Raw genomic sequence first — 240,696 nt, forward strand, 5'->3', positions numbered from 1 at the left:
TATCGGATGGAAGGACCATATAGGTTATGACTGAGTGATGCTGTCTGTCTGTCTATGAGAAGGCCATAGACTCTTGGTCACCTGGAACGTCAAAGGACCAAATCCAGTAACCAGGTGACCCAATGGGGACAGAGGCCATATTTCCAACCCCCCAACCACTCGTCTCTATCTCTGACTGTCGCTTATTTTTGGTGTTCCTTCAGATGAATAACTGTGACTTTGCATCATGAATAGTGTTTGAATGTAATCTAGAAGGGATGGGACCTTTTTGAATGTAATCTATTTTGGGATGGGAGGAGTGTCAATGATTGATTTTGTAAATAGGAAAAAGCATAATAGATTTTTTTTCATCCCTGTGCAGATGACGTTTTACCTGCTGTCTGAATGATGTCGCGTGAGAGTCCGAGTATATGCGTGCATTTGTATGTGATACCCCTGAGCTGCGGTGTGTGTGTGTTTTTTTTCTCCCGACAGATTCAATCCCACTGCTTAAGTATTAGTCGATTCTATCAATCAATTCTATTCTATGCTTTGTGCATCATAAGAGTAGCTTCTCTGCAGTTAATGGAAATGCTCCTTGTAATACTGTGCATTTAATAAAGGTGGTATGTCTTACAGTACGTTGTCTCCTTTCAGAATGTCACTTTGAGTTATGCTTTAGAATACCAATCTCATACATTATCTTCTGTACATCTTATTCATAGAACCCCAAGCTGATTGAATTACATCTGAGATTTGGGCCTCCTTGAGCAGCTGTTCATTTGTTAGCTAATCATATGAAATCATATACCGGCTACAGGTATATGCCGATTTAATTTCAAATCAATTTACATGATTTATTGCATGTAGGCTACCGACCTGCAGCAGAATTCAATAACGCGCTTCCAATCTCTCATAGAATTGCTGTCAGAGGTCATTTGTCATTGTACCCCAGTAGCCACGAGATAATGGACTCATCTGATCCACGTACCTTATAACTCGCAATGATTTACTGCTCCAGTGCCACCATCAGGGTTGTGTTAATTCAGGCACACCATACCAAAACGTTTTGCAACAGAAAACGAGTATTCCTTATTAAACAAGTTCAGATTTTCAGTCCGTTTTATTAAGTTTGGTACCTAATTAACATAACCCAGCTTTCTGTTCGGCATCTGTTAGGCAGAGTATCTGAACACTGTGCTGGGATGTCCATTGATACTTGACATGTAAACCCGCCATTGCTTCTGGTGGCTATTTTATAGAACCAGCCCTTGCAGTGTCGTGAAAGGCATCCCGAAGGGCAACTTTGGGATCTAAAAATAAACCAACAGTTAAGTGACAATGGCAGCTGGCCCGTAACAAAGACCCTGATACGCAGACAAACCAATACCAGTAATGCTTGCTGAGCAGGATGAAGTGGTCCCTAGGCCAAGGCCCTATCCACAAAGCATCCCAGAACAGAATCCTGTTAATCTGTGAAAAGTGAATCCTGTTAACCTGTGAAAAGTGAATCCTGTTAACCTGTTTTAAGACAAAAGAATCCCAGCTCAGAGTAGGTTTTAGAATGATCTTCAGGCAAACTCTGAGCTAGGAATGAAATCAACTCATACAAGTTTCTCAGCTGGTAATCACGACAGTTTGCAGTACCGCAAAGGAATGATGGTGACGACGCCATGACGCTTATTTACAGTGTTGCAAATGGGGAATAACCAACCACGGTGAGTCATTGCCATTCGCCAGCTGTGAACTCTAGTCTATAGCACGCTTCAGACAACCACTGTGAGAGTGAAGAGGTCTTCACGGATCAACCTGGACCCTAGAGTCCCTGGGTTCGCGCCCAGGCTCTGTCGTAACCGACCGGGAGGCCTGTGGGGCGAAGTCCGGGTTAGGGAGGGCTTGGTCGGTAGGGATGTCCTTGTCTCATCGTGCACCAGCGACTCCTGTAGCGGGCCGGGCGCAGTGCAAGCTAACCAAGGTTGCCAGGTGCACGGTGTATCCTCCGACACATTGGTGCAGCTGGCTTCTGGGTTGGATGCGCGCTTTGTTAAGAATCAGTGTGGCTGGTGGGGTTGTGTATCGGAGGACGCATGACTTTCAACCTTCGTCTCTCCCGAGTCCGTACGGGAGTTGTAGCGATGAGACAAGATAGTAGCTACTACAACAATTGGATACCATGAAATTGGGGAGAAAAAGGGGTAATAAAAATAAAAGCAGAATTGTTACAATATTACTTTTATATCAACAGACTCGTCACTCTTGTTTAATAAATCTTCATTGCTTTTGCATGTCTCCTGCCGACAATATTCCATACAATGTTGCTCGAAAGGTCTAGCTGTCATTTTCATCAACACAATTAAAGTTAACAAAAGCCCCATTGGCCAAATTTAGGAATGCGCTCCAAATGGATAACTTGAAATAACATAGTTTTCGCAAGAAAAACTAATTTAATTAGCCTAGTGGCTTTAAGTATTTAAGCATATCATGTGAAATAGGCCTTGTGATATCGTTGTCACAAACGCAAGAACTACTGTTGCATGTAGGTCTAGATTATTTATGGAGTGATCATATAAACTCAGCAAGAAAAGAAAAGTTATTTCACTGTCAACTGCGACTGTCAACTTTTTTTCAGTAAACTTAACATGTGTAAATATTTGTATGAACATAACAAGATTCAACAACTGAGACATAAACTTAACAAGTTCCACAGACATGTGACTAACAGAAATTGAATAATGTGTCAATGAACAAGGGGGGGTCAAAATAAAAAGTAGCAGTCAGTATCTGGTGTGGCCACCAGCTGCATTTAGTACTGCAGTGCATCTCCTCCTCATGGACTGCACCAGATTTTCCAGTTCTTGCTGTGAGATGTTACCCCACTCTTCCACCAAGGCACCTGCGTGTTCCCGGACATTTCTGGGGAATGGCCCTAGCCCTCACCATCCGATCCAACAGGTCCCAGACGTGCTCAATGGGATTGAGATTGAGATCTGGGCTCTTCGCTGGCCATGGCAGAACACTGACATTCCTGTCTTGCAGGAAATCATGCACAGAACGAGCAGTATGTCTGGTGGCATTGTCATGTCAGGATGAGCCTGCAGGAAGAGTATCACATGAGGGGGGAGGATGTCTTCCCTGTAACGCACAGCATTGAGATTGCCCGCAATGACAACAAGCTCAGTCCGATGATGCTGTGACCCACCGCCCCAGACCAAATCGGACCCCAGACCCCAGGCCTCGGTTTAATGCTCATTCCTTTGAAGATAAATGCAAATCCGGCCATCACCCCTGGTGAGACAAAATCGTGACTCGTCAGTGAAGAGCACTTTTTGCCAGTCCTGTCTGGTTCAGCGACGGTGGGTTTGTGCCCACTGGCGACGTTGTTGCCGGTGATGTCTGGTGAGGACAAATTTTTACAAATTATTTTTAAAGACAGGGTCCTGAAAAAAGGGTTTAGAAATATCAAAACATTTTAACAACCCCAAAGCAATTGCATGTGGCAATGGAACCACTGACTCACTGCATTTTTTCTATTCTCAAGACACCTGCTGACAACTCTTAACTGGTTAGGACATCTCATGAGATGCCCTAAATATCTGTCGACTAGGTGTGACTCTTATGACTGAAGAGGTTTCATGCATAGCTAGAATTGTTTTTTCATAAGAGTAGGAGGAAAATGTCTCTATTCTCAGCACTTATGACAAATGTTCTATTCTGAGATGGTTTATGGATACAGAACCAGTTCTTACATCTTATTGCACGATGGTGCAGCTGTAGAACATTTTGAGGATCCATGCCAAATCTTTTCAGTCTCCTGAGAGGGAATAGGTTTTGTCATGCCCTCTTCACGACTGTCTTGGTGTGCTTGGACCATGTTAGTTTGTTGGTGGTATGGACACCAAGGAACTTGAAGCTCTCAACCTGCTCCACTACGGCCCCGTCGATGAGAATGGGGGCGTACTCTGTCCTCCTTTTCCTGTAAGTCCACAATCATCTCCTTCGTCTTGATCACGTTGAGGGAGAGGTTTTTGTCCTTGCACCACATGGTCAGGTCTCTGAACTCCTCCCCATTGGCCAGGGGTGGGAAACACCAGTCCTTGAGGGACTGACTGGAGAAAAGTGACACACTATCCCTAGCAAACACAGCTAATTAATCTTATTGCATTCTAAACTGAAGATCATGATTAGGTGATTATTGGAGTCAGGTGTGTTAACTGGGGCAAAACTGTGACATCAATCAGGCCCTCGAGGTCTGGAATCGCCCACCCCTGCTATAGGCGGCCTCATTGTTGTCGGTGATCAGTTCTACCACTGTTGTGTTGTCGGCAAACTTAATGGTGTTGGAGTCGTGTTTGGCCGTGCAGTCGTGGGCGAACAGGGAACACAGGAGGGGACTAAGCACGCAACCCTGAGGGGCCCCCGTGTTGAGGATCAGCATGGCAGATGTGTTGTTGCCTACCCTTACCACCTGGGGGCGTCCCATCAGGAAATCCAGGATCCAGTTGCAGAGGGAGGTGTTTAGTCCCAGGGTCCTTAGTTTAGTGATGAGCTTGAAGGGCACTATATGGTGTTGAACGTGTTCCTTTTGTCTCAGTGGGAAAGGGCAGTGTGGAGTGCAATTACCAAACCTGGTTGATGTGTCAACAAGCATCTGCAAGTTATGAGCAGTCAGCTGTTCACACACCAAAATGTTGGGAAGACAGGCAACACTTAATAAAATAGGTGGCCCTAGCTCGCAAAAAGAAAGTACTAGACAACAGATATACAAAAATTATACTTATCACTCCTGGAGATATCAGCTGTCCTCCAGCTATAGAATAAGTACAGTGTTGCCCACTGCTGTTATACTGGTAGTAGAAAAAGGGAAGCCATTGCAGTGCATAGATAGAGGTGAGAGCTTAAAGGGATACTTTGAGAGTTTGGCAATGAGGCCCTTTATCTACTTCCCCAGAGTCAGATGAACTCGTGGATTCCATTTTCATGTCTGTGTCCGGTTTGAAGGAAATTAGCACTAGCGCAGTTGCTAACTAGTTAGTGCAATAACTGGAAGTCTATGGGTATCTGCAGTCATTATGCTAACACTAGTTAGCATTGGCTTGCAAAATAAACTAACTTCCTTCATACTGGACAGAGACATAAAAATAGTATCCACAAGGCAATCTGTCTTGTAAAAAGTGTTGGTCCCATGTTTCATGAGCTGAAATAAAAGATCAAATGTTCCATACCACCATCAACTCATGTTGCAGCATGATAACGCACGGCCCCATGTCACAAGGGTCTGTATACAATTCCTGGAAGCTGAAAATGTCCCAGTTCTTCCATGGCCTGCGTACTCAGACACGTCATCCATTGAGCATGTTTGGGATGCTCTGGATCAACGTGTACGACAGCGTGTTCCAACTTTGCACAGCCATTGAAGAGGAGTGGGACAATGTTCCACAGGCCAGCACGATCAACTCTACGCAAAGGAGAGGTGTCACGCTGCATGAGGCAAATGGTGGTCACACCAGATACTGACTGGTTTTCTGATCCATACCCCAACCTTATCTCTGACCAACAGATGCATATCTGTATTCCCAGTCGTGATATCCATAGAGTAGTAGCGAATTTATTTAAATTCACTGTAACTCAAAATCTGACATTGTTGCATTTATCTACACTGAACAAAAATATTAAAGGGCCTCATTGTCAAAATCCCAAAGTATCCCTTAAAAGTGTCCAGTGGCGTCCGGGGTCCAGTGGTCTTTAGGTCCAGGGAAGTTGGTGCTGCACTAGAGTATTTTATTGAGCCTTGTACACACCCAGTTAGATAAAATATCTTATTATAGCCTTGAACATTGCGACACATACAGTTGAAGTCGGAAGTTTGCATACAATTAGGTTGTAAAAACTAGTTTTTTAACCACTCCACAAATTTCTTGTTAACAAACTATAGTTTTGGCAAGTCGGTTAGGACATCTACTTGGTGCATGACAAGTCATTTTTCTTACAACAGTTTACAGACAGATTATTTCACTTAAAATTCATTATATCACAATTCCAGTGGGTCAGAAGTTTACATACATTAAGTTGACTGTGCCTTTAAACAGATTGGAAAATTCCAGAAAATGATGCCATGATTTTAGAAGCTTCTGATAGGCTAATTTACATAATTTGAGTCAATTGGAGGTGTACCTGTGGATGTATTTCAAGGCCGACCTACAAACTCTGTGCCTCTTTGCTTGACATCATGGGATAATCAAAATAAATCAGCCTACACCCCAGGAAAAAAATTGTAGACCTCCACAAATCAATCCCAGAACAACAGCAAATGACCTTGTGAAGTTGCTGGAGGAAACCGGTACAAACGTATCTATATCTACAGTAAAACGAGTCCTATAGACATAACCTGAAAGGCCGCTCAGTAAGGAAGAAGCCACTGCTCCAACACCTCCATAAAAAAGCCAGACTACGGTTTGACACTGCACATGGGGACAAAGATCGTACTTTTTGGAGAAATGTCCTCCTGTCTGAATAGAACTGTTTGGCCATAATGACCATCCTTATGTTTGGAGGAAAGAGTGGGAGGCTTGCAAGCCAAAGAACTTCATGCCATCCGTGAAGCACGGGGGTGGCAGCATCACGTTGTGGGGGTGCTTTGCTGCAGGAGGGAATGGTGCACTTTACAGAATAGATGGCATCATGAGGGAGGAAAATGTAGATATTTTGAAGCAACATCTCAAGACATCAGTCAGAAAGTTAAAGCTTGGTCGCAAATGGGTCTTCCAAATGGGCAATGACAAAAAGCATACTTCCAAAGTTGTGGCAAAATGGCATAAGGACAACAAAGTCAAGGTATTGGAATGGCCATCACAAAGCCCTGGCCTCAATCCTATAGAAAATGTGTAGGCAGAACTGAAAAAGCATGTGTAGCAAGGAGGCCTGCAAACCTGACTCAGTTACACCAGCTCTGTCAGGAGGAATGGGCCAAAATTCACCCATCTTATTGTGGGAAGCTTGTGGAAGGCCACCCGATACGTTTGACCCAAGTTAAACAATTTAAAGGCAATGCTACCAAATACTAATTGAGTGTATGTAAACTTCTGACACACTGGGAATGTGATGAAAGAAATAAAAGCAGAAATAAATAATCCCCTCCACTATTATTCTGACATTTCCCATTTTTAAAATAAAGTGGTGATCCTAACTGACCTAAGACAGGGAATTTTTACTAGGATTAAAAGTCAGGAATTGTGAAAAACTGAGCTTAAATGTATTTGGCTAAGGTGAATGTAAACTTCTGACTTTAACTATATACCCGTTTCACAATTATGTGCAGACCATAACCAAACTGTACTGGGTAAGGGTTTATTTTTTATTTTTCCACATTGCCCTTTCCAGCACGGTTCCGGGGACTATGGTGGATGCGCAACCAGTACAGCTTGGTACAGCTCAGCAGTGTGAAAAGCCCTATACAGTAGCCGAATAACACGCCATCATACAGATAAAGAGGGAGGTGCTTTGTTTCATCAAAAGCTGTGCGCAGTTTATTGTAGTATTCTAAATTTACATTAAAAAAAAAAAAGTCTGCCCATGTCCTAGAACCATTATGAAAGTTAACGCACAAATTCAATATACATCTCATTGTATTTTACATAGAGTATAAGAGTATAGGCATGGAGGTGGCATGATTCATTACAAGGCTTTAAAGAATCAGAGAGAGAGAGAAAAAAAAAAAAAGGGAATAAATAGAAGGTGCTATCTTCAGCTGAAAAACTAAATCTGAACGTAAGTCGAACAAAAAACAATGGCTGCAATGTGGAGTCCCGAGCTCCCCTTCCTCAACAAAGAGAAGAAATACAACTGAATGCAGGCAGGGAGTCTGGGCCTACAGAAGCAGCGCAGAGTTGAGTGTGATTGATGAGAATGGGAGAGACTAGTTCTTCTGTACAGGTGCATAAATTAGAAACTACATCTGGTGGTTACACACTGCTTATCACTAAAACATCAACATCTAGGAAAAATGTCAGAGGCAAGATCTTGTTTTTCTGCTCCTAGTACTGTATTATTTTATCATCTGCTAAGTAGACGCAGACGTCTTGAGTTGACATTAGTGCCGCAAGTTGTTATATACAGACGATGGTGTCACAGAGAGGGAAGGACAAACCGGAGCTGAGAGACAAACACATTGCATTGTTTTCTTTTTAAAAGCTACAACAGATTCCAATAGGTTACTTTTTTCGATTAAAATTTTTAAAAAGATGTAAAAGTTCCTAAACTTTTCAGCGTGTCAGTTTTTTTGGTGATATTCAATTTTTCAGAAAAACTCAAATCATGTAACCCTTTTAAAATGGTTGAAGATAAAAAAGCATGGGGATTTATTTTATTTTTTGAGCTGTTTAATGACGATAAGGTCATTAAAAGTCATGCACGCTGCAAAGAACCTCATGCAGTAGTTATGGTAAACCATTCAAGCACTTTATTAGTTAAGTCATAAATACACACAGCAGCTTCATCAGAGGGTGTCTGATTCCTCTTCAGTTTTTGAATGTGGAGTATTTATAAAGGAGCCTTTTGCATGAGAACAGGAAGCAGAGGTCTGCCACGGCTACCTAATGCTGACCTGCTAAAGAAAAATTATGTGATTATCAACTTTTTAATATATATTTATATATTTATTTTCTCTTCATCGCTCGTTCGGCGCTGCGCACTCATCCACTTGCACTTTCCCCAATCGCTCCCGCTCTCCTTTTTTATGGTTGTACACAATGTAACAAAAGGTGACAGACCTGAAATTACAATCACCAAAAAACAAACCAAAATACAGCCTGCTGCACCGCCCGCCCATCACTGGCAGTGGCAGCACAGAGGACAAAGTCTGCGTGGTGCTGGGATATCATCAAAGAGGCGGTGGTGGAGGCTCCTTAGAGCTCCTCGAGCTGCTGCCGTAGCTGCCTGTACCGCTCTCCTTGAGGTTGAGATTCTCCAGGGCCACGTCTAAAGGCATGATATCCACGCAGCCCATGGCCCCAAAGCTGGCGAAATCTCGCCGCTCGTCCTCGTCCGAGGAAGAGCTCTCCTCGCGCATCAGCGTGCTCAGCAGCAGCTCCTGAACGAACAGGCTGCGGTCGGCGCGCTCGCCCTCCAGCACCTGCCGCTCCGCCTCCGACATCTTGGGCTCGTTTAACCTTTAGCAGGACAAAGAAGAGGGGAACTGGTTAGCGCCGAGCAGAGGCAGGGACTACTGCAGTAGTGTTGTCATAACAGAATTTAGACTTTGATACCAGGGTTAGCATCACGATACTCGACCACACGGCAAAAAAGAAAGCGGGGAGAATGACAGATTTTTACACACTTTTTAAACATTTTTTTTTATAGAAAACAAAATTGAATGTTCTAAGTCCACAATGCTTTTTAGGTCTAGGAAAAAATCTAGCAACAACACACACCACATGGACCGAGGTGATGGAAGACTGATTGATGGAGCTGTGGAGAGAACGTGACTGCCTTTTCAAATGGGCAAGTTAGTTTTACATGGCCCAGTTTGCCATTTTAGACCTTTCCATTGGTCCTTAGATTAAATCTCCATGCAAAACATACTCCACCAATATTACATCTGCGAACTACTGACAGAAACCAAAAAGATAATATGAAATTAAGCACATATTCTGTCCTCCGTAAATTTGTTCAGCTCAATGTTTGCGTGTCAGCATTTCCCCCCCGACAACAATCGAGAAACGCAAGGCAGGATTAACTAAGGAATCATCGTGTAATGTGATCTCCCACAACCTGGGATTGAGGGTAGACGGAATGAAACATTTAGGACAAGGAAATCAGAAAATGTGAGCACGTCCAAGTTGTTAGCATTTTAAAAGTCGTTTAGTGTATGCCCTGCATTACTTGTGGACTCGCAATGCTCAGCAGTGGTGGACAACTTGACTTTGAGCCAATCAAAGAGCATGAAACTCCACGTGGGAGAGCCGACAGGAGTGACAAGAAAAAGAAAAGAAAAAAAAGAGGGCACTTTACCCTCCACTCCCAGTTCCACTCCCAGTTCATCAGAATTGTTTTAACTAAAAACAAAGCTGCATAATGCACCTTTTTTCTAGAGCAAGTCTTTACATATTTTTTAAAACCAAGCTAGCTATCTAGCATGATGAATAAATAATCATTCTCCATTATCTCATACTGTCAGTGCCAGTTCGCTTACTAGCTAATGTTAGCTTAACGGTTAGCGTCGCCATATGCAATAGCACAACATAGCTAGCTCGCTTCTACACTGACTCTTGGCTGCATTCAAAAAAATGTATCCATTGTGATTTAATAAATGGTACTAGTTACCTACACTGAACAAAAATAAACGCAACATGCTACAATTTCAAAAATGAGTTACAGTTCATAGAAGGAAATCAGTCAATTGAAATAAACTCATTAGGCCCTAATCTATGGATTTCACACAACTGGGCAAGGGGGCAGCCATGAGCCTGGTCCACCGAACTGGGGAGCCAGGCCCAGGTAATCAGAATGAGTTTTCCCCCACAAAAGGGCTTTATTACAGACAGAAATAGTCCTGACTACCCCCCTCCCCCTCCTCCGACTATCCCGCAGGTGAAGAAGTCTGATGTGGAGGTCCTGGGCTGGCGGGGTTACACGTTGTCGGCAGTTGTGAGGCCGGTTGGACGTACTGCCAAATTCACAAAAATAACATTGGTAGAACAATTAAAATGGGACGAATACTTTGTTGCGTTTATATTTTTGTTCAGCATAGTTGTTGATACTAGCCAGATTGCCACAAGGGCTTACTAACAATTCTAGCTAACTAGCAAAAACATTTGCACAGCTTGCAATTTAGCTATCTGTTTTCTAATGCTGGCAAAATACAAAACAAGCTGCCACCACCTTGTGGTCTGGAGTATTTATTTGATCTGTGGTTAAACAGTTGTGTGAACAACAAAATGTTAACTGCCAACACTGGGTAGGGGTGCTAAGTACCTATAGATATTAAGATTTCTTGGCGTGTCTCTGACCCTTTAGTGCTTCTACACCTGCATTGCTTGCTGTTTGGGGTTTTAGGCTGGGTTTCTGTACAGCACTTTGAGATATCAGCTGATGTACGAAGGGCTATATAAATAAATTTGATTTGATTTGATTTAGAGGCATCGTCCTACTTAAGATGTAGAATTTTCCCTCAAAATGACATACTTCAGAAACAAATGTATAATTAATATGCAATTCTGAAGAATAGAGTAATGACTTGCATTTCTAAATGATATTACACCGCATTTTAAAATACATATAGCCTATTAATAGCTGAATATAGAGAGAAGCATGCTAACCTATAGGCCAGGGGTGTCAAACTCATTCCACGGAGGGCCAAGTGTCTGCAGGTTTTTGTTTTTTCCTTTCAATTAAGACCTAGACAACCAGGTGAGTGAAGTTCCTTACTAATTAGTGAGCTTAATTCATCTATCAAGTGGAGTGGAGTGAAAACAGGCAGACACTCGGCCCTCAGCGGAAAGAGTTTGACACATGCTATATGCCCTGCATGATTTTTAAATTTTGTATATATATTTTATTTTAAATCACACCACGTCCGGGCCATTAGAAATTCTGTTCTGGCCAGTGAGAAAAAAAAGTTTGCGTTTGATCCTGTGATGGAGTTTGCAGAACAAATGGTCACTGGATTGATGCAAATAATCATGATTTTGCTAGGTAGGCACAGGCTACTTTGTAGTTAACTTTTAATTGAGAATGTTGTTGGGAAAGCCTTTCCATCTACCCGAAGACAGTTATCATTAGCATCGCTAATGGTAGTCCCAATTGTGTACACTCATTTACATAGAAAAAAAACTAAAAAGTCTCGCCTGTATACAAATATTGAATACATTTATATTTGAACTTACTCTGCCGATTGTCTGTGGGGTTGGGCCATCAGTGGGGTAAAAATTTGAGACAAAAAAAAAAATAAACAAAATAAAGGTATTATTAAACTGACTTCAAAACACAAGTCTCCAGGTGAGTTTGCTTCAACCTCGAGTCCTCTTGGGTATGACGCTACGAGCTTAACACACCTGTATTTGGGGAGTTTCTCCCATTCTTCTCTGCAGATCCTCTCAAGCTATGTCAGGTTGGAGGGGAGCGTCGCTGCCAAGCTATTTTCAGGTGTCTCCAGAGATGTTCGGTCGGGTTCAAGTCCAGGCTCTGGCTGGGCCACTCAAGGACATTCAGAGACTTGTCCTGAAGCCACTCTTGCATTGTCTTGGCTGTGTGCTTAGGGTTGTTATTCTAATGGAAGGTGAACCTTCGCCCCAGTCTAAGTTCCTGAGAGCTCTGGAGCAGGTTTTCGTCAAGGATCTCTGTACTTTGCTCTGTTCATTTTTCCCTCAATCCCGACTAGTCTCCCAGTCCCTGCTGCTGAAAAACATCCCCACAGCATGATGCTGCCACCAACATGCTTCACTATAGGGATCGTGCCAGGTTTCCTCCAGAAGTGACGCTTGCCATTCAGGCCAAACAGTTCAATGTTGGTTTCATCAGACCAAAGAATCTTGTTTCTCATGATTTGAGTGTCTTTAGGTGCCTTTTGGCAAACTCCAAGCGGGCTGTTATGTGCATTCTACTGAGGAGTGGCTTCCGTCTGGCCACTCTACCAAAAAGGCCTGATTGGTGGAGTGCTGCAAAGATGGTTGTCCTTCTGGAAGTTTCTCCCATCTCCACAGAGGACCTCTGGAGCTCTCTAAGTGACTACTGGGTTCTTGGGTCACCTCCCTGACCAAGGCCCTTCTCCCCCAATTGGTCAGTTTGGCCCGGGTGGCCAGCTCTAGGAAGAGTCTTGGTGATTACAAACTTTTTCCATTTAAGAATCAGAGGCCACTGTGTTCTTCGGGACCTTCAATGCTGCCGACATTTGTTGGTACCATTCCCCAGATCTGTGCCTCGACACAATCCTGTCTTGGAGCTCTATGGACAATTCCGACCTCATGGCTTGTTTTAATTTTTTTATTTTTATATTCAATACATTAGCAAAAATGTCTACAACCCTGTTTCCTCTTTGTCATTATGGGGTGTTGTGTGTAGATTGAGGATTTTAAAGTAATAAAATGTGAATATTTTCCAAATGCACTGTATATGCGATGCATGCATACAAACCGAAGTCTTGCAGGTGTTTACTAGGGCTGGGAATTGGCAGGGACCTCACAATACGATATTATCATGATACTTAGGTATGTATTGCAATTTTCACGATTCGATATGTATTGCAATTCGACATTGCAAATTTATTGCGATTGACGTTCCAAACATATCGCACATTTTAGGTTTGCTGCAGAGAGACAAAGAGCATGAAAAAACAAGTTTGATCAGTCAGAGAAATAAGAGCTGAAAACATGTTGACTCACTATTTAAAAAGATGTAGAACAAGCTATAGAACAAGCTATCCATTTATAATAGTCAAATATTGATATAATTTTGTCCTAAAACTTCCATCGATTTTCTTCTCCGATCACTAGTGTTTACATGGCTTTGCACACGTGCCAGGTTTTCAAATTACGGCAGTACCGGCGCTCTAAAAAGTCCGGCGAATAATACATTCCTGTGGATATTTTGTCTCAAATTTCGACCCACTGAAGGACCAACACAGAATCTGTAGAGTAAGTTCAAATGGTATTTTATTCAACATTCTGGCTTGTAAGGACACTTTCGAAGTTGTTGCAGGCGTTATACCAAGAATAGGTATCACAGTCCGATTTATTAGGCAACACTAACGGACACACAAAGTGGTGAACACGCGCACCACACACAGACGGGTATTCCCATGCCTTTGCCTCTTCAGAAAGTTGCAGGGAATATGAATCACTGATGTATTCTGTTCATGCCTTATGATAAACAATTAGTTGATTTCCAAACGTGAGACATTTGATAAGAGGAACAAAAACAAACTAAATTCTAGTACCAAACTGTTTTTCACGTTGTGGTATAGAAAAAGGGTAGTAGGAGAGGAGACCTGTGAGTCTATGGGTGGGGAGAGAACAAGAGGAGGGAGACACCATGCAAGGGGGAGGGGGGCAGAGCAGATCCTACCACTCGGGGCATTCAACACCTGGGGCCTGATAGCAGTAACAGCGAACAGTGTGTGTGTACAGAGCCTTCCATTTATAATATAGTCAAGTTAAAAAACTTTTTTTTTTTTTTAAAGGCTCTGTTCACATGTACACCTCAGAGGGATCGACCAACTCACCGTGTGAGCAGGAACTGGGAGCTGTGGGAGGCCATGGGGTTGCTCTCGGCCACGCCGGCCGAGTTGGCGACGGCGCTGGGCGGGGGGATGGTGGCGCTGATGTTGCTGCCGGGGTTGGAGCGTCGCGTCGTGTTCCTGGCCGTCTCCAGCTGTTGCCGGGCCGCCTGGGCCTGCTGGCGCTCCAGCTGCAACTGCATCTGTAACTGCTGCAGCTGAGATGCGGACGGGCCCGACGAGTTGAGCTGGCCGCCCGCCGAGCGCCGCACGCCCGACAGCTGAGACAACAGCTCTGTGGGAGGAGAGATGAAGAAGTGTGTTCCGAGTTTCTTCTAGCGAGATGAATAGTTTCAAACTAGGCTCCAGTAGAGACAGGTGAATGTGATATACAGTAAGACTGTCACAGAAAAGAGACACAGCACTAGGACTGCGGGTTATACTTCATACGAGATTCAGAGCCAGAGCAATTACATCTCACGGAAAGATAACCACTGAAGTCAACATTCAAGTGACTCCAGTGCAGACTGGTGAATAAAATATAGCAGAAGTGAACACAGATCAGGGAGTAAAGAGCAGACAACCAGATTCTCTATCCATCTCAATGGGAAAGACCCTGCTTGTCATTGACTACACAAACAGAGGCTGGTCAGACCAGGTGCACTGCTCACCTGCTATGGGGTCCATGGCTTCCCTGTTACTGGGTGAGTACGAGGAGCTCTGTGAGGAGGAGAGCCCCCCGGTGGAGCTGCTAGTAAAGTGCATGTTGGTCCTGCGTGCCCTGGGACCGCCCAGCCCGCGACCAGGGTGGAACATCCGACGCACGTGCCGGACGCCGCTGGACTCATCGTAAACCAGGCAGGTTAAGGAGCAGAGTTGAAAGGGTTCGCAAGTACTTGGAATAATCAGAAACAATACACAGCCTGCCCACACTGGTGTACACACACGCGCAGAAGCAGACACACGCAGACAGAGAAGAGCTGCATTGAAAAGATATTAAATCTCTAGGTGCTCTGTGTTCAAGTGTGAGATGAGCAGCAAAGTCGTCGGTCACGTGATTGGGGTCCCCGCCCGGCAACGCAGCACATATTGGACAGATCTGAAATAAAGCAAGCAGTAAACACCCTCTGGATATATTAAACTGACCACTCAAGTTATTTTAAGTTATTGACAAGCGTCAGTTGTAAAATAACCATTTGAGAATTGTGTTAATGCGTCCATGAGCCCTGGAATCTAATCTAACCATAGATTCTTATAGGAGGGCGTGAACGCCAAAAACATCCTATTGAAACCAATGGAGGACATTTTTTTTTTTAAGCAAAAGGGCAACAGAGCTAGACTGGGGGAACGGTCTTTCCCATCTTAGTAAAGCTAGATGAAACACTAGGATGATGTGTCCACTCACCACCTCTGTGGAGGTCTCTGTATGCTCGGAGGCGACATGCTCCTGTAGGGATGTCTCTGTGTATCCCATTTTACCACAGTAAGGACAAGAAAAGCTCTGGGGCTGCTCTACTGAGAATGCCTCACCGCCGTAATACAGGTCTGCAAAGAAAACAATCCGTCTTTAGAGTCGCTGTTATCATCATCATAACACAAACATTTTATATACAATACAATTAGGGCAAGGTGTTTTTTTCCTGACCACATGACCAGACCAAGAAGAACTCCAAGCCCAGTTTGGGCCCACGTGGTCAGGAAAAAAAACTCCTGTTATAAATGTCTAATCTACGCAGCAAATGTACTTACCAAAGTCTACCCTGGTTAATATACACTGCATGGCGTGTTCTGTCGTGTGTCTCGTTGTGGTGGCGCCGCTCTCGTAGCACGACGCGCACAGGTCGTAGTCGTAGCAAATTAAACACTTGTACCGGCGCCCTCTGAAGTTCCCTTTTAAACACGCGTCACAGCTCACACCTGCAAAACAAGGGTGAGGACTGAATGTCAACTTATAGGCTAATTGCATACATGATAGCGTGGAGTAGGCCTACGACCAGAGAGAGAGAGAGGAGGAGAGAGGCTGGCTGACACTCATCAGCCAGTCTTTGGCACTGACACTAATCCACAAATGTCAACCGAGAAGACAATCCACCTAAAAGTCAGTAGCAAGTCATTAAGGAATGCCAGTGTGTGTGCCTGGCTGGCACTGAATAATAATGCCCCATCCTATCGGCTCTTATGCATTTGTACGTATTCTTTTCCCATTTGTTGCCCGGGCTTTATATTACATAATAAACTAAGCAGGCCTAAAGAGAGACAAAAGAGATGATCTGGAAAACATAAACGGAGCACGTAGACAGTGAAAATAAAAATAACCATTTGATAAAGGCACCCCATTGTCTGCTTCCTGTCCCTTTGTGCCCTTTCTTTGTCATCTCACGATGACGCCTGTCTGAAGGAGGACATTATCTAAACTGCTATAACCACCACCTTCACTTTGTTACTGCTGCGTTTATCAGACAATTTCACCACTGTTATAAAGCCACGGCATTTATCACATAGCCCTTATCACTCCTTAGGCAACTGACAAAACGGATACAAAGTGTAGGAACTGAAAAAGGAAAAGGCTAGGCTGCTGTTCCTTGCTCACATACAGTCAAACATTTATGAGAACTGAAAACTTTGGTCATTCAATTGTCTGGATTCTCAACATTTTCAATTTGAGAATATGCCATTGCTCTGTGATGATGACAACAGCAGCTGACTTCCCATCCTTTGATGACAATCAAGCACTAATGGGAAATGGTACCAAATGAATTACACCCCTTGCTACACTACTCAGAGGCCAGGGGCCTCATTTATAACCGTTGCACACATTTTATACTAAATACCTGCGGGCGCTATTCCTGAAATGACTACATATGTTTCCCGTTATAAATCAGACCTGCCGAAAAGTGTGCTCATGTGAACGAGCATTATAACACCGCCTGAATAAAGCCCATCATTCACCTTTTCAAGTTACAATAATCCCCCTTTTTGCTGAATACTTTGGAAGTACTGGAATTGGGCCAAGACAGAATTTGTATTTATTTGTCTTTTTTATTTTACCTTTAACTAGGCAAGTCAGTTAAGAACAAATTCTTATTTTCAATGACGGCATAGGAACAGTGGGTTTAACTGCCTGTTCAGGCGCAGAACGACAGATTTGTACCTTGTCAGCTCGGGGGTTTGAACTAGCAACCTTCCGGTTACTAGTCCACCGCTCTAACCACTAGGCTACCCTGCCGAATATCTAAAGGAAATATCAATAGCGAACTTGATTAAATGTGTTGGCAGATGTATTTTTTTTTTTTTTTTGCAGTGACATTTGCTGTTTCGGAAATACGAAGACAATTGCAAATTGCTGTGAACCTGTAAACATATAATTGAATTCAATAATGTTTTGGTATTTACTTTCTCCTGAACCTTAAATATGCTGCACTGCCCGCGAATTCTTAAATATTGTCCACTCTGGAAACTTTTTTTTACTATTTTTTATTTTTATTTTTATTTTATTTTTTTAAATTTTTTTTACCTTTATTTAACCAGGCAAGTCAGTTAAGAACACATTCTTATTTTCAATGACGGCCTAGGAACAGTGGGTTAACTGCCTGTTCAGGGGCAGAACGACAGATTTGTACCCTGTCAGATCGGGGGTTTGAACTCGCAACCTTCCCGGTTACCTTCCGGTTACTAGTCCAACGCTCTAACCACTAGGCTACGCTGCCGCCCCGTAGTAGGTCTACTTACATTTGTGGCCTACAATTTAATGCAAAAAAATATCAACTGTCTGTTCACCAGTTAAATTACACCATATGTTATAAATCCCTTTCAGGTGAAAAGAGGAGAAAAAACATTCAATGATAATAGCCTATTTAATGGGCCCAATTAAAATGAGAGATGAGCATGCCAATCTGTTGTAGGGCTACTCCGAACATGCACTCATCGCGGCTAGAAAAGGTGCAATGGTCATGATATATTTATGTTTATAAATAAGTGTCTTGTCTGAATACTGTAATGTCAAATTTCTCGAGTAGACGTGGTCTACAAAATGTCAAAGGAAAAGGAGAACCATCTGCTCTACCGTTAAACTGTGTTTAGGATCGCATAGAGCAAAATACTTTAAATACCGGTAGCTTATCTATTTACTGCTGTGAAGTGGGTCCAGATTACATGAGCGATGTTAGAATAGGCTACCATTCGTCCCTTGTTGCAGGCCTATAGGCTATTTCACAAGTATGAAACCATCACAGTCAGAAAAGGTGAGGAATTTGAATTGGAAATATGTAATTATTTTAGAATGAATGTAAAGATAAAATAAATAGTTTCTCACAAACAGCAAATTATTGCATCTTGTTATTATATTTAGCTACCTGTTTTTTTGTTATGTATAAGTCATCATTTATTCCCCATTTGCACTCATTTGCCTTCTTGCAAAGCAATACTTCAACCACTAGGAACTGTACGTACACATGACCTAAAGTTTATGGGAGGATAACCACATTTTCACATCAAGTTCAGTTTTTATAAATGCCAACTTTTGCGTGAAAACTGGTGCATGCATGTTCTGGGGCATATTTTGTACGTACGCAATCGTTTATAAATGAGGCCTGTTGCAAAACGTTTCTTAAACTGAAGCAAACGAAACGGGGAGGGACATACCTGAATTTGCCCAATAGAAAATCTTGTTATACTTGCAAAACGGTGTCTTTCACACCACAGAATGACGGTTTGTGCCATCATTCTGTTACCAAACTTTGACTCTGCATTGTTCCAAGTAAATGTTAAAGTTATTGGCATTTTTTCAAACTGACATTTTTAGTTTCAGTGTCACTCCTGTGGAATTGCCCCTATGCAATGTTTGTCTGGACTGTGGATAAAAGTAGCCTGGGTACCAGTCTTTTTAGCTAACGTTCCACTCCTGTCATTTGCCAAAGAGACTGCTGGCCTTTCGGCAATCTCAATACGCAGCCGAATTTATGGCACAGTTGCTGATTGGTAGACGGAAACATGAATATTTTCCATGACAATGTTATGGGACATGGGGTGCGCGCAAATTTGGTGCAATATAGAATTTGTAGAACAAACAGTCGCAGTCGGTATTCCCATAAGGAATTCCCCTCGACCACGCCCACAAATTGGGGGAAAACTACATTATTTCCAATTGATCCCCATTATAAAAGTTTTTTTGTTATAGAGAAATAACAAAACATGCCCGAAAAGCTGCTGTGTTGTTCAATGTACATGTAGCCAAGTAAAAAAAATCCCAACCTAAGGTTTGTAATACTCCCAAGTAGGGAAATAGAGCCTGCGAGAAGAGCCCTGTGGATTCAGACTATTCTGTGTGGGAAATGTGGGGATGCCGTGTTCAGGTAGGCTACACATAGCTATGTGTGTGGTAAACATATCACAGCTAAGACATTTAATGCCACTCACTACTTGTAGCTGTCAAGTCCATTTGTGTTGTTGGTCTAGGCTAACTTATCGTTCCGGTCAGTAGCCCTACAATATTACGTTTTTCTAAGTCGTAAGAACGCTAGGGAGCCGGACATTTTTAAAAGTAATCTTTAGACATGTTGTACATTTCTTAAAATGTAGTTTTGTAATTGACAAAAACAAATGGATTACAAGAAAGCTTTACTTTTTAAAATGAAATTTTGGGATGTGAGCCAATTGGGTCAATCTAAGTAACAGGTTGATTTCCCCACTGGTAGGTAGGGCTGAAACATTCTAATACCGACTGTGTGAATACCGTTACAAACCTGCTGCAGCCATTCCCTTGTGAGAAGGTAGTGTCAATGCAAGATCATGTTGTTCAAAGTGGCTAGAGAGGACTCCGTAATGAGAGAGAAACAATGATACAGAAAATTTTAGCCTACAAGATTAAAATCGAGCTACGCTTGCTTCAGTTGCATCCCGTACATTTTTTAAAATTCTATTTATTTAATTAGACAAGTCAGTTAAGAACAAATTCTTATTTACAATGACGGCCTACCCCGGACGACACTGGGCCAATTGTGCGCCACCCTATGGGACACCCCATTACAGCCGGATGTGATTCAGCCTGGACTCGAACCAGGGACTGTAGTGACGCCTCTTGCACAGAAACGCCTTAGACTGCTGTGCCACTAGGCAGCCCATTAATGGGGAAAGTAATGTAACTGGCACCTGTCGTCATTCCTCGCAAATACGCTGATTATCATGACTCCTCTCTTATTAAAAAGTGGAATTGACCGCATTTTAGCAACATGAAATCTTATTCAAATCTGTTCAGTCACCCCCCAGGAAGAATTACACTTGTTCCTTCTTCTGACAAGCAAGCACTTACATAAGGTCATTTTCATAAATTCATGGAATGTTTGGGAATGAAGTATAGTAAGGCATTTGTGAAAATTCCATAGCCATATAAAATGGGAAAGCGGCCATGTGTTTTAACAATTAATAGACACTGCAGTAAATAAAACTGCAACTGAAGTGGACATAACCTATGCGACGCATCAGTCTAATTTCATAAAGACTGTTGACTCATTTATACTCGCTTCTGTGTCCTATTCAGCCCGGTGTTTGACGGTGAATCCCGAATGGGTGGCAGCAGCAAACAATGTACCAGGTCAGCTGATATCAATAGTTTGGGACTACCAAGACATGTATTAGTGAATTTTATACAATGGGTGGGTCTAATCCTGGACGCTGATTGCATAGCCGGAAGTCTTTTCCACAAGTTACCACCGGCTAAAGCTATGACGTTGAAATGCCAATTTACTCTGTTCCATCTCACTGCAGAATCCACGGTCTCCTCAGCCCAGCCAGACAATTTATAAACTTGATCTCCACTGTAAAAAAGTATCTAGACATATTTCCCCATTTATTTTAGACTACCAGTTGGTTTTCAATAGTGTAGATGTGTATAAACCTTGTTGTTAGTCTCTGACATTTGCAACATTGTTTCAATACCATAGCAATGAATCGCGACAAGGGGTCGGGACAATAAAAACAGGCAGGCAGCTTTTCTCAGCCAATCGAAATCATTCATCAACATAACCTTTATGGATATATACAAAGACATGTCAGTAGAAAATAGATCAAATGAAATTAAATGCAGCTAGTTTGCAGTCTTTCCATCTTCAGTTTGAAGATAGCTGTATTTTTGGCTAGCTCCTCTGAACAAGTGTCCTGAGGAGAGACCACATTTTCTATGCCAGGTGAAAACACGCATCATTAGCTCATTGTTATGGATAGGGTTGCAAAGGGTCGGAAACTTTCCGGGAAATTTCTGGGATTTTTCCATGGGAAGTTAAGCCTGGGAATTTGGGTAATTTTGCTTAAATTCATCAAAAAGGTTAGCTTATAACAGTGAATCTTTTTTTGTGGGATACACAAGGCAATTCTAGGTCTTATGGCATATTTTGGTTAAACTATCCCCAATTAGAATTGCAACCCTCTGCATGCACAGTGCATTCTTCCATCACATGTGCAGTGCACTCTTCCATCACATGTGCAGTGCACTCTTCCATCACATGTGCAGCTGATTCTCAAGATCTTGCACACTAATGAGATGCTATTAAGCCCACACTACTACACTGTCTGAGCCAAGGACTACATGCTTTCTGGTAAGTTTTGATTACAATACTGAGTGGGGTGAATAGTTATGACATACATGATTTCTTGTTAACTAGTAAATAGTAGCCTACAGCAAAGTGTTTTTAAATAATTTCTAACAATTTCTGCTAATTAGTTTTTGCTACCATGTGGGTTTTTAGCTTGCTTGAGCCTGCTAACTGAGTGTTAATTCACCTGTTTCCATACAAGTTTCATTTTAAAATATTTATTTTACAAAGTAGTTGTTTAATCGAACTTCTTCACTATTTATCTGTACATGGAATTGTATTTGGATTTTTTTCTAATCTTTACAGGAAAATGCCACGGGCACTATCTGATGTGTGGAGACATTTCACTGCAGCTAACGTAGAAGGAAAAGATGTGTACATTTGCAAATACTGTGCCAAATCATATGTGAATAATGCAACAAAGATGCAGAATTAATCTGGCAAAGTGCATAAAGTTCCCTCAGCGCTCACAACAAGCAACCTCTGATAAGTCCCTTTACTTCCATTTGAGGTGAAAATGACGAATCAGACACCTTATCGATAGCAACAGCTCATGGTCCTCCTGGAATGAGAAGTTTATTTTGACTCAATGGAGGAATGTAGTCAGAAATGCTGATGAATGTCTTGCTCAAGCTGTGTATAGAACTGGTTCACCTCTGATGCTCACAGGCAATGTGTATTGGAAAAGATTTCTGAATGGTCTTTGCCCAGCATACACCCCTCCAACCAGACATGCTTTATCTACTAATTTGCTGGATGCAGAGTTCAAGAGAAGGTCAAGCAAATCATAGAGAAAACAGACTGTATTGCAATCATCAAGGAATAATGAACTACATCATCTCCACCCCTCAACCAGTAGTCTACAAGTCCACAGACACAAGGGACAACAGACACACCGGTCTCTACAATGCAGATGAGCTGAAGGCAGTCATGAATGACCTTGGACCACAGAAGGTATTTGCACTGGTGACAGACAATGCTCTGAACATGAAGGCTGCTTGGTCTAAAGTGGAGGAGTCCTACCTTCCAGTACAGCCAATGGGTGTGATGTGCATGCATTGAATCTGCTCCTCAATGACATCATGGCACTGAAAACAATGGATACACACTACAAGAGAGTATGTAGTGAAGGGTCATCAAGGGTCATCAAGTTATAGCAGCAATCTACCTCACCGAGCAAAGTGAGAAGAATAAGAGCACCACATTGAAGCTGCCCAGCAACACCCGTTAGGGAGGGGCAGGAGTCTCTCCAAGAAATGGCCATATCACGGTCTGCCGATATGGACAGCCCCATCAAGAGGATCCTCCTGGATGATGTATTTTGGGAGAGAGTGGTAAGGAGCCTGAAACTCTTGAAACCTATAGCAGTAGCCATTGCACGGATTGAGGGAGACAATGCCAACCTGTCTGATGTTAAGACTCTACTTACAGATGTAAGAGAAGAAATCCGTACCGCCCTGCCTACTTCACTGTTGCACCAAGCAGAGGAAACTGCAGTTCTGAAATACATCAGAAAGCATGAAGACTTCTGCCTGAAGCCCATAGACACTGCAGCGTACATGTTGGACCCCAAGTATGCTGGCAAGAGCATCCTGCCTGGTGCAGAGATCAACAAGGCCTATGATGTCATCACAACCGTGTCTCGCCACCTTGGCCTGGATGAGGGCACGGTTCTTGGCAGTCTGGTGAAGTACACTTCCAAGCAAGGGCTTTGGGATGGAGATGCAATATGGCAGTCGTGCCAAAATTTTACAGATGTATGTTGAACATTTTTTGGGAGATGTGATGGATCATTGGGGATCATTCAATATTCCCTTTTGTTGTTCAGTGAAATCATCCCATGTGAAGAGTCAACTCATTTAATTAAAGTTCAATTTGTAACTACATTGTTTTTGTTTTATTGGAAGGATGTAATCATTTGCAATTATGTCTACTTATGATAAGGTAAAAGGTTTATGTTTCTGTCTCCATATGATACAGTAAATGTATAGAATGCAAAAAACATCTACATTTAAATGGCATTAATTTGCATATATTTCCATTAATTCCCATATATTCCTGGTAATTCCCAAGGAAAGTTACCACCTCTGTATATTCCCCAAAATGTGCAACCCTAGTTATGGATGTATCGAAATAAGCTGTTTTCTAGTGACATTTAAACAAATGCAAATGCAGCTACTTAGCTGTTATTCTGGCTGCACTATTTGACATGACTGTAAGTTGGCAAGTTGACCGTAGTTGACTAGCTAGCAAGCAAGCAAGCAATGGATAAGAAGGTTGCCAGCCGGTATGGCAATATAACATTTAGAACGAACGACTGGGTTGCGTTCATAGACACAGAACAAATAGACTTAATGACTGGGCTGTGTGTCTCTGGCAACCAAACCGATATACATCTTGTGGATGGATGAAATAGTATGAATAAAGTTTTTAATTAAAATATGTCAATCATTATTTGAACATTTTGGTAACCTGTTGTATAATGTGATAATGCCCTCGAAGTCTGTTCTCGACTTCCGTCTTGGGCCTAACAACACCCATGCCATCATATCATTCAAACACCGGCTTCTCTGGCATCATCACTTAAATATTTATGTTTAACTGCATCCATCTATTCTGCAAACAATGCCTTACTGTATGTCATGGAATTTTGAGTCAAATAGAACCTATTTTTAAAACCTCTTAAAGGTGGTTTTGAAGCATAAACTGGTCATTTATATTTTTTGACTGATATGATTGCAGATATGAAACAGACAACGTAGTTAAAACCCTGAGGAAATCAATAGTGACATATTTAATATTATTTAACTATTTCTTTTATTGTTTTGACAATATCGCAATATTATTTTTCTGCTAGTTGGCTGTACCTGCATGAAACCTCCAGTATTTTTCCCTCATAGCTTGTTCTCCATCTTTTTAAAATAGGGAGCCAATTTGTTTTCCTCACTTATTTCCATTACTGCTCAAATCTCGTTCTCTCATAGGTCTCTCGTCCCTCCGCAGCAGACATATGGTGAGAAATATGTTTGGACCATGGAATCGCAATAAAATCACAGTATTGAAATTGCAATACATATATAATCTAAATACATATCATATTGGCACCTAAGTATTGTGACAATATCATATTGCGAGTTCCCTGGCAATTCACTTATTTTGAGCAACTAAAAAATATAAACCTACTTGAGAGAAGAAAAAAAAGCACCTTGCAGGATATAAAATAGGCGATTCACAGTGAACTGGAGGAGAAGTTTGAACGCCGAGAGCTTCTGTGGTGATCACATTTGTAAAAATGCAATAAACAGGAATGCTGTTCTCCCAGCAACAGAATGCCCAATGTTTGAATGTTTCCAATCAAATATATGAATTAAGTTGGAACGTTTTCCTATCAACCTAATTTGCATAAACATTGTGATTGGATGATAGCTGTGAGGGTTATCAAATTTGTATTAAATCCTCTGATCTCCTAGAGCTCATTAATGATAGAATGTTCATATTTGAAGATTTCCCGAAAGGCCAGTCTCTTTTGCTAATGACAAGAGTGGACACGAGTGGAATGTAATAGATTAACAGAGCACAACCAGGCTAGGGATAAAAGGTGTGCTGCCTAGAAAAATATCCTATTTGGAACCTGTATGTCATTTTGACATAGCTAGCCAATGCACCAATTCACCGCCTGTTATGAAGTCCTTCATAATATTCGCACAGATGCTCTGCAGCAGCCCAGCTAAAATGAATTATTCTCCAAACCTCACCAGAAACGTGTCTAAAGTGAAAAATGATGATCCTTAGATAGCTACAACGTTAACTTCATTGGGGGAAAAAGCCAGACCTGGCTGGTCATCCAGACCTAATATGGCACAAGTGAACAAATGTGTCTAGCAAGCCAGATAGAGAAGGCTAGCTATCAAACTGGTTGTTCTCCAAATCCGTGCTCTAACAGAGTTAACTTGGCTAACCTTAGCTAACTTCACTCTGCTTACAGTTACCTAGTTTGCTGGTATACGGTACTCTTCTGCTCCGATAACCCGAACTAGCTAGCTAACGTTAATGAATTGAATTAGAATAGGTAGCTAACTTTAGATAATTGAGTGGCGATAGACTAGCTAGCTAGTTACATGCCTAGGTTTGGCCCACTGTGACGGAGGGCCTCAAACTAACGATACCTTGATGACAGTGCATTCAATGACCAAAACCTTGGTGACTGCACGAAGTCCAGTTAACTAACTAGCTCTGAAAACAATCTGTGGCCATACCAAAATATACCACGCATTCACCCTTCCATTCACCAAAGTCTGGACACTTCAAACTAGCTACCACTACTGTGTACAGCGTTGAAGAACGCTAGTTAGCTAGCTAGTTAACGACCTAGCTAACTAGTTAGCAACCGTCGGACCATCATCAGTTTAGCTAGCTAGCGTTAGCACGCTAATTAGCATTAGCTAACTCGCTATAAGAAAATGCCCCTGACTAGACGTATGACTTATTTGAAACATGACTGTTAATGAATTCGGAGACTGTCGTTAAAGAAAAACTGCCTGGTTCCACCCAGTTATCAGGAGGTTGGGAAAAGGTTGAAAATTCATGGTGGCCGCCATCATGAGCCCTGTCCAATGCATTGCAATACAAAACATGGCATGTTAGCTAGCAAGCTTCAGCGCTCAGTCTGCGACGCTAAGGACGTCTATTTTTCACTTACCCTCATGTCGGGACATCCTACAGACGATGACACAGCCCCCTCCTGGGGCTCCCAAGCACGGATCAGGAGGAAAAGATACCGTTTTTGAGGGATAACCCTGGGACGCGATTTCTCTTTCCTATTTTCTCTTTAAGATGGATACTGAGCTTACAGTTCTCTGCTTCCCCCTCCCCGTCTGTCATGAAGAAGTACTGAGACAGAGCATTCGCAGTCTTCTGAAAAAACACTAGGAGGCGCCCTTTACAATAATGTATTTTGTGGTTGTTCAACTGAAGATGGTAATTTTTTAATTTTTTATTAACTGAGACAAGAAAGTTATTCACCCAAGCCCTGACTAGTTTGATGTAAAAAATCTAATAATTCCCCATGCTGCAGGATCCATGGATCATGCCCATCACTCTTTCTTCACATCGACCTGTTACACTGGTGACAGCAGTGGGATGGCCTTTGGAGGAGCTTACAGGTTTGCATTCAGGGCTTGGTGCAAATGCAAGGACGTTTCGAGAGAGAGGGGTAATTCTGTAGAATGGCATAGCTATGTGAGAATACTATTGCCTCTGCCCTCGAGGCCAGGGCTTTCGTGGTACAGGGAGTAGTGCTTTCACCTTTGCACCACAAACAAGATCCATAGATCTCCCTTACAGCTCAATGCCCCTCTTATTGGTAGGTCAATAAAAAAATATGTTAAGGATACTGCCATTATTCTTTACTTGATAAAACTATTTGTTCAAAAAGTACATAAGCTGTCAGATATACAAAACCACTCAAACATATAACTTCATAAAGTTTAATTTTTTATCCTGCAGTCCATACCAAATCAATCCTAATGGTAACCATTTTAAGACGACACTGAATGATTAAATGTTCCCTTGAGCATATAAAATGAATATCAAGTTGACGTCTTGGGGCCTTCAGAAGGCCTCTAATACTTCACTGTTTAACACAGATTGCATCTGTCATGTGATGTAAGTAAACTAATGGGCATTTTAACAGACAACTGCAGCAGTTCAATTCAACATTCCCACATGCAAAAGGACAACCGTTGTTGAATACATTTCATATATTAACCACAACATTCCTTCATACTGCAGGCAAAATCATGCTAAAAATTCAATACACAGCCAACCTTTTTCTTTGTAGATTAACAAACATTCCACTACAAGGCATGTCAGTTAATGGATTAATGAGAGAGAAATATTCACAACAAGAAAACAGCCTCTTCCATTGTATATGACAGAGGTGGGATATTATCGAAAAAAGCAACAGACTCAACCAATTTTGGCACTGAATATCTACTCTTCCATTTCCATGAAAATGGTGTATTTGGCAATAAAAAAAACTGGGGTGCCTTTTCAGTTGTACACAACCATTTTGGTATGCAAAATAAAAAGTTCTTAATGGTAAAACAACTCTACACTTTTAAATAACATCACTTTTGTCTACCAATAACAGCTAGTTTTCAGTTTTCCCCTCCCCACTCAGATCACTCCCAGACAGTCCTAGCAAAATTCTTGCTTGAGAAATTGGTCTTTGCTAAGAAGCTATTTTTGTTTCTTTTGACTATTTTAATTGATATTGTTACCCTGAAATTATTTGATATTCTGATAAAAACAGGTGCATTGGACCTTTAACAAGATACTCAATATTTCTTACAAAAGGAGTGTAAAACACAGTTAATAAGATACAATAAGGCATTCTCCTTAGACGTTGTGATAAAGGTTCAGTTTATGACCATAAGAAAAATGTGTCAACCCCGTTCTCCAAACAGATACTGTTGGCCTACTCAACCAGTAATGCAAATCAACCTAAATCAATTCTCCAGTCTATATTATATTCTGCCACCAGAGCAGCATGATGATTACCATCGTTATGAATTACTTTATAAACCGGCAAATTAATACTGTGAACACTTGGATGTCATTTTGCAGTTATGACATGGTATAATGGAATAAATAAACCATCCAGTGAAGTTACTTGTTGTGTGAGGTAAGAAATGGGCATGCGCAGTCGTAAACTCTGATTTCACGTGTACTTAAAATACTTGTGGCATGTTGTTGCAATGTGCTGAGTCAGTATGGTTGTACATCCTTTAATTAATCAGTCACATGCAATAAAGCCAGGTGGAGTATCTCCAGTATAGGTGAGACCATATATGGCTCCTCTCAGAAACTTCACAGTCCAACAGGAGGGTAGAATGGCTTCACAGGGTGACATGCAACAGAGGAGAACCACAGTTAGGATCCTTCCTGGATCTGTGACTGATCGTTCCGTGGCTGCTCCTCTTGTGCCCCTTCCTGATTGGTGGCGCTGTTACAGTTGCTGTTCTTGCGGTTGTCAGCGTGGCCGTGACTACCAGCGCTGCCCAATCGTGACGAGGCCACCACGGCCTTTACTGCAGCCTGTCAACAAACACATCATTCATTGACATAGATTAGGATTAACGTGCAGGCCCACTCTGACTGTGCAGATAAATAAACAAATTATAGCAATCATTTACACTGAGTATACAAAACATTAAGAACACCTGCTATTTCCATGACATTGATTGATGAGGTGAATCCAGGTGAAAGTTATGATTCCTTATTGATGTCACTTGTTAAATCCACTTCAATCAGTGTAGATGAAGGGGAGGAGACAGGTTAAAGAAAGATTTTTAAGCCTTGATGCAATTGAGACATGAATTGTGGATGTGCCATTCAGAGGGCGAATGGGCAAGACAAAATATGTAAGTGCATTTGCACAGGGTATGGTAGTAGGTGCCAGGAGCACCGGTTTGTGTCAAGTACTGCGATGCTGCTGGGTTTTTCATGCTCAACAGATTCCCGGGTGTATCAAGTATGCTCCACCACCAAAAGGACATCCAGCCAACTTGACACAACTGGAGTCAACATGGGCCAGCATCCCTGTGGAACGTTTTCGACACCTTGTAAAAGTGCATGCCCTGACAAATTGAGGCTGTTTTGAACGCAAGGGGGGGGATATAACTCAATATTAGGAAGGTGTTCCTAATGTTTGGTATACTCAGTATATGTTTGTATCTGCTTGCATTCCAAATATACAGTTGAAGTTGGAAGTTTGCATACACCTTAGCCAAATACATTTAAACTCAGTTTTTCACAATTCCTGCCATTTAATGCTAGTAAAAATGCCCCGTCTTAGGTCAGTTAAAACTTCTTCGGGCTGCAATCCCATTAACGGGGTTTGATATGACAACAACCAGTGAAAGTGCAGGGCGCCAAATTCAAAACAGAAATCTCATAATTAAAATTCCTCAAACATACATGCATCTTATACCGTTTTAAAGATAACCTTTTTGTTAATCCCACCACAGTGTCCGATTTCAAATAGGCGTTTACAGTGAAAGCACCACAAACGATTATGTTAGGTGACCACCAACTCACAGAAAAACACAGCCATTTTTCCAGCCAAAGAGAGGAGTCACAAAAAGCACAAATAGAGATCAAATGAATCACCAACCTTTGATGATCTTCATCAGATGACACTCATAGGACTTCATGTTACACAATACATGTATGTTTTGTTTGATAAAGTTCATATTTATATAAACAAATCTCAGTATAAATAGGCGCGTTAAGTTCACTAGTTCCAAAAACATCCGGTGATATTGCAGAGAGCCACATCATTTTACAGAAATACTCATTATAAATGTTGATTAATATAGTTGTTAGACATGGAAATATAGATGTACCTCTCCTTAATGCAACCGCTGTGTCAGATTTCAAAAAAACTTTACGGAAAAAGCAAACCATTCAATAATCTGAGACGGCGCTCAGAAAATAAAATTATCCGCCATGTTGGAGTCAACAGAAATCAGAAATCGCATTATAAATATTCCCTTACCTTTGACGATCTTTATCGGAATGCACTCCCAGGAATCCTAGTTCAACAATAAATGCTTGATTTGTTCAATAATGGCCATTATTTATGTCCAAGTAGCTACTTTTGTTAGCGCGTTTAGTACACAAATCCAAATGCTCGTGCAGGTCCATCCGAACGTCGGACGAAAACTTCAAGAAGTTATATTACAGGTCGAAGAAACATGTCAAACTAAGTACAGAATCAATCTTTAGGATGTTATCATAAATCTTCAATAAAGTTCCAACCAGAGAATTCCTATGTCTGTAGAGAAGCCATGGAACGCAGGTTGCTATCATGTGAAATGCGCGTGACCAGGACCTGGCTCTCTCCATAACACAGTAAAAGCCTCATTCAAGTTTCTAAAGAAGGTTGACATCTAGTGGAAGCCCTAGGAAGTGCAACTTCATCCATATCCCACTGTGTATTCAATAGGGGCTGGGTTGAAAATCGACCAACCTCAGATTTTCCACTTCCTGTTTGGATTTCTTCTCAGGTTTTTGCCTGCCATATGAGTTCTGTTATACTCACAGACATCATTTAAACAGTTTTAGAAACGTCAGAGTGTTTTCTACCCAATACTAATAATACTATGCATATATTAGCAGCTGGGACTGAGGAGCAGGCCATTGACTCTGGGCACCTCTGGGCACCTTTCATCCAAGCCACTCAATACTGCCCCTGCAGCCATAAGAAGTTTTAAAATAAAAGTGGTGATCCTAAGAATGTGAAATGTCAGAATGATTTATTTCAGCTTTTATGTCTTTCATCACATTCCCAGTGGGTCAGAAGTTTACATACACTCAATTAGTATTTGCCTTTAAATTGTTTAACTTGGGTGAAACGTTTCAGGAAGCCTTCCACAAGCTTCCCACAATAAGTTGGGTGAAGTGTGGCCCATTCCTCCTGACAGAGCTGGTGTAACTGAGTCAGGTTTGCACACCTCCTTGCTCACACATGCTTTTTCAGTTCTGCCCACACATTTTCTATAAGATTGCGGTCAGGGCTTTGTGATGGTCACTCCAATACCTTGAACGTTGTTGTCCTTAAGCCATTTTGCCACAACTTTGGAAGTATGCTTGGGGTCATTGTCCATTTGGAAGACCCATTCGCGACCAAGCTTTAACTTCCTGACTGATGTTGTAAGATGTTGCTTCAATATATCCACGTAATTTTCCTACCTCATGATGCCATCTATTTTGTAAAGTACACCAGTCCCTCCTGCAGCAAAGCACCCCCATAACATGATGCTGCCACCCCCGTGCTTCACGGATGGGATGGTGTTCTTTGGCTTGCAAGCCTTCCCCTTTTTCCTCCAAACATAATGATGGTCATTATGGCTAAACCGTTCTATTTTTGTTTCATCAGACCAGAGGACATTTCTCCAAAAAGTACGATCTTTGTCCCCTTGTGCAGTTGCAAACCGTAGTCTGGCGTTTCTATGGCGGTTTTTGAGCAGTGGCTTCTTCCTTGCTGAGCGGCCTTTCAGGTTATGTCGATATAGGACTCGTTTTACTGTGGATATAGATACTGTTGTACCCGTTTCCTCCAGCATCTTCACAAGGTCCTTTGCTGTTGTTCTGGGATTGATTTGCACTTTTTGCACCAAAGTACATTAATCTTTAGGAGACAGAACTCATCTCCTTCCTGAGCAGTATGACGGCTGCGTGGTCCCATGGTGTTTATACTTGCGTACTATTATTTGTACAGATGAACGTGGTACCTTCAGGCGTTTGGAAATTGCTCCCAAAGATGAACCAGACTTGTGTAGGTCTACAAGTTTTTTCTGAGGTCTTGGCTGATCTCTTTTGATTTTCCCATGATGTCAAGCAAAGAGGCACTGAGTTTGAAGGTAGGCCTTGAAATACATCCACAGGAACACCTCCAATTGACTCAAATGATTTCAATTAGCCTATCAGAAGCTTCTAAAGCCATGACATAATTTTCTGTAATTTTCCAAGCTGTTTAAAAGCACAGTCATCTTAGTGTATGTAAACCTCTGACCCACTGGAATTGTGATACAGTGAATTATAAGTTAAATAATCTGTTTGTCAACAATTGTTGGAAAAATTACTTGTGTCATGCACAAATTAGAGGTCCTAACCGACTTGCCAAAACTATAGTTGGTTAACAAGAAATGTGTGGAGTGGAATGAGAGGAGTTTAATGACTCCAACCTAAGTGTATGTAAACTTCCAACTTCAACTGTATTCAGTCAAAGGATATTGACACAAGCACACAATCATTACTTTAAAATGGCGAGACATCAATAAATTATACATGGTACTACTTGCCCTCAACTACTGTACAAAAAAAAAGACAGAATTTGTTTTTGTACCTACCTTGAGTTTTCGGCGTGCATTGAACTCCTGCAGTTTCTTCTGAGCAGTGTCCATATGGGCTGAGTTAACTGCCTTCCCAGTCACCCAGGGGTGCTGCAGTGCTTGCAAGGTCGTTAGCCGCTTCTTTGGATCCTGGACAATCAGCTTTCTCACCTACAGGACAGCAGCACATACAGTAGCATATGGTTAGTAACTGGGTCACTGAGACTGTGAGTCTGAATTCATTATTTGCTTAGATGCTGTTTATGCAGTTTCCTTTTGTCCCCATAACAAGTCGGCCCAGTTCATAATTTGGAGATAAAATGCAGAAATACAGTAGGAGGAAGATGTAGTCTAGTTACCCTCCTTTTTATCTTATTTTATGAATCAGACACACCTACATGGACACACTCCCACTGACCCTTCAGCTGGGAAACAGTTCACCTGACCCAATGCTACAATGCAGCACGCAACCATATGCCTAACCAAAAGCAGAGGTGCATAAAGATGGAGGTCCATGCACTTACCACAAATTCCTTGTTTTGCTAAGTTCACCTTATTGTACATTGCTCTCTGTTATTCTATTTTTTAAATGTATGTATGGTTATTAGCAGAGTATAAATTATCCCAATTTCATCTCCAGGACGGCAATTTGAAAAACCGAAAGAGAAAAAAAAGTAGATTGTGTTGATTTATTGGCACATTGAACCATATTGCGTGCCGCAGTTTAAAAACTCAGTGTCGATAGTGCTAAAACAATGATGTCATATCGGAATTCTTCCATCTTTATGCATGTTCGCCATTGTTTAACCCATGGTCTAAGCGATCGGATGCTAAAGTGCAGGCATAAAAGTCTGGAAGTACAGCACACTATGTTTTTTCAGAAGCCAAGCCAGTAGTCGACAGGGCAAGAAGAGAACCCTCATGCTGGTTAGGTTTGCATTCTCCACCAATTACGGATTTATCAATTAGGTCTAAGTACCAGAGGGGAATGTCAACCCGGCAGCTGAACTGTGGTAACCTCTGGACCACTGGTAACAGTACATAGAACTCACCAGATCCTTGGCATTGAGGGACACATTGTCCCACCAGGGGGAGACAAACTCATATTCACAGTTGAGGATCCTCTTGAACATGTACTGGTCCCCTCTATCATCGAAGAACGGTTCAAAGCCACATAGCCTGTCAGAGGGAGGATGAAAAATGAGGTATACATCAACCACAGACAGCTCCTGTCTATTGATTCACTGGCTGGCACAGTCTGACAGGCTCTGACAGCTGCAGGGGCCTGAGCTACAACTCTATTGGAGATGGCAATCCTCCTCGCACTAAGGTTTGCCTTTAAATGTTGGACAGAATAACAAGAAACTCACTCTCCTTTTCTCCCAGATTGATGTGCCTTCAAAATACATGTTATTTTTTACAGTTTAATATTAATTAACTAGTAGTCTGTGCACCACTGTGCTTCTTCTGAATGCTGTTGCTTGCAGTTGAACTACCATTGCCCTGCTTGCTGTATAACGGGGAACGCACACCCACCTACTATGTATACCAATCAGTATGTGAGGAGAAAAAAAACCACTCAGCTGCTCTTAAACATGAATGCACCAACACCCTTGATCCAGAAACCAAAATGTCAATTTAAAAAGGGTCTGTAATTCCTCTTATCAAATAAAGAACACACATTCTTGATGCATTTTGTTGTTGTTGTTTTCTGCTAACAAAAGAACAAAACTGTTCAGTGTCAAAAATAACTGATGTATTTTCAATGATGTGATTCAGGGTCCCAGTACACTTTTGAGGGGCTGGTGTCACTTACAAGATGTAAGTGATAACGCCCACCGACCACATGTCAACCTCAGGTCCATAAGCACATCCTCGCAGGATCTCTGGGGCTGGAGGGAGGCAGAGAAGGGTAGAGAGGGAGGGAGGGAAAAGAGAAGCGGGGGGGGGGGGGGGGGGGGGGGGGGTGAGGGGGGCGGGGCAACACATGGAGGAGGGAGAGGAACAGAGATGAAAAACAGAGTAAGGAACTCTTATTCACTAATTAATCCAAGGAAGAACTTACTATGTAGTATGTGGATAAATATTACAATATACAGTGCAAACTATCCTCAGGGTACTTATCTCTGCTCAAAACTTGGCAGGTAAAGCATGCATGACCAAAACAACAACACTCTGCTATGTCTGAAATGGCACTGTCTATTACTTTGTTCCAAGTGAATGAAATAGCATCACAGTAATGGGTTACAACTCACCACAGTATCCTGGTGTACCACAAACTGTCTTCATTGTGACCTGATCGTCAATTATCTTTGACAGTCCAAAATCAGCTGCAAAAAGAAAGAGAGCTGTATTAGAGATCATGCCTATTTCTGGAAGTTCTCATTATCTGGTATTAGAATAAAATAGTAGAATATAATAAAATAAAATAGAACACCTGTACAATAGAATGGAAAATAATAGAATAGAATCTTTGGCATTGATTCCCCAATTATCTCAGTTCTGTATCTGATAGCACAGCAGAGTCTGTTCAGGCTCAATGGATGTTCTTTGGGATAATCGTAGTGAATCCCACAGTGTATTGACTTACGCACCCACCTATTTTGAGGGGAGCATCTGGTGCTGAGGTGGCATATAGGAGGTTCTCGGGTTTCAGGTCTCGGTGCACTACTCCGTTCTCATGCAGGTACTGCCCAAAGACACAAGACAGCAGCATAACTGACTCCTATACACATATAGTGTTATTGATCTGTCTGGTGGTGAGTATGGAGCTGGACTGTTAGGGATTTTGGGGGCGGTATCTACCCCCACAGTTCGTTTTCCACGCAGAACTGTAACATTCCTGCATTATAGCACACTGTTAAAAATGTATAAGCAAAATGAAAAGTTCAACTACTTTTCACAACCTCTTTCTTACTGTTGCCAAACCAAACAGTGTATTCCACTGTTAAACTATGTTCTATGATACTCTGTACTGGATGTAAACATGTTTTAAACTGGTTTTGGGGTTCAGCGAGGACTTTCACCTGTGTTACCACAGTAACTCATCAAATTCTGCACAGTTACAGAAAACAGCAGCACAAGGCAGCTGCCTTGGTAACGCTGGTCAATGGAAAGACAAAGGTGGGATTTGAGTGAGGGAAAGCAATGTGTTCTCAGACTTTGTGGTGTCATGGATGTAGACCTCCTCTGACAAGTCTATGGCTCACTGTCTTGATAATGATACCGGTTTGTAAAGCAACCTATTGTAGAACTTTATATCATCTGCACACTGTGGGTGGGTGTATATCCAAATCCCTGGTTTCTTGTGTAAACTCTTAACATCAAGCTGTTAAAGAAAACCACATTCCATTCCACTGGCACTGACAATACATTTCTAAGCATCAAAGTTGGCACTGAAGGAGCAACAAAACAGACATATTTTCTGCTTGGGAATGACTGAGTTGAACAGACGTTATTCACAGTGAACGAAGGCATCATTTTATCCCCACACTATGTATTGTGACCCCCCCCCCCCCCCCCTCCCCCGGTGTGATCTCTCTATGATGTCAGAGGGGAATTCTCATCTCCTCTCATCCGATACGTGGAGTGTCGGAGGGAGGAAAGGAGGGAAGAAGAGAAGGAGGAGGAAAGGAGTGAAAACAGTAGCCTCCACCACACTGCACACATCCCACGCCTCCCACGGATGCCACCGCACCACAAAAAAAAAAGCTATTCGTACAGTACTGTAACCCAACTACACAGCTGTGTATTCTCATTGACTGTGGTGCTCTTCTGCCAGAGAAAGTAAAGCAGGGCCTACCTGAGAGGTGGGCCAGCCGATGTATTTGGCCAACGAGGACAAATATTATTTCGAGATGCATAGGCTCTCAATGGTAAAATATCAATATCAAGAACCTTAGCCTAACACCGTCTTTTGTCATAGTAAAAAAAAAACGTCACAAAGAATCTCCGGATTCTCTGTTATCACAGCATAACGTGTCCAAAATAATCAACGTGTTATGATGCTAAGATAACACCAAATGAATGGCCTATAATGAAGGAATCTGTCACAAACAGAGTGGGGACTTAAATGTAGATGTGTCAGTGAGATTGGCGGGAAACGAGTCTACCGCAATGCTCCACTGGGACGTTTAGCTAGATATCCAGAAGGAGTTCGTCATGTAACACAGACTGCAGAAGCTCTCTGCTGTCTTTCAAGTGGCCGTGTACAATGCAAAGGAATCACTCCAAATCAACATGGAACAAACACTTTCTCAGCACTTGCTCAACAACACAAGGAAACTTTAAGAAAAGCCCTGTTGTCCTCTCGTGAGTCGACCCGTTGGGAAAACAGCATCTGTTGCGTCATGTAAACTGACTACAACACCAAGTCCTAGGCTGGTTTCGATGTTTTAAAAATTCCCTGTCTGTCTCACTATTTAATCTCCTTGGCAACATCAATTTGTTGCTAACTGAGGATCATGGAAGGAGATCTCTTACAAGACACTAACAAGTTCATGCCATATGACATATGGCTCGGTCCATGTGGATAAGATGTCAAAGATAGCTCAGAAGGAGACGCACGCTTGGTTATGCGATAGCTCAAATGAAGTGAACTTAAACCGTGTCCACTGTTGATCCAACAGTGCTGGTTCAAATGACAGTGAATTTGGGATTTGATTACGGAAAAAGCCTTCCATTTCCCTTTTGCCCTTTATAATGTATCGATAAGGAGACAGGCGGAGTGAATGTGTGATGGTTTTACAGTATGTCAAGAGCTTGCTAGACATTTATTGGCCTACTTTTTGACAGGCGTCAGAGGAAGGAAGTCAACTCACTGCAACGGCTTCTAGTACTTGTTTGACAGCATCAGCAGCATCCCGTTCAGTGTAGAAGCCCTTTTCCACAACCCTGAGAGAATAACATGTGTTGTGATTGTTGTAACAGAGGAATGGTAAAGAGAGTATGTGTGTGTGTTTTTGTGTGTATGTGTGTGTGTGTGTGTGTGACCATTAGGGCAGTTACTAACCTATCAAATAGCTCTCCTCCAGTCACAAGCTCTAAGACCAGACTGATCTCTGACGGGGTCTCAAATATCTCTTTTAGTTTGATCTGGAAGAAGTAAAACAAAACAAACATAAATTCCGCATTGATTAAAAAAAACAACAGCAATCGTTAATTCCATGCAAGGACAGCCCAAAAGTGCTGTAGAACACTCACAATGTTTGGGTGAGAGAGTCGAAGTAGGACACCTATCTCTGTCCTCACTATCTTCTTGTCTACCTGCAGAAACAAAACAGAACTGGGTTAAGGAAGGACCTTTAGCGTGTTGTAGTCTCTGGGTAAAATGACTACACTAAGACTCTATGGCGAATATACAGCGAGAACTCACTGTCTTCTTCAGCGTTTTCACCGCAAACGGCTTCTGTGTTCCCTTCTGTCGGCATCTGCACACCACGGATGTCGCTCCCCTAAATGCAGAGGGAATACACAGTTAAGATACAAGAGCAACTGTCAAGTGGGTAGGGACACGATGTGCAAACAGCGCAAGGAAATGCTGAATAGGCTTTGATGAGGTTCTTCTTTACTTCCATTATGGCTGCATACAGTGCCTAGAGTGTTTGTCTGAAGCGTCAGTTGGCAATTCTCCCAAAGAAACTCAGCGTTGTATTTTCTCTGTACTGACACGTTCAAATCTGAGCTCTAGGTAGACAAATTTCACCACAATCCCATAGGCCTATAAATTATAACAGTAGTAGGCAAACATGGAGATTAGATCTATATTCCTTCAGGATTTAAGCAACACCTATGTAAGAATGCTGTTCATTGACTACAGCTCAGAGTTCAACACCATAGTGCCCACGAAGCTCATCACTAAACTAAGGACCCTGGGACTAAACACCTCCCTCTGCAACTGTATCCTGGACTTCCTGATGGGCCGCCCCCAGGTGGTAAGGGTAGGCAACAACACGTCTGCTACACTGATCCTCAACACTGGGGCCCCTCAGGGATGTGTACTTAGTCCCCTCCTGTACTCCCTGTTCACCCAAAACTGCATGGCCAAACATGAATACAACACCATCATTACGTTTTACTTTAGTTTATTTGGTAAATATTTTCATAACTCTTCTTGAACTGCACCGTTGGTTAAGGACTTGTAAGTAAGCATTTCACGGTAAGGTCTACACTTGTTGTATTCGGCGCATGTGACAAATAAAGTTGGATTTGATTCGATTTTTACATTGTCATGTGAACACATGAACACAGCGGTTCGGTCACCTTGGCCACTGGCTCGGAGTCATTAATTATGTTTCCTTTGTTATTAAAAGCCCTGGGCTTGCGGAATACGGTTATATGGACAGGGGAGGATGATTCTAGATAAGCACTTTTGAAATGAGGGCCCTGAGCTACAAAGCCAACTAAAGATCTACTTTGTATTTATTCAAACGTAAGTAGTACTGTTAGTTCTGAATAAGAGCTCCACTTTGCATGTGACATCTTTTACAGGTACAACATGACCCTGCTATTGTCAGAGGAGTTGATATGACATTTTAAAGAGAAGATTGCTATAACGGCTTCAAGAAAGCAAGAGGGATACATACTGTGCTGCCTGCAGTATAGAGAAAGGTAGGCTATTGGAGCACCTCCAATGTGCAAATAAATCAAATTTGGTAGCACAGCTTACAAATTAGTGAGGAGGTTAGGGAAGAGAGAGAGAAAGAGAGAAAGAGAGAGAGAGAGAGAGAGAGAGAGAGAGAGAGAGAAGCAGCTTCTGTGTTCAGAGGAAAGCACTTGGGCTCTCATTAGGTGTCCAGACCTCAATACTCACCATTACACCAGAAATACAGAACAGATTTTCTTCCCTCTCCCTCTCTCTCTTACTCCTACACACATCCTCTCTGCCTCTCTGCCCCTACCACACATTCTCTCTCTTTCCCTGCCTCTCACCCAAACCTCCTCTCTCTCTTTTCATCTCCCACATTCTCTCTCTCTCCCCCCTCTCCCTCCCTGCCTCCTGTGGGAAATACCCTCACGGCAGGTCCATGTGAGCAGACATAAGGCAGGCATGACAGCCAGCTCACAGCTTCAATCCAACCACAACAACAGCCAAGAGTCTTAGGAGAGAGAATTCAAGTGATAAACTAGACTTGGACTGTACACTATTGTTATGCAGGGAAAAGGACTGTACACTATTGTTGTGCAGCTCAGGGGCAAAGGCAAAGGCCTACCTAAGCAAATAACACAAATCTAATAAACACTAATAAACAAAATATCATTAAATTGTTATCAGGTTGACGAGATGACCTCATCCTAGTGTACCCTCCTCGCTCCACTTTGGATCCACCCGTGTAATTTCTACAATGCCTAATTTCATTAAATCATGCAATCTTAATGTCGTACAGAAAAGAGGGATCTATATTTATGAGTTTGCCCTGCTTTCTTCTCTGTGATGGATGAGAGCACGTGTAATGACCACTTTCCTTTCTGACGTCTAAATGGCCACTCATTGGCAGAGGAGTAAGAGTTTGAAATACACAGACAGGCCACGATACAACGAAGAACTGAAAAAGTTACAGCAATACATAGTTAGGCCTATAGTCTACTATGTGCCCTCCTTATGTCTAAATATCTGAGTCAGTTCTTGAATAAACTAACAATTTATTCCATTCATTTATTTTAGTCAACGCATGTGTTAATCCACTTTATAAATCCACCTCCCAATTCAACTTGCCCCTGCATTGTTTCTGTCATCCTTATGCCATGATTTCACACTTGAATTTTATAGCATTGTGTTGAGCCTCTCAACTCTTGGAGAGATAAGCGTTATTTCATTCGAAAGTCATTGTACACACAGCATATGAGTCAAGATGCTAGACCATTTAGCCTCGGAGGCTGACACCCTGAGAATGAAGCTTATTGTTGGTCTGACACCCTGAGAGAATAGTGCTTAGCACTAAGCTCAAGAGGGACGGGCAAAAGAGATCTGTATATAAAGCTGTACTGCGATCTGCATATATCCAGACCCTGGTCTGTCCTGCACTCCTAAAGGGTTCTTCAGCTGTCCCTATAGGAGAACCCTTTTGGGTTCCATGTAGAACTCTCTGTGGAAAAGGATATACATGGAATCCAAAAATGGTTCTTCAAGGGGTTCTTCTATAGGGACAGCCGAGGAACCCTTTTAGTTTGTAGAGACCACCTTTTTTTCTAGATGTGCACACGCACACAGGGAAATTAGCTACTGCTATCATCAGATTTAGTTGTGGGATTTAATTAACAAATGGGTCTTCTACATCAAGGCCAGAGTGCTCCATCCCAGATCTTCAGTGATGAATTCCACTAATTGACTAACGGATCATATTCATCACTCTGGAATGGTCATATCCAACCACAGCACTAAGACAAACACATCATTGATACTAAAACATTTAGTATCAATGAACAACACAAGCTCATATAGCTTTTCCCACAAATGCTGACATTTAATTTTGCAGCCAAATGCAACAATACTTTAGGTAGGACAATATTGCTTTACGGAAGGAATTCTTTAGGTAGGCTAAATTGTTTGAAATGTCCATGTTTGTCATACTCATTTACTGTTACAATTCCACTGTAACGGACTCAAATTTGTACTTAAAATGTATCTCAAACAAAAAACATTTCAAAGTTTAACAAAATCACATTTACTGGAAGAACTGTGAAGAAATTTCGGTAAAATCTTTTTATGTGCCATGTTTTCCTAAAACTCAGTTAAATATTTGCTCCGAATTAAGATTCAATGATGTCTGCAGAAAGAATGGGGTTTCAGCGATGACATGACACATTGACACATTGACTAAAAATCTATTTTGGTTATTGAACTACAGTAGGTGAAGTGGATTTATACCATGTAATGGAATTGCGGTAACAGAGTTTCATCATGGGTCCCTGATCTACAGAAATGTATAATTATGGATATGAATGTCATTCTCTTCATGGTGATGTATCCTAAATAGGTACACAAAAGGTATAAATATGTAACATCCTCCTTTGCATATTTGAGTATTATTCTACACACTGGCTTTTATTTTAATGAGCTCTGCCCCAAACAAGATCAAATTTGATTGGTCCAGACAAGACCAAATCCTATCAAATCATAGATGTCTATGTTTCACAAGTTTGGACTTCAAAGCACAGCATAGTAGAGTTCAGTAAAAGTACAACACAGTACAGAAGAGTATTCCATTGAAAAAAAAAACTATCTCACCTTTATTTAACTAGGTAAGTCAGTTAAGAACAAATTCTTATTTATAATGACGGCCTACCCCGGACAAACCTGGGCCAATTGTGTGCCATCCTATGGGACTCCCAATCCCGGCCTGATGTGATGCAAGATTCAAACCAGGGACTGTAGTGACGCCTCTTGCACTGAGATACAGTGCCTTAGACCGCTGTGCAACTCGGGAGTAGCAAGTGATACAGTAGAGTAGAGTTCAGTGCAGTACAGTCTACTCAACTCTAGTGTGCTTTAATGAACTCTACTTTTCTTTACTGCACTCTGTGCTGTTCTGTACTGTCCAAACTTGTGAACCCAACTGTGATCTGTGACTACTACAGTATGATTTCCATTGCAACCAATTCAATTGCAGAAATTCCGTTACCAATTTGGTAATGGAATTTCGAGTTTTAATCACTTAATAAACAAATTTGATATCAGTACAAACACTAACTAATTGACAGGTCTACCTGTACTTGTTACTTCTGTGAACTTTCATTATCCTCCCTCCTCATGAGGGAGAGAATTGTTTAAAAATATTAAAGATATGTGGGTTGTTGGTTACGGAATTTCAAGTCACAAGGCAATGATTCTTAAACATACAAATGGCAGAAACATTTCACCAAAACTAAATATAAGTATTGATATTAGTTGGCAGCGGTCTTTACTTCAACATTATTGTGTTTTGCTGTGTTGGTAATACCTTGTAAGACTTTCTGGTAGACGTTTTCCAAGACTACTTTTCCATCTGTTTGACCAGAAATCAAAGCCTTTGCTTATTCCAGATGTTATACATGCCTTTATTTTTTATGAACTCTTAGCTTTCATTTGACACCCAGTTAGACATGTTCTTATGAACTTCACGTTGGTGTTCAAGGGTCCTTTTACATCTTACTCTAATTCTCTACAAAAATCTTAATATGCTGCAAATTAGATGAATAAAGTTAACTGTCCCTGGAGAGGATGACACAGATGAGGGTAATAATAATAATAATAATAAGCAACTGCCCTCTGAATGGCACAATAGGTTTGTCCCCTGGAAACCACACTGACCTCGTCCTCTTTAATATAAGTAACAGGCAAAATCCAATCACTTGTAACATCTCCAGCGTCATGCTGTGTGACAGATGTAGAACCATGTAGGATATTGACAAGCTTATTTCAGATGGCAAAGATGTCTATTTTTGCACATCTGAAGGTTGTCCTCAAAGAGCCTAGGTATCAGTGTCCATCACATGGCTTTACACAACATGGATGGAAATAAAAAATTAACTTCAATTTAAAAACTACTGGGTCTTTTTCCCAATCCCAGTGATTACAAAAACCCTCAAGCTTTTCTAAACCAACGAAACAAGTCATCTGAGTGAAGGCATCGCTCTGCTGATGCAGCTCAATGCTGCCTGCCTATATATTACACAAGCTGCTCGTTTCAATTTTGCACTCACGCAACATTATGTCATCCCAGAAGAGATGCTGCTGCTACTCTCAGGAGCAAGACACACTACAGTACATTCAGCTACATTATGCCTTCATCTGGGGCTACTGCCTGTCTGGTTAGACTCAGGGCCCAGTAGCTCACTCTGGACTCTGACTGAGAACACTCAAAAGTCGAAAGCTTTAAAAATGTGCCTGATGGTATAACTAGGGCTAGTAGTTATTCCAGACCATGTGAATTGAGCAGGAAAAAAAACATACAGTTATGACTAACTACTGATCTCTGAAGGAGGGAAATGGGGTGTTGTACCTCGTTTCCCTCCTTCAGGGAACAGTAGTAATGGTCATAACAGTTCGTTCCCTTTCAGTCGGTCAACTTGGTACAACACAGCGATGGGGATATGAAATCACGTTCAAAGCCGACCCCAGCGGAGACCAAATGAAACGGCCCACCGGACAGGAAAACCTGCTGTACCCGGGTATTGTGCAATCTGCGTGCTGCCTAATGACCTTTTGTCCCAGCTGTAAGCACACTGTGTGCTACATACACTGGGGGCAGCGAAATTCAGGCGATAAAACCTCACTTAAGTCTGTGGTGATTCCCAGCTTCCTGCAGCACAAATACACTGAACAAAAATATAAAATGCAACATGCAACAATTTCAAAGATTTTACTGAGTTACAGTTCATAAGGAAATCAGTCAATTGAGACATTTTAAAGTCATTAGGCCCTAATCTATGGATTTCACATGACTGGGAATACAAATAAGCATCTGTTGGTCACAGAAACCTAGGTAGGGACATGAATCAGACAACCAGTCAGTATCTGGTGTGACCACCATTTGCCTCATGCAGCGCAACACATCTCCGCAATAAAGTTGATCAGGCTGTTGATTGTGGCCTGTGGAATGTTGTCCCACTCCTCTTCAATGGCTGTGCGAAGTTGCTGGATACTGGCGGGAACTGGAACACGCTGTCGTTCACGTCGATGCAGAACATCCCAAACATGCACTCTGTTCACAACGTTAACATCAGCAAACTGCTCGGCCACACGACGCCATACATGCTGTCTGCCATCTGCCCGGCACAGTTGAAACCAGGATTCATCCGTGAAGAGCTCACTTCTCCAGCATGCCAGGGGTCATCAACGGTGATCATTTGCCCTCTACAGTCAGGTCAAGACCCTGGTGTGGACAACGAGCACACAGATGAGCTTCCCTGAGACGTTTGTCAGTTTGTGCAGGAATTCTTTGGTTGTGCACAGTTTCATCTGCTGTCCTGGTGGCTGGTCTCAGAAGATCCCTCAGGTAAAGTAGCCGGATGTGGAGGTCCTGGACTGGCGTGGTTACACGTGGTCTAACGTTGTGAGGCCGGTTGGACATGCCATGGAAATTCTACACAGGGACACTCAAAGTCAATCTTAAATTAATCATTCTTTATTATCAGCATGCTGGAGAGGTTCCAAACAACCTAATGCACCAAGATCAGGAGCTCTTCCGGGGTAGTCCAGTTAGTTCTCTTATATCCAGACAAGTTACATTAGCATAATTTAGCTTATTCATCATTCATAATTAATTCATCATTAACATTTGCTTCATTCATGTGACCAACCAATACTGGGTCATGCATGTGACAGACCAATAACTCACGAGGTTTCTTCTAAGTTGAGACCTAGAAACTGAGATATCTTTCATTCTCAAAACAAGGGTCTGGGCATGCTGCAAATAGCAGATACAGATAGGGAGAATTCAGTCAGTCACTTGCATGAACACATACATTGGTTATTAGAAAATAACAAAAAAAAATCATCAAAGACGTACTGCCAGATTCTCTAAAACGAGGCGGCTTATGGTAGAGAAATTAACATTAAATTCTCTCAACAGCTCTGGTGGACATTCCTGCAGTCAGCATGACAATTGCACACTCCCTCCAAACTTGAGACATCTGTGGTATTGTGTTGTGTGACAAAACTGCACATTTTAGAGTGGCCTGTTCCCAGCACAAGGTGCACCTGTGTAATGATCATGCTGTTTAATCAGCTCATTGATATGCCACACCTGTCAGGTGGATGGTTTATCTTTGAAAAGGAGAAATGCTTACTAACAGGGATGAAAACAAATTTGTGCACAACATTCAAGAGAAATAAGTGTTTTGTGTATATTATGGAACATTTATAGGATATTTTATTTCAACTCATGAAACATGGAACCAACACTTTACATGTGGCGTTTATATTTTTACAGTATCTCCTGCAGGCAACCCTTTAATTGAGTGGGCACATACACTGTTAGCTAATTCCTGCCTTTTGCCATAGAAATAGCCTGCACAATCCTGTGGGAAAGACGCTGCTTACAAAGCACTCTACCACAAGCAGGATTAGCAAAAGGCTGGAAAAGCTGCCATATACACTTTCAGGGGGTAGAATGAATGGCCCTGCACGAAAAGCCCCAGGAGGAACATTCAAAATGTCCACCAGAGAGCTCTGAAAAAGGGACCATTCCTTTATTTTGGCACCAAAGCTCAAACACCCGCCACTTACAGAACATGGCAAAAAGTATATGGACGCCTGCTCGTCGAACATCTCATGCCAAAATCATGGGCATTATTATGGAGTTGGTTCCCCATTTGCTGCTATAACAGTCTCCACTCTTCTGGGAAGGCTTTCCACTAGATGTTGGAACATTGCTGAGGGGACTTGCTTCCATTCAGCCACAAGAGCATTTGTGATGTCGGTCACTGATGTTGGGTGATTAGCCCTGGATCACAGTCTGCGTTCCAATTCATCCCAAAGATGTTTGACGGGGTTGAGGTCAGGGCTCTGTGCAGGCCAGTCAAGTTCTTCCACACCGATCTCTAAAAACCATTTCTGTACGGACCTTGCTTTGTGCATTGGGGCATTGTCATGTTGAAACAAACAGAAAATGGCAATCTAGAATGTCAATGTATGCTGTAGTGTTAAGATTCCCCTTAACTGGAGCTAAGGGGCCAAGCTCAATCCATGAAAAACAGCCCCAAACCATTATTCCTCCTTCACCAACTTTACAGTTGGAACTATGCATTCGGGCAGGTAGCATTCTCCTGGCATCCACCAAACCCAGCTTTCTCCGTCGGACTGCTGGAAGTGTGGTTCATCACTCCAGAGAACGAGTTTCCAATGGTGTCGAGCTTTACACCACTCCAGCAGATACTCGGCATTGGGCATGGCTTACGGCTGCTCGTTCATGGAAACCCATTTCATGAAAGTCCCGACGAACAGTTCTTGTCCTGAAGTTGCTTCCAGAGGCAGTTTGGAACTGAGTGAGTGTTGCAACCAAGAACAGACGATTCTTAGGCGCTGCGCGCTTTACCAATTGGCGGTCCCATTTTGTGAGCTTGTGTGGCCTACCACTTTGCGGCTGGGCAGTTGTTGCTCCTATACAGTACGTTTCAACTTCACAATCACAGCACTTTAGTAGCGATAAGACAAGATAAACTAAAAACTTTAAAAAATATTTATAAAAAAAGTTCAGTCCCTGTACTTGCTTCTCGTCTCTCAGCATCTGTCCTCACAGATTTGATACAATGTTTCACTTCACTAGAGATAGCTCAAGATTAAAAAGGGAGTCAAGACAGGTGGAGTAGATAGATGAATGCAATTAAAAGAACCTGCATTTTCATCAGGATATTTTATACTGTTTTTATTTATTGGCTTTAGGCCTATGTACATGTATTTTATTTAGTTCACGATGGCAGTTATTGGCCTATATATATATGTCTCTGTTCCATTAGCTAATTTCTTTAGCTGCCAATAGATCACGGTGCATCAACGTGTCCATATAGCAGAGGCTGGTGCTCTCGCATTAGTTTAATTTTAACTTTTATTTTTTATTTTTTTAAATTCAGATGTTTGATTAACTTTGAGACAATGATTTTGAGAAACTAAAACGTTATTATTGAAATGAAACTGTTCCATGAAAATTTGTATAAGCCTATAAAATAATCATAACTGCCACTCAGATTGGTATAAATGGTAGGATAAATTGTAAGCTTCCCCAAACTTGAAACTCACACACCGCCTATGATATTTACTCCCATGTGCACACGCTTGCACACATAGGAGGTCCTGTGAAAGAAATGTGCCCCCCTATGGAACCCATTGCCCGTCCAACTGATTCCTTCTGGCACCGGCCCTACCTCTGAGCCATCAGATATGGATAGCCTATGTTCAGCCCTAAATATAATATCACCTATTTCATCTTACCAAAATCAATTACCAACTTGAATTAACTCAAACTCAACAGGCCACCATCTCCCTGCTTACGACCAACAGCAGCATGGGCAGAAGCAGGTCCATTTTGGGACTTCTGTAGATGGCTCTAATTTCCCTGATTCTATGCATTAGATTCCCTCTCTCCATTCCATACCACTGATTATGGCTCAGTGGCAGATCCTTGAGTGCAACTGTTGTCCCAATGCTATCAGACTGCCTTGTATAATACAATTAGTTATGAATATGGAGTAGTGCTCTTCTCATGTGATTGTGGCGGCACAGCCAGAGCCATGTAAAGCAGTGCCAGCGCATGATCAATACCGCTCCTTTAATACTGTAGCTTATTGTGTGACTTTCCCTGTTTATCAGTTTATGAGTGTTATGTTACTTGTCATGTTTTGTGTTTTTCGTGGACCACAGGAGGAAGATTTGCTGCTGCTTCTGTAAAAACTAATAGGGATCCAAATAAACAAGTAAACAAACATTTATTTATTTTATTTTATTTCATCTTTATTTAACCAGGTAGGCTAGTTGAGAACAAGTTCTCATTTGCAACTGCGACCTGGCCAAGATAAAGCAAAGCAGTGTGAACAGACAACAGAGTTACACATGGAGTAAACAATTAACAAGTCAATAACACAGTAGAAAAATTATAAATGATCAGATGGTCATGTACAGGTAGAGATATTGGTGTGCAAAAGAGCAGAAAAGTAAATAAATATGTATGGGGATGAGGTAGGTAAAAATGGGTGGGCTATTTATCGATAGACTATGTACAGCTGCAGCGATCGGTTAGCTGCTCAGATAGCAGATGTTTGAAGTTGGTGAGGGAGATAAAAGTCTCCAACTTCAGCGATTTTTGCAATTCGTTCCAGTCACAGGCAGCAGAGAACTGGAACGAAAGGTGACCAAATGAGGTGTTGGCTTTAGGGATGATCAGTGAGATACACCTGCTGGAGCGCGTGCTACGGATGGGTGTTGCCATCGTGACCAGTGAACTGAGATAAGGCGGAGCTTTACCTAGCATGGACTTGTAGATGACCTGGAGCCAGTGGGTCTGGCAACGAATATGTAGCGAGGGCCAGCCGACTAGAGCATACAAGTCGCAGTGGTGGGTGGCATAAGGTGCTTTAGTGACAAAACGGATGGCACTGTGATAAACTGCATCCAGTTTGCTGAGTAGAGTGTTGGAAGCACTCAGTCAGGCGTAAAGGAAATAAATAAAAACACATGCACCAGTCCATATCATGTCACCAGACCACCTACTGAATGTGTTATAATCTGCCATGAAATCAGCTCTTTATTTCCATATCTTGTGTGTTTTTGTTCTACAGTGCGTTTTTGTTCTACCTTGTTATTTTTAGTATTACATTGTTATTGATTACTGCATTGCTGGGTTTAGAGCTGGCAAGAAAGGCATTTCACTGTACTTGTGCATGTAACATTAAAACTTCAAACTTGCTGCTGTTGTCTCACAATGTCGTTGCCTGGAGACTGTTTTGGTAGGTGACTTGCTTTATGTAAGCAACAGAGTATCTCAAATCATGTTAATTGTACCGCTATAACTCACGAGAAAAAGTGATGAGCAAAACTTCTTTGTATCTATTTTTCATGCTTTGGAAGTGTTTACAGTTGTACAGAAAAGTGCTATGAGGATAAACATGACCAAACAGAGTTGTGTTTTTCCCAGTGGACCATGGTCATAAAAGGACACTTACCAGTATGAGAGCCTGGTCTCCGAGCTTTTCGTATTAATCTGTATGCAAATCCAAGACACTCCATTTAGTTTACTCCATATGTTACATTTGGTATGGTTAAATAAGACAGATGGTTACTTAAAGCAAAAACAAAAAGGTCAACGTCTAGCAACCCAAAGATTGCGAGTTTGAATCTCATCACGGACAACTTTAGCATTTCAGCTAATTAGCAACTGTTCAACTACTTTGCAACTACTTAACATATTAGCTAATCCATGCCCTAACATTTTAGCTAACTTTTCACCTAACCCTAACCCTTTTAGCTAACCCTTCTCCTAACCTTACTCCTAAACCTAACCATAGCTAGAATTTGTAACATTTCATACGTTTGCTAACTCGTAACATATTGGACATTTAGCAAATTCTTAGCATAATAGGTTATGTGAATTCGTAACATATCGTATATTTTACAAATGTAGAACTTAATATAATACAAATTGTCATTCATAACATTTCAAAAAAACACTTTTTGCTTTGCAATTTTGATGGATTGTGTGTAGATTGATGAGGGGGGAAAAAACGATTTAATAAATTTTAGAAGAAGGCTGTAAGGTTGTTTAAACGCATTTATTTAACTAGGCAAGTCAGTTAAGAAGAAAGTCTTATTTACAATGATGGCCTAGCCCGGCCGATGCTGGGCCAATAGTGCGCCGCCATATGCAACTCCCAATTATGGCCGGATGTGATACAGCCTGGATTCGAACCAGGGTGTCTGTAGTGATGCCTCAAGCACTGAGATGCAGTGAGTTAGACCGCTGTGCCATTCTGGAGCAGTATTGATCATAGTTTCCGAATGCAAGGCATCATACGAAATGGGTGATGGAAATCCACAAATGAATGCATACCATACAAAACGTAACATACTAAATAGAAAGTATCGTATTTACGTACAGAATATGACTAAATGCTCTGACCAGGTTGGGTATGATGGAAATTGACAGATATATTACATAACTTTTTATAGCCTTGTCAATTATTTGTATATCAATTATTTAGATTACCATTATTATTTTAGATTGTTTTTAATAATCGTTTTCTTTAGCAAAAACATCAGGGGATTCTAATCTAGGCAGGAAATTGTGGTAACCGAATGCATTCTCTCCTGTGTTGTATGCAGAATTTATTTCCATTGAAAACAACTTTATATAACAGATGCAATACCATTTGCTGCATGTTCTTCGATCACTAACTAATATATTATTAAAATTATAGCTTGAAAAGACCAGAAGATCATCAGAATGCGACTCCTGGCGATATCAAGGCAGTGAAAACATGAGAACACTCAATACAGTAGTACTGTAAAGAGAGAATGCTCACCGTCCCAATTCGGACTCCAACTCATAGTAGTCAGCCAAGATCTCCTTCTTCGATCCATCTATCCAGTAGTCTGGAGCTGGGGTTGCCCCTGCTCTGGACGAGAGCATAGTAACTTTAAGCATCACCAGCTATCCAAACGGATTTAATAAGTATCTTGACAGCTCGTCTCCCCTGCGGCGATTCAAGGCTTGACTCAGTTACAGTGGTTTGAAGAAAAGCGAGTTGTATGCGGTCAAGCTGAGATAGAGATGCGCGTAAGACCGTTATCTTATCCAAAGCAAAAAAAAACACAGCCTTTCGTAAGAATCTAAAATGCTTTACAAGACCATTTAAAGGACCGGGTAGCGTAATGAGCTTGGTCCTAAATGCATATTATTCACAGCCTCCAGCCCAGCATTGCTACCATATTGCACTCAGTGTAAAGGAAAGTGTGCAGACAGTGGAGTCTGCGTTATAGAGGGTTTCCACCGGGTCTTACTGTCGCTGGATTAACATACAAAAACACTTGAGTTACCTTTACCTGAGGTCACAATCAAGCATGTCATGTTACCATAACTACCAGACATAATTGTGTTGCTTTTAATGACATGAAAATAGGCCTACCATATACAGTGTATTCAGACGCCATGACATTTTCCACATTTTGTTGTTACAGCCTTCCTCTAAAATGTATTCAATTGTTTTTCCCCCCTCAAACTACACACAATACCCCAAAATGACAAAGCAAAACCAGATTTTTAGCAATTAAAAAAAATAAATGAAAGAAAAATGCCCGGGAAATATCACATAAGTATTTAGACCCTCAGTACTTGGTTGAAGGACCTTTGGCAGCGATTAGGTCTTGGGGACCTTCAATGCTGCAGACATTTTTTGGTACCCTTCCCCAGATCTGTGCCTCGACACAATCCTGTCTCGGGGCTCTACGGACAACACCTTTGACCTCATGGCTTGGTTTTTGCTCTGACATGCACTGTCAACTGTGGGACCTTATATAGACAGGTGTGTGCCTTTTCCAAATCATGTCCAATCAATTTACCACAGGTGGACTCCAATCAAGTTATAGAAACAGCTCAAGGATGATCAATGGAAACAGGATGCACCTGAGCTCAGTTTCAAAGCAAAGGGTCTGAATACTTATTTAAATAAGCTATTTCTGATTTTATTTGTAATACATTTGCAAACATTTCTAACAACCTGTTTTCACTTTGTCATTACGGGGCATTGTATGTAGATTGATGAGAGAAAAAAACTATTGGAATCAGGCTGTAACGTAACAAAATGTGGAAAAAGTCAAGGGGTCTGAATACTTTCTGAATGAACTAATATGTATATATATATATATGTATAAGCAATAAGGCACGGGGTGGTATATGGCCAATTTACCACACCCCTTCTGGCCTAAAAATATGTACACTGTTTTTGGCTCTGGGCCTACCATTTGAACTATGTAATTACACTGTAGCCTTAATATTCCGGCAAACATATATGTTGTGGGGCATATAATAAAAAAATACTGCCCTACAATTAAACACTGACAAATCACAGAAATGCAATTGATGCCCAGTAACTCACATTATCATTATTCAATGACAACACTTTCATATGTAAAAGATGCAGTAAGATGTAATACACTAACAAAAAGTTACTCTATTGCTTTATTTTCCATACCATAAAAATGACAGGCTTGACTAAAACCCCTATCCCAAGCCCATGCGTGGCTGGTCATCCTCTAGGATTCCAACAGAGCCTAGCTACAGAGAGAGGCACACAGAGACACCATCTGCTCCACTACCTGCTCCGTCATGAGACAAAAACTATAATCCCCAACAGCACTGAACACAATTAAAATACAGTGCATTCGGAAGGTACTCAGACTGAGTTTTTCCACATTTCGTACATTACAGCCTTATTCTATATAAAAGGTCCCACAGTTGACAGTACATATTAGAGAAACAACCAAGCCATGAGGTAGAAGGAATTGTCCGTAGAGCTCCGAGACAGGATTGTGTCGAGGAACAGATCTGGAGTAGGGTACCAAAACATTTCTGCAGCTTTGAAGAACACAGTGGCCTCAATGATTCTTAAATGGAAGAAGTTTGGAATCACCAAGACTCTTCCTAGAGCTGGCCGCCTGGCCAAACTGAGCAATCGGTGGAGAAGGGCCTTGGTCAGGGAGGTTCCTCTGTGGAGATGGGAGAACCTTACAGAAGGACAACTCTGCAGCACTCTACCAAACAGGACTTTATGATAGTGGCCAGACGGAAGACACTGCTCAATAAAAGACACATGACAGCCAGCTCGGAGTTAGCCAAAAGGCACCTAAAGACTCAGACCATGAGAAACAATATTCTCTGGTCTGATGAAACCAAGATTGAACTCTTTGGCCTGAATGCCAAGCGTCACGTCTGGAGGAAACCTGGCACCATCCCTACGGTGAAGCATGGTGGGGGGATTCATCATGCTGTGGGGATGTTTTTCAGCGGCAGGTACTGGGAAACTAGTCAGGATTGAGGGCATGATGAATGGAGCACAGCGAGATCCGTGATGAAAACCTGCTCCAGAGCGCTCAGGACCTCCAACTGGGGTGAAGGTTTACCTTTGAACAGGACAACAATCCTAAGCACACCGCCAAGACAACACAAGAGTGGCTTCGGGACAAGTCTCTGAATGTCTTTAAGTGTCCGAGCCAGAGCCCGGACTTGAACCTGATCGAATATCTCTGGGGAAATCTGAAAATAGCTGTGCAGCAACGCTCCCGATCAAACTTGACAGAGCTTGAGAGGATCTGCACTGAAGAGAAAATCCCCAAAAACAGGTGTGCCGAGCTTGTAGCATCATACCCAAGACTCGAGGCTGTAATCGCTGCCAAAGTTGCTTCAACAAAGTACCGAGTAAAGGGTCTGAATACTTATGGAAATGTTTTGTTTTTATTTTTAATCTAAAAAACCTTTTGCTTTGTCATTATGGGGTATTGTCTAGATCCAATCAAGACTCCAATCAAGATGTAGAAACGTCTCAAGAATGATCAATGGAAACAGGATGCACCTGAGCTTTATCCCCTTATCTATTGAGACCGCAGGGAACAAAGCAAACCAAAGGAACAAACAAAGTGAACAAATACAATGATAACAATCAAATGTTTATTTTAAACGGTTACATCAGGTTTTCGATCAACCACAGTTTCATTGAACTTCATATTTTGTTAAGACCATTATGAGAGCACTTCATATAAAATGTGACCAATTTGTCTTGCATCAACTGTGATACTTGCGCCGAGAATACTGTATAGAGATTTATACATAACTTTTATGGTGAAAAACAACACTGGGAGAGGTACGCTTCAAAGCAGTGCACTCTTGGTGTATGACAGCAAACACAGGCTCTGATTGAAAAGTGTCTGCATGGATGTCCACGTCTCCTCCAGTTTCTCTGATACTTTAGACGCCTCCTCCATCAGCCCTGGTTCCTGGGAGATCAGTCTAATATGCAGCTAGAGAGAGAGACGAACCAGAGTTAGCGATGGATGTAAGTCTAGCCATACATGAACACGCACTTATTATTTGCCCTCAGAACGTGCCTGTGAAGACAAACACATCATTCTTCATGTTCTGTAGAGATGCAATTTGAATGAAGGTACTCAACTAAATAGATTGTATTTTAAGAGGGAAACAATAGAACTGCGTATCAAGTCAAACATGTTTTCTTGTTACATTTTTTTGGACTTCTACAGGGAATCTGGGTATTAGTTTTGATCGAATAGGGCGTTGTGTATTCAGAGAATTTTTACGTTTCTGTTTTTTTCTTTCCAATCATAATGTTCTGATGCCATCTGCTGGCTGCAGATGTAAGTGGATGACAGTCAATGCAACAGAAAACAACTTTCCCCTTCATCTAGTGGCACCTGGAGTTGATACCATTAAGCTGCTCTCTTATACCTTTGTAACAACGATACAATTACTGTCGTAATAACATTGGACGAAAACGTAACAATAAAAACAAAATCAAATGTAGATTAAATAAAAATATAAACTGTTTTTACACAGGTATACAGTGGTTGCATTAACGCAGAACTCTGTATTTCTCACCCAGAAAAATAGATCAAACGCAAAAATAAATATCTTGCTGTGTTTTGTAAACCAGATCTAAAATGCTCCTTATTGTAATTTCTGCTCGGCATCAGACTGATTTTGTGCTTCAGTTGCACTTCTCCACTCAGATGAGAATTCACGAATGGTCATTCTATCAGCAGACAGCGCTCTGACTGTTGTGTAGCTATTTTTTCTCTGGTACTTTTCTCGGTTTCTCCTGTAAAATGAAGATTCACTTCAGGCAAAACATTAGGAAATGTAGCTGGCTACATTCTTTCTATGATAAATATGATGGCCATGTATAATTATTTTGCAAAAAAATACCTTTCTCATTTACGACTAGCCAAATAGCATTGCACTTCTGTAGTCATCTGATGAAAAGTAAGCTATTTTCCATGGAATATGTCCCACTAATGTATTTTCTGTGATGGTAAAGCAACAACAAAAAAAAACGCGACTTTCAATATTAAACACAGGCATTTAAAAAATAAAAATAAATTAAATACAGCATTTTGAAAATACAGTTGTGAACTAACGCGACCCTTGGTATAACAGCAGCTGATTAAACGTGCAGTGTTAGTGACTATGATATTTATGTGGTTACCTTTAGGAAGAGAGCCAGGTAGGCCTGTGCCAGATCAAAGTCTCTCTTGGAGTCCAGCATGCTGGCAACCATCTTCAGGAAACCTTGTAAGACGGAGACATCTCCACCCATATCAGGGGCCAGGCCTCGGAGTTCAGCATCAATCCCAGACGGACCCATCTCTTTCAGCAACCCCACAGGGTCATTATCTGGAGGAAACGATGACGAGGATGGGTTATTCATTGTATTGGCCTGAGGTACATGCCATTTGAAATGCAAAGTCGTGCCAAATAATACTTTAGTTAGTGCCCATGCTAATGACTTGACTTCATAGCAGTAGGCCCAAGTATTGTGATTCCAAAAGATATTCTTGAGTTTTTATGGCCTCAGAATTGATTTGGGGTTAGAGGAATTGCTATGCTTGCAAGAGGTGCGGTGAGTAATAGCTAGGTAAGTGAGATTCAGACTTACATTTGTTGCTGAGCATAGCAGATTCTAGCTGTTGGTAGAAATGGGACTTCTGTGCCAGGACTCCAAAATTCACAATCTTTGACTGTGAAAAAAGTAAACAAAAGAAGCATTGTTTAAACCAAATAACAGTTGTTTAAACCAAATAACAGGGATAATATGAAAAGCAAATAACCTTTTTTTAAAGTTGGAATCAGTAGTAGGGGAAACAGCGCCACTGTCCACCCTACAGCCGTTATTGTTTTGTTGACGAAGCAGAGGTGGAGAGGGTCGCCTAGAGCCCTGCACAGGCATGAATTTCATGACGAAGCCCTACCCATGCCAGCGACGTTCAGGCCCTACCCTACCCAGGTCTGACTGCTTCTGACAATTTTAAGGACCGACCCTGCCCGAAATCCAAAATAACTTCCTCTGTTGGCAAATGCATTAGCTACTCCTCGCTGCCTGTCAGTCGCTCCTGCACGCTGCTCATGGCGGTTCTGTATCTGTGAGTATCTATAGCAAATGGCTCCGCTTAGGCTGCTCTGTTCAATGACGAGACAGAGAGCAGTAGACTGTTAGCTACTTAGTCACTCTGACCTCTGACAAAACTCAAGGAACATTATTATTTTCTGTGAAATAATCTCTCCTGTCTTATATTTGATGAGGTTGAAGCACTTCTGACACCATGTTATGATCTTAGTCAGATATGACAGTACCCCACAGCAGATCACGAGCAAATAGCTCAGCTTTAAAATGTTAGTGATCAATTTAGTGATACCCGGGCTCTGCCCGTACCCTCGTTATTGATGAAAAAAACAGACCCTACCAGGCCCCTAACCAAATTTATAATGTCAGGTCCCACCGGGTAGTTGAGCTCTAGCGTCGCCCATGTCAGAGAAAAAAAAGTGTTCGTTGTTTGCACTAACTTCGTTGTTGTGCCTTGTTAGGATCCGTCGCCGAGAGGATAATCTACCTTTCCCATCGGTCCCATTAGCCAACGTACAATCAATCGATAATAAAATAGACAAACTCGGATCACGTATATACTACCAATGGGACATTCAAAACTGTAATATCTTGTGTTTTACTGGACGAGTCGTGGCTGGACGACGACATGAAAAACATACAGCTGGCGGGTTTTAAGCTTTTCGGCAGGATAGAACAGCGGACTCTGGTAAGACAAGGGGTGGCGGTCTATGTACAGTTGAAGTTGGAAGTTTACATACACCTTAGCCAAACACATTTAAACTCAGTTTCACAATTCCTGACATTTAATTCTAGTAAAATTCCCTGGTTTAGGTCAGTTAGGATAACCACTTTATTTTAAGAACGTGAAATGTCAGAATAATAGTAGAGAGAATTATTCATTTCAGCTTTTATTTCTTTCATCACATTCCCAGTGGGTCAGAAGCGAATATATACTCAATTGGTATTTGGTAGCATTGCCTTTAAAATTATTTAACATGGGTCAAACGTTATGGGTAGCCTTCCACAAGCTTCCCATAATAAGTTGGGTGAATTTTGGCCCATTCCTCCTTACAGAGCTGGTGTAACTGAGTCAGGTTTGTAGGCCTCCTTGCTCACACATGCTTTTACAGTTCTGCCCACACATGTTCTATAGGATTGAGGTCAGGGCTTTGAGATGGCCACTCAAATACCTTGACTTTGTTGTCCTTAAGCCATTTTGCCACAACTTTGGAAGTATGCATGGGGTCATTGTCCATTTGGAAGACCTATTTGCGACCAAGCTTTAACTTCCTGACTGATGTCTTAAGATGTTGCTTCAATATATCCACATAATTTTCCTGCCTCATGATGCCATCTATTTTGTGAAGTGCACCAGTCCCTCTTGCAGCAAAGCACCCCCACAACATGATGCTGCCACCCCGTGCTTCTCGGTTGGGATGGTGCTCTTCCGCTTGCAAGCTTCCTCCTTTTTGCTCCAAACATAACGATGGTCATTATGGACAAACAGTTCTATTTTTGTTTCATCCGTCCAGAGGACATTTCTCCAAAAAGTACGATCTTTGTCCCCATGTGCAGTTGCAAACCGTAGTCTGGCTATTTTTAATGGCGGTGTTGGAGCAGTTGCTTCTTCCTTGCTGAGCAGCCTTTCTGGTTATGCGAATATAGGACTCGTTTTACTGTGGATACAGATACTTTTGTACCCGTTTCCTCCAGCATCTTCACAAGGTCGTTTGCTGTTGTTCTGGGATTGATTTGCACTTTTCGCACCAAAGTATGTTCATCTCTAGGAGACAGAATGCGTCTCCTTCCTGGTCGCATGGTGTTTATGCTTGCGTACTATTGTTTGTACAGATGAACGTGGTACCTTCAGGCATTTGGAAATTGCTCCCAGGGATGAACCAGACTTGTGGAGGTCTACATTTTTTTCTGAAGTCTTGGCTGATTTCCCATGAGGTCAAGCAAAGAGGCACTGAGTTTGAAGGTAGGCCTTGAAATATAGCCACCAGGTACACCTCCAATTGACCCAATTTATGTCAATTAGCCTATCGGAAGTTTCTAAAGCCGTGACCTAATTTTCTGGAATTTTCCGAGCTGTTTAAAGGCACAGTCAACTTAGTGTATGTAAACTTCAACTGTATATTTGTAAACAGCTGGTGCACGAAATCTAAGGAAGTCTCAAGGTTTTGCTCATCTGAGGTAGAGTATTTAATGATAAGCTGTAGACCACACTATCTACCTAGAAAGTTTTAATCTATATTCTTCATAGCTGTCTATTCCCATTTCAAACCAATGTTGGCACTAAGACCACACCTAATGAGCTGTATGCAGCCATAAGTGAACAGGAAAACATTCACCCAGAGGCGGGGCTTCTAGTAGCTGGGGACTTTAATGCAGAAAAACTCAAATCCGTTTTAGGAGGGGAGAAAAAAACTCGACCACTTTTACTCCACACACAGAGAAGCATAGAGTACACCACATCAGTCACTGGCTTCATCAATAAGTGCATTGATGACGTCGTCCCCTCAGTGACCGTAAGTACATACCCCAACCAGAAGCCATGGATTACAGGCAACATTGAGCTAAAGGGTAGAGCTGCCGCTTTCAAGGAGCGGGACTCTAACCCGGAAGCTTATAAGAAATCCTGCTATGCCCTCCAACGAACCGTCAAACAGGAAAAGCATCAATAAAGAACTAAGATCGAAGTGTACTAGAGCGGCTCCGATGCGGCAGGGCTTGCAAACTATTAGACTTACAAAGGGAAGCACAGCCGCGAGCTGCCCATTAACACGAGCTTACCAGATGAGCTAAATTACTTCTATGCTCGCGTCGAGGCAATTAACACTGAAACATGCATGACAGCATCAGCTGTTAAACAGGTCAACATTCACAAGGCTGCAAGGCCAGACAGATTACCAGGACGTGTACTCCGAGCATGCACTTACCGACTGGCAAGGGTCTTCACTGACAGTTTCAACCTCTCCCTGCCTGAGTTTGTAATACCCACATGTTTCAAGCAGACCAACATAGTCCCTGTGCCCAAGAACACGAAGGTAACCTGCCTAAATGACTACCGACCTATAGCACTCACGTCTATAGCGATGAAGTGCTTTGAAAGGCTGGTCATGGCTCACATCACCACCATTATCCCAGAAAACCTAGACCCACTCCAATTTGCATACCGCCCCAACAGATCCACAGATGATGCAATCTTTTTGCACTCCACACTGACCTTTCACACCTGGACAAAAGGAACACTTACGTGAGAATGCTATTCATTGACTACAGCTCAGCATTCAACACCATAGTGCCCTCAAAGCCAATCACTAAGCTAAGGACACTGGGAAGAAACACCTCCACCTGCAACTGAATCCTGGACTTCCTGACAGGCCACCCCCAGGTGTTAAGGGTAGGTAACAACACATCCGCCACGCTGATCCTCAACACGGGGGGCCCATCAGTCCCCTCCTGTACTGCCTGTTCACTCATGACCGCATGGCCAGGCATAACTCCAACACCATCATTAAGTTTGCCGATGACACAACAGTGGTCACCGACAAGGACAAGACAGCCTACAGGGAGGAGGTAAGCAACGTGGCCGTGTGGTGCCAGGACAACAACCTCTCCCTCAACACGATCAAGACAAACGAGATGATTGTGGACTACAGGAAAAGGAGGACCGAGCACGCCCACATTCTCATCGACGGGGTTGTAGTGGAGCAGGTTGAGAGCTTCAAGTTCCTTGGTGTCCACATCACCAACAAACTAACATGGTCCAAGCACACCGAGACAATCGTGAAGGGCAGGGCACGACAAAACCTATTCCCCCTCAGGAGACTGAAAAGAGTTGGCATGGGTCCTCAGATCCTCAAAAGGTTCTACAGCTGCACCAAAGAGCATCCTGACTGGTTGCATCACTGCCTAGTATGGCAACAGCTTGGCCTCCGACCGCAAGGCACTACAGAGGGTAGTGCGTATGGCCCTGTACATCACTGGGGCCAAGCTTCCTGCCATCCAGGACCTCTACACCAGGCGGTGTCAGAGGAAGGCACTAAAAATGATCAAAGACCCCAGCCACCCTAGTCATAGACTGTTCTCTCTGCTACCGCATGGGAAGCGGTACCGGAGCACCAAGTCTAGGTCCAAGAGGCTTCTAAACCGCTTATACCCCTCAAGCCATAAGACTCCTGAACATCTAATTAAATGGCTACCCGGACTATTTGCATTGTCCCCCCCCCCCCCTTTACACTGCTGCTACTCTGTTTATTATCTATGCATATTACCTCGACTAACCGGTTCCCTCGCACATAGACTCTGTACCAGTACCCCATGTATTTTTTTCTTAAAACGGCATTGTTGGTTAAGGGCTTGTAAGTAAGCATTTCACTGTACGGTCTACACCTATTGCAGAACTGCCAAACCTGTCCAACTTTTTAGAGTACCAGACGCACGCGGCAAATTGGGAGATTCAACACGCGCTCGTAGCACTCCCCGAATTGGGGTTCCTTCCCCCGCACTTGTGCACGCTGTTCGTGAGTCTGATCGCAATTATAGAGTTGTTCCAAATCAAGTCGATAAAAAGGTTGGAATACTTTGACAGCATTCCAGTTACACATATGGTAAAAGTCACTAACAAAATGTAATTAGAAAAAACACAAAGGGCCTTTATTCTTGGAGTAAAAATAAATAATTTTTAAACAAATAACTTGTTATTATATGCTTAAGTACAAAATGTACAAACGTCTTATCCATGAAAAAAAATAAAAAATGATAAGAACAACAAATGTTTGAAGCAGAGAATCAGTATCAAATAAACATGTAAAAGGAAAAGGCTATGATAGGAAGCAGTGGGTAAGAACAAATCTTCTGGAGAGCTTCAAATGTTCAGGAAATCATTTCCTAGACAGATTTGCCTGGCAGCTAGCAGACTTAGCCTCACGCAGCAGGGCATCGGTATAGACTTCTCCGTGGCAAACAGTTCCTCTGGCAATCATTGAAACCTTGGTAACGAGGGCACTCAGCATGTCTGTACTGGGGGAGGCTCTGTACTGGGTTTTGTCCTTGGAAATGAGACTGAATATTCGTTCGCAGCCTGCATTGCAGTGAAATATGACCAATATGCACAGCATCACAGTCGAAAGCTGGGAATAGACCAGGCTGCCCCGCCTTTTCATTGTGAAGATTTCTCTCCAGGCTTGATCCGTGCGCATGTTGACCAGACTCTGCTCAAAAGGTTGCTGCCTGATAGAGTCTAAACTCATCTTCCACCAGATCAACAGAGGCTCCCTCAGAAATAATGCAGGGATAGCATGCCGTGAAAAAGTTGAGGGATGAGATCTTGGCAGTCGGCCTGTTGGCAATGTTTCAGCCTATGTGAAGGTGCCCATTGGATTTCTTTGCAGCACATACATCATTTCAGATTTTCGAAATAGATCAAATCTCAAATCTAGTGCAAAGACCTTTTAGAAGCATTGCCTCTATAGCTAATACAGGACACTCATTCATTCTTCATCGCGCCGTCTTCTAAACTCCCGACTCCCATTTAATGCCAAGATATTTATATTTATTTGGGATTATACTTTTGTAAATGCTTTTTCTGACATGGATCATCATTTCAGTCACAGTCCATCAGGTTGCGTGATCCTTGTAATGTTACGTGGAAAATACAACTAATGGGATGCAGAATTGAATGTCTATCACTCTCACAACAAATGCGACCAGTTCTTTTTCGCATTTAATTTATTTCGGAAGCAAATGTGAGTGAACTGCTGGCACTTTAGAGCCCACTGAATGTCCATCCTATGTTCGCAAATGTTAGCTTGAAACAATTAGTGTTTACCTTTCCACACAACTTGCTCGTGTGTTTACGTACAGCTGACAGTCGGCAAACTCAGCATCACATCAAACAGGAGGAGGGGCAGACAAGGGGTAGCTACGTCCAATAATGATTTTATTAATCTCCGTGTCCGTTGACACAAACTCCGTAGACGCCTGTGTGTTGCAGCTCAAGAATAGGTTAGATTTACTCAGCGGGTTTATTTGTTATTCAAATGTTGTTTAAAAAAAATATATATATATATATATATATATATATATATAATAATCAGTCCCTATTCATTTCTGCGTACTTTTAACTCAGATCTCGTACATGGACAGAGAATTGCGCAGCTGGTACGCAAAATGTGTGCATGTTGGCAGGTCCTGCTATTGTATACGGCGCATGTGACAAATACAATTTGACTTGATTTTTGATTTGAACATCGCAAACAGACATGGCAGTTTCAACATTAAGGATTCCAGCTCCTGTAATTTACATTAATGTTAAAAAAGAAAATGTTTATAAAAATGGATTTTACAGTATTGTGGTTTCAGGGTCATTCATGGAGTTCTGTTTATTATCAGAACTTGAAGAAGTAGCTAACTTCTCTCACCTGTTCCCCCTGGTTGGAGCCTTCAGAGGGGGCGAACTGTGGTATTAGTCCTGGGATGGTGGGCATAAAGAAGGGGGCAGCCTTTGGAACCTTGGGGGGCTCCTTGGGTTTGTTCCGTTTCTATATGTGAAAGGGGAAAACACCAATCTCATTTCAGTCTGACATAACAAAAACAAAATATATGAGCACTGTGAAAGTCTGTCCTATGAAGCGATGACAATGATATTACCACACGTGTCGTCAGTCACTGCAAGTGTAAGGAGAAATGTGTTGCCTTGGGTTTAGCTCAGAGGGCTAAGACAGTCTTGAGTCGCACAGACAACCTGGGCTTGAGACCCTGTAGGTGACCCATTTTCCCTCCGCAGACAACCACAGTGTGACATGCTCACCTTGATGATGTCGAGGTGCAGCAGGTTCTTCCAGCGAGAGTCGGCCAGCAGAGAGAGGGTGACCAGCTGCTCGTCCAGTTGCTCAGGAGACTCATATTCTATCATCTCAGTGTTGAGATCAGCATCTCCCTCTCCCTCTTCATCTGCAGAAGAAAACTAATGTTTCTTTGGCAACGGATACCATCAACTACCATCTAACATTGCTTAAGCTCCAGAAAGGCTATTTCAAGCATTTGAAATGTACACACACGTTACAGTATTGTTTTTCTCCACCAATACCTAGAAAATATTCAAAAGGGCCGCTTGAATAATTGGCTGGTACCACTGTTACATGTGCCAGTCCAGATGGTGTGGGGGACTTTCGAGCCCCCCATGCCCAGTACAGAGTAAGTGCTACATGGGTACAGTGGCTGTTCAGTCGGTACCTTGGTTGGAACAGGTTCCTGGCAGCATGATCCCGGTGGGCTCGTAATCTGCAGGCAGGGGGCGCAGCGACACCATACTGCACAGCGTGTTGTTGGACCTGGAAACACAACCATATGGAATTCACTCAACATGGGATGCTCACTCAACAATAACACTAATGTAGTAATGTTCAAAATCAGGAAGGCTGGTCTGAATGCTCATATATACGTCATCCAGTAAGCATAACAGAAGTCACTTTATTTCCTATTCTAGGGGCATAGTGGGAATGAATACAAAACTAATCATCATCAGCATAGTGTCTCGTTTCTCCTCTTCCCTGTTAGCCATATGTGGAATGTCTATCACCTCCTGACCGTAGAGCCTATAACCACGGCACAATGATGCACATTCCTCACACATTCTGTCTAACCTGTGGGCTCAATCTCGCACGTATCACCGTCCTCTCTCTCAACCAATAGGTGCAAATGTTGGGATGTATTTATACATGTCAACTTAACCCCGTTCGCTCACTGCACGCAATTTTTTTTTTCAACAACCATCCGCCACCACTAGCTATTATAACCTTAAGGCCCGTCACGGGAACTCCTTTCCTCCAGCGGGAGAGGGCTTCGATGCCAGCAGCCCCGCATAGGGCAACCCGTCATCATGTCATCTAGCTCCGAGGATCTTCCCCCAGAGACGAAACCATTCCCCCAACTATTTCAGAAAATGTCATATTGCTTTCGGTCTTTGTTCAGCTGGGCCTGTACTCGATTGAATTACTAATACTGAATACTACTATGATGTTGTGCTCTGTAGCTCAGTTGGTAGAGCATAGCGCTTGCAATGCCAGGATAGGGGGTTCAATTCCCGGGACCTGCCGTACGTAAAATGTATGCACACATGACTAAGTCACTTTGGGTAAAAGCGCCTGGTAAATGTCATACATTATTATTGTTATTGCTGAATACTATGAGTTACTATCCTGAAAAGTATTATACTGGATGTGACACTACTACTCAATATACATGCAACACACTGCGTCACTGCAAACTACTTGAATACAAGGAAATAACTAAAATCCTTAATAAATAACAAATAAATCCTTCATAAATAACTATTCAATTGAATAGATGCTGTAACAATTGACCATATGACTACTAGTTTACTGGGTCCCATTTATTCAAAGACTAAGCAAATCAAGATTGTTCCTTTATCATCTAATACTTGGTTGCCTGTTAGTGTGAACATTAACCAGCAGGTTAGGTTCCGTAATAATGACATAACCTCAGATAATCATTGACTCCACCCGCCACACAGTCTTTCTTTGATGTGGTGGTGACTCTTACCATAAGTAGATCCCCAAGTTGTCGACATGGGAGGAGGCTAGAAAGTCCCCTGTGGGTGACATGGTCAGACTGACTGCAGCAAATTCGACCAAGAAGCAGTCCACCAGGCTAGGAAAGAAAGTTAACAGTGACAGAAAGAAAAGAGAGAATAAATCAAGTCAATTACTGAAGGCTGAGAGGGAAATTCCCCTGCAGAGCACTTGAAGGAGATTCATTGATAAACTACATTTTTGATAAAGCACCCCCCTTTTTTTTAAAGAATCTGAACTAAAGTAATCTTCACGATTACAGGTTATGGCAAGAGGAAATGACGAGAAGCTGCTCCAGAAGCGGAAGGATTAGTCTTACCAGCCAGAGGGAAGGTCCCATGTCCTGATAGTACAGTCCATGGCTGCCGTTATCAACCAGCGACCATCTGGACTGAAAGCCTGAGGAGAAACGTCAGACAAGAAAAATCATCAGTAGTCAAAAAGATATTTGAGGGAAAGAGTGGGCGAGATCAAAATCGAGAGTAAAAAAAACAGAAAGGGAGATCAAGAAAGATAGCGACTCACCATGTCATTGACCTGTCCTCGATGGCCAGAGAACTTGCGGACAATCCTCTTGGTCTCCATGTCCAGAACATTGAGAGTGAAGTCGTCCAGCGCGATGGCAAACATCCCACTTTACCAGGGACAGAAAAGACTACAATCAGACACTTTCCCACAGACAATGCAATCTCAACCACACTGCACACTGCCCTAACCCATCTGGACAAGAGGAATACCTATGTGAGAATGCTGTTCATCGACTACAGCTCGGCATTCAACACCATAGTACCCTCCAAGCTCGTCATCAAGCTCGAGACCCTGGGTCTCGACCCCGCCCTGTGCAACTGGGTACTGGACTTCCTGACGGGCCGCCCCCAGGTGGTGAGGGTAGGCAACAACATCTCCTCCCCGCTGATCCTCAACACTGGGGCCCCAAAAGGGTGCGTTCTGAGCCCTCTCCTGTACTCCCTGTTCACCCACGACTGCGTGGCCACGCACGCCTCCAACTCAATCATCAAGTTTGCGGACGACACAACAGTGGTAGGCTTGATTACCAACAACGACGAGACGGCCTACAGGGAGGAGGGGAGGGCCCTCGGAGTGTGGTGTCAGGAAAATAACCTCACACTCAACGTCAACAAAACTAAGGAGATGATTGTGGACTTCAGGAAACAGCAGAGGGAACACCCCCCCACCCACATCGATGGAACAGTAGTGGAGAGGGTAGCAAGTTTTAAGTTCCTCGGCATACACATCAGACAAACTGAATTGGTCCACTCACACAGACAGCATCGTGAGGAAGGCGCAGCAGCGCCTCTTCAACCTCAGGAGGCTGAAGAAATTCGGCTTGTCACCAAAAGCACTCACAAACTTCTACAGATGCACAATCGAGAGCATCCTGGCGGGCTGTATCACCGCCTGGTATGGCAACTGCACCGCCCTCAACCGTAAGGCTCTCCAGAGGGTAGTGAGGTCTGCACAACGCATCACCGGGGGCAAACTACCTGCCCTCCAGGACACCTACACCACCCGATGCTACAGGAAGGCCATAAAGATCATCAAGGACATCAACCACCCGAGCCACTGCCTGTTCACCCCGCTGTCATCCAGAAGGCGAGGTCAGTACAGGTGCATCAAAGCTGGGACCGAGAGACTGAAAAACAGCTTCTATCTCAAGGCCATCAGACTGTTAAACAGCCACCACTAACATTGAGTGGCTACTGCCAACACACTGTCAATGCCACTGACTCTACTCCAGCCACTTTAATCATGGGAATTGATGGGAAATGATGTAAATATATCACTAGCCACTTTAAACAATGCTACCTTATATAATGTTACTTACCCTACATTATTCATCTCATATGCATACGTAGATACTGTACTCTATATCATCGACTGCATCCTTATGTAATACATGTATCACTAGCCACTTTAACTATGCCACTTGGTTTACATACTCATCTCATATGTATATACTGTACTCGATATCATCTACTGTATCTTGCCTATGCTGCTCTGTACCATCACTCATTCATATATCCTTATGTACATATTCTTTATCCCCTTACATTGTGTATAAGACAGTAGTTTTTTGGGGAATTGTTAGTTAGATTACTTGTTCGTTATTACTGTATTGTCGGAACTAGAAGCACAAGCATTTCGCTACACTCGCATTAACATCTGCTAACCATGTGTATGTGACAAATAAATTTGATTTGATTTGATTTGATAGCTATGTTATAACCACGTGAAAACAAAAAAATCAGTTGGAAGACGCGCAGTCGTGTCAGTGCTATTCCTCCCTGTGGTGTTATCCGTTCCGTACCTGTCCCGGTGCAAGTGTGTGGTGGCGGGCGAGGTGCCCAGGTCAATGGAGAGGATCAGCTTCCTAGATTTGAACTTCCAGATGTTGACCAGTTTGTCAGCTCCGGCACTCACGGTCAGCTGGTTGAGTCCATCCACCGACACGCCGCGCACCGCCCCGCTGTGAGCTACAGGGTCAGAGATGGGACGAATGAAGCTGAATCTTTCACGGAAAGCACGAGCCAAATATACATCGGTAATTGTCTTTCTGGGGGTACTTACCTTTGTCCTCTCCATATTGACCTCTATGCATGCCAGACTGCATGTTGTAAACGTCAATATGTCCAGATGAGAGTCCTATCACCACGAAGTTACCACAAGATGTGATATCTACCGCCTGAGGCGAAAGTACACATTTTAACAACATAAATAGCGCATATATTATGTTTGTTTCAAAATGTGTAATAAACTTTGTGTTATAATCTAACTCATCAAATAATTTGGGTTCATTTGACACTAAAAACAACACATTTTACACATATTTAGCTACCGTAGCATGAACGCTGAGAGCGCGGTTCTTGTTGAAGCGTTTCGGCTCCAGCTTGTGTGCTCCCATGCTGCCCTTCTGATAGTTCCAGGTGGTCGTCATGAGGTACCCTCGATGACATGCCACTATACTGTCCCAATCACTCTGGCGGGCACTTTCTACATCCCACATAGAATCAGAGAAAACAAATGTTTTAACAAATTAAATCCCATTCAATGATAAAAGTTCCACAGGAAAAACTGACTTGTTTCGATTTTTTTGTTGTTGTTGCTAAACATACCTGAGGCGAAAGTGGTGATGGCAGGAAGCTTTAGTTTGTCATACCTCAAGCTTTTCTTTTTGGATTTCTTCTTGTTGATGGAACCTAGTTACCAATTGGTTTATTGTCATGAAGAATAGAGCAAACAAGGATTCATGCAGGTAAACAGTACTCAAATTGACAGCTCATAGTCCATAACAGCTATTTTTCCGACAACAGAAAAAATGTAATCGTACCATGTCCTAAACTCCTGTTGAATCTCTCATGAACAGTGGAGAACGACTGCAGAGTACCATCTTGACCTTAGAAAAATAAAGAGTACAGCCGATTAGAGAGAAGAAAAAACCCATAGATGCCTTATACAACTGCCTGATAAAGCAAATCACACATACCAGCACTGAGAATGTGATGTCCGTTCAGGCCGTGGTGCAGGATCTTAGTGGGCGGGGCGCTGTGTCCCAGACGACTCCTGAGTAAACGGCCTCCTCCCCCCGCCGTGTCAAAGATCCACACCTGAGGAATATGACTGATCATTCAAAACTCTATGGTTGAATACCAAATCTTGAGGGCTCCCGAGTAACACAGCAGTCTAAGGCTCTGCATCTCAGTGAAAGAAGGCGTCACTACAGTCCCTGGATGGAATCCAGGACAATCACACCCGGCCGTGATTGGGAGTCCCTTAGGGTGGCGCACAATTGGCCCAGCGTCGTCCGGGTTTGGCCATCATTGTAAATAAGAATTGTTGTTAACTGACTTGGCTAGTTAAATAAAGGTTAAATATTTTGGTACGAGAATGTGTTAGCAGAGCTGAATTTGCAACTTGAGATTTGCAAATACAAGCTTTAAGACAGGGGTGTCAAACTAATTTTACCCCGGGGGCCTGGTCTACAAAGAGGTCCTGGGGGCTGCATTCGGTCTACAAAGAGGTCCTGGGGGCCGCATTCGGTCTACAAAGATGTCCGGGGGGAGTGCATTCGGTTTTCAATCTTTAAAATTTTCGATGCTCCCTGACTGTCAAGCTTTCATGTCAGTGACTATTAGCAAGCTGGACACAGTCAAGAAATTAACGTAGACACAATCATTTCCACACAGTTTCAAGTGAAAATGTGGCAGTATGTTTGACACCCCTTCTTTAAGATTAAAAATTTAACTTTTTACAGCAATTGTACAGTGCCCCCTTCTAGTGAATGACAATTTAAGTAACACAATTTAAGTAACACTAACCCGAATGCCGTTATCAGCCCCATTGGTGATGAGAAGAGGCTCGCCATGGAGGAATGTTAGTCCAGCGATAGCTGTGTTGTGGGCATCTCTCATCTGACAAACAAGCTTCTTCTCCTCCAGATCCCACAGCCCAATATGTCCAATAGGACTACCAGCCGCCATTACTGGATGGCCATCTAGAAGACAATCACAAAGTGTTAAGAGGTGAGTAAACATTTTATTTATTATATTGGACGCAAAGCAGTGATGCACCAGACACAAAATGAAGCCCCACAATGTTGTGTTTATCAATATAATCATAAAGACAACACCTCGTTCAATTGGGGATGTCACCTGTTCTGAAGGAAAGGGAAGTGACTGGGCCCCAGTCTTGCTGGAACTTCATCAGTGACTCATCAAACTTGATGTTGTGGATGATGATCTGACCCGATGATAGGCCAACTCCTACAACGTCCACAGCTGGGGTCTGAGGGGGCGGTTTAGAGGAAATGGGTGAGTGAGAGATAAGCTCGACAGGAAACACAGTGATTTTTTTATAAAAAATAAAAAAAACGTTTACCCCTTTCCCTCCCCAATTTTGTGGTATCCAATTGGTTGTTATAGTCTTGTCTCATCTCTGCAACTCCCGCACAGACTCGGGAGAGGCGACGGTCGAGAGCCGTGCGTCCTCCAAAACACAACCCAACCAAGCCGCAATGCTTCTGTACACAGTGCCCACTTAACCCGGAAGCCAACTGCACCAATGTGTTGGAGGAAACACCGTGCACCCGGCGACCGTGTCAGCGTGCACTGCGGCAGGCACGCCACCAGGAGTCGCTAGTGCGCGATGGGACAAGGATATCCCTGCCGGCCAAACCCTCCCCTAACGGCGCTGGGCCAATTGTGCGCTGCCCCATGGGTCTCCTGGTCAAGGCCGGCTGCGGCAGAGCCTTAGAACACTGCGCCACTCGGGAGGCCCACACATTGAATTTCTGATCGCACACTAGCCAACTTTTCTACACAGTAGATCTCAAAAATAGTGTATACCAGGGATCATCAACTAGATTCAACCACAGGCTGATCTTTTCTTGAGAGGATGGTTGGGGGGGGGGACAATTAAAAGTAATTTTAAGACTGCAAATTGACCGGAAGAAGTCAAAACCAATATAATATTTGACTGACACACAATCATTTCAAACCTTGCTTACATTTGTATACAATCACTTCTTTCTATTATGCGTGGGAATACTTGGGAACAGATTTCCCAAATAAAAATCACTTGGAGCTGATTTTCTGGTGTTTTAAAATTTTATAAAAATGTTTTGCTCATTAAACTTAGGAGGCCAAATAAAGCCACTCGCGGAACAATGGTGTCACATCGCTCCCATACAGTTCCAGACACATGTAGAATCTATGCCAAGGGCCAAAGGTTGAAGCTGTTCTGGCTCGTGGTGGCCGTTGGGGTTTCCTTTATTTTGGCAGTTACCTGTATGCGGGGGGCTAAGGCACAGCACCCACTGGGGAGCCAGGCCCACCCAATCAGATAGAGCATTTTGCTCGAAGACATTATTTGTCTTTAAACTTAAGCACAGTACTTGACTTGGTCAGGGGCTCACAGGAAATATATATCAGCACCTCAAATTTTCTTCTGCTTGAGTTCCTGCATCTCTTATAGAATATTATCTCAAAAGTACTGAGGAGTACCGGCACCCAAAATGAGTACCGGGACTGGCCTAAACATGCATACACCATCAGATGAAATTCATAGCAAGCAGTAGCTATCGCTGTGTAGGCTACTAACCGTTAGCAAGTTAGCTAAGACTCACTAAACAACTTGGCTAGCAAAAACATGTAAAACTGCCAAACAAAGCAAACCGTAAAAAAATAAAAATAATCAAGAGACCGTGTATAGAAGAGGACATGGAGCATTTTCCAAGTCATTTGATATAAGTATTTAGCCTATAAGGGCCTCATGTTCCCCTCTATATCAATCACTGATTGCATTGATCTAATCAAGGGCCTTAAAGACAGTTTGAGTACAGTCAGAGACAATGATCAGCACTAAAACGCTGTTTTTATTCAACACTTTTAGAAATCATGAAACACCCCACTTCGCACTCTAACTCTGCTAAGGCATTTTTAAAAATGTCTTTATTTAACTAGGCAAGTCAGTTAAGAACAATTTCTTATTTACAATGACGGCCTAGGAACAGTGCCTTGTTCAGGGGCAGAACGACAGATTTTTACTTATCAGCTCGGGGATTCGATCTAGCAACCTTTCAGTTACAGGCCCAACACTAACCACTAAGCTACCTGCCGCCCCACATGACCATCGGTCCAGTGAAATGGAAAAAATAGAAAAGGGATTTCTATTTAGTCTGATGTGCCATGTAAGTAATAGGCTACAGCAACTGACCTATTACCAGGGTTATCATATCTCCTAGCTTGTGACTTGAGTTTTCAAATACAAGGGACTGTACGTTATTTATAACAAGGAGTAGGCCTACATGGAGAAATCAGACCTCTCTTATTATATATGAAAAGAGGCAAATGCATGAAGTATTTATTTCCAGTCAATGTAAATAGCCTATCATTTTTAAGAGCTTCATTTAATTGGAAATAGAACTTTGCCCTGTGCTTCTCCGGCCATACACTATAGTGAGGCCCTATATCCTACTGATCATTTCATTGACATCACATTGTAGGCGCACCCTGCTTACATTTTTCACTCAAAGTGATCTAGACCAAGAAAAAGTTGGTGACGCTGTTCTCGTCTACGGCTGCCTATTGTGATAATTAACGCTACATAGGCCTACGGTTTATTATGTGTAGAGTCGCATGGTAAAATGCAAGAGTCGTGGATTTCCGTAGGTCTACAAGACTATTTGGTCTGTAATGTCAAAATCACATTAGATGGTTTGTTATGGGTGACTGAATACAGCAGGGTATAGCGTAGGCTATGCTTTATTGATAATTTAATTATGGTTTGAGTGCCCAGATATGGGCACTACCACACCTACATTTTTGCTGGCCCTGCCGTCATCAGATTTCTGCCTGTCTTCCCGAGTCAGAATGTAGTCTACACAGTACCTTCATTCTATACAGTATTTGAAAGGAGTTGAACATGTGTTTGCTTGACTGTTCCTCAACCTAAAAACTTTCAGCTTTGAGAAAAGTAAAATGGTATTTTAACCAACCTGCTGAAGCACTGTAACTCCTGATGGCCACCCAGTGAAGGTGTACAGAAGCTTGCTAAGACACAAAAGAAATGCACCTAATGAGCACAGAGAACATGGCAAACATTCCTACATTTAAGACCAAACTTTGACAAAGCACACTATAACAATTGCAGTTGCATTAATGCAGATCTTTGGTTGTTCTGTCCTTCCATCAGTTTTATGATTTCACGAACAAATTATAATTAAATTATCAACCAATACTTTTTTAGTTCAAAATATATTTATTTTTTTGTTGAATTTTACTTTTTCATGGTATCCAATTGTTTTTAGTAGCTACTATCTTGTCTCATCGCTACAACTCCCGTACGGGCTCGGGAGAGACGAAGGTTGAAAGTCATGCGTCCTCCGATACACAACCCAACCAAGCCGCACTGCTTCTTAACACAGCGCGCATCTAACCCGGAATCCAGCCACACCAATGTGTCTGAGGAAACACTGCGCACCTGGCAACCTTGGTTAGTGCGATGAGACAAGGACATCCCTACCGGCCAAGCCCTCCCTAACCCGGACGACGCTAGGCCAATTGTGCGTCGCCCCACGGACCTCCCGGTCGCGGCCGGTTACGACAGAGCCCGGGCGCAAACCCAGAGTCTCTGATGGCACAGCTGGTGCTGCAGTACAGCGCCCTTAACCACTGCGCCACCCGGGAGGCCCCTGTTCAAAATATTTTAAAACTACATTAATGACCGTACTTGGATTTGACATTCCAGAGCTGGAGACCTCCTTGGCTACTCCCAAACAGGATCTTGTTCAGGTAAGTGCTTGGGTGCATTACAGCAGACACCTCAAATGACACTTTGTCAAATGTTATCTGCAGGTACTCCTCTGTGGGACAAACAAGCACAAGAGAACAAAACTATTTAATTGACTTCACAAAAACTGGTTTGACTGGAAAATGAAAAACTACTGATCATCATTTCAAAACAATCAATTTACCAAAACATGTTCAACTCTAGGTTCATTGGAACAGATAAACTCAACAATGATCCCAATGATCAGTTCTGCATTATTTTTGCAACACAAACCCTCTGACTCCACATCCCAAACAATGACAGCATTGTCCCGGTCTACAGAAATGATGTGATCCCCAAAAGGCAGCAGGAGGTGAACATCAGCTCCATGGCCGGTGTACATGTGAACGACCTGGATAGACGCAAGAATCTCAGTCAGTTTACTATAAGCAATGTCATTCACTCTACGTCAACGTAACATTTAAGCTAAAGCGAGTGTGTGCCCTCAGCTAGCCTCGTGTCATGACAAGTAGGTGGCCTAAATAGTTTGATATTATTGTCTTTAAAAAAAATATCATATAATATATTCATTATATAAGTGATGGAATGGATACTTCACCTCTTTGTTCCTGGCAAATGCTGATACTTTTCCCCCAATTGCAACATAGACCAGCATCCGATCAGCCGCTAGGCATGATATGTCCTCTGGAAGTGCATTACCTTGGGAAAATTCATACATTCCTTAATCTACAGTAAAATTGTTTGAAACTGTAACACCGGTGAATTAATAAGGGAGCTAGACTTAGTGATATGAGTGATCGTAATACACAGTCAGGAAACTCTTACAGACATCAACAGAATCCAATCTTCCCGGTGTATGCCCTCCCTTGACACATGCCCACATTAGGAAGAGCAAACAGTGTCTCTTTTGGCAGATATGCATTTGATTGCTGTTGATTTCTGTAGGGAGGATGTCCCACTGTGTAAGATGATGTCATCATATCACGAAGACTACCTTTGAATTAAACTACATAAATATACATGGAGTCCTACTTACTGACAGCAACGATTCCAAGTTTCTTGACCTGTAACATTGCAAATGGTTACCAAACAAAACAATGGACAATGGAATGTGCAAAAAGGTGAACTCATGATAACTTGTCTTTTTAGTCACTGTTATGGCTACATTAGATCACCAATAGGACCACTGAACACTCCGATTATAATATGAGAATTAGCGAGCTATCAAATAACTAAATGTACTCTTACAAAAATATCTAGCAGTTTTGAAACTACAGTAAGTATGCAGTACTCTGAAGTCTACTGTGGTATTTTGGGCGCAGTATTTGCAGCATACTGTGCACTCTGACTGCAATCTTTTTTCGTAAGGGTAGATAACGTTATTTTAGAAAAGGCTGCCCTCAAAATCTGGCATTGCATTCGTGGCACATCCTTTAGCTATGTTGTTTCATCGATCTAGTTGACATCAGGAAATGGCAAAGAGACTATCATCATATATGTTTTAAATGATTGCTATATGACAAGTAAAATAGCTAACTTTATCCTTACATTTATCAACATAAGTACTTACATTGTACGTGTGGAAACAATTTCCCACGGCTGTTACAATGTAGAATTCTCGATGTTTCTTATGGTACCGTACCACGTGTGAGAGGTGATTCGAATACAGTCCCAATGCTCTGAAGCCTGAAAATATAACGCTTCCCTTTTTACTACCCACGGGCATGTTTTAGGTTGATGTATATCAAGTAATGCTTTATCAAATGTAGAGACCTTTTTCGTAATCTATTTAAAAACGGCAGGCAGAATAACGTTGTTCCTGTAGATCTTCAATGTTTTCAAAGCGTGAACACATCTTGTGTAACACTGAAATGTGTCCGATAGACTGGATTTAAGAGAATTATAACTTCCGCGTGATAAATTCCCTGATATTCCCTCCATAAATATCTACCCCTCTCAATCTCTATTATATTGCAAATAAAAGTATCAACAAAATCTTGAAAACGGTCTGATAAATTATTAGTATAGTAAAGAATATATTGCCGTGTGTGTCTATTGAGAATAAAATAAGGAATTAATCCACCACCCCATATTTTGTGTTGCAGCTAAATCAAAATACGGTATTACAGTGTTTATTATCAAACGTGTATTATTTATTTTTTAAATACAGAAATAAGACATCATTAATCAATCCTGAAATAACCAAATAAAAAATACGTTGAAATTAAAAATGTAATATCTGAAAATAAGCAATCATATAGAACATAGGTAGATTTAACCAAAGAAGGTTGCATAAGTACTTTTACAGAAAATACTTGATAAACAATTACAGCGTTGATTAATATTTGATTTATAAAACAATATCAAACAGATTTTCTGCTGCTGGTTTTAAATGTGGCTATGATTTAAAAAAAATATCAATCAGGTTTGCAGATACAAAAATTTGCCAGCATTCCAAGAACTTGCATGGAACTTGTGCACGTTTACATGGCCGTTTCGGAATGCCCTTCAGATTCCCACACTCTTCACCCTGTGAAAATCAAACATACAATCAAAGACAATACTATTTGTACCTTTGATTTCAGAGAAACCCCATGTGATTACTGTCTGTCATAATAATAACAATGACAGACAAATATGGAAAATATGACAGATGTTCAAAATACTCACCTTTGCAGAAGATGCCAAACTACATTGTATCATCCTCAATTCCTCCATATTCATCCGTGTGTAATTAATGCATTTTCCACTGGGCAGTGGGCAGTGAGACCATTTGAAAATGCAATTAGGCAGGATTGTCTGCAAAGTGAAATTAAATGTATAATATGATGGCTTTAAGTCATTGAAAAAAAACAATTTGGTCTAAGTCAAATCCAACCGATAGGATATTAAGAGTTTACCTTGTTATAATGCTTCGGTCTCCAACTTCCACAGTGCGTTTTCCACATTGCCTGCAAATGAAACCACATAGGTGTTTCAACCCTCATGGAATCTCAGAATGTACAAACCTAATATCAACAAGACAATTAATACACTCAAAGAAACAAACTTTTAGAAATCTGACTTACATCCATGTTATATTTTGGTATGATATAATTTATAGCCTCATCCTGCATTATTTGGAGACATCCCTTATGCATTGTTGAAATGCTGTCAGCAAGGTACACTGTAAAAGCCAGTGTGACATAACCTGCAAAAAATGAATTCGACACACAGATCAATACCACAATTACAACATGTCAGAAAGAAGCCAGGAAAGCTGTCAAAGTCAACATGTGTTCAATTGAATCAGTTACCAATCAATTGTAAAATTCAGTAATTTACCAATCAGTGCCTTGCTCATCTTTGTGTTAATTTGAGAACTGAACATTTCAGTGATCGGGCATCTTTTATACTCTCTCAAATCCCCTTCATTTTTGACCCATAGTCACTCCATAAATGAAAAATGATCACATGAACAAAATAAACTGTGACTCACAGTATGAATCATATAGGCATGTACTTTAAACTAATGGTCAATTCATCTAACATATAAGAAATCTCAACCCACTCACCACATTCCATAAAATCTCTGATCTCAGTTTGAATAACCACTATGTACTCAGATTGAAAAGGGTACACCTCTGATTGACAACACACCAAAGAGTTATCATACAAATTGATAAAATCAAATAGATAATTTCACTTTTCTCAAAAATGGAGTTCCCACAACTGTGGCCATTACTGACATTTGAGCTTAGTCAGACCACCTTATCATAATGAAGACATCGGTCTGTGTGTGAGGGTATATTCTGCACTGGGCAGACTAACACATGCAGCCTGAAGCATACCTTACACTTGACCACCATACAGTCCCCTCATCTAGCCTCCCCTGGAGAGAGAGCAGCTCTTGTGGTCGCCTGATATCTACAATGAACAAAAATATAAACGCAACATGTAAAGTGTTGGTCCCATGTTTTATGAGTAGAAATAAAAGACACTAGACATTTCCCATACGTAGAAAAATATTATTTCTCTAAAATGTTGTGCAAATGTTTTTTACATTCCTATTAGTGAGCATTTCTCCTTTGCAAAGATAATCTACCTGACAGGTGGGGCATATCAAGAAGCGGATTAAACAGCATGATCATTAAACAGGTGCACCTTGTGCTGGGGACAATAAAAGGTCACTCTAAAAATGTGCCGTTTTGTCACACAACACATTGCCAAAGACGTCTCAAGTTTTGCGGGAGTGTGCAATTGACATGCTGACTGCTGGAATGTCCACCAGAGCTGTTGACAGAGAACCGAATGTTAATTTCTCTACCGTAAGCCCCATCCAACATAGTTTTAGACAATTTGGCAGTCCTTCCAACCCAGCCTCACAACCGTAGACCAGACCCCGTGTAACCACACCAGCCCCTCCACATCCAGCTTCTTCACCTGCGGGATCGTCTGAGACCAGCCACTCGGGTATATTCACAACAGAGGAATTTCTGCACAAACTGTCAGAAACTGTCTCAGTGAAGCTCATCTGCATGCTCGTCGTCCTCACCAGGGTCTTGACCTGACTGCAGTTTGTCAATGTAACCCACTTCAGTGGGCAAATGCTCAACTTTGATGGCGACTAACACACTGGAGGAGTTTGCTCTTCATGGATAAATCACGGTTTCAACTGTACCGGGAAGATGGCAGCCATATTGCTGTATGGTATCATGTGGGTGAGCGGTTTGCTGATGTCAATTTGTGAACAGAGTTGACATCATAAACTAGGGAAAATGAACACAATAGCATTTTATCGATGGCTATTTGAAAGCACAGCGTAACCGCGACGTGATCCTCCTGAGGCCCATTGTAGTGCCATTCATCCACCGCACTCACCTCATGTTTCAGCATAATGCATAGTCGCAAGGATCTGTATACAATTCCTGGAAGCTGAAAATGTCCCAGTTCTTCCGTGCCCTGCATACTCACCAGACATGTCACCTATTGAGCACATTTGGGATGCTCTGAATCTACGTGTACAACAGCGTATTCCAGTTCATGCCAGAGTGGGACATCATTCCACAGGCCACAATCAACAGCCTGATCAACTCTATGCGAAAGAGATGTGTAGCGCTGCATGAGGCAAATGGTGTTCACACACTAGTGCTCTGGCGGTCCTGATAATTTATCAGCTGGCTCTTGTCATGCAAGACTTTCGGTCTCATGGTAATTGACCAATAATTAACATAAACACATTTAGCATCTCCAATAAATCCAATTTAATAATACATCAATTTAATATATAACAATCCATGATCTATTTTAGATAAGTGTGGCAGGGTAGCCTAGTGGTTAGAGTGTTGGACTAGTAACCAGAAGGTTGCAAGTTCATATCCCCGAGCTGACAAGGTACAAATCTGTTGTTCTACCCCTGAGCAGGCAGTTAACCCACTGTTCCTAGGCCGTCATTGAAAATAAGAATTTGTTCTTAACTGATATGCAATAATCTTGCCATTATTGGATATTTTATAGTAAGAAGAATATAATTAAATTTAGCTGAATGAAAAAATATTTTTTTCCCATTTCTGAGTGAGTTATGCTAGATTTAGATTTATTTGGCAACTTTAGTTGTGTTGATTCAAACCTTAGAATGTCTTAGAAATCAATACATAAATAGGCTGCATGATGCGACTATAGGCTATTGATGACATGAGAAAGTCACAAAAAAAGCTTGCCCCCTGTTCCTTGCCTCAGGCTGCACACACTGTTCTCTCATAAAGTGATCATATTATCACCCATCAGACTATTCTCAATGTAATATTGTCTTTACTAATACTGTGTTAAATTAGTTTTGATTTCGAATGGCCCATTATCAAATAGCGAATGGAAGGCGCTTTCCCGACTTTTGGGTAGGATTTCACTCCAAGCATCCACCACTGTTTGAGGAGCATGCGGCCTCTTGCTGCGAAAGGTGATACTGCGGTCATGACACATGTGTGGCGGTAACACGTCACCGCAATAGCCCCAGTCACACCTGAGACTGGTTTTCTGATCCATCCCTAACTTTATTCTTATTGTATCTGTGACTAACAGATGCATATCTGTATTCCCAGTTGTGAAATCCATAGATTAGGGCCTAATGAACTTATTTTAACTGGCTGATTTCCTTATATGAACTGTAACTCAGTAAAATCTTTGAAATTGTTGCATGTTGCGTTTATATTTTTGTTCAGTGTAACTGCCCCAGGTAAATCCCTTGGTACCTAGAGCAGAATTCTTCATACCTCCCTTATGATGGCTGATACAGTACTTTTTGCCTACCTATGATTTACACTATAATTATTAGTTGAATTCCAAAAAGCTTTTTATTGGGAATATAATATATCTACCTGTGTGTAGAGCTGGCTGGTAGACGAGACTAGTGTGGGTGGATGGAACGTTGTATATAACAATTAAAAGCCCTATACTAAAGGTCCAGTACATGTAAATCAGAGACATATTTAAATATACATTGAGTGTACAAAACCTTAGGAAAACCTTCCCAATATTGAGTTGCACCTCCTTTTGCCCTCAGAACAGCTTCACTTCATCGGGGCATGGACTCTACAAGGTGTCGAAAGCGTTCCACAGGGATGCTGGCCCATGCTGACTCAAATTCTTCCCACAGTTGTGTCAAGGTGGCTGTATGTCCTTTGGGTGATGGACAATTCTTGATACACACCGGAAACTGTTGAGTGTGGAAAAACCCAGCAGCATTGCCATTCTTGACCCACTCAAACCTGGCACCTACTACCATACCCCGTTCAAAGGCACTTAAAACTGCAATCCTTTTAATGGAAGGTGATGCCAAAGAAAAATGTCCATCCTGGATGGACAATAAAGTCCTATTCTACTCTAGCTTGTATCTCGCCCATTCACCCTCTGAATGGCACGCATACACAATCCTTGTCTCAAGGCTTAAAAATAATTATTTAACCTGTCTCCTCCCCTTCATCTACACTGACTGAAATGGATTTAACAGGCGAAATCAATAAGGAATAATAGCTTTCACCTGGTCAGTCTGTCATGGAAAGAGCAGGTGTTCCTAATGTTTTGAAAAATTGGTGTATGTCTCTGAGGTAAACTATCTGAATGCTGGTTGGTATCCTACTGCATTTGGAGTCAATGATGTAGCTACTTTATCGCTGTCAGTCCTTGGCTTTGGAGAACTCATTGTTCAAATTAAACAAACGCACAACAAATATAAGTCAGCCATTTAATTTTAGCAAGGTTCTCAAGCGATCTTATACATTTCCCTACTCTGAAAGTAAAGTCCTTAAACACTTAGAGGCAGTTCAATAATTTAAAATCCCTGAACTCAATCATCCATCTGCACAAATTATACATTATCTGCTCATGTTCCTAGTCTCGTACTAAATATCTTTAAATTGTTCCTAAATTTACAATGCACTGTACTCTGTGGATTCCAAAATGTGAACAACTTGATACATACCTACACACACACAACATTATCACTCCTAAAGCAAATAATAATTTAAAGACATTCTGTACATACATTTCTGGCACAATCCATCATCTGCTAGTGCTAACACAAACCCAAAACCAACAGATTGTCACATTCATACAAAGCAGAAAAGCACAAAGAAAGAGTGTGTCAACATGATTTGCAGAGAAGACTACTGACTGATACTTGCCAGGATGCCAGGATGAGTTTGTTTGACAGATAGAAGGAAATATACACTTAACTTCCATGACTATTTGGGGATATTTGTTGATGCCATACGTTATAGAACATATCAGGTGCTTTGTGACACAGTGGAAGTGGTGACACCACTCTCGGCAAACACTTGAAATGTGCTTTTGGACAGAAAAAAACAAGTCATCTTTTGGTATTTTCCTTTTTTCCTCCATTTTCTTTTTAGGACAACATCATCTGCAGTGAGCACAACCCTGACTCACGTGAGAAGAAAAAAAACAGGTTTCAAAGGGGGGAACCACCGCCCCTAAAAACATTTAGGAATATATTCCATTGTTTTGCTTTAAGCGTTTTTCAGCAAGGTGGAATAGATCACCTTGGTGATCTGCAGCACGGCGGCGTGTAGCGAGTACTGCACCACGATGGAGCCGAAGCCTTTGTAGAATCCCAGGGCTCCCTCCTCTCGCCGGATCACATTCACACAGTCCCTGATACCCTCATACTGCGTGTTGATGGGCAGGACCTCAAAGCCCAGGTCCGTGTTGTCGATGATGGTGCGCGTGCCCTGGATGTGGAGCCTGTGCATCACCGTCTCCAGTGGATAGAGGAGGACGTCGGCACACAGACTGGCCACGAAACTGGCCATGAGTTCAGGGAAGTAGGCGTCCAGCATGGTCTGGACGGTCTCCGAGCCGTCCACGGGCTGTTTGGCCGGGCTCCTCCGGCGCAGGAGGAAGAGCACCAGCTTCTGCACGGTGGAGCTCACCACATAGTGGAGGACCCCGTGGAGCACGGTGGGGAGCATGAGGCCCCACAGGGGCAGCAGGCGCTTGCTGTGGGGGATGCCCATGCCCATGACCCGGCCCACACCCTCCTTCACACAGTCCAGGATGCCAGGGTTGTCCCGGATGATCTCACTCTGGGGACACACAACAAGGGACAGCATTGGTATGGTATGGCAGAATAGTTAAGAACGGCCTGAAATTACATTTGCTTGTGTGTTTAGATTGGAATGACCAGATCTGCGAAGGAATCGTAAAATGTACTGATTCTTTGATACTGACAAAGGTGGAGTTTCCCAAAAACATAAAGATCATATTTATCTTTTATCTTTATCTTTTCTGGAAGAACGATAATCTTCACACAGTGGTAGGAAATTACCCAATTGTCATACTTGAGTAAGAGTATAGATACCTTAATAGAAAGTTACTCAAGTAAAAGTGAAAGTCACCCAGTAAAATACTACTTGAGTAAGTCTAAAAGTATTTGTTTTAAAATATACTTAAGTATCAAAAGTAAAAATCATTTCAAATTCCTTATATTAAGCAAATCAGACGGCACCACTTTGTTTTTAAAATGTACCGATATCCAGGGGCACACTCATACATCATTTACAAACAAAGCATTTTAAATGAGTGAGTCCGCCAGATCAGAGGCAATAGGGATGACCAGGGATGTTCTCTTGATAAGTGCATGAATTAGACCATTTTCCTGTCCTGCTATGAATTTTGGGTGTAAGGGAAAATGTATGGAGTAAAAAGTACATTATTTTCTTTAGTAAACATAGAAGTAAAATTTGTCAAAAATATAAATAAAAAACTACATAAGCAGTACTTTAAAGTATTTTTATTTAAGTACTTTACACCACTGTCTTCACGCTCACGATTATCTTTATGTTTTAGGGGAAGTCAGTGGAGGGGAGTTATAGATGCGATACCGATGGACAAGATAAGGGTGGCCAAAATACAACCGACCACAAACGGATCATCATTCATATAAGTATGGACTCACTGACCTGCACAGTTTCAATGAGACTAGCTGAGTAAAATGGCATGGCAACCACATAGGTCAAACTGTAAGAAAGAGAGATACACAATGACTGTTCAAGAGATCAAAGCATTCTACCGAAATAAAGATATTATCAACACCATCTGATACCAGCATTTACTAAGGGTAAAGTCCCTTCAATTACACTGCACCGTTTTGAGAAATATATCCATTGGCAATCAATAGTTATGCAACTGAATCCCCACTTTCACCAAACATACTTTGTCACTACTTTTTACAGTATGAAAACCATCCATTATAAAGCAAATAAATGTTATTACCCTTTCAGAACCAAATGCCCAATAACTTGCTTGGGGTTCCATTTGTGGGAGAGTTCCCTGAGGAAACAAACATAGTCAGACCTCTATCCACGGTACCAGTTCATATTCATTTATTGCATATGTTCAAATAAGGAGATTCAACAGGATTGTGATAGTTAAGAATTTAAAAAGATTGGTTGAAACTAGTTTTTGTGTTGCTTGAACAGTTACTGTTGAAGTATGTGGAATATTTGTTCAGACCCGTTAGCTAGGTTTCTTGCGACCTGTAAGCTAGGTTTCTTCTCTAAAATATAATCCATACCGTGGTAGTGGAGTACATTCACTAATGATGCCTTCTGTGCCCAATGTGACTCCTTGTACCACAAAGGTGCTGCCCATTCCTTTCCATAAGGCCTTAGGACCCTGCGAGCAGAGAATTCACAACAATATACCGGCATAAAAACAAAATGCCAGCCCCGAATTCACATTTTCAATATCCTTTGAACGTTTTCTTGCGATACACTGTCTGTTAGGACTAATTGTGAATGTTGGGTTTTTGGGATCATGAAACATGAAAAACATTTATTACCTGACTCTTGGTGACATTATACATCACACTAACAGCAGTCAATGGGGACAGATGGTAGCACCTGGCATGATAATTGACCTGGAAGCCACAAAAAAAAAACAGAATTAGGAATAATGAACATTTAATATTACTACTTACTTCATTCATACTTACTTCAAGCGCACTGGAGCATTCTAATGGACAACTGTGATATACCCAGGAAGATTGATATATTGTATGGTAGAAAAGTCTACAGACTACACCTGAGGTGGAACACATACAGTATCTAACCTGACCGTATGCTTACCTGGCACTGACGACGGAACACAATGCAAGGGTGAGCCAGGACATTTTCAGTAAAGAGACTGGAAGAAGAAGTCATCGTGTGAATAAATGAATATTACACTTCTACTGTATATGGAATGTTCAATGACGTAAATATCTTTTCGTCGTTTTTTCTCTTTCTTATGAATTCAATGTTGGATTATAGTCATCTCTTGACATTACTGGTGAACTACCGTCGTGGATAACACGGAATTACCTTGCAAGCCCGATACCAAATCCAGCAAATCTGTTCAACTGCTCTGAAAGAGAAAGAACAAATACATGTGAATATCAAACAGCAACATTTAATCGCAAAACTTATTTATTGCTCTATTTTAATAAGTAATAGTCACTCAAGTGACTATAGTCACTCAATAAGTAATAGTTTCTTAACTATTTTGAGCGTCACAGATTGAGTAGCGTAGCAGCAGACTATTTTAACTGTGTTTGTTGTTTACAAACCGGGTATCTGGCACACGTCAGATGTGGGCAATTCCACAGTATGGGAATTGCGCTGAGACTCCGAATTTTTCACTTGAAATCAATGCCAAACAAAAAACATCTACACTGAACATTTTTCAAAAACATATTTACTGGAAGAACTGCGCAGATGCAAAATTTGGTAACAGAATTTCGGTAAAATCTCCCTCAGTTTTCGCACCGCATTTCCCCAAAAATATTAAATATCCACTCAGAATGATGATTCAAAAGATGTCTGCAGAAAGAATGGGGTGTCAACGATGACATATCTGATCTTAGAGAAGCTGTCGTTGAAGAATATTCTCTGGGTTCTATTGGATAAATAACTATCCAACCATGTGCTAGCAGGTTATTTTCCATTTATTTTAACCAATCATGTGTCATCTGGGTCAGTGCAGTACAAGTTCAGTGCACTTCTCTATACGCATGCTGAAAGTCAGCAGTTAACTTGTTCTCTGAAAAATAGCATTGTATTTGGTTAAACACAATTCTCTCCATCAGTTTACTAAGAACAGGCAGCAAATTGATTGGGTGGCTGTTAGAGCCAGCAAAGGGTGCTTTACAATTTTTAGGAGGCGGAATTACTTTGGCTTCCGTCTACGTCTGTGGACACACACACTCCTTTAGGCTTTGGTTAAAGATATAGCAAATAATGGTGGCAATACAGTCTGCTACCATTCCCATCAAGGTTGAGAATACCTGGTGGCTTATCATTATTGATAAATACCCATACACAATTAGATTAAAATGTATAAACTGCAGTAAAAGTGCAGTAAGTGCAGTCAACTGTAGTATTTTGAACACAGTAATTGCAGAATAACTGCAGTTACACTGCAAAATTACTGAAGTAAAACAAAAAAAAGTGTTATTTTGGACACAGTATTTGCATCATACTGCAATTAGACTGCACTCTAACTGCATTGTACTGCACTCTGACACCAATCTTCTTTCATAAGGGATAACAATAGTTTTTCCAACTCTCCTACACGAACTAGATCAAATTCTAAACAGGCAATCCTTCACTTTCATTATTAGATCTTTTATACGAAGATATAATGGTTCACTGTTGTTGTTTCCCTGGAGTTTTTCCACTTTACTAGTGAAATGGTTCATTGAAATGATTGGCAATATTGAAAGGTTTTGTTATAAATGATCCATCAACTTCAATGAACGATGGAGATGAACTGTACTGTGCTGTCCAAACTTGTGAACATAGACGTCTTTACGGATCGGACCAAATCTGAACCAGTCATGGACGTCTATTTTTGGGACAAATGAAGGCTGGTCCAGACGTCTGTGGACGTTGAAATCAAGGCTGGACAAGGCAGACTGACCAAATCTCAAGTACTTCTAAACGTCCATGGACATCCGGTGTCGGTCGATGCGCAGTGGGTGAGGATGCTGGTTACAGTAAATGGAAAGAGAGGGGGCTCATGGATAGGTCTCATTAAGAGCCGGGGGAAGTTACATTCATTGGAGAGAGAAAGAGATGAGAGAGAGGGAGGGGTTGTCTAGACTTTTCACACTATTGCTTTGACCATCAGACGACAGAAAAAGAAAACAGTTATGAGCTGAACATAACAGAATGCCAGTGGAAGGGAAGACAGTAGCAGCAAACCAACTGTGGTTTGTGACTACTATGATTTCCCAATGTATCCAATTCAATAGTAGAAATTCCATTAACAATTTTTCTGAAATTCTGTTACCAAAATTGATATTAGTAAAAACACTATAACTAATTGAAAGGTCTACCTTCACTTGTTAACTCTATGGGATGGAAAATGGTTGAAAAATGTATGTATGCCTTACTTTTCTCAACAACAAAAAATAGACACTTAGCTTTCATCTGACATGCTCCTATGAACTTCATATGTTGTTGCTCATGGTCCGTTTTACATGGAAATTACCATTGTTAAAGACACCCACAATATACTCCCTCCTGAGCTGTCAACAATATGCCATTAGCTGTAGTGTAAGCCTAATTGACATCAATCAATGTTCACAAATCCACAACTAACCTAAAAGGTACAAATAACCAGAAAAGTGACTTTATAATATATGAATGATAGGCATTTAGATTTCTGTTGCACTCTAGATGTTCCAGTAGGCCATGTTGCCTACTTGAGAACTGCACCTTGGTCTACTCTAGCCTCCCTCTCTCTTGGTCTTGTCTGACAACATAAATGGCTGTCAGCCATCTTTCTCTGGACTTGGTTGGACACTAACGGCCCAATTGTACATGCAATAAAGAACAATACCTCAGCCATAAAACTGTTATTTATATATATATATATATATATATATATATATATATATATAAATAAACGTTATAGGCCTACTTTGTGCTCTGTACTTCAATTGTTTGGTACTTCAATGTCACTGAATCCCTATATTGCACACATATCAGCTGTGACTGGTAAATTATTGTAAATATAGATTTCAAGGCGAAGAAGAAAAGCGTCTTCTACTGACACGGACTCTGCTAACATTTAAAAGCTAACGTTAGCTCGCCAGCTGAAATGTGTGAATGCTTTCACTTTCGAAACACTCATGACCCAGTGATGATACTGTGTCGGTGCCGTTGCTGTTAAAGAAAAGGGCCAGCATTGCTGGAATGATCATGATGTCGATCCCCTACCGGATGGAGGAGCCGTGGGCAGGGTATCTTGAGCACCAGGCGCTGCAGGGGCCGCCTCAAATGGGGGCGTGCGGTCATCAAAATGCAAATTTCGGCTACCTGGAATATCTGGCGGTGTTGTTACCCAATTCTGTAGGTCAACACTAGAGGAATTATTAAATGACCTTCCACTGTAACCCCCACTGAAAGCCGTATCCTCCCTACCCCTGTAACCTAAGCCATCGAAATTGTCCGGACGCCGAGAAGTCATGCTGCCTGAGAGCTAAATAGGAGTGACAGCTCCCTGGTATCACGATTGGTCAAATGTGTGTAACTATATCGCTCTCAAAATCTACGAGGAACACATGAAATATAAAACGAAACCACTGTATAACATCAATTTCGCCCGCTAGCAAGCTAGCCACTCTAAATGACGTCGTTAGATAGCTAACTATATAGCTAGCAAAACAACGCGAATGAACTGTCAACTGATCAACCGGAAGTGGTTTCGTTCTATTCCGCGTCCAAATTGCATTGTGGGATATGCATTTTTTGTGCACTTGACATCGCTGTCATGCGTCCATGGAAACACAGCAAACAAACGAGACAGATGTACACGAGATGAGAGTGAAATTCCATAGACGTAGGCGAGGAAAACAGGTGTCTACAAAATGATGAAAGCTGCCAATGTTGTCATTTTGTATTTATAAAACTGTGCAAAATGCCTATAATTAAAGTTCCAGTTGTCCATAATTTGGGTATAATTTCCCAAACACACAAAGAGGATTTGCAAAAAAGACTTTTCAAAAAAGCTCAGGAAATAACAATCACAACCAATTCAAAGGCTACCAGGTAAGGACTGAGTTTACTGCACTGTCCCTTTTTGATTTTAATGAAGTAATGTAGCCTATATGTGTGTAAAGGTCTGGACCATATGGCACAGGTGGTGGTGAACTTGCCCAATAACCTCAGTGTTGCTGGTTCAAGCTCTGTCTCTGCAAAATGAGCTAGACTGGGGGAGCTCAATTTAGGCGACTGCCAGAATTATGTTTTACTGTTTCAATCTCGATATATTTTTGTAAAATGTATATACCCATACCCCTTCGTAAAAAAAAAATGCATAGCCTACTACTGTAAGTTTGTTGTCTTCACATATGCCTACTGTATGGCAAAATGTATCTATTTTACAGAAACCCATTTGAAATAACAGAGGAGTTTATCAGAAAGTACAACAATTCCCATGGCTCTGAGGAACAAGAAAAGTATAATGAGCTGGCACGACAACTACTTAGCCGAAGCAAGGTGTTTACCTGGACTTACCTAATAATAAATGCTCATATTTTAATTTTCAAACAATCCAGGGGTGCGTTCAGTTCGTTTAAACGTGTGTTACATTACACCTTTATTTTAACTAGGCAAGTCAGTTGACATTCTTATTTTCAATGACGGCCTAGGAACAGTGGGTTAACTGCCTGTTCAGGGGTAGAACGACAGATTAGTACCTTGTCAGCTCGGGGGTTTGAACTTGCAACCTTCCGGTTACTAGTCCAACGCTCTAACCACTAGGCTACTCTGCCTAGTGGTTTGTACTGAACAACACATTTCTCCAAAACGTTCTTCAAATTTCTTGGACAGACTTTGAAGGTACGTATTTAAAGGGGAGCGGCCATGCTGAAAGCGTTCCCCAACCCTCCCCCTTTCCCGTTTAATTGGACGTACCATAATGTTTTTCGTACTGAACGCAGCCTGTCAATGTCCCGCATGTCCCGCATTCATTTCTCAACCATTTTCCGTGACAGTTCACAGATTTCCCAGCAGATGGTGACAAAATCAAATATGTGTGGCTATTTAACTGGACACTACGGTTGGGGCCAATTCCATTTAAATTCCAGTCAATTCAGGAAGTACATTGAAATTCCAATTCTCAATTCCAATTCTCTTCTTGCGTTTCAATTAGGAAAGTTTGGCATAGGAATTTGGTTTACTTTCTGAATTGACCCCAGCCCTGCTGTACACCTCACGGTAATCATATTTTTCCTCAACAGCGCAGAGCTGGACTGAAATGCATGGGTGAGGGCTACCACGTTCAGCTTCCTCTGGCATGGGCAGAGCTGCTGTTGCTTGGTTTGTGCCGTGGTAAAATTCAAAATGGTAGGTTATTATTGAGAGACCTAATGTGCATAGAGTGCACTTTTCAATAACTGTACTGTAATGATTGGGCCGGGCCCTGATTTCTTTCCTGACCATTTGACCTGACCATTAAAAACCCAGGGCCCTATAGATTACTATAACTATGTAATTAGAGCCTAGAGGATTTCCTGGTCAGGTCACATGGCCAGGAAAGATTTAGGGCCTTGGTAATTATAATGATTATGAATAATATGTTAATGCCATAGCTGTTAACACATACTGTTTTTGTTTAAATCAAGACAAACATTGCGTTACCTCTTTAGATTCCCTGGATTCCCTTCTGATGTCACTGGACCATGCTCCAGTGCATGAAGAACAGATTCCCGCCCTCTTTTACCTGGGAGAGTCAGTCTTGTACTGGGTCTGTACTGATACGTCCCAGAAGCCCAATTTGTACACCTGCGAAGTGAAGATATTGAAGGTAGAGTGGACAGATCTAGGTTTCTTTTAAGTACGTGTCACTGTGTGGGAAAAAATGTCTTATGTAACAAGTTTACAGAACAGCCATACTCCTAAAACAGGGTAAGAACTTGAATTGTATTATATTTAGTTCACCTTTGCAACTTTATTGTGCTCTTTTAGCTGGGATATTTGGTCTTCTTGAGACTATTTCTCTTTCACATCTCTGGAAACCTGAGTGGATACCAAAGAAGCAAATCCCATCTTCACGTTTTTTTAAAAGGTAGAGTACTAGATGGATAAATAGTGATTCATTCTACTTTTGCATAGCAATATCCTGTAATAGTGTAATTATTGTGTGTGTTCCCATGCAGGTTCTACCAATTGATGTGAACTGTGTTGTTGAAAAACACAACTAATGGCTGTAAACTGTTTCCCTTTTTAGCTCTGTCTCAGTGTGAGCCATGCTACCAACCGTATCCAAACATCTTGCTCTCAGTGCACTTCATGTTACGTTCAGGGGAGATCATTTGTGGACTGGAACCTTTTGAAGATGATTCAGCATCAGTAAGAGTTACATACAAATTCTAACAAATCTCCTAAAATATTTATTTTGGTCCTGATGGAACAGTTGTTAAGAGCGCTGCCCATAGTATATACCCTTGATCAAGTAAAAGTACTTTAAAGTACTACTTAGGTCGTTGTATCTGTACTTTACTTTTTATATTTTTGGACAACTTATACTTTTACTTCACTACATTCCGAAAGAAAATCATGCACTTTTTACTCCATACATTTTCCCTGACATCCAAAAGTACTCGTTACATTTTGAATGCTTAGCAGTACTGGAAAATGGTCCAATTCACACACTTCTCAAGAGAACATCCCCGGTCATCCCTACTGCCTCTGATCTCACTAAACAGACGTGCTTCGTTTATAAATTATGTCTGAGTGTTTGAGTGTGCTCCTGGCTATCCATACATTTAAAATAAAAAAAACAAGAATATGGTTCCGTCTAGTTTGCTTAATATAAGGAATTTGAAATTAATTATACTTTACTTTTGATACTGAAGTACATTTTAGCAATTACATTTAAGATGATATAGCTTTAGACTTTTACTCAAGTAGTATTTTACTGGGTGACTCACTTTTACCTGCATAGAAAATGACTCATCTTATCGTATCTTAACTTTTACTCAAGTATGACAATTGGGTACTTTTTCTACCAGTGCTGCTGGTAGAAAAAGTTGCTTTGGATAATACTCTTCTAAGTGGCATATATTCATTTAAATCCAGTCTATCCCAAAAATGATTTTGGTTTAAGATTAGTGTAAGATTAACATTGGAAAAGTGTATTCACGTTCACTCAAATGCATGTCAATATGTGTAATTCTGCACTGTGTCATAACACAACATGACTTATCTAGGTGACTAATTAAGCGATAATGCCCTCGAAACCGGTATTTGGAAGAAATATTGGCACGGGTGTTGTTCGTCCCCTTCGAGGGCATTATCACTTTTATACAACGGGTTACCAACATATTCAAATAATGATTGAAATATTTTCATAAAAAAATGTATTTTGATTCATTTATTCATACTATTTCATCCTTTCAGGAGATATAGTCCCGACACAAATCTATGGTTGCTACCCAAGCCGGCTGGTCGTTCGTTCTATCGGTTTGGTTGCCAGAAACGCGACCCAGTCGTTAAGTCTTTTTGTTCTGTATCTATGGACGCGACCCAGTTGTTCATTCCAAATGTTCCATTGCCATACTGGCTGGCAACCTTCTTATCCCTTGCTTGCTAGCTAGTCAACTGCAGCTAACTTACAGTCACGTCAAACAGTGCAGCCAGAATAACAGCTAAGTAGCTGCATTTGCATTTGTTTAAGCTGTTTTCTAGTGACATTTATTTGGATACACCCACAGGCCTGCCAACTTTTGAAGAAAGCTCGGAGTGAGATTTGCTATGTGAATTTCATTGCCCCCTGGCACAACCGCTAGACGAGGGACTGGGGGGGTCCTCCTCCAGGAAAATGTTACTTTTTTAAAGCTAATGCAATGCTATGTATTTTGACATGGCTACGACCTATGACCAGGGTGGAAAATTAAAAACCACAGTTCAGGTGAAAAAAAAAAAAGAAGGGAAGCGCTGCTAAGGATCACAATAGTAGGTTTTTGTAGACAGACGGTGCTAAGGTTCACAATAGTAGGTTTTTGTAGACAGAAGGTGCTAAGGTTCACAATAGTAGGTTTTTGTCGACAGAAGGTGCTAAGGTTCACAATAGTAGGTTTTTGTAGACAGAAGCTGCTAAGGTTCACAATAGTAGGTTTTTGTAGACAGAAGCTGCTAAGGTACACAATAGTAGGTTTTGGTAGACAGAAGGTGCTAAGGTACACAATAGTAGGTTTTGGTAGACAGAAGCTACTAAGGTTCACAATGGTAGGTTTTGGTAGACAGAAGCTGCTAAGGTACACAATAGTAGGTTTTTGTCGACAGAAGCTGCTAAGGTACACAATAGTAGGTTTTTGTAGACAGAAGCTGCTAAGGTACACAATAGTAGGTTTTGGTAGACAGAAGGTGCTAAGGTACACAATAGTAGGTTTTGGTAGACAGAAGCTACTAAGGTTCACAATGGTAGGTTTTGGTAGACAGAAGCTGCTAAGGTACACAATAGTAGGTTTTTGTCGACAGAAGCTGCTAAGGTACACAATAGTAGGTTTTGGTAGACGGAAGCTACTAAGGTACACAATGGCAGGTTTTGGTAGACAGAAGGTGCTCTCTGGTAAAAGGTGTAAATTGGTCATCAAAAGAAAAGGAGGACCAAGGCACTCTTCATATAATTAATTAAAATGCCTTTATTTGTATGGCATGTTCAATGGAAACAAAGTTTAAAAACTCTGATGCGTTTTGGCTGCATGGCCTTCTTCAGGGAGTACAAAGATATGATAATACAATGTCCTCTTTTGAACAGCTTTTTCCAATCAACCCTGATTTGAAGAGGTAGTGGTTACAGAATTCACTGGACAACCCTAGTAAGCAATACAATACACATACATAAAACATTTTTTTAATACTGTAGATATGTTATCAAAAATGCTAATCAAGCATCAGAACACCTAGAAAGGTAGTTCTAACCTTGAACATGACTGGGCAAAGTGTTAAGAATAGGAGAGCCATCTATTTTATAGTCCACTAGCAAATGGACCACAGCAGTCTAAACATAGCTGAGGGTAGTTGAGCAATATGTCCACTAGATGACAACAAAGGGACCTCTCACGACCCTACAGGAAAGGTGAGAAATCCATATCTTCATTTAAACCAGGGTATTCAGTGGCCAGTCGTTTGTAAATTTCAAAAACCTTCCCTTTGGTTTAGTTGTTGAAGACAGTCCCCTTTTCTAATTGAGGCCCGGAACATGATCAATACCCATAGCTTGTAGGGAGGCAGGGTTGTTCTGGTGCAAGGACTTGTAGTGACTTGCCATGGGGTAGTCTTCATTGCCTACCCAAATGGCGTACTTGTGTTCCGCTAAGCGGTCTTGAAGGCTTCTCTTTGTCCGTCCAATGTAGAACACCTTTCACTGTGGACATTCCAATCTGTAGATTTTTTATTTTATTTTTTATTTCACCTTTATTTAACCAGGTAGGCTAGTTGAGAACAAGTTCTCATTTGCAACTGCGACCTGGCCAAGATAAAGCATAGCAGTGTGAACAGACAACACAGAGTTACACATGGAGTAAACAATTAACAAGTCAATAACACAGTAGAAAAAAAGGGGAGTCTATATACATTGTGTGCAAAAGGCATGAGGAGGTAGGCGAATAATTACAATTTTGCAGATTATCACTGGAGTGATAAATGATCAGATGGTCATGTACAGGTAGAGATATTGGTGTGCAAAAGAGCAGAAAAGTAAATAAATAAAAACAGTATGGGGATGAGGTAGGTGAAAATGGGTGGCTATTTACCAATAGACTATGTACAGCTGCAGCGATCGGTTAACTGCTCAGATAGCAGATGTTTGAAGTTGGTGAGGGAGGTAAAAGTCTCCAACTTCAGCGATTTTTGCAATTCGTTCCAGTCACAGGCAGCAGAGTACTGGAACGAAAGGCGGCCAAATGAGGTGTTGGCTTTAGGGATGATCAGTGAGATACACCTGCTGGAGTGCGTGCTACGGATGGGTGTTGCCATCGTGACCAGTGAACTGAGATAAGGCGGAGCTTTACCTAGCATGGACTTGTAGATGACCTGGAGCCAGTGGGTCTGGCGACGAATATGTAGCGAGGGCCAGCCAACTAGAGCATACAAGTCGCAGTGGTGGGTGGTATAAGGTGCTTTAGTGACAAAACAGATGGCACTGTGATAAACTGCATCCAGTTTGCTGAGTAGAGTGTTGGAAGCAATTTTGTAGATGACATCGCCGAAGTCGACGATCGGTTAGATAGTCAGTTTTACTAGGATAAGTTTGGCGGCGTGAGTGAAGGAGGCTTTGTTGTTTGGAGATGTTTGATATGAGTCTGGAAGGAGAGTTTACAGTCTAGCCAGACACCTAGGTACTTATAGGTTTCCACATATTCAAGGTCGGAACCATCCATGGTGGTGATGCTAGTCGGGCATGCGGGTGCAGGCAGCGATCGGTTGAAAAGCATGCATTTGGTTTTACTAGCGTTTAAGAGCAGTTGGAGGCCACGGAAGGAGTGTTGTATGGCATTGAAGCTCGTTTGGAGGTTAGATAGCACAGTGTCCAAGGATGGGCCGGAAGTATATAGAATGGTGTCGTCTGCGTAGAGGTGGATCAGGGAATCGCCCGCAGCAAGAGCAACATCATTGATATATACAGAGAAAAGAGTCGGCCCGAGAATTGAACCCTGTGGCACCCCCATAGAGACTGCCAGAGGACCGGACAGCATGCCCTCCGATTTGACACACTGAACTCTGTCTGCAAAGTAATTGGTGAACCAGGCAAGGCAGTCATCCGAAAAACCGAGGCTACTGAGTCTGCCGATAAGAATATGGTGATTGACAGAGTCAAAAGCCTTGGCAAGGTCGATGAAGACGGCTGCACAGTACTGTCTTTTATCGATGGCGGTTATGATATCGTTTAGTACCTTGAGTGTGGCTGAGGTGCACCCTTGACCGGCTCGGAAACCAGATTGCACAGCGGAGAAGGTACGGTGGGATTCGAGATGGTCAGTGACCTGTTTGTTGACTTGGCTTTCGAAGACCTTAGATAGGCAGGGCAGGATGGATATAGGTCTGTAACAGTTTGGGTCCAGGGTGTCTCCCCCTTTGAAGAGGGGGATGACTGCGGCGGCTTTCCAATCCTTGGGGATCTCAGACGATATGAAAGAGAGGTTGAACAGTCTGGTAATAGGGGTTGCGACAATGGCGGCGGATAGTTTCAGAAATAGAGGGTCCAGATTGTCAAGCCCAGCTGATTTGTACGGGTCCAGGTTTTGCAGCTCTTTCAGAACATCTGCTATCTGGATTTGGCTAAAGGAGAACCTGGAGAGGCTTGGGCGAGTAGCTGCGGGGGGGGCGGAGCTGTTGGCCGAGGTTGGAGTAGCCAGGCGGAAGGCATGGCCAGCCGTTGAGAAATGCTTGTTGAAGTTTTCGATAATCATGGATTTATCGGTGGTGACCGTGTTACCTAGCCTCAGTGCAGTGGGCAGCTGGGAGGAGGTGCTCTTGTTCTCCATGGACTTCACAGTGTCCCAGAACTTTTTGGAGTTGGAGCTACAGGATGCAAACCTCTGCCTGAAGAAGCTGGCCTTAGCTGACTGCGTGTATTGGTTCCTGACTTCCCTGAACAGTTGCATATCGCGGGACTATTCGATGCTATTGCAGTCCGCCACAGGATGTTTTTGTGCTGGTCGAGGGCAGTCAGGTCTGGAGTGAACCAAGGGCTGTATCTGTTCTTAGTTCTGCATTTTTGGAACGGAGCATGCTTATCTAAAATGGTGAGGAAGTTACTTTTAAAGAATGACCAGGCATCCTCAACTGACGGGATGAGGTCAATGTCCTTCCAGGATACCCGGGCCAGGTCGATTAGAAAGGCCTGCTCACAGAAGTGTTTTAGGGAGCGTTTGACAGTGATGAGGGGTGGTCGTTTGACTGCGGCTCCGTAGCGGACACAGGCAATGAGGCAGTGATCGCTGAGATCCTGGTTGAAAACAGCGGAGGTGTATTTGGAGGGCCAGTTGGTCAGGATGACGTCTATGAGGGTGCCCTTGTTTACAGAGTTAGGGTTGTACCTGGTGGGTTCCTTGATGATTTGTGTGAGATTGAGGGCATCTAGCTTAGATTGTAGGACTGCCGGGGTGTTAAGCATATCCCAGTTTAGGTCACCTAACAGAACAAACTCTGAAGCTAGATGGGGGGCGATCAATTCACAAATGGTGTCCAGGGCACAGCTGGGAGCTGAGGGGGGTCGGTAGCAGGTGGCAACAGTGAGAGACTTATTTCTGGAGAGAGTAATTTTCAAAATTAGTAGTTCGAACTGTTTGGGTATGGACCTGGAAAGTATGACATTACTTTGCAGGCTATCTCTGCACTAGACTGCAACTCCTCCCCCTTTGGCAGTTCTATCTTGACGGAAGATGTTATAGTTGGGTATGGAAATCTCCGAATTTTTGGTGGCCTTCCTGAGCCAGGATTCAGACACGGCAAGGACATCCGGGTTAGCAGAGTGTGCTAAAGCAGTGAGTAAAACAAACTTAGGGAGGAGGCTTCTGATGTTGACATGCATGAAACCAAGGCTTTTTCGATCACAGAAGTCAACAAATGAGGGTGCCTGGGGACATGCAGGGCCTGGGTTTACCTCCACATCACCCGCGGAACAGAGAAGGAGTAGTATGAGGTGCGGCTAAAGGCTATCAAAACTGGACGCCTAGAGCATTGGGGACAGAGAATAAGAGGAGCAGGTTTCTGGGCATGGTAGAATATATTCAGGGCATAATGCGCAGACAGGGGTATGGTGGGGTGCGGGTACAGCGGAGGTAAGCCCAGGCACTGGGTGATGATGAGAGAGGTTGTATCTCTGGACATGCTGGTTGTAATGGGTGAGGTCACCACATGTGTGGGAGGTGGGACAAAGGAGGTATCAGGGGTATGAAGAGTGGAACTAGGGGCTCCATTGTGAACTAAAACAATGATAACTACCCTGAACAACAGTATACAAGGCATATTGACATTTGAGAGAGACATACAGCGAGGCATACAGTAATCACAGGTGTTGAATTGGGAGAGCTAGCTAAAACAGTAGGTGAGACAACAACAGCTAATCAGCTAGCACAACAACAGCAGGTAAAATGGCGTTGACTAGGCAACGGGGCCGACAGATATAACATAAACAAGCAGAATGGAGTACCGTGATTAATGGACAGTCCAGCGTGCATCAGCTATGTAGCCAAGTGATCAGTGTCCAGGGGGCAGCAGTGGATGGGGCAGGGAAGCTGGACTGGCGAGTGTTATCCAGGTTAAAAAAACGAACAATGACTAAATAGCTTGTAGCTAGTTAGCTGGTTAGCTTCTGGATGACATGAGTCGTTTTGCAGTTAATGAAATGCTTGACGTGATACTCCATTATGGAAGCTGTGTCAACAAAATACTTCTTCTGTTCCATATTACTGCAATGGTTTCACTGGTTACATTTAAAAGAGCCCTTGGGTTTGTGGTTTAGCCAAGTTTTTTGAGAATCACCCGGAAGATAGCTGTGGACTAATTTGTCATTTAGGGTAGGACATCTCTTAAAGCTTATGACTGGTGGCTCAGGGAAGACTTGGCATAGTAGCATATCACTTTGGATGATTCCACAATTCTTTTGAATTATTATTTTCATGTTCTCTGCTTCAGTTCTGTATTTTGTAACAAAATACACTCTCTCTGGTACATCACGGTGTGCTTAGCAACAAGTTCCCCCTGTCAAGTCGTCCGGCCCTTATACATGCATCTTTCAGGACCTGAGCACTGTAACCGAGATTCAAGAAGCAATTTTCTAATTCAGCAATTTGACACTGTAGTCTATTCCCTGATCGCAAATTCTGCAGACTCTTTGGAATTGGCCATATGGAATGTTCTCTTTTAGCCTTTTGGGGTGAAAGCTGTCTGTCCTCAGAATGGTATTCCCATCTGTAGGCTTCATAAAGATTGATGTGTGCAAAACAACCTTTGTCATTTTTACTGATGTCAAGGTCCAAAAAATTAATGTCTTCCTTGCTGTACTCTATAGATAGTTTGATGTTGGGGTTAATGAATGTCTTCCTTGCTGTACTCCATAGTTAGTTTGATGTTGGGGTTAATGAATGTCTTCCTTGCTGTACTCCATAGTTAGTTTGATGTTGGGGTTAATGAATGTCTTCCTTGCTGTACTCCATAGTTCGTTTGATGTTGGGGTTAATGTTGTTAAGGTATTGGTGGAAGGAAATAAGTTCATCTTCTGAGCCAGACCAGAACAGGCAAATATCAATATACCGTCCCAAACATATAATCTGGTCAAATAACAGTTTTTTAGAAGGATCCAAAATGAAGTCATTTTTACCATTTACATAAGTACAAACCAGCGTAGGAAGGGCTGTAATAGCAAGCTTTATTGGTACATCCTTTGACTTGTTTAAAAATATGGTCCTGAAAGACAGATGTTATTATTAAGAGTCCATTCAGTCAGTGAAACAAAGAATTATGTGGGAGGCATCTCAGTTTCAGGCCAGGTACTCAATGGTACATAGCTGCCAATCCTTGTCTGTGTTTAATGGTGGTGTATAGAGACTCCACCTCCATGGTGACTAAAAATGAAGCTGTACCTATATTGTTCAATTCCTTAATGTTGTTCAATACATCTGTGTTGTCTTGGTTAGTGGTGTTTGGTTAGAGTAAATTTGACCTTTTAGTGTGGTATTCTGGAAAATGGGACAAAAGGTGAACTTGGGCTTGAAAGGTGTTTTTGAGGGCACAGAAACTGCCTGACCTGAAACACCGGTGTCTGTAGTTGGATAAATGTTTTGCTTGTACCAGGCCTTCAGATGTAGAAACAAAATAGGTAAATCTTTGTATTGAATTCATTAGTTGAGTACGTGGCTGCAAAGGACAGTCCTTTAGACAAGACCCTTACACAACCAGCATAAAGGGGTTCTGCAGAAATGTTGATCACAGCCTTGTTCTGGTCCTGCTTTGTGTGGTTGGATAGTCTTGATTTCTTCCTCCGTGTTGGCCTCTTCCGCGTCCTCTCCCTCTCTTGTTGGGGAACCTGCGTGGCTCCTCTTCCTGGTCTAAAAAATCTTGGGAGGAGCCAGCCTCTGAGCATCTGGGGTGATCCTCATCATTGCTGCTCTAAAATTTGATCTAGGCTTCCTCCTCTGTGGGTGTGATTCTGAATTCTTGCGGGTTGCGGATTCTCCAGGTCAACGGGATGGTATTCTTCGGCTTGCAAGCCTCCCCTTTTTCCTCCAAATATTATGATGGTCATTATGGCCAAACAGTTTTATTCAGACCAGAGGACATTTCTCCAAAAAGTACGATCTTTGTCCCCATGTGCAGTTGCAAACCGTAGTCTGGCTTTTTTTATGGCGGTGTTGGAACAGTGGCTTCTTCCTTGCTGAGCGGCCTTTCAGGTTATGTCGATATAGGACTCGTTTTACTGTGGATATAGATACTTTTGTACCTTTTCCCTTCACACGGTCCTTTGCTGTTGTTCTGGGATTGATTTGCACTTTTCACACCAAAGTATGTTCATCTCTTCATCTCTATCAGAAGCTTCTAAAGCCATGACATTGTTTTCTGGAATTTTCCAAGCTGTTTAAAGGCACAGTCAACTTAGTGTATGTAAACTTCTGACCCACTGGAATTGTGATATAATGAATTTTATGTGAAATAATCTGTCTGTAAACAGTTGTTAGAAAAATTACTTGTCATGCACAAAGTAGATGTCCTAACCGACTTGCCAAAACTATAGTTTGTTAACAAGAAATTTGTGGAGTGGTTGAAAAACTAGTTTTAATGACTCCAACCTAATTGTATGTAAACTTCCGACTTCAAATGTAGGTGGTAAGGTCCTGCAATAGACTTACGTCCTGTCCAGGGGGTGTACTTTACATCAAAATGCCTCACGCTACACAGAAACAGGAGATCGGCTCCTGCCCAATGAGCTGTTCCGGCTCTCACAAGCCAAAGCTCTTACATTGCTACTTCCTTATACTACTTATGCCTACTATATTGTTGAAGATCCTTTCCATCATCTTACTCTAAATAGACAAAATATGTGTTTATGAGTTGTAAGACCCCTACCATCTCTGCCTAGCTTGCGCACGTTACTAAAATATCAAAAATGATTTTGGATTCCTGGAGCATTTAATATCCAATGCTTATTTGTATGACTTATTCAAAACTGTCCCAAGAATGGCTGCAATAGTAATACAAATATCATACTTTTTCAAAGACGTACGCATATCAGATATGTGATTACACTGGCAAAATTGGGAAGAAGTGGAATAATAGAATAAGTGTGGGGAGTAACGGTTGTGTTCCTGGTGACAAGCACAGTAACTACCCTCTATTTTAGCCAATTGTTAAGAATGACAATTGTTCCACTGATCAGACTAAATAAAGTAAATAGATAATAAAATCTCCCGATGACAAGATTACATGAATCTGCCCCTACAACCTAGCCAAGGAATTGTTATATTCATTCCCCCCTCTAGAATCAACTTACACTTTTTGGTTCAAAACTGTTTTTCCAAAATTATTTTCATAGTTACAAATAAGGTCACCCTACCAAACTTCCCTGCTAAAACATACTGTAGGTCAGTGGAGGCGCCTCAGAGGAGGACCATCCTCCTCAGTGAATTTCATAAAAATGGTAAAACATTAAAAAAGCTATTTAGATAAAACTATACCAAATAATTTATTAAAACACACAGTAGCCTCAAAGGCACTCTGTAGGGTAGCACCATGGAGTAGCCGGAGGACAGCTATCTTCCATCCTCCTTTTGGTACATTGACTTCAATACAAAACCTAGGAGGCTCTTGGTTCTCACCCCCTTTCATAGACTTACACAGTAATTATGACAGGTTGGAGGACGTCCTCCAACCTATCAGAGCTTTTGCAGCATGAACTGACATGTTGTCCACCTAATCAAAGTATCAGAATCTAGTACTGAAAGCATGAGCTACAGCTAGCTAGCACTGCAGTGCATAAAATGTGGTGAGTAGTTGACTCAAAGAGAAAGACAATAGTTGAACAGTTTTCAACATATGAATTTATTCAAAAATGAAGGAGAAGCGAGAGAGGGCGTGAGAGTGTAATTTTTTCCTCACTTTTAGTTTCACTTACTTAGCTAGCAAATGTAGCTGGCTTGTTTAGTTACTCAACACCTGGCTAAAACAGAGGAATGCTATGTTAGCTAGGTGGCTATGACTATCCAACACATCACTGGAACTCTTCCATGTCAAGGTACGCTTTTTGTTTAATTTATTTATTGCCACCGGCACCTGCCGGTGTAACTGCTTACTGACTGTACACTGTGACCTTACTGCATGATTGTAGTGGGTTTACTAAGGTATTTGTTTTATTAGCTATGTTGACTAGAATGTTACTTTAGCTAATATAGGTACAACGATGTATGCTGTGTGTAGCGGTTATGACATGGTTTGGCTTGGAAAGGTTTTTTCGCCTGGTCACATAGAGCTGATGTGTTGTTTATTGAAGTCCACAAACAAAGGGAAACTGTGAGAGGAGGAGAATGCATAGAGGCGAGAAGGAATACAATGTGGCTGCTATGAAAGTGAACTGCTATGAAAGTTAACTGTGTTTATGCATTGTTACGGATACAGTTATCCTGTGTGTGTGTTTCTTTTCTCTCGTTCTCCCCTCACAGGTGAAAATCATCACTCCCCAATCAGTCAACAATCAATCATCAATCAGAAGACACACCTCCACCTATTTCCTACCCTATCACAGTTCCTTCCCCATGGTTTAAAAACCCCATCATTTGTTTGCTCTGGAGCTTAATATCTCTCTGTAAATGCCATGTCTGTAGGTCTCTGTGTTTCACTCTCGCTTTGTGTCTTAACCTCTCTTTTGTTTGAGCACCTCATAGCACTTTGTCATCACCTGTGAGTATTGTTTTTGGTTATGGTGTTTGTTTGTTGCTGGTGGGAAAAGGGGGAAACCAAGACAAGTTGCCCATGGGCATACACTACCCGTAGGTGAACTTTGTTAAATACACTAGTTAGAACTGGGCGGACCACCCACTGTATTTTTGGTTAGTTAGTTAGCTGTTGCTAAAGTAGGCTAGTCTAGCTTAGGGGTGTTTTTGTATATTTATTGTTTCTTTCCTTGGGTCCAGCTCAGCCCCTTTTCCTGCTCCCCCCATTACCGTGTGTTTATAAATAAACTTTGAGTTTGACGGTAGATTTCAGTTGTCCTGGTTATTTCGTTCACACTTTTACTTTGTCACAATTATAATTTGCAATATAATTTGAGTTATGTTACGGGTCTCATTACCATCCCCCCTAGACTGTCGGGCCAAAAGGGATTCGTAACAGCATGATCAGGTGGGTATTCATTCCACCGATTCTGTAAAAAAAAATCAAATAAAATGTCTTAAACGAAACGGGGAAAAATTACCAGAATTTGTCCAATAGAAACTCGTTTGCAACTGTTGGACGAATGATTACACCCTAGATAACCTAGGAGCAGGCAAGCATGTGCAAGGCGGTATTGAATGGGTCACTGTCGGTCCATGTGTCTGTCATCTCAAATTTTTCTCTCAACCTGTGTGCACCTATGTTGTAAACTTTCATTCAGGCTAGGTTGTAGCAACCTCGTGATGGGTATAGGGAAAATGTTATCATGCAGTAGCCTAAACCTATCGATGTTACATTGAATTGGGTGAATGGAATATGAATGACAGTCATCAAACATGCTGTAATAGAAAAAAGAATCGTCACCCGTCATCATAAACGACAGTGACCGCCACTGCTGTAAATCTGTCTTTGTCACAGCCTAAATGCCAATTCGAGGGGAGTAGGGACTAATACGAGGGGACTAATGCGAGTGTGGATTAAATCGACTTTAGTACATGCTGTCAAAAGGCTGCATTCTGCAATAATAGTGACGGGAGTAACAGCAATTTTTTTTTTGTTGCCATTGTACATAAAACGGCACTACCGTGCTGCTCCTTTTACAGTTTTATAAACTCAGCGAGAACATTCTCGTCTGCATTCAGCTACACTCTAATTTTGAGGGGTGTTTCTTTAAAACATGCATTCAATCCCCTTGATCCCTTACATAACTAGACCAATCATATGCTTCAATGTGCCGCTGTTCACTGTGCTGTTGCAAAACAGGACGGTAGAGGTTCCGCTCGTGATGTTAAATTGCAGGCGCCGATGCTCCGATTTCAAAACTATTTGGAGCACAGTTGAAAAGTTAACGCGTTGACTATACAGTTAACTAATTCGAAAAATACAAGCAGTACTTTTCAATGCGTGAGAAGAGGGTCAAATGTGTGTGTCCATCTGCCAATGTGTGAGAGTTGGCAGATCTGCATCCATCAATGAGCTTATGATGGGCGATTACGCCTGGCATAGAAAATGTGCTCTCTCATCAGGACACTATTGTTCAGAGGAGCTAGCCAACAACACAGCAAACACAATCACTTCAAACTGAAGCTGCAAACTAGCTGCATTTTGTTTCGTTCGACCTGTTTTCTATCGACCATTCTTTCCCTATAGTCATACAAATTATGCCAGCTGATTCATGATTTCACCTGGCTGAGAAAAGCTGCCCGCCTGTCATTCTCATCCTGACCCTTACACAGTTTATTACTATGGGACAGCTAGAGGTCGAATTTCAATACTGAAACAATGTTGCACATTTCAGTGAGACAGTAAGGTTTATACAAATATCCGCTATTGAAAACCAGTTGCTAGTCTAAGAGAAACCGGAGATAATGTCAAGATGATTTGTACAGCGGAGATCAAGTTGAGCAATTCATATAAATTGCCTGGCTGGGTTGACGAGACAGTGGATTGCGCAGTGAGATGGAACAGAGTAAATAGGCATTTCAAAGTCATAGCTTTAGCCGGTGGTAATTTGTGGAATAGACACAGGCTGGAATAAAGTTTCAACCAATAAACGTCCAAGATTAGACCCACCCATTGTATGCTGTTTGCATATCCCATAGCTACGTCCTGATGCTTTCCATATGTGATCTGTTGTGTACTGTAGGCTCAGGCAGACTGTCAGGAGTATGACATGAACCAGGTGCTCTGGCATTGTCTTCTCAGTTGGTACTGCGTACAAAACAATGTCCGCCAGCTCTCCCAAGTGGCACAGCACCTCAACATGCTGAGAGAGGAGCTGCAGAAAGACAACTGGTTGGTTTGGGCTGTGTATTGTAATCTTGTTCTCTCCAACAGTCAAACGTTTTCATTAGTGCAACATTACTCCTGACGTATCATTCTTCATAAATATATGAATGTTTATTTTATACCAGTATCAAGTCATAAATACTTGTGTAATCATTCAAATCAAAGTGTTTTATTGTAAATGAATACATTTTATTTAATCTTTTTTAAATCCAGGGTGGACTGTGCTTTGGGATTAATGGTTCTGGGTGAGGCTGCAAAGTCCAGCTTGTTGTGCCTTCAGATGTTGATGAGTCTCCACATCAACCCAAAGACAGAGCTGGATGGGATTATAGAAGAAAACGTAAAGCTATTAACTGCCATACATATTACGGGCTGGTTACCCAGACCAAGATTAAGCCTAGTCCTGGACTAAAAGTTATTTTAACCGGAGATTCTCCATTGAGCATTTTTTTAGCCCAGGTCTAGGCTAAATCTGGTTCTGGTAATGCCGGCCCATAATCCACACACTAAATTAACTTCTCTCTCTTTTCATTTCTTTCATTCGTGCTAAAAGTATGTCATTCTCTTTTCCAGGAAGGTATGTCTCAGAGTGGTTGCTGGCCATGGCAGTTGGAACACATCTATACCACTGTGTTAGCAGACATATGCCAGCATAGCAGCAATGCAGAGATACAGAAAACAGCTCTGCTGGGCAGTCAAACCCCTCCAGGATATCACAATACTGATGGACTGCTTAAACTTCTGAACCACTGTAAGTCCAGGAAGTGGCATGACGGATGGAGATAGTGGAATAACAAGCAAACAAACACTGAAATATGAGCATTGTACAAAAATAGCCACATTTGTTTTGGTTTTGGTTTGTGGGAGTTATAGAGTTTTCATCATCTTCAGATTTTATGCCTATATGACTTATTAGCCTAAACTTCCATTGCATACATTACAGTTTAAAGCAAGAGTACGATCCAATGAAACAGCTTGCGTTAGCCATTATCTTTACACCAAAAGTCTAAAGCAGTAATTCCCTATCCTGGTCTCCAGTTTGTCAGGGTTTTCACTGAGTGTGGTGTCATCTGCTCATTCGCTAGCTGGCGCCGAGGCCTGGCAGCTGCGCTACAGTGCTGTTCAGGCTTTGGTGTGCGTATGCCGAGGGCTCAGCGGAGCTGTGTTGCAGGAAGGGCTGAGGAATGTGGCCTGGATCACTCTGCAGGAACACCTGTGCCAAGAGACTGACCAGAGAGTCGGAGATGCCGCCCGGGTTATAGAGGTGCCGAGTTGTTTTTGATATCTCTTAAGGTGCAGATCTTTTCCTAGTCCGGTCACATGGTCAGGAAAAACTCTGGTCCTTATTCCTCTCAAATGTCAACTTACTCTCAAAGAAAAGAGATGTCTTTGACTTTTCATATACAACTGCTTTAGTATTGTTTAAAGCACAAACATATCTGCTTACCAGGTTGGAGCTGAATAACATCATTAGGAAAATCCTGAAAGTCCTGAAATTTGTCAGTCTATATATAGTATGGAAGATTCTGAAAACGAATATCAATTACCTGTAAACTGAGAGGATTCAGTCTTAAAATCCAAACAGAATCAGCAACTTGGCTTCTTATTCACACATGTATTGTTAGCTGAAATATAATTTGCATCAGAAAAAAATGTAAAACTGGTTCTTACTTGTGATCAAAACGAAGGGAACAAAGGCAGTTTTTGGTGATTTATGGATCCAATTAAAGATTAGCATATTTTATCATTACTGTGGTTATTACCATGGCATTGTTTAATACTCTGTCCAAGTTTTTGCAAATGAAATGCATAACTACTAAATGACTTAAACAAAAGTTAAGGCACTGCAATATATATGTGCTCTTTTATTTGTTTCCTAGGCTGAAATTAATGTTTCAGAGAGCAGTCTTCTCAGTGAGGGAGGGAAGCCATCATCATCTACCTCTGCTTCTAGCATACCTGCTAGTCTACCTGGCCAACTGATCACCTGGAGGTTAGCATGTACCCTCTCTCAGCTCTACCTCCCCCCCACGCCTCTCCAGCTCACCCCCCACACCAAGGCCAAGAAGGAACCACCACCTCCCTCCAACAGGCCTAGGCTGGAAGCCTGTCCTCCACTGCCTAAAGAAACAGTCCCTGGCCCTGCCAGTAAGACGCAGCATCCAACCAGACATCCAGAGGAATATCACAGTGCCCCGGGGTACAGGAAATAGATTTTGGCTAAATTGTTCTACGTTATGACTACAATACTTGATGTAACTATGGAAAAGAAGTGAAATGTAATTGATGTCATTACATTTATCCTAGAAAAAGTAAGAAACATCAAACTTACATGGACTTCAATGCACGTACAGATGTTGACTTGATGAGAGTTGTGGAGGACCAGGTGAGAGCATTACATTAAGGCATACATAAAAAGTGATTCACGCAAGGTATTACAAACCTGATACATGCAGATTACAATTATGAATGTCAATTTTGTATTGATAATGTCCCTTGCATAAATAGAGATGTGCCAATAACAAATCATAGAGTGTAATTAGAAATGAATGTCCTTTTCCAGTGTGTGTGATGTGTTCCTTATGGTGGCATTGTGCCTGGGGATATACTGTACCCTGATTGCTTTTTGAGGATGTTCTCTTGCTAAAAGCGTATTAGCCAACCCTTACTGTGCATGGTTTAGTATATTAGCAGTGTTAACTTAATCAAAGTCATTGTAATTTCTGATGATGGTTGAAAAATAACTATGGTTGGGACGGAAATTCAAGTCAATTGTATTTTCATTTCACTACAGTGGCAAAAAGAACTACAGATCAAAATGGCAGAGGAGGAAGATGCTGAACAAAATGAATTAGAGAAAGTACAAAAGGAAAAAGAGGAACAATTCAAAGAGATTATGAGGAGGCGGGTGGAGAAAGTCAAGAAGGACACCAAACCATATGAGCTGCCTGAATATCAACAAATGGGAGGTCAAATCTGAATCTGAAAGAGACATACATGACTTGTGCCATGCTCTTTGTTATAATACTGATCCAAAAACATTTTTACCATGGTGATTGCAGCTAGCATTATTTTGGAGGGAATAGTGTCTTACAACAAGTGCAAATTGTTTTATGCACTTTATTTCATTTAATTGGCCAAGGTAACTTGGGTTTCATCCTTTTTTAATCTCACATTATATTTACAGAAAGATAGAAAAAAAATTGACAAAATGTGACTCTTAGCGAGCAACATTGGTAGAAATTTGTGTGAACATTCCAAGTGAACTCGCAGTGCAGTTTCCCTTTACCTGCAAGTGATTGAATGGAACAAAACATCCGACTTGTGTGCTCTACCAAGAGGAGCTTCACAAAACGACAGTAGAGGTGGTGTAAGTGAGGACGTTGCACATCTCTGTTGAAGCAGTAGATATACTGCACTGAGGTTATCATAAGATGTGATAAAAAAAATAAAAAAATGTTGTAGCTGTGTAAAGCAACAAAAAATGTTTTATCACTCACCACAGTACATATACAGTGGGGAGAACAAGTATTTGATACACTGCCGATTTTGCAGGTTTTCCTACTTACAAAGCATGTAGAGGTCTGTCATTTTTATCAGAGGTACACTTCAACTGTGAGAGACGGAATCTAAAACAAAAATCCAGAAAATCACATTGTATGATTTTTAAGTAAATAATTTGCATTTATTTGATCACCTACAAGTATTTGATCACCTACCAACCAGTAAGAATTCTATCTCTCACAGACCTGTTAGTTTTTCTTTAAGAAGCCCTCCTGTTCTCCACTCATTACCTGTATTAACTGCACCTGTTTGAACTCGTTACCTCTATAAAAGACACCTGTCCACACACTCAATCAAACAGACTCCAACCTCTCCACAATGCCCAAGACCAGAGAGCTGTGTAAGGACATCAATAATAAATTGTAGACCTGCACAAGGCTGGGATGGGCTACAGGACAATAGCCAAGCAGCTTGGTGAGAAGGCAACAATTGTTGCTGCAATTATTAGAAAATGGATGAAGTTCAAGATGACAGTCAATCACCCTCGGTCTGGGGCTCCATGCAAGATCTCACCTCGTGGGGCATCAATGATCATGAGGAAGGTGAGGGATCAGCCCAGAACTACACAGCAGGACCTGGTCAATGACCTGAAGAGAGCTGGGATCACAGTCTCAAAGAAAACCATTAGTAACACAATACGCCGTCATGGATTAAAATCCTGCAGCGCACGCAAGGTCCCGCTGCTCAAGCCAGTGCATGTCCAGGCCTGTCTGAAGTTTGCCAATGACCATCTGGATGATCCAGAGGAAGAATGGGAGAAGGTCATGTGGTCTGATGAGACAAAAATAGAGCCTTTTGGTCTAAACTCCACTCACCGTGTTTGGAGGAATAAGAAGGATGAGTACAACCCCAAGAACACCATCCCAACCGTGAAGCATGATGGAGGTGGAAACATCATTCTTTGGGGATGCTTTTCTGCAAAGGGCACAGGATGACTGCACCGTATTGAGGGGAGGATCGATGGGGCCATGTATCGCGAGATCTTGGCCAACAACCTCCTTCCCTCAGTAAGAGCATTGAAGATGGATCGTGGCTGGGTCTTCCAGCATGACAACGACCCGAAACACACAGCCAGTGCAACTAAGGAGTGGCTCTGTAAGAAGCATCTCAAGGTCCTGGAGTGGCCTAGCCAGTCTCCAGACCTGAACCCAATAGAAAATCTTTGGAGGGAGCTGAAAGTCTGTATTGCCCAGCGACAGCCCCGAAACCTGAAGGATCTGTATGGAGGAGTGGGCCAAAATCCCTGGTGCAGTGTGTGCAAACCTGGTCAAGAACTACAGGAAATGTATGATCTCTGTAATTGCAAACAAACGTTTCTGTACCAAATATTAAGTTCTGCTTTTCTGATGTATCAAATACTTATGTCATGCAATAAAATGCAAATTAATTACTTAAAAATCATACAATGTGATTTTCAGGATTTTTGTTTTAGATTCGGTCTCTCATTGTTGAAGTGTACCTATGATAAAAATTACAGACCTCTACATGCTTTGTAAGTAGGAAAACCTGCAAAATCGGCAGTGTATCAAATACTTGTTCTCCCCACTGTATGAAGGTCACAATAACAGACCCATATCAATTAATGTACCACATGTCAATCTTGTGACGTCAACTATGAAATGCATTCATTTTGCATCGACAGCAAATTGTAAGTGACAATTTTCTCCCAAGACCAACATACAAAGATATGTACATAAGGCTCATTATAAAACTGCGAAATAAGGCACATTTCTTGCTCTTTGGAACGAACAACAAAACAAGATCTCACTTGCAATTAACAATTTATCACATATAAATGTTGACCGCTAAAAAAATATTGAATTAATATTTAGAATCAGTTGGCCTTCAAATCTTTTTTCAGGCACGCCAAGGACATGAAGCAATATTCACTATGATTGAAGCCATACCTCGGTATAAAGAAAACAAAGAATCACATTGTACAAAATCATATCTGTGGAAAAAGGAAATCTGAACATGTGGTCTTCCCAATAGAGTGAGTTCATGTGAAATTGCAACACAAACGTTCCCAACACATACAGAACCTGAGACTGCAGCATAACTAGGTATACTGGACTCAAACAATATAATATTGCACTTGTAGAATTAAGCTTAAGCAAGTTCCATTTACTTCTCCTCCTGCCTCTCTTTCCTTCTCCACCTCTCTCCTTCCTTCTCGTCCTCCCTCTCTTCTTCCTCTTTCCCTCCTTCTGTCTGTTCCAAGGATGTCCTATGCATTTCAGGCTTCTGCATAGCCTCGCTGACTATGTTTTTTCGGCACAGGAACAGAGGCCGGATGTTGGGCATGTTCCGTGGCGATCACCGACTCTCTGGCCAGCGCTCATGTCAGCTGCACACGGTATGTGCTGATCTCCATTGGCTTAAGGCTGATTTCCTCTTGGTTCGACCCTTTCTCAGGCGTGTGCATCAGAGTAAGAGACGCAGGGGTGATGCTCTGGAATTTCAGTTCAGAAAACAGCTTCTCCATGCGGATCTGTGAGAAAACCAATCCAAACATGAACAATGGCATTATACCCGCATGTTTGAATAGGAAAACCCATTATGAAAGGCGTTGATGGATAGGTTCAATAAAAAATATTGACACCGATGATCACGATGAAATACCCTTTCCTTTTAGAAGCTATTAATATAACTGGACACTTAACAGGCTTATTAAATATATTAAGATTAAGTGCCTGGGTCAACAGAGATTTCACCATCTACTCTGGCCATTTTCTAATAAACACACTCTTGGTCATAACAGCCTTGATTTTCCACTTGGAGAGAGATAAGTATTCACTTAAACTGATTATGGTTGCATTGTTACAGTTGTCATGACATTGGAAAAGGAGGAAATGTAATGAAAGGAATTTCCTTCCTCACTGCATATTTTCTGTGGCAAGTGACTCTTGAGCTTTTTTGCTGGAGGGGAAGTTAATTTCTGTAACACTACTAGCTGCTTGAATAAAGAGCATCGCGTGCAACCCTCAGGTTAAAATTCCCTTTAATCACTAATTAATAAAGTGTTTGATCACAACTTTCATTTGTGTGTGTGTGTGTGTATAACGTGTGTGTTCCTGTGTGTGCTAGTGTGCCGGCATGTGTGTGGCAGGCCTTACCTTCCCCTGCGTGGTGGCACACAGTAGCCCTGTGTTCCTATTCGAGAGGGCGCAGTCAAAGCCTTTTCTGTGCAGAATCAAAGCCGCCTCGTCCGACGGCCCACCCCCTTCCTCCTGTAGGACCAGTGAGAAACTTCAGTCCCCATAAAGACCCCTCCTGTTCTCCCCCCCCCCCCCCTTCAGCCTAAACACTGGGGCAATTATAGAGACCACCCTTTCACAGGTCAGCTGCATTTCCACAGCCATGTTCGAGGTGCTGCTTCTGCAACAGACCTGGGTTCAAATACGGTTCTACATAATTTCAAACACTTTATCAGTGCTTTATTGAGCTAGTCTGGATGAATGGACCAATAGAATAGTCTCAATACCGCAAACACCACCCCACCTATCTGGAATACCAGGCAAGAAAGATCAAAAGATTTTAAATAGTATTTGAACCCAGGTTCAGACTCTGAAACAGGGTTACTGCAGTCAATTTCATCCCCATTGCAGAAACAGTTTTTTTTGTTTTTACATCCACAGTTCCTGGCTGAGTATATGGAGATGCCACAGTGCATACTAAGTGTGTTAGTAGTAGGTAGTAGCGGCAGTGGTGTCATCATGTGAGTATTTGTATAAATGAGTACAAAAGCCCTCGTCGAAAACACATTCAACGATTCTGCCCGTCTCCTCTTTTGATTTGTTCTCAGAGTCAAATTGGATGTCCGAGCGTGCCTGTGCAATCGATAATCGAGCAAATTGGTCGGCAGATCCCCGGAACAATTAGCTCGATCTTTGACATGATAGACGGCGGTGTCATCAGAGTTGATGGGCCATGCAACAACACAGAGGAGATCATAGAAGACTTACAACATACAGATGTAGTGTATATTTACAGAGATTATATAAGGAAATGAATGGAGAGCCCCTTGGAGGAGTGCTGAGTGTGTGTTTTGTTCTAACAAGCAATTAAGCCAGTATTCCATACAGCCAGGGTAATCCATACAGTCAGGGATGCACTTAATCATATTAAAGACAATGACTATGAGAGCACAGCGGTGCACTCATCACTTTAGAAAACCTGGTAACTCTTTGTAAGGAGTTGCTCCTATGTAGTACCACTGTAAGTACTGTGTCAACAGCATTGTATTAACATGTTACATAGTAATTAATCGTTTGAATACAGTAGCAAATGACGTGAGCGTTTCTTTTTTGGGGAATAAGGAACGGGTTCATTCGAAAAATGTCCCGAACGCCATGAATATGCAAGTACAACGCAATGATTAAATCACTAGGTAACAACCTGTTAACGCAAGGTAAATGAAAACATTACTACACAGGTAAAAGAGCAACAGGATGTACGGCTTGTTGCGGCCTTATGCTCCACAGAGAGAAAAGAGAAGAAAGTATTATGTAGCAATACGAAAACCTTCACCTTGGACTGGATGGTGCGTAGGTTGACCAAGTGGACGTCACAGGGCAGTGATGAGGCCAGAGGGCTTAAGGGGGATAGAGACCGGGACTCTGCCTCCGTGCTCACAGCCATGGGGATCAGAGGGTGGTTCAGGTACAGCGACGACACGTGACTCAGCAGAGACGGGTAGCTGAGGGTAGAGAGTTTCTCCCCCTGGAAATATCAAAGCAGGGACATGGACGGGTTAGGGCAATACTCTGGTGCAAAAGTAACTGGGAAAAGAGAGGATTGATCATAATGTACTATAATGACAATGTTTGAACCTTAATCGTCTTAATCAAGTCTCCATTGTCAGTGAACCTCAGTAAACCTACAATAGAGCTACACTCTACAGTAACTACGAAAATGACAAAATTGCTTCAAATTCCTGGTATTAGTACCCCATCGGTCTTGGCCCTCTTCTCCAGTAGCAGGCGGAAGGAGCTGGCAGTAACTTTGTTGTCCAGGACGCCCTGGCCCATCCCGCGGTTATCATCCTGGTTCAGCCGACGGTCCATGATCACCTCCAATTGGCCTGGAGGGGAAAAGGTCAAAGTTGATCTATTTCAATATCACATTGCCTTCTGTTTACATAACAGAAATGTGTATATACATGTATTGCTTGGCAAGAAACAGCACGATAGAAACTGCACTCATTTTAAATCAAGTCATATCTCTCCTTCTTTTCACATCCTGGTGCCAAAATAGCAGATGACACTATGTACTGTACAGATGGTAATCTTAGAACCGAGCAGGGATGTCATCTTCCTGGACAATTAAAGTACTGATGCCCTCCTTCCAATAGACAACAGAAAACAAATCCCCAGGCCTTCACTCACCACTCTTGAGGCTGGCGGAGCCCAGGGACTGTGCGGTGAGGAGGGTCAGTCTGGTGCCGGGGTCCTGAAGGTAGGCCATACTGGTCATGGGGTAAAAGTTTGCCTGGAGGGGAAGTTTGGCCATGGTTTTTCTAGACTGGATCTGCAAGAAAATCACATCAAAGATGGTGGATAAATGAAGATGTCCCACTCATGCGCTGACCAGCTGGCAAGCATCTTCACTGACATTTTCAACCTCTCCCTGACCCAGTCGGTAATACCTACATGTTTCAAGCAGACCACCATAGTCCCTTTGCCCAAGAAAGCAAAGGTAACCTGCCTAAATGACTATCGCCCCGTAGTACTCACATCTTTATTCATGCAATGCTTTGAAAGGCTTGTCATGGCACTCATCAGCACCATCATCCCAGACACCCTGGACCCACTCCGAATCACATAACGCCCCAACAAATCCACAGATTATGCAATCTTTATTGAGCTCCACACTGCCCTTTCCCACCTGGACAAAAAGAATGCTGTTCATTGAAGACAGCTCAGCGTTCAATACTATAGTGCCCTCCAAGCTCATCACTAAGCTCACAACCCTGGGACTGAACAACTTCCTCTGCAACTGGATCCTAGACTTCCTAACGGGCCTCCCCCAGTTGGTGAGGGTAGGCCACAACACATCCACCTCAAGACGGGAGCCCCCAGGGGTGCATGCTTAGTCCCCTCCTGTACACCCATGACTGCGCAGCCGCGCACAACTCCAAAGCCATCATTAAGTTTCCTGACGACACGACAGACGACAATTAAATTTTTTAAATTTGACCTTTATTTAACTAGGCAAGTCAGTTAAGAACAAATTCTTATTTTCAATGACGGCCTAGGAACAGTGGGTTAACTGCCTGTTCAGGGGCAGAACGACAGATTTGTACCTTGTCAGCTCAGGGGTTTGAACTTGCAACCTTCCGGTTACTAGTCCAACGCTCTAACCACTAGGCTACCTACCCTGGCTGCATTACCGCTTGGTATGTCAACTGCTTGGCATTCGACCGCAAGGCGCTACAGAGGGTAGTGTGTACAGCAGAGCACATCACTGGGGCCGAACTCCCTGCCATTCAGGACCTCTATACCAGGCGGTGTCAGAGGAAGGCCCCAAAAATGGTCAAAAACTCCAGCCACACAAGTCATAGACTGTTCTCTCTGCTAGTGCACGGCAAACGGTACCGATGCATCAAGTTTGGAACCGACAGGACCCTGAACAGCTTCTACACCCAAGCCATAAGACTGCGAAATGGTTAGTTAAATAGTTAACCAAATAGCTACCTGGAGTATCTGCATTGACCCTTTTTGCACTAAGTCTTTTGACTCATTACATACGCTGTTGCTACTGTTTATTATCTGTCCTGTTGCCTAGTCACTTTAACCCTACCTATATGTACATGTTTACCTCAAGTAATTTGTACCCCTGCACATCGAATCGATTATGGTACTCTCTGTATATAGCCAAGTTATCGTTACTCATTGTGTATTTATTTATTGTGTTATCATTTTTCCCCCTGTAATTTACATTTTTTCTCTCTGCATTGTTGGGAAGGGCCCGTAAGTAAGGATTTCACTGTTAGTCTTCACCTGTTGTTTTTTCGAAGTATGTGACAAATAAAATTTGATTTGATGACTTTTACCATTGAAAAAAAAAATGTCACAGGTCTGCTTAAGGGGTGACTCTCCCATAGGCACCATTGCGATAGCAGCTGGGTCTGGTCTGCTTAGTTCATTGATTAACCAGAAAAAAAGCTGTCTCACTACCTCTTCCGTCTCTGGTCACATATCAATGTGATGTTGAGGAACAACGTGACCTGACTAGGAAAACCTTAAGGCCCTAGTTAGGGCTAGGCCCCTTTTTTCTCCATTTCCGCCTGAATGACGTGCCCAAAGTAAACTGCCTGTTGCTCAGGCCAGGATATGCATATAATTAGTACCATTGGAAAGAAAACACTTTGAAGTTTCTAGAAATGTTAAAATAATGTAGGAGAATATAACACAATCGATATGGTAGGAGAAAATCTAAAGAAAAACCAACCAGATTTTTTTTGAGAGAGACGAAAGGCAAGTAAAAGGTCATATTGAAAATTAGCTCCCTGGATGCAATTCATATGGCTTCCACAGGGTGTCAGTAGTCTTTGTTCAATGTTTCAGGCTTGTAACTTCAAAAATGAATAAGAAATATCAGTTGTCGTACAGGGACACAGTCTTGGAAATTTGTGTTTGCGCGCCCGATGAAGACAATACCCCACTGCTAAAATCGGTTTCTTATTGAACATACTTATTTCCGTAAGAAGTATTATAGTTTGATTACAATTTTAGGGTATCTGAGGAATAAATAGAAATGTATTTTGACTTGTTGAAACAAAGTTTAGAGGTAGATTTTCTCTGCACATTGAACGACTAAACATACTTTTTGGGATGTAAAGTAGGATTTTATCTAACAAACTGACACTACATGTTATAGCTGGGACCCTTTGGGTGAGAAATCAGAGGAAGATTTTCAAAAAGTAAGTGAATATTTAATCGTTATTTTTAAATGTATGAAACCTGTACCAGTGGAAAAATATCTTGATGTGGGGCGCCGTCCTCAAACAATCGCATGGCATGTTTTCGCTGTAATAGCTACTGTAAATCGGGACAGTGCAGTTAGATTAACAATAATTTAAGCTTTCAGCCGATATAAGACACTTATATGTACCTAAATGTTTAATATCCATCATTTTTATGATTATTTATTTGAATTGCGCGCCCTCCAGATTCACAGGAAGTTGTCCCGCTAGCGGGAAGCCTATCCCTAAGAAGTTTTAAAGGCTTCAACAAGGACCCACAGTTTATCCTACAAGGGAAAAACTACGGGCCCCACACATACTGTATCACCAGTGTGTTGAGTGGGATCTTAAGCCGACCGTCTTTGTTTTGACTACAATGGGTATGGGAAGCTGTTCAGCTGGGTTGTCTATTGTTTGTTTGCATGAAGTGTTGCATGTCGGAGAAAAATATATTTAATCTCTGATGGCAGTAAATCCCTCTTAATCACTGAACGTAAGGTCCGACTGCCAAAACCATGCAAATGGAGATTTTGAGGGAAAACACTGCCTCTCACTAGAATTACGGCAGAGTGTCTAATTGGCAAAGGAGCTCAGACACTGATCTGTCGAAAGATTCTCCCCTGAACAAAATGTAATCGTTTAAATCTGCATTTCTGACTTCGTTTTCAATTCAAAACTTTGTCATGACAAAATGAAGACGTCCAAGAAGTCATTTATACGAATTTGGACATCTAATATACCCCCATTCAGCCAGTTCTATGTACATTTGATGTCAAGCTAATGCTACTAGCCATTTGTATCATAGTTAATTGCTCTTGTCGTAACTGTTGACATGCTCAATGTCCATGCACAGTCTCGCATAGAAATCTCCAGTTCAGAAGCAAGAAAAGCAGTATTTGCTCTGGTATATGTGGCTCCGTTATATTGTGGAGTGCTTTCTCACAACGGGATAGCTAGGGACAAGGCTGTAATTGTGCATTCCTACTAGAAATGAAAATGTTCCACCGTGTATAACTTGTGTACGGTTGCTCTTTGTCCGTGTTTTCTTCACTCTATGCATGTGTCTGTGATATCTTAAATATCAGGGGTGACTGCTCTTAAACGCTAGTAAAACCAAATGCATGCTTTTCAACCGGTCGCTGCCTGCACCCGCATGCCCGACTAGCATCACCACCCTGGATGGTTCCGACCTAGAATATGTGGACGTCTATAAGTACCTAGGTGTCTGGCTAGACTGCAAACTCTCCTTCCAGACTCATATCAAACATCTCCAATCGAAAATCAAATCAAGAGTCGGCTTTCTATTCCGCAACAAAGCCTCCTTCACTCACGCCGCCAAGCTTACCCTAGTAAAACTGACTATCCTACCGATCCTCGACTTCGGCGATGTCATCTACAAAATGGCTTCCAACACTCTACTCAGCAAACTGGATGCAGTTTATCACAGTGCCATCCGTTTTGTCACTAAAGCACCTTATACCACCCACCACTGCGACTTGTATGCTCTATCGGCTGGCCCTCGCTACATATTCGTCGCCAGACCCACTGGCTCCAGGTCATCTACAAGTCCATGCTAGGTAAAGCTCAGCCTTATCTCAGCTCACTGGTCACGATGGCAACACCCATCCGTAGCACGCGCTCCAGCAGGTGTATCTCACTGGTCATCCCTAAAGCCAACACCTCATTCGGCCGCCTTTCGTTCCAGTACTCTGCTGCCTGTGACTGGAACGAATTGCAAAAATCGCTGAAGTTGGAGACTTTTATCTCCCTCACCAACTTCAAACATCAGCTATCTGAGCAGCTAACCGATCGCTGCAGCTGTACATAGTCTATTGGTAAATAGCCCACCCTTCTTCACCTACCTCATCCCCATACTGTTTTTATTTATTTACTTTTCTGCTCTTTTGCACACCAATATCTCTACCTGTACATGACCATCTGATCATTCATCACTCCAGAGTTAATCTGCAAAATTGTAATTATTTGCCTACCTCCTCATGCCTTTTGCACACATTGTATATAGACTCCCCCTTTGTTTTCTACTGTGTTATTGACTTGTTAATTGTTTACTCCATGTGTAACTCTTTGTTGTCTGCTCACACTGCTATGCTTTATCTTGGCCAGGTCGCAGTTGCAAATGAGAACTTGTTCTCAACTAGCCTACCTGGTTAAATAAAGGTTAAATAAAAAAATAAAATAAAAAAGGGCTACATTTCCTTTCAAAGTGGCCCTCGAAGAGCTGTGACCGTTTTCCCTGTACACGTATCCTTCAGTGTGTACAAAATAAAATTCTCATTCACTCATTGAATGATCTGGGGGCAGTGCCTGAGTAGGGAGGGGAGGGGGTGAGAGAGCGAGTGAAAGGGAGAGAGAGAGAGAGAGCCAGGTCATACAGTAACAGTACCTGGAATCCGTTGAGGTCTGTGAAGAATCGATCCTTGCTGTCCACATCTGATGTTAACCTCATTGTAATTTCACGGTTGAACTCCCCCCTTATATCTACCGAGTTACAGATCTCCACCGCCTGGCCCTCCACACCTAGAAAGAGAGAGAGAGAGAGAAAGAAAGAAAGAGAACACTAACACAATCACAGAGCATATTCACAGCACATATTTATAAGCTTCCTTCCTCTTTTGGCTTGATTTTGAGGTATTAATTATACTCCTAGTGAGTCTCCGAATACATACAGTACCAGTCAAAGGTTTGGACACACCTACTCATTCAAGGGTTTTTCTTTATTTGTACTACTTACTACATTGTAGAATGATAGTGAAAACATCAAAACTATGAAATAACACATATGCAATCATGTACTACAGTCATGGCCAAAAGTTTTGCGAATGACACAAATATTAATTTCTACAAAGTTTGCTGCTTCAGTGTCTTTAGATATTTTTGTCAGATGTTACTATGGATTACTGAACTATAATTACAAGCATTTCATAAGTGTCAAAGGCTTTTATTGACAATTACAAGTTGTCAAGAAGTTGATGCAAAGAGTCAATATTTGCAGTGTTGACCCTTCTTTTTCAAGACCTCTGCAATCCGCCCTGGCATGCTGTCAATTAACTTCTGGGCCACATCCTCACTGATGGCAGCCCATTCTTGCATAATCAATGCTTGAAGTTTGTCAGAATTTGTGGGTTTTTGTTTGTCCACCCACCTCTTGAGGATTGACCACAAGTTCTCAATGAGATTAAGGTCTGGGGAGTTTCCTGGCCATGGACCCAAAATATTGATGTTTTGTTCCCCGAGCCACTTAGTTATCACTTTTGCCTTGTGGCATGGTGCTCCATTATGCTGGAAAAGGCATTGTTCGTCACCAAACTGTTACTGGATGGTTGGGAGAAGTTCTCGGAGGATGTGTTGGTACCATTCTTTATTCATGGCTGTGTTCTTAGGCACAATTGTGAGTGAGCCCACTCCCTTGGCTGAGAAGCAACCCCACACATGAATGGTCTCAGGATGCTTCACTATTGGCATGGCACAGGACTGATGGTAGCGCTCACCTTGTCTTCTCCGGACAAGCTTTTTTCTGGATGCCTCAAACAATCGGAAAGGGGATTCATCAGAGAAAATGACTTTACCCCCGTCCTTAGCAGTCCAATCCCTGTATCTTTTGCAGAATATCAGTCTGTCCCTGATGTTTTTCCTGGAGAGAAGGGGCTTCTTTGCTGCCCTTCTTGACACCAGGCCATCCTCCAAAAGTCTTCGACTCACTGTGCGTGCAGATGCACTCACACCTGCCTGAAGCCTTCTTCACAACAATTGAACCGCTCTCCTTGAAGTTCTTGATGATCTGATAAATGGTTGATTAAGGTGCAATCTTACTGGCAGCAATATCCTTGCCTATGAAGCCCTTTTTGTGCAAAGCAATGATGAAGGCACGTGTTTCCTTGCAGGTAACGATGGTTAACAGAGGAAGAAAAAAGATTCCAAGCACCACTCAGCATCAGCATGACAGCGTGATCTCCATGCTTGTCCTCGTCAACACTCACACGAGAGAATCACTGACATGATGTCAGCTGGTCCTTTTGTGGCAGGGCTGAAATGCAGCGGATTTTTTTGGGGGGGGGATTCAGTTCATTTGCATGGCAAAGAGGGACTTTGCAATTAATTGCAATTCATCTGATCACTCTTCATAACATTCTGAAGTATATGCAAATTGCCATCATACAAATTGAGGCATCAGACTTTGTGAAAATGAATATTTGTGTCATTCTCAAAACTTTTGGCCACGACTGTACATGATTCCATATGCGTTATTTCATAGTTTTGATGTCTTCACTATTATTCTACAATGTAGAAAACAGTAAAAAATAAAAAATAAACCTTGAATGAGTAGGTGTGTCCAAACTTTCGACTGGTACTGTAATCTTTTGGGGAATACATCTTGCATTGTTTGATATCATTTTACATACCTAACTTAATTCATCCACCGAGAGGAGAAATAAAAAAACAGGTGGATTTTTTTTGCCCCAGTTCTTCAGATGAAAAAAATAAATAAACATAACCCCAGAAATAATACAAAACATGAATAAATATATCTAAGGAGAAAAAATCCACAGTTACAGTACATAGACTTTAGTTGAATGCAAAAGCAGTAAAAAGTCAATTGGGTCTCAACATTGAGCCATTAAATATCGGAAATACAGTAATAGAGAACCAATGTCACAGTGAAAAATTCCAAATGGGTAAATTACAACTATAGTGATACTTCTCACAACATGTAGACTGTATCTCTATATACTGTACCCTCAGGTCAAAATATGCAATGAAACCATTCTTCAGTAAGAAATCTGCATGCTGGGTCCAATTAAGGCCTGTTTGGCTGTGTGATGACATGCAGCCCTTCAGGGGCTCCCTGGGTAGCATGACTGCAGCTTCCTTTTTATCGACGAGCACGCAAACAAAACAACACACATTTTCTCTTCGAAAGCAAGCCACTCAAAAGGTTTTTGCACTGACTAAACCGTCTCTCTCCCTCTCTCTCGACTATCCTAGTAAGCTCACTGAGTGAGTCTTCGCGTGGCTCATCTACAGACAGGGTTTTGGATCTTCTCCCATTTCAAAGACAAAACATTACGTTTCAGGGTGTTTTTGATATTTCAACGTTCTGTTTTTCTGATTTTGATACATGCAGGCTACGAAGGTCACATGCATGTTTGTACAACTGCTTTCAGTTGATCACTGATCAGGTGTAACAGTGTATGGAGTCAATTGTAGATTGGCCACACATGCGCACGCACACACATTCCATCATTACCTTGAACATGATAGAGGCGTAGAGTGTGCGTCACATGATCGAAGGTAGTGGTGATCTCAGAGAACACAGATCCTTTGGTAACCCTTATCACTGGAGGCCGAGCGGGAGAGTACATCTGGAGGAGCACAGAAAACCAATGGGGATCAAATCACTCATAACACTCTCTCCCATCCATCCTCTGCCAATAATACCTCCTACAGAGAGTGTGCCAGCAAGGGAGCACAAATAAGGGAGAAAAGAGAGGGAAACTGGGGTAACAGAACTACTCTGATTCAGTGGTTGGGTTAAATGCAGAAGACACATTTCGGGTTGAATGCATTCCGTTGTGCAGCTGACTTGGTATCTCCTTTCCCTTTACTGTAAGAGCTGAAAGCACTCTCTTCTTTACAAGGTTTCAGTGCCGCTGTAATGCTACACGTTGACAAAGGAGAATCAATCACGTTTAATAAAGTTGCCGAGTTACCTTGGCTTCCCCGTCAGGCAGGAACAAGTAGGCTCCGCTTTTATCTCGGTTGCTGGTTGTGCCGTACCACGCAAACTCCACCTTGATCTGGTGTTCTGAGCCGTCCTCTTTCAGCTTCAATCTCTGCGGATGTCAGTCAGAAGAAGGTCGGATTCAACAGTTGCATCATCACCATTACATTGGCAGCTTGGCATGAATAAAGAGAGCTAACGGATATACCGTTGTAATACTACACAGACTGTATCCTGTGTTGTTGTAGTTGAGGTGGTTTGGTGAACAATGTGATGAGCTTGTGTGACGACTAATCTCGCCTGAAGACCTGAAGACTTGTTTCGTTTCCGAGAACTCATGCCTATGCTTTAGCTCAGAGGAATAATGTAGTCTTCTGTCACACAGACGACCCTGGTTTGATACCACGTCAGTACCATTAACAGTCTAGAAGTGTGATACATTCCTTGCGACCTTTCAGTGCAGGTCACAGTCACTAAATACTTCATGACTCTGGTTCAGTGCTAATATTAGAATAGGCTTGAATTATAGCCGTGCCGGTCACCACGACTATAGTATGCGATTGATTGAAGCTCAATGTAAATTCAAATCTCTCTAGCATCCTATCTAAGCCAATATGACACCAACGTCTAAGAAAATAGAGGTACAACACACTCTCGTCATGACCCGTCCTGCCGTTACCGAGAACCACTATACCGGATTTCTGACAGGGTTGTCAGACAATTTTTTGCCCAAACCTAGCTCGGTTTTTAGACATCGATTAAAACGAGGCTACAGCGCCCATAAGGTGACCATTAGACTTAAATCCATTTGGATTGAATATGTTTGTAGGTGTAACAGTTTTTATTAAATTCCCAATTTACCGCTTTCGCATGCACATTTTATTTTTATTTAACCTTTATTTAACTAGGCAAGTCAGTTACGAACAAATTCTTATTTATAATGACATCCTACCGGGTACAAGTGGGTTAACTGCTTTGTTCAGGGGCTTAACGACATATTTTTACCTTGTCAGCTCGGGGATTCAATCCAGCAACCTTTCGGTTACTGGCCCAACGCTCTAACCACTAGGCTACCTGCCACCCCTGATTCACATTTCTGCCCAATAAAAACCAACAATGTGCTACCTTTTTGTAGCGTTTCTGACAATGCTAACATCTTTTCAGCCGAATCTCAGAGGTCTAAAACCAGGTTGAGCAACTTGGCTGCTGCGCAACAGTAATAGCTAATTAGTAGAAGGCTAGCAGCTGAAGCTAGCTAGCTAACACCAGTTGGATGAGAAGCAAAAAGAGGGTGCTAGGTATATTTTGCGATGGAAGGTTTTTCATATGGCTGAAGTCATCTGTGTAAACCTCTGACCTGGACACTTGTGTGTAATCAGAGCACAAACAAATAAGCTAGCTAACAGGGATCGTAGCGTACAAGTTAGCGTCACTGCCCTGATATTTTGACCATTCTCTTTTGTGTATAGTTTTTGACATTCCCCTCCCTTTCCCGACACACACACTAGTGCTAATTTTGATTTATTAGGGGTCTCTTAAGAAGAAGATTTGGGGTTTGTTGGACATTTTTGAGTGGCAAGGGACAGGGAGTGTGACATGTATGTAGTACTAGTGTGTGCGTCATTGCTACTACGGTGGAGAGACCAGCTCTCAATCTCTCAAGGAGGACGTCGTTGCCCTCATCCGTCAGATGCATGCCATCCCTACGGTACATCCCAGGGACACACTGCTTAAATGGCAGACTTACCAGCTCTGCAGTTGAATTGTTAAACAAGCATTTGATTACCCCCTCTCCTGACATGCACACAAGAGCAGTGGACCTCTACACCAATCTTCGTGCTGCAGGGAATGCCCCAGCCTGCTTAATGGCCAGGATAGATGCCATTTATAAATGTGGGAATGTGTTCTCTTTTACTGGGGTTGGACTGCTGTGTACAGCGTTACTAAGAACATTTGTAGCTAAAGGATTTTGACCGCCTATCCAACGTCAGATTTGTAAATATGTATTCTTAAAAATATTTTGTACAGGTGTGGTAGAACTGTGCTTGAACAAGAAAGCCTGCATAACCTTGTAGCTCTTCAAGAGCAATTGTGGCCATCCCTAAACTGTATGTACAACGTTGACTATATCTGATGAATGTACGTTTGATTGTAAATCCTATATTTTGCAATAACTCATTATTGTTTACAGGTAATGTAGTACTATGCACTTCTTCAGTAGTTGTCACCTTCCGGTGTAAAAACCATGGAAATTAAAAACAAAAAAATTGTGTTTTAGGTGAGAAGTCGGCCTTGATCTGAAATTCACCTGAGCAACACAATGCGTACTTCACCCATGCTGTACCAAGGTTTTGCAGCACACATCTTTGACCTACTACGGTAGCTAGGTTTGTCTATTTTACTTCCAGCAGTGTGTGGGCAGGTTACTCTGGATTCAAACCTTTTCAAACAGCCTAATTCATACTATTCAGAGGGATAATGGACTTTGCAGTGTCCTGCTATTAAAATAATATATATATATATATATATATATATATATATATATATATATATATCATCAGTATGTATGTATTTTTCAGATACAGGCCTATTGTAAATGTGTATTATTGTAGCGTCATCATCTGTATTGCAAAAATACATAGAAATACACATATAACTTTAAGCTACATAGTCTTTTGACAAAGGCGATAAACTGCCCATTGATCACCACAACAGTTGATAAAACAGGGCCATGTTTGAAAAACAAGTGGTTCTGAGCTTATGTAAATACGACACAGGTAAGCTAACGGTGACAGAAATCAGGAATGCAGACATGCTCTATAGACCTCTATATCTATATGAGTGACTGAGTCGAACACACCACCACCTCCTGTTCTTATGTTGGGTACCTACTGACCCAAAAATATGTTATGAAATATTTGTATTTTTCAATGACATGTATTGTTAAAATAAAGGTTTAAGGAAATACAGGCAGGCACCACATTACTACAAGACAAAATAGCTCAATCAAGCCTGATGGTCGTGTAAGTATAAAAACAAAGCTTGCTTTCATATAATAAAACAAAAGCATGAAAAGGTAGTGGAATGGGGGTCTTAGTGTGGGGTGGGAAGAATGCAATACATTAGCTTGTATTTGGTACAAATCACATTATTCTGGGACCACCTCCTCTAAGAGTATGAATTAGGCTGTTTGAGAAGGTTTGAAGTAACCTGCCGACACATTGTGGTAAGTACAATAAACCAACATAGCTACTGTAGTAGGTCAAAGCTGTGTGCTGGAAAACCTTGGTAGAGCATGGGTGAAGTACGCATTGTGGTGCTTGTGTGAATTGCCTTTATTTTTCGGCTTCAGACCAATGCCTACTTCTCACTTAAAACGTAGTTTTTGGTTTTTAATTATATAGCACTTTTGCAGGAGTTCTGCGTTGTGCCCTGCTGTGTTGTGAAGTGCTATGCTTTACTAAGCTATGCTTTACTAAGCTATGCTTTACTTTACTAAGCTATTCTTTACTATGCTATGCTTTACTAAGCTATGCTTTACTAAGCTATTCTTTACAATGCTATGCTTTACTAAGCTATGCTTTACTAAGCTATTTTTTACTATGCTATGCTTTACTAAGCTATGCAATACTTTACTAAGCTATTCTTTACTATGCTATGCTTTACTAAGCTATGCTTTACTTTACTAAGCTATTCTTTACTATGCTATGCTTTACTAAGCTATGCTTTACTAAGCTATGCTATGCTTTACTAAGCTATGCTTTACTAAGCTATGCTATGCTTTACTAAGCTATGCTTTACTAAGCTATGCTATGCTTTACTAAGCTATGCTATGCTTTACTAAGCTATGCTTTACTAAGCTATGCTATGCTTTACTAAGCTATGCTTTACTAAGCTATGCTATGCTTTACTAAGCTATGCTATGCTTTACTAAGCTATGCTATACTTTACTAAGCTATGCTTTACTTTACTAAGCTATGCTTTACTAAGCTATGTGTCTCGCCCTGGTCAAAGTATTTTGTGTTTTTCTTTATGTATTTGGTCAGGCCAGGGTGTGGCATGGGGTTTTTGTAATTGTGGTGTGTTTGTCTGCTTTTTTAAGCTATGCTTTACTAAACTATGCTTTACTAAGCTATGCTATACTTTACTAAGCTATTCTTTACTATGCTATGCTTTACTAAACTATGCTTTTACTAAACTATGCTTTACTAAGCTATGCTATACTTTACTAAGCTATTCTTTACTATGCTATGCTTTACTAAACTATGCTTTACTAAGCTATGCTATACTAAGCTATGCTTTACTAAGCTATGCTTTACTAAGCTATGCTTTACTAAACTATGCTTTACTAAGCTATGCTATACTTTACTAAGCTATGCTTTACTAAGCTATGCTATACTTTACTAAGCTATGCTATACTAAGCTATGCTTTACTAAACTATGCTTTACTAAGCTATGCTTTACTAAGCTATGCTTTACTAAACTATGCTTTACTAAGCTATGCTATACTTTACTAAGCTATGCTTTACTAAGCTATGCTTTACTAAACTATGCTTTACTAAGCTATGCTTTACTAAGCTATGCTTTACTAAACTATGCTTTACTAAACTATGCTTTACTAAGCTATGCTATACTTTACTAAGCTATTCTTTACTATGATATGCCTTACTAAACTATGCTTTACTAAACTATGCTTTACTAAGCTATGCTATACTTTACTAAGCTATTCTTTACTATGCTATGCTTTACTAAACTATGCTTTACTAAACTATGCTTTACTAAGCTATGCTATACTTTACTAAGCTATGCTTTACTAAGCTATGCTTTACTAAACTATGCTTTACTAAGCTATGCTATACTTTACTAAGCTATTCTTTACTATGCTATGCTTTACTAAACTATGCTTTACTAAACTATGCTTTACTAAGCTATGCTATACTTTACTAAGCTATTCTTTACTATGCTATGCTTTACTAAACTATGCTTTACTAAACTATGCTTTACTAAGCTATGCTATACTTTACTAAGCTATTCTTTACTATGCTATGCTTTACTAAACTATGCTTTACTAAACTATGCTTTACTAAGCTATGCTATACTTTACTAAGCTATTCTTTACTATGCTATGCTTTACTAAACTATGCTTTACTAAACTATGCTTTACTAAGCTATGCTATACTTTACTAAGCTATGCTTTACTAAGCTATGCTTTACTAAACTATGCTTTACTAAGCTATGCTATACTTTACTAAGCTATTCTTTACTATGCTATGCTTTACTAAACTATGCTTTACTAAACTATGCTTTACTAAGCTATGCTATACTTTACTAAGCTATTCTTTACTATGCTATGCTTTACTAAACTATGCTTTACTAAACTATGCTTTACTAAGCTATTCTATACTTTACTAAGCTATTCTTTACTATGCTATGCTTTACTAAACTATGCTTTACTAAACTATGCTTTACTAAGCTATGCTATACTTTACTAAGCTATTCTTTACTATGCTATGCTTTACTAAACTATGCTTTACTAAACTATGCTTTACTAAACTATGCTTTACTAAGCTATGCTATACTTTACTAAGCTATTCTTTACTATGCTATGCTTTACTAAACTATGCTTTACTAAACTATGCTTTACTAAGCTATGCTATACTTTACTAAGCTATTCTTTACTATGCTATGCTTTACTAAACTATGCCATGTTATGCTTTACCGTGCAATGGTATGCTTTGTTATGCCATGCTGTGCATGTCTCACCTCCATCAGGCCGGTGATGGGGGAGCTCCAGACCTGGAGGTGGGGGTTGTGGATGCTGAGGGGGGTGGAGGCGTCCTGGTGGATGTTAACTGTGAAGTGCTTCACGTTGACGGAAAGCTCGCCGCTCTGCCTGAAGAAGACGTATTCTGCAGTCTCCGCTCTGCCGCTCGCAGCCTCACCTAACAGGTACACCCCAAGACCCAGCGCTGGCACCTGCGCTATGAATGACAACTGACCCCAAGAGAAAACACCATAACATGAGATAATGTGGGGGAAAGCATACATGAACATAAAAAATAAAATCACAATGAACTGGTAACACATTGGTAATCAATCTCCAGTTAATCTCCAATTAATCTCCGTGGTAACCTCATAGTCCTACCTGATACTGCCATTATAAAAAACTATCGATAAATAACATTCACATGGATAAATAAAGGCTAAATACAAACACTAACGACAAAAAATTGACAATTGTACCTGGAAGGCCTCTGTGGAGGCTGTGGTGGGTTCGCTCCACACCGCGCTGACTTGAGCGGGGACGGGACGACCGTGGTCTGTGACCACACGTACGTGGGGAGTGTTCACATACACAGTCACCACTGACGTGCGGTCCTGCTCCGTGGGGTTGTAGACGACCACAGACCTGTAGGAAAATAGACAGGTTGGTGCGAGTTGCTAACGCTTTGAAAAGTCTGAAAGGCAAATTGGTCATAAAGAAAAGATTCCACAGCTGTTGTCATCAGGTTTAATATTGTTCAACCTGACCAGACTATTACGTCCTGTATTTATTCTAAATCATGTTTGCAATGTGAAAGGGGTCATAATATCAGGCAGAATGTGTAAGGGAAAAGGGAGGAAGATTTGTACGGCTTACCTAGGCTGTGAGCTGATTTTCAGAACTGTTTTTCGAGGCAGGGCATCTTGAGCAGGCTGGATATCATCCTGAGAGAAATGAGATTAGAGTTGATTTGCAAAAGAACACCAATCTTGTATAGCTACACCAACACACAGTCCACGGGCTATATCCAGTCCTTATAGACTAGTTTTCAAAAAAGTATATTTAATTTGAGTTTTTCTGGTGTTGGTAACGCTTTTCAAAACGGAAAAGCTATTTAAACATCTAAGGCTCATTCACTTGAACACAATTTTCATTAGGTTTGGGTGAGTGAGATGCATATCGAGCGTCTGGTTTCGCTACAGCAGCTGAAAAGGAAGTGGAAGAGGATACTTTACTCTGCAAATTGATGTTGACTTCCTGCCCGGGCAATTTGCATATTCAAATCCTGATGTTGTGCCTCCTTCAGGGATTTGGCCGAAAGTAGAGTCTGGTAAACACTTCAAATGTAGCTATGGCACGCATTTCACTCCCTGCACCACCACCATAAACTGTCACCATTTGAAAATCACTATACTAATCTGAAATGTTGCTATGTTACAATCAACTACCTTGTGTTTCAACACTAAAATTAAAATGGCAATGTTTTTTTTTACTCACCATTTGAAGGAAGGCCTTTGAGGGATTGTAACTGTATGCACTTTTGTCCTTCAGCACCAGCCAGTGAGCGGAGTTGACGATCACTTGTTTCAAATTCAAAATGGAATGAAACAATCTGAGAAGGGAGATTTGTTCTAATTAAATGCCCAGAGGAAAGCAGTCAAAGTTCTGAGTCAAATATATAGTGTTTCACTTTCATTTAACCAATGTCTACAGCACGATGCTGGTAATAATCACAAAACCATGTCAGTGCCAATCCATTAAATGATTGATTAATCCTTGTGTTCATGTTTGAACTGCATCTCTCCCCATCAATTAAGACAATGAAAACGAATAAAGCAAGCAATAAGAAAAAAGTGATACCTGATACCGTAGTCGATCACTACCAATTCCTTGCCGGTGCCTGTGATGGCGTCATGGTGCTGGAACAGGCCCAGGTTCCTTCTGGCTTCAGTGAGCAGTCTGTAATTCTCCATTGCTGGAAAATCATTCCGCTTCCCAGACCTCCTAATATTGGCCAGGGTGAGGGAGTAGATGATTTCAGCAGCCCTGAAGGACAGACAGAGAGAAGAGTTATTTTCTTCAGTATGCCTTTCCATGACACGAAGATAGACATGGGTCGTGTTCATTAGGGGGGAAACGTTTTGAACAGGGAGATGCTACAGTGCCTTCAGAAAGTATTCAGACCCCTTGAATTTTTCCACATTTTGTTACGTTACAGCCTTATTCTAAATGTTTATTTAATTTTTTTTTAAAATACTCAGCAATCAACAGCAATGTTTGCAAATGTATTAAAAATAAAATAACAGAAATCCAATATTTACATAAGTATTCAGACCTTTTGCTATGAGACTCAAAATTGAGCTTAGGTGCATCCTGTTTCCGTTGATCATCCTTGAGATGTGTATACAACTTGGAGTCCACCTGTGGTACATTCAATTGATTGGACATGATTTGAAAAGGCGCACACCTGTTTATATAAGGTCCCCCAGTTGACATTGCCTGTCAGAGCAATAACCAAGCCATGAGGTTGAAGGAATTGTCCGTAGAGCTCCAAGACGGGATTGTGTCGAAGCACACATCTGGGAAAGGGTACCGAATACAGCGGCAAACATCATTGAAGAAGTTGCACGCATGACCAAACTGAGCAATCGGGGTAGTAGGGCCTTGGTCAGGGAGGTGACCAAGAACCCGATGGTCACAATGACAGAGCTCTAGAGTTCCTCTGTGGAGATGGGAGAACCTTCCAGAAGGACAACCATCTCTGCAGCACTCCACCAATCAGGCCTTTATGGTAGAGTGGCCTGATGGAATCCACCCATCAGTAAAAGGTACATGACAGCCCGCATGGAGTTCGCTAAAAGGCACCTAAAGGACTCAGACCATGAGAAACAATATTCTCTGGTCTAATGATACCAAGATTGAACTCTTTGGCCTGAATGGCAAGCGTCACTTCTGGAGGGAACCTGGCACCATCCCTATGGTGAAGTATGGTGGTGGCAGCATCAGGCTGTGGAGATGTTTTTCAGCGGCAGGGACTGGGGGACTAGTCAGGACCGAGGCAAAGATGAACGGAGCAAAGTACAGAGAGATCCTTAATTAAAACCTGCTCTAGAGCGCACAGGACCACAGATTCGGTCCCTCAGCACACAGCCAAGACAATGCAGGAGTGGCTTTGAGGCAAGTCTCTGAATGTCATTGAGTGGCCCAGTCAGAGCATGGACATCTCTGGAGAGACCTGAAAATAGCTGTGTAGCAACGCACCCCGTCCAACCTGACAGAGCTTGAGAGGATCTGCCGAGAAGAATGGGAGAAACTCCCCAAATACAGGTGTGCCAAGCTTGTAGCGTCTACCCAAGAAGACTCGAGGCTGTAATCGCAGCCAAAGTTGCTTCAACAAAGTACTGAGTAAAGGGTCTGAATACTTATGTAAATGTGATATTTCAGTTTGACATTTTTTTTAAATGAGCAAAATGTCTAAATCCTGTTTTTGCTATTTCATTATTGGGTATTGTGTGCAGATTGATGAGATAAAAAAACAAACAATTTAATACATTTTAGAATAAGGCTGTAACCTAACAAAATGTGGAAAAAGTCAAGGGTTCTGACTACTTTCCAAAGGCACTGTATATGATTTGTCCAATAAGACTTTTTGTTTTCCATTGCAAAAAGTTTTGCTTTGTTCACTCATGTCAGTGCATTCAGTGAAGTGAAAAATAGTTGTTGATATATGGGTCATCGTGGGCCAAGAGCGTAAGAAAAGTACTCCAAATTGACCACAGTTGGAAATCTCCCGTATTTGATTGCAATCAGAGTCTCAGCTTGTGTTATGGAACCCATTTAACCCCCGAGCCACAACAATGAAAACTGAGTTGCTCTTCTCCCAAAATAGAGGTCTTTTCATTTTCCCTAGATAGGGCTGTGGCGGTAATGACATTTTGTCAGTCGGTGATTATCAAGCAAATAACTGCCGTTCTCATGGTAATTGACCGTTAATGAACATAAACACATTTAGCATTTCCTGGCTTCCACGCATAGTGACATGACTGCCCTGTGAGGATCAGAATGGGTCAGATCAGCTTGGCGGTGGATGACAGTAGCCAGGCCCTCTCTCACCCACAGAAGGGGGGAGGGAGCTGTTGGGGGGTTGACAGTTCACACCCTCTTGTAAATTACAGGAGGAGAGGACTCTCTTTTGTCCCCTCCAATATTAACCAAAGGAATCCCTTTGTTAACAGACAGTCTTCCCGCCGAAACTCTAACAGTTTCTAAAGCGAATACTGGAACAATATTTCTAACATAAGAACGTGGGGAATAATAATTTCAAATGGATTGTTCTTTTGTGGTGTCATTAAAAATGGTATAAAGGAAATACTGTAACTTGGAAAGTATATCCCCTTTGTCTGTCAAGTTTCCATCAAATACATGCATATAATATGAAAAATTATGAAAGTATTAAGTAGGAATGTGATTTTAGGAGCCATAAGAGAATCTATCTCCTATAAACTGTGCATAAGTAAACACAGTCTCTAGGTCACCAGGCTGCTTGTTATGGCGCACACCTGTCACCATCGTTACGCGCACCTGTGCTTCATAAGATTCACCTGGACTCCATCACCTCCTTAATTACCTGCCCTATTTATGTCACTCCCTTTGGTTCCTTCCCCGGGCGTTATTGTTTCTGTTCCTGTGTCATGTCTGTGCGTTGTTCATGTTTCTCATTTTGTTTTATGTTGTGTTTATTTATTAAAAAACTCACTCCCTGAACTTGCTTCCCGACTCTCAGCGCACATCGTTACAGTCAGACTGACGGAACCATCCACTTCGGCCAGAGTGCATAAAAGGATTGGTAACAAAATGAACCTTAGACCAGAAAAACGGTAGCCTACACGTTTGAAATGGTTGGAACTTTGAACCTCAACATGAGGTAAAGAAAAAAGAAACTCACCTCCCAGACTAGACCAGAACATTGCCAGGCTGCAGCTGTGCATGTAAAGTGGTTCAAACTCTGACTATTAACACGAGGTGGAGAGAGGAGAAAACTCCCCTCTAGGACAATCACTGGTACGGCTGATTAGCTGTCCTAAGTCAAATATCTAGAAATGTTCATTTAAGTGGGACCATGCTATTACTCTTCAAATCATCCAACTGTACTACTCTCCTCAAACCATCGTATTACACTACTCTCATCACCCCACTAGGAACCATCGACACGGCTGGCTAGCCTATCTTCAAAGAAGCAGCTTCAGGAGCGAATGGAACAGAGTGAACTCTTTAGTTCTGTTCAGGACTACATGACGGACAAAGACAGTCACACATAAATACAATCATGATACAATCAATGATAAGTGTATTTTTCTCTATCTTTTTCTCTCTCTCCCTCTCCATGTTGTTATGTAAAAAGCCACCATATTGTGTCAGTCCACTAGGGACCTTTAATTATGTATGAAGTGTGTATGTTTAATCTGTGTTATTATTTAGTTGGCTAGTAAATAAATAATTAAACCAATTTATGTAGTACTGAATCATAAGTAAGGCTGGGGGTTTTGCAGATCCAAGAAGGTTACGACTCTTCAGAATGACGATATGATAAAAGGTTATCATTAATATGTTGACTGTTTTAGGGATGTGATAGGTAAAGATCTTCAGAGATGGTAACTCTTTAAACAGTTGTCCTTATGTTAGGCCCTGATATGGCTATGGCTGTGGGCTACATATGGCTGTGGGCTACATATGGCTGCGGGCTACATTAGTTAATTTAGCAGAAAAGATTTGCTTAGAATTCCGTGGCACTATTTTATATGATTTTATAGAATGAAGAATACAATTGAACATTGATGAATAAAATAGATAGGGTATTTTCTCTAAACGATTTGAGGGAGTGCGCACATGCAGCTATTCTGTGATGAGGGGTTAACAAAGAAACAGGTCCTCCTATATGCTTAATTTAGAGTTATTTATGAAACTGTGGTTGTGATACAAACATTAGGCTATATGTTTAGATTTTTAATACATTCTAAGGCTGCATGATGCAACTCCAATGAGGATTTGAAAAAAGTTGCATGAAAGGCATGAGCTATGCTTTGTTTTTTGAGCAGTACACACACTTAATCAGTCTCTCATTGACAATTTGACAAGCACTTGATAACGCCTCAAACTTCTCGGCGGCATCCCCATTGTGTGGCAGTAATGCCCCCTAAAAAAATCCATGCCTTTTGCGGCCAGTGGCTGTTGAGCCCTAGGGCCGAATATATTAAATATAATTCCATTCTCCTGGCCGTGTGCTCTGAAGCACCTTTCACTCACATGGCTCTCTCAGATAGCTCAATTCTTAGTAGCCAATGCCCGTCACGTGATCAGGTCTTTTTCACAGGCTACATGTGAAGACGGACACATCGGGGACGGAACGGCCCGTGTCCTTATCCACTTCCGAGGCGTATATTGACGATATTGAAAGAACTGGCCACATTTACTTTTCGTCAGCCAACAAGATGAGTAGGCCCAACGAATAGCAAAAGAACTAGCCTATGTCAATCTACTATCCAGCAAAAGAACTAGCCTATGTCAATTTACTATCCCAATAGTACAAAAGTTGACCTATTATATTCTGTGCGAGAAATAAATATTCTAAACATAGTCTGAGACAGTTGTGGGATGCGATAGATCCCAAATTAATACAACCTTTAGCATCCAAAAAACGTGTTTAAGCAATGAGGCTGACGCAACAGATCAGAACGTTTAGCTTAAATGTTGATCAACTATTAGGCTATTTCTTTACATCATAAGCGCAAATGTTCCAAAATGCAATCAATTAGCGGGGAAAGTGACCGCAAATGCGATTCTGCATGTAATGCTTTTATTATAAAGGTTAGCATTTTCATGGTGAAAATTATCTTCCCCAAACTTGATACTCACGCGCTGCGTATGTATGCCAGTTAGGCCTCCCGAGTGGCGCAGCGGTCTAAGGCAATGTTAGGGGAGGGTTTGGACAACTGGGATGTCCTTGTCACATCGCACTCTAGCGACTCCTTGTGGCGGCCTGGCGCATGCACGCTGACTTCAGTCGCTAGCTGTATGGTATTTCCTCCGACACATTGGTGTGGTTAGCTTCCGGGTTAAGTGAGCAGTGTGTCAAGAAGCAGTGCGGCTTGGCGGGGTCATGTTTCGGAGGACTCATGGCTCTCGACCGTCACCGCTCCCGAGTTCGTACAGGAGTTGCAGCGATGGGACAAGACTGTAACTACCAATTGGATATCACGAAAAAGGGGTAAAAAGTACCAAAAAAGCTAAAAACAAATGTATACCAGCTCTACACCCGTGGTAAAGCGTTAATTAATATGCTTAATTTTAAGAAGTTATTTGGCCACTTTAGGCGTGATACAAACCTTACCAAAACTACATGAGGTGTGTGATTATGATTTGAAAAAGTTGCAAAAAAAAATTACTGAGCATCATTCACAAGTGATAATATATAATTCACAAGTGATAGGCTAATATTGTCACCCATTAAACTATTCTTGATTTAATCTTGTCTTTACATGTACAAAAACATACATGTATGAAATTTGTTTTGATTTAGAATGGACCATTATCATGCACATGTCTAGAAACGGGCAGGGGATAAAAAATAATTTAAAAACTTAAATAGTGAAAGGAGGACGCTTTTCCTGTGGTTCTTTTCATGCCAGCCAGATAGGCTACACTCCTGTTGTAAAGAGAAGCAATGTGCTTAATATTAGTCAAGTTTAAAAATAAATATAGTAGGCCTAGCCTATAGAAAGCTGATAGGATCCTCCTCTTTTTAATTGAGACCATCAAAACTCTGTTTTCTCACAAAATTGCATACCCTACAGAAATGTTGTGCAACATGAACTCATGGGCTCTCATGAAGTGTTTGACTAGATTCTTGAATACATATGCATTGATGTCAGAGTGATTAGAGGGACAATAGAGTGCTTGAGTACCAGGCAGTTAGCAAGTTTGGTAGGCTACTAATGACCATCAGCAGCATCAGAGCTTGGAGAAGCCTAATTATTGTGACAAAACCGTTCACATGGAATTTGACTGCCGTCATGACTCGTGTCCGCCGGTGAGGCGGTAATACGGAACACCGTAACAGCCCTATCCCTAGATAGTATCAAGGAAAACAGCTGATGGAAGAGTGTTCTCTTTAACTGCTTAAGCCCGGTAAGTGCTGTCAGGTAATCAGACACTATCAGTGTTACAGTTTTAAAGGTCCAATACAGCTGTTTTTATCTGAATATCAAATACTTTCTGGGTAACAATTCAGTACTTTACTATGATATTTTTCAATGAAAATGGTCAAAAAGAAACATAGCTTCGTAGCAAGAGCAATTTCTCCAGCAAGATGTTTGCCAGGAATGTCTGGGAGTGGTCTGAGTGGGGAGGGGAAAACTGAAAACGAGTTGTTATTGGCAGAGAGGTTTGGAAATCTTTCTTATTGGACTAATAACTAATTTACCGCATGGTGATGTCACCATGGAATATTTGAACTCCAACCCACTAAAAACAGACAGAAATTTCAGGCAGTCTTTTCAAAGCTCTTACACTAAAAGGGCATTATTATTATTTTCACAATATTATTCCAAACTCATGGTGCGGAAATATACTGTATATATTAAAACCCAGGAACTGCACTGGGCCTTTAAAATCACAATTCTGAGTTTGTGTTTCAGCTAGGGCTGTTATGGTGACTGTATTACCGCCGCACCTGCGGTCACACAGTCAAATTCCACTTGACTCATGGTAACTAGGCTTCTCCAAATCTGTGCTCTGATGCTGCTGAAGGTCATTTAGCTAATGTGCTAACTGCCAGTGCTAATGTCCTAGTACTCATCAATCTATTGCCCCTCTAATCACTCTACAATCAACGCAAATGCATTCAAAAATCGAATTAAACACTTAATGAGAGCCCATGAGCACATGTCACACAACATTTCTGTAGGCTATGCAATTGCGTGAGAAAAATGAGTTTTTATGGCCTCTATTGAAAAGAGGAGGATCCCATCAGCTTTCTATAATATTCAAATGAAATCAAACTTTATTTGTCACATGCGCCGAATACAACAGGTGTAGGTAGACCTTACTGTGGAATGCTTACTTACAAGCCCGTAACCAACAGTGCAGTTCAAGAACGAGTTAAGAAAATAATGATCAAATAAACTAAAGTAACACATTATTAAAAAGTAACATAATAAAATAACAATTAACGAGGCTATATACAGGGGGGTACTGTATAGAGTCAATGGGGCGGCAGGGTAGCCTAGTGGTTAGAGCGTTGGACTAGTAACCGAAAGGTTGCAAGTTCAAAACCCTGAGCTGAATCTGTCGTTCTGCCCCTGAACAGGCAGTCATTGAAAATAAGATTTGAGAGCCTAGCAAAACACGTGTTCTTATAAGCATGTGACAACAGAGATTTGACTGGCAACTATTTAAAGAAAGGATCCCAGCTTTCTCGTACTGCTATATTTATTGCTCAATTCTTAACTTTAAGCACATGAATCCACTTTACAACCTGGCACACATAGGTGGCGTGTGAGCTTCAAGTTTGGGGAAAGTCATTTTCACCATAAGAATGCACCTTTATAATAAAGCACTTCATGCATCATTCTATTTGCAGAGGTATGTAAGATAGTCTACTATTCCTAATGTGATGAGTAGATTGGATAGTCATCATTTAGGCTAATAATATAACTCAATCACTGTTCGCAAAAAACAAAATACAGTTCAATGCATGGCTGAGCGAGTATATTCCTAGGCTATATCAGATACATTTCTTCTTTCTTGGCATGGGAAAAATATGGCCTTTTACATTTCATGCAATTGTACAACTCTTTATATGACTGGAGACATTAGCAGAATCGTTCTTAATATGCCAAATTACAGGGTACCATACTCTGCTGACACTGACAAACAACGTTGTCCATGTAATAGGCCTACAAGAAGGAGAGACACAAATTGAATATGCCGTCCATCAAAACTGGAGGAAATTATTGTCCAAAAAACTAACTTTTAAGTAACACGGACCCAATAATGATAAATAGTGAATATGCTCACTGGGGATATTGCCGATTCTCTCCACTGGTGCCAATAAGACAGGCTCTACTGTTGTCCACTCAATTAAGTTGAGAATTTGAAATGATTAGTCTTTTCATTGTCTTCTCTTTACAGCTATAAACATTTGCTTTCCAAACTATGTTTTCCTGTGATTGTATTTTGAAACATTGCGGTATGGCTGGCTTGGCCTCTCTACTCTTCACAGTCACATCGCAACAATCATCTGCTCAAATTACTTGCGCTACCTTTCCTTCTGACTGTAGGCAATACGATTTAAAGAAGGTAATGCTCCTCGGTGGCCAAATCATGCTTTAGTAGCCTATTATGAATAATTGTATTTATTTCTGTATAGATGGGAATAGTTAGCCTATATCATTTGGGTCATTTAATTCAATTCACTTTAGGAATAGCTTCCCCTAGCCTTATGGATATGCTGCCTATGCTTGCATATTTAAAAACATAACCTGCCAAAATCTAAAAATATAGTCTTTGTAATACAGCTAAAGTTGCATACATATCTCAAAATGAAGCATATAGTAGGACCTCACTCCCTCAGAATTCTAAGCAAATCTTGTCTGCTAATGTCACGTTCGTCATAATGATCGGACCATGATCGCCCTCAGGTCAGGGCGTGACAGCTAAGCAAAGCCCACAGCCATATGGCATAGCCAGATCAGGCCCTAACCAGTGGAGGCTCCTCAGAGGAGGAAGGGGAGGACCATCCTCTTCAGGGAAATTTCATTTAAAAAAATAGTGAAACATTAACTTCTCTAGGGTAGGGGCAGCAATTTGGGATTTTGGATGAAAAGCGTGCCCAAATTAAACTGCCTGCTACTCAGCCATAAAATAATATGCATATACTTAGTAGATTTGGATAGAAAACACTCAGAAGTTTCTAAAACAGCTTGAATGATGTCTGTGAGTATAACAGAACTCATATGGCAGGCAAAAACCTGATCCAACCAGGAAGTGGGAAATCTGAGGTTTGTAGTTTTTCAACTCATTGCCTATCAAATATACAGTGTCTATGGGGTCAAATTGCACTTCCCAAGGCTTCCACTAGATGTCACCAGTCTTTAGAACCTTGTTTGAGCTCAGTCTCGTGCGCTCACGTGAGAGCGAGCTCTGTTCCATTGCATTTCTACAGACAAAGGACTTCTCCGGTTGGAACATTATTGAAGACTTATGTTAAAAACATCCTAAAGATTGATTCTATACATCGTTTGACATGTTCCTACGAACTGTAATATGACTTTTCTTCTGAACTTTCGACTGGACTTGCCCGCGCGTCGTGAGTTTGGATTTGTGAACTGAACGCGCTAACAAAAGGAGGTATTTGGACATAAAAGATGGACATTATCAAACAAAACAAACATTTATTGTGGAACTGGGATTCCTGGGAGTGCATTCTGATGAAGATCATCAAAGGTAAGTGAATATTAAAATGTTATTTCTGACTTCTGTTAAATCCAACATGGCGGATATCTGTTTGACTTGATTTGTCGTCTGAGCACCGTACTCAGATTATTGCATGGTGTGCTTTTCCATAAAGTAAAAAAAAAAATCTGACATAGCGGTTGCATTAAGGAGAGGTAGATCTAAAATTCCATGCACAACAGTTGTATCTTTAAGCAATGTTGATTATGAGTATTTCTTGAAATTGATGTGGCCCTCTGCAAAATCACCGGATGTTTTGGAACTACTGAACATAATGCGCCAATGTAAACTCAGATTTTTGGATATAAATATGAACTTTACAGAACAAAACATACATGTATTGTCTAACATGAAGTCCTTTGAGTGTCATCTGACGAAGATCATCAAAGGTTAGTGATTCATTTTATCTATATTTCTGCTTTTTGTGACTCCCCTCTTTGGCTGGAAAAATGGCTGTGTTTTTCTGTGACTTGGCTCTGACCTAACATAATCGTTTGGTTTGGTTTCGTCGTAAAGTCTTTTTGAAATCGGACACTGTGGCTGCATTTACAACAAGTGTATCTTTAAAATGGTGTAAAATACATGTATGTTTGAGGAATTTGAATTATGGGATTTCTGTTGTTTTAAATTTGGCGCCCTGCAGTTTCACTGGCTGTTGACGAGGTGGGAAGTCCCACGTACCCTAGATAAATTAAAAAGGTTATCCTTTTTAGATTAAACTCTACTAAATAACTCTACTAAATATTCTCATACGACTTCCGGCGCCGACAGAGATGGCCGCCTCGCTTCGCGTTCCTAGGAAATTATGCAGTTTTTTGTTTTTTTACGTGTTATTTCTTACATTAGTACCCCAGGTCATCTTAGGTTTCATTACATACAGTCGAGAAGAACTACTGAACATAAGAGCAGCGTCAACTCATCATCAATACGACCAAGAATATTACTTTCGCGAAGCGGATCCTGTGTTCTGCCTTTCACCCAGGACAACGGAATGGATCCCAGCCGGCGACCCAAAAAAATGACTTCGTAAAAGGGGGAAACGGAGCGGTCTTCTGGTCAGACTCGTGCACCACTCCCTAGCATTCTTCTCGCCAATGTCCAGTCTCTTGACAACAAGGTTGATGAAATCCGAGCAAGGTTAGCATTCCAGAGGGACATCAGAGACTGTAACGTTCTTTGCTTCACGGAAACATGGCTCACTGGAGAGACGCTATCGGAATCGGTGCAGCCAGCTGGTTTCTCCACGCATCGCGCAGACAGAAACAAACATCTTTCTGGTAAGAAGATGGGCGGGGGCGTATGCTTCATGGTTAACGTGACGTGGTGTGATCATAACAACATACAGGTACTCAAGTCCTTCTGTTCACCTGATTTAGAATTCCTCACAATCAAATGTCGACCGCATTATCTACCAAGGGAATTCTCTTCGATTATAATCACAGCCGTATATATTCCCCCCCAAGCAGACACATCGATGGCTCTGAACGAACTTTATTTGACTCTTTGCAAACTGGAATCCATTTATCCGGAGGCTGCATTCATTGTAGCTGGGGATTTTAACAAGGCTAATCTGAAAACAAGACTCCCTAAATTTTATCAGCATATCGATTGCGCAACCAGGGCTGGAAAAACCTTGGATCACTGCTATTCTAACTTCCGCGACGCATATAAGGCCCTGCCCTGCCCTCCTTTCGGAAAAGCTGACCACGACTCCATTTTGTTGATCCCTGCCTACAGACAGAAACTAAAACAAGAAGCTCCCGCGCTGAGGTCTGTTCAACGCTGGTCCGACCAATCTGATTCCACACTCCAAGACTGCTTCCATCACGTGGACTGGGATATGTTTCGTATTGCGCCAGACAACAACATTGACGAATACGCTGATTCGGTGAGCGAGTTCATTAGAACGTGCGTTGAAGATGTCGTTCCCATAGCAACGATTAAAACATTCCCAAACCAGAAACCGTGGATTGATGGCAGCATTCGCGTGAAACTGAAAGCCCGAACCACTGCTTTTAATCAGGGCAAGGTGACCGGAAACATGACCGAATACAAACAGTGTAACTATTCCCTCCGCAAGGCAATCAAACAAGCTAAGCGTCAGTATAGAGACAAAGTAGAATCTCAATTCAACGGCTCAGACACAAGAGGTATGTGGCAGGGTCTACAGTCAATCACGGATTACAAAAAGAAAACCAGCCCAGTCACAGACCAGGATGTCTTGCTCCCAGGCAGACTAAATAACTGTTTTGCCCGCTTTGAGGACAATACAGTGCCACTGACACGGCCCGCAACTAAAACATGCGGACTCTCCTTCACTGCAGCCGACGTCAGGAAAACATTTAAACGTGTCAACCCTCGCAAGGCTGCAGGCCCAGATGGCATCCCCAGCCGCGCCCTCAGAGCATGCGCAGACCAGCTGGCTGGTGTGTTTACGGACATATTCAATCAATCCCTATCCCAGTCTGTTGTTCCCACATGCTTCAAGAGGGCCACCATTGTTCCTGTTCCCAAGAAAGCTAAGGTAACTGAGCTAAACGACTACCGCCCCGTAGCACTCACTTCCGTCATCATGAAGTGCTTTGAGAGACTAGTCAAGGACCATATCACCTCCACCCTACCTGACACCCTAGACCCACTCCAATTTGCTTACCGCCCAAATAGGGCCACAGACGATGCAATCTCAACCACACTGCACACTGCCCTAACCCATCTGGACAAGAGGAATACCTATGTGAGAATGCTGTTCATCGATACAGCTCGGCATTTAACACCATAGTGCCCTCAAAGCTCGTCATCAAGCTCGAGACCCTGGGTCTCGACCCCGCCCTGTGCAACTGGGTACTGGACTTCCTGACGGGCCGCCCCCAGGTGGTGAGGGTAGGCAACAACATTTCCACCCCGCTGATCCTCAACACTGGGGCCCCACAAGGGTGCGTTCTGAGCCCTCTCCTGTACTCCCTGTTCACCCACGACTGCATGGCCACGCACGCCTCCAACTCAATCATCAAGTTTGCGGACGACACAACAGTGGTAGGCTTGATTACCAACAACGACGAGACGGCCTACAGGGAGGAGGTGAGGGCCCTCGGAGTGTGGTGTAAGGAAAATAACCTCACACTCAACGTCAACAAAACTAAGGAGATGATTGTGGACTTCAGGAAACAGCAGAGGGAACACCCCCCTATCCACATTGATGGAACAGTAGTGGAGAGGGTAGTAAGTTTTAAGTTCCTCGGCGTACACATCACAGACAAACTGAATTGGTCCACCCACACAGACAGCATCGTGAAGAAGGCGCAGCAGCGCCTCTGCAACCTCAGGAGGCTGAAGAAATTCGGCTTGTCACCAAAAGCACTCACAAACTTCTACAGATGCACAATCGAGAGCATCCTGTCGGGCTGTATCAACGCCTGGTACGGCATCTGCTCCGCCCACAACCGTAAGGCTCTCCAGAGGGTAGTGAGGTCTGCACAACGCATCACCGGGGGCAAACTACCTGCCCTCCAGGACATCTACACCACCCGATGTCACAGGAAGGCCATAAAGATCATCAAGGACAACAACCACCCGAGCCACTGCCTGTTCACCCCGCTATCATCCAGAAGGCGAGGTCAGTACAGGTGCATCAAAGCTGGGACCGAGAGACTGAAAAACAGCTTCTATCTCAAGGCCATCAGACTATTAAACAGCCACCACTAACATTGAGTGGCTGCTGCCAACACACTGACTCAACACCAGCCACTTTAATAATGGGAATTGATGGGAATTGATGGGAAATGATGTCAAATATATCACTAGCCACTTTAAACAATGCTACCTAATATAATGTTTACATACCCTACATTATTCATCTCATATGTATATGTATATACTGTACTCTATATCATCTACTGCATCTTTATGTAATACATGTATCACTAGCCACTTTAACTATGCCACTTTGTTTACATACTCATCTCATATGTATATACTGCACTCAATACCATCTACTGTATCTTGCCTATGCCGCTCTGTACCATCACTCACTCATATATCTTTATGTACATATTCTTTATCCCCTTACACTTGTGTCTATAAGGTAGAAGTTTTGGAATTGTTAGCTAGATTACTTGTTGGTTATTAATGCATTGTCGGAACTAGAAGCACAAGCATTTCGCTACACTTGCATAAACATCTGCTAACCATGTGTATGTGACAAATAAAATTTGATTTGATTTGATATGTCACCAAATAATTGATTAAAATACACTGTTTTGCAATGAAGGTCTACAGTAACTTCAACAGTCCTGTCTGGGGTAGCACCATGGTATAACCGGAGGACAGCTAGCTTCCGTCTTCCTCTGGCTACATTGACTTCAATACAAACCCTAGGAGGCTCCTAGGCCTTTCCCCCTTCCATTGACATACATGGTAATTATGACCACTCCCGGAGGATGTTCTCCAACCAACCAAAGCTTTTGCAGTATGAAATGACATGTTGTCCATCCAGAGAATTAACCTAGTGAGTTGTATTGGGATTGTGCCACAGAGCATTATGGGGGTTCTATGTGTTGAGAGGCTTGGTGACATTGTTGGATAGAGATTTTGGGGATATTATTCAATTCAAATTAGTTTTTTCAACTTACAGGAGTTGGTGGAGGTATATTATAAATTGTTTTATTGGTCTTAGAACTTTATTTTTGTGCCCAGTTAGTGCAATTTATTTAAATTTGCCCTGCTAACTTCCATATCAGCACGAGTGTGCAGATTTCTCTGCCAGAATGAGTGAATGGCCAACGCTGACGAAAATGTTGAAGAACCCCTTTCATTCTCTGGGGTACATGGAAAAGGTGCGAATTAAAAGCGAGAGTCGACCTCTGCCTGAGATTAGTTTCATGAATAAGGATGAAAATATGAGGGCGTTCAGTACCACCTGACGTCAAAAGTATAGCTGGTTAACAGGGAGCTTTTCATCAAGCCGTCTGTATTGCTGGCCATGCCTGCTTTTGGAAAGTCTGAGCCTTGGTCGAAAGATGGGTACAGTGACCTGAAGAACATCGATTGTGTTCAGCTTAACGAAAAAACAAAAGCAGGGCATGCTCAGGTAGGCTTTCCACTTTCCTCCGGTATTTATTTAGCAAAGATGTTAACACATAATCACTCTTGACAGACACAAGCAAAAACTCACGACAGAAATGTTGCAGCAGCCTAGGCTACACCTAAACATCTGACACGCTGTATTGGATAAAAACGAGACAATTGGAAAATTGCCCCACCGCTCTAAGACCAATGGTGTAACCAGTCTGCGTGCAGTTGTCAGTTATTGTCAGATATGTGGATGAAACAGGGTTTTATTCAGGAATGTTTCTTGGGATACTTTAAGAGGGCGAGGTGCGCAGTCTGTTTGACTTTATGAATTTTGAGATGTCTGAGTTTAACTTCATAGAGAAACTCGTTGTCCAAACCTACGATGGCGCAGCTGTAATGGAATGTATCTGCTTTTTGTATTTACAGCTAAGTCCCCTCCTGTTCCCTGATTAAGAGGTGATGATCACACCACTTTACCTGCCATTGTCAACTCTCTCCTGACATGAACTGAAGCTACGTCTCATGTGCCCACTCATCCACTGGCACAATGAACGCTTCCCCTCAAAGAACTGTGAGTACCCCTATCAATTTTCTCTTATTCCTGTATGTAGAGTCAATCACATACACAAACACAATCACATTATTACACATCAATGATTTTACTCCTTGCTTGGACTAACTCATTCTTAGCTCCTTTGTCTAACTGTGTAGTGTGTTGTCTTATAGTTTTTTGTCTTCCCAGTCAAATCCTGTCCTGCACTGGTCAAGCCTCTGAACACTTCAACTCATGCCTCATGCCCTCATTCAATCACTGCTGTGATCCCTTTCCAACACAGTTTAAGTAGCCCTCTCATTCCCTTCCCATAATAGTTTGCTATAAATGTCTTTATTAAATGCTTTAGGTTAACATAATTAGGCTTTGCCGATTTTTGAAACACACCTTGTCGTCTATATCATCTTCCTCAATTTTTCAGGTCACCAGCCGCCACTGGGCCTAACACAAGGACAACTCAGAATATGCTATGTTGTTCTTCTGAAATAGGCTACATGTTTCTTTAGACCTGTCTAAAATAAATAGGCCTGTCTAAAATAAATGCCGTAGGCTATATTAAATTGATTTATTAGACTTTTTAAAATGTAGATGTTCAAATGGTCTGCATCAGGGGCTTGTAGGTTAGGAGATCCTGAACGTGTTTATGGTAATATATCATGGTAATTAACGGTCAATTACCATGAGACCGGCAGTTATTTGCATGACAATCACGGGCTGACAAAATGTCATGACCGCCACAGCCCTAGTTTCAGCCCAATGGCAGCCCTGCCACTTGGTTTGGTATAAAGCTGAGGGATGGAGAACTGGGAGAATATAAGCACTTTTAACGTCATAGGACAGTTTTTTACTAATGTATAACTTGATTACTGCTTTTTCTCTACCGTATCTCAATATTTTATTGCGCATCCTGATAATCTTACTATGTTTTATGTCTTATTGTGTCTTTCTAGATTGTTACAATGGTGGAGCAACACCTCTCGTTTGTGGTAGTATCGCTAAGAAAATCATTGGTTTTAATGCAATGACTGCATCTTGAGAGCTTCTAACATAATACAACACACCAAGGCAACTGACCCAAATGCACCGTGTAAAAAGCCAATAGCTCTACCTCCGTCCAAGGAGAAAAACACATGTACAGAACGAGACAATGACTTAAGGGAACATCTCTTTCAGATGAATGAGGATGAGAGCAGGCACACATACACCACATACTGTGCACAGTCTTGTTTACAGCTTGAAAGGAGCCGCCGGTTGAGTGCCAAGACTAATTTAACGACTGTATTCTGATAAGCCATCTCCCTTCCTATATTTAGACACCATCAAATGCAAATACGGTCCTGTGTTTAATGAAAATCTACAAATCCATCCCTACTGTATTTGTTTGTGGACTGAATCTAACAAACTCCTTCCTGTTATGAAGTTGAACCATCCATGCATAACAATAGATGTGTACGCAGTCTTGAGACCTCAGCAGGACAGAAGAGGTTCGAAGATCAAACGGATTCACACTCTCTGTGTGCTTAGTTCCTGCACTGACCACTTTGACGGCCTCCCACCAGGGAGCCTGTAAGATTAGACCCTTATCTCAAAAGACAAAGCAAAGGAAATCAATAAGTGCTGAGAACACAGTTCTAAACACTCAGAGTAAGGGTCTTTGCCCTGTTATCGGTAGAAAGTAGCCAAACTTTTGGTCAGAAGTTTGGGTACATGGTACTTTGAGGTGTATCTCAAGTGTATTCATAGAGGAAGCACTAGATTAGAAGGCCCGGATAATCAAGAGCTGCCGGGATTTCCCATGCATCGTCAGGGACAGAGAAGCTACTTCTGGAAAGTGTCTACAGTACTTGTCAATAACAGCTGGTGTGCAATGTCTAATAATAAAGAAGTCTTGAGGTTTTGCCCGCCTGAGGTTGAGTACCTTACGATAAGCTGTAGACCACACTATCTACCAAGAGAGTCCTCATCTATATTATTCCTATCCATCTATTTACCACCACAAACCGATGCTGGCACTAAGACCGCACTCAACGACCTGTACAAGGCCATAAGAAAACAAGAAAATGCCTATCCAGAAGCTCCTAGTGGCCGAGGACTTTAATGCAGGCAAACTTAAATCCGTTTCACCTCATTTCTACCAGCATGTCACATGTGCAACCAGATAAAAAAAAACTCTAGACTACCTTTACTCCACATACAAACAAAGCTCTCCCTTGCCCTCCATTTGGCAAATCTGACCATAATTATATTCTCCTGAATCCTGCTTACAAGCAAAAACTAAAACAGGAAGTACTAGTGACTCTATCAATACGGAAGTGGTCAGATGACACGGATGCTACGCTACAGGACTGTTTTGCTAGCACAGACTGGAATATGTTCTGGGATTCATCTAAAAAATACAATTAAAATAAAACAATTTCACCTTTATTTAACCAGGTAGGCCAGTTGAGAACAACAAGTTCTCATTTACAACTGCGACCTGGCCAAGATAAAGCAAAGCAGTGCGAAACAAACGACACCGAGTTACACATGGAATAAAAAAACGTGCAGTCAATAACACAATAGAAAGGTCTATATACAGTGTGTGCAAATGAAGTAAGATTAGGGAGGTAAGGCAGGAAATAGGCCATAGTGGCAAAATAATGACAATTTAGCAATTAATTACTGGAGTGATATATGTGCAAAAGATGAATGTGCAAGTAGAGACACTGGGGTGCAAAGGAGCAAAAACAAAGTTGGTTGCGCTATTTACAGATGGGCTATGTACTGATCTGTAAGCTGCTCTAACAGCTGATGCTTAAAGTTAGTGAGGGAGATATGAGTCTCCAGCTTCAGTGAATTTTGCAATTTGTTCCAGTCATTGGCAGCAGAGAACTGGAAGGAAAGGCGGCCAAAGGAGGAGTTGGCTTTGGGTGTGACCAGTGAAATATACCTGCTGGAGCACGTGCTATGGGTGGGTGCTGTTATGGTGACGAGTGAGCTGAGATAAGGTGGGGATTTACTTAGCAAAGACTTATAGATGACCTGGAGCCAGTGGGTCTGGCGACGAATCTGAAGCGAGGGCCAGCCAACGAGAGCATACAGGTTGCAGTGGTGGGAAGTATATGGGGCTTTGGTGACAAAAGAGATGCACTGTGATAGACTGCATCCAGTTTTCTGAGTAGAGCGTTGGAGGCTATTTTGTAAATGACATCGCCGAAGTGAAGGATAGTCAGTTTTACGAGGGTATGTTTGGCAGCATGAGTGAAGGATGCTTTGTTTGCGAAATAGGAAGCTGATTCTAGATTTAATTTTGGATTGGAGATGCTTAACTTCTTGACGCTACCCTACCCATCCCTTAAGTGGGATAATTGTCATCAGTAACCGCTGAATAGCATAGCGCCTCAGTCAAATAATATTACAAAAAATATTCATACACAAGTGCAATATTCTAAAACACAGCTTAGCCTTTTGTTAATCCACCTGTCGTCTCAGATTTTGAAATTATGCTTTACAGTGAAAGCAATCGAATTGCTTGTGTAAGTTTATCGATCGCATGACAAAACATTAAGTACATTTAGCATCAGGTGGCTTGCTCACGAAAATCAGAAAAGCAATCAAATTAATCGTTTACCTTTGATGATCTTCAGATGTTTTTACTCACGAGACTCCCAGTTAACACAACAAATGTTCCTTTTGTTCCATAAAGATGATTTTTTAAATCCAAAATACCTCCGTTTGTTTGGTGCATTATGTTCAGAAATCCACAGGAAAGAGCTGTCGCGACAACGCAGACAAATTCCAAATAATATCCGTAATGTCCACAGAAACATGTCAAACGTTGTTTATAATCAATACTCAGGTTGTTTTTAAAATATATAACCGCAAATGTCTTTCACAGTAGGAGAGGGAAAAGCAATACCTATCCAAACTATGTTGCGAGAGCAAAACTCATGTGACCACTTGACGCGATGTTATCGTTCTGGCTAATTTTTCAAAATAAAAGCCTGAACCTATGTCTGAAGACTGTTGACACATTGACACCTCCCTTTAAATGGAGCAATGGGAGGATATGGAACATGGAGTTTTCAAAATAGAAGCCACTTCCTGGTTTGATGTTTCTCAGGGTTTCGCCTGCTGTTTTGGAAACTTTAGAGTGTTTTCTATCCTAATCTGTCAATTATATGCATATTCTAGCATTTGGTCCTGAGAAATAGGCCATTTACTTTGGGAACGTTATTTTTCCAAACATAAAAATAGTGCTCCCTATAGGTTAATGTGAGTCTGGAAGGAGAGTTTACAGTCTAACCAGACACCTAGGTATTTGTAGTTGTCCACATATTCCTATATTCATATTCATAACCGTCCAGAGTAGTGATGCTAGACGGGCGGGCAGGTACAGGCAGCGATCGGTTGAAGAGTATGCATTTAGTTTTACTTGCATTTAAGAGCAGTTGGAGGCCACGGAAGGAGAGTTGTATAGCATTGAAGCCTGTCTGGAGGTTTGTTAACACAGTGTCCAAAGAAGGGCCAGAAGTATACAGAATGGTGTCTTCTGTGTAGAGGTGGATCAGAGAATCACCAGCAGCAAGAGCAATATCATTGAGGTATACAGAGAAAAGAGTCGGCCTGAGAATTGAACCCTGTGGCAACCCCATAGAGACTGCCAGAGGTCCGGACAACAGGCCCTCCGATTTGACACACTGAACTCTATCAGAGAAGTAGTTGGTGAACCAGGCGAGGCAGTCATTTTAGAAACCAAGGCTGTTGAGTCTGCGATAAGAATGCGGTGATTGACAGAGTCGAAAGCCTTGGCCAGGTCGATGAATACGGCTGCATAGTATTGTCTTTTATCAATGGCGGTTATGATATAGTTTAGGACCTTGAGCGTGGCCGAGGTGCACCCATGACCAGCTCGGAAACCAGATTGCATAGTGGAGAAGGTACGGTGGGATTCGAAATGGTCGGTGATCTGTTTGTTAACTTTGCTTTCAAAGACCTTGGAAAGGCAGGGTGGGATAGATATAGGTCTGAAACCATTTGGGTCTAGAGTGTCTCCCCCTTTGAAGAGTGGGATGACTGCGGCAGATTTCCAATCTTTGGGGATCTCAGACGATACGAAAGAGAGGTTGAACAGGCTTGTAATAGGGGTTGAACAATTGCGGCAGATAATTCTAGAACGAGAGGGTCCAGATTGTCTAGCCCAGCTGATTTGTAGGGGTCCAGATTTTGCAACTCTTTCAGAACATTCAGCTATCTGGATTTGGATGAAGGAGAAATGGCGGAGGCTTGAGAAAGCTGCTGTGGGGGGTGGAGAGCTGTTGAAAGGGGAAGGGGTAGCCAGGTGGAAAGCATGGCCAACCGGAGAAAAATGCTTATTGAAATTCTCAATTATCGTAGATTTATCGGTCCCTAGCCTCAGCGCAGTGGGCAGCTGGGAGGAGGTGCTCTTATTCTCCATGGACTTTACAGTGTCCCAGAACATTTTGGAGTTTGTGCTACAGGATGCACATTTCTGTTTGAAAAAGCTAGCCTTTGCTTTCCTAACTGCCTGTGTATATTGGTGCCTAACTTCACTGAAAAGTTGCATATCGCGGGGGCTATTCGAGGCTAATGCAGAACGCCACAGGATGTTTTTTTGCTGGTCAAGGGTGTGAAACAAGGGCTATATCTGTTCTTAGTTCTAAATTTTTTGAATGGGGCATGCTTATTTAAGATGGTGAGGAAAGCACTTTCAAAGAATAACCAGGCATCCTCTACTGACGGAATGAGGTCAATATACTTCCAGGATACCCGGGCCAGGTCGATTAGAAAGGCCTGCACGCTGAAGTTTTTTAGGGAGCATTTGACAGTGATGAGGGGTGGTCGTTTGACGCAGGCAATGAGGCAGTGATCGCTGAGATCCTGGTTGAAGACAGCAGAGGTGTATTTAGAGGGCAGGTTGGTCAGGATGATATCTATGAGGGTGACCGTGTCTATGGATTTAGGGTTGTACCTGGTAGGTTCCATGATCATTTGTGTGAGGTTGAGGGCATCTAGCTTAGATGGCCCGGATGGCCGGGGTGTTGAGCATGTCCCAGTTTAGGTCGTCTAAAAGTTCAAACACTGAAGATAAAAGGGGGGCGATTAATTTACATATGGTGTCCAGGGCAGAGCTGGGGGCTGAGGGGGGCCTATACTTTTTAAAAGTAGAAGCTGGAACTGTTTGAGCACAGACCTGGATAGCATGACAGAACTTCGCAGGCTATCTCTGCAGTAGATTGCAACTCCACCCCCTTTGCCAGTTATATATAAATAAAATGTTGCAGTTGGGGATTTTTGGTGGCCTTCCTAAGCCAGGATTCAGACACGGCTAGGACATCAGGGTTGGAGGAGTGTTCTAAAGCAGTGAAAAAAACAAACTAGAGAGGAGGCTTCTGATGTTAACATGCATGAAACCAAGGCTTTTACGGTTGCAGAAGTCAACAATGATAGCTCCTGGGGAATAGGAGTGGATCTGGTGGCTACAGGGCCTGGGTTAACCTCTACATCACCAGAGGAACAGAGGAGGAGTAGGATAAGGGTACGGCTAAAGGCTATAAGATCTGGTCGTCTAGTGCGTTGGGGACAGAGAATAAAAGGAGCAGATTTCTGGGTGTGGTAGAATAGATTCAAGGCATAATGTACAGACAAGGGTAGAAAACAGCAGCACAGCAATTTGAATCCGATGCTATGATGGGGTTTGTTCGGTGTTGAGAAATTGATTCTCTCCAAACTCCAAAGCATCAATAATCAGGATAACTTGTTCTGAAACATTACATGGATAAACATGCAAAACATTTGTGCTGTTAACTGTTTACCCAACTGCATATCAAAACACTGTCAACCTCACAATACTCAACAACTTCAACAACTTCAGAATGTGAGTACAGTGGAGGTAAACCTATGCGTTGTGTGACGATGAGAGAGGTTTCGTAGAGGCATCTGGAGGCATCAGTTAACCTAGGTGATACTCTGCATGTGTGTGGGGTGGGACGAAAGAGCTATCTAAGGCATTTTGAGCGGGACTGAGGGCTCTACAGTGAAATAAAACAATAAAAACTAGCCAAGACAGCAGTAGACAAGGCATATTGACATTAGAGAGAGGCATTAAGCAATCACAGGTGTTGATCAGGAGAGCTAAGACAACAACGGGTAAATGGCGATGAATAGGCAGAGCGGGTCAGTTAGGTACATACAGGACCTGAGTTCGAGGCTGGGGCCGGCAGGTAAACAAAATGAGGTACCATGTTATTGAAACAGTCCAGGGGGCATCAGCTGTGTAGGCGCGTGATCATAGGGTCAAAAGAGCAGCAATAGGTGAGTCAGGATACGGTTCGGTAGTCACTATTACACTAGGCGAGCAGGGGACACAGCATTCAGAAAAGCTAGTGGGCCGGGGCTAGTAGATGGTTCTTTGGCGACATCGTAACAGAATAGCCTGCTGAGACCACATCGGGCGATCACGTCGGCAGTACAGTCGTGATGGATCGGCGGGGCTCCGTGTCGACAATAAAGGGTCCAGGCCAATTGGCAAAGGAGGTATTGTAGCCCTAGAATTAGCTGGTATATGGGCCTAGCTCGAGGCTAGCTGGTGCTTGCTTCGGGACAGAGGCGTTAGCTAACAGTAGCCACTCGTTTGCAGCTAGCTAATTGCGATGATCCGGAACAATGATCCTGTGTAATGATCTAGAGCGGCAGGAATCCGGAATATACCACCTCAGTCATCGGCTTCATCAATAAGTGCATCGCCGACGTCGTCCCCACAGTGACCATACGTACACATCTCAACCAGAAACCATGGATTACAGGCAACATCCGCATCGAGTTAAAACTTGTTGGGGCTAGGGGGCAGCATTTTCACTTTTGGATGAAAGGTGTGCCCAGAGTAAACTGCCTCCTACTCTTTCCCAGATGGGAATATATGCATATTATTATTACTTGTGGATAGAAAACACTCTAAAACTGTTTGAATTATGTATGTGAGTATAACAGAACTCATATGGCAGACAAAAACCTGAGAAGAAATCCAAACAGGAAGTGAGAACTCAATTTAAAAAACAGTGCCATTTGTAGTCCAGCTTAGATATGGATGTTTATGCACTTCCTAGGGCTTCCACAAGATGTCACTGTCTTTAGATTCTGGTTGTATGATTCTACTATAAAGGTGGGGCTCATAATAGCTCTTTGAGTGGGTGGTCTGGCAGAAAGCCTCGGTCTCATTGTGCGCCGTCAGGAGAGTGTTCTTGCGGTCCTATGCATTTTTTCAGACAATGAAATTCTCCGGTTGGAACCTTATTGCTGATTAATGTTTAAAACATCCTAAATATGGAATGCATACATCATTTGACTTCTATGACCTGTAACGGAACATTTTGAGTTTTTGTCTGGAGGAATTGCTCGTGCTTTTTGAGGATTGAATGCTGGGCTGAACAAGCTAACAACAAGTGGCTAAATGATGGGCTTTATGGAACTTTATGGAACAAATCAGTCATTGATTGTCGAACTGGGATTCCTGGAACTGCCTTCTGATGAAGATATTCAAAGGTAAGTGAATATTTATAGTGTTTTTTGTAGCTTCTGTTGACGCCAAAATGGCGGGTATTTCTTTGGGTTCTGAGCGCCGTTCTCAGATTATTCTTTTTCTGTAAAGTTTTTAAAAAAATCTGACACAGTGGTTGCATAGACGATACGTTTATCTTTATTTCTGTGAATAACACTTGCATCTTTTATCAATGTTTATTGTGAGTATTTCTGCAAAATCACCGGATGTTTTTGAATCAAAACATTACTGCACGTAACGCCAATGTAAACTGAGATTTTTTTAATGTATATATATATGCACATTATCGAACGAAACACACAATACATGTATAACATGATGTCCTATGAGTGTCATCTGATGGAGATAATCAAAGGTTAGTGATTCATTTTATCTATATTTATGCTTTTGTGACTGTGTGTTTTTGAATTTGGTGGTCATCTAACATTTTGAATATGTTGGGTTTTCGCTGTAAAACATTTAAAAAATCGGACATGATGGGTAGAAACCTGTTGGGGCTAGGGGGCACAAGGAGTTCCCTAAAGGGAACACCCCCTCCCATTCAGCTGAAAAAAATATTATTTAGAAATATTTAACTTTCACACATTAACAAGTCCAATACAGCAAATGAAAGATAAACATCTTGTTAAAAACCTCTTGAGGATCTGCCCCCTTTTTCACATTTTCATCTAAAATGGCCTACCTAATTCTAACTGCCTGTAGCTCAGGCCCTGAAGCAAGGATATGCATATTCTTGGTACCATTTGAAAGGAAACACTTTGATGTTTGTGGAAATGTGAAAGGAATGTATGAGAATTTAACACAATAAATATGGTAAAAGATAATACGAAGAAAAAAACAACCGTTCTTTTGTATTTTTTTTTGTACCATCATCTTTGAAATGCAAGAGAAAGGCCATAATGTATTATTCCAGCCCACGTGCAATGTAGATTTTGGCCACTAGATGGCAGTAGTGTATGTGCAGCATTTTAGGCTGATCCAATGAACCATTGTATTTATGTTCAAACTGTTGTATCAAGACTGCCCAAATGTGCCTAATATCCTCAAACAATAGCATGGTATTCCTTCACTGTAATAGCTGCTGTAAATTTGAAGGTGCAGTTAGATTAACAAGAATTGAAGCTTTCTGCCAATATCAGATATGTCTATGTCCTGGGAAATGTTCTTGTTACTTACAACCTCATGCTAATCGCATTAGCCTACGTTAGCTCAACCGTCCCGTGGAAGGGGCACCGACTCCCGAAACCAAATCTAAACAAGGCCAAATCAGAAAGTCGCCTTTTAAGCTTGCAGTGTACATGAGGGAATGCCAAGTTGGCTGTCAATTAGCCAAACAATAGACCAAACGACATTGATTATTTATCTAAAGTAGTTGCTGGGGAACAACCCAAACCACAAGGCTCACTTGTGTAGAAACTATAGTATACTAATGAATGAATGAACATTTCTGTAAATGTGAATTTACACCACAGTGTATACAGTGAAGTAAATTCAGTGAAGTATATTAAAATCTGCTAAATGGTACTACATACAAGTAAAAACAACATCAACTGTCGGGTTTCCTGCATGTCTTCATTTATCCCCTGGCGACCCTAAAGTTGTGGCTCTATGCTCTATGCCTAGAAGATGCAGGCAGAGAAATATCCCACAAGCCTTACAGACCCTTTCTATAATCATGACTAACCTTCCCAACACCACACTCAACACGGGCTCTAACTGACCGTGCTGATGATGGGAAGAGATTGTCCTTTGTACTAATTTGGGAGAGACTGTCCATTGTACTAATTAAGGGTAACTACTAATTCAGGCTAGTAATTAGTCTATTGGACTGTCTCCTTGCCGGAGAGGGTGTCTACCCCCGGCAGGTCCAACCAAGCCAGACAGGTCGAAGGGTAGTAGGCGGACAAAGCACCACCTAAAACAAAATCCCCCACCACCTAAAAAAAAATGACGTGTTACATGAACCTTTACTAAAGAAAGAAACAGACTGGATCAAAGGCAACGACCTGGTGGAGATCTTCTCAAGCCTGTGAATTAAGGTTAAAGTCTACAAGTACGAAATGCATTAAAGTCAAGTCTGTCTGGTCAGTGTTTAAGGTTATTAGATGGTGGACCATTAGATTGGCTTTCCTTTCTTTCAACACTTTGGAGTGAGAAGACTGAATTAGAACATTTGATTGGATTCATATTCATCAATATGCAAGAGGTTGGTCAAAAAAAAACGTCATTACGAATGCAACAAAAATAATATCAACCAAGCATATTATTTCAATCAAAAAGGCTTGTAATAATTGTAATAGGCTTAGTTTGAGAGGTGGGTTATTATTCACAGTTTATTTTTGGGCTGTCTCAGAGCTTCAAATGTAAAAATAACAATTTCTCCAATCAATTATGTGTTTATAATACTGTGCATTTTTACATTGCACAGTGGATTAGTTTCACCAGGTCTTTGATTGAGTTACAGAATTCTTTATTTGAATTGGAACTCCATGAGCTGACACCTTGGCAACCACTTGTCTTCCTGGTAAATCAAATCAAACTTTATTTGTCACAAGCGCCGAATACAACAGGTGTAGTACTATCAAGCCCTTTGAAGAAATGCTTAGCGGCCAAGACTGAATTCAAACACGAGTTGGTTTCGATGTGTGGTTTGATGTGGGTGTCTCTTGTGTGTTCGCAGGTGGGGGAAACTATCCAAATTATTTAGCCAATTAGCTTCAAGCTAGCTGGTGTGCGACTATGGCAAAATTGTTTTCATGTTGCACACCTTTTAGTTTTCTCATTAAATGCTTTCAATATTTGTATATGAATTTCTACAATTTATAGTTGGTTTAAGGTTTTTAAGTCATTGAAATTTGGAGCACTTGGAATTTTTATATATATTGTCCCATGTACATTGTGTAATTTAACGATGGTCCCTAACTAGCCCCATAGAGATATTCAAACTCAACCCTAATTTACCATAGACATTACGATTAGGTCACGTGCAGCTGCACTCTGAATTGATAATTACTTGTGTGCTGCCAGCTGTGGGCAGAATTGAAACAAACCCAACCTTAATTTACGTTGTGAGGCAGTCACGACCAAAAGTCTCACAAAACTCTTGTTTTGGACGAGACTGACTTCATGACCAAAATTATCCTATTTACATTTAGTAGTACATTTTGACACTAGAATAAATGTTTCGCCATCATATCGATGCCACATAGGTTGTTTTCTAAATGCGAAGGTCATTTTTTTAGGGGCAGTTGCTCTTTAACCAGTCATCCAATACATGCACTTACAGTGATTCACTTTCTATGTTGAAATTGTACTGCTTGTAAAAAATTATCTATGTAATCTGTTTTGGTTGACGGATAACGATTTGAAATTGAGCAATATAGACACTTTTTTTTTATGTATAGGAAGTAGAGAAAGAAATTAGAATACGTTGTAAAAAAAAAAGAAACAGAGAAAAAGAAACAGAGAAAAAAGAAACAGAGAAGAAAGAAACAGAGAAAAAAGAAACAGAGAAAAAAGAAACAGAGAAAAAGAAACAGAGAAAAAGAAACAGAGAAGAAAGAAACAGAGAAAAAAGAAACAGAGAAGAAAGAAACAGAGAAAAAAGAAACAGAGAAAAAAGAAACAGAGAAAAAGAAACAGAGAAGAAAGAAACAGAGAAAAAAGAAACAGAGAAGAAAGAAACAGAGAAAAAAGAAACAGAGAAAAAAGAAACAGAGAAAAAAGAAACAGAGAAAAACAAACAGGTTGCCACAAAACAACGGTCTGTGCTCCCACCTGAGGTGTGACTCCAGCACGCGGTCCAGACGTTTGTAGAAGGGTCGGGAGGTGAAGTAGCCGCTCCAGTAGTGGTCATCTCGGTCTGCGTAGGTGAAGAAGTCTCCGCTGACCACAGGTAAAGAGGGAACAGTGTGACCGGGGTCTGTGGCCGATTTACGAAGAGCATTGAAGTAATCCGTGATGGTGCCGAACTGAGCCTAGAACAGAATACGCCAGTTAGAAGAGATCAAGCTCTATCGTTAATGCTGTAGGGTAGTTTACTCTTCTGCTTAATTGAGGGTGGGAAGCCAACAAAACACACCATTTCACGATCGACCATCAGTCATTCCAATGATGTGTTGCATCAAAACCTTAACCCCCACCATCTTCCACTATTGCAAACCTAATAAACCTGAAATAAACCTGGCCGCTTGAAAAGGAAAACTTCCTGCATATTCAACGCAACATTCCAGCTCCCAAAGTCAGACCTTGACGTGTAGTTCTGGATGAGAGTTCATGTAGTCAAAGAGCTTCTGGTAGTTCTGGAACTGCTGGTCCCACTCCAAGGCCTCTGTGTAGCGGAAGTCGTCCCCCAGGGGGACCATCACCACCTTGGTTCGGAATAGCTTGGACTTCTTCCTGTACTGGTCCAGCAGCATCTGAACCCTAGGGATCATGGGAAAAAGAGTCACTATACTACAACAAATTCAGTTTTCATTACATATTAAGCTGTAATCGTGCTTCTACACCTACATTGCTTGCTGTTTGGGGGTTTTAGGCTGGGTTTCTGTACGGCACTTTGTGACATCAGCTGATGTAAGAAGGGCTTTATAAATACATTTGATTGATTGATTGATAATTGTCAATGAATTATCTGTGAGTGTGTTCGTGCATTCACGTGTGTGGTCAATTCTCTAGTCTCTAGTGGATTTGCTACTGTGTCAGAAAGTCCACTTATCATCAGAGACTATCTTGTGTTAGAAAAACAAAGGCCATCTGAAATTCCTTTTACCACAAAATATTATCGTACAGTAGCTTCGATGTCTCATCTTATTCATACAAAGTGTTTGACCCTTGTCCATAACATTATCAAACTGAGGAGAGAATGTGGACCATCTGTCTACCCCATAAACAAGTGTTTCTAATACTTGTCTGTACTAGGGAGAAGATAGCTACAGGACAGACCACAGATTAAGAAACACTTTACATAGAGGACCCAAAGCCTTTGTGGCCAGCTTTGCTTTTGTCGTGTTTGAATGTCAAGTGTTGTTAGTAACTGTGAGCCTCAAGCCAAAGACAATTTCCTGTTTCATGTAAATTCGATAGAACAATAAAGATTGGTTTCTTATAGAGACACAGTATATCACTCTCATTCCATTTCTATGTGATTGGTCACCTCTGTTGTACATTTCCATCCGTGATTGGCTGAGGGGGGACCCTCCAGGGACAGCTGACCCGCCCACCAGGAAGTCTCTTGAAGTCAAATTGGCAGCAGATCTTGGGGTCGGGGCCACACGTGTGGGGAACATCGTAACTGTAGAAGGGCATCATGTGACATAGAATGTCCGTGCTGGAGGCTGGGTCTGCACACAGATAGAATAGAACATGAAATAGAATAGAGAATTAGAATATAACATAGAAATAGAATAGAGTATTAGAATAGAACATAGAAAATATGTATTTTCTTCCTAACGGTATGTCTTGTGTGGTATTTGCATTTGACAGAACAAAGAATGCACAAGCATTCTTATGACAACATTTCAGAATGTGGACTGTAAACATATAGCTAGCATGCAATGTCTAAAAAAAAGAAAACTGTTTACATTTCTATCTGAAAGAGACTGGCCGCTGTATGCACGCAGTATTCAAAAGTACTAACATTTATTCCTTATTAGAAATAACAACTAATTCCTGGTTGCTTGTATGATGATATAAAATTATATATAATATATAATCAGATATAATCTGATCTGGCACTGAACCGATGACTAATTTGCTACGACCAAGCAGTAGCGGTGCGTGGGTAAAATCACTGGGGAAGCCCCCCCCCCCCCCCCTAAAAAAAGAATGATGATGTTTGTAACCTGTTAATTCATATGACTTGCCAATATATAGGCCTAAAAGCCGAGACAATAAGAAGACACAGCAGCATAATAAATTAAACCACAGCTTTGTTTTATCACAAAACCAGATGGCATCCTCTGTCCAGTGAAGTCCACAAAGCATATTGCATGTAACAAACAGTTGCATGGTCAAGCAAGTTAATGTTTCCGACATTTAAAGACCACTAAAAAACTTTGAAGCACAAAGAGTTACGGCAAGTCGCAAAGACAACAAGAGCTGCCTCTACTATTCCAGCACCATTTGAACATCAAATCACCTATGCTTAGTCCAATACAATGACAACTAACAGATACCAAAAACTATTTAGTCCAATCAACGTAAGCTGAATATGATGTGGCTGTCCATGGTTCTGATTTGTGTGTGTGTGTGCGTGCGTGCGTACGCGTTTCTTGCAAGCAGAAAAACACGTTGACACCATTCTCCTCTCTTTCATGTTGACAAAACGGTCTACCACTCATATAGTAGACACTTATTTTTTGTTGTCCTAGGCTACTTGGCTAAAATGCTTGCTCGCGAGCCTAACTTCCATTCATGGGTAACGTTAGCTAGTTAGCATTAGCCTTCTACATCTAGCTACATGTTGAACTTCCATCCTCTCAGGCCAGGGGCACAACAATGTATGAATTAATGGTTGGTTCACAATTGCCGTTATAATCATTGGCCAGTACGACGAATTAAGTAAAACCACAAGTTCAAATCCCTATGTCCATCCATGGCTAATTTAGGAAAGGGTTCATTTTAGCTAGCTAACAATAGGAAGGACAACAACACGAGATGCAACAATTAAAGTTTTTCTGTCAATAACATATGCTCTCAATGGGATTTGATAGGAGTGATTCCAAAATCCAATGTGGCTTCCCTTAACACTTTGTTTTGGTGTGCCAGGACCATTCACAGATGAGCTTTCTCAGTTTCTCTCAACTCTGATTGGCAAATTTTGTATACTTTTTTTTTATCAAGGGAGGCCAAATGCTCGCTGGCTTCCTTTGCCTTCAATGCTACGGGTGGCAACAGTGTCATACACGTTTGGACCAGACAGCATCAGATAGATGGCATTCACATTGAGAGACAGAGGGGCGCTGTTTCGCTCGCTTATATGCTTTCTCCTGGGAGATACTCTTGCGAATTGAAGGAAAATTATGAAACACAGAGAGACGAAAGATAAATCATTTATGTTTTTAAATGTTAATTGGTAAAAATGTTGGGGAAGCCTGGTTTCCCTTGGCATCTATGAATACACACCACTGCAGCCAAGTGAGATTAAATCCTATTTGTCCTGCAGTGGAAGTGGCCTGCTTCCTGAGCTGGAGCACGCTGTCACCTCCCATATGGATCTGCCAGTGTGACATTGCACATTTCAAACCATGCACTCTATTATGCCACAGGATGTCTGTCTCTCAAAACAATAGCAGAGTGATGTTTCCAACCCCTACATCAATGTTGGTTTTCCATGACATGTATTTGACCCCGCGTTTGTTATTGAGTAGAGGGAACAGTGTCACGTGTGCTCCCTCTCCAGCCTCTAGGTCACCAGGCAGTTCATTATGGGGCACACCTGTCACCATCGTTACGTGCACCTGCGCGTCATCAGACTCACCTGGACTCCATCACCTCCTTAATTACCTGCCCTATTTATGTCACTCCCTTTGGTTCCTTCCCCGGGCGTTATTGTTTCTGGTTCTTATGTGATATTATGTTGTGTTTATTTCTTAAAACACTCACTCACCCTGAACCTGCTTCCCGACTCTCGGCGCACATCGTTACACATACAGAGAAGGTAAGCAGCATACACAGTAGCTTTAGAAAGCTTAATAATATACTGTATTCTACTGTTATTTGACCAGTAAGTTGCAGGTAAAACAACATTCTCAGACCAACCGATTGTCATTCGACGTTCATTTCATTCAAGTCTTCAAAGCTAAAAAACACGACTTTAAAAAAAATCTCATGTATATAATGTAGGTGCTCTTTGATTTGTATGTTTCAAAACATTGTCCAGAGACTAAGCTATATAATTAGGGAGTGTGTCCCCTGGCAGAATGGCACCACAGCCAAACAAACTAATCTACTCAAATCAAATTGTATTTATCACATGAGCCAAATACAACTGGTATAAACTTTAGTGAAATTCTGGCTTACGAACCTTTCACAACGATGCAGTTTAAAAAAATTAAACACTGACTAACAAATGAATCAAATAAAGTACACAAGAATGAAGCTATATACAGGTAGTACCAGTATCAGATCAATGTGCAGAGGTACGAGGTACTTGAGGTAGATATGTACATGAAGGCAGGGTAAAGTGACTAGGCATCGGGCTAGATAATAATAAAAATAGAGTAGCAGCAGCAAATGATGTGTAAAAGTATGTGTGCTTGTGTTTGTGTGTGCCTATGTATGTTTGTTGTGTCGGTATGTGTGTGTGTGTGCATTATGTATTTGAATATGTGAGTGATTTGCGTGGGAGAGACAATGTAGTGTGTGTGTGAGTATTTAAAGTCTAGTGAGTGTGCAAGGTATCAGTGCAGATAGTTTGGGTACCATTGGTTTACTATTGGTTGACTACTAGTTGGTTGACTACTAGTCTACAGCTTGGGTGATTGGAGTCTTTGGCCACCGCCTGATATAGAGGTCCTGTGGCAGGGAGCTCAGCCCCAGTGACGTATTGGGCTGTTCACACCACCCTTTGTAGCGCTTTACGCCATACCAAGCGGTGATGCAGCCAGTCAAGATGCTCTCGATGGTGCAGCTGTCGAACTTTATAAGGATTTGAGGGCCCATGCCAAATCTTTTCAGCCTCCCGAGGGGCATCAACAAGTATTCAATTCCAACATAAAACACTTCGATAAAAGTGAACCATAAGAACAGAGCACAAACTGATCTGCTCTTTCATCATTGTCTACTATTAAATAACCATAACAGTATTTTATCATTTTCATGACGTAAATAAAAAATTGTACAGACAGATGCTCTGGCATTGCAGACGATTTCAGCATCTGTCTACCCAGTGAGAATCATTAATGAGTACTGTATCATTTGGCTTAGGGGTTTGAGTAATCACCTGTTTTTGGACAGAGCGTCTGGAGGACGGTTGGTTCAACATGGCTGCATGGACCCACTAACTAACAACGCCCGTTCTGTTACCAACTGATCCCTGTCACATGCGCGCGCAGGCACACACAGACACACAAAGCAGATGGTTCACGGCAAATGTGAAACCCCTTATGTTGGTCATGAGGATGTGGTCTCCATTGTCCTTATCAATCAGCATGCTCATCATCAGACCTGGGTTCAAATAGTACTTATCTTCTTTCAAATGCTTCAGCTGTACTCGATTGAGCTTGCCTGGTGTAATGGAACCAACGTAATTGTTTCAAAAGTGAAAACCCTGCCCATCTGGCACTACGTTCAAGCTCAAACACAAATTGAAAGAAATCAAATACTATTTGAACCGAGATCTGTTCATCGCATGAAATGCCTGCCAGACATTTTTAAAGCCAGGCCTCAGTCCATACAAGGAGACAATCCCCTATACCACAGATGCTATAAGATGACGCCAAACAAAATCGGTGCCTTGAGAGACATGCATGTGATACGCATGAGAAATCCCTCTGCAGTGGTCTGAGCGAGTCAATACCGTCCACAGCAGATGCTACTGTCGCCTATCCTAGCACTTTTAGTTACACAAGCTGATTGTCCAGAGTTCAACACTGGGCATCAAACCATCCACAGCATCTGCCACAGCAAATATGTAAAGGAAATGGAAGTAGCTGGAAGCATGCGTTGCATGAGTATAAAGTAGTCACTCTGAGGTCATGTTCTTTTGATTCTGCCGATTTATAATTAAAACTAGGACTTTGAATATGCTAAATTCAATGGGTGAGCTAGCGCCTGAAACACCGAATGACTGAGAATAGAGGCATGAGGAGCAGATCTCTGGGCAGAGATCCGAAAGAGGCACTGGGTGTTTATTTGAGGGCCTAAACGCCCCACCTAGAAAACAATCTAGCTAGGGGAAACACTGGCTCTGGGAAAGCACCCTGAGAGAGCCACAGGGGACACAATCAGTCTGCATACTTGCCCCAGTTCTGTCTCCAGAAGAACTCCAGGGTCTTCTGACTGGCAAAGTGTTTCTTGACTGAGTAGTGCACCCTCTGGATAAGCATGTTGGCCAGGCCAGCCTGTTTCAGCAGGTACGCGTTGGTAGGGGAGTAGCCAAACGGGTCCACAGCCCAGCCCGTCTCGGGTTTCACGCCTAACAGGGAAAACCAGAAGGAAGATTCAGGTTCGTGCAAACAACTCTCCTCAAAATGTTGAGGAAAAATGGATAAACAATAGAAAACAATGAAACATCACCTAAAAATCTTTTGTGATAAACTTCTGTTACACAGGTCATCCCGTTCAATCAACCAGTCTTCATTTGTCATCCTCCCTAACTTTTTAAGTCACCAGCTGCCACTGGGTTAATGTGTTCATGTGTAAACAGTTCAAATCTCTGATGGTTAAAGTATGCCAATCATTTTGTGTCAATCACGCAAAATAACAAATATGTTGAGCAAATACACAGAGTACAAAACATTAGGAGAGTGTTAATTCAAGACAAATCACAAGCAAGTAGCTATCATTTGTGACTGGATGCGTGTGTAAACACACCTCTCTCTCCAGCACAGGAATACAAACAGCTTCACAGTGAGTGTACAAAATAATATGAACACCTGCTCTTTCCATGGCATAGCCGGACCAGGTGAAACCAGCTTAAAGCTATGATCTCTTATTGATGCCACTTGTTAAATCTACTTCAATCACTGTAGACTGTAAACCTCAAAACAATTGAGACATGGATTGTGTATGCGTGCCAATCAGAGGGTGAATGGTCAAGACAAAATATTTAAGTGCCTTATAACTGGGTTTGGTGGTAGGTGCCAGGCGCACCGGTTTGTGTCAAGAACTGCAACGCTGCTGGGTTTTTCACGCTCAACAGTTTCCAGTGTGTATCAAGAATGGCCAAATTGACACAACTGTGGGAAGCATTGGAGTCAACATGGGCCAGCATCCCTGTGGAACACTTTCGACACCTTGTAGAGTCCCATTCCCCTGAAGAATTGAGGTTGTTCTGAGGGGAAAAAGGGGGAGCAACAAAATATTAGGAAGATGTTCCAAATGTTTTGTACACTCAGTGTATGTTGTGCTTGCCAACAACATTTATTTTTTACGATCTCTTTCCAGATAACAAATGCCTGATATATTTATTATGTACTCACCCAAATTTCTCTCCAACCACTGGTGTCCCTCCAATAGCTGATCAATTAATGCAAAGTAGTGTGAGTTGGCTTCATCAGGCATCACCCAGCCTCCAGTTGTAATCTCCAACTGGCCTCGCTCAACCAGACTAAACAACACAGGGGAAAAAAAACGTTAAAAAAAACAGTGGCTTAAAAAGAGATGCTTTCGGTCACAAACATTATGACATGGATAATACGACAATCTGAGGGTGTCAAACATGCATCTTAGTTGCAGGAGAAATCAAGGCCTCTACATATTGCAATAATCAGATTCATCTCCTCCTCCGTTGCTGTTTAATTATCTTACTCCTATGTCCTAAGAGTGAAACCAACCACTTTAGTAGATCCCCCTCCCCTCTTACTAGAAACCTCTTGCATTGACTTTGAGTCAGCATCGTTCCCCTGTTCACAGAGCATATTTCAACTGCAGACCTCTTTAACGTGTCCCTGGCAAGTCCCTATAATATGTTGCTGCATGGAGCAGCAACACAAAGTACGACGACTCAGCCCTTTTTGGAATAGGAATAGCTCTTTATTTTCTCTCCTTGGAAACCGTATTTTCCTCTGGGATCATTCAATCACCGGTGGGTTTCTTTCACTGTTCTATGATTGGACAGGCGGGAGCGGGGTGTAGTGTAGGTCTGTCCGGGCGTTGAAGAGTTGGAGTGAGGAAAGCAGGTGCCATCTTCACTGAGCCGATAGCAACACTGCATTCTAACGAGGACGGATGGATGTGGATGTCCTACAAATCGCAAACATGCTGCTCAAAAACAAGTTCCTCTCAAATCCTAAAGGTGTTTTCCCGAAGAAATAATGAGGTTGTTTGTTTGAATTTCTTGAGCGATAGTTCTCCGTGTACTGTAACGGGGGACATTTTATCATTAAGCGCCAGACCTTGAATTTGCTGACATCAAATGAAAACCTGCAAAGAAAATAAGTTATTAAATGAGCAACACCACCCTTCAAAAAAAAGAGCAAACACGGAATATTCTCCAACAAAAAAAAGGAATGGATCTGGTTCTCTTTGAACTCCCTGCGCATCAAATCAATAGTGAATAAATATTAGTGTTGGATTTTTCATCTTCCTCCATCCTTCACCTTAAGGCTGTTTTTGCTTGTGCTCCTAATTGGAATTCTAACCTGCAGCTGAAATGTTTATTGCATTTCATACACCGTTTTGTAATCTCCCAAGGCTTAGTGCTGAAACCTTACCCGCCAGTAGCTCATCGTGAGCATGGCCAATGCACACAGCATTTGTGATACCCTCTTTGCCTTTGGGGCTGTTTTCTGAAGCGGAAAACCCTATCCCCATCACTCCCTCCATGTCGTTCGCAGAGAACCCCCTAACTCCTGACAACTGTTACATCCTCAAGGGGACATTATCAACAGCAAAGAGACTGAGGCAGAGAGAGAGAGAGCATGTGTGAGCCCATGTGCCTCTCACAAGCACAATTGATTTTATGACCTCACGACCATTTGGAGTCAGTTTGGCTTGTTAAGGCAATTCAAACCAATGCACTCCTGCTACCAGGTAAAGAATAGTTGTACTGTAAACTGGGCCATTGATTTACCTGTACATACTGTATAATGACAATCTCAGGCTGTGAGGTTGAGTTAATTTATCTACAACTTCACTTCTAATGTCATTGCATTTTTAATAAACCCTATAAAACCGCTAGCCCTAAGCAAGGTATAACCTTGCTTTAATTAAAATGGGAATAACAGGAGCAACGGAATGTTATTGCAAATCCACTAAGGAATTCGCTTCCATGTTTACAGCAGCCAAGCTAAATCAAGAATACACTAACAGAATCCATAAGTGATTTGCAGTGGTGTACAGTACTTAAGTAAAAATACTTGAAAGTACTAATTAAGTTGTTTTATTCCTGTACTTTACTTTACTATTCATATTTTTGAAAACTTTTACTTTTACTTCACTACATTCCGAAAGAAAAGTATGTACTTTTTACTCCATACATTTTCCCTGACACACAAAAGAACTTGTTACATTTTGAATAGCAGGACAGGAAAATGGTCTAATTCACACACTTATCAAGAGAACATTCCTGGACGTCCCTACTGCTTCTGATCTGGCAGACTCACTAAACACATGCTTTATTTGTAAATGATGTCTGATTGTTGGAGCGTGCCCCTGGCTATCCGTAAAGAAATTATAAAATGATGCCCGTCTGGTTTGCTTTATATAAGGATTTTTTTTACTTTTCATACTTAAGTATATTTTAATACATTTAGACTTACTCAAGTAGGATTTTACTGGCCGATTTTCACTTTTACTTGACAAATTTTCTTTTAAGGTGTCATACTTGAGTAAAAGTAAAGATAACTGGGAACTTTTTTCACCACTGGTGATTTGCTGCTCGTATTGATTTCAGTCTCAACTTGACGATAGAATGACACAGACAGAACTCCTACCTCTTGACAGCGTCTCTCTTCTGGCCGTCGATGTTGTCCCACCACTTGGAGAAGTAGGAGATCTCGGACCAGATCATTTTCCTGCGGCTGTCCTCGTGGAGTTTCACCACCATGTTGTTCAGGATGTGCTGGGTCTGGTCCCGGTAGTAGTCGTCAAACGTCTTCAGCCATCCTGAAAATGAACAAATGGACAACTATGACAAAGTGGTTGAGCATACATTACGACTGTAGAGTGGTGTGTACCGGAACAATCTATGTGTGCTCAGTTCTACATAAATGCTATGTGGTCTATCTGTCTGCCATAGATTAAATTAACGGATTCAATAAAGCCATCATTATCATCATCAGGTGAATGAGCAGAACATGTGGTTCAATCAATTTGCCACATCCATTGATTTCACATGTTATCATATTTCCAATCAATGCAATTTTCAGATTTTTTTTAATGCATTGTTCTTTCCACTGCAAGACAAAAATAGGTTAAATCATCCAGTGAACGGCAAACAGGCCTGAGTGCTTTTAATCTATGCAAGGGTGTGAGAATAGTCATGAGCTACAGTATACAGCTGTAAGGGGAAGACCAACCCAGTTAAACCAGAAAGTCAGCTCCAGTTACTAAAGAGTTAACCAATCTCAGGAACAAAGAATAGACTGGACCTGGCTGTTACTGAGCTGCAGATGCTGCTACTGAGCATACACACGATGTGACAAGCGCCCGGAACTACCAGCACTCTTATTGCCTGCACTGACGCCTTAGTCTCTAGAATGCTTGTGAGGGACTACGCCTTCACACTGGAATACATAGTTCAAATGTTCTGTTTCGGTGGAAAATGTAACAGTGAGGAAATGTATAGAAAACAGGCTTCTCATACGTCTGATCAATTGTTTTCGTTTTCTGATCAATTGTTTTAGTGGTAACAGGACAAGACTTTCATCAATTGCTCTACGACCTTTATGTTGTGTAATTAAGCAATAAGGCACGATGGGATGTGGTATAAAGCCATTATACCACGGCTAAAGGCCGTTCTTAAGCACGACACACCGCGGAGTGCCTGGATACAGCCCTTAGCCGTGGTATATTGGCCATATACCACAAGCCCCTGAGGTGCCTTATTGCTATTATAAACTAGTTACCAATGTAATTAGAGCAGTAAAAATACATGTTTTGTCATACCTGTAGCATATGGTCTGATATACAACGACTGTCAGAATTTAGGGTTCGAACCACCCAGTTTATAATGTGGTATAATGTAGTCTTTACGTTGTATACTGTGGTATAACGCTTGTCTTTACGTTGTATACTGTGGTATAATGCTTGTCTTTACAATGTATACTGTGGTATAATGCTTGCTCCCTTGGCAGACCATGAAACACAATTAACCTAGAAATATGATTCCTGACTGCTGAGGAGCTGCCTACGCCTTGCTTCCTGTCTACACGAGGTGTGACCGTATTAAGTAGAGTAAACAAAGCGTTGAAGAAGTCACAGAGGAAAGTACAGTGTTTCTAGGTTAGCTTCTAAGGGACAATATACTCCAAAATGAAATGTGAGCGGATGTTTTTTAAACCTCAAAGGTAGTCTTATGTCAAGACAAATCCATGTCCCACACCATCAGCTGTGAAGAACTACAACTTGGTTTTGGAATGTGGTGTCCCTTTAATGCCCTCTGAAGTAGTGCACTGCTTACCAGGATCATTGTGTGAGTGGGGCACAACAAAGACTTGCAGTGGCTCGCTGTCCCATTCATTCTCCTGGTAGGTGATGTCAAATCCTTGTTTCCACACTCCCCCATCAGGATTGTCAAAGGTCAGAAGGTCATAAACATCCAGCAACTGAAAAAGACACACAAAAAACAAACACTCCAACCCCTGTTTCTGTTTTCTCCCCTGAGAAAAATGGTGGGATATTCTTTGAGGTAAATGACTACCATGAAGAAGGCTAACATACACTGAAGTATATTTCAGCTGTTTATTGTCAACAATGTATGATTAGTAGTATTGAAAGTATTGAACAATATGGCCACAAATAGTCTTGTGTCACTGGTTTGCAGCAAAGCGTCACTTTATTAGGCAATGTTGCCTACTCTAGAATGTGTTCTAAGGAAGTTTAATGTTTAATTGCTTCAGCTTCAGTTTTGTGTTCACTTTATGTCCAAGTAGCAGTTTACATACTCATCTCATATGTATATACTGTACTCGATACCATCTACTGTATCTTGCCTATGCTGCTCTGTACCATCACTCATTCATATATCCTTATGTACATATTCTTTATCCCCTTACACTGTGTATAAGACAGTAGTTTTGGAATTGTTAGTTAGATTACTTGTTGGTTATTACTGCATTGTCGGAACTAGAAGCACAAGCATTTCGCTACACTCGCATTAACATCTGCTAACCATGTGTATGTGACAAATAAAATTTGATTTGAAATTAAGTGCCCTACTCCACCATAGTGGAAAGAAAGAAAAAGAAAAGAAAACAACGCATCTGTCCCTGGAAATCGGTGTATGATAACATTCACATCTGTGATATCGGCAGGTCAGAAGAATGCAAATGAGAGATGGAACTTCTAATGCAACAGAGGCTGCTTGGGGTTTCTCTGGGACTCGCGCCAACTTAAATATCTGTCTTTGTTTTACGGCCAAATAAAATAACGGAATAATTGGAATGTGATACCGAGAGGACAAGATGATAAAATGTGTTGTCTGTCATGGGTTTATATGTCCAGTATGGAATGGTACAAGAACCCTTACTAAAGCCATGGTTTTAATAACAGGAACATGAAACACAGAAAATAGCTTGTTATCATGATTGGTGTCAAGAAGAAACATGATGACATACAGTACATTCGGAAAGTATTCAGACCCCTTGAATTTTTCCACATTTTGTTATGTTACAGCCTGATTCTAAAAATATATATATTTTTAATAATCCTCAACAATCTACACACAATACCCCATAACGACAAAAGTGGAAACAGGTTTGTAGACATTTTTGCACATTTTATTAAAAATGAAAAACATAACATATATATAAATAATGTAAGTATTCAGACCCTTTGCTATGAGACTCGAAATGGACCTCAGGTGCATCCTGTTTCCATTGATCATCCATGAAATGTTTCTACAACTTGATTGGAGTTCACCTGTGGTAAATTCAATTGATTGGACATGATTTGGAAAGGCACAGACCTGTCTATATAAAGTCTCACAATTGTCAGTGCATGTCAGAGCAAAAACCAAGCCATAATGTCGAAGGAAATGTCCGTAGAGCTCCGAGACAGGATTATGTTGAGTCACAGATCTGGGGAAGGGTACCAAAATATTTATGCAGCATTGAAGGTCCCCAAGAACACAGTGGCCTCCATCATTCTTAAATTGAATAACTTTGGAACTACCAAGACTCTTCCTAGAGCTGGCCGCCCGGCCAAACTGAGCAACTGAGCAACTGAGAAGGGCCTTGGTCAGGGAGGTGACCAAGAACCCGATGGTCACTCTGACAGAGCTCCAGAGTTCCTCTGTGGAGATGGGAGAATCTTCCAGAAGGACAACCATCTCTGCACCACTCCACTAATCAGGCCTTTATGGTAAAGTGATCAGACTGAAGCCACTCCTCAGTAAAAGGCACATGACAGCCCACTTGGAGTCTGCCAAAAGGCACCAAAATGACTCAGACCATGAGAAACAATATTCTCTGGTCTGATGAAACCAAGATTGAACTCTTTGGCCTGAATGCCAAGCAGCACATCTGGAGGAAACCTGGCACCATCCCTATGGTGAAGCATGGTGGTAGCAGCATCATGCTGTTGGGATGTCTTTCAGCAGCATGGACTGGGAGCTAGTCAGGACTGAGGGAAAGAAGAACGGAGCAAAGTGCAAAGAGATCCTTGATGAAACCTGCTCCAGAGTGCTCAGTTCGCCATCCAACAGGACAACAACCCATAAGCACACAGTCAAGACAATGCAGGAGTGCCTTCGGGACAAGTCTTTGAATGTCCTCGAGCGGCCCCGCCAGAGCCTGGACTTGAACCCGATCAAACATCTCTGGAGAGACCTGAAACAATCTGTGCAGCGACGCTCCCCATACAGTTTGTATCGTCATACCCAAGAAGACTCGGGGCTGCTATCGCTGTCAATAGTGCATCAACAAAGTACTGAGTAAAGGGTCTGAATTTTTAGAATTGAAGTCGATCAAGCTTCCTGACTGACGGATGTTTTGAGATGATCTATTTTGTGAAGTGCACCAGTCCCTCCTGCAGCAAAGCACCCCCACAACATGATGCTGCCACCCCTGTGCTTCACGGTTGGGATGGTGTTCTTCGGCTTACAAGTATCCCCATTTTTCCTCCAAACATAATGATGGTCATTATGGCCAAACAGTTCTGTTTTTGTTTCATCAGACCAGAGGACATTTCTCCAAAAAGTACGATCTTGTGTCCCCTTGTGCAGTTGCAAACCGTAGTCTGGCTTTTTTATGGCGTTATTGGAGCAGTGGCTTCTTCCTTGCTGAACGGCCTTTCAGGTTATGTCGATATAGGACTCGTTTTCCTGTGGATATAGATAGTTTTGTACCCGTTTCCTCCAGCATCTTCATAAAGTCCTTTGCTGTTGTTCTGGGATTGATTTGCACTTTTTGCACCAAAGTACATTCATCTCTAGGTGACAGAATGTGTCTCCTTCCTGAGCGGTATGATGGCTGCGTGGTCCCATGGTGTTTATACTTGCGTACTATTGTTTGTACAGATGAACGTGGTACCTTCAGGCGTTTGGAAATTGCTCTCAGGGGTGAACCAGACTTGTGGAGGTCTACCATTTTTTTTCTGAGGTCTTGGCTGATTTCTTTAGATTTTCCCATGATGTCAAGCAAAGAGGCACTGAGTTTGAAGGTAGGTCTTGAAATACATTGGGGTGGCAGGGTAGCCTAGTGGTTAGAGCGTTGGGCTAGTAACCGGAAGGTTGCAAGTACAAACCCCCGAGCTGACAAGGTACAAATTTGTCGTTCTGAACAGGCAGTTAGCCTAGGAACCGAGAGTTGTCATTGAAAATAAGAATTTGTTCTTAACTGACTTGCTTAGTTAAATAAATAAACATCCACTGGTACACCTCCAATTGACTCAAATGATGTCAATTAGCCTATCAGAAGCTTCTAATGACATAATTTTCTGGAATTTTACAAGCTGTTTAAAGGCACAGTCAGCTTAGAGTATGTAAACTTCTAACCCATTGGCATTGTGATATAATGATTTATAAGTGAAATCTGTCCGTAAACCATTTTTGGAAAAATTACTTGTGTTATGCACAAAGTAGATGTCCTGACCGACTTGCCAAAACTATAGTTTGTTAACAAGATTGTGGAGTGGTTGAAAAAAGTTTTAATGACTCCAACCTAAGTGTATGTATACTTCCGACTTCAACTGTATGTAAATGTGATACTTCAGTTTGAATTTTTAATAAACGTGCAAAAATGTCTAAAAACCTGTTTTGGCTTTGTCATTATGGGCTATTGTGTGTAGATGGATGAGGGGGGGGAAATAACTATTTAATATATATTAGAATAAGGCTGTAAAGTAACAAAATGTGGAAAAAGTCAAGAGGTCTGAATACTTTCCGAATGCTCCTTCTCTGGTTCAGGCTGAAGAGCTCCAAGACTGCTTTTCAGTCATTGCAGGCCTCCCTTTATGGTCTCAAACTGGTCTTGAATATACAAAAAACTAAATTCATGACCTTTACCAGAGCTAGAACTCTGCCAGAGAACGTTAAGCATTGTCACATCAGGTGGCTAATTCATAGAAAAAGTGTCATCCTACAAATACCTAGGTTTTTGGTTGGATAACAAGTTGTCCTTTAAAGTTCATGTGAATAATCTTGAGACAGAGCTTAAATTGAAATTGGGTTTTTATTTTCGTAATAAGGCTTGCTTCCAGCTTATGTCTAGAAAGAAGCTTGTTCAGGCCACTTTTCTCTCTGTAATTGATTATGGTGACTTGTTGTTTACGCATGCAACCTCCTCTGTCTTACAGAGATTGGACTCTGTTATCATGCATCCATGCGCTTTATTACAAATGCCAAGTCACTCACCCACCATTGCACCTTGTACCAAATGGAAGGTTGGACCTCACTTTTATATCCGCAGAAAGATACATTTGTATGTGTTCATCTACAAAACCCTTTTGGGTAAACTCCCTCTTTACCTGTGTAGTCTGGTCTGCTTTTATTTAAATGTTTATTTTATTTCACCTTTAATTAACCAGGTAGGCCAGTTGAGAACATGTTCTCATATACAACTGCGACCTGGCCAAGATAAAGCAGTGCGACAAAAAACAACAACACAGAGTTACACATGGGATAAACAAACGTACCGTCAATAACACAATAGAAATATCTGTATACAGTGTGAACAAATGAAGTAAGGCAATAAATAGGCCAATAGTGGCAAAGTAATTACAATTTAGCAATTTACACTGGAGTGATGTATGTGCAGGTGAGGATGTGCAAGTAGAAATACTGGTGTGCAAAAGAGCAGAAAAACAAAAACAAATATGGGGATGAGGTAGGTAGTTGGTTGGGTGGGCTATTTACAGATGGGCTGTGTACAGCTGCAGCGATCGGTAAGCTGCTCAGACAGTTGATGCTTAAAGTAAATGAGGGAGATATAAGTCTCCAAATTCAGTGATTTTGTAATTCGTTCCAGTCATTGGCAGCAGAGAACTGGAAGGAAAGGCGGCCAAAGGGGGTGTTGGCTTTGGGGATGACCAGTGAAATATACCTGCTGGGGCACGTTGCTATGGTGACCAGTGAGCTGAGATAAGAAGGAGCTTTACCTAGCAAAGACTTATAGATGACCTGGAGCCAGTGGGTTTGGTGACGAATATGTAGCGAGGACCAGCCAACGAGAGCATACAGGTCGCAGTGGTGGGAAGTATATGGGGCTCTGGTGACAAAATGGATGGCACTGTGATAGACTGCATCCAGTTTGCTGAGTAAAGTGTTGGAGGCTATTTTGTAAACTACATCGCCAAAGTCAAGGATCGGTAGGACAGTCAGTTTTACGAGGGTATGTTTGGCAGCATGAGTGAAGTAGGCTTTGTTGCGAAATAGGAAGCTGATTCTAGATTTAACTTTGGATTGGAGATGCTTAATGTGAGTCTGGAAGGAGAGTTTACAGTCTAGCCAGACACCTAGGTATTTATAGTTGTCCATATATTCTAAGTCATAACCGTCCAGCTAGACGGGCGGGCAGGTGAGGGCAGCGATCGGTTAAAGAGCATGCAATTCGTTTTACTTGCATTTTAAGAGCAGTTGGAGGCCACGGAAGGAGTGTTGTATGGCGTTGAAGCTCGTTTTGAGGTTTGTTAACACAGTGTCCAAAGATGGACCAGATGTATACAGAATGGAGTCGTCTGCGTAGAGGTGGATCAAAGAGTCACCACCAGCAGTTACCGTACCCGGTCTGCTAGGTGGTTGCTACTTAAAGTCCCCAGGGCATTCACAGTATTAGGCAAGACTGCCTTCTCTTCTTGTGCACCAGACGCATGGAATAATCTACAATCCATGCTTCATCTAGATATGTTAGTGCCCCTGAATGAATTTAATATATTGATGGGAGACTCTGTTACGAAGGAGTGTAAATGTTTTTTTTTTAGGCTGGATCATGTTGTGTTGTATTGTTGTATGTTTTAATTATGAAATGTATTGATTGTTGCTGCCTTCTTGGCCAGGTCTCCCTTGAAAAAGAGACTCTGGGCCTCAATGGGCTTTTCCTAGGTAAATAAAGATCAAATAAAAAATGTAAAATATACACACACGGTGGCTATATACACTCATTCTGTCTATTTAAGCACAAGGGTGGCAGGTTTCTTTTTAATCCGTAACATTCTTGAGTATTGACTGACATAATTGTACCTGAAGGTATTATCTCTACTGAAAGAAACCTGTATTTCAAGTCAAACTGCAGTCCCCTCCTCAACACTAGCTGCCCTCTTATGTTACATGCAATTTTTTAAAATTATTTTTATGTATCCTATTTTTGAGATATTTTACTAGGTTTGGATCCAGATGTTCACAGCGTTTCTGTACAATACCAAGGTGTACTGTATTACCAGAAGTGCACACTGCTATCCAGAGCAAATTATAGTATCAATTAGAGTTAAGTGCCTTGCTCAAGGGCACATCCACAGATTATTCACCTAGACGACTCAGGGATTTGAACCATCAACCTTTCAGTTACTGGCCCAACGCTCTTAACCGCTAGACTACCTGACACACAAATCAATTTTAGGTAACAGGTATCTTGATCCAGGAGGGGATTGAATGTCTCTGCTTTAACCAAGAAGCTTGATCTTGACATCTAGCCACTTACCTAGCAAGTTAGCAAACCAAATGCATAGCTGGCTAGAGCCCTGAGCTGGATATAATAGATTTTACACAGCTTAGATTTCTGATAGTTATACTTAAAGACACACTATGCATAAATTGCTCCGCCATTTCCTGGTTGCTAAAATTGAAATAGTTCCCCTAATTTCAGTTTGTGACAAAACAAGCAGTCATTGTACCATCTAAACCGCTGTAAAATATATTTTCCATAACTAAAAATATTGTATTTTCAGCTGTTTGAAGGTGGTGTACAAAACCAATCGCAAAAGACACAAAAGCAAAACTTAAGAACAGGAAGCATAGAACAGATCTACCACTTCTTAGACTTGCTTTCAATGAGACTGAAATATCTATGACTCACATTTCTATGTGAATTTGGTCGGGCCATTCAAAACATGACATATCGTAGCTTTAATAACTTATAGTTAGTTATAGGCAGTGGCATAGCACGCACCCCACATGCTCATGATATAGGTGCTGAGCAATTAACCAACATTTTGGTAATTATTTCGTTTTTAAACAACTAATTGACCAACGTTGGTTCCATTATTTTAATTCCATTTAATGTTTTATTTTATTTTGCTCAAATTCATAGTTTCTCTAGAAGTAAATCAGATCAAGCCCAAACTGTGAGGTAGGGAGTTTTGTGAGGTAGGGGTAGGGAGGTAGGGAGTTTTAGTTTCCAAGAGGCCAATCTTCTACATGGTTTAGCACAGAAAACATGGTAATTAACTACAATGACCATAATCCATTGCGTGCCTACTTGTCTGGTCTGTGTGTTTCTTTTACGCCTGCTACAATAGGTTAGTGTGGGGCAGACATGGCGAGGGAGACAAAATAATACACGATCGAGAGGGATAGAGAGCAGTTGCTTCGAGAGGTATCTCTACCTGAAAATACATGAGCTAAGTGATTGATAGTTGGTGTTCAGCAGTCATAAAAGAATACATCATTTACTTTGAAGAACTACTAAAATAGTGATTTTGTCAGACAGCATAGGCAGCAGTAGTAGAGATGATGACTTGGAATGAAATAACAATGTCATCAAATAAAATAAATGTAACATACACCACAAACTGAAATATTTTTTAAAGTAAAGTAATGTGAATAAATGATGGTTAATAAGTGATAAGCGGTAATGGGCAGTCACTACCATCATGGGACTTTTATTAATTGTTTTATTCTGTGTTGTTAAAGCATTCAACCCACGTATTGTATTTAATATTTATAAAATAATCTAAACCGAAAGAGTTGAGATTTTTTTTAGAATCGGACCGAAACCAAACCAACCTCAAAAAGCACTAATCACTCAGCACTATCATGTTATTAATTATGAAAAATATTCATGACACATAGTGTAATGGTTTTTACATTTGTCCTTCATTTTAACACCATAGTCACGTCACACTGTAACAAGGATTTTCCCCATGGCTATTGCAAGGCTTCATATTTCACACTGATGGTAGGAGCAATTCAGCGTGGTAATGAGACCACGATGATGTCTCTCCGTATAATTAATTAATCTTATCAAAATAGGTTTGAGTTCAGGAAAAATAACACTGGCAGTTATAACACTGTCCATTGAAGTTTTGTCCACTTCAAACGTTCACTGGAGGATGCTTTACAGCTCAAATCGATGTTCAAGCCAACAACAGCATTGCATCTACAAATACCTGAGCTGTTTCTGATTTTCTCTAAAAGTCTTACCTGCACCCCATCTGCTGGCTCAGAGAACTCCCTTGCTGCAAACTGACAGTCTTGGGAGTCAATAGGGAGGACCAGTGGAGGCAAAGCCAGCAGTTCTGGGTAGGGTCCTTGGCTCATGTTCCCTCCACCAGGAACCCCATCCTTGACCGACTCCTTCAGGTTGATCACAGAGTCTCTGATGTTGGTTATGATCTCGTTGTTCTCTGCCAGTAGTCTTTCCAAGCGGTCAATCTTACCCTGCAGGATTGACAACTGGCCCTGGTCAAGGAAAAGAAGGGATGGAGGAAAACAAGTTCACTGGCTTTATACAACACAGTATGCATCTAATTATTATGCAATAACCGTTGATAAATGAGTTATAATGACAGTCAATTGACAGTCAATAAACCCTTAATAAAAGTAACCTTAAAACGAGGACCTATGGGTATGTCCTCCATGGTGACAAATATAGCATACTATATTACACACAAATCCAAAGTGTCAACGCATATATAGGGTTAATTGTTAAGCCCTCGATGAAAGGAAGTGGAAATGACGAATAAAGAGATAACAAGAGGTCAGTCACCTTCTTGTTGCACAAACATGTCCACTTTTACCAGTTTCACTTAGTCTCGATATCCCATACCTTGGGCAATAGCACTAGGCGCCAAATAGGTGTATAATAAGAGGGTGTAGGTTATGCTGGAACGTTGTTATTGTGGGAGGCAACCCGATTGCCTAGAAATACTCGTTTTCACTGATTCAGGAATGGAATTATGTGACACACAACCCCACGATATCAAGATCTCAAAATGAAAATGACCCTAGGACTTCCAAGAAAAGTCATACACTTGTGTTTATTGGAACCATTTCTGTTTCAAGACGATAACTATATCATGGCTACAGTTGCAAATGTGCTTCCTGTCGGGAAGCGAAAACTGTTAAACATGGTCTAGAACGTTGGTACATTGTAACAATGAAAAAACTACTAGTTGGCCTACTAACCGTGCCCATGCCTACAGCAGCCAATCAACACCAGTTATCTACACAGTAGCAGTTGATACGATTTTGAGGAAATAGGCTACTTTACAAATGCATTAATATTTGTGCAACTATGTAAAAACAAGGTTCATCAGTCATAGGCTATATCTTACGGAAAATTAGTCAGACTTACATTTTGCAATCTATCCCCACCGTTGTTTGGACTTTTGGTATTGTCTAATTGCAGGTGATCCAGCATCAGGTACAATGAGAAGACCACTACACAAAATATGGCACTGCCAAAAACAGTGACTTGCCTATTGAGCCTTTTCATCATTTACAATCGATACTGCCAGATGAATCGAAGTTGATCGCATTGAGTGACCGCAATAACCTATAGTCATGTAAACCCCCCTCTGCGAATGGTCGATGTCTTGACTCCGCGGCGAGGATCGGAAAATGTCTATGCTATTCCTAAAACTCTTTTATAAAATAGTAATACATTCTGCTTTAATGTGTTACGACGGAACTTACAGAATTGTTGACATTCCCTCCTATGTACAATAAACTTTAAAAAGCTGGATCTGTCACCCAAAGGTAGCCTGAACCACAGACTGCGTCGTCAGTCGCAAAGTTTTAGTGTGAAAGATTAGTGTGATTCAGCAGATCGACCCCGTCTCCTTCCTGTATTTGTTTTCTGTTCAAATTAAGCGAGGAAGTGAAAAGCATATGGTATGAACGTGCGCCGCCTACCGACTCACAACTTTCATTTGAGGCGCACAGGTAAAGTCGTGCGTTACTGCGTTTTTAGTCCAGCGCACAATGCGTAAACGTTTCCAACTCCATCGTTTGCGATCATTGCCCTTATCCCACTGTAGTATCTTCCAGAAAACACGCCTCCAATGATTCATTTGTGATGCCACAACTTGGTCATTAACTCCAGAAAACACCAGAGACCTCGTGAAAACAGCTGCATGGGCATGTTCAGCGCGCGCCACTGATGATTCCAGGCTGTCCAAATGCCAGCTTCTACTTGATCGCGTTCATATTTTCAACATTTGGAATAGAAAAAGAGAGAAATATGTGACGCTATTTCATTGCAAACGTCAACAGCATCTGCGGAAATAGACAAGCTCCACCGACAAAATAATGTCTTACTCCATTCGGATTGTAAGATTGAGATAAGCAAATAAAATTGAAAACGCCACACATTTCACTCAGCATTAATCGATTGAGTAAAGCGAGACGAACGTGCAATTCTTTGCGTTACAAGTTTCCTTTGTGAATGTAATCTCACAGCTGAGAAACGTCTCCCTTCTCTCTCTCCGGGCCATAGTAGTAGCCCAGTAGGGCACAGGAGAACCGAAACTAGCATACGCCTCCTCTGACATCATTTGGTGACGAAAAATATAATTTGGATCAAATTTAACAGGTAAAACAAGATATGGATAGATTAATGGGGTAATTCGGAGTGTAAATGATCAACTATTTATATTAGGTTAATACTACCACTAATACTATTATTAATACAACTACTAGTATTAATAATAATATTAATACATGTTTTTTAAAGAAATGTAATTATATCATCAAGATCAAATCATCTAGATTTGTCAGTCAATCATTTATTCGTTTAAATAACTTAATGAATCTTGCCGCAATGTCGGAATTTTTTGGAAAGCAAGCTTCTAGGATCCCCATCCCTTGCTTGGCTTGGAACTCAAGCTGAGTTGGGAACAGATTTCTATGCAACCTCTTTAGCCTGGTGAAACACAGCCTTCATTCATCCACACCGGCCCATGTTTTCCCTTTGAGGCTCCCATTATTAGCCAGATTAATAGAAGCTCATTCCCACCACCATAAAAAAAAAGTTGACACTATCTAAACATATTGAGATGAGTAAGTCCACATTTCGAGATAGTATATCAGAATGTTTGGATAGTACGTAAAAAAAAAAATGTAAGTCAACATTTTGAGATTGTATCAATTTTCTTTAGATACTATCTAAAAAATGTTTTTTTTTTTTAAATGTGATAGTAGGCCTAGCTCACACATACAGAGCATTCGGAATTGTACATAAGTACAATAAGGAAACTAGGAGCTAGGACAAGTTTTTATTTTTAAACTTTTATTTATTCATGCATAGAATCTACCCTGTAAAGACCTTTATTATAAATATATTTAAAATAGCTATTGATAACAAATGTGTATTTTGTGTTTGTGACCCAGAAACTCTTGACCATTTATTTTGGGACTGTTCTTATGTCAGAAGATTTTGGAGTGAGTTAGAAGATTTGATTTGAAAAGAAACAACTATTAATGGTAATCTGAGGGACTCTGATATTATGCTTTATTTTTGTCCAAATGATATGGACCCTGACTTAACTTTCATGGTTAATTTGTTTATCTTTCATGGAAGATTCTTTATCCATAAAATGAAGTGGGCAGAGAACAAACCCCTTTTCACATTATTTAAGACAAAATGTAAATATTATTTTGAAATGATCAGTAAATGTAAAAACAAAAAAGCAATACGCACCCACCATAAAAGTATTTAACAAATTGAAAATGAATCTTGATATGTAATACCCCTCCTGTCTGTTAGGTTTATGTACTCTTGTTTGTATATTTCAGTTTTTTTGTATTTATTGTGTTCATAATAAAAATAATATATATTTTTTTTAAACATGGAAAACGAGCTCCGGACTGAATATACTTCTGGGCGCACATGCGCACTAGGCAAATTCAGGAAATGCCCTGATATCAGGAGCTGGCGGCTAAAAGTTATATTAAGCAATTCAGAGACTAAAAACGAATACACCGAATGACAAATATTTAAGGATCGGAATCGATATACAATCCCGGAATCAGCTGTAAATGTAAATAGTAAAACAAAGCTTAAAACGATGTTTGAAAAGGCGTACTCCTACTCCTCACTACTGATGTTGCTAATGCAGTCTCGGACATTCTGATTGGAGAAAGCCAGTCACATGAAACTCTTTGTGGATGACGTTGGCTTATAGGTTTGTCCGCAGTTTCGGACGGAGAGGAAGTGTCGGGGACAGGTAATACGACCATTAGTTTGTATTTGATATTGGTTAAAATAAGCAAGCTAGTTGAAAATAAGGTGATCGATAATGTTTGATTGATAACATCTGAAATGTTTTGTCCCTTGCCGTTTGAAAATTGCTACAGTAGCCAACTAGTTTACTGCATGCCTTGTTGACAACCAGAAGAGGGAAGCTTTTTTTTTTTTGACAAGCTAACGTTAGCTATAGCTTAACACAACACAGTTAGTTAGCCAACGTTAGGCCAGGGCCAAGCGTTTTTCCAAGTTCCATCTACAAATAAAAATGTTATCTTGTGAAAATACACACACTAATAATCAGCTATATTGACTAACGTTACTGTTATCGTATCGGGGCCAATCGTTTCTACCTTCAGACCATCACATCTGGCTGCTGAATAGCCACCACTAACGTTAGTCAGCTAAGTTAGCTAACGCGTTACCTACTCTTCCCTGCTATTCCCCCGCAACGGACGTTTACTCTGCCCGTGCCCAAACGACATTCATCAATGTTGCAGTTGTTAATATGTGTATTATTGTTTTTTTTTTTTCCCACTTGGCCCTTACAAGTACAACCCAACCCCTCAAGGGTCACTCTGCCCCCACCTATTATCAGCAATTTCCACCTCAATCTTTACTCTGCTTCCATCCCCAATGGACATGTTTATTTATTCGTCATTGCCACAGTAATGTGTGTAGTTATATTTCTCTCTTTACCGTTTTCAAGATTTGATTTCACTTGTTGGAGCACTACCCTGCAATCACACCTGGAACCCTGTACATGTGACTATTAAACAACGAATCTGAATCGTAAGTTAGCTACATTTTTGCTTGGGTGCGATTAGCTAGCAAGCTAATGACGTCATGAAAATAACTTTGTAACGAAGCAAGACAACATTGGCAAGCCGGTTGCAGTAATTATTCAGCTTGCTAGCTAACAAGCAACAGTATTGCTTTATTCCGTTTCAATCAGGGCCGTCTAGTTAGCGCCATAATCTAGGTAAATGTTTGTTTACTATTAGCTGGCTATTAAATCATGTTGCACCTTACGCAAGTAATGTTGCTGGTTACTTCCACAAGGCATGCATGATGATGATGATGATAATAATGCATGTTCTGTTATGCAACGATATGTTAAAAAACTTAACCACTGGAAGGCCCAGAAAATTGTCAGACACCAGTCAGCCAAGTCAGACTGTTCTCTCTGCTACTGCACGGCAAGCAGTATCGGAGTGCCAAGTCTAGGTGAAAGGCTCCTTAAACGCTTCTACCCCCCCCAAGCCATAAGACTGCAGAACAATTAATCAAATGGCCACCTGGACTATTTACATTGAACCCCCTCTCCCTATTTACACTTCTGCTACTTGCTGTTTACTATCTATTTACCCCTACCTACATGCAGTGGTGTAAAGAATACTTTAAAGTACTACTTAAGTAGTTTTTTTTTTGTTATCTGTACTTTTAAGTTACTGTTTTTTGACTATTTTTACTTCACTTCTTTCCTAAAGAAAATAATGTACTTATTACTTCATACATTTTCTGACATCCAAAAGTACTCGTTACATTTTTAATGCTTTAGCAGGATAGGAAAGTGATCCAATTCACACACCTATCAAGAGAACATCCCCGGTCATCCCTACTGGCTCTGAAGTGGAGGACTCAATAAACACATACTTAATTTGTAAATTATGTCTGCGTGTTGTAGTGTGCCACTGGCTATTTTGTAAATAATAATACAAATAAAAAAAGAAACGTATCCCGTCTGATCTTAAACTATTTGAAATGATTTATACTTTTGATACTTAAGTATATTTAAAACCAAATACTTTTATATGTTTACTCACGTAGTATTTTACTGGGTGACTTTCACTTGTCATTTTCTATGAATGTATCAACTTTTACACAAGTATGACATTTGGGTACTTTTTCCACCACTGCCTACATGTACATGGGGTGGCAGGGCAGGGTAGCCTAGTGGTTAGAGCGTTGGACTAGTAACCAAGTTCAAATCCCCGAGCTGACAAGGTACAAATCTGTCTTTCTGACCCTGAACAGACAGTTAACCCACTGTTCCTAGGCTGTCATTGAAAATAAGAATTTGTTCTTGACGGACTTGCCTAGTTAAATAAAGGTAAAATAAATGTACAAATTACCTTGACTAACCTGTACCCCCCCCATTGACTCGGTACCGGTACCCCCTGTATAGAGCCTCGGTATCACTTTTATTTTTATTTTTGAACTTTATTTTTAAAACATTTTGTTACCCCTTGGACTGCATTGTTGGTTAAGGGCTTGTAAGTAAGCATTTCACAGGAAGCTCTACACCTGTTGTATTCGGCGCATGTGACAAAACATTTTATTTGAACCCAGCCAGAGATATATCATTCTTTCTTTGGATAATTTCGTAGCACTGCTGGTAGTACTGAATTTGATGGTGTATATACATTCTGCCTTTTCCATTTATCTCCAATTTTGGTCACATTTGTAGATTAACAAGAATTTTAGCAAGACCATGACTGTTTACTTTTCTTTCATGCCATGTTAATCATATTTGAGTGTTTTCGCTTTCCTTTGACAACATTTCCAGACAGATTTTAAGTGTAAAGAAGCCCACCACAACCGTAATGGCTTGCAGCAATGTTTCTTGTATCTTTACTGTTCTGTATTTTGTATGGATCAAAGCTCAAAGTTGCAGTTTCTCACCCTCCCCTCTTTTCACACAATTGGTCTACTTTCAGGTTTCGATTAAACCATCAGTCACTGTTTGCAGCGTTAGTTTTGAAGCTGTGTATTTCAATGTTGTTATTTCCTCTCTCTCTCTAGTGATGGGTCAGGAAGCTGGCAAGCCAGCCTGGCCCAAACCGGCTGTTGGATATCACACAATAACAGGAAGGAGATACGGCAGGAGGCATGCATACGTTAGCTTCCGTCCAACCTCTGCCAAGCACAGGAACCCAGCCAGTGTGGAGGATTGGCCAGCTACGGAAATGGACGGTGTTCACAGAGCGCATTCCATACGTACGTTCACAGTGCAAATACATCTATTATGCTCCATCTCAAGTCCCATTTGCAGGGCATTGATTAGCCGAAGGACAAGATGTAGGCTATTTGAGTCTGAAGAGCATATATTTCTCTTTCAAGCAATGATACAGGTCTATATTTCTGCATGTTAGCAATGATAACAAGGTCGGCAAATCAATGAAAGTTGTGTTTATTGTTTTTGTGACATCATCCATGGCAGACCATTAAGCAGATTGTGTAGGGTGGTCAGCAGCATGTGAGTGAGTACTGCATAGCTTGAGGTTTGGATTGATTTATCCTGTGACATGGAATGCAATGTGAGCAAGCAGCTAAGCCTATGAATCCCTTATTCTGCTTTTTAACAAAATATGTCTGCTTGGAGCTGCTGCACGCTATATCTGTATTCAGAAAACAAGGACTGTTCTTTTCTGTCTTTGCTCTATTGTCTCTCTCTCTTCCTTTCTCTTTCAACAAGTGTAATCATTGTGTATTGACAAGTCATGGTAGACTTTTTTTTTTTTTTGCTGTGACTAAATGCCTCCCTCTCCTCCTCTAGCTTCAAAAGGGAACATCTCCTCGACGCTTCACACCAGCTTTCCTGTGTCATCGAGTTCGGTTCGCCCAGAAGTAAAAGCCAAATCTGGCAAAGATCCTCCCCACAAGAAACAGTCAACTTCTAGGAAGCCATCGGAAGCCCTCTCCGTCCATTACAAGAAACTAAAGTGTGACCAACCTGTAGCCTGTGACCAGGACCAAAATGTCTTGAAGAAAAGTGCTGAGGCCAGTGCGTGGCCTATCTCCGAGGACAGTAACCCATCTAATTCTAGCGTATTGAGCTTTGTAAATATTGATGCTTATGAGCCGGACAGTAGTGGAGGCGAGGAGGAGGGGCAGAGCTCCGACCTGTCTCACGGTCTCCAGAAAAGACTGGATGACATGATCTTTGAGCTGGGCAAGGAGTTTGACTATCTCAGCGGTTTGCACTCGTATTTGTATACAAAATCGTGTGAAGGGACAGACTGTTCCCTCAGAGACACTGAGTCAGTGAAAGATTCTAGAACGGATCCTAAATCAGATTCAAACACAGAGGAACCCCCTCCTGAGAGGAATATATCGGAACACAACGCAACAGATCACATGGAAAACGGCACTGAGGACCACCATATACCAGATGACCTAGCAGCCGGTGGCTCTCCCATCGGTCCCAAAGGTCCTGCCGAGCTGGGGAACGACAACCAGAGAGGGACACAGTCGGAGATGGTGGTGAGGCCCAAAATTCGTAAGCAGACGAGTGAAACACACCTGGAGAAGAGGAAGAGTTCTCACCGCGAGGAGGTAGACTCTGGCTTAGCCAAGCAGGCCAGCAAGACCAAGTGTGTGTCTGCACCTCCTTTCTTTCTGACGCAAACAGAAAGGCCAAACCAGGAGATGCTCTTTGATTTTCCTCAGACTGAATCGAATGGGTTTAGCCCTATAGAGAGGTGGCGTGAACATGGAGATGCTGGGAGCAAAATTCATTCAGATGAGGAAGATGAGATCTGGGAAGATCTGGAGGATTTCAATGAGACGTGTGCTCCTTTCATGAAGGCTGAGGAAAGGTATTGTAATATGCATTTTTTTACGTAGTACCTTTTTTTTTATTGGTCTTGGAGCCTAGTAAAATATTACAAAACGCACAGCGAGTGTGTATACGGTCAGTGAAATCTAATCATAAGGATTGGATTGCGGTGATGGGGAAACGTCAGTTAAACATTAGCAGTATAGATTGTCTGCACTTGGGAGTTATTCATAAAAGTAGACTGGTCATTTTCGAGATCTCTGATGAGCCATGACATTGCAACTCGCAATATTATTAAGCCTTTCTGGGAAAGTGTGAATACGAAGCTCTCTGTTGTCCTGATAAAGTATTAACTGGGGATTGAGGAAGCAAAGGTTGCTCGCAAATGTCTTGTGTTTACTGCTAAGACCTCTGCTAGCGGATTGGTTGGTGTTTACTAGGGGGAAGTGTGTGTGCGCGTGTTTACACATCCGTGCGTGTGTATCTGCAGCTCGGAGTGCAGCGAGGGGGAGTGGGCGGCCTCGTGGACGTCGGACTCTGGCCTGGAGACGGAGCGTCAGAAAAGCTGGGAGACTCTGCCTGGCCTGGACGAGCTGCACATCAGCAACAGCAGCAGTCTGGAGGGCGTACCCGAGCTCAGCCTGCCCCCTGCGTAAGCGCCATAACACATGCCTTATATACAGTTCACTCCTGATAAATGCAATCAATTGCTTGAGACTGGTCTAAATGCATATGCACTAACCTGGAGCGAGGCAGACATGAGTAATTATCTGGAGTAGTTAAATAGAAACTATTCAAATTGAGACTGGGGACCACTGCACTTAGACTTTGCATTCATCAGTCAACTGTATGTATATAGAATTTCATTGGTAAGCACCGCCAGCCCTCAGATGCACATCTCCATGTGTGACTGCTGTGATGTTGAACCAGGGTGTGAACTGGAATGACGATTAAGCTAAGTGCCACAGCAGCACACTGTCCAAGCAAGGGCTTACATTAAATCTGTTGAGGCAGGCTGAATCATTTCCGTGGATATTGATTTTGATGAGTTAAGTAGCTAAGATGTACAGTAGCTCTGGCTTGTTTGCATATGTGTGTAGCTTGATAAATAGCGAGTTGCATAGCCTATGTTTTCCAGTACATACACTTTTTTTATTTTCAGTTGCAAGGTGAAATCTTGGTTTGCCACAATGAAAATCAGTGTTCCTTATTGGTCAAGTTCCTCCCCGTTTCAGTCCGTTCTCTTCTGTCTGGTGCCCAATTAACATAGCCCTTGTGTGTGCAGGGAGCCTCTACCTCTGGAGGAGGGGGAGATTCCTTGGTTGATGTACAACGGAGAGGCGGGCAGCAGTAGTGATGAAGACCCTGATGGCATGAGTCACTTTGTCCACCCGGGCCTCTTCATCCTTGACGGCAACAACAACCTGGAGGATGACTCCAGCATGAGCGAGGACCTGGACGCTGAGTGGAGGTGGGGGGAAACATGAAGCTTTCTACTCCAAATTGTGAGAGTTGCACTGAGTGTCCAAAACATTAGGAGCACCTTCCATGACAGACTTTCCAGGGGAAAGCTATGATCCCTTATTGATGTCACCTGTTAAGTTCACTTCCATCAGTGTAGATGAAAGGGCGGAGACGGGTTAAAGAAGGGTTTTAAGCCTTGAGACATGGATTGTGCATGTGGCCCATTGAGGGTGAATGGGAAAGAGAAAATGTCAGTTCCTTTTTGAACGGGGTATGGTAAGTGCCAGGCGCACCGGTTAGAGTGTCAAGAACTGTAACACTGCTGGGTTTTGTCACGCTCAAGTTTCCTGTGTGTATCAAGAATGGTCCCCCACCCAAAGGACATCCAGCCTGCTTGACACAACTGTGGGAAGCATTGGACTCAACCATGACTCTTTCGACACCTTGTAGAGTTCATGCCCCGGCGAATTGAGGCTGTTCTGAGGTCAATATTAGGAAGGTGTTCCTAATGTTTTCTACACGGCGTGTGTAATTGAAGGCTCTTTTGTGATTAGAGGCTATTCTCATTGACAAATATTTTAAGGGGAGGCAGCTTGACAGGTTTCTAATTGACATAATATGTACACACTTTTCAATTTCCAGTACATCCTTGCCTAACCTTTGGTTGTGGCTGGCAGTAAGCTTGCAAACTATTCAACGAATGTGAGCAACTTTTCCTCAAACGTATTGGGTTCACATTAATAATGCTACCAAACCATATTACAGCCTTGAATAATGTGCGGACAATGACAGTTTATATTTTCTCGTTCGTACAAGCGTTAACTAAATGTTGCTTGCAAGACAATAACACTGCTAGCTAGCAATGTACGGTTTCAGCGTATTAAAGTTACCTGAGAACAAACCCAGCTTTATTTAATCAATATCGTGGAAGTTATTGTATGAGGTAAATGCAAAATTGTGATTGAGAATGTTGATGATTCCCCTGGAGTTCTTGCCTGGGCGGTGGGTCGGAGCAGCCAGTGGGGGAACACTGTTGAGCGTCCCTTAAGGATATGGCAGCAATTTCAGAATGTAACTCAATAAAACAAGCCATGGCGATTTTTAGCATGTAAATCTTGGTGGGGCAAACTCTCCATTCTTTTGTTTTTTAGATGGTTGCTATTTGTTCAGCACTTTTTGAAATCCACAGCGACAGAATTCAGAACATGGGCTGTTCTGAATTCTGGGGGCTCCTGAATGGCGCTGCGGTCTAAGGCCCTGCATCAGTGCTAGAGGTCACTACAGACCCTGGTTCGATTCCAGGCGTGATTGGGAGACCCATAGGGCGGCACACAATTGGCCCAGCGCCCTCCGGGTTTGGCCGGAGTAGGCGGTCATTGTAAATAAGAATTTATTGTCAACTGACTTACCTAGTTAAATAAATACAAAAAATGCCAGAAAAGCCATAACACAACACTAAACAATACATTCATTGCACAATAACGGTGACAAACGGTGCCCACCAAACTGTTAGGACCTACATAAAGCTGTCCCAATTTTCAGCACCATGGAGTGAATCCTTACCACTACTACATCAGTGGAGCCTTGTCTGGCAGCAGAACCGTTCATTCAGCCTCATTAAAATGTGGTTTCTCCTGACAATTGATCTGTACCAACTGTGTCATAAGGGGACGACGAACGGAAAAGAGGCAATCCAGAGTTTCGATTAAGACATTAATGAGCAAAGTAAAGTATTTCCCTGGCATATTACACAATTTATGCAGTAGCATATAAGTCATTTTTGGACTCGCCTCACTGTGCTCACTTGAACAGGAACGTGGTGCGGCGGTCCTTCTTGTGGGCAAATTGTGTCATCAAAGTCTGGCATTCTCTGGATTCATGTTGCTTTCAAGACAACTGGGAAATCGAAAAAAAACAGGGTAGAATCATGACTTCGGGGATCTTCAGGTCGGCGCTCTAGAAAGAGGCCCGAGTTCCCAACTTGGAATTCTCCTAATTTCTCTGCCCCACCTGCCCTGAATGACGGGTTGCCACTGGAAACAAGTCTCAAATATAGTGATAATGTCTATATTACATTTCATCTGTTTCAAAAACATTGCTATGCTATTAGTATTTCTACTGTATGAATATTGGACTCTGCTAGACAATTCTGTTTCTACTGCCCTGCTTATAGGGGGGCAAATGTCCATCGAGTGTCTTGCGCATCCTCCAGAGGCAGTGTTCAAGACCTGAGATTTTCTCAAGTTTGAATTACAGCCATGTCTGTCGAGAAGCAATGCATCTCAAATTTCTTGAAATTCTCATCATAGAAAATGGATGCTTTGTTTCCCGGAGGTGGGAATGTTTGCCTGTACTCTGTTGACTTTCACAACATGGTAGTTTCACTTCCTAAATGTAAGCTGTATGTAAAGCCAGGCGTTTTCTCTGACCAGGAAGAATTGACATGGTATGCTATTGTTATGAGAGAAATCAGCACAATTAAATGCATTTTGTTTGGCTTCATCTTAGGTTGCTAGATGACTTTGGAGAGGGCTTTGGGATGGCTCAGGCTATATCCTATGTGGATCCTCAGCTCCTCACATACATGGCTCTTGAAGAGCGCCTTGCCCAAGCTATGGAGGTAAGGATAAAGTCCTAGACTCTTCAAGGGACAGCGACTGCACTGCTGCGTAGTCACTATGGGATCTCATTCTAGAGCACCTGGTTAAATTCTGCATGATATATATATATATATATATATATATATCTCTCTAAATGGTGAAACTAGTGAAAATACAGTACGTGGTTACTAACATTTCATTTACGGTCATACTAAAATTAAATATGGAATAATTTTTTCCCATTTTTATGTTATGCTACTTTCCTTGATTTGGACAATATGTGTTACTACATTAGACAAGCTCACGGTTTGAACACATTGAATTGGGGGGAATTACACTATTTTTGTTAGTATAAAAGTTTAATAATCACGCTGTATTGCTTAAAACAGTTTCAACAGTGCATACAATCTGATTTCCCCCCCTCCCCACCTCATCGACATGTGATTTTATTGCCACATCAATTTAATTTTTTGCATATGCAGTTTATGGTGCTAGTTTTAATAAAATATGAGTAATCTGATTACTGTTGTGGCACATGTATGGGTAGGTTGTACGTTTTTATGTTTAGGTTTTCAATATATCACAAACTGTTTCTGCGTATTGACTTGATTTGGACACTTCAAAACCGTGTTTTCACTTTGGGCTGTTTATCAAAAGTTCTTGTCAACAGGAAGCAGAACGGCATAATTTTCAACTTGTTTCAGAAATATGAATGGAACTTTACACATTCATTTCCAATAGGATTCTACTTAATCAGGTAAAAACTGCTGAATGAGTCGATGTGCTGTGATTTTTTATTTATTTTGATCATTGGGAAATCATGATAACTGGTTTGCCTTGCCTACAATGACACGAGTCACTTAAGTGCAGACGGAAGCATCTTAGGACCATATCTGTTAAACACCATTCCATCTCTAAAAGGTTTGCGTCAAATGTGCATTTCAAGATGGTGCCATCCTACGTTGACAGACCGTGTTGCTGTCTTGTACAACATCGAGACACATTCCTAAAAAAATGTGTAACTACCGCGTAGGGACGTTGGCACCTGATGTTCTTCTGTTTGGTTCACAGGCGGCTTTAGCCCACCTTGAGTCTCTGTCCATCGACGTTGAGCAGGCTCACCCTCCTGCTACAGAACAGATCATTGAGTGTCTGCCTCAGATCACCATATTGGAGGACCACAGTGGTAAGTTCAGTGGTAGGGCCACATCTTGTCCTAACAGACTAGCCCTTCCCTTCGCTCCTTTTTGAATTGTCTGTATTGTTAATGTGTGCAATTGCCCACTTTGCATTGGGGGGGTGGGGGGGGGGGTGGAGATTGTCACTCTTTCTGGGTGTAAGTAGCTAAATACGGCTGAATGTGCAATACATTCATTGGTCAATGTTGAAATTCCAAATGACCTTTGAAAATGCTCAAGCAAAGCCATATTTTCAGTGGTGGAACGAGTAAGATTAGTTTTAATTTGGCATGCACTAATTACTGTAATAGGCCTAGGTAATGCTGTGCTTAATACCAACATGAGTGCCTTTTGTATCAGAATAAAAATAAAGCATGTAGCCTAATTAGTGGGACTATCCACTCTGTAAATCCCCAACCTCGGTCTTTAGTCAGTTTTGCCATTAGCCAACCAGCAGTCAAGTCCAGACTAACTGTCTGAAAGTCAGAATTGAGCTACTAATATATTATATATACAAAGTATGTGGACACCTTCAAATTAGTGTATTCTGCTATTTTTAGCCACACCCGTTGCTATAGGTGTATAAAATCGAGCACACAGCCATGCAATCTCATTGGGAGCTTCATGAAATGGGTTTCCATGGTCGAGCAGCCTAAGATCACCATGTGCAATGCCTAGTGTCGGCTGGAGTGGTGTAAAGCTTGCCGCCATTTGACTCTGGAGCAGTGGAAACACTGTCTCTGGAGTGATGAATAACGCTCCAACATCTAGCAGATTGATGGAGGAATCTGGGTTTGGCGAATGCCAGTAGAACACTACCTGCCCCAATGCATAGTGCCAGTTTGGTGGAGGAGGAACAATGGTCTGGGGCTGTTTTTCATGATTCGGGCTAGGCCCCTTAGTTCCAATGAAGGGAAATCATAACGCTAGAGCATACAATGACATTCTAGACGATTCTGTGCTTCCAACTTTGTGGCAACAGTTTGGGGTAGGCCCTTCCTATTTCAACATGACAATGGCCCTGTGAACAAAGCAAGGTCCATACAGAAATGGTTTGTCGATCGGTGTGAAGAACTTGACTGGCCTGTACAGAGCCCCATCGAACACCTTTGGGATGAATTGGAACGCCGACTTCGAGTTGGGAGATTAGGCCTGACATCAGTGTCCAACCTTACTAATGCATGTCCCTGCAGCAATGTTCCAACATCTAGTGGAAAGCCTTCCCAGAAGAGTGGAGGCTGTTATAGCAGCATAGGGGGGAGGAACTCTTATATTAATGCCCATGATTTTGGAATGAGATCTTTGAGGAGCAGGTATCCACATACTCTTGGCCACGTAGTGGTATAAAGACTTTAAGCTCTGTTTATTAGTCTGCGAACTCTGCCAGAAAATGGATCATAAAAAAAGGTGTCACACTCTCAACACATCAACGCGTTCCCCATGGCAGTATCCCGCTGCTACAGAGCCGATGTGGTGCCACGACAGGAAATAACTGTAAAGCAATGCATAATGAAACTGAGAGGGGGAAAGAACATTTTCATGCACTGGCGCCGCGTCAAGTTTATGACACGCCGGGCGTCCTCGGGAATAAATCACGGAATGCAGGCGTTGAGGGAAGATGGCCGCCATTCGTCATGCCATGTGTCGGAGCGTACAGTTCCATCTGTGTGCACATGGATCTAGCAATTCGAACGTGAATGCTTGGGGCTGTGAATACAAAACAGTGTGGTTGAGGCTGGGGATGTAGAACATGAAGTGATCGATGGCGCGGCGCCGTTCTCTGACACTGACAATTAGTACTTCCTGTGTATCTCCGTGTCAGTATGACTGGGCCTTTCTCGGTGTCTCTTTTTATAGCCTTTGTCCTTTCGCTATGCATCCCTCAATCTTTATCCTTGCCTTTCTCTCTCGCTCTCTCTCTAGGGCAGGAACAGTGCTGTGCCATCTGCTGTTGTGAGTACGTCAAAGATGAGATTGCAACCCAGTTGCCGTGCCACCACATGTTCCACAAGATCTGCGTGACTCTCTGGCTCCAGAAGGTGTGTGTGTGGATAATTACTTATTTTGAAGTCTTAAAAAATTATTTTTTAACTAACCTTGCATGTAATTTAAATGGTGGCATCAGTCTAGCACCTGGTCTGTGATTTGACTTATGGTATCTTCTCTCTCTAGTCTGGGACTTGCCCGGTCTGTCGTCACGTCCTGTTGCCTGTTGTCGCTGAGACCCCTGCACCCACCTCGTTTGTGTCGGATCAGTACATCCCTCCATCCAATCACAGCGCAGCCGGAACACGGTGAATCCACAGCCATAATAGGCCTCTAACGCTTAAATTAAAATGATTACTTTTTCTGTCACTGCCTCTCCACAATTTAGCACTTCATGAATGAGGTTTATTTAGTTCTGCACATGTTAACAAGTTCCATGTCTGAGAGTGACAGTTCAGGCTTATTTTCTGAGAAAATATTATCTGTGTAATCAAGTTTTTGTTGTGTTTTAATGAAGGATAGGAAATTGCAATTTGTTTAGCCCAGATTTTTGTTAATGCATTTTACATGCACTTTTTTTTTTTATACAGATGAAAGCACTGCTTATTATGCACCTTATTGTACTCATTTTCTAAATCATTTTGTTTCCCGTGTTCAATAAAGGCTGTAGTGTGGGCAAGGCTTTGTCTTCAAGAAGTAATAACTTCCTTACTCAGTTTGTATAAAAGCCATTTATACGAGGGAAAGATTAGGCACCACACCATCTCATACAATTTACCCATTTGTAAGCCTCTGGTTGCCTGTTGAATGGAAGAAAAAAAAAATCGGGATCAAATATTTGTATTCTGAAAATGGACTTAAAAAAGATTATGGTTTGTTGAAATTCATCTCTGCACCTCCCCAAACAGAACACTTGAGAGATTGAATTCAAAGAGCCAAGAGAGATTTATTGCAAGTACACAGTATTAAAAAAAAAACAGGACATGAGATTTGATCATTAACAAGGGGAAAATACAGTTAAGGATATTTTTCAATTCTTACTCTGAAGTGGGTAACCGTGTAACATTAATTTGATAATTACTTAAATCCAGTGCATTGTCCACTTAATTTTTTTTTTTTTTAAACTTTAGATATGGTCTTTATTAAAAGGGAAGCATGTTGAGCTAAACAATGAACACAACAGGTACTAGTGTGCCTTTTCTGATAGTGTCTTTAACATGGCCAAAAGTGCAATCAAAATATATAAAAGGTCTCTTGTGGCAATAAATATCCCAGCCCTTTAAATTAGTCTGACACAGACTCAAATATTAGCAATATACTTTAGGAAAAGCGCTCAATAACGCACATACTTTCGAATGCTGTAAAGTTGGCCTTGGAGTAAATAAACGATGATACAGCACGAGGCATTCACATTGAATTGTGAAGCAGAATTAGTCACAAAAAAAAACATGTAACAAAAGAAAATACAATTCCATTCAACACCGACGTAATAATGGTTTGCATATCATGCATTGGCCAGTAGTGTAGAGGTGAATCTCCAACTACGCATGGGAAAATCTAGACTTGGTCACTTTGCATAATAAAAATAGAAAACGAATTCTATAAAAACAAAACACTGGCAAATATCTTAATACACTAACAAGAGACTGAAATTGATACAAAATGCTGAGGATACTATGTGTCAAATAAATAAAAGGATTACTAAAAAAAGGTGTGTGCCTTATGTTTAAACAGAAATATATTGCGCTCATTAACCAGTAGTTATGATGTAATCACCCATTTCATTCTACACTTTGTTATTAAAGACCATGTTAATAAAATAAAAAAAACACTTACAAATCAATGGTTTTTTGGGGTTTACAACTAAAGCTGTAACTAGTTCGTCTGGAACGCAAGAAAACAAATCTGGAGAAACCACTGAATAACTGTTACTCCAGTCTACAAACGGCAACCCATTTACCATGTAGTGCACTACATGGTAAATAGGATGTCATTGGAGAGACAACAGACGAGGTCATGACAGTTTGACATTGTATACAGAGGATAGGAAACAGGAGGATCTTTCCAAATATCTTTTATACATACTAAAAATTTACAAATGAATCATGCAGACGCAAAACAGACAACGTTTTCTTTATCAAAATAAACCATTGGAAGAAACAATCCTAAAGAGTGACCTACATTTGCATGATTGCATTTTTTTTCTCAGATTAGTATTCAAAAAACAATATAGAGAAAGGTTATAGCATCTACAAGTATTTACAAAATACAGGAAGAGGAATGTTTGTAAAATTCGAAAGACAAGAAGTGAGATGGATGTGATGTGTTTAATTCACAGAAGATGCTTTAAAAAAAAGATACACACCTTGACTGTCAGCACAAAATGGCAAGGAGCTTGGCTACATGGAGTCAACATGGCAGCCTTAGAGGAATGACCGAATACAGAAGCGACTGGAATAGCTAATTCACTAAAGAGCCAGGAAAAACTGGAGCCCGTAGTTATTGACTAGGCCTAGGGGCTCAATTCAATCCGTGTTGCAGAAAATTCACGGTAAAGCACGATTTAAATTGAAAAGGCAACATTCCCGGTAAACGCTGCATATGTTGGCTCAATTAAAAATGATCTTTACATTTCAATCACGCCATACCGCCGATCTTCTGCGAATTGCAGCCCTAGGTCCCAGAGTTTTATCCTGTCATGATGCATGGTCAGATAAGTATATACTTAGGGCCAGTTTTAATGAAAACTAGTTCACTGTACATTACTGAATGCAATGTCTATCAACGATTTACAGTTTCACCAAAAATAATTGTCTGTTTGAAGTAGAAAATATCACGGCTAATGTAACAGCGGACTGTTTTGACACAAAATGCGAAAATTTCACGTCAGATAGTACAGTTACGACACATTCTAATTTTCAGATCATACAAAACTATTGAGGTTGTAACAACTGACCGAGACCAATACTTAGAAATGAGGCAGCAATCTGGAGGGTCTTTAAATTAAATAATTCAAAGTAAAATTGTATTAATTACAAATACACAACTTAGACATTCATTCACTTTATAATTAAGGCAGTATTATTGCAATATTTCTGCATTATATCGCCTGAATAATTATAGGAAAATGGTGTAACAAATTGCACTTATCCTTATGTTAAACTGAAAAGGTTTCCGAGATTGAATGGTGTGAGTGAAGAGAATACTTGATCTTTGGAAAGACATTGTAGCTGATCTCAAAATCGCCACAAACAAGACTTTCAGCTAGAAGTATTTCTCTGGAAAGTCAAAGTCAAGCTTGAGACATACAATAATAACCCCCTAGGTATGATCCGCTGGTAAAGAGAACAGAACACTCATACGCAATCTGTCTAAAGACTGAAATGAGCTACAGAGTGCATCTACCTTTTCTGTCTGTTTTGGAGGTTGCACAGCTATACGGAGCCCCAGAAACCTTTTTCACGTCCTCATAAACCATGCTACCTTAACAGGACCAAACTCGGGGCCCTAAAAAAACGAAAACATTTGGAAAATGTTCATTATTGTGGCTATGAATGAATGATGAGCAACAGCAGAAGTCATACAGTGAACTCCAAAAGTATTGGGACAGTGACACATTTGTTGTTGTTTTGGCTCTGTACTCCTGCACTTTGGGTTTTAAATGATACAATGACTGAGGTTAAAGTGCAGACTGTGAGCTTTAATTTGAGGGTATTTTTTTAATCCAAATTGAGAGAATTGAAATTACAGTACTTTTTGTACGTAGTCGCCCCATTTTAGGGCACCAAAAGAATTAAGACAGTAAAAAGTTACTGTTACTTGGTCCCATATTCATAGCACACAATGACTACGTCAAGTTTGTGGACGCATTTGCTGTTTAATGTGGTTGTTTCAGATTATTTTGGGCCCAATAGAAATGAATGGTAAATAATGTATTGCGCCATTTGAGTCACTTATTGTAAATATGAATATAATTTGCTTCTCAACACTTCTGTATTAATGTGGATGGTACAATGATTACAGATAATCCTGAATGAATTGTGAATCATGATGCACAAATATCATCTGTATCATTTGTCACTGTCCCAGTACGGTTGGAGCTCACTGTACGCGCAACGGAGCATGATCGTGTTATGTATTTTACACAATCTTTCCAAGTTTGCATGGTTTTGCTCCAAAATACCTGAAGTTTACTGAGGTTCAGTAAGAGGTGAAAGAAAGGAACAGGAATAAAAGAACACCAGGTTTAAAGAGAAATACGGCCGTATTTTGACAATGATCCAAGCTAAGCAGAGACCTCTCTCCTCGATAATGGCTCAAAACAGTTGCATAGGCAAATAACACAGTGATTTTGTGACAAAGTATAAACCGTAAATACAATCAAGACAAGTAGCATCAAGGACGTAACGTTCTGTGGTGTTTACTTCGGGTTGTAAGGGGATGATTCCCTGGAGGTGATGCATGACTTGGTCCCCCTTGCCCTACCTGGGTGCTATTTTTTCTTGACCGAGGCCAGTTCTTTCTGAAGGTCGGCAAACTTCGGCCGGTTTTCAGGCTTGTACTCCCAGCACTTCTGCATGACTTTGTAAACCTCATCAGGGCACTTTTGTGGACAGGACATTCTGTAGCCTAAGATGGGTGTGAAAGACAGACAGACACACTTTCAAGTGAATTTCCTAGGATGGATCGAGGCAGGATAATCAGGGGTATAAGGTTGGAAAACAAATTACCAACCAATGCGGTTCTCTTCACGACTGCTCATAGAGACAATTGCTTGGAAAACTAAGGCCAAATCCAATGCATGAGAACACACAGATGACTCACTCGATGGTCAATGCATAATTATGGTGGCGTAGTCTTTTGAGTTCCCTCATTACCTTCAGTTTTATACCTAATTAGTACACCGTTCATTCATTCTTGAAGACTGTTACCAGTCAGAAATGCCTTCATCAGACCACTAATGGTCATATGTGGTGTCCGATATCATTAGCAAATCTCTAGAAACAGGCAAAATCATAAGATACAATCGGTTAAACGATCTTGTCGAGGTAAAATTTTAAAAAAAGAGGCTCCAACAAAACACTGGAGCACATACTCCTCTGGCCACTGGCCTAAAAAAAAAATCAACAACCGAGGAGTTGGCTAAAGCACAAACGGATCCGGCAACCAAGCTAATACAGATATTCTGTCAGACAAGGAAATCAAGACGACACTCTTATACTTCGGAGGGACGTCTTCTTACCTTTCTCCACTTGCTCTCTGGCCTGCTGGTTGGTCATCCCAGGGTAAGGGCACACTCCGAGACTAAACGTTTCCCATAGGAGGATCCCATAGCTCCACACGTCACTCTCCGAGCTGTATCTCCCTGGAACAACAACCAGACAACAACACTCTCAGCCACCATGTATTGGAGAAGAAATGTGGTGACATGTTGGGGATGTTGTGTCATCAAAAAGCTATGCTACCTTCTGCAGACTTCAAATCATATACTCCAAAAAAACACAACTGTTTTTGTCCCTAAAATACCAACTACTGTAGTTACATTTTGCTGGGTTTGGCCAGTAATGGGGCTAGGCCAGTGTAATGGGGCTAGGCCAGTGTAATGGGGCTAGGCCAGTGTAATGGGGCTAGGCCAGTGTAATGGGGCTAGGCCAGTGTTATGGGGCTAGGCCAGTGTTATGGGGCTAGGCCAGTGTTATGGGGCTAGGCCAGTGTTGCTGTTAAGCACATAATGACAAATCTATTTAGAGGTTTGATAACGAAATTGGTGAAAAAGTAAAGCCACGCAGTTTTACCATAATTTAATGCCTCTGGAGCCGTCCACTTGATGGGGATCTGTTTGAGGCCGGACGACGAGTATATCCCATCATCCTCTTGTCTCGACATCCCAAAGTCGCTGATCTTCAGCAGGTTGCTCTCTCCCACCAGACAGTTCCTGGCAGCCAGATCCCTGTGGGAGACAGACAGAGCTACAATATCACTTTACGTGATATTGGGGTGGTGCAGCAGAGGGAATGACAAGTCCAGAGTGTAGACAAAAAAGATGGGCTGTGGTGGGTTTAAAATACAGCAACAACACAAACAGTAGGCCTTTGTTAACCTTTCGTGAACGAACAGTCACTCATGACCACAACATTTAACAGGCATTTCAACGGAAACCATTGCTCTCAGAGAAGTATTAGTCAATAGTTTCTATACCATGACAAGACTGGCAACATAGCGTCTGACGGTTCAGCTAGATAGCCTTTCTCGCTGTTATTTGCTGCCCGCCTCAACATCTCCATCAAACAAGCAATTTATGCGCACGCAGACACCGCACAGACACATTGGGTGCAGTAGCTAGATCAGAATATTTACAGAACAAAGTGAATGGATGTAGTGGTAGAGCCTGCTGATCGTGACAGATGCTAGCCATATGAATAACCATTTTAATGTACATATTAACAATGGGCCATTCAAGAAATTACTTAAATAGTAGGCAAATCAGGACACCTAAAACACATGTACTTGAGTCGGGACAGACGGGGATCTCAACTACTACTGTACATGTAGGTTAAAGGTCACCATACTGTCTGTAAATCAGATGATGTGAACATTTATAATCTACAGAGAGAACTCATCCAACAGATTGTTTGGGCCCTGCTGCAGGTGGATGGGATGACCCTGTACCATCTCTGTGTGTGTGTGTACACAAATCACAGGTTTGTGTGTAAGTATGCGCAAGAGTGTGTGCGTGCGGCATGTTCAAATTGAGCCCTGTATCCCCCCGTTTCAATTGAACAGCCCCGCAGCCCCTCTGTGAGGAGGACTACCGATACTCAATATAAACTCAGCAAAAAAAGAAAAAAATCCCTTTTGTAGGACCCTGTCTTCCAAAGATCATTCGTAAAAATCCAAATAACTTCACAGATCTTCATGGTAAAAGGGTTTAAACACGGTTTCCCATGCTTGTTCAATGAACCATGAACAATTAATGAACATGCACCTGTGGAACTGTCGTTAAGACACTAACAGCTTACAGACGGTAGGCAATTATGGTCACAGTTATGAAAACTTAGGACACTAAAGAGGCCTTTCTACCGACTCTGAAAAACACCAAAAGAAAGATGCCCAGGGTCCCTGCTCATCTGCGTGAACGTGCCTTAGGCTGCACGGAGGCATGAGGACTGGAGATGTGGCCAGGTCAATATCTTGCAATGTCTGTACTGTGAGACGCCCAAGACAGTGTACAGAGAGACAGGACGGACAGCTGTGGCAGACAACGTGTAACAACACCTGCACAGGATCGGTACATCCGAACATCACACCTGCGGGACAGGTACAGGATGGCAACAACAACTGCTCGAATTAGACATCACCGGCAACAACGTCGCCTATGGGCACAAACCCACCGTCGCTGGACCAGACAGGACTGGCAAAAAGTGCTCTTCACTGACGAGACGTGGTTTTGTCTCACCAGGGGTGATGGTCGGAATCGCGTTTATCGTCGAAGGAATGAACGTTACACCGAGGCCTGTACTCTGGAGCGGGATCGATTTGGAGGTGGAGGGTTCGTCATGGTCTGGGGCATCATCGAACTGAGCTTGTTGCAATTTCAACGCTGTGTGTTACAGGGAAGACATCCTCCTCCCTCGTGTGGTACCCTTCCTGCAGGCTCATCCTGAAATGACCCTCCAGCATGACAATGCCACCAGCCATACTGCTATTTCTGTGCATGATTTCCTGCAAGACAGGAATGTCAGTGTTCTGTCATAGCCAGCGAAGAGCCCGGATCTCAATCCTATTGAGCACGTCTGGGACCTGTTGGATCGGAGGGTGAGGGCTAGGGCCATTCCCCCCCTGAAATGTCCGGGAACATGCAGGTGCCTTGGTGGAAGAACTGGCAAGAACTGGCAAGAACTGGCAAATCTGGTGTAGTCCATGAGGAGGAGATGCACTGCAGTACTTAATGCAGCTGGTGGCCACACCAGATACTGACTGTTACTTTTGATTTTGCCCCCCCTTTGTTCAGAGACACAATTTAATTTCTGTTCATCACATGTATGTGGTACTTGTTCAGTTTATGTCGCAGTTGTTGAATCTTGTTATGTTCATACAAATATTTACACATGTTAAGTTTGCTGAAAATAAACGCAGTTGACAGTGAGAGGACGTTTCTTTTTTTGCTGAGTTTATTTTTCAAGTAACTTCTCCTGGTGTTTCTGCTGACTGCCAGCACTAAGCCGCAGAGTTGGGCCAAATTAGGCTGTCACTCAGGGACACTGGTCCCGGTGAGATAAGTAAGAGCAATGCACCGGAGATGATTTGATAGCCCCGCTGTGCTAAGAGAAATGTAAGACTGATTGCAGCAGCAGCACCTCACTTTCTCTTGCTATCACTATCTGGCTTGGTGGAAATAATTTTCACCTGAAAACACAATCTCAAATTAGCCAGCATAGAGAAATGGCTCAGAGCTCAAGGTGTTACTATCAAAGCTGATAGTGTTGTAAACCGTGTTAAGCAGCGAGAGATCCATGTTGTCCTCTCACATATCTTACTTCGGGGGGGGGGGGGGGGGGGGGGGGGGTCATGGAATTGTAGTTAGGTTTGAAAATGGAGTGGGCTAGTATAAAATGTTGTACCATTAACAGGACCCATGAGTAAAAATAAGAACAGCTGAACTGAAATTCTGTTCGACGCATGGGCAATCTCTTGAACGTTAGACAGATAGGGCTATTTGCTGGAATACTCGATGCAGAATAATGAACATACAGCACACGTAAACCAATACCTGTGGATGCAGTTTTTGAGCTCGAGGTAAGCCATTCCTGCAGCAGCATCTAAAGAAAACTTCACCAGCTGTTTGGTCTTCAGGTCTTCCTTCTTCTTCCGGAGGAACGACAAGAAGTCCCCTCCTTCCAATAAGATATCAAAATCTATGTTCAGAATTGTAACATTCGGGGGGGGGGACATCAACGGAGTTATGTCCCAAAAAAGTTTGTTTCTGTATGGCAGTACTGTACGCTACTGGACTTACCAGACACGAGCTCCATCACAATGTAAATAGGCTGCCGTTGTGTGCAGACGCCTATCAGCTTCACAATGTTGGCGTGGTCATACTGCTTCAGGATCCTGTAGCAGCAACATTTGTTGCAGTTACACATTTGTCAGAACTCTAAAACACCAGACTAAAAGTTTGTTCAGGTAAATATATGTCAAAGATGAGTGAACAGACGTTTCTAGGCACTTAAAAAAGGGACCTGCGACTGATTGCGGACATTTCCCTCCACTATATTGCAGGATATGTTGCTCCTCTCACCTGGCTTCAGATAGGAACTTAATCTTCAGCTCCTGTGGAAGATCCTCTTTACATGTCTTGACTGCCACAGGAGTCTTGTCCCGCAATGTTCCTTTGAATACCTCACCAAAGTTGCCCTAAGAACAAAGAAAAGATAGAAAAAAACAGAGATACAGTAAAGAGATACAGTAAAAGTTTGTTTAGTATATATTAATTTAACAACCCCCCAAAAAACACCTCTGTCCTACAGGTGTGGTGAACACGAAGAGGATATCCAAAACCCACTAACTTTGCCAAGAAGCTCTCCAAGAAGAACATCCTCATGGTTGAGTATCCATTTTTTATCCTACGAAAGATGGAACAAAACACGGGCAATGTAAACACCAAATACAAAACATCCACACACACACACACACGCTACTGTGTAACAAAGCATCGACTGACTATTGTATTATCAGAATTCCTATAAAACCGAGAAACAATTACTTCAGCCACAAAAACCTTGATGCCTCAAAAACATTTTCACGGAGCAAGAAAATAATGGCCCAGCTAAACATAACACATTCCAATGGCCAGTCTCATTGAATAAAAATAATGATCAAATCTTCCAAGTGCGATGTGGTGGCTAATGGTAAAATGTCACCGCTTTGCCATGAAGTGCTCACAAAAAGACTATTTAAAAACACTTAGTGTTCGGCGGCTTCAGCAGACCCAATACAGTAGTAATGACAACAACCATTAACCCTGTGTTCGTAATGGCTGGGGCAATTAAAACACCATTATGTTCAACACCAACCGGGTAGCTTAGGAGGACTCTAGCACTTCTTTATGATTAAACCTGGCTATTGAAAGTGTTGACCTATTTCCCTCTATCGAGAAAACGTCAGGCATATTGGATCCAGTTGCAGCACATAGCGGATATTAAAATACATTTGCACTACGAACCTATACATGAGAAATGTGATGTCATACAGGTCAGGGAACCAGAGGTTAACAGCATCAATGGCTAAAATAGCCAAGGAATCTTTTGGAGCACATCATGATCAATGTAATTTAATATACACAGGACTGAAAATCCCAATTGGAATATGTTTCATTAAATTGTGGCAAGTGTAGTTAGAACTTAACGTACAGAAAGATGTTCAACTGTGATCACAGCACAGTACTTATTAAAACTGAAATATTTACTTGATGTCAGATTCTCACTATATTTCAGGATATGGCCAAAACCTACAGAACAAAACATCAAATAAAGCTGAGATGATGCGGTATGTCAGAACGTCGGAAAAATCAATCAATTAAAAGTTGCGAGTACCAGAAAAGCTCGGGATCAACTTCATTTCGACTCATGCTTATGTCAGCGGCAGATAGTGGATGTATACATAATGAGTCTCAGGGAGAGAGCCTGTAAAAAAGTAATGCATCTCAAATGAAGGACCTGGTGAAAACTGACTGAAATGAGAGCCGAGTACAAAAACAACCACGGCAGTCATACAGACCGATGTATGTTTATTCCGTGACTCAGTTTGGTAGAGCGTGGCGCTCGCAACGCCAAGGTTGTGGTTCTGATTCCCACGAGGGACCAGTATGAAAATGCATGCACTCACTACCGTTAGTCGCTCTGGATAAGAGCATCTGCTAAATGACAAAACTTTATGAAAATGTAAATAAGAACTTCAGAACCATTAATATCATGATTTAGGGCCAGGAGTCAAGGCCCAATTCGTAAGGTACAACTAGGACTAATAGTCATAAAGCAATGGAGCCTAGACCACTGATGTCGCTGAAAACAACTTGAGACGTGGGTGTTGCTTGCTATCCTTTTCCTGTTTTGGAATCATCAAATGTAAATGTGAATGCTCATTTTGAAATTGACGGGGCTTAGTTCTGAACGTCTATTAGACTAACACCAGACGCTTCTGGACAACCTGACCATATTAACGAGTTTTACATTGTGTCATTAAAAGGCCTCTAAGTGAGCTCGATTGCTTTTGTAATAATTACATTTCCTATCCCTGTTGTGACAAACTCCCATTGACTTCGGATCTACATCACATGGTGAATGAACATGGATATGAGAGAAAATGTTTTACCTTGACGACTGGGTTTAAAAGCACCACCCCTGACTTCTTGGTAATGACTTGCTTTGTGGTGTAATGGTGTTCAATTAACTGAGGAATGGTCGGGAAGCCAGTGCCTTCAAAACGATACTGGTTCTGTGGACAAAGAGCAGGCAAAGAGCAGAAAGTAGGTAAAAAAAAGAAAGACTTGTGCAAAGCCAGAACAGCTCATAGGAGCAGCTTGATGTGCAAGTACACAACCCTTGGACAGGACGCTAGTCTATCCCAGGGCCTTACCCCCAATCCACCTCCGTAATGCTGAGTGCCAAGCAGTGACGCATCGGGTACCATTTTGGTACGACTCGGCTGGGGATCAAACTCCCAATCTTCCAATCTCAGGGAAGACACTAACTGCAAGGCTTACTGACTTAGTCATTAATGCATTCAAAATATTTGCTTAATCATCATCTTTTGTTTTTACAGAAACCTTATAACTTCACAAGCAATTACTAGCAGCATTACTTGTAACTGCCATCTGAATCAATGAACCATAGAATTCCTTGTCAAATAGTTTCAGTTCGTACCAAGTTGCCTGTGAACTCGTATCTCTGTCTATGTAACACAAAGTAATCATTGGCTGACGCACATCATCGCATCAAATATACCCGAAGACATCCTTTTCTTTTGTCTCTTATACTGCCGAAACCCAATTGCTCTGCAGGGAGACAAACAGCTTTTATTCACAATTGAACACGTAGAACTCACGTCTGCAAACTGGATGATGAAGTGTCTCCGTTGTCCGTCGGAGAAGACAGACAGGACGTACTCGCCAGGCTTGCCATGGCTCTCCCGGACCAGGAAGTCGCCTTGCTGTTTGAGCAGCTCCTGGGCCTCGGTCCTGGGGATGGCCCCGTGGTACCACTCCTGGTCCCCCAGGGGCTTCTCACTGGTCGGTATCACGTCAAAAAACTGCTGGACACGTACGATGGAATGAAATATGATATTATGATGATATGATAATGACAGTTAGGGATCAATTGTGAATTACTCTTCAATTGTCAGTCAAGACAGCTGGAAGATCTGTGTCACTCCACTCAGAAAAGGACATATTGTTGACGGAGACATGATAAAACAGATCATTCACAATTGGAATGCAATGTGTACGATACACAACACATTTTCCACACTCACTACACAAGGCAACACAAACAATGGTTTTAAAAACAATTTTTGAAATAACAGACTTCAGAACCTACAGATGATGAGCCAAGGACAGATTTCGGAGAGCGGATGATACCGGCGATGGAATGACGCAAGGTGTCAAACTTTGATATCTTGTCTTTGCCTTTGTCCTGAAAATGACAGAGAAATATGTTAGACTGATAAGCAGTCGAGCATTAACAATTGAACAAGCCCAATATAGAAAACCTGACTGTACTGTATGTTCGGGAGGGTTAGAGTGATCCCTATGTGCTCACACTGCCCTCCTCTGTTCACCCAGCTATCTGCAGAGAGAGCTGAAGCCAAAAGAAGGCGCAACAGCACTAAATCATCTCACATACCAGTCAACACAAGGCTTTGTATGTCGCGCTCATACGTTGCCCCATTCAAAGTCAGACATGTCAATTAAATATGTTTCCCATTTCACTAAAATGACTAAGTCAATGGAAAACTAGTACGCAACATCATTCTGAACTGGTTTTCTATGACACCATCGTCTTTTAAACAGAAACTTGATTGACACACAGACACACTGTCACATTTCATCTCCCCAGATGGGCAGGCACAGCATTGTCCTTAAGAAAAAATCAAAAAACATTTCAGTAGTCTGAATGAATATGTCCTTGGAGACAGCAGAAGACAAAAAAAACATACTGACTTACTACCATACAATGAAAATGTACAGGACAATGCACAGAATGAATAGAACGGTCATAGAAGCTCTAACCCTGACAATTTGAGTACACTCGCAATGGCTGCCGAGTATTGTGATGTAATCATTTTCAATGTCATTTGGAATGTTCTATCAACTAAATCGATATTCACGTGATAAGGACGAATTCCCCTCGACCACAACTTGGGGAAACCAAAAATGGTTTCCCCCATTGAAACAGAGCAAACTCACTTAAACAGAAATAACAAAACATGCCAAAAAGCTACGTTGTTCAATGTACATTTAACCAGGACAAAAATCCCCACCTACGATTCACAATGCTCTCCCGTAGGGAAATATGAGAGTGCGATAAGTCCTGTGGCTTAGGCTATTCGTGGGAGAATGGGAAAAGTGGGGATCCGTTGTCCAAGTAGGCTACACATACAGTGCCTTCAGGAAGTATTCATACCCTTTGACTTATTCCACATTTTGTTGTGTTACAGCCTGATAAAAAAAATTCTCTCACCCATCTTCACACAATACCTGATAATGACAAAGTGAAAACATGTTTTTCGAAATGTTTACAAATTGATTGAAAATGAAATACAGAAATGTCTCATTTACATAAGTATTCAATACATGTTGGCATCACCCTTGGCAGCAATTATGGCTATGCGTCTTCATGGGTAACCATTTAAGTCTTGCTATAGATTTTCTAGCAGATTTAAGTCAAAACTAACTCGGCCACTCACTGTCTTCTTGGTAAGTAATTCCAGTGTAGATTTGGTCTTGTGTTTTAGTTTATTGTCCTGCTGAAAGGTGAATTCATCTCCCAGTGTCTGGTGGAAAGCAGACTGAACCAGGGTTTCCTCTACGATTTTGCCTGTGCTCAGCTCCATTCTGTTTATTTTTTATTATGGAAAAACTCCCCAGTCCTAAACGATTACAAGCATACCCATAACATGATGCAGCCACCACTATGCTTGAAAATCTGGAGTGTGGTACTCAGTAATGTGTTGTATTGGATTTGCCCCAAACATAGCACTTTGTAATCAGGACACAAAAGTGAATTGCTCTGCCACATTTTTTGCATTATTACTTTAGTGCCTTGTGGCAAAAAGGATGAATATTTTAGAATATTTTTATTCTGTACAGGTGTCCTTTTCACTCTGTCAATTAGGTTAGTATTGAGCGGTTTCCTTCCTCTCCAGCAACTGAGTTAGGAAGGACGCCTGCATCTAGTGACTGGGTGTATTGATACACCACCCAAAGTGCAATTAGTAATTTCGCCATTCCTTGTGCTTTTTAAAAATGTTTATATACCCATCTACCAATAGTTGTCATTCTTTGTGAGGAATTGGATACCTCCCTGGCTTTTGCGCTTGATCTTCACTGCTTGACTCACAGATAATTGTATGTGTGGGGTACAGAGATGAGGTACTCATTCAAAAATCCTGTTAAACACTATATTGCACACAGAGTGAGTCAATGCAGCTTATTATGAGACTTGTTAAGCACACACATGCAACAATTTGAACAATTTTACCAAGTTACAGTTCACATAAGGAAATCAATTCATTAGGCCCTAATATATGGATTTCACATCTAGGCATAGGCCCACCCACTGGGGAGCCAGGCTCAGCCAATCAGAATGAGTTTTCCCCCACAAAAAGACTTTATTAGAGACAGAAATATTCCTAAATTTCATCAGCTGTTCGGGTGGCTGGTCTAAGACGATCCCGCAGGTAATGAAGCCGGATGTGAAGGTCCTGGGCTGGCGTGGTTACACGTCATCTACGATTGTGAGGCCAGTTGGATGTACTGCCAAATTCTCTAAAATGACATTGGAGGCAGCTTTATGGTAGAGAAATGAACATTCAATTATCTGGAAACAGCTCGTGTGGACATTCCTGCAGTCAGCATGCCAATCGCACCCTCCTTCAATACTTGAGACATCTGTGGCATTGTGTTGTGTGACAAAACTGCACATTTTAGAGTGGCCTTTTATTGTCCCCAGCACAAGGTGCACCTATGTAAAGTGTGTGCTGTTTAATGCGCTTCTTGATATGCCACACCTGCCAGGTGGATGGATTATCTTGGCAAAGGATAAATGCTCAAACAGGGATGTAAAACAAATTTGTGCACAAAATTTGAGCGAAATAAGCTTTTTGTGCGTATAGAACATTTTTGGGATATTTTATTTTAACACTTTACATGTTGCGTTTATATTTTTGTTCAGTATATTTAAGCTTGCCATAAGAAAGGTGTTGAGTATACATTTAGAAAAACATAATTCCACTTCGACATTATGGGGTATTGTGGGTAGGCCAGTGATTTAATTCAGGCTATAACAAAATGTGGAAAGAGTCAAGGGGTGTGAATACTTTCTGAAGGCACTGTAGCTAGCTATGTGTGTGGAAAACATTTAATCAGAGGTTAAGACATTGTTTGGTAGTCTAACTGTAGCTGGCAAATGTCCCATCGCTGGAGAATAAACTGGACGAGCTCCGTTTGAGACTATCCTATCAACGGGACATTAAGAACTGTAATATACTATGCTTCTCGGGAGTCGTGGCTAAACAAAGACATGGATAATATACATCTAGCTTGCTTTTCTATGCATCGGCAGGACAGAACGGCAGAGTCCGGTAAGATCAGGGTTGGTGGTTTTGTCTCTCTTTATTATGTGTACATTGTCCCCTATAAATAAATAAAAATGAACAACCGCTGGTGCGCGATGAGTTAGAATACCCAATTATTAAATGTAGACCATACAATTTAGAAAGAGTTTTCACCTGTATTTTTCGTAGCTGTCTAGTTACCATTACAACCCGATGCTGGCACGAAGACCACACTCAATGAGCTGTATAGGGCTATAAAGCAAACAAGAAAATGCTCATCCAGATGCGGCGCTCTCAGTGGCCGTGATTATAATGCAGGGACACTGAAATCTGTTTTACAGGAAATGGAGGGCTGAACATGACCCCATTCAAATTGACGCTGCTGTAGTAGAGCGGGTTGAGAGCTTCAAGTTTCTTGGTGTCCACATCACTAAGGACCTATCATGGTCCAAACACACCAACACAGGCGTTAAGATTTGGCATGGGCCCTCAGATCTTCAAGAAGTTCTACAGCTGCGCCACTGAGAACATCTTGACTGGCTGCATCACCGCTTGGTATGCAAACTGCTCGGCATCCGACCACAAGGCGCTCCAGAGGGTAGTGCATACGGCCCAGTACATCACTGGGGCTGAACTCCCTGCCAGCCAGGACCTCTATACCAGGCGGTATCAGAGGAAGGCCCTAAAAACTGTCGAAGACTTCAGCCACCCAAGTCATAGGCTGTTCTCTCTGCAAGTGGTACCGAAGCGCCGAATCTGTGACCAAAATGTAGCTGAACAGCTTCCACCCCCAAGCCATAAGACGACTGAACAGTTAATCAAATTTACATTGACCCCCTCTATTATTTATGTATCTTAATTGTTTTTCACTGACTCCCTTGCACACTCACTAAACTCTACGCACACACACTACATACACACATGCATATTGACGCCATACACACACCGACACACTTACACATATGCTGCTGATACTCTGTTTATTATATATCCTGATTGCCTAGTCACTTCAACCCCTACCCACATGTACATACTGCATTACCTCAATTACCTTGTACCCCTGCACATTGACTCGGTACTGGTACTCCTTGTATACAGCCTTGTTATTGTGTTACTATTTCCTTTTTAATTTCGTTAATATTTGTTTTACTTTTTAACTCTGCACAGTTGAGAATGGGCTCGTGAGTAAGCATTTGTCTGTAAAATCAACACCTTTTTATTTTACCTAATCAATAGATGCCTTCATAACGATATACAGCATCTCTCTGGGGAATGCATTTAAATAACACGGTAAAGACGACCGTTTGGCTCGACACAAAACGGTCTAAGACAGGACAGAAGTTCATACCGTGGGTCAGTCCGAGTGGAAAGTGCTGCATTCCTTCTTATTACAAAGCTGTGTCTGAGTGACAAGTAATAGCCTGAAATCCACACTGATAGGCTCCGTTTCACCATGGTTCACCATCGCAGATAAGCTTGGATTCCAGGCTAGACAAGTAAGTTCTTCCCAATTTTAAAAAAACAACACTGACGCACCATGGAGTTGACTGAGCGCGCATCGTCCTCGTAGTTGACCATGGGGGGCAGCTCCTTGCCCTCGTTCTCCTGCATCTTGTGGTCGAGCAGGTCCTTCTGGGCACCCAGCTTGGCCACGGTGCAGCGCAGCAACTGGACAGTCTGCCTCAGATCCTCTAGAGACTGCTTCTGACTGAGCAGCAGAACCGCACTGACGGGGAGAGGGAGAATGAGTTAGGGAGTGAATGAGTGTGTTGTGAGAGAAACAAAGAGAGAGAGTCAGTGAGATGAAGAGAGAAAATGGGAGTATGTGTATGTGAGAGTGAAAAGATAGGGATAGATATGAGGAGGGGGGGGGTCACACTCTGGCGCTTGTCTGAATCCAAACAGTATTACGGCTTAATCTGCCTCTCGGAACGAGGATGTGGAAAATTATTTTGGGGTTTGCTTTCTCCCAGAGCGATATATAGCCTACAGTGCAACAGCTCCAACTGCTAAGCTTTATCTGTGCTCTGATTAATGGGTGTGAAGACCAATGTCCCCTCTAATTGTTTTCAGCACTGAGCAAATTTGACTGTGAACACTGAGGCAATACCCGCTTTAAGTTACAGTTTTAACAGCGGCCAAGTAGCCTAGTGTGACTATTTGACTACAAGAGTGGCCTACCATCAAAAACCATGGAGAAAATGCATCCCAAAACATTTTAACATGGAACTAGCTGTTCTATCATTCAGCCTACAGTAGCAGCCAATGTATGGTGTTCAATGTAGGCCAATATTCAATGAGATTTTTTTTTAAGAAAAAAAAAAAACATGCAGGTTTTAACATTAAACCTGTTTATCCGCTTGTCCTTCAGACAAGGAGGTGACTGAAAATGTTGTGTTGTTTGATGCAAGACACCACTTTACAAAATAAAATGTATTATTATTCCCATACCATTATTACAGAGAATCAGACAAATTATGCTACACACTCTGCCTATTGGCTAATTAGCTTATTCAAGCCTGCCTCAAAATACAACACTATTTACCGGACTCACTTTTCAAAGACATCTAGAAATGTACCCATTTTGTGCTCTTGTAGGTAGCAATCACTCCACTATTGCTGACTACAAATTATCTATAACTAATAACTCACTAGCTAGCAAAGGATATGAACAAAAATGTGCACACGTGGCTACATGCAGCTCTCGCCTTGATCTCAAAACATTCGCATCTACTCACGACCGCTCATGCTGTAAACACAGTCCAACTCAAAGTAAATGGCACAGATCCATATATGGCAATGGTCTATTTGCATTTAGGCCTACTGCAGATCTGATTGTTTATGCAGCACTGGTCTGTGAAGAGTATGTGTGTGTGTGTGTATACATACATATATATATACACTGCTCAAAAAATTTAAGGGAACACTAAAATAACACATCCTAGATCTGAATGAATGAAATATTCTTATTAAATACTTTTTTCTTTACATAGTTGAATGTGCTGACAACAAAGTCACACAACAATTATCAATGGAAATCAAATGTATCAACCCATGGAGTTCTGGATTTGGAGTCACACTCAAAATTAAAGTGGAAAACCACACTACAGGCTGATCCAACTTTGATGTAATGTCCTTAAAACAAGTCAAAATGAGGCTCAGTAGTGTGTGTGGCCTCCACGTGCCTGTATGACCTCCCTACAACACCTGGGCATGCTCCTGATGAGGTGGCGGATGGTCTCCTGAGGGATCTCCTCCCAGACCTGGACTAAAGCATCCACCAACTCCTGGACAGTCTGTGGCGCAACGTGGCGTTGGTGGATGGAGCGAGACATGATGTCCCAGATGTGCTCAATTGGATTCAGGTCTGGGGAACGGGCGGGCCAGTCCATAGCATCAATGCCTTCCTCTTGCAGGAACTGCTGACACACTCCAGCCACATGAGGTCTAGCATTGTCTTGCATTAGGAGGAACCCAGGGCCAACTGCACCAGCATATGGTCTCACAAGGGGTCTGAGGATCTCATCTCGGTACCTAATGGCAGTCAAGCTACCTCTGGCAAGCACATGGAGGGCTGTTAGGCCCCCCAAAGAAATGCCACCCCACACCATGACCCACCGCCAAACCGGTCATGCTAGAGGATGTTGCAGGCAGCAGAACGTTCTCTACGGCATCTCCAGACTCTGTCACGTCTGTCACGTGCTCAGTGTGAACCTGCTTTCATCTGTGAAGAGCACAGGGCGCCAGAGGTGCAAATGCCAAACGTCCTGCACGGTGTTGGGCTGTAAGCACAAACCCCACCTGTGGAAGTCGGGCCCTCATACCACCCTCATGGAGACTGTTTCTGACCGTTTGAGCAGACACATGCACATTTGTGGCCTGCTGGAGGTCATTTTGCAGGGCTCTGGCAGTGCTCCTCCTGCTCCTCCTTGCACAAAGGCGGAGGTAGCGGTCCTGCTGCTGGGTTGTTGCCCTCCTACGGCCTCCTCCACGTCTCCTGATGTACTGGCCTGTCTCCTGGTAGCGCCTCCATGCTCTGGACACTACACTGACAGACACAGCAAACCTTCTTGCCACAGCTCGCATTGATGTGCCATCCTGGATGAGCTGCACTACCTGAGCCACTTGTGTAGACTCCGTCTCATGCTACCACTATATATATATATGTGTGTGTGTATATGTATATGTGTATATATATATATATATATATATATATATATATATATATATATATATATATATATATATATATATATGTGTGTGTGTATATGTATATGTGTATATATATATATATATATATATATATATATATATATATATATATATATATATATATATATATGTGTGTGTGTATATATATATATATATATATATATATATATATATATATATATATGTGTGTGTGTATATATCTATATATATATATACAGTGGAGACTGGCTAGTCCACTCCAGGACCTTGAAATGCTTCTTACGAAGCCACTCCTTCGTTGCCCGGGCGGTGTGTTTGGGATCATTGTCATGCTGAAAGACCCAGCCACGTTTCATCTTCAATGCCTTTGCTGATGGAAGGAGGTTTTCACTCAAAATCTCACGATACATGGCCCCATTCATTCTTTCCTTTACACGGATCAGTCGTCCTGGTCCCTTTGCAGAAAAACAGCCCCAAAGCATGATGGGGCTTGCGTGGAGCCCCAGATCGAGGGAGATTATCAGGTGTCTTGTATGTCTTTCATTTCCTAATAATTGCTCCCACAGTTGATTTCTTCAAACCAAGCTGCTTACCTATTGCAGATTCAGTCTTCCCAGCCTGGTGCAGGTCTACACTTTTGTTTCTGGTGTCCTTTGACAGCTCTTTGGTCTTGGCCATAGTGGAGTTTGGAGTGTGACTGTTTGAGGTTGTGGACAGGTGTCTTTTATACTGATAACAAGTTCAAACAGGTGCCATTAATACAGGTAATGAGTGGAGGACAGAGGAGCCTCTTAAAGAAGAAGTTACAGGTCTGTGAGAGCCAGAACTCTTGCTTGTTTGTAGGTGACCAAATACTTATTTTCCACCATAATTTGCAAATAAATTCATTAAAAATCCTACAATGTGATTTTCTGGATTTTTTTCTCTCATTTTGTCTGTCATAGTTGAAGTGTACCTATGAAGAAAATTACAGGCGTCTCTTATCCTTTTAAGTGGGAGAACTTGCATAATTGGTGGCTGACTAAATACTTTTTTGCCCCACTGTATATACACCAATTAATTGTGTATTATAGCCTGATTAATCAGACAAGGTAGCAACGTACTCAGACTTCCTTTCACATGTTCTGGTGGACTCATCGATCTTGTTCTCCAGGTCCTGCATAAGATCCTCCTTGCTGCGTAGGCTCTGCTGAGTGATTACCAGCTCATCTGATGTGGATTTTAGCCTGTGGAAGAAGATGGATGGATCTCAAAAGTCCTTCCTTGATTCCTCACAACATCCTCCCACCTTCTTTTCAAAACATCAGCGCAAGACAGGGTCAATGACCACAATACTCACAATACTCTACATTGTTTTACTCACATCGCTTGTAAACTGTCTGCAGTCAAATTGTTCCATAGGATCTCGTTTGCTTGTAGATTCTCTGTTTCCTCCAGCAGTGAAATGTCAAATTCTACATTCGGTTCTTTGGTTTCTGGAGACCTGGAAGATGACATCTCATGTTAACCAAAATCATTTAAAATGGGGACAAAAGTACTGTTACTTCAAGGAAAACACCCCAAAACAAATTTGGGGAATTTGTTTTATTAGTCCATTGATAATATAGTCCCAAAATGTTTTGCATGTCAGCAATCAAGTTTTCAAGATATTTAACTTAAAAAATACAGCAAGCTGTCCCATATGATGCAAAAAGCAGCATCATATGATGCTATTTTGAAAGTTATGCATCTTGAAAACTTGATAGCTGACATGCAAAACATTGAGACTATATCAACAATGGACTAATGAAACAAATACCAAAAGATCATTTTGGGGTGGAATTTTCCTTTAAAGATGGGCTGAACTGACTGATTTAGCCTCTAGGTCAATCCTCCTCATAAGGAAATGTTACCGAGAAAGAGATTTGGGTCTTGGAGGCATGCTTTGATGTGGTTGTCTCGTGTGTGTGTGTGTGTGTGTGTGTGTGTGTGTGTGTGTGTGTGTGTGTGTGTGTGTGTGTGTGTGTGTGTTCGCACGCGGTAAGCGTTTGTACACACTGCCAAAACAGTACACAATTAGTCACTCACCCTTCTAGATAACTTGAAACAGTCTAATCAGGTCGAGTCTGGAAGTAGCTTCCTTCGCCAATTAGCTTCAGCCGGCTGGTGTGTGACCGTGGCAAAGTTGGTTTGACTTTGGATAGCCTATCTGTGGGGCTAGTTAGGGACCTCCAATTAATTACACAATGTAAATGGGGCAATATTTTCATGTTGAACACCTTTTAGTTGTATCATTAAATGCTTTCAATATTTGTATATGAATTTCTACAATATATAGTGGTTTTGAGGTTTATAATTAATTGAAACTTGGAGCTATTGAAATGTTAAAATATTGTCCCAATATTGAGTGTACAAAACATTAGGAATACCTTCGTAATTTTGAGTCCCCCCCCCTTGCTCTCAGAACAACCTCAAGTTGACTGGATGTCCTTTGGGTGTACACATAGGAAACTTTTGAGTGTGAAAAACCCAGCAGCGTTGCAGTTCTTGACACAAACCGGCGCGCCTGGCACCTATCATACCCCGTTCAAAGGCACTTACATCTTTTGTCTCGCCCATTCACCCTCTGAATGGCACACATACACAATCCATGTCTCATATGTCTCAAGGCTTAAAAATCCTTCTTTAACCTGTCTCATCCCCTTCATCTACACGGAATAAAGTGGATTTAACAAGTGACATCATTAAGGGATCATAGCTTTCACCTGGTCAGTCTATGTCATGGAAAGAGCAGGTGTTCATAATGTTTGGTACACTCACTGTACATTGTGTAATTTACTGTTATTCCTTCACTAGCACCATAGGGATATCCAAAGTCAAACCAAATTGACCATGTGCATTACGATTGGGTCTTGATGATTACTTTGGTGCTGCCAAATGTGGGCAGGTTTGAAATAACCCCAACCCAAAGAAAACTGTGGCGTTCCCTTAAATCTGTGACATTTTTCCCCATAATCATCTCACAAATCTCAGATTTTGGACGAGACTGACTTTATGACCAAAATGATCCTATTTACCCTTTGTAGTAAATTTTGACCCTAGAATAAATGTTTATGACTCATCAATGCCACATGGCTGTTTTCTACCAGAGAAGTTGGTTTTTCGGTTCAGTCTCTAAGGCAAAATCACTAAAACCTACCTGTAGACCTCAATGAAGTGTTCATACTCGGACACAGGGTCAATTTGGTCGATGGACGTGTGTATTTCTTTGTGGACCTTTACTATTTCATCAGTTAAGAGACTGGTCATTTCACTGTATTCCTCCAAAATCCCCTTCCTGAAAATGACAAAACAGTTGGAAAATCATAAAACACAGTTAGAATACGCTCAATTGATCTATTAGTACACATCTCTATGAAATATATGATCCAATAACTAAAAATATTGAATACATATTTCTTTGAAGTTGGTGGACCAAACAGAAAGCCAAAGACTCAAGTGCAACTCTCCACCGTGTTGCGGGAAATGGAATGCAGGGGAGGGGGATAGTTGTTTCGAATACAGCCTAAGTGTCGTTGCAATTTGCCAAACTTCCACAAGGGGGAAAGTTAGAAATAGTTGCTTAAAGTAAAACAGCACCCCAAAACCACCTTTTGTTATTCGGTAAATTAGCCCATTGCTGATATAGTCACAAATTCTTTGCATGTCAGCAATCAAGTTTAAGATACATAGCTTTTCAAATACATAAATACAGCCAGTATGACGCATTCAGCATCATATGATGCCGGCTGTAAACAAATACCAAAAGATAGTTTTTGGGTGCAATTTTATTCAGTGTTGTAGTACTTGAGTCCGGTCTCGAGTACTACAAAAATCTAAAAGTACTACAAGTACTCGAGTACTACAAAAATTCCCATTTTATGCTAGCTAGCTGCTAGTAGGATGTCATGTTATGCCATTGGAGTGGGTGAGTGACTGACGTTTGTTTATATTGTTTTTCGGAGTCTCATACACAGCTAGAGATGCAGGTGTGATTTGGTAAGCTGGCAAGAACTTGAACCCCTGTCATCCAGTTAGCACATGTCTTGCGTTTGCAAATTCCCTCTGGCGATCTACTCCGATTTCAGAGCACTCTCATCTGAGTGTGCCAGAGCACAAAACACACAACACCCGCTGAATATGACAGGTGTCATTAAACGTTGGCAGTGGTGGAAAAAGTACTTGAGCAAAAGTTAAGGTGCCTCAATAGAAAATGACTCAAGTAAAATTAACCCAGTAAAATTCTGCTTGAGTAAAAGTATAAAAATATTTGGTTTAAAATATACTTAAGTATCAAAAGAATAAATAATTTCAAATTCCTTATATTAAGCAAACCAGATGGCACCATTTTCTAGTTTTTTAATCCAACATTCAGACATAATTTACAAACAAAGCATTTGTGTTTAGTGAGTCCGCCAGATCAGAGGCAGTAGGGATGACCAGGGATGTTCAGTTGATAAGTGCATGAATTTGACTATTTTCCTGTCCTGCTAAGCATTCAAAATGTAACGAGTACTTTTGGGTGTCAAGGAAAATGTATGGAGTAAAAAGTACTATATTTTCTTAAGGAATGTAGTCACGTAAAAGTAAAAGTAGTCAAAAATATAAATAGTAGACCTCCCGAGTGGCACAGTGGTCTAAGGAACCAAATCACAGTGCTAGCTGTGCCACTAGAGATTCTGGATTCGAGTTCAGGCTCTGTCGCAGCTGGCCGCATCCAATGGGGCGGCGCACAACTGGCCCAGCGTCGTCTGGATTAGAGGAGGGTTTGGCCGGCAGGGATGTCCTTGTCCCATTGCACACTAGCGACTCCTGTGGCGGGCCAGGCACAGTGCACGCTGACACGGCCGCCAGGTGTACGGTGTTTCCTCCAACACATTGGTGCGGCTGGCTTCTGGGTTAAGTGGGCATTGTGTCAAGAAGCAGTGAGGCTTGTTTGGGTTGTGTTGTGTTTCGAAGGACGCACGGCTCTCGGCCTTCGCCTCTCCCGAGTCCGTACGGGAGTTGCGGCAATGAGACAATTGGATACCACGAAATTGGGGAGAAAAAGGGGTAAAAATATATAAATAGTAAAGTACAGATACACCAAAAAACTACTTAAGTAGTACTTTAAAGTATTTTTATATAAGTACTTTAAACCACTGAATGTAGGCAAAAAAAGTAATAGTTGGTCAAGAACGCTCTAGATAACATGTAAACAACCTAACCAGCTCTGCTACGGAGAGTAAAATGGTCAGTGGCGTGTTTTCATTTGTGTCTGGAAATAGCTAGCTAGCCAACTTTAGTCAGTTAGCTTGGGTGCATGGTTGGGACAAGCATGCATTGGCAGGCAAGCTGCAGAAAGACAAGGAGGCTACAATTTCCCATCATTTATCAGTGCAATTTTGACGACCAACTAGCTGAAAAAGTTTGAGAGGGTATATCTGATGTTCTTTCATTAGATTTTAGCTCATCTTGCTCTGGCTAGCATTACTTGTTGATCTTGTTGATGTGCATAACTGAGGGAGAGAGAGCCTACCTTGTCATGGTTGTTTGATCAATAGGACTGTAAAGTTCTCAAATGTAAGAGGACTCCCGTGGTGTTTACATACAGTGCCTTGCGAAAGTATTCGGCCCCCTTGAACTTTGCGACCTTTTGCCACATTTCAGGCTTCAAACATAAAGATATAAACTGTATTTTTTTGTGAAGAATCAACAACAAGTGGGACACAATCATGAAGTGGAACGACATTTATTGGATATTTCAAACTTTTTTAACAAATCAAAAACTGAAAAATTGGGCGTGCAAAATTATTCAGCCCCCTTAAGTTAATACTTTGTAGCGCCACCTTTTGCTGCGATTACAGCTGTAAGTCGCTTGGGGTATGTCTCTATCAGTTTTGCACATCGAGAGACTGACATTTTTTCCCATTCCTCCTTGCAAAACAGCTCGAGCTCAGTGAGGTTGGATGGAGAGCATTTGTGAAGAGCAGTTTTCAGTTCTTTCCACAGATTCTCGATTGGATTCAGGTCTGGACTTTGACTTGGCCATTCTAACACCTGGATATGTTTATTTTTGAACCATTTCCATTGTAGATTTTGCTTTATGTTTTGGATCATTGTCTTGTTGGAAGACAAATCTCCGTCCCATCTCCAATCGAAAATCAAATCAAGAGTCGGCTTTCTATTCCGCAACAAAGCCTCCTTCACTCAAGCCGCCAAGCTTACCCTAGTAAAACTGACTATCCTACCGATCCTCGACTTCGGCGATGTCATCTACAAAATGGCTTCCAACACTCTACTCAGCAAACTGGATGCAGTCTATCACAGTGCCATCCGTTTTGTCACTAAAGCACCTTATACTACCCACCACTGCGACTTGTATGCTCTAGTCGGCTGGCCCTCGCTACATATTCGTCGCCAGACCCACTGGCTCCAGGTCATCTACAAGTCTATGCTAGGTAAAGCTCCGCCTTATCTCAGCTCACTGGTCACGATGGCAACACCCATCCGTAGCACGCGCTCCAGCAGGTGTATCTCACTGATCATCCCTAAAGCCAACACCTCATTTGACCGCCTTTCGTTCCAGTACTCTGCTGCCTGTGACTGGAACGAATTGCAAAAATCGCTGAAGTTGGAGACTTTTATCTCCCTCACCAACTTCAAACATCAGCTATCTGAGCAGCTAACCGATCGCTGCAGCTGTACATAGTCTATTGGTAAATAGCCCACCCTTTTCACCTACCTCATCCCCGTACTGTTTCTATTTATTTACTTTTCTGCTCTTCTGCACACCAATATCTCTACCTGTACATGACCATCTGATCTTTTATCACTCCAGTGTTAATCTGCAAAATTGTAATTATTTGCCTACCTCCTCATGCCTTTTGCACACATTGTATATAGACCCCCCCTTCGTTTTCTACTGTGTTATTGACTTGTTAATTGTTTACTCCATGTGTAACTCTTTGTTGTATGCTCACACTGCTATGCTTTATCTTGGCCAGGTCGCAGTTGCAAATGAGAACTTGTTCTCAACTAGCCTACCTGGTTAAATAAAGGTGAAATAAAAAAATAAAAAAAAGATCTTTTGCAGATTCCATCAGGTTTTCTTCCAGAATGGTCCTGTATTTGGCTCCATCCATCTTCCCATCAATTTTAACCATCTTCCCTGTCCCTGCTGAAGAAAAGCAAGCCCAAACCATGATGCTGCCACCACCATGTTTGACAGTGGGGATGGTGTTCAGGGTGATGAGCTGTGTTGCTTTTACGCCAAACATAACGTTTTGCATTGTTGCCAAAAAGTTCAATTTTGTTTTAATCTGACCAGAGCACCTTCTTCCACATGTTTGGTGTGTCTCCCAGGTGGCTTGTGGCAAACTTTAAACAACACTTTTTATGGATATCTTTAAGAAATGGCTTTCTTCTTGCCACTCTTCCATAAAGGCCAGATTTGTGCAATATACGACTGATTGTTGTCCTATGGACAGAGTCTCCCACCTCAGCTGTAGATCTCTGCAGTTCATCCAGAGTGATCATGGGCCTCTTGGCTGCATCTCTGATCAGTCTTCTCCTTGTATGAGCTGAAAGTTTAGAGGGACGGCCAGGTCTTGGTAGATTTGCAGTGGTCTGATACTCCTTCCATTTCAATATTATCGCTTGCACAGTGCTCCTTGGGATGTTTAAAGCTTGGGAAATCTTTTTGTATTCAAATCCGGCTTTAAACTTCTTCACAACAGTATCTCGGACCTGCCTGGTGTGTTCCTTGTTCTTCATGATGCTCTCTGCGCTTTTAACGGACCTCTGAGACTATCACAGTGCAGGTGCATTTATACGGAGACTTGATTACACACAGGTGGATTGTATTTATCATCATTAGTCATTTAGGTCAACATTGGATCATTCAGAGATCCTCACTGAACTTCTGGAGAGAGTTTGCTGCACTGAAAGTAAAGGGGCTGAATAATTTTGCACGCCCAATTTTTCAGTTTTTGATTTGTTAAAAAAAGTTTGAAATATCCAATAAATGTCGTTCCACTTCATGATTGTGTCCCACTTGTTCTTGATTCTTCACAAAAAAATACAGTTTTATATCTTTATGTTTGAAGCCTGAAATGTGGCAAAAGGTCGCAAAGTTCAAGGGGGCCGAATACTTTCGCAAGGCACTGTAATTGCAGAAATCCATTCAGGTGTATTTTGTGGCTTTTGGCAAATGCGTTCTAATGATCTAAAAGTCACGCTGTTGTAACTGCCTGTAAACACACAGTCCAGTTCAAAGTGAATAATGGCAGGCCCTTGTAGCAAATGGCTTGTTTGTATAAAGGCCTACTGTAGCTCTGATTGGCTATGGCACATCGGTCTGTCTAGACTCCGGTCCTAGACAAAACAGATGTTTTTATTTGGTTTTATTAATTGCAGTGTCTATTAATTGTCCAAACACACGGACTCTTCCCCGGTGTATATTACTATAGAATTTTCACAAATGCCTTAGTATACCTAATTACCAAACATAGATTTTGTATTTTTTGTACTATTTTTTCAGCCAAGGGCTGACTAAAGTAGCTCGATTTATCTCTTCAGAAACAAGCAAAAAAAATCCTGATTGGATCTTTTTTTCCCCTTCAGTGTTAACCCTTTCCAACAAAAACTGAAAAGATGAAATCAGATCATCATTGAAAATAATAATTATCATTACAATCATTATTTTATAAATCCTTCGCCCTTCTCTGAAGGCGTAGTCGGCCCTCATTGTTCTCCACTGTGTTTGGGTTAGTAATCATTTGTAGTGTGGCTCTATTTTCACTATTCTGAATGTCTAAAGAATCCATATGTTGTCCTGAAATATGAACACAGAAATACTGGACAATTTGGACTCTTATTATGGTGGTGATTTGACAAGATTAAAATCATGTTCTTGAACTGGACTCACATTTTTCATTTAACCCTGTCTCGGTCTTGACTCGGTCTTGATTTTCTCCTGTCTTGGTCTTGAATCGGTCTCACTTTAGGTGGTCTCGAACACTGGTTTCACATTAAAGCAACTATTTCTAACTTACTCCTTGTGGATTGCTGACATGCAAAACATTTTGGGATTATGTCAATAATGGACTAATTAAACAAATACCAAAAGATAGTTTGGGGGTAGAATTTTCCTTTAACCTGTTTAGTGTAGGGGGCAGTATTTTGATGTATGGATGAAAAACGTACCCAAATGACACTGCCTATTTCTCAGGCCCATAATCTAGAATATGCATATAGTTGTCAGATTAGGATAGAAAACACTCTAAAGTTACCAAAACTGTGACAATATTGTCTGTGAGTATATCAGAACTGATATTGCAGGCGAAAACCTGAGGAAAATCCAACCAGGAAGTGCTGTTTTTTCTGAAACCTCTGTTCCATTGCCTGCCTTCGCTCCATTTAAAGGGATATCAACCAGATTCCTTTTCTTATGGCTTCCCCATGGTGTGAACAGTCTTTAGACATAGTTTCAGGCTTTTACTTTGAAAAATTAGCGAGAAAGATCACATTGTATGGCTGGGTGCCAGCAGCGTTTTGCATACACAACAGCTTGGAGCAGACATTTTATCTCTCTCTCCTATTGAAGATGCTACAGTCCCGATTGAAATATTATTGATTATATATTGTAAAAACAACTTGAGGATTGATTGATTATAAAAAAACGTTGGATAAAAAACTGTGGATTTCTGAACATAACTCGCCAACCAAATGGAGGTATTTTGGATATAAAAATAATCTTGATGGAACGAAAGGAACATTTCATGTGTAACTGGGAGTCTCGTGAGTGCAAACATCCGAAGATCATTCATTTTATTGCTTTTCTGACTTTCGTGACCAATATACTTGGCTGCAAGCTGTTTGTAATGTTTTGTCTGCTGAGAGAGCTGTCCTTACATAAACTATTCATTGACCTGGCCAAGGCTTTCGACTCTGTCAATCACCACATCCTCATCGGCAGACTCGATAGCCTTGGTTTCTCAAATGATTGCCTCGCCTGGTTCACCAACTATTTCTCTGATAGAGTTCAGTGTGTCAAATCGGAGGGCCTGTTGTCCGGGCCTCTGGCAGTCTCTATTGTGGGTGCCACAGGATTCAATTCTTGGACCGACTCTCTTCTCTGTATACATCAATGATGTCGCTCTTGCTGCTGGTGAGTCTCTGATCCACCTCTATGCAGACGACGCCATTCTGTATACTTCTGGCCCTTCTTTGGACACTGTGTTAACCACCCTCCAGATGAGCTTCAATGCCATACAACACTCCTTCCGTGGCCTCCAATTGCTCTTATAAATACAAGAAAAACTAAATGCATGCTCTTCAACCGATCGCTGCCTGCACCTGCCCGCCCATCCAACATCACTACTCTGGACGGGTCTGCCTTCGAATATGTGGACAACTACAAATACCTAGGTGTCTGGTTAGACTTTAAACTCTCCTTCCAGACTCACAACAAACATCTCCAATCCAAAGTTAAATCTAGAATTGGCTTCCTATTTCGCAACAAAGCCTCCTTCACTCATGCTGCCAAACATACCCTTGCAAAACTGACCATCCTACCGATCCTCGACTTCGGCGACGTCATTTACAAAATAGCCTCCAATACCCTACTCAATAAATTGGATGCAGTCTATCACAGTGCCATCCGTTTTGTCACCAAAGCCCCATATACTACCCACCACTGTGACCTGTACGCTCTCGTTGGCTGGCCCTCGCTTCATACTCGTCGTCAAACTCACTGGCTCCAGGTCATCTACAAGACCCTGCTAGGTAAAGTCCCAACCTTATCTCACCTCGCTGGTCACCATAGCAGCACCCACCTGTAGCACGCGCTCCAGCAGGTATATCTCTCTGGTCACCCCCAAAACCAATTCTTACTTTGGCCGCCTCGCCTTCCAGTTCTCTGTTGCCAATGACTGGAACGAACTGCAAAAATCTCTGAAACTGGAAACACTTATCCCCCTCACTAGCTTTAAGCACCAGCTGTCAGAGAAGCTCACATATTACTGCACCTGTACATAGCCTGCACCTGTACATAGCTTTTTTGAAAACTGACACGCAGGTGGATTAACAACAAGCTAAACTGTGTTTTGCTATATTGCACTTGTGATTTCATGAAAATTAAATATTTTTAGTAATTTAATTTGAATTTGGCGCTCTGCAGTTCAGCGGATGTTGACGAAAATGATCCTGCTAACGGGATGGGTGCATCAAGAAGTTAAACAGGACATCTGAAAATGCCTCTGCCTCATAGTAATCCCTTGACAGCTATGAAATTATGTGATTAAGCCTCATCTGGGATTGTCCCACATGACAACAATGACTCCTAACTCGCTATACTAAAATAATTCTGGATTTACGTAATTCCGAAGAATGTTTAAATTGCCTGACATTTTAGGGTGTTACAGATATGGTAATCTGCAGTGTGCTGCTGGACGTCTAGGTTGGACATTGCAGAAAAGGAGGACTTTGCACAGTGACATATGTACCCAAGTGTGTTAACCAACAACATTTCAGCCCGTAGACCTTCATCAGTTGTTAACCTAAGAGTCAGGACCAGTGGTGTAGTGGAGGGTAAACACCTTTGTGGGAAAAATGCAAAGTATAAGGACTTTTAATTTACTCACTGCGAACAGCGTTTGTTTACCTACCTTTTTTTCAATACTACATCACTGGTAACAAGACGTAACAAAGTAGCATGACTTAAAGTAACACATCATATAGAATTGAAACAAAGTAACCTAACATAAAGTAACCTAACATAACAAACACACTTGGAGCATACATCGCGGTACATTGACCTCCAGCATCTTTTCAAAGCCATTAGATATCATGCGTATGTTGTAATCCCTTCCCGAATCTCCGCTTGACACACTCACAGTGCACTGATCATCTCCTCCTGCATCTTCTGCAGGGAGTCGAGGAGGAGGGGCAGCGTGGTGTCGTGGTAGTGCTCCTGGTGGAGCTGGGCGCTCCGCACCGCCAGCACGTACTGGTTGTGGAGGTTGTGCAACTTCATAGTGGTCTTGTCGTAGCGCTCCCTCGCCTTCTCTGGCTCCTTGCCTGAAATCAAAACAAGAAGACATTTTTAATTTGTTTTATTTAACCTTTATTTAACCAGGCAAGTCAGTTAAGAACAAATCCTTATTTACAATAATGACGGCCTAGTGGGTTAACTAGTGGGTTAACTGCCTTGTTCGGGGGCAGAAGGACAGATTTTAACCTTGTCAGCTCGGGGATTCGATCCAGCAACCTCTCGGTTACTGGCCCAACGCTCTAACCACTAGTCTGCCGCCCCAAAGAAATGCTGTGCTGCTGGTTTGTACGGAGGTTTAATTGGGTGTGCCTCATCATTTGAGGGACATCATTGGGTGTGCCACATCATTCGAGGGACATCATTGGGTGTGCCTCATCATTCGAGGGACATCATTGGGTGTGCCTCATCATTCGCCTCCCATGTCAGTCATACGATCTGCCTCCAAAGGTTTGGTGTGGTAGGTATTGATGCACTTCAGATGGTTTCTACTAAGACTTCATGCATTTCTAAGGAAAACTCCACTATGAAAACATATTCAACTTGAGTTTTCTGTCAATGTTCAGTAGAAATGTTTACCTTTCACCATTGCTTCTCTGTATTTTTCTTTGGCACTGTGGGCTTCCTTTGTCAATTGTCTATAGGTGCCCTTTAACTTTTCTAGATCACCTTTTGTCACCTAGAAGAGATAATGTCAGAAACATCACATCGTCAACAAAAGCAACATTAGCATCTTTGACATAAGTAAAGTTCACCTCATTTACACTCGGACTACATGTGAAACACCCTGTCAACAAACGCCCCATAACCGTAAATAACGTCAATGCACAGGGAGGATAGTGTATGAAGAAACGGTAAATGTGTGTACGGTGAGTGTATACAATACCTTGTTCATCTCGAACTCGATCTGTGTGTGGATGCTCTGGTAGCTCTTCTTGACCTGCTGCTTGTCTTTGATCATCATGGTGAGTCTGTGCAGAGGGCCCGAGTTCAGCTCCTCCGCGTGACACTTCATGATCTTACTCAGCTGTTCCGTCTGCTGGACCATGTGGGCCCAAGACTGGAGAGATGGAGGTGGAAGAAGAAAGATGAGAGTGAGACGAAGAGGGATATAGGAGATCGCAATGTCACGCCTGATTTCAGTATATAGGAAAATCAACTGGAACTTTAAGGCATTTATTGTGCAAATGTTTTCTTCTTCGAAGCAAAAGCATTTAACGCCTCCTGTAGAAAACTTTCTACACAACGCTGTGACTGATATCCCAATATAACCAACCCAGTTCCACACTCCCCTTCCAACATCCTGCTCAACAGCAGAAAAACAACCCACATTCATAAGTGTGGGATCCCCACTGGTAAAAACATCAGATAAAAAGGGAGATATGGTCTTAAATGAATCTACATGTTCACTGGTGTGTGTTGTGTCTGTAATAATATAGCATATAATTTTGGCTTCGGCGGTCAACAAACCACCATCTTATATCTTGCCGTAGGTTGCTGTAGTCAGTGTTCACTGTTGGGTCTGTATTGTACCGGTCTTTACTGTGTATTGATATGTTTGAATAGGTCGATACCTTGGAGACGTTGCTGATGTAGTCCATCTGGGAGGAGTTGTCGTGCTTTTCCACCTGCTGGCTGATATTGAGGAGAAGTGATGCGTACTCCTTGTCACTCTTCACCCGTAGCGTCATGAAGCGCTTCACCGTCTCCAGCAGCTTCAGCTCCCAGTCCTGCAGCTTCAACAGCCCGTCGTGGGAGTTCCGCAGGTCCCGTCCGAACCCCATCGTCCCTCTTCCCTTCAGTCTTCCTCAAGGCACGCTGTTTAGTCTCACACTTCGCTGGGCCGAGAGTACGGGGAAATCACCCTCAGGTCTGCATCTTTCCTGGAAGGAGGATTGAGAGGGACAGAAAACTAAGCATTGATATTTGCACATACAGAAGCTATAGTACATGGGTGAAAACAATTTTTCTACAAAGTACAGCAAACAGTTTGTGGATGGTTTTCTATGACATAGCGGCAGGGTAGCCTAGTGGTTAGAGCGTTGGACTAGTAACTGAAAGGTTGCAAGTTCAAACCCCCGAGCTGACAAGGTACAAATCTGTCGTTCTGCCCCTGAACAGGCAGTTAACCCATTGTTCCTAGGCCGTCATTGAAAATAAGAATTTGTTCTTATCTGACTTCCCTAGTAAAATAATAAAAAATAAATAAAAAAGGCACTCCTTTCATTAGCCAAACCCTTTATAGACTGCAACAGCCTGTTAATGGAAGAGGCAGAGTTCTCTGAAATAATGAATAAGGAGGGGAGGACGACCAGCTTAGCTCAGGAAGTGGGTGTGAGAACAGTGAACAGCACAAAACTGAAGCGTAACAAGAGACACAACACATAGACTAGCCCTAGCCGCATCACACCACATCTCATCAGCTCTCAGGTAGCCTGTTAGACCACATGGAGACATTAAAACAAAGTTGATAGAGAGGCCAGAAACCATTGTTTGATATACTGTATCTACAACAGGATGTAGGCTAGTGAATTCTCTAACATGAGATATAAGGGTCAACCTTTATAGATAGGGCAGCTTATACACAGACAGACATGTGTATTCACTCTACCTCTGCTACTACTAGATATTTAATCTGTCTTTAAACCTCAGGGGGGAAGCGCATTATCTCCGAGCCTTCTGTTCTGTTCCATTGTCTTACACAAAATACTTTTTTTTTTATAAAGGGAGTTATGTCTCACAAGGGAGTACTACAAAAAATAAGGTACCAAGAACATATCTTGAACTATCAGTTTTGGAAGATAAAAAGTTTCGCAAATACAATTTGTCAAAGATGTACCAAGCATCCCAGAGGGTAGAAAAATGTGGTTTACTATTTGGGAATGTGCTTGTGTGTGTCCCAGTAAGATCACACGTGCCACCCACTGTTGGATGTAGACTAATTGGAAAGGAACGTCTTCAAATAGTGTGCCTTGGTCTAATATTTGAAAACGTGCAATCTCCCTTATGAGAATGGAGCGGCTGAAATTCAGAGACGTAGAAACTTAACAAGAACCGCCTCATTCGTCAAGCAGACTTGTCTAACCTGTGTCATCAATGGGTCATAGCATAAATACCAGGACAAGCACAACAAGAGGCTACTAAGCAAACACAAAAATGTCCTCCACATTCAGGAAACCTTTTTTAGTCTTGAATTGTAACAATTTAATGATACAGTGATATCATGTGAATTGTATTTAGGCTGTCCATGCAAAATCAAGTGGACGGAGTGTCAGGTTTTCGGTCACGGATCACAGTGAAATATTCAGGCTTGTTGCACATTCTTGGCATGATGATGTGAGCACTGCCTGAAAGGAATTCAAAAGGCGTAACTTTACCACCCACAAGTCACAGGCTAACAAGGATGAGGTACATGACTCCACTCTACAGCACGAGTACTGAAACTATACAGTTTATAGCTAATGTCTCTGGTTTACTTAAAAACAAGCTTTAAAATACCATTACAGAAGCTAGATCAGAAGCAAATCTTTCACAGCAGAAGACAAAAGCATGAACCGAACCTCAAAATGATAACAAAGGCCTTTTATCATTGAGGAAACCCATAAACTGGCATACACTAGGCTACTAAAAGTTAACTAGCTAAACAGGCACTTTGCCATTCTAGAAAAGCTTCTGTATTAGCCTAGGCCTAACAACCATGCATTTTTGTGAAACTTGATCTCCTGGCTACCACTTGCCCCTTACATTACTGTGAACAGTTAACATCCCCTTTACAAGGTGGCTTTGAACACTTACCTGTAGCCACAGGCAACACCACACGTTTGACCTCAACAAAGACCATTTTCTAGAACACCTACCTTTATTCATATAAGATCAAGGGAGCATCTGGGACACCAACAAGAGAACGCTAAGGGGGGCCGCAACTCCCTATTCTCAAACATCGTAGGCTATATGACAAAATAAAATTGATTGTTTTGTATGTTTCAATGTGAGTTTTATCAAACTATAAGCCTAACTATGACCAGACTGATTTATCCCACTAAACTAAAGCCACAAAATGTCAGTGTCTGACTGATAGGGAGACAAAAGTGGTTAAGGCAAACACCAACTAGGGATGGGGTAAGATCGATACAGTAGAGTATACTGTGACTACAAGTATCGATAAAAATGATAAAATAGCTAGGTAGCTATGTTAGCTAGCACTATACAGTTGTACCTGCACCTAAACTCCAGTATTTCTCATCCTATAGTCATTTTTACATGTTTTAAAATGGTGTGCCAACATGTTTGAGTACTTTTTTCTTCCTAAACTCGTTTTCTAATGGCTCTCTCTTGTTCCTCTGCAGCAGACATAGTGAGCAATATGTTTGGAACATCAAATTGAATAAAATCGCAGAATCTAAATCGCAAAAGCCAAACATAAAGAATTTAGATAAATATAGAATCGCAAAACATATCACATGATATTGTTGGATGTCCCTGGCAATTCCCAGCACTACCACAAACTTACAAAAACAATGGAGTTGACTGCGAGAACACGTTTCAGCATTTGACATCCTGATAAACAAAGACCATTGAATAGGTCTGTGTTAGTAGACATTTAACAGGCTTTTTTTCTCTCCATGCTTCCTAATGCAAGAGAGCCGCAAAGCTGCAGACTTGGAGCTTCAGGAACAGGAAGCTGTAAACTGTGGTACACCTTCACCTTTTTCCCCTGACACAAAATGGTTGTTGGTTCCTCCATCATCAGGCAGGCAACATCTCAATACTTAGCCTTTAGGGTCTATAAAGACAAGATTGAAAATCAAGCTTGCATAACATACTGAGTCATCCACAATAAAGAAATAGCCTCTGACTGGCCATCTAGTGAAATTACAAGAGGGAGTTTGTTGTGTCACTTACGAGACAGATCACTTTGACCTGACAGTGTATCGTGACAACAACAAACCTTGGGTACAAAAAAGGAAATTCAACCAAAGTCAGCACATTTCATAAGCCCACAGATGTGAAAAACTTGTCAAACAATAAGTTAATTATAAAGATGAACAGCTCTCAATTTCAAACAACTCTTTGTAGTAAAAGATATAGGCTCTTTCCGTCCGAGCTTCACCAAGAGCTAATAAAGTTTTTATTGAGAGTTTCAGGACAAAGCTAGTCCCCTGTATATAGCCTTGTTATTGTCATTTTATTGTGTTACTTTTCATTATTTGTTACTTTAGTTTATTTGTATACATATTTTCTTAACTCTTTCCTGAACTGCATTGTTGGTTAAGGGCGTGTAAGTAAGATTTTCACGGTAACACCACTTGTATTAGGCACATATGACAACAAAAGTTTGATTTGACCTAAATGAGGGACAATGAGCAAGGTGCAATGCCCGGACTATTTTCATGATTTAATGCAGCCCGGAACAGCTACTGTAAATGGGTGTCAAATGGGCCACAATGGTTTTTTTTTTTTGTTGTTGTCACATTTGGGTTATTTTCCTGCCTAATGTGTGCAACAAATGACGAGTCAAACAGTGTGGTTGTACACTTGCACACAGGAGTATGACAGTGAAATGTCTTCATGTGATGTTGTTTAGAGTGGGTGGTGGTGGGCTGCTGAAGGAGATCATCAGTGGGAGTTAGCTAAGCTCAACAAGGATTTGCTGTGTGCTACAGAACAGGGTCTGTAGGGAGGGGACTGCTACTTGAATACCCCATCTGAGCGAGCAGTCTAGTAAAGGAATGTCCTCATTCTTCTCACTGGTGTGGCATGAAAAGGTCATGGAATTCAAAGCTGACAGACAAACAGTGTCCCTGACATGAAACAACTGATGATGATATATTGTTTTCTGGATTTGCATTTCTAACCTGTGTGTATTAATGTAGATGTATGCAAACACTGTTGCTAGCTAATATATTTCATTTGGCCAACGAGTAGCCTATCTATGATGGGAGAGAATATTGGACACAGCTGGTTGAGTGTGACAAAAGGTTTTGTCAAGTCCTATTGGACCAGTTGGCTGTGATAAGTTTTGCTGTAACTGCATCCGTTCCCTCCGCCCATTTTGTGGCAATTCATAATACAGTACTTCACAGCAGCATTGAACTTTTACCCAATAATACTGGTTATACAGCAAACAAGTTGTCATACGTCAAAACCAATTCTGCTAAAACAATAACAATCATGATTAACTATTTGAAAGCTGACATAATTTGAACCGTTTCACCTAAAATGGCTATTTAACGTTTCATGTTTCCCATCCCGAGGAAAGTTTGTGTTAGCATTATGCAGCAAAGCAAAGGCATTCGCTAGCTAGCGAGCTAGAACAACACAACAGCCAAAGCTCCTTACAGTGCGGTGCCTCTTCTTACCAAGTACAGTCCAGTAGTTAATTAGCAAGAGTAGGCTAACTAGCTAAATCTGAACATAATCTGATTCACATTGGCTAACTAGCGAACTATTTTAGCGGTAGCGTGCTAGGTAACGTTACCCACAGTGACTATTTTACGGGCGATAAACTGCTATATATGTATTATAAAAGGTCGCTATAATAATATAATGGCTAATTAAGTTATCCGTATTTTGATTAGCTTGCTAGCTAGCCCGCTAGGTAAATTGAGCTATTCCTGCTAATAATGTCGAGTGCCTGGCTGGACGTTTTTTTTTTCTTTAGGAAAAAAAACTCCTAAACCATTTCTCGAGTGTTCGTTCTCTAGCAAATATCACATCTACATGTCGATTCCGTTCAAATAGACAGTTGATACAATCAATGACAGATTGCACTCACTTTATACTGATAGTTTCTTTTCTCTTCTACTATTTCTCAGTGTTTCCTGATTCCTTGGAATTCTTCTTTTCTTTTGCTCCGCTGCCCGAGTTGGGATTCGGGAGGGGTTTCCGCTTCGAGCTCTGTACTGGTACCATAGGATTATGACGTGTGTGTGTAAAATATTGTGTTTTAGAAAGAAAGATAAAAGGTTAAATTACACAGCTCTGATCCTGATATACAGTGCCTTCAGAAAGTATTCATACCCCTTGACTTATTCCACATTTTGCTGTGTTACAGCCTGAATTCAAAATGGATGAAATATATGTTTTTCTCTCACCCGTCTATACATAATACCCCATATTGACAATGTGAAAACGTGTTTTTAGAAATGTTAGCAAATTTATTGAAAATGAAATACAGAAATATCTCATTTACATAAGCATTCACACCCCTGAGTCAATTCATGTTAGAATCACCATTGGCAGCAATTACAGCTGTGAGTGTTTCTGGGTACGTCTCTTATTAAGAGTTTTGCACACCTGAATTGTACAATATTTGGATGAACCAGGTTTTCCTCTGGGATTTTGCCTGTGCTATTCTGTTTGTTTTTATCCTAAAAACTCCCTTTTCCTTGCTGATGACAAGCATACCCATAAAATGATGTAGCCACCACCATGCTTGAAAATATGAAGAGTTGTACTCAGTGATGTGTTGTGTTTGCCCCAAAACATAACACTTTGTATTCAGGACATAAAGTTAATTTCTTTGCCACATGTTTTGCAGTTTCACTTTAGTCCATTATTGCAAACAGGATGCATGTTTTGGAATGTTTAAAAACAATTCTGTACAGACTTCCTTCTTTTTACTCTGTCAATTAGGTTAATATTGTGGAGTAACTACAATGTTGTTGATCCATCCTCAGTTTTCTCCCATTACAGCCATTAAACTCTGTAACTGTTTTAATGTCACCATTGACCTCATGGTGAAATCCCTGGGCAGTTTCCTTCCTCTCCAGCAACTGAGTTACCATAGGAAGGATGCCTGTATCTTTGTAGTGACTGGGTGTATTGGTACACCATCCAAAGTGTAATTAATAACTTCACCATGCTCAAAGGGATATTTAATGTCTTTAATTATTTAATTTATCTGTTATTTTACTAGGTAAGTTGACTGAGAACACGTTCTCATTTGCAGCAACGACCTGGGGAATAGTTACAGGGGAGAGGAGGGGGATGAATGAGCCAATTGTAAACTGTTGTCTGTTTATTTTTTTATTAAAACCTTCTTATGGATCAAATCCCGTTAGCGGGATCGATTAGGCAACATCTGGTGAAATGGCAGAGCACCGAATTCAAATTAAATTATTAGAAATATTTAACTTTCATACAATCACAAGTGCAATACACCAAAATAAAGCTTAACGTCTTGTTAATCCAGCCACCGTGTCAGATTTCAAAAAGGCTTTACGGCGAAAGCAAACCATGCTATTATCTGAGGACAGCACCCCATCAAACAAACACATGACAATCATATTTCAACCCGCCAGGCGCGACACAAAACTCAGAAATAACGATATAATTCATGCCTTACCTTTGAAGATCTTCTTCTGTTGGCACTCCAATATGTCCCATAAACATCACAAATAGTCATTTTGTTCGATTAATTCCATCGTTATATCCCCAAAATGTCCATTTACAGTGCCTTGCGAAAGTATTCGGCCCCCTTGAACTTTGCAACCTTTTGCCACATTTCAGGCTGCAAACATAAAGATATAAAACTGTATTTTTTTGTGAAGAATCTACAACAAGTGGGACACAATCATGAAGTGGAACGACATTTATTGGATATTTCAAACTTTTTTAACAAATCAAAAACTGAAAAATTGGGCGTGCAAAATTATTCAGCCCCTTTACTTTCAGTGCAGCAAACTCTCTCCAGAAGTTCAGTGAGGATCTCTGAATGATCCAATGTTGACCTAAATGACTAATGATGATAAATACAATCCACCTGTGTGTAATCAAGTCTCCGTATGAATGCACCTGCACTGTGATAGTCTCAGAGGTCCGTTAAAAGTGCAGAGAGCATCATGAAGAACAAGGAACACACCAGGCAGGTCCGAGATACTGTTGTGAAGAAGTTTAAAGCCGGATTTGGATACAAAAAGATTTCCCAAGCTTTAAACATCCCAAGGAGCACTGTGCAAGCGTTAATATTGAAATGGAAGGAGTATCAGACCACTGCAAATCTACCAAGACCTGGCCATCCCTCTAAACTTTCAGCTCATACAAGGAGAAGACTGATCAGAGATGCAGCCAAGAGGCCCATGATCACTCTGGATGAACTGCAGAGATCTACAGCTGAGGTGGGAGACTCTGTCCATAGGACAACAATCAGTCGTATATTGCACAAATCTGGCCTTTATGGAAGAGTGGCAAGAAGAAAGCAATTTCTTAAAGATATCCATAAAAAGTGTCATTTAAAGTTTGCCACAAGCCACCTGGGAGACACACCAAACATGTGGAAGAAGGTGCTCTGGTCAGATGAAACCAAAATTGAACTTTTTGGCAACAATGCAAAACGTTATGTTTGGCGTAAAAGCAACACAGCTCATCACCCTGAACACATCATCCCCACTGTCAAACATGGTGGTGGCAGCATCATGGTTTGGGCCTGCTTTTCTTCAGCAGGGAAAGGGAAGATGGTTCAAATTGATGGGAAGATGGATGGAGCCAAATACAGGACCATTCTGGAAGAAAACCTGATGGAGTCTGCAAAAGACCTGAGACTGGGACAGAGATTTGTCTTCCAACAAGACAATGATCCAAAACATAAAGCAAAATCTACAATGGAATGGTTCAAAAATAAACATATCCAGGTGTTAGAATGGCCAAGTCAAAGTCCAGACCTGAATCCAATCGAGAATCTGTGGAAAGAACTGAAAACTGCTCTTCACAAATGCTCTCCATCCAACCTCACTGAGCTCGAGCTGTTTTGCAAGGAGGAATGGGAAAAAATGTCAGTCTCTCGATGTGCAAAACTGATAGAGACATACCCCAAGCGACTTACAGCTGTAATCGCAGCAAAAGGTGGCGCTACAAAGTATTAACTTAAGGGGGCTGAATAATTTTGCACGCCCAATTTTTCAGTTTTTGATTTGTTAAAAAAGTTTGAAATATCCAATAAATGTCGTTCCACTTCATGATTGTGTCCCACTTGTTGTTGATTCTTCACAAAAAATACAGTTTTATATCTTTATGTTTGAAGCCTGAAATGTGGCAAAAGGTCGCAAAGTTCAAGGGGGCCGAAAACTTTCGCAAGGCACTGTATTTGGTGCGTTTGATTCAGAAAAACACCGGTTCCAACTCGCCCAACATGACTACTAAGTATCTAATAAATTACCTGTAATCTTGGTCCAAACATTTCAAACAAATTTCCTAATCCAACTTTCGGTATTTTAAAACGTAAATAATCAATAAAATGTAAGATGGGATAAACTGTGTTCAATAGCGGATAAAATGAAAGTGGAGCGTGCTCCAGGTCACGTGCCCCAAACAAAACTTGGCTGTACACCCAGAAAGGAAAGGGCTACTTCTTCATTACTTAAAGGAAAAACATCAACCAATTTCTAAAGACTGTTGACATCTAGTGGATGCCATAGGAACTGCAAGCATATTTCTATTAAAACGGGCTTGCCATAGAAAACTAATGGAAAACAGATTGACCTCAAAAAATGTTTTATTTGGATGGATTGTGCTCGGGGTTTTGCCTGCCAAATCAGTTCTGTTATACTCACATTATTTAAACAGTTTAAGAAACTTCAGAGTGTTTTCTATCCAAATCTACTAATAATATGCATATCCTAGCTTCTGGGCCTGAGCAGCAGGCAGTTTACTTTGGTCACGCTTTTCATCCGGATGTGAAAATACTGCCTCCTATCCCAGAGAGGTTTTAATTAACTCATCTACCAGTAGGTGTCCTTCTTTGCAAGGCATTGGAAAAATGTCCCTGGTCTTTGTGCTTGAATCTGTGTTTGAAATTCACTGCTCAACTTAGATATCTTACAGATAATAATTGTATGTGTGGGATACCGAGATGGCGTAGTCATTCAAAAATCATGTTAAACATTACTATTGCACACAGTGGTCAATCATCTCCACTGATTGAAGTGTGTTTAACAAGTGACATCAATAAGGTTGTGTCCATGCAACTTATTATGTGACTTGTTAAGCAAATATTTATTCCTGAACTTATTTAGGCTTGCCATAACAAAGGGGTTGAAAACTTATTGACTCAAGACATTTCAGGTTTTCCTTTTTAATTCATTTGTAAACATTGTGGGGTATTATGTGTAGGCCAGTGATACAACATCTCAATTTAATCCATTATAAATTCCGGCTGTAACTCAACACAATGTGAAATAAGTCGAGGGGTGTGAATACTTTCTGCAAGCCCCAATGTTCATCAAATCTTGCTACTTGCAGGGTGTATGACAAAATTCTATGGAGGCATTTGTAAAGTAGGCAGGTGCACTGTAAGTATTTCCTATTAATTATAATTGACAAGGAACAAACTGATAACTCTCTTGGCCTATTGCTTGGTGTGAGAGTCTAATCAGCTACATGTTTCTTATCAATTATAATAGCCTTATTTTTACACTATCAGTTGAAAGAGACTATAGAGACAATAGTAATGTTGCCTACTACATACTCATACATAAATAAGTTCCCAGGGGTGGGACTGGGACCATATACACTACATGACCAAAAATATGTGGACACCTGCTCTTCGAACATCTCATTCCAAAAATCATGGGCATTAATATGGGGTTGGTTCCTCCCTTTGCTGCTATAACAGCCTCCACTCTTCTGTGAAGGCTTTCCACTAGATGTTGAAACATTGCTGCGGGGACTTGCTTCCATTCAGCCACAAGAAAATGAGTGAGGTCGGGCACTGATGTTGGGCGATTATGCCTGGCTTGCAGTTGGCGTTCCAATTCATTCCAAAGGTGTTCGATGAGGTTGAGGTCAGGGTTCTGCGCAGGCCAGTCAAATTCTTTCACACCGATCTCAACAAATAATTTCTGTATGAACCTCACTTTGTGCATGGGGGCATTGTCATGCTGAAACAGGAAAGGGCCTACCCCAAACTGTTGCCACAAAGTTGGAAGTACAGAATCGTCTAGAATGTCATTGTATGCTGTAGCGTTAAGATTTCCCCTTCACAATAACAGCACTTACAGTTGACTGAGATCTTCAACTGTAAGTGCTGTTATTGTGAAGGGGAAACATCTGGGAGCAACAACTGCTCAGCCGTGAAGTGGTAGGCCACACAAACTCACAGAACAGGACCGCCGAGTGCTGAAGCACGTAGCTCGTAAAAACCCTCTGTCCGCTGTTGCAACACTCACTACCAAGTTCCAAACTGCTCTAGCAGGGCAGAAATTTGACCAACTCACTTGTTGGAAAGGTAGCATCCTATGACGGTGTCACATTGAAAGTCACTGAGATCTTCAGTAAGGCCATCCTACTGTCAATGTTTTCCTATAGAGATGGCATGGCTGGTGTGCTCGATTTTATACACCTGTCAGCTACAGGTGTGGCTGAAATAGCCAACTCCAATAAGTTGAATTGGTGTCCACATACTTTTGTAGATACTGTATGGTGTAAATATTAACTGGTTATAGCTCTAATCTCAACTTTGAACAATCATTTCTTATGTTGAGCAGATCATCCACAAAATGATTTAACTCATATTATACATTTAAAGCCCCCATATGCAGTCTTTCTAATTGTATGTTTAATAAATCACTGTCAGACTGATTTGTAATAGATTGTCATAACCCCAATTCAAAAATTAAACATTGACCTTTGATTAAATTAGTTGTTTTACATGGTCGGGTCCTGGTACATTTGCCGCATTCAATACAACTGGGCACTCCGAACTCGGAAAACTCTGACTTCTGACTTTAGTGTGTTCAAGACAACTGCAAACTCTGGAGAAAGAAATAGCTCTAAATGGGAAAAATGGTTTTGAACGGTCATCCAACTTGCAAATCCATCGCGGGAACTCTGGCCTCTTTCTAGAGCTCTGACTTCCCGACCTGAAGACCCCTGACATCATGATTTGACCTCTTGTTTTTTTTAGTTCCCAGTTGTTTTGAACGCGACATCAGTGACTCGACAATGTCATTGCCTACGTCACTACTTTATCTGCTTGAATAAAATACTAAATAGTAGCTAGCAAGATGGAGATCACGGAGGTTGTTTTTAATCATTGCATTTTGTAAGTGTCTATTTTGCATTAACTACCTTAAACTAAAATGACTGCAAAGGTTTTGCCTGCAAACCTTGGTTTTGAAATGCGACGTTATGTCATGTCTACCTCCTGATTTGTTTTCCCCTTATCGACGTGACATAGTTCCTCTATGCCAACAGAGTAGAACCCTGCACTATATACTATGGAACGCCGTTTGGGTCTTTGCTGTCAAGAAGATACACGTCAAATAACACTATTTTATGCGTCAAATAAGTTTCTTGACCAATCAGGACCTGAATATGACTCCCAAGTCACATAATAATAACACGTTCATTATTATTTTGTACATAGTTATTACACGTTGATTACACTCTCACTCGTATTTCATATGTATGGAGACACGAGCATGAATTTTAAGCCTTTTGAATTTTAAGCCATTTTTAGGATAAGGCCTACTCAGGCCCAATTGCTTCTGAGAAATGAAAGGCCCAAAACCTGAAATCAGAAATAACTTCCTCCATTAGTAAATCCATTAGCTCCTCCTCTGTTTGTTATGGCTCTGCTCATGGTGCTCTGAGTCTGTCAATAAAGCAACGGCTCCGCTTGCGCTGCCTCTGCTCAATTAAGAGACAGGAGAGAGCTGTTAGCTACTTTTTGTCACTCTAAACTAAGACAAAACCATTCAGGGACCATTATTATTTTCTGTGAAACAATAACCCCTGTCTTATATTTGACAAGGTTGAAGCACTTCTAACACTATGTTATGATCTTAGTCAGATACTGCTGTACTGCGCAGCAGAGCATGGGCAAATGGCTCAGCTTCAAAGTGTTAGTGATCAATTGAGTGATATCTGAGCCCTGCCCTAGTTATTGATGAAAATACAGGCCCTATCCGGTCCTAACCTGATGCATAATGTCGGTGCTATCAAGTCGGGCCCGTCGAGCTCAGGTCAGGTAGCAGAGCTCAACAAAAGAGTCCATCATCGAACCAGACCCTAGTCACTGTGTTGCCTAGGGTCCGGTTTTCAAGACTAGTCATTGCTCAGAATAATCAGGTCAGATTGTAATGTCATGGTGTGGGCCAACAACTCCATCCCAACTGAACAGGCTGAAATTCACTTACACTAAAAGAGTATTGTCATCATTTTCACAATTTCAGAGTGTTATTTCGACCTCATAGTGTGGAAATATAATTAAAGAAAACTGGAAATCACGTTTGTGACTGCGCCTTTAAAGCACTGCACATTGATTAACACATACTCCTGCAATGAAGGTAGTAGCACCCTCTGGTGGCTTAAAATATAATGTATCATTTCCTAGTTCAGTCAAACAAAACCTGTGCCCAGTCTTTGTTTTACAACTTTTTTCTAATAAATACTATTCAGAGTTTGTGACTATTACCCATGCAAAATAATTTGGCATTGATCATTTTCATGTTTTCTGGCAAGGTGATCGTCAGAGCCTTTGACACTGACAAAGTCCCTGAGGTGTGAAGTTTTGGAAACCTTACTCTTTTTGGAAACATTACTTTTTAAAAATGTTAAACCACTTGATGCCTGTTGAAACTCTATTTGATATTAGTATTAAGATATAGGTCAAATAATATGTAAAATGCTTGAAAGTATTTGAGATGGCTTGACTGACATTGGAGTTTGCACTTTTCGGACATGGTTCCATTATACATGGCACAGCTAAATCAAGTGCAGCTCAAATTATTGCTATTGATACCATGGCACTGTTGAATAGTCGTTTCTGATTGGATTTAAGATAATTCAAAATCGTGCATTATTTTCCTATAATTTTTCACCATTTTAAAGATAAACTTGTTGTTAATCCCACCACAGTGTCCGATTTCAAAAAGGCTTTACGACGAAAGCACACCAAACTATTATGTTAGGTCTGCACCTAGTCACAGAAAAACACAGCCAAAGAGAGGAATCACAAAAAGCAGAAATAGAGATAAAATGAATTACTAACCTTTGATGATCTTCATCAGATGACACTCATAGGACTTCATGTTACACAATACATTTATTTTTTTACGTTTTGTACGTTTTTTTTGTACGTTTCGTACGTTTTGTTCAATAAAGTTCATATTTATATCCAAAGATCTGAGTTTACATTGGCGCGTTATGTTCAGTAGTTCCAAAACATCCGGTGATTTTGCAGAGCCACATCAATTTACAGAAATACTCATCATAAATGTTGATGAAAATACAAGTGTTATGCATGGAACTTTAGATAAACTTCTCCTTAATGCAACAGCTGTGTCAGATTTCAAAAAAGCCTTACCGAAAAAGCACACCATGCAATAATCTGAGTACAGCGCTCAGACAACAAAACAAGCCATACAGATATCCGCCATGTTGTGGAGTCCACAGAAGTCAGAAATAGCATTATAAATATTCACTTACCGTTGATGATCTTCATCAGAATGCACTCCCAGTTCCACAATAAATGTTTGATTTGTTCGATAAAGTCCATCATTTATGTCCAAATACCTCCTTTTTGTTCGTGTGTTTAGTATACAATCCAAACTCACGACACACGGGCAAGTCCAGGCGAAAGTTCAGACAAAAAGTCATAAACATGTCAAACGAAGTATAGAATCAATCTTTAGGATGTTTTTATCATAAATCTTCAATAATGTTTCAACCGGAGAATTCCTGTCTGTAGAAATGCAATGGAACGCAAGCTAACTCTCACGTGAGCGCATGTGATAAGCTCATGCTACTCTGGCAGACCTCTGACTCATTCAGCTCCCATTCCCCCCTCCTTCACAGTAGAAGCATCAAACAAGGTTCTAAAGACTGTTGACATCTAGTGGAAGCCTTAGGGAGTGAAATATGACCCCATAGACACTGTATATTCGATAGGCAATGGGTTGAAAAACTACAAACCTCAGATTTCCCACTTCCTGGCTGGATTTCTTCTCAGGTTTTTGCTTGCCATAAGAGTTCTGTTATACTCACAGACATCATTCAAACAGTTTTAGAAACGTCAGAGTGTTTTCTATCCAAATATACTAGTAACATGCAGTAGATGGCAGTTTGCTCTGGGCACCTTATTCATCCAAGCTACTCAATACTGCCCCCAGCCATAACAAGTTAAGTGTCGCAGGTTGGTGCTGAGCTTATGGCTAGAAGGGGTCCAGTTTAAGTCAAATTAATGTTAGATTTGACTTTTTGTAACAGGTTAGGAGAACTTACGCAGCAGGTTAGAATAATTCATGTAGCAGGTTAGGAGAATTAGGTTAAGGTTAGAAAAGGGGTTAGGGTTAGCTAAAATGCAAAACATTTCCACTTTTTAAAGTTAATTTGACAAAAGCTGGACCCAATCTAGCCATGCCCTGGTGCTGATATACTGTGCTCGGAGCATTAGGGCATGAGAATTTCACTGTACCCTGCAAGCAATTACATCTGCAACCCTGTGCATATGACTAATAAACTAATCTAATCTATTATAATTTACAGGGTTGGGTAGGTTACATTCTAAATGTAACCCATTACAGTTACTA

General features: G+C 41.6%; 8 protein-coding genes across 12 annotated transcripts; 2 read left to right on the plus strand and 6 right to left on the minus strand.

Moving 5' to 3' along the window:
- Positions 1-7,462: 7,462 nt before the first annotated feature.
- Positions 7,463-26,717, minus strand: kcmf1 (potassium channel modulatory factor 1). The gene is made up of 7 exons (XM_020457475.2): positions 26,471-26,717; positions 15,935-16,102; positions 15,591-15,730; positions 15,183-15,284; positions 14,857-15,034; positions 14,192-14,480; positions 7,463-9,143 (listed from the first exon to the last, which is right to left on the minus strand). Exons 1-7 carry the CDS (start codon positions 26,484-26,486, stop codon positions 8,855-8,857), a joined length of 1,182 nt encoding a protein of 393 aa, XP_020313064.1. The 5' UTR covers positions 26,487-26,717; the 3' UTR covers positions 7,463-8,854.
- A 526-nt stretch (positions 26,718-27,243) lies between these two features.
- On the minus strand, positions 27,244-51,145 carry camk4 (calcium/calmodulin-dependent protein kinase IV). Its single transcript, XM_020457476.2, has 11 exons — positions 50,661-51,145; positions 38,044-38,122; positions 37,872-37,934; positions 37,681-37,763; positions 37,490-37,562; positions 35,268-35,358; positions 34,925-34,999; positions 34,486-34,561; positions 33,722-33,848; positions 32,688-32,840; positions 27,244-28,869 (listed from the first exon to the last, which is right to left on the minus strand). The coding sequence occupies exons 1-11, from the start codon at positions 50,780-50,782 to the stop codon at positions 28,705-28,707; spliced, it is 1,107 nt and encodes a 368-aa protein (XP_020313065.1). The 5' UTR covers positions 50,783-51,145; the 3' UTR covers positions 27,244-28,704.
- Positions 51,146-53,778: 2,633 nt separating this feature from the next.
- wdr36 (WD repeat domain 36) lies at positions 53,779-75,069 on the minus strand. Its single transcript, XM_020457464.2, has 23 exons — positions 74,727-75,069; positions 74,193-74,220; positions 73,755-73,855; positions 73,430-73,547; positions 73,097-73,229; positions 72,363-72,417; positions 69,520-69,652; positions 69,187-69,362; positions 68,355-68,475; positions 68,199-68,264; positions 67,984-68,067; positions 67,707-67,861; positions 67,439-67,553; positions 67,179-67,344; positions 65,375-65,483; positions 65,169-65,248; positions 64,821-64,928; positions 63,492-63,589; positions 63,067-63,209; positions 62,678-62,797; positions 55,803-55,884; positions 55,353-55,540; positions 53,779-54,150 (listed from the first exon to the last, which is right to left on the minus strand). The coding sequence occupies exons 1-23, from the start codon at positions 74,880-74,882 to the stop codon at positions 54,001-54,003; spliced, it is 2,685 nt and encodes an 894-aa protein (XP_020313053.1). The 5' UTR covers positions 74,883-75,069; the 3' UTR covers positions 53,779-54,000.
- A 5,292-nt stretch (positions 75,070-80,361) lies between these two features.
- slc25a46 (solute carrier family 25 member 46) lies at positions 80,362-87,409 on the minus strand. The gene is made up of 8 exons (XM_020457474.2): positions 86,914-87,409; positions 84,013-84,055; positions 83,779-83,836; positions 83,493-83,570; positions 83,226-83,326; positions 82,925-82,981; positions 82,612-82,669; positions 80,362-81,735 (listed from the first exon to the last, which is right to left on the minus strand). Exons 1-8 carry the CDS (start codon positions 87,161-87,163, stop codon positions 81,160-81,162), a joined length of 1,221 nt encoding a protein of 406 aa, XP_020313063.1. The 5' UTR covers positions 87,164-87,409; the 3' UTR covers positions 80,362-81,159.
- Positions 87,399-107,306, plus strand: tmem232 (transmembrane protein 232). 2 transcript variants are annotated; one of them, XM_020457465.2, is made up of 13 exons: positions 87,399-87,744; positions 88,083-88,194; positions 88,938-89,043; positions 89,346-89,503; positions 89,665-89,764; positions 89,927-90,048; positions 103,715-103,863; positions 104,071-104,197; positions 104,431-104,608; positions 104,943-105,121; positions 105,738-106,057; positions 106,165-106,243; positions 106,652-107,306. In XM_020457465.2, exons 1-13 carry the CDS (start codon positions 87,614-87,616, stop codon positions 106,835-106,837), a joined length of 1,947 nt encoding a protein of 648 aa, XP_020313054.1. In that variant the 5' UTR covers positions 87,399-87,613; the 3' UTR covers positions 106,838-107,306. The 2 variants fall into 2 exon arrangements, with proteins under 2 accessions (XP_020313054.1, XP_020313055.1); XM_020457466.2 differs by having other exon boundaries at positions 88,943-89,043.
- man2a1 (mannosidase, alpha, class 2A, member 1) lies at positions 106,616-178,531 on the minus strand. 2 transcript variants are annotated; one of them, XM_020457462.2, is made up of 22 exons: positions 177,416-178,531; positions 176,263-176,520; positions 167,869-168,013; positions 166,181-166,352; positions 163,727-163,854; positions 162,547-162,720; positions 157,738-157,924; positions 156,830-157,007; positions 156,360-156,559; positions 128,752-128,937; positions 128,389-128,503; positions 127,768-127,835; positions 127,371-127,536; positions 126,891-127,121; positions 121,117-121,239; positions 120,654-120,768; positions 117,792-117,925; positions 112,809-112,950; positions 112,371-112,504; positions 111,952-112,143; positions 110,538-110,651; positions 106,616-109,912 (listed from the first exon to the last, which is right to left on the minus strand). In XM_020457462.2, exons 1-22 carry the CDS (start codon positions 177,557-177,559, stop codon positions 109,760-109,762), a joined length of 3,459 nt encoding a protein of 1,152 aa, XP_020313051.2. In that variant the 5' UTR covers positions 177,560-178,531; the 3' UTR covers positions 106,616-109,759. The 2 variants fall into 2 exon arrangements, with proteins under 2 accessions (XP_020313051.2, XP_031658975.1); XM_031803115.1 differs by having other exon boundaries at positions 109,186-109,912; positions 177,757-177,865.
- A 1,417-nt stretch (positions 178,532-179,948) lies between these two features.
- pja2 (praja ring finger ubiquitin ligase 2) lies at positions 179,949-195,731 on the plus strand. Of its 2 annotated transcripts, XM_020457798.2 has the most exons (10): positions 180,032-180,287; positions 181,017-181,099; positions 183,113-183,307; positions 183,867-184,908; positions 185,359-185,520; positions 186,154-186,339; positions 188,841-188,952; positions 190,004-190,118; positions 192,034-192,149; positions 192,283-195,731. In XM_020457798.2, the coding sequence occupies exons 3-10, from the start codon at positions 183,115-183,117 to the stop codon at positions 192,406-192,408; spliced, it is 2,052 nt and encodes a 683-aa protein (XP_020313387.1). In that variant the 5' UTR covers positions 180,032-180,287; positions 181,017-181,099; positions 183,113-183,114; the 3' UTR covers positions 192,409-195,731. The 2 variants fall into 2 exon arrangements, with proteins under 2 accessions (XP_020313386.1, XP_020313387.1); XM_020457797.2 differs by lacking the exon at positions 181,017-181,099 and having other exon boundaries at positions 179,949-180,287.
- Positions 193,546-231,072, minus strand: fer (fer (fps/fes related) tyrosine kinase). Of its 2 annotated transcripts, none has more exons than XM_020457796.2 (19): positions 230,943-231,072; positions 225,742-226,050; positions 225,054-225,227; positions 224,747-224,846; positions 224,013-224,196; positions 215,297-215,434; positions 213,482-213,601; positions 213,222-213,344; positions 209,464-209,653; positions 204,690-204,785; positions 204,199-204,402; positions 203,467-203,589; positions 201,663-201,719; positions 201,395-201,510; positions 201,113-201,207; positions 200,867-200,990; positions 197,892-198,046; positions 197,339-197,461; positions 193,546-196,725 (listed from the first exon to the last, which is right to left on the minus strand). In XM_020457796.2, the coding sequence occupies exons 2-19, from the start codon at positions 225,949-225,951 to the stop codon at positions 196,589-196,591; spliced, it is 2,469 nt and encodes an 822-aa protein (XP_020313385.1). In that variant the 5' UTR covers positions 225,952-226,050; positions 230,943-231,072; the 3' UTR covers positions 193,546-196,588. The 2 variants fall into 2 exon arrangements, with proteins under 2 accessions (XP_020313385.1, XP_020313384.1); XM_020457795.2 differs by having other exon boundaries at positions 204,199-204,405.
- Between the last annotated feature and the right edge of the window lie 9,624 nt (positions 231,073-240,696).

This window comes from Oncorhynchus kisutch, linkage group LG23 (assembly GCF_002021735.2).
Source record: "Oncorhynchus kisutch isolate 150728-3 linkage group LG23, Okis_V2, whole genome shotgun sequence".
Taxonomy (NCBI): Eukaryota; Metazoa; Chordata; class Actinopteri; order Salmoniformes; family Salmonidae; genus Oncorhynchus; species Oncorhynchus kisutch.

Coding starts and splice junctions, on each gene's coding strand:
- slc25a46 (XM_020457474.2), bottom strand. CDS start 87,163: ATGACTTCTCGGCGTCCGGACAATTTCGATGGCTTAGGTTACAGGGGT. Junction 83,327..83,492: donor ATAATGTCACCAAGAGTCAG/GTAATAAATGTT, acceptor CTCTGCTCGCAG/GGTCCTAAGGCCTTATGGAA. Junction 81,736..82,611: donor GTCTCATTGAAACTGTGCAG/GTCAGTGAGTCC, acceptor GTGTGTCCCCAG/AGTGAGATCATCCGGGACAA.
- wdr36 (XM_020457464.2), bottom strand. CDS start 74,882: ATGCCCGTGGGTAGTAAAAAGGGAAGCGTTATATTTTCAGGCTTCAGA. Junction 63,590..64,820: donor AACTTGGGGATCTACTTATG/GTAAGAGTCACC, acceptor TTGTGTTTCCAG/GTCCAACAACACGCTGTGCA. Junction 54,151..55,352: donor ACCTGGCTCTCTTCCTAAAG/GTAACCACATAA, acceptor CTCTCTCTCTAG/CTGCATATTAGACTGATCTC.
- pja2 (XM_020457797.2), top strand. CDS start 183,115: ATGGGTCAGGAAGCTGGCAAGCCAGCCTGGCCCAAACCGGCTGTTGGA. Junction 183,308..183,866: donor TCACAGAGCGCATTCCATAC/GTACGTTCACAG, acceptor CTCCTCCTCTAG/CTTCAAAAGGGAACATCTCC. Junction 190,119..192,033: donor CATATTGGAGGACCACAGTG/GTAAGTTCAGTG, acceptor CTCTCTCTCTAG/GGCAGGAACAGTGCTGTGCC.
- fer (XM_020457795.2), bottom strand. CDS start 225,951: ATGGGGTTCGGACGGGACCTGCGGAACTCCCACGACGGGCTGTTGAAG. Junction 225,228..225,741: donor ACATCAGCAACGTCTCCAAG/GTATCGACCTAT, acceptor CCATCTCTCCAG/TCTTGGGCCCACATGGTCCA. Junction 197,462..197,891: donor TCCAGAGGCATTAAATTATG/GTAAAACTGCGT, acceptor TTGTTGTTCCAG/GGAGATACAGCTCGGAGAGT.
- kcmf1 (XM_020457475.2), bottom strand. Junction 14,481..14,856: donor AGCCATGGACCCCATAGCAG/GTGAGCAGTGCA, acceptor CTCCTCCCACAG/AGCTGTTGTCTCAGCTGTCG. Junction 9,144..14,191: donor TCCCAGTTCCTGCTCACACG/GTGAGTTGGTCG, acceptor GTCCTGCTAAAG/GTTAAACGAGCCCAAGATGT.
- tmem232 (XM_020457465.2), top strand. CDS start 87,614: ATGCCTATAATTAAAGTTCCAGTTGTCCATAATTTGGGTATAATTTCC. Junction 89,044..89,345: donor CCGTGGTAAAATTCAAAATG/GTAGGTTATTAT, acceptor TTACCTCTTTAG/ATTCCCTGGATTCCCTTCTG. Junction 104,198..104,430: donor ATGGGATTATAGAAGAAAAC/GTAAAGCTATTA, acceptor TCTCTTTTCCAG/GAAGGTATGTCTCAGAGTGG.
- camk4 (XM_020457476.2), bottom strand. CDS start 50,782: ATGCTTAAAGTTACTATGCTCTCGTCCAGAGCAGGGGCAACCCCAGCT. Junction 37,764..37,871: donor GACTCTCTCACCCAAACATT/GTGAGTGTTCTA, acceptor TACTTCTTCCAG/ATCAAACTAAAAGAGATATT. Junction 37,563..37,680: donor GGAGGAGAGCTATTTGATAG/GTTAGTAACTGC, acceptor TTATTCTCTCAG/GGTTGTGGAAAAGGGCTTCT.
- man2a1 (XM_020457462.2), bottom strand. CDS start 177,559: ATGATGAAAAGGCTCAATAGGCAAGTCACTGTTTTTGGCAGTGCCATA. Junction 128,504..128,751: donor GTGATCGACTACGGTATCAG/GTATCACTTTTT, acceptor CTCCCTTCTCAG/ATTGTTTCATTCCATTTTGA. Junction 127,836..128,388: donor CAAAGGCCTTCCTTCAAATG/GTGAGTAAAAAA, acceptor CATTTCTCTCAG/GATGATATCCAGCCTGCTCA.